Source organism: Molossus molossus, unplaced genomic scaffold (assembly GCF_014108415.1).
Source record: "Molossus molossus isolate mMolMol1 unplaced genomic scaffold, mMolMol1.p scaffold_m16_p_12, whole genome shotgun sequence".
Taxonomy (NCBI): Eukaryota; Metazoa; Chordata; class Mammalia; order Chiroptera; family Molossidae; genus Molossus; species Molossus molossus.
This window is the reverse complement of record NW_023425347.1, coordinates 94,232,626-94,449,110: the sequence shown is the minus strand read 5'-3', so window position 1 is coordinate 94,449,110 and position 216,485 is coordinate 94,232,626. Positions and strand designations below refer to the sequence as shown.

Genomic DNA, 216,485 nt, shown 5'->3' with positions numbered 1-216,485 from the left:
TGCCACATAAATGGTGGGTGGTGGGTACATGCAGTGATGGAGATGTGGACTCTAGGGACCAGGGCTGAGACAAGGGACCTTGAGTGGGAGAGCTCCTGCCGGCAGAGCTCTGTGTGGGGCTTTGCGGCTGGGAGGGCCTGAGAGGAACAGCGGAGGTGTGTCCTGGCCTGGGCTCAGCCTGGGCAAAGGCAGGACACGCCCGAGGGAGGTTATGGCTTTGTCGGGGCTCCTGCTCCCAGTAATGGTGGGATAGGTCCTTTGGATCAACTTTATCTCCGAGAATAACCCGAGTCCCTAGATCCAATTCAAAAAGATCATCTTCTTAAGACCATCAAACAGCCCTGGCCGGTTTGGCTCAGCATTTAGAGTGTCGGCCTGTGGTCCAGAGAGGCCCGGGTTCGGTTCCCGCTAAGGGCACGTACCTCGATGGCAGTTTGTCCCCAGCCCCGGTTGGGGTCGAGTGGGTGGCGACCACTTGATGTGCCTCTCTCACATTGATGTTTCTCTCTCTCTCTCTCCCTCCCGCTCTATCTGAAGATAAATGCAAAAATGCCCTCCAGTGAGGATAAAAAAATAAAAATAAAATAATATTTTTAAAAAATGGGTAAGGGATTCGAAGAGATATTTCTGCCAAGAAGACATCTGAATGGTCAATAAGCTTATGAAAGATGTTCAACTCCATTAAATCATTAGGAAAATGTAAATCAAAACCACTATAAGGCCCTAGCCGGTTTGGCTCAGCGGTTAAATTGTGGGCCCGAGAACCAAAGTGTTGCAGGTTCGATTTCAGTCAAGGGCACGTACCTCAGTTGCAGTTCCGTCCCCTGCTCTGGTCGGGGTCGTGCAGGAGGCAACCAATTGATGTCTCTCTCTCACATCGATGTTTCTTTCTCTCTCTCCCTCCCTCCCACTCGATCTGAAAATTAATGGAAAATATCCTTGGGTGAGGATTAAAAAAAATTTTAAAAACCACAAAGAGATACCACGTCACACCCACTAGGATAGTCCCAATAAAAAAGACACATTAACGAGTGTTGGCAAGGGTGTGGAGAAACTGGAACCCTCCTCCATTGCTGGTGGGAGTAGAAAATGGTGCAGCCACTTGGAAAAACATCTTGGCAGTTTCTCCAGATGAACATGGTTGCAGCCCCAGCCCGTGCCCTGTCGCTGCACCCCCGTGAGCGCCATGCGGAGTGTGGGTGCCTCCTGCTCGGGCTGCCCCCTCCTGCCTGCCGCGTGCCACCAGCATAAGGGGTGCCAGGCTGCTCCCCTTGGGATCCCTGCCCGACCACCGGGCCTTTCGGTCTGCTCCCCCTCGGCCTGACCCTTTTTGGCAGGACCTCTCAGGGCCAAGCTCCTTCATGTGCCCCCGATGGGCACAGAACTCCTGACAGGTTCAGGAAGAAGCCTGGCTCTCTAGGGTTTGACACTGGCCTGGCTGGACCCTGAGAGAGGTCCCCGCATTCACATGACACCTGTCTGCCCCACCTGGAGGGTGAGGGGGACGAAGCAGCTATTAGATTCTGCAGGATGCCCCGGACCTTTTGGGGTGACTCATGGAGGCTCCCCTTTGCAGCCAGTATCCTCTGACCAGTTCTCATGGCCTCAGCCTCCTGTGACTTCTGACCCTTGCAGTGTGCTCCCGGGAGACCGCAGTTTATAACCGGGAGATTTTGTCCATTGGAAAGATAGCCATTAAAAACGCTCCCCAACTGCTCTGGCCGATTTGGCTCAGCAGTTAGAGCATTGGCCTGCGGACCAGAGTCCCAGGTTCGGTTCCTGCTAAGGGCACATACCTCGGTTGAAGTTTGTCCCCACCCCGGCTGGGGTCGTGTGGGTGGCAACCAGTCGATGTGTGTCTCTCATGTCCATGTTCCCCTCTCCCTCTCGCTCTATCTGAAGATAAATGCAAAATTGTCCTCCAGTGAGGATAAAAAAACAACAACAAACAAAACAAAAAACTCTCTCCAACCTTGTTGGAAGGGTCCCTATCAGGTGCCTAACTGAGAATGGATGCCTGCCCCTGTCTCGGACACTCGCCTCCGCCTACGGGGACATCAACGTTTCCTGGAGGATGAGAAGCCACCAACAGCAGAGGTAGCCAGCTATCCCAAGACACTGAGAAGGCCTGAATACCTACAAATGGATATTGAACTTAAAAAACCATTTGTTTGATTGTCTTAACCTGTCTGTTAATAGCATTAGTCATAATAATAGTTATCCTTGTTCTCTGGGCTTTTCTCAAAACTTGTTCTTCTATGACCCCACTATTAATGATTGCTGAAGGTGTCGAAGACAACTTCTGACTTATCGATACTACTTTGTATGGTTTCTCCTGAAATTTAGGAGTGTCATTGCCGAAGGAAGGACAGGGGTGTGCGCGTGTGTCTGAGAGAAGTTGAAAGGGAGTAGTTTATCCTCAGAAGTCGGTTATTTCTGAACGAGTAAGAAGAGACAACTGGGAAAGACAGGGAAGTTGTAGAAGGCTGGTGGAAACGGAATCCTGAGAAAGAACTTTATGTATAAACGCCAGAAGCCCGTTATGGGAAGGTGCTCACCCCCAGCCCAACCAGGACCACTGACGATGTCACTCAGATGAAGCTGCAGTGACAGAGAAGAAACAGCCTCTGTGACCCTGCTGAGGCCCAGGTCATTTACTCACGAACTCTCCGGTCCTGGCCTCCGGAAAATGTTGGTGGTAAATTGTAATGTACACTCTTGTGTTCTTACATCTTCAGGCCTGATTAAACCTTCGTTACAGTTCCCGGTTATACGACTCACAGGAGTCAGAAGAATAACAGTCGACCCTGGGGTGCTTTCGATGGAACGTAGCTGGGCCACAGTAATATAACCGCTCACGGGAACCCGCTCCTGGTCAGCCCGTGAAAACTGAGGAGGCCATGGTTGTGCCCTCAAACATAGATGCGAAATGCAGAAAGGTGAGGCAGGCAGCACCGCGTGGGCCCTGACAGCTTGCAGTTCAGCATGTTCCAGCGTGCTTGCTGTTCTTCACGAAGGCCCATGAGACTTGACTCCCTCCCATTTACCTGCCTTTTTGAGAAAAATTTGGCCTTGTGTCCCATCCAAGGTTATGGTCTCGCCCCACCCGCGATGGTCCACCATTTCAGCAAGACAAATGCTGACACTAAGACTTCCTAGGAAGGGGCCTTCCTAGCACCGTGGGACCCCATTATCCAACCAAGTGGTTGGTTAATGTATCTTTTGGAATGATTTATGACCCAAAGGGGGAATTTTTGGCAAAAAAAGGGGCTACCTACTAAAACTGACAAGCTCGGGGCAGGCCAGCATGGTGGGCCTTATAAACTCAGAGACCAAAAGTAAGCATATAGGATGGTCTGAACATAAAAATTCCTAAGTCCGGCAAGTGTGGCTCAGTGGTTGAGCGTCGACCCATGCACAAAGAGGTCGCGGGTTTGATTCCCGGTCAGGACACATGCCCAGGTTGTGGGCCTGATCCCCAGTGGGGGGGGGCATGCAGGAGAAGGCCAATCGGTGTTCTCTCTCATCGATGTTTCTATTTCTCTCTCTCACTTCCTCTCTCTGTAAAATCAATAAAGGAAAAAAAATTTTAATTCCTAACATAAGAGGGTCATGGTGGTAGTCACATCCAAGTCCTGGAGCTTCCTGAAAACCGTCCACCTTTACCTTCAGTGAGTCTATTGTCTCTTCTTTCTAAGGTAACACACCTTTGAAATGTCAGAGGAAGCCTCTTTTCCAGACCCCTCAGGGCACAACCTCTGAACCAGGGCACGCCACAGACCCCTCATTGTTCTTTGTTCCCCGAAACCATCTCTAGGTGCTATAAATGTTCATCATTACCCAGCAATGTAAAAGAAGTGTTTCTCTATTTTGCCTTTTTATCCAAATCAAGAGATTTCCTTGCTTTGCTTTCTCCCACCCCCTTAATCGATCACTAACGAATTTTACGTAACCCTCCTTACGTCTCCTCCTTTGATTCTAATGCATAACATAAGCTGCCAAACTGCCTTTCTCCAGAGCATGTTCTCAATCCGTTTAGATGATGCTTCTCGGTCCTTGTCATCATTTTGGCTCAAATAAAGTCATAAAAATTCTCAAAAAAAATTTGTCACTGAAGAAAGTTATTCACATTTTACAGAAGAAGAAACTGAGGGTAGAGTTCAGGGAGCAGTCTCCCCTAGAACCTAAACTCTTAACCTCTGTGTTGTAGTGCCGCTCTATATAATATAATCAGTAGGCTTATCTAAAATATGTATATGTAAAGAATCATATCCAATAAGCAGAGAATACTCATGTTTTTCAAACACACTCAAAATATTGAGAAATATATTAACTGACAAACTAGTTCACAAAAAAGCCTAAACATTTATTTATTTTTAAATATGTCTTTATTGATTTTTTTTTAACTTTAAACCAATTTTTATGACGCAAAGGTCACATAATTGGATATTTCTCTACTTTGTACACAATTATTCTTACTCCCCACAGAAAGGCTGCTTCTTAACTTCTCATCGGGTGATGGCAAACACGAAAATCCTGATTTTAACAGAATAGTAGTAAAAATGCCTCGGTGATTTAAGTTGAAAGCAGTACCTTGGTACATGGCTCTTGCACTTAGTTATCAGGAATGTACAAATGTATTTTTATTCAAAGACACAAAATAAATTATCTGTAGGCGTGGACAATGACAGCAGCAAGCTGTTGTATTGTCAACTGAAACCAGTAACTGACGGTTATAGTGATTTTCTTGAACATCAGCCAGCCTTTTCTTCAGTCATTTCCTTCAACTGACTTCTCTGAAGTTATAGGTGAGGACGACTGCCTTGGGCTTCCTCTCAGGTTCTCATTCGTGATGGTACAGCACCGTTCTAGGATTGGAACATACCACCACCATGCCACCTCCCGTTCCACCATCCCACCGATTCCAGGGTCTTTCTCTTCTTTAGGAATTTCTGTGACTATGCTTCTGCTGCTGTTAACAGAGAGGCTACGCCAGCAGCATCCAATAAAGCAGTTCTTACAACCTTAGTTGGATCAGTGATTCCTTTTCCCACCATATTCGCAAAATCTCCAAGCATAGCATCATAACCAACTTCTGAGGAGCTTTGCATGATTTTCTCAACAATCAATGATCCCCCAACACCTGCATTCTTAGCAATGGTCATTGCAGGAATTTTGAGTGCTTTTAAAATAATTTCTATACCAATTTTTTTATCTTCATTAGCTGGAGTTAATGAGTCCAAGGCTGGAATGCAGCAAAGCAAGGCACAACCCCCGCCCAGAACAATGCCTTCCTCAACAGCAGCTCGGGAAGCATTGAGGGCATCTGTTACTCTGTCTTCCTTTTCATTCACTTCAACATCACGTGTTCCACCAACCTTCAGCTCAGCTACTCCATCTGAGGGCTTTGCCAGCCGTTCGTTTAGTTTTTTTTTCATACCCACTAGTTGTGATATCTAGCTGCTCAATGATTTCTTGAATACGTTTTTCAACTTGAGCCTTGTCGCCGTTTCCTTTCAAGAGCATGGCATCATCTTTGGTCACAATGACTTCTCCAACTTTTCCTAAATCATGAGGCTGAACATCTTCAAGATTTAGAGTCAAGCCCTGGCCGGTTTGGCTCAGCGGTTGGAGTGTTGGCCTGCGGTACAGAGAGACCCGGGTTCGGTTCCCGCTAAGGGCACGTACCTCGGTTGCAGTTAGTCCCCGGCCCTGGTTGGTCGTGCGGGCGGCAGCCACTCGATGTGTCCCTTCACATCGATGTTTCTCTCTCTCTCCCTCCTGCTCTATCTGAACAAAAAATGGAAAAATGTCCTCGGGTAAGGATAAAAAAAAAAAAAAGATTTAGAGTCAATCCTTCTTCTCCAAACACTGCACCACCAGTAGCAATCGCCATGTCTTTAAGTTGGTTCTTTCTATTGTCACCAAAACCAGGAGCTTTGACTGCTACAACCTGAAGACCAACCTTTAGCCTATTCAAAACAAGTGTACCTAGAGCTTCTCCTTCAACATCTTCAGCAATCATGACCAAGGGCTTACGGTGAGCACTGGCAATTTCAAGAGCAGGTACAATGGCCTGAACACTGGAAATTTTCTTTTCACTCAATAGAACATAAGCATCTTGGAATTCACATTTCTGACCTTTTGCTGTATTAATAAAGTATGGAGAAATATAACCTCGCTCAAACTTAATCCTTCAATAATTTCTAATTCATCATTCAGTGTTTTTCCATCCTTGACTGTGATGACGCCCTTTCTTCCAACTTTTTTCATGGCGTGGGAAATTATGTTGCTGATTTTTTTGCTTCCATTTGCAGAAATTGTAACAACCTGAGCTATTTCTTCAGGGGTTGTCACAGGTTTAGACTGTTTCTTACGTTCAGAAATTACAGCATCAACAGCTAACATCACACCTCTCCTGATTTCCACGGGATTAGCACCTTTGCTGGTCTTCTCAAAGCCGTCCTTGGCCACAGAGCGTGCCAGTGCAGTAGCAGTGGTGGTGCCCCCCCAGCCTCTTCACTTGTATTATTGGCAACATCTTGAACAAATTTAGCGCCAATAGTTTTATATTTATCTTTTAAGTCAATAGACTTTGCAACGGTCACACCATCTTTTGTTACTTTGGGACTTCCCCAGTTCTGTTCAATAATTACTGTTCTTCCCTTTGGCCCCATAGTAACAGCTACAGCATCGGCTAAAAGGTCCACACCTTGAAGCATTAAGGCTCGGGCATCTGCACCAAATTTTACATCTTTGGCAGAAGCCCGAGTGAGATGAGGAGCCGGGGCCCTGGACCCTGGCCTAATCTGGCGAAGGGCTTTGTGTCATCGAAGCATTTCTGCGGGGCAGAGGCAGGGCGTGTGAGCAGCGAGGAAGGCCGTCCGCGCCCAGTGAGGGTGTCTTTATTGATTTTTGAGAGAGAGAGGAGGAGAGAGAGAGAAACATCAATGTGAGAGAGAAATGTCGATTGGCTGCCTGCTGCACGTCCCCTTCTGGGATTGAGCCCGAAACCCAGGCGTGTGCCCTGGCTGGGAATCAACCGGGACCTCTCCGTGGGACAGAGCTCGGTCCACTGAGCCACACTAGCTGGGCCTAAACATGTTTTTAAATAGAAAAAGCCATATATTTGGAAATTAAAGACAACATGAAAATAAGTGTAGGAATTGAAGTGAAAAACCTTAATATAAGAATCTCACCCACAGAAGAGAGAGAAAAGTCCTCAGACAAAGGGTACCAGTGAGGGCTCTCTCGTGAGCACACCCATGCCTGTTCTGGGGCGTGAACATTTTCCTTTCTGTCTCCTAAACTCTAAGGGTCCCCACGAGACTTGCAACCAGGGGAGCATCGGGCAGCAGCAGCTCGTCCTGGGCTAACCTTCTGAAGCTGTCTCCAAGGCCTCCTTTTTTTCTTTTCTTTTTCCTTTATTGATTTTACAGAGAGGAAGTGAGAAGGAGAGACAAATAGAAACATCAGTGAGAGAGAACATCGTTTGGCTGCCTCCTGCATGCCCCCCACTGGGGATCAGGCCCACAACCCAGGGGTGTGTCCTGACGAGGAATCGAACCAGTGACCTCTTGGTGCGTGGGTCGACGCTCAACCACTGAGCCACACCGGCCGCACCTCAAGGCCCCCTTTTCTCTGACTGCCCAGGGAGTCACAGCAGAGCACTACCTCGGCTCTCCTGCGGCTTCTCCCACCCTAAGCCCCTCCTCAGGCTCACTGCCCCTGCTTTAATACACGCACTCTCAAAATCACCTGGGCGCGTCTTGGGACATCGTTCCTGCTCGAAGTCAAGAGCCCGCACACTGCTGGCTGGCCTGAGGTAGACCTGCTCCAGCCCGGTCCCTGTCCTGTAACGTGGTCACACAAGCTTGTGCGTAAACTAAAAACAACAGAGGTGCATGTTTTACAAGGGTGAATTTTACGATCTGTAAGTTATATTTCAATCAGAAGACAGATACTCAGGTAATGTTAGCTGATAATAATGGCTAACGTCTCACCTGGCCGGTTTGGCTCAGCTGTTAGAGCATTGGCCGGCGGACCAGAGAGTCCCGGATTCGGTTCCTTCTGAGGGCACGTACCTCGGTTGCGGTTTGTCCCTGGCCCCAGTTGGGGTCATGCGGGTGGCAACCACTCGATGTGTCTCTCTCACATCGATGTTTCTCTCTCTCTCTTCCTCCCTCTCTCCCTCCCACTCCATCTGAAGATAAATGCAAAAAAATGTCCTTGGGTGAGGATAGAAAAATAAAATAATGACTAATGTCTCTTGAGCACTATGCATCAGACTTGTTCTAAGAGCTTTGCGTGTATTCATTCACTTATTCTTCTCAGCATTCCTGTGAGTAGGTACGATTATTATGAAAACTAAGACAGAGAGAGGTGACTTGCCTAAACTAAGGTCATCCAAACCAACTGGTCATTGTTCAGAAAGGGAGCCTGAGACCCAGAGAGGGGCATTAACTTGCTCAGATCACACAGCAATGGCAAAGCCAGGACTAGACCCCTGAGCTCCTGCCTGGGGGGCATTAAGAAGCCTTCAGAATCAGGTTTTACTTGGGCTGAGGCTGCTATTAGGGGTCTGTGCATCCCTAAAGGCCTTAGAAAACTTTCTGTGAAGAATTAAAAAAAAAAAAAAAAAGGCTCCTGCCAAGCCGGTGTGGCTCAGTGGATTGAGCATCAGCCCATGGCCTGAGAGGTCCCTGTTCAGTTCCCAGTCAGGGCACATACCTGGGTTTCAGGCTCGATCCCAAGTGGGGGGTGTTCAGGAAGCAGATGGATGTTTCTCTCTCACATCGATGTTTCTCTCTCTCTCTCTAAAAAATCAATTTATTTATTTATTTATTTATTTATTTATTTATTTATTTATTTATTTTTAATCCTCACCCGAGGACATTTTTGCATTTTTTCTTCAGACAGAGCGGGAGGGAGAGAGAGGAAGAGAGAGAGAGAGAAACATCGATGTGAAGGGACACATCGAGTGGTTGCCACCCGCACGACCAACCAGGGCCGGGGACAAACTGCAACCGAGGTACGTGCCCTTAGCGGGAACCGAACCCGGGTCTCTCTGTACCGCAGGCTAACGCTCTAACCGATGAGCCAAACCGGCCAGGGCTCTAAAAAATCAATTTAAAAAAATGTTTTTTTAAAGGCTCCTGTGAATTAACCACTTGCCACAAGCTGGGCGCTATGCTCAACACTCTGTGCTTCCTCCCACTGAAGTCTCTAAAACCCCAGTTTATCTTCTTCTTTACTGTTGCAAAACTGGGGACTCAGACAGATGACAGGACTTGCCCAAGATCACACAGCTAGTAAGTGGTGAAGCAAAATATTAACCCAGCCATATAGACTAGCATCCATGCTCTAACCACCACACTAGGAATGAATGAATGAATGAATGAATGAATGAATGAATGAGAGTAGTAGCAGAGTGGCACAGCGGCATCAAGCTGGGCCCATAATCCAGAGGTCAATGGATCGATTGATTGAATGAATGAATGGGAATTGAGGAGTTCCCCAGCAGATCCCGGGTCCAGACTTGATTGGCTCCACAGATACTGGGAGAGGGGCCGTGGCCAGAAAACAAAGTTTTTGGGAGACTGGGACAGGACCATGCAGCTGCTGGGTTAGTCGGGAGGTACCATTGCCTGGCAGAGAGGACCCAGGGATATGGAAGGGGGGGTGGTCAGTGTGTTCTGGACTGGGGGGGACTCCTAGCCAGGAATCTGGGCAGCAAACAGCTCTGGGAAGCCGTCCAAGTCTCTCTCCCCATCCCCAACAGGCAAGGGCACCCACAACTTCCTTCTGTCCCCACTGTGCCGGCCCCTCTTGGTTGCAGCTCTTCTTTAGGGGCTGCCAACTAGAGAAGGGAGGGGCCTCAGAACAGGGCCCAGCACAGCCCTCAGACTCACCCCTGCTCAGCCCACCCCACCCTGCCAGGGAGGCACAAGGAAGGGGTGGGTCTCTGCCCCCACACCCAGGAGTGTCTGGGAAAGTCAACAGTGACTCAGGGCAGCAGTTGTGGCCCCGGTGCAGTCACTATGATGGGGGATCCCCAGGGTGAGGAGCTCGCATATCTGGGTCCCGAGCCTCCGCATCGTGGGGACCTGCCAAGAGGAGCCTATTCCCTGCTGACTTGGAGCAAATATAAGGAGCACCCTGATCTCTCTTTTTCAGACAACTTTGTTCAATTGAGCAGCACCCCAGATCTGGGGTGGGGGATAAGGGGGCCAGGGTACGGTAGGGAAAGGCTTTCTCGTGGAGAAAGACAGGGGCCTGGGTTATTGGAACATGTGTCCCCGTGATTGGGTCATACATCCACTCAACTCCCATTTGCCCAGAGACTGTGGTGTGGCATTGAACTCTGAAGCCAGCTGCCTGGGTGTGAATTCCAGCTCGGGCACTGACTAGTTGTGTTACTAAGTCTCTTGACATCCTCGGGCCTCGGTTTCCCCATCTGTGAAATGGGCATAACAACGATGCCTACTTCACAGGACTGAAATGGGTTAATACATGGGAAGTGTTCCAAGCAAAGTGCCTGAAACAGACCCTGGCTGCTCCAAGTGAGTTCTCGATCTCAACACCGAGTACTTGGTGTCTGCGTACTGCTGAGAACCAGAGGCCCAGCCTTCGCGGAGCTCCCCGCCAAATGGGGGGCAGAGAAACTATAATAAGGGTTTGAATAAATAAGCAAGATTGTCACGATGTGGAGATAAGTGCTGGGAGGGAAATAGTCAGAGGTTTATGATGGAGAGGGAGGGGTTATGGGCACCGGGGCGGGGGGGAACTGCTCTAAAGAGCAGATATTTGAGCAGATCTGGAAGAATGAGAGGGCAGAAGCTGTGTGATGATCTGAGGAAAGCATATCCTAGGCAGGGCTAACAGCAAGTGCAAAGGCCCCGAGGCAGGAACAAACTGGGCATGCTCTGGGAAAAGAAAGCAGGGGAACATCTGGATTGTGTTGTAGGGGCCGTCCTATACATCATAGGATGGTTAGCAGCACCCCTGGCCTCTACCATCTAGATACCAGTAGCACACCTCTCCAACTGTGACAAAGAACAATGTTTCCCGACGCTGCCAATCTCTACAGTGGAGAACCACTCGGTTAGGGGGAGCAGGATGGCAGGTGAGGTGGCAGGTGGCAGGCCTGTGGGGCCTGGTAAGCCACTTTAGGGAGTTGGATGATGAGGGGTCACAGAGGGGCTGGGCCAGTCTAGTGGAGAAGTGGACCTGGTCACTGCTCTAGCCCTGCCAGGGTGTGGGCCCAGCCAGCTCTGTACCAGCTTCCTAGATGTAGCAGCCTCCTGATGCTCCTCCCCCTGAAGTCACCCTCCTTGCCCCATGCTCTCAGGGCAGACCCTGGCACTACCCCATGGGCTCTCCAGCCTTGGAGCTTTGGCTCCTTCAAGTAGACCTCACCCCTGGGATGAATTTGTAATAGGTCCTCACAAGATTGTCTTAGGGATGGGTGATCTCAGATCCCTTGCCCAGGACAGAAAACAAACACATTGAGGGATCTTTCCGCAGTCCTGTCAGGGGGTGCCCGAGTAGGAAACCCCTGAGACCGAAGTCCCCTCCCATCCAGGGCGGCCCCCTCCCTGCTTTCTCCTTGGCTCTCAGCCTTTCCCGGGCCTCCCTGTCTCCCCACCCCTGACCCAACATCCTCCATCATCCTGTCGTGTGTCTGCCCCCACCCCCTCCTTGTCCCTCTGTCTCAGTGTCTCTGCCTTTCTCCTCTCTGCCTTGGTCTCGTTCCCTCCCTCAGTCCCTGGCACTGCCTACCCCCCACCCAGTCTGTCTCTCTCTCCCCCAGCGGCTCCAGTGGTTTGGACAAGCTCAGCTCCCTTCTGCCCGGATGATCTCACTTCCCTACCACACGCACACACACACTGTCACACTCAAGTACACACGCACACAGCTTTCTGGTAGGTTTCCTCCTGCTCTGGAGGGCCCCACCCCCAGCCCTGGTCTACCTGGCCAGGTCCCAGGCTTGCAGTCGGCACACTGTGCTCTGAGTGTACCTGGCCCGCAACTCCTCCAACCCCTCCCTTCTCCTCCTGGGGCTCCGAGGGCTGGCTCATGGGTCAGGGTCCCCCTCCCCCTCCTCAGGATGGGCTCGCTGTCACCACTGTCCCTCACCCTCCCTTTGGCCTTCTGCCAAGGCTGCCGGCCCTGGCCTGGGAGCCTGAGACCTGGGTCCAGCTGGCTCAGCCACCCACACCCTGAGTGACCTTGGGCTCATGCCTCAGTGTCCTCCTCTATGACAGGGATTTTGACGTCAGTCCAGCTGTTCTGCTGGGAGGGTCAAATGGCTAATTCAGCCTGGTGCCTGGCATGCAGCGGGCACTTGGCAGTAACAGGCATAAGATTCTGTGGATAGTCACCCGCCTGCCCAGTCTCTCCGGCCCCTAGTCTGAGCCCTGGGCACCTCTGTAGTTAGCCCCCCACTGGCGGCCTGTCTCCAAGAGAACTTCCCGGCAGACTTGGGGGGTCAGAGGGAAGGGGGAGCCGGCCTCTTGCCTTCTAATTTAGATTCCTGGGTTTATGGCAGGAAGCGCAGCGAGGCTGACGCTGTAATTAAGGCGATTCCTGAGGCTGCGGGGGGAGGCAGGGAGAGGAGCCCACCGCAGGGCTGGCCCCCCACTTCTCTCTGCCCTCGGCCAGAAGCCTCTGCCTCAGCCCTGCTCCCGCGCCATCCACAGCCCAGGAAACCAGAGCAGGGCAGCTGCACGCCAAGGGTCACACTGCAAGTAGGGACACATGCCTGAGCCATCCTTGGGGGCTCCCCTTTGCCAGCTGTGGTCCAGCCCAGGGGTGCAGGGAGAGTCGGACACGTGGCTTTTTTGTCCTGTCCACCCCAGACCCCAGGTTCCATCTTCCCTGAGCCTCCTCCCCCTGCATTCCTGAGGTGTCTGGGCGGAGTCTGGCCAGGGCCGTGGCAGGAGGAGGGACAGATGCCGCCCAGAGGTCAAGACCAGGGCAGCAAGCAGCACTCTCCTCCAGGTGTCCAGAGGGGACCCTGAGGCTCAGCATCCATGCGGCCCCAGGGCTCCTGAACAAATCCTGGCTCTGCTCCTCACTGGGTGACCTTGGGTCTCTCCTCTCTGCGTCCCAGTGTTCTCATCTGTACACAAGGTACAACCATCGCCGGGGAGGCCACTTCTCCCTGCCCCCGCTAGGATCCGAGCGAGATCCCACCAGAGCCTCGTGTGCTCTGCACCAGCCCCCACTGTCCCTCTGGAACCAGCCCACGAGGCTCTGTGGCCTTGGGCGAACCTCTGCCCACCCAGTCCTGGGCATCTTCCTCGGTAAAGCGAGGGGCTCGAACAGCCAGGGGCCCGACTCCACGCTTGCACATGCCAGCATCAGTTCAAAAAATGGGGCAGGTGTGGGTGGGGCTGTGACTTCGCTGTGCCAAGTCAAGATATTTTTACAAACATCATGCAGCACAAAGTCACGGGAGCAGCCAAGGTGAGGCAGGGCACTGACTCTCGGCAGGCAGCCTGTCTCACGTGCTGGACGGGGCTCGGGGCTGCCACCCGAGGCTGGGCTGTTTGGGAGATGCGTGTGGGTACATGTGCATGTGCACGTGTGAACATGTGCCTGTGCAGGGCAGGGGGCGTTGCTGAGGGGCAGGGATGCCCTGTCAACCCGTAGAGGGGCAGGGCTACCTGGTAGGCTCAGGGCAGAGCCCATGCCCAGCCTAGCCCCTCCCCCTGCAGTGAACACTGAGGGGTATCTGGGTCTGGGTAACAGATATGGATCGGGGTGGGGGTGGAGGGGGTGCCAGGCATTCCTCAAGCTGGGGAGAAAGGGGACTTTGTTGCCTGAAACTGAGCCACCCCCGGCCTCCTTCTATGCCCAGGCACTCTGCCAAGGATGGAGAAACCCACTTGGGTGACAGTGGGGTGTGCCAAGTCCTCTCCTGAAGCTGCTGCCTCCCCCACCTAGCTGTGCCCCTTCATGAGCCCTCCTCCCAGCCTAGGCCTCCACAGACCTTTCAAAGGGGCTGAAGCCCAGGAACAGATGGAGTTTGGAGTGGTGTCAGGATGGGGAGATACCCTGCCCCGACCCCCAGCTGGGATGGGGTGAGGGGTGGGCTGATGACTGGGAGCAGCGCTGGGGCACTCACAGCATCTCGGCCAGCCCTCGTAACAGTCCTGTGAGGGGCTACTGTTCATTCCGTTTTATGGACCAATAAACAGAGGCTCAGCGAGGGGAGGGCATGCTAGTGAGTGGTCAAGGAGGAACTGCAAATCAAGCCACCCGGCCATAGAGCTTGAACTTTGGGGAGTCCTGCTCCCTCCTCCCTTGGGGACACCTGGGAGGAGGGGCCACCTAGCCATCCCCAAGCAGGCCTCCCTCTCTGAGCGCCTGTCCAGCGTGGCCAGGTCTGAGGTTGGCGCAGACCACCTTCCAGGGTTTCAAGGGTCAGATGACCCACAGCCTAGACCAGTGGGGCTCTCAGCAGGTGTTGAATAAGTGCTCACGATGCTGTTGGATGACAAGTCCTGTCTCTCAGCCTCAGGCCCTCGTCTGTGCCCTGGGGCTTCCCCCAGGCCTGTTTCTCAGGGCCTTTGCCTTCTCTGGTTCCAGCTGCTCTGCCTCCATCTCCCAGCTCAGTGTCCCTGATGTCCGTGTCCCCCCCAGTCACAGGCTGACTCCCTTGCGGGGATCCAGCCCCTCATCACAGTCTCTGGCCTTTGACGTGAGGGCGACCTGGGGCTGGAGGCACGGTGCCTGGAGCCCCTTTATCTCTGTTGTCCCACTTGCTGGGAGCCCAGAGAGGAGGCTGGGGACATGGGGACAGCAACTGGTGGTGGCAGCAGCGTTTCTAGCCTGACCTAGAGGCCCAGCTGGGGGAGATGGCAGGCTCTGGAATGCACAACCTCTCCGCGTCCCCGCTCTGCAGCCCGTGATTCACTCAGACAGGGTTAAAACACAAAGCGGCTCCCTTTGTCCCTGGCCCGTGCTTAATGGGATTGGGCGGGGGTGGGGAATGGGCCTCTGGTGGGGCACTCCCCCCAAGAGGCCACAAAGGAGCCCTGTGACATCACGTTGCCCCCTGCTGTGATGTCAGAGGCCACCACAATGGACCTTTCCAGACAGATGGCTAGGGACGGGGTGGGTGAGGGGCAGAGCAGGAACACCTGCCTCCTGGGGGAGGGCCAGGCAGGCAATGGCTGGTGCCTCAGATGGCCAGCAGCACCTAGATAACACAGAGAGTCAGAAACCAACACTTAGATCATTTTTGTTTTTACAAGGGGACAGCACAATTTTGGGGGGAAAAAAATGAAAGTTGAAATTTTCTTGCCCGTCTTCTCCTCCCCCTCGTTAAGAACCATTGAACTGCTCACCTTTAGGCTGAAAAATAAAATCGTTAGCAGGGCAAAGGCCCTCTGGGTTCAGGCCCTGCCAGCCCCGCAGCCGTGGCCTTCCCTGCTGCCTAGGCCCCGCCCTCACATCTGCAGCCCCCTGGCCTTCACCTTCCAAGCTGAACACCCTTCATTCTTCCCCTATCACCTCGTTCTTCAAGTCAGTTCAGACACCACCTCCTCCAGGAAGCCTTCCCTGACCTGTCCTAGCCGGAGTCGCTCTGTCTCTGGGTCCCACAGTCCCCGTGCTGCTCAAACCACGGCATTTATCTTTTGAGTAATCTCGATGCTTCCATGGGTCTCTCTCCCTGGCAGACTGGGAAATCCGTGAGGGCACCACCGGGGTTCGCTCACTGCCCAGCTTCTCTCTGGCACCAAGCACCAGTCATTGGCTCTGTCATCAAATATGTGGGAGCACCCGGGTGTCAGGTCTGGGGATCCGGGAGCCGCAAAACAGATCTGGTCTTGCCCTCGTGGCGTTGGCCACGGGCAGAACAGCAATCACACCCTGTGAGCCCATTAGCTACAAAGAGTCAAAGGTGCACAAAGGGCTCTGTCCGGTTTGGCTCAACGGTAAGAGCGCCGGCCTGCGGACCAAAGGGTCTTGGGTTCGATTCCCGGTCAGGGGCACATACCTGGCTTGCAGGTTTGATCCCCAGCCCTGGTTGGAGTTGTGCAGGAGGCAACCTGTTGATGTGTCTCTTTCACATCAATGTTTCTCTCTCTCTCTCTCTCCTCTCTTCCACTCTATCTAGAAATCGATGGAAAAATATCCTCGGGTAAGGATTAACAACAACAAAAAGTGCACGAAGGAGACATGGGAGGGGAGGGTCAGGGGTGTCTTTAAGATGAGGGGCGGACCCCTCTGAGGCTGTGACACATGAGGTAAAAGTAGGAGGAAGCAGGTGGGTTGAGCCAAAGGTGTGGAGAAAGCTCCAAGCGGTGGTGACATGCAGTAGATCCGAGAGAGTGCCTAGGCTCATTCACTCCGAAACCCCTCAGTGTAGGGTTCTGAGGGCTCTGAGGCTAGGAGCCTGGTTCGAATCCTGCCTCTGCCACTTTCTAGCCTCAGGGCTTTAGAGCAAGCTGCTCACTTCCCTATGCTTCCCGGTAGGGTGGCTAAATAAAACGTCATCCAAATAGGGACAGAGAGTAAAGGGAACACTATTACTAATTAGACAGAACAATGGACCTAAACCAGGTACTGGACAAATGGGGTACGTATACAGTCCCCCCACCCACGGGATGGATAGTAATCATTCCGGTCCACAGAGTTCTTGAAGAAAGCAATAGGGAGACCAGAACTGAGCCTGCTCAGAGGAGCGAGTGGGACAGACAGACGCACCTCTGTGCATCGTCCCAGCTCTTCTGGGTCTGTGTGCTGAAATGGGGAGCGTGGGGAGGTGGGACCGATTTTCCCAAACCAGTTGGCAACAGGGGTGGTTCTGGGGGTTTCTTGGAGGATGGAGAATTTGAGCTGGGCCTGCAAGGGTGAGTATATTTTCTGCAGGCAGAATTGACGGTGGGTGTGGGGGTTGGGAGGGCTCAGCTGAAGAAGTGAGGGCAGGTTTGGGGGTTCTGGATGGAACAAGAGTGAAATGGGAGGGGCACAGAGTTTGGGGCAATGGGCAGGAGAGCTGTGTCCTGCAGATTTGGGGGTATAACTGTCCATGCCCAGATGCTGGGATTGGTCTGCCTGGTCCCCGAGGCCTGGTCCTTGGGGGGAGGACCCCTCCCCCAGCAGGAGACCTGGTCATGAGCTGCCTGGCTCTGCCAGACCAATGTGGAGAGTGCATCCGTCTGTCCAGGCTGCCAAGGCTGCTGGGGAATGTGATGAGGCTGCTGAAATGGGGCCCAGGCCCAGAGGGAGAGGGGCCCCCACCCCGGCAGGGTGGGATCCGCCACAGCTTCCCAGAAACCCGGCCTGGTTCTGCCGGCAGAGACGGGCTGACAAGGTTTGGACTGGAAAGCCAGACCCCGAGGTGCTGGAGTGGGGCCCGCTGCCTGGGAGAGGGTGTCCGGGGCGGGGAGCAGGAGCCCCTCATGCCAGCCAGGATGGACTTCCTCGGGCCCTGTATGTTACAAAGGGATAGACGGAGACCCGGAGCACTGAGGGTCCCACAGCAAAGTCAACAGGAGATACCCAGGAAAGCCCATCTGCCTTTTCTAGCCCAAGGTCTTCCTGCTGCCCTGCTTCCGGACAACCCCCAGCACCCCAATGTCACGGCAGCAGTGGGACAAGGCAGCCCTTGCCTCATATTCTGCTCCGTCACCTCCCAGCTGTGGGATCTTCGTCCGATACCATCACCACACGTAGCCTCAGTGTCCCCACTGCAACATGAGGAGAAATCCATGCCTTGCCCGGTCATTGTGATCCTTCAATAAGACAATGTGGGTGCCAGGCTCGGCACGCTGACTGGCACATTGTAGGTGTTCAGAGACTCCGGATCCCTTCTCCTTCACCGCCTATGTGGTGCCAACCAGCCAGTGGGAGCCAGGGGTCTGTGGAGCAAGTACCCCAACGCCATCAGCGTTTTGGGACACTGAGCAATCTGGCTTCCTGTGGCCCCACTGGGCCCTCAGTCGAGAGCAGCAGGTGGAACACCATTGTATTAGGGGCTCCATGGCACGCACCACGGCACCTGGGCTCGACCGCTGCCCCTGCTGTGCGTGAGAGGGTGCCTCAGTGTTCAAATCTGTAAAATGGTATCATGGTACCCGCCTGGAAGGGGTGTTGGAAGGATTAAGTGAGTAAACACAGTCATGGGCAAAGCACTCAGAGTGGTGCCTGGCACCCAGTAAATCTCTACAAGAGTTTGCTGATCGGGTTTGTTTGTTTGGCTTTTCGTTAACTTGGTCACCCTGGTGTTTGCCAGGTTTCTCCAGGGTGAAAACAACTTTTTAATCCTTTCTACACGTCCTTTCTTTGGAAGGGTGTCACTAGGTCCCATCCACACTCAACGCAGTGGGGAGTTAAACTCCACCTCCTGGAGGGCGTCCTCCGTGGATTATTTGGAATTATTTTCAAAGGGAGATTTGTCCTGTCTCCCCATTTATTTATTTCTTCAATCATTATTTATATCAGTATGGACTCGCAGATATTTATTTTCTACTTTGGGTTGTAGTCTAATTCTATGTTGTTTGCTGTTGTTCCATCGGGTCTAGGTTCGGCCACGTGGGGCCTTGTTCAGGTTGGCTCCTGTGTCTGACATCCCCCATCTGTTTATTTTTCTAGCATTTTCTTCCTCTCTCGAACTACAAGATGTCCCGGACTCCTTTCCTCTTTCCTCTGCCTCAGCCCTGGAACCAGCCCTTTCTCCAAGGAGCCCCGTTCCCTTGGTTAGAGAGCGGTGTTTAGGAAGATCGGGGGGACAAATGTGCTTATTGCTACCGGGGTGTCACTGCGTCCAAGCCCTCCAGGGGACAGAGCTGGGTTTGTTTTAATTTTTTTTAAAACTTACGTTTCCCCTCTTGGTATTTGTGGGGTCTGCTGGAAGCTCCAGACAGCTGCCCACCGGCCTTTGAACACAGACCCCGTCTGCCGCCCACGGGCCTGAGCAATCTCAGGTGCCCTCGGAGGGCCTGTGGCTGGCAGGGCCCTGAGGGAGAGGGCGCATGAAGTCACCTCGCCCCGCCCACGCTGAGCCACTTCCTGCGTCCACTCCTGCTCACCGGTGGGCCACTGGGTGGCTGAGTTGCTTTGGGAAGGGGACCCAGGCCTTGGGTGCCCAGATGGCTGTGGGATTGCAGGTTTCTCCTGCTGAAATGACATCCCTCTCAGGGGTGGTGGCGGCAGCCATAGCCCGGTGACAGAGCCTTGGTCTCACACAGGAGAGGCTGGGCAAGAGTTAGGTCCCAGAAGCGCCTGACTCAGCCACACGCCCCGCACGCCCAGGCGGCCCAGCACTAACGGAAGGAAGGCCCGGTGAGCTGGTCCCTGCACTCCCTCACCTTTCCCAACCAGCCCTGCCGACACTGCACTACTCATTGATGTTCAGTGGGCCAGGACCCAGAGCCGGCTCCCCAGGGAGGCAGCTCTCCTGCAGGGGCAGGGGCAGGGCAGAGTCTCAGGCTGGTCTGAGACCCAAGGCAGGCTGGGGGAGGGCCCTCTCAACTTGCCAGAATGTCTCTTCTGTCTCCCTACAGGTTGGGAGTCAGGGGGCCTGGAACTTGGGCCTGCCTGTACCAGGGACTTCTGTCTGGGGCACAGTGATCATGCCTCACCCTGCTTAAAATCTTCAGTGGCTCCCCATTGCCCTCAGCTTAAAAGCCCTGCTCCTAGGCCCTGGGGATCTTTTCAGTACCCACATCTCTCCCTGATATCAAATTGCTTGGGGTTCCCCTTGTGCAACCTCATGGTTTTCCGATACCACAATCCTCTCTGCCTGATCACCCTCGTCTACTGCCTCACTGGGTAACTCCTAGTTGTCCCTGAGATCTCAGCTCTGGGGTCACCTCCTCCAGGAAGCCCTCCTCCTGTGCCCCGGATCATCTCTGCTCACCTGGTTGTGTTCCCGGTCGCCTGTGTGCCATACCTTCCTAAGGTGCGGACCTCTGGCATCGAGGGCAGCAACCTGGTATAGCAGAGGGCTCAGGGTTTGAAATCAGGGTCCTGGCCTCCCTCGGGGCCTCTGCTCCTTCCTGCTGTGTGACGTAAAGCAAGTCACCGCTCATCTCTGAGCCTGTCTCCTCGGCTGTGAGGAAAGTATCCAACCAGGATTGCTGGCCCTGCTTTCAACGTCGGCCTGTCTCCGACTTGCAGTGTGGCCTTGGGCAAGCCCTGTCGCTGGACCAGCCTCGGTTTTCTTCTTCTGTGAAACGGGGCCACTTACAAAACTCAGAGTGCTTTTCCAACACACCGAAACTCGTGAAAACCTTTTGTAAACCTCAGAGCTCAGCATGACAGTCGAAGAATGTATTTCAACAGCCCCATGGAGAAGTGTAGGAGGGAGGCCCATGGCTACTCTCGCCCCTCTCCCGCCTCCCAGCCCTCCAGAAGCCTTGAGATCAAAGGTGACAGAGACCTGTTGGCATGGAGGCTGGGCTTGGCTGGGCCTGCTCCCTGGCTCGCTGCCCGCCCCCCGCCCGCCCCCTCTCCCAGGGTTACATGACATGTGTGCCTTGCGAAAGAAGCTGTTTAAAATACTTGGGGTGGAGGTGAATCCTTCGCCACCCCCACTTCCAACACCGAAGACCTCTCTGCCCCGCTCCCCCCTCAAAAGGCAAAACCAAGATCAGTCGGATCCCATCTGCAACTTTATTCCAGAGCAGAAGTAAGTCATTTCCTAACAATAAATATAAAAAAAATAATAATAAATTAAGGTTCGAAAAAAATTTCCAACAAAACAAAATCATTAACACTGACGGAGTCATGAACGCTGTCTAGAGAGGCGAGCGATGGATGGACCAGCCCCCCGCCTGGGAATGTCTGACACGGGCCTTCCTCTGCCCCAGGCCCTAGCCGGGCCCCTATCACACACACATTCTTTCCACAAAGTACAAAATATATATCTAAAAAACCTCAGCACAACCAAGCATCCTTTGAGGGCCCTGGGGAAGCAAGAGTTCGGGCCCTGGGGGCTGAGGACAGGGCCGGGTCTGCAGAAGGCACAGGAGCCTGGGAGAACGAACGCCTTTGGGTCTCTCCCAGCTGAGTCGGCGGGTCTAGCCTCTTCTCGTGAGTGGGTGGAGCTTGAGGTACCCTGTTCCCGCGGCCACTGGGTAACCCCCCTACCTCCTGAGACAGGGAAAGGGAGGTCAGTTTGGAAATGTCCCCCATGTATGTCTCAAGGGCGTGGCAGGGCTCCTGCCCCCGATGCTAGGAACACGGTGGTGCCTACTAAGTGCTTGGCTGACTGTCCTTTGTGGGCGAAGCACCCCCAACCCGGGATCCCTGAGCATCTCCTCAGTTCAGGCCAAGGTGTCGTCCGAGAACCGTCCAGCGAAGGCCTCAAGTGGCATCGGTAAAAAACAACTAGAAATAAATAAGGTCCCTAGTGGCCAGGCACGGGGCTGGCAGGGAGGCCGCTGTTTCTTCAAGTATTCTCTGCCTAGGAGTGCAAGGCCGGTCGGAGCTCAGATGGGGATCCCCACTGTGTTCACTTGGTCCTTGAGTCCCAGCAGGCTGTAGGCGATGCGCTTCTGGTGGCCGGGCAGCCGCACCCCGATCTTCTTGATGTCACTGTGGTTGGAGGGAGAGAGGGAGAGTCAGAGGCTGGCGTGGGAGAGATGGGCAGCTGTGGGATGGGGCCGAGGTGGGGAGAAAAGGAGGGGGCCTTGGGGCCCTGGCAGGGGGGCACGAGTGAGTTCCAGTTAGGCAGAGGCCTGACGGAAGGATCTACATCCTGAAAGCTTGCTAACTCTGACAAAATTAAGAAAATGATAGACGCAACAACTCCGTGAACAGTTTTTTTTTTCTTTAAATCACATCTGCAGGATTACCTGCGAAGCAGGTGCTCTTTTCACGCTCATTTTGTAGACTGGAAAACTGAGGCACAGAGAGGTAAAGGAACTTGCCCAGAGTCACACAGCGAGGGGGTGGAAGAGCTGGGAATCAAACCAGCCGTGAGCATTGCATTCCCTCCCCCACCTCAGCTCTGTCCCTAATGTCCTCGGCTAAGGCCTCCTCCCAGGCAGCACTGATGCCATCACCAGGAGCAGGGCCCTTCTCAGGCTGTGCCTCAAAGGTCTCTTCCCAGCCCTCACTTTATTTCACCCCCCTGCTCCCTCCAAGTTCTCACGGCTACTAACTGACCACGGACTCAGAAAATACTTGTGAGGGATCATCAGGGGTTAAAAGTCTGCTGGTCTCTAATGAGAGGGGCTTGCAGGCCACCTGAAGCAGGTGTTTCCCCTTTAGGACCCAATTTCTTCGCCTGGAAAATGAAATAATAGTGCCCAGCTGGAGGTGGGAGACCCCAGAAACCAGTGGCAGAGGAGAAAGGCGGCACGGGTACCAGATAGAAGGGTGCGCCCAGGAGCGCACAGCCCACACCCCTGCGCCCCTTTCCATGCCCCTCCATCCCCTCGTGAAACCACGTCTGCTCCTGGAGCCCTGGAGCAGGACGGTTATTGCTCACTCTGGAAGTTTTCTCCCTGCCGTCCTCACCCACCAGCCCAAACCCATGAAAACACCCAGGTTTTTATGGGCCGTCTCCTGGCTGTAAATGGAGCTAATTATATGGTGCAAGTTCCTATTTGCAATTCCAGAGACATGACTTTCCCACCGGCGCTGGGAGCCTGCGGAGAAGTCCTGAGCAGGGAGGGTAGACCCAGGTGGGTAGGGGGGGGTGGCTCAGGGACCTCCAGGAGGGGCCAGTGGCTCCCCCTGCAGCAGGAGCCCAGGAGCTGGACACCTGGGAGAACTGCTTAGTCTTCACTGCAGCACCATTTCTATCCTGAACAGCTGGGGGTGTTACAGAAGAAGAGCAGCGTTCCCCTTCCCCCCAAAGGCTTCACAGTGTGGCTCCCAGAGAAGCATTTGCACCTCTGGGGGGAAGAGAACAGATCCTGGGCCTTGAAATTCGGAAGTGGGACCCGGAGTCTGCATTTTATCAGCTCCCGAAGACCCTGGTGGGTGGTTTAAGAACCACTGAGCTGCCCTGGCTAGTTTTGCTCGGTGGTTAGAGCGTAAGTCCATAGACCAAACGGTCTTGGGTTTGATTCCCAGTCAAGGGCATGTGTCTCGGTTGCAGGTTCAATCCCTGTCCCTGGTTGGGGTCATGCGGGAGGCAACCAATCGATGCGTCTCTCTTGCATCAATGCTTCTCCCTCCCTTCCTCCCTCGCTCTTACTCTATCTAAAAAAAAAAAAAAAAATCAATGGAAAAATATCCTCAGGTGAGGATTAAGAACAACAGAAAAAGAACCAGTGGGTTGCTTTTAGTTTGCCATCTTATCAGCAGCAGTGGTAGAAGCTGCTCATCAAGTTTTGCTGCCGCCCAAGGACAACAAGAACAAAGATGCCGGAAAGTCAGCCAAGGAAGACAGAGACCCAGGGAACAGCTGGGGGCGAGGCCAGAGAGAAGACGTGGTCCAAAGGCCAAGTGTGGGACCAGCTCAATGACCTAGTCTCGTTTGACACAGCACGTATGACAAACTCGGTAAGGAAGTTCCCACTACAGTTTATAACCTGGCGGAGACCCGCGGTCCCTCCGCCAGGGCGGCCCGTCTGGGGCTCCGTAGCGAAGGACTCACTAGACTAGTCTCCGAACCCAGAGCTCAAGTAATTTACACCAGACACACCACAGGTGGGGCTGCATGACAACATGGCCTACCATCGGAATATTAAAAAAATAAAACTTTATTTTATTAAAAAAAACAATAACAACAGAGGGTTATGTGAGCTATAGGAGGGTAATGGTTGAGACCTGGTCCCCTGGGCCCATCCCCTCCTCCCGAAGCCCTCCAAGGTCTAGGATAGGCCTGGTACACAGTAGGTTCTCAAAGACTGTTTGATGGATGAATGAATGAATGAGTGAATGAATGAATGAATGAATACTTGAATGGATACTGAGCCATTGCCCAGGTTGCTTTTGGGCCTGTCTCCCAGACTGGTGTGTGGTTCATGTGACAGGGGGGGAGCTGAGGTTGCTTACGAGGCAAAAGCCCTAGGCTAGGAGGCAGGAGGCCGAATTCTAGTCTTGGACTCCATCAAAGCCTTGGTCCATCCTGTCCTGTCTTCGGGCCTCCGTTGTTTTTATACGTAAAATGGGAGGCTTTGATTAGATGCTTCTGAGCCTCCTGCCCTAGCCCCATTCTCTTTCAACACAGAGCCCCCCAAAGCCTCCCCTGCCTCATTTCCTAACCACGGAGACACACCAGCCTGTTTCCCTCTTGGGATCCAGGGCAGTCCTCTCATCAAATCCCATTACAGGGTCAAGGAGACACATGGCTGAGCCCTGGCCCCGGGACATTCGAAGGCCACACCTCCCCAGGGAGCACCTAATGTGCCCCCTGGACACGAGGAGCGGGGAGTGAGAGATGGCCGCACCTGTCCGATCATCCACTCAGCAAACATTCCATCCGCACCAAGCCTATGCTGAGGCCATACACAGACCGTAAGACCCACCAGCCTGTGCTCCCCGCCCCCCCCAGCACGTTGCCCTGACACTGGGCAGGGCCTTCTGGGAGGCTGAACATTTTTCAGGGGTGCAAAACCACCACTGCATTTGCTCCTCAAAACCATTTAGAACCACTAGTCCAGAAACTCAGTGACTCCAAAATAACCACCTGGGGGACACTGTAGCTAAGAAAAGGTGGCCTGTGTGGGACCGCAGGGGAACCTGCAGCCAGCCCCGTGGGAAGGCGCTGAATTCTCCTGAGACCGGCTCAGCACCTCCCGCTGGGACCCCGCGTGTGCAGACACAGCCTTCAGACGGACAAAGTGCTCTGAGATCCCCCTTGATTTCACGTAGTTGAAATAAAGAAGGAGGCTGTGGTGATGTGAGTCACGCGGACCCCAGCTCCGAGCACCAGCGGGCTGGTGGGAGGAGGAGGGAGCATGGAATGACTTCCTGCCTTTATCCAGGCCTTTTCAAAACACAACACACACCCGCACACACATACAGCCTCCTTCCATCCAAGATAGCCCTGTTCCTGCTCGTGGGAAAGGAATTGGCCAAGGAGCACCCCGGGCTATTTCAGGAAGCCTTGGAGAACATGTGTTTCCTGTAAGTACTTCTCTGGCCCTCCGCTCGCTCACCCAGAGGAGAAGCTGCACTGTCCTTGGTGGGAGCCCCTGGAGGGGCAAAGGGGGCTGTACCAGGTTCCCAGGGGAAAGGAGGGCAACCCAGGAACCCGGGCATTTGCCCACGGCTGCGGGTGGGAAGCCAGGGAAGAGAGGATTAAGCCCCTACAGGGCACCTGGCATGTCATCTGCATTGTACCCACGCGGTCCCCACAACGGGGAAACAAAAACCAAGGCTCCAAGATGAAATCTAATTTGACTGAAGTCACCTGCCCGGAAGTGGCCAATGTGGGACTTGAACCCAGGTGTGAGTGCAGAGCCCAGGCTTGGGACCCTGCAGCTGGCTGGCAGCAAAAGGCATCCTTGACCCTGGCCGGTTTGGCTCAGCGGTTAGAGCGTCGGCCTGCGGTCCAGAGAGACCCGGGTTCGGTTCCCACTAAGGGCACGTACCTCGGTTGTAGTTTGTTCCCAGCCCTGGTTGGGTCGTGTGGGGGGCAACCACTCAATGTGTCCCTTTCACGTCCATTTTTCTCTCTCTCTCTCTCCTTCCCACTCTATCTGAACAAAATATGGAAACATGTCCTCGGGTGAAGATAAAAAAAGGCATCCTGGGACCTGTCTTCTCTGTCCACATCGCCATGTCTCCCTCTGGCCAGCTCTGTCCTCGCCTGACTCCTATCCCCAGCTGTCCTCTGGGACAGACCATGGCCTGGTCTGAGAGGCCTTGATCAGCAGTTTGGAAAGCCCAGCTAAGTGGTTTTCAGAGGCCCTGGAGAATGTCCATGCTCAGGCCCAAATCCCAGAACTTCTGTGACCCAGAACTGTGAGAGGCGGGGGTCATCCTCTCCATGTGGTTCCCAAAACCATCCAGCCCCAGGGTCCATTCCTACCATGACCTTGGACCCTGTACAAGTGAGGCTGTTGGGGGACATGACACTATTTTTAGAGGCACTAAAGGCTAAGAGGATAATGTCTTCTCCCTCCTCGGGTGGGAAGAAGTGTCCCTGCCAAGGCCATGCTGGGAAAGGTCCTGATGCTGGAGCTGGGAGGGGAGATGAGCCCCCATAGGACAACTATGGGCAGAACCCAGAGCTGGGCAAGGGGTAACTGGCACTGTTTGCTAGGCTGATAGTCACCATGTGGGGAGAGCTGTCTGGGAGGGGTTGGCCGGGGCCCTTTCTCCTGGGCATCAGCCAGGGTGTCCAAGGGCTCTGCCCATTTCTTCCCAGCATCCTGGAAAGGAATATGCTGCCTGGAACAGTGACCTCAGGCAAGTCACGGAACCTCTGAGCCTCAGTTTCCCCACTTGTGAAATGGGGAAGTGTTAACAGCATCTATTCAGAAGGCGAACAGGGAGCTCAGTCAGCAACGGCTATGAAGGGAAGTCATTCCTTTCTCAGATTCCCGCAGATGAGCTGTGTGACCCGAGGTAAGCCCTGGAATGTCTGAGCCTCAGTTCCTCCACTAACGACCTCCACGGTCCCTGAGCTCTGGACCCTGACTGACCAGGGCTGGAATCCTCCTCTTCCCCTAGTGGCTGCAGGACCCTGGACAGGTCACTGCACTTCCTGCACCTGCTTCTCACCTGCCCAGTGAGAACACTGACGGGACCCACCTGCCGAGTCAGCACGACTGACTCCAGGTGCGCATGCCCAGAGCCAGCGCACAGGCTCCCTCAGTAAACGCTACTGCGCGGGGACAATTACTGTTACTTTCCCACTCTGGAACAAAGACGCCGGAAGAAGAGGGAGCCAAGCAGAACTGCTGGCTGCCGGCCTGGTTCTGCCCTTCCTGCGAAGCCTCTCTCCCCAGAAGAGGAGAGAGAAGAGGGGAGGGTGGTGGGACCGGGGGCGGGAGGCAGGCGGGCGCACGGGCAGAGCCCAACTCACTCGCTCGTCATCTGTACCACCTTCTCGATGGCAGTGTAGCCGGCCGCCAGGAAGTGCTCTGTGTACTGCTGCATTTTGATGGACTCGAGCCACTCGGACACCGTGCGGAAGGGCACCCCCTCCGAGCCGCTGGTGCTGGGCAGCCGGATGGACACCCTGCAATACGAACCACCCACCGTCGGTCAGGGGTTGCAGCACCCAACCCTCCCTGGGCCCTGAGCCTGCGGCTCCCTACCCTGGGCGTTCACCCAGCTGCCCGGGCCTCAGTTTCCTCACCCAGGAAATGGGAAGGCCAAGGCAGGTCGGTTCAGGGAGACAGCCTGACATGTTGGGAGCACTCAGTGTTTCTAACTTACTGCTGCCCCCTCGGCCCCTCCCGACAAGACCACCATCAATAAGCACAAAATAGTGAAACGCTGACAGAGAGATTCAGGCTCCTAGAGCCCCGGTCCCAGCCTGGCTACTCTCCCTGTCTCAGTTATTTGTCTATGGAAGGAGGAGTAGAGGACCCACCTGGAGGTTGTTTAAACGAGTTGAAACAGGCAGAGGCTGAAGCAGGGCCCGATGCAGGGCCCCGCGCACCCAGCACATGTGTGGATGGCTTTTATCAGGGCTGCCCGAGCCAGGCCCTGTCGTCTAAGGGAAGCCCGTGCGCAGCTTCTGAACCCCTCGCCTACCCGCCCTGGCTGGCTGCTAAAACTGGGACTCACCGGGGGTCAAAGTCAGCCAGGGTCTTGAGGGAGTCGGGAGCTCGGATGAGCTTGTCCAGGATGCTGACGATGTCGGCGAACTTGGGGCGGCGGGCCCGCTCCTGCTGCCAGCACTGCATCATGAGCTGGTAGATGGCGGAGGGGCACTCCATGGGTGTGGGCAGCCGGAAGCCTTCGTTGATGGCTTTCATCACCTGGTGGGGGAGGGGAGGCAGGATGCCTTCTCAGCCCCCAAACCCACCAGGTCCCCCGGGGAGCGCCAGTACACGGAGGCGGGCAGAGGAGGGACAGGATGGGCCTCCTTTCTTGAGCCAACACACAACGTTCAGAGATGTGCAAACAGCAAGTGCTAAGGGCCGTCTCCAGACTTCCATGGAGGAAGGGACTCCCGATCCCGCCCAGGGCACCCAGGCAGCAGCCACACTGTGCACCCTGCAGGCGGCCTCCCTCCAATCTCTGCACGTCTATCCACGCTGCGGCTAGAGCGCTCTTCGCCTCCTTGTGCTCACCTGGCTACCTTACTGTGCTTGGTCTCAGGGCCTCCTCTGGGAAGTCTCCCAGACCTTCAGGCCAGGTGAGGCACCAGGCCTGTGCACACACACACACACACACGCATGCACCCACAAGTACACACACACACGAATGCACATACATGCACACGCAGATACTCACACGCACACGCATATACACCATTAACTGGTTTCGTTGCCTTCCCCTGACTATAGTTGGAGACTGGGTCTAGAACCCAGCACAAGGCCTGGCACATAGTAGGCCCTTCACAAACATAACCCAACAAACCAGATAAGATCAGTACCCGAAACTCTTCTCCGGCCCAGCCCTTGGTTTCGGAATGAGTAAAGAGTTTAAGTTCAGGTCAGGGGCAGGCCTGGGCAGGACGAGGGGGTTTACCTCATGGTTCGACAGCTCCCAGTAGGGCCGCTCGCCGTACGTCATCACCTCCCACATGACAATGCCGTAACTCCACACGTCGCTGGCCGAGGTGAACTTGCGGTAGGAAATGGCCTCCGGGGCGGTCCAGCGGATGGGGATCTTGCCACCCTGCAGGGTACCCAGGCCCAATCACCACTGTCCTCTCTGGTCGTCTCAGGACTAGTGCAGCTAGACTAGATTCTGCAGTCAGGGCCCCTCCTCTGTGCTCCCCATAGGTATTCTTGCCTCCTGAGGTCCACGCCCCAGGTGTGCGGGTGCAAGGGCCCCACAGCAGGGCAAAGGCTGCTTCAGCCTCAAGCCCCCTACCCCTGGCAGCGATAGCCCGTCTGGGACTCACACTGGTGGTGTAGGTGGCCTCGGGGTCGTCCTCCAGCACACGGGACAAGCCGAAGTCAGACACCTTGCAGACCAGGTTGCTGTTGACGAGGATGTTGCGGGCGGCCAGGTCGCGGTGGACATAGTTCATGTTGGCCAGGTACTTCATGCCTGCCGCAATGCCCCGCAGCATGCCCACCAGCTGCAGCACGCAGAACTCGCCATCCTTCTCCTGCCAGAACACAGGCCTCAGCCACCAGCTGACCCCAAGTCCAGCAGGGCACCCCAAGACTGCCACCATGGGTTCCAGCCCACCTCAGCTCACATCCTTACCCGAAGGAACTTGTCCAGAGCCCCATTCTCCATGTATTCAGTGATGATCATCATGGGCTTGTCTGCAGGGGGCGGGGAGATGTAAGGGGATGGCACAGATGGGGGGCACAGCTGTGGGTGTGGGTGGCAGGCACAGCTATGGAGAGAGCCCCTGTTTGGTGGCCCTAGTGGGCAGGCCCTCTCCATCCCCCTGTGGGTCAGGCCCCCAAGGGCCCCCCACCCCCACCTCTGGTGACAAGCCTCACATTTGGAGACAACGCCCTCCAGGCGGATGATGTTGTGGTGGCTGAACTGGCCCATGATGCTGGCTTCACTGAGGAAGTCCACACGCTGCTTCTCTGTGTAGCCAGCTTTCAGCGTCTTGATGGCCACCGGTACCTCCTTCTTCCCTGATGCCTTCAGCGTCCCCTTGTACACCTCCCCAAACTCTCCTGCAGGCAGGCAAGGTGGGAGGCGCACCCCAGTCAGCCTGGACCGCGTGCTCCCAACCTGTCCCGGGCCCCTCCACAGGTGCGCCAACCTCACCTGCTCCGATCACCTTCTGCCGCGTGACACAGGATGGGTGGATCTCGGTGGTGAACTTGAGCACAGCCTGGTTGGGGTCTTCATATGTGTGTGGGTCCACATATGTCTTCAGGGGCTTCAGTTGTTCTGGAAGGTGGGAGGGGCTGAGTCAGACAGGTCAGGGAGGGTCCCTGGGGAGGGCTGCCCGAAAGCTGGAAGCGGAGGCTACCTGACCAGGGGCCAGGAGACTGGGCGAGGCCATAGGACATGGAGCTTCTGGCTCTGCCCCTCTGAGCTGCCCTGGGACCTCCTGGGCGTGCCCTGGCTGCTGGCTGCCCCATCGCTACTGCAGAGCTAAGGAGGCCTGTGGGGACAGCAGGATGGGCACAGAGGGGCTGCCTCTCACCTGACTTGGAGAAGTAAACATCCTCCGAGGACTGGCGGGTCCGCAGGCTCTTCCTCCTGAGAACCCCACAGGAACCCAACACAGGGAGGTCAGCGGCCTGCTCTGGCCAGGAGGAGTGGGGACTGAGTGTGCTCAGCACCCTGCTGGGCTGGCAGAGGGCGCAGGGAAGGCTCGGGCGGGGCAGACAGGAAGTGGCCAGTGGGCTCACTCCTTGGACCTGTGCCCCGTCATGGCCAAAGTGAGGGCTTTCCTCATTAGCACTCCCCGGTGCTTCCTGCCCGCGTGCCCAGAGGAAGCATGGACACACCATTAACAACAGCAGCAAAGATAACGCCCGCCCTGTCCCGAGCCCCCACGGTGAGCCGGGCACTCTGCTGAGCGCTGTAGCTCGTGTCTTCACACCCCCGAGGCCAGGAGCAGATCACTATCAGTCCATTTTCCAGACAGGAAGCTGAGGTTCCCGCCCCTCTGTGTCCCACTGAAGCCTTACGAACCTTCGGTGGAGGAACAAGCCGATTCCTGCCAGCACCAGAAGCAAGACAATGCCGAAGGCCACTCCGCCGATCACCGCCAGGTTGGCAGATCCTTCTGTGGCTGTCAGAGGAGACCAACTGATGACAAGGGAGCTCCGCCGCTCCACACCCACCTTTGCACCCCAAGGCCCACTGTAGGCCCACTGTAGGGACCCAAGACACGTGCTGGGTGTTTTTACTTGTGATGGTTCATAAGGATCTTTATTCCCATTTCACAGAGGGGCAATATGAGGCCTTCCCCGGGGAATACAGGATTCGAACTGGGTCTGCCAATGCCAGAGCTCATGTCCTTGCTTCTCACAACACTGCCCTGAACAAATGTCCCTGGGTCCCCTCCCCAGGCTGTCAACCCACACAGGCCTGTCCTAGAATCAGGCTGACCAGGAGGGAGGATTTCTAAGGATTTTTTTTTTAATCCTCACCTGCGGGCATTTTTCTATTTTTTTGTTCAGATTGAGTGGGAGGAAGAGAGAGAGAGACATCGACGTGAAAGGGACACATCGAGTGGCTGCCACCCGCACGACCAACCAGTGCCGGGGACAAACTGCAACCGAGGTACGTGCCCTTAGCGGGAACCGAACCCAGGTCTCTCTGGACCGCAGGCCGACGCTCTACCTGCTGAGCCATATCAGCCAGGGCTCTAAAGTTTTGTTTTTTTATTCATTTTCTCCTCTCAGGATGTCCTAGTTGCTCCATTGCAGGGCCCTGGTCTGGCTCACACCCTGGTCCCCAACTCACATAGCGTCTGGAACTCGTGCACCTTGCTGCCGGCGCCCTGGCCCTCCTGTGTCAGCGCCTGCACTTGGACCAGGTAGGTCGTGTCCGGAGCCAGGTCGTCCAGGGTCACGGAGAAGCCCTCAGTGCGGCGTACGTTGTAGCTGTTGGAGTCCCCCTGCGGACGGCCAGCAGGGGCATCAGCTCAGCCACCAGAGACGATCCCAGCTTAACTCATGTTAGCACACTCCACGCTCTCCTTACGGAGGAGGGAACTGGGGCTCAGAGAAGTCAAGCGGCTCGCTCAAGGTCACAGCCGGCAAATGCATGACTCAGGACTCAAACCCAAGCCTGCCTGATCCCCAAGACCTGGCTTTCCCCCCACCCCCAACTATCTCATCTGGGAATTCCAGAACATTGTGTCTTCTCTCCCACAAATCTCTGCACAGCTGGCCTGGAGAGGTGACTCAGGAAGAGCCAGACCTCAGTTTCCCCATCTGCAGAATGGAGCGTCTTCAGATGGCTGTGTCACGCAGCGAGTGTCTGCGAGCAGCTGGGGCCAGCCCGGACCCTCTGAGTTACCTTCTTGCGGTAGGTGACCTCGTACTTCCACACGCGGCTCTGCTGTGGCAGGGGGATGCTCCAGGACACGCTCAGCGAGGTGGTGCCACGGCCCTCCAGCTTCACCTTGGGGGGCTCTGGGCAGAGTAGTGGGTGGGGGAGGGGTGATGAGATACGAGGGGTGAGGGCAAGTGCTCCTGGACCCAGACCCATCCACAGCCCAGGCTCCCTAGACCCCCACTTGGGATTCCCAACTTCCAGCTCCAGGTCCCACCACGGCTGGCACAGCAGAGGTGCCCTGAGAGCATTTATGAGTGCCTGCTGTATAAAAATAAAGCAACAGCCGACTCCTGCTACAGCCTATGGACCAGGCACTGTTCTAGGAGCCTCGCATAGAAAAATTTATTAAACCCTCTCAACAGCCCTGCAACCCCATTGTACAGGTGAGGAAACTGAGGCTCAGGAAGGTTAGGTAACTTGCCCACAGTCACAGAGCTGGGAAGTGACTCCGGAGACTGTGCTTTTAACTACTTGCTGCTGTCTCTCTCTGAACACAGCCGAGCCCTGAGTCTGTCCTCGGGAAGCCCCCCGGGTGACAGCCACCACCACCAGGCCCTCACCTGTCTGGTTGATGCTGACGCTGGCAGTGCGGAAGCTGCGGGTGGCCACCAGCTCCGAGACACCGTTGCGGGCCTCTACGGCAAAGGTGTAGTTCATGTGGGGCTCCAGGTCACTGACTGTCACGCTGGTGCGGGTCAGCATGTGCGGTGACTCGGAGTAGCGCACGCTGGCCTCGCAGGGCCGGCACTCGCCTGACTCGGGCAGACACTGTTCGCAGGTGACCTTATAGGTGATGTCCTGGCGACCCCCGTTGTCCAGGGGTGGCATCCAGCGCAGCTCCACTTTGGCACCCATGCCCACAGCCGTGAGGTAGTTTGGGGGAGAGGGCGGGCCTGCACAGAAGGCAGAGGCCAGAGCTCGAACCCAGGGAGCCCTGGACCACGCCCACCTCCGTCAACCCCCTGACCCGCTGCAAACTCACCTGTGCAGGGCACTGACAGCAGGTCCTGCGGTGCCCGGAAGTAGCCTTCCTCACACTCACAGTACGTGGCCCCCTCCGGGGAGAGCAGGGTGTGTGCAGGGCACTCCAAACAGGAGCTCTCGGAGGCCTCAGACTTGAAGAATCCAGGCGAGCAAGCTGGTGGGCACAGGAACAGACCTCGATCAGTTCACCCAGTTCCCACGCAAGCAACTTTTCCACTCCCTGGCCGTGGGACCCCAGGCCAGTCACTAAACCGCTATGGGCCCGTTTTCTCATCACTGAAATGTGATGAGAAAATGAATGGAGAGCGCCTACATCCCGCTGGACACTCAGGAAACAGCTCATCCGCGTGCTCCGAACCTGTGCCTCGCCCCCACTGGCTCTGCGGGGAGCGCCGTGCCCCTGCGCCGGGCATTCAGGCCCACATCTCACACCTGGCTCGGCCCTGGACCGAGCAGCTCTATCTCCGTTAATCTGTGCAAACCAGCCTGGCGGGTCCCCACCTGGACTTCGGGCTGCCCAGGGCAGTAACGGTGTCTTCTGCGCTGTTGGTTTTGGTGACTATCACCACCAGCTCGAACGACGGGCCGGCTCACCAGCTCAGGACGCCACCCCCGCAGGTGCTCTCCCCACTCCAGGACCGACCATCTTTCCGTTCCGGGGCTGGCCGCCCAGAAAGCAGGAAAGGCCAGGCCCCCGGCACTTGCTCTGGGTCTGTTTCCAGACCGAGTCATTTCCGCCACTCACAAAGGCAGCCAGGAAGCCGCTCTTCCTCCCCCGATTGCTAGGTCCTGTCCTGGCCAGGCGGCTGAGGGCTCAGGCACCTGACTCCAGGGGCTCCTTCCGCCCACTGCCCTATCCTGCCCTGGTCCCAAGCCGCTGCCTGGCCCCACAGGCAGGAAGCTGCCCAGACGCAAGGCCCACTGTGTAGGGCTTGAAGTGGCCAGGGTGGAGTGGGGTCCCCCTGGGGACAATGACCAATACCCTCCTTCAGCTTAATCTGTGGAGAGGGTCCTGAGACACTTCCGACCTCAGCGCCTGGCTCATCAAACGCTCACTGACCTGCTACTGTGCTCGGCCCCGTGCTAGGCACAGACCCTGAGGTGACGCAAAACCCCGGACACAGGAGCATGCGACAGTGTCTAACATAAAGGAGTGTGCAAAGGGCTAAGGGGGTGGAAACAACCTTGGCCTGAGGTCTGAGGAGTCACAGAAGAGATATTTCAGCTGGGGCTTAGAGGCTGAGTAGGAGTTCAGCGGAGCAGAAATACTGGGAGGAGTTGGGGGTGAGAAACAGCAAGACTAACAGAAAGTATGAATGGCTTTGTGGGCACAAGTGGGGGGAGCAGCAGGCAGTCGAGGCTGAGGGTCTCCAGGAGGCAGAATGAGAAAGGCCGTCGGTGCCAGGTTGAGGAGCTGGGACTGTATCCTGGGAGCAACAGGAGCCACTGAAGGTTTGATGTAGAGAACATAGCAGTCGGGTCTACACTGTTAAGAAAAGTCTTGGACAAAGTCTCCCTCCTGTCCAGTCCCCTGTGAGCAGAGGTAGGAGGGGGACTGGGAGTTAGGGACAAGACTCAGAGAACACCCAGTTCCTTACAGTTTGAATAATGACTTCCTTTAATGACTCTTCTTGCAGGGGGACCTGGGGACCATCCCAGCAGCCTCTGTCACCCCCTCCTCGTGTCCTGCCATATCCTGTCATGTCAGAACCTCAACATAGGCCCCAAAAGAGCTTGAGCACACACTGTAGGAAAGGGAGCTTGTCCAGGACAGAGGGGGCCTGGGACCTCACTCCTGCCCTGTGCAGAGTCTGGGGCCCCAAGAACAAACCCTGGCCATTATTTAAACAACTTTTTTTTTTTTTTTTTTTAAGAGAGGAGAGGGGGGGAGAGAGAGAGAGAGAGAAACACTGATGTGTGAGAGAAACAACAATCAGCTGCCTCCTGCAGGCCCCCCACTGGGGATCGAGCCGGCGGGCATGTGCCCTGACTGGGAATCAAGCCGGGACCTCTCATCCACTGAGCCACACCTGCCGGGTGAAACACTGACCGCTATTAAACAACCACCGTGTGCAGCTCCTGGCTCAAGCAGGTGACATTCATCTAGTCCTCACACTAAGCCTGTGACACTGTGACCACCCATCCCTCTTTGGAGGTGGGGAAACGGATGTGCAAAGAGGCAAAAAGACTTGTCCAAGGTCAGCGAGCCCTTAAGACACAAAACCTAAACGGAAACCCAGGACACTTGAGGTTGAGTCCCTCTCCTTTCGCATGAGCTTGTCAATTCAGAGCTAAGAGGAGCGATATACTGGAACAAGCCCAACGGGAGAGGATGGAGCCTGACCTGCTTCTAGAGCCAGAAAATCCCAAGACTGATTCCAAAGCAGGAGAAGGGCGGGGGGAGCTCCTAACAGACGTGTTCCCACACTGGGCACATGTATGTCCTATGGGAAGAGAAGGGTGGAATTAAACACGGCGGGGGGGGGGGTTTGGGGGGGCAAAGTGGCCTCTTTCAATCCCCAAAATCTCCAACTGCGTTTAAGAAATCCATGTGTGTTACGCACGGGTCCTCTTGTCTCGCAATACAATCCTGGCTCCCTCCTCTCCCACATCTTCAAGTGAAAATGAGAGTCCAGAGACTGGGCCTTGTTTACCCTGGGATTTCAGTTCCCAAAGATGCTCTGACTTGTCGGCCAGGGGCCACACCTGGGTGAGCGCTGGCTGCAGGAAGTTTGGTCCCAGCAGAGTTGGGGTGCTCAAGGGCCTATCGAATCACAATCGCACCCTTCCAGTCCAGGCTCTCAGGCTGGGGAGGGGGCCATGAACCCCCACCACTTGGGCTTGGTCCTGCTAAAGGCTTTAGCCACCTGCAAACCTCCACATCGCCCCCACTCCAGAGCCACGTGGCTGCTCCCCAGCCCCCCAGCCCCCCAGCCCCATGGCACCAGGAGGAAGAGGGGGAAGAGTCGGGTTCCATTCTTTGGCCCCAGAGCCTGGGGGTGGCCCGCCTGCTGCTGGCAGGAAAGGGAATTTGGAGAGATTTCCTCTGCGGATGTACCAGATAATACAGTGAAGAGGCAGCATCAGCAGGGCATGTGCTGGCCTGATGAGAATGTGCTGCCCCTCCTCCAACACAGAACTCCAAGGGGCTGTCCCCGGGGCCACACCAGAGTGTGCCAGTGCTCAGGGGCCTCAGAGGTCATGTGTAGGACACCAGCAAGCTCCGGTGGCTTCCTGACTTTCCTGATTGGATTTCCTGGCATTCTGGGCAGGCAAGTGGGGACAGGGGTCACACACACTCAAACACGGTCACATACACAAAATGCTCACTGTCCCTTCGCCAACCAGCAAACTCTTATGCATCCTTCAATACCCAGCTTGGGTATTATAGAGCTCCTCCACACAGCCTCCCAGGCTGCCCAATTTATGGCTCCCTTCTGCCCCATTAGGGCATCTATTACTCAATCTTATATGTACCAGATAGAAATTGAGCACTTCCTACGTGTCTGGCATATGCTGAGGGCTGGGATACGAAGGTGAGATAGAAACACAGCATTACTGCTCCAGGGGAATCCACAGCCTGGCTTTAGTGCTCCATCTGAAATTAGTTCTGCACCTATTAGGAGCCTCTATGAGACTGGCAGCCCCTGGAGAGCAGGAACGGAGTCTGACCTATCTGTGCCCGACGGCCCAGCACAGGGTCTTGCACGCAGCGGGTGCTCAGCCAGTATCTGCAGACTGGGTGGACGGAAGAAAGAAAGAAAGAAAGAAAGAAAGAAAGAAAGAAAGAAAGAAAGAAAGAAAGAAAGAGAGAGAGAGAGAGGAGGGAGGGACGGAGGGAGGGAGGGAGGGAGGGAGGAAGGAAGGAAGGAAGGAGAGGGAGGGAGGGAGGGAGGGAGGGAGGGAGGGAGGGAGGGAGGAAGGAAGGAAAGGAGAGGGGAGGGGAGGGAGGTAGGGAGTGGAGGGGAGGGAGGGAGGGAGTGGAGGAAGAAGGAGAAGAAAGAAAAAAGAAAGAAAAGAAAGAAAGAAAGAAAGAAGAGAAAAGGGAGGGAGAGGGAGGAGAGGAAGTGGAGGAGGGAGGAAGGAGGAAGGGAAGGAAGGAAGGAAGGAGGAAGGAAGGAAGGAAGGAGAAGGAAGGAGGGAGGGAGGGAGGGAGGGAGGAAGGAAGGAAAGAAGGAAAGAAAGAAAGAAAGAAAGAAAGAACGAAGAGAAAGAAAGAAAGAGAGGAGGGAGGGAGGGAGGGAGGGAAGAAGGAAGGAAGGAAGGAAGGAAGGAAGGAAGGAAGGAAGGAAGGGGAGGGAGGAGGGAGGGAGGGAGGAAGGAAGGAGGAAGAAGGAAGGAAGGAAGGAGAAGGAAGGAAGGAGGGAGAGGAGAGGGAAGGGGAGGGAGGAGGAGGGAGGGAGGAAGGAAGGAAGGAAGGAAGGAAGGAAGGAAGGAAGGAAGGAGGAGAGGGAGGGAGGGAGGGAGGGAGGGAGGGAGGAGAGAGGAAGGAAGGAAGGAAGGAAGGAAAGAAGGAAGGAAGGAAGGAAGGAAGGAAGGAAGGAAGGAAGGAAGGAAGGAAGGAAGGAAGGCACATTGAACACGTGCTCTGGGACCAGAGAAGTGAGAAGTGCCCAGGGCGTCCCTGTGGAAGTGGCGCACACCTGGCTTTCGCACACCTGTGGAGATCTCTGGCCCCAGTCACCTGGCAGGCCTGGACCACTCTGAGCAGGGGAACTGGGGCACGGTGGCTGCACCCTGGGCTGTACCCCTGTTTTTCCAGTTCCCAGTGCCCGCCCCTCAGGTGGCAGCGTGGGGTGACTCAAGGACAGACACCCTCTGGTGTGACGCAAGTCCAGCCCCTGGCAGAGCTCCTACCCCCAGGCCCAACCACCTCTCAGGTCAGTGCTGGGGAGGTTAGAGGGTCAGGAGGTCACAGTAGCAATTCACCTGGGGCCAGTCACCTCCCCAAGCAGTGCCCAGCTGGTGTGTACCACCTCAGCCCCAGGATGCAAAGTGCGGACTTTGTCTCATGTCCTGACAGGCAGCAATGGCAACCCATAAGTGACTGACCCAGCAAATGAGGAGAACTGATCATTCCGGGCCCTGGGGTTCTCGCTCCCCAGAAGGCCCCGCTGTCCCACGGATGTCCCCATGTGCCTGCTGCCAGCACTTTGCCCCTTTCGCACACGCCCTAGGGAATCATGCAGGGCACATTCTTCCACCAAGCCCGATAAGCAGGGCCCCCACCCCCAGCCTCCCAGCTTCCTGCTCTCTCCACTACCAGGCTTTTATCTTCTATTTGCTTTCCCTCGCCTCCTTCCTTCCGTTCTGGGGACCCACTCACCTCCGGAGCGGGTGGGAGGGGCCTCCCCAAGGAGCTGTCAGCACCTGAATTCCCCCCAGTGGGAGCTGAAGGTGGGGCAGACAGGGCATGGAAGGGGGGTGCCACCCACCGCCCCACCCCTGCGGGCCCGAGGTAACTCCACAGAATTGAGGCCTGGTGGCACTCCCCAGGGAGAGGACGAGCCCAAGAGTCAAGAGCACACAGAGCCCCCAGCCATGTCCTGACAAAGCAGAGCCCCTGCCATGGCCCAGGGCCTCCCTGCCTCAGACCCATCTCGGCCAGAGCCATCTCCTGCCCAGGGGATGCCTCCCCTTCAGCTGTGGACCCTGGACTAGGCTTGGGCCTCTCCGGGTACCAGCGCTAGGACCGCTCCTTGCCACCTGTGGTGAGGTCGCACGGTCAACTGTCTGGCAGAGCAACCCAGGTTCTCAGACTGCGCCACAGCGGAAAGTCACAGGTAGACCCTGATCACTGAGGCCCAGAGGGGACTCACCAAGGTCACCCAGCTGTAGCTAGAAGGACACAGGCCAGGGGTAAGTGGGGACAGTGGACTGCCCTCCTCATTCCAGGCCTCAGCTCATTTGGTCACTGGTAACTGTTTCCATTCCCCGGGCCTCAGTGTCCTCATCCATAAAGTGGGAAGAAAGTCCTCAGCCCCTCTGTGTGTTTGCGAAGAGGGTAAAAAAAACCTTGCTTGTGAAATGCTTAGCATGGTGCCTGGAATGGGCTGTCTCTATGAGCCAGGAATAGAGAAACTAAAGTAGAGAAGAGACATTCCCTAGGTGCTGGGCCCCTTAAGGGAGCAGGAGTCTCCAAGGAGGGAATTCCCTAACCCCCACCACCCCCACCGCCAGCTCTGGCCTCCCAGCTGCTGGGCTGAGCCTCTGGCCAAAGCCGCTGGCCACCTGCTCACCTGGCCGGCAGTCCCCTGGCCGAGGCGCCAGCCGGGGGGCCCGCCGGCTCGGCTGCCAATGCCAGCACAGGAAGCGGGACAAACGGGGAGACAAAGCCGCCCCTGGGGGAGATGACGGTCAGCCTGAGTGACTCCACTGTCCTCCAGGCAGAGGGTGGGGGTGCTGGAGTGGAGCTGGCTCATTCCTGACATAGCTCACGAGAGCTCCCTGGGCAGCGTGCCCACCTGTCCAACACAACACCTGGGAGGTGCCTCCCTTCCGTTGTCCATTTAACTCTTTCCTGAGCTGTGCTTCCTGGGGAAAAACCCGGAGGGGAAACAAACTCTGGGAATAACCTGGACCAAGTACGAGGTGACCTCGGGGTACCCATACCCCTCTCTGGGCAGTTTGTCATCAGTTGAAGCCCAGCTGGGGAAACCCAGGTCTATAGCCCTGTGGAGGGTCAGGCGGACCCTGCACCTCCCTCACTTTCTCCCTCCACATGCTCAGTAACCGCCCCACCCCCAGCCACCCCCTCCTGTACCAGGACCTGCCATCCTGGGGCTGCCCTGAGAGCTCGTCCCAAGGCCAAGAGCTGAGTCAGGGATTCCAGAGGAACTGGTCATTTCCCGCCCCACTTCCTGACCCATCCTCTAGCCTGGACGCCACTGCGTCGCCTGGAATCAAACCCTGATGCGGCCACATCAGAGCTGTGTGTCTCCAAGCCAGTCTCAGCCTCTCTGAGCCTCGGATCCCTGTCTGTTACATGGGATCACAGAAAGGTGGTTCGGACTCAAGAGCGCCCAGATCAAGTGCTTGCCTGGCTCGTGCCTGCCCTTGGAGGGCGCTGTCTGTGGAACTTACTGTCACTCTCCGTCAGAGGCTGCTGGGGAAAGTCTGCAGGGATACAGAGAAACCGGCTGGAGGTTCCCAGCCACACAGAGGGTCCTTGAGGCACACTGAAGGGAAGTTTGGTAGAGGGATCCCAAGGAGGAGGAAGCAGGGCGACAGGTGGCTGGCAGTTGAGAGGGTCCCACCAGTGAGGTCAAAGATTTCCCTCTTGAAAACCAGTCCTCCCTGCCCAGGGCTTGCTGGCTCCTCACAAACAAACCCTGCTAGAATCCTGACCCCCACCTCCGGGGAGGGGAAGGCTGTCCCCCTTGCTGGCGAGATGCCCCCCCCCAACCCCAACTGGCCACTTATCTCTACAGGGCCTGAATCACCAGCCGGTGGAAAGTTTTCAGCTGCCCCTCACCCCCACCCCCGCATTCTTATGTGAGGATGTCATGTGGGCGGAGTCTGCTCAACCCACTGGGGCTGCCTCAGCCCCCCCACCCCCCATCCCCTAGTCATTGTCTGAAACTGGGAGCGTGCACTTGAGGTCACCTAAATCAGGGGCTGCCTCACTCTAAAGGGGAGCCGGGAGGACAATGGGGTGGTTAGAATGGCCAGAACAGAGACGACACCACAGGCTTAGGGCTGGCAAGATTCTTAGGGAGCTTCTCATCCAAGGGTTTGCAGACTGTGTTAAGCAAGGTTCTGAGGATTTGTTTTAGGAGGCAAATGGGGCCTATCAGCAAGGGCTTTGGACTCCTCCAACACTTCAACCCACTTCATAGGTTGTAGGATCCATGGCTAAAAGCCAAGCATAAAGTCAGCTGTTACCCTTGAACTTCGCATTTTATTGACAGGAAACCTGAGACCAGAGATGAAGAGAGATTTACCTAAAGTCACCCAGTGGGTATGTGCAACTGAACCCCCAATTTCTCAACACCCCGCTCATCTCAGCAAAGAAGCTCCCAGAGGAGGAAGAGGATGAGCTGGCCTTCCAAAGGTCGGCCTGCATTCCACAAATGCCCTGCCCCACAGCCGTTTCCAGAAAAAAATCACCCGTTGAAAAAAGTCCATGTCGCTGTAGAGATTTCCGCTGTCACAGGCCCTGGACAGGCCCTGGACGTGCCAAGCCACAACCTCCCAACGTGAACTCACTAATGCCCGGGCCCTGTTCCCAGAGAGAGTCTGATGTAATTGCCCCCTCTCTGGGTTTGATTTGTCATCAGTAGAAGCCCCTATGAAACAGTCTGGGTTTATGGCCCTGGGGACGGTCAGGTGGGGGCAGGGGCAGACCCTATGTCCCCTTCCACCTTTCCCCCCAACACAGGCATATTTTAATAGCTCTCCAGATAATTCTCCTGTGAAGCCAGGGGATGTGAATACTGGGTCCAATTCACTTACCTCCATGTACAAAAAAGGAGCTCAAGACCCAGAGAGGGTAAGCAACTTGCCCAAGGTCCCACAGTGAGTTAACAGAGATGGAACTAGCCCCTGGGACTCTACCAGGCGTCCCCAGTGCTGGTATATTGTAGGAGATACTCAAGCTATTCTTGTAGGATGGATCAAAAATAACAACCACTTAAAAGCACTTATGTGTCAGACACTGACCTAATCACTTTATGAGCATTAAGTCATTTAATTATCATAACAACTCGACAAGATGAGCACTATGTTCATCTCCATTTTACAGATGAGAAAACCCAGGCACAGAGAGGTTAAGAGTCCTAGCGTCTCACTGGTAACCTCCACACTAGACTCCATTCATTCATTCTCAGTGAATGAGTGAATCCAGTCTGCAATCAAAAGCCCTAAGTCCAGGAAGGCTTTGTGATTTCCACTAAGAGAACCAATGCATGTCAGAGCAGCGAGGACCTTACCAAGATCTCACAGTCCCAGAACTGAGAGTAGGGCCTGGGAACACAGCCTCCACCCCAGCACCCCCTTTCCCTGCCACCCCTGCACCCTCACTCACCCTGGCAGGCGTCTTCCACCTTCTCGTAACCCGCCTGGCACAGGCACTGACCGATGGGCACCAACCACTCGCCGTCGACTGTGCAATGCATGCGGGGCTCTTCGCCCCCAGGGGGGACCATGGCATGGTCCACACAGGTACCAGCCACAGTGGCCAGGGAGGGTGCTTCAGAGCCTGCGATGGTCTCGGGAAAGCGAGCCAGGCCCTGCAGCAGCTCGGGGCACTTCTTGTAGTAGACGCGAACAGAGAGCAGTGCTACGCAGGCCCCAATGTCCTGAAAGGCCAGGTAGAAACCCTTCTGGGAGAGCGGCCCCACGGAGCGCTCCTCCACATTCAGCTTTACGTTGCGCGCCTCGAAGTCGCTGCTGACGGTGATCTCATCGGGGGCAATGGTGTCGATCTTGTGGAACTGGCGTTTTTGGAAGTTGGTGCCATAGTCCACATCCGATTCCGCGTAGTAGAGGTTGAAGGTCTCTTTGCAGGAGCTGGCGCCCCCGGGGAAGCTGTTGCAGTCGCGCACCGTGAACTTGAGCTCGATGAAGATGCGCTTGGCCTCGCCGCGGTACACCCAGTTGGTACGGAGCCAGTTGTCCTGGTCGCCAGCCACCACGTTGCACACGGAGTACATATAGATGGGTGTATTGTCCATGATGTTCTGCATCAGGTCCCACTGTGTGGGGCCAACAGGTTAGTGTGGGCAGGACCCCGCGGGGGGAAACTGAGGCTCAGAGGCAATGCCCAGGTGGCAGAGCTGGGCATTAGGGAGACACCTTTCAGTTATTGCTGTCCCCATTCTACAGGGAGGGAAACTGAGGTCCAGAGGTGCTTTGTGTCACCTCACACACTAGAAGTACTAAGCAGGGAGTTGGCCTCTGCTGTTTCTGATCCCAGTGTCAGGGTGCTGAATCTCTGTATTAGACTGTGAGCTGGGGGTGGAGACTGGGGGCTCCGTGTGACCTCAGGTGAGCACTGAGACTCTCCGAGTATACGGGGGACAAGATCTAGCTCACAGAATTGCTGTGAGGATAAATGACAGACTGTCTACAAAATGCTGGGCACATTGCCTGGCAGGGTGAGGTGAAACGGTTGTCGTACAAGCAGCTGGTGTCATCATCACCATCATCATCGTTATCATTACTCACTGTGTGTGTGCGGAGCCGAGTGTGAGCAGCAGGGGAAGAGGCTAAGTCAGAAACAATGGGTGATTCCCCATCATTTAGATTTTGGCTTTGGGACAGATGAAAACATCTTCTTCCCTCCTCAGAACATGGCTCAGCCTCCTCCAGGAAGACTTCCCAGGTTGGGCCAGGTGCCCCTCTCTAGCTCCCAGTCTCATGTCCCCTTTGTCCAAGTACTTGGCACCTATGTAGTAACACCTACATCTGGCTTCCACACTAGATGCTGAGCTCTTTGGGGTAGGGACTGCATCTAATTCAATTCTGTACGCACAGGGCCTACCTGGAACAGAGTAGGTACTCAGGAAAGTATTTGTTGAATGAATGAGCAAATGAATGAATGCATGCATGCATGCAGAGGGGCCAAGAAAAGAAGCTCGGGCCACACTGTGTCACAAAAGCCAAGGTCTCAAATGCCCTTGGGCCTCAGTTTCCCACTCTGTATAATGACTGGGTTAGAGTAAATGATCTGAGATCCCTCCCAGCTGGACATTCCAGGATCCTGGAAATCCACTAGAGCTACACCCCAGGCCTCCTCAGAGCTAAGGTGCCCAGAAACAAGCACCTCACACACAGATCTGACCAGCAGTGGGAACTGTCCCAGCTAGCCCCCTAGAGACACACTTCTCCGAGGCTCAGGGCCCCAGGACAAACTCAGCAAGGGCCCATTGTACAGAGGGGCAAACTGAGGCCCAGAACAGCAAATATCTTCCTTAAGACTACGTGGTAGTGACGCACAAACAGAAAGGACCCCAGCGTCTTGCCCTCTCGTCCTGGTCATAAGAGGCCAGGGCAGAGAGGAGCCCAGCAAGAAGGAACCTGATCCTTTTCCTGGGCTGGGGGCTGCGGGCACCTGGGAGCCCCTGTTCCCTGTCTCTCCCTCACCCCTCACCTACTGGACTGGGACCTGGAAGACAGGGGGAGCTTTTAGCTCCGTCCCTCCCAAGATGGTCCCCCTGGCCATCAGCCCTCAGTGGCATCCAAGCCCAGGGTGGCGGCCACCACCCCTCCCATTCCTAGGCTACAGGGAACTCCCAAGGATCCCTGCTCTGCCAGGCATTCAGCTGTCTCCCATCTCTTTCCACCTCTCAGGTCCCTTCCCTACCACCTTCTAACCCCTAGCCCGCCCCGGGATGGCTAACTCTAGGCCTGGAGTAAGAAGCAGGACACTAAGTATGAACTCTGGCTGAGCTGTTTAATCTAGACTGGCCCCAACCTCCCTGGGTTTCAGCGTCCCCATTCCCACGCCCCTGCCCGACCTGAAGGCTTACCCCTTTGCCATATGGGTGTGTGAGCCAGCCGAGTTCCCCGTTAGCTGCAGCGAAGTCCAACAGTACAACTGGAAGAGACAGGAGAGGGGGCCGGTAAGCTTGGGGGTATCTCCAGGGCTCAAGCCATGGCAGGAAAGGTGAGTCCTCCATGAGCCCCATGAGTCTTTGTGGGCTTCCTCAGCCCCTGGAGAGACCCCATTATACAGGGTCACCATCTCCAAGAGACCCATCCCCCAACAAGTAGGGAAACAGAAGCCCTGTGAAGGGATGGGACCCAGTCAAAGCCACACAGCAGGTTGGGTGAGGACTAAGCCTCCTGTCTCCCAGGCCACAACTCCAGCCACACCACCCTCTCAGCCAGCCTCCAGCTGGGCAGAGTAGGACAGAGCTCAGCCCAGCGGGGGGACAGCAGCTGGGCAGAGAGCTGGGGCTGGCCCGGCTGGGCTGTTAAGTGACACCATGCTGCCCTGTCTGCTTCCTGAAACCCTGGGCAGCACCTCACACGCACGCACGTGGGCCTTGGGAGCTCTCGTGTCAAGTCCTCTCCACCCCCCCAGCACCAAACATCCTCAACCCCCCCCAGTCACGTAGCACACATATATGCTCACACATATGTACACATGTCTTGTGGCACTCCAGGGAGAAGGGAACAGGTGGGAACGGCTCCAGGGACTAGAGGGGGAACTGGTGGGGGTGTCTGCAAACTGATCTTCCCACCACAAAAGCCACAGAGCAGGCAGGATAAAGCCCTGAACCCAAGGGGCCTCTGGAGGGGCCCAAAGGTACACACAGTTGGTGAGGTCCCCTCCTTGGGAAAGTTGCTCCTGTGGCCGTGTCCCTCATCCCCTGGCTACTGCGCTGCCAGAGGCGCCTGCTGGACCAGGGACGGCAACCCTTAGAGGGGACTTCAGGCTCAGAGGGACCAGGCTCTAGGACCATGCTGTCCCCAGAGAGGCATCTGGAGCCCGAGGGAGGGACTCATTGGCAGGGTCTTCCCTAGATCTAGCCCTGCCCTTGGGGAGCTCCTATCCATCCATCTTGGCTCTCTGCCAGGCTCAGCCACAGAAGCCAAGACCCAAGACCCTGGGCACTGCACCTCCTCCATTTCCAAGTAAAACCCAGGTAGCTACCAACAGGTGCCACCCACCCTGGAGGGCAAGGAGATTGGGGAAACTGAGGCATGGAACCTAAACGAAGTCCACAAATTCAGAGGGTAAGGGGGCAAGGACCCCCCTTCCTTTGGAGCCTGGAGCATGAGGAATATGGCCTCAAGATGCAGCATTCCTCGGGGCCAGGACCTGGGAGAAGGACTCCAAGGGGAACTCCAGACAGGCAGGGGACAGAGAGGGGCCTGATTTAGAGATGGGGGCTGGAGTGGGTCAAGCGAGGGACCCGATAAGAGTCCTAGAAAACCTTCTCTGAGGTTAGACTGCCCGGCTCCCCTGAACATGAATCCTGGGTGTGAGGCACTGCTGTCTGACCGCTGCCCAGGGCCACCGCTCCAGGAAGGGCCCGGGAGCCTGGATGAGAGAGGAAAGATGATGTGGCACCTGCCCCAGGACAGTGAGGGTAAGGGACAGGGGCTGGAGGGTGGACGGGGCAGGGACTTGTTCAGACATGCCCAGGGCCCCAGCGTGGAAAATTCACTAACTCCTCTGGCAGATGGAATGTTCTGGCTACACGGGAAGAAATCAAGGTTCTTAGCTCCAGCGGGGTGGGTCAGGAAACGGTGAGTGTGCCTCGCAGTCCTGCACACCCGCCTCCCCACACAGGTAGGAGGCGGCAGTCCGTGCCCAAGGGAGGAGGCAGGCTTTCCAGGCTCTGAAGGGTTCATCTGACACCGAGGGACCCCGACCGCGCCTGCCAGAGCATGGCTCCCCTTTCAACCCGCAGGCCTGGCTCTGGGAGTATCACAGGGCTCAACCTGAGAAGGAAAAAAAGCCTTCGTACAGGAAGGAGTCCCCTCCCGGGAAATTCCCTAGAACCGATCACCAGAAACAGGAGCCCGGGCCCGGCTGTCCCTCCGCCCTGATTCAGAGCTGCTCCTCCAGGGACTGAGGCACCTGCTTCCCTGAAAGGGGTGGGGACCTGGGAGCCCCTCCGCTGCCCCCAAAGGCTGAGAGGCCTGGGCCAGGCAGGGCTCATCCAAGAGCCCCACTCCACCCCAGGAAAGCCTCCTTCTCTGCCGTAAGTTCCACCATCAATGTCACCCTCGCTCCCACTTCCCTGTCACCTCCCTGCCCCCCCCCCATTCCTCTGTAACCAAGACTGGTTAATGGGGGAGGCAAGAGACTCTGGAGGAAAAAATGAAGAGAAAAGGAAAGGAGACAAAGCTGCAAACTGGGCTTTTAGAGAATCAAGAAGCCAAGGACTTTGCAGGCCTCCTGAACACGCTCCAGGCCTTTTCCCATCAGCCACCTCAAGCCAGCAACCCCCGTACCCCTGCCCAGTTATTCCTGCTTCTCAGGAAAATCCACCATGAAACCACAAGGCAAGGGGCCCTGGGGTCTGGCAGCCCAGGGAGCCAGATGCTCAGCTCTGACCCTTGCTGTGCAGAAGGCCCAGGCTGCTGAGGGCTTGGGCTTTCCTCGGTTTCCCCTTTTGTAAAGATTCCGTGTCTGTTGAGAGTCTAACAAGCTCCATTTGAGTCTCTAAATACAGCCTGGCTCCTCTACCCACGGGGGGGAGGGGAAGAAGAATGGAACAGCAGCAGCCTGGGCTAAGGGTGAAATGGACATGTGTGTCCTCCTCTCCCACCGCTAGGCAGATCCACCACATCCAGCCTGAATCCCAAAGAACTTAGCAAACTAGCAGCTGCCATCTGGGCCATCACCACCACTGCCACAGACACACACACACACAGGCACATCTTCCTAAGGGAGTCGTTCAAAGGGTCTCCTGTAGCCTATGTATAAATATTCCGCCATCCCAGAACTCTGCAATACACACCCTTTTCCTCCCCTACCCCATGGAAGTGGGGGGCTAGTCACCTAGGCTGGGGAGGGCTCAACAAGGGAACACAGGGACAAGGCAGCTCCAGCCTTCCAGGCTGCTGGAGGGGCTGCAGGATAACAATCACCCAGCAGCGTCAGTCCAGCCTAATCCCCAGCCCCCACGGGCAGCCTTTGAAAAAGGCTGCAGTGATTCCAGCTGTCTCTCCCCTTCTCTCCAACCACAGTCCCCAAGGAAGGGGGAGGACCAAAAGCTGAGGGGGTGGGGGTACTGAGGGTCACAGAAATCCCTGCCACCCATTCCTCCTGCAAGTTGGGACCAGGAGCCTTGACTGACTCGGAGACTGGGATGGAAGGCCACCCCACCCCTCCACCCCCAAGAGCTCCAGCTCTGGCTTTTCCCAACATCGAAGAGCAAAGCCTCCAAACTCGGTTTGGGAGGCGGAAAAAGAAGGCCAGGCGCGAGGAAACTTCTCACTGGGCCAGGGTTTCCTCTGCACTTCCCCCTGGCGGAGCCTGCGGAAGCCTCTCTGCCCAGGCGAGCCCGGAAAACTTGTTCTCATGATTGGTAACTGAAGCGGGCCTTTGCTGGGTGGACAGGAAGGCCCTTGGCCATGGGCAGGAGCCCTCATCCTCTCCTCGACCCTAACTGAGGAGCAACGCCCCCCAACCACGTACCCGCCAGCCCAGGGCAAAATCTATGGGCCCCTCAGCCAATGCGGCTCAGGGAGCGGTGGGGCGGGGGGGTGGATGATTTAGTCCCCAGCCTCGGGTCCCCGGACTCCCTGGTGGCCCTGGGGTGATGGCTCCACACCTCGAGAGCCGCGCCCCCACCTGCCGCATTTCCTCGTTCTGAGTCACCCCTTGCTCGAACACTTGACTTTGGAACTTCCTGTCCGCACTCGGGGCTGCGAACCTGCACCCCGAGCCAGGGAGTGCGGGGTGGGAAAGAAGAAAGATGACGTGTGGCAGACGGACCCGAAACTCCCCTCATGCTCTCTTCCCGGGCTGGAGGCAAAAGGGGGTGCGGAGAAAATCTCAGGAAGCAGGGACTTCCGTAGTGTGCTCCCCGCCTGCCCAAGAGCCCCCTCCCCAAAATGAGGGGCCTCTATAGAAATGCTTTCTCCGCAAAATCGGAGCGAATGGGTCAGTGAATTCAGGTCACCAAGATGCTAACTCCGCTCGCGGAAAGCCGTCCAGACATACCATTCTCCAAGGGACCCCCGCGCCCCCGCCAGGACGCGTTCCTGAAGCCGCCACCAGGGCTGCAACCGCGTGGCCGGGTCGCGTTCCCTTCTCGGAGGTCTCCGAGCCCCGCGTTCCCGGGCCGCTACCCTTTAGACCCCGCAGCCGCTAAAACTCCGGGTGGGGGGTGGGGGTCCTAGATTCGCCCCAATCGCAGCCCGCGCGCCCTCCCAGCCCCGGTGCTCCGGGACTGGGCGGCGCCAGGTTGGTCTCCGAAGTTGAGCGCAGCGAGGCGCGCGGGGCTCCGGGAGGCGCCGAGGTCCGGGAATCCGGCTGCTCGGAGCCGGGGCGCCCGCCGCGCACACTCACCTTCCTTGCCCTGCGCCGTGGCGGCGCCCAGCAGGCAGCCCCACAGTAGGGCGAAGAAGACACGGGGCGCCTGACGCTCCATGCCGCGCTCCTCGCTCTCGGCCGATCGGTGCCCGGATCCCGCACGCCCGATCGCCGGCCTCGGTGTTCTGCTCCCGCCCGCTGCCCGCGCGCAACTTCTGCACCTCCTGCCCAGAGTCCTTAATGGAAGTTGGGTGAGAACCGGCTCGTGTTCATTCATGCCCCGCGCTGACGTCACCTAAGCCCGCCCCCAGGAATGTCTTTAAAGGGGCCGGGCTGGCACCGGGAGAGAAGGGAGGGGAAATCCCAAGGGGTTTGGAGAGGACGGTGGGGCCCTCTGGACTCGCTGGTGCCCCCCCCCCCCGGGCCCTCCCAAGTTTGAGTGCTTCAAAGTGCCAGTGCCCACAGGGCTAGTCCTAGGTGATCTCGGAGCTGGGTTTCTTGCCCCAGGCGCGGGGATGATTTTGCTCTGAGCCACCCCCACTCTCACTCTGCCCTCCGGGACCAGGCTGAACGTTGGCCTGGGACCTGGGCTGAAATGAGCCGGGGTTGGGGGAAAGGGAGTGGAGGGCAAGAAGCAGTTGTCTCTTTAACAGCATGCATAGGAGGGGAGCTGCAAAATGGAACCAAATGTCCTTTTTCCTAGACCTCCAAAGTTTGGGAAACTCTGCTCAGGAGCCTCTAAGAATACAGTATGATATTCAGCTGAGCCTGAATCTTGGCCTCTGGCCTTCCAGACCTGGGCAAAGGGGCAGTGTCAAGCCCAGAAGTACATACGAGACTCTGCTGAACTACATGAGTTTCAGCACCTGCTCCAGCTTCTCCACCAACTACCGGACTCTGGGCTCAGTGCTGTAACACAGCCACTGGCCTGGCATGCCAGCATCACTGCTGGTGTCTATGCAGGTGCCAGGGTCTCAGGCCCCCTGGATCTCCACATCCCACTCCACCAGTGTCTGGGGGCCTGGCTGTGGAGATGACTAGGGGTCTGGCGGGCATAGGGAGCGTCCTGAGCAAGAAGAAGACTATGAAATGCCTGAATGACAGCCTGACTTCCTACCTGGAGAGAGTGAGGAGCCTGGAGGCTGATCATTGGAGATGGAGACTGGAGAGCAAATTCTGGGAACATCTGGAGAATAAAGGACCCCAGGTCAGAGGCTGAGGGCATTACTTCAAGACCAGAGACAGAGATCAGGGCTCTCAAGGAGGAGCTGCTCTTCATGGAAAAGAACCACGAGGAGGAAATAAATGGTCTACAGAAGCAGAATGCCAATTCTGGGTTGACCGGGGAGTTGGATGCCCCCACATCTCAGCACCTCAGCAAGATTATAGCAGACATCTGGGCCCAGTATGACAAGCCGGCTCAGAAGAACCAAGAAGAGCTAGACAAGTACTGGTCCCAGCAGACTGAGGAGAACACCACAGTGGTCACCTCGCAGACCACTAAGATAGGGCTGCTGAGATGACACAGAGCTGAGGCGTACAGTCCAGTCCTTGGAGAACGACCGGGGCTCGATGAGAAATCTGAAGGCCAGCTTGGAGAGCAGCCTGAGGGAGGTGGAGATCCGCTACACCATGCAGCTGGGACAGCTCAATGGGATCTTGCTGTGCCTGAAGTCAGAGCTGCCCCAGACCTGGGCAAAGGGGCAGTGTCAAGCCCAGAAGTACATACGAGACCCTGCTGAACATCAAGGTCAAACAGGAGGCTGAGACACCAAAGTTCTGAGGTGTTGAGGCAGCAGAAGCAGGGTACCTCTTTGAGGGACAGGAGGCCAATAAAAAGTTCAGAGATCACTGAATATATAAAGAAAAAAAGAATACAGTAACCTTAGAGCAGCCACTTGTAGAAATGAATCGGACATACATTATCTCACTTAATTCTGATCTGGGAGGTAGGTATTATCATCCCCATTTTACAGAAGAGGAAACGGGTTCCAAGGGCTTAAACAACATGCCCAAAGGTTGCACACCCCAAAGAAAGTAGAGCCAGGATTTGAATCTGGGTCGTCTCTGCTTTAACCGCTGCCCCACACGAGGGAAGGGTGGGCAAGGTGCTGTTGTGCGGAGCACCTCTCTCCCCACCCTGGCAAGGACAGAATCAGTTGGTCTGTTTGACACTTTGGAGGACACCTGCCTCCACCTGCTCCTTCGCAGGATCTCTCCCCAAAGGTTCCTCAGACATGAGCTCACCTTCCCTCCTGACGGAAGCGGCTGACATTAGTGAAACAAACGGGAAATGTCCCCTCACCTGCCTGCCTGGCCACCCACAGCTGTTGTTGCCCAACTGTCTTTGGGCCAGTCTGGGAGGAGAGTTGTAGCAGGCCTGATTTCCTGGGAGGGCCCAGCCCCCTCTGCCTGCCTCCTTCTCTCAGACCCCATCCTCTCCTGGGATCCCCGGGACCTGCTGGCCCAGCAGCTACGCTGGGCTACTCCAGTCCCCAGGTCCCCCTGCCAGATGTGGACTCCTCAGCCTCTTGGCCTTGGCGCCTACCCTTGGGAAGCGGGTCCAGACACCTCCCCTGGAGGGGGGGTTAATTACAGGTGTTGGGGTAGTATAATTAAAGCCTTTGACCATGATGGTGGGAGGAGAGTCTTGGTCTTCTGAGAGCACGTGAGTGTGCAAGAGTCCGTGAGAGTGAGTGCAGGTGTGAGTGTGTGTGGACGTGTTGGTGTGTGTGTGTGAGCACGTGTGGGCAGGAGAGGATTTGGGTATGAGTGTGAGTGTGCCATACTTAGCCGTGGTCGAGGACATAGACTAAGGAGTCGGCCTACAGTTTTTGAACATTTCACTTCTTAGCGTCTCAGCTGGCTCATCTGGAAGATGTCTAAACCTACTTCAGAGATCAAATAAGGTCATGCATGTAAACCACATGGGCCATGACTACAGAGCACACCTGACACCTGCTAAATCTCAGCTACGATTACAGTTACACATGGTACCGCCAAAGGAAGTAGCATCTGTGGCAGGCGGGGCATGTGGAATGCACAGGTGCCCCAGTGCCTCAATGGCACATGGAGTGTGTGTGTGTGTGTGTGTGTGTGTTACATACTATCTGTCACTGGACAAGGACCGGGCCTGGAGTGGGTCTGCCTCAGGCTGGCCGGGAGTGAGTGGGTTCTTGACTTCGTGCAAGAAAGATTTCACAATAAGAGTCTAGGTGATTTTGAGAGTACATTTATTAAATCTGGCGACAGTGTGAAAAAGGAAGGACTTAGAAGAAGCAGCAGTAGAGAGCCCAGGCGGGGCTGCTGTCAGCTCACCAGAAAGTCAGAGAAAAGGGGCCTTGGAGACAGGTTCAGGGCGTAAGCCTGGGATGAGCTGCTGCTGCCCGATGCTCTCCTGGTTGCAAGTCTCGTGGGGACCCTTAGAGTTTAGGAGAAAGAAAGTAAAAAGTTCATGCCCCAGAACAGGCATGGGTGTGCTCACAAGAGAGCCCTTGTAAGGTCTTTGTCTTCAGGGTTTTTATCTTTCTTCTGAGGTTGAGAATCTAAGGAGAGGGTCTTGGAATATTCTCCAGCTTTTCTGGTACATTTTTGTTTTTATAATCCTCATCTGAGATTATTCTTCCATTGCTTTTTAGAGGCAGTGGAAGGAACGGAACGGAGGGAGAGGGGGAGAGAGAGAGAAAGAGAAACATCCATGTGAGAGACACATCAATTGGTTGCCTCCCGCATGACCCTGACTGGGGCTGGAGATCTAACCTGCAACCCAGGTACGTTCCCCTGACCAAGAATCAAACCCTCGACCCAAACTGGCCAGGGCTCAGGTGCATTTTTAATATGCTGATGCAACAAAATGAGCATATATGGGAGTTAGGGGTTATCCTTTGGTCAGCTTTACTGTTTTACTTTTCTCTTGGGTCTATCTGGCTCCAATTGGGTGTTCGTTATTTGTTCCCCTGACTTCATCTGTCCTTGGGTTTGGCTAGCACAAATGGCATTAACTGGGTCTCTGTCCTCTGTCTCCCTGACCAGGGTGCTATAATCTATGTATTCTCTGGTTAGGGAAGAGCGGTATCAAATATTTGCTCTCAGGTGTCCTTGGTTAGGGAAGATAAGGTCTCATGATTCACTAGCTGGCTGTAAGTTGTTCAAATTGTGTGGCCCTGCTTAATTATCGGTCTCAGTTTCCCCATTTCACTTGCCCAGGAACTTTCCCAGCTTCTTGCTGTCCTGACTCAGTATGGACAGTGTTTTGCCTGTTGCGTTGGATCTCTGGGCTGTGGACACTGTGGTGAGCATAAAGCTTCATGTGGCTGCAGGTGAGACTCCGTCTGCATCTGTGTGTCACACGCCATTTGTAGGCTCTGCGTGTTGGATGTGTCACTCGAAGATGTGCCAAGAGGGCAGAATGTTTGTCTGTGCAGACAGTATCTGACACACAGCAGGTATTCAGCAAACCTCTGCCGAATGAATGAACTAGCCAGTGAATGAAGAGTGTTGGCGACCTCTGCGCTGCGTGAAAGTCTCTGTGTGTTGTGTTGGTCGGTCCTTTGTGTGGCACGCGTGGGTTTCCATGCATGTCTCCGGAAGGTTGAACCCTGTGTCCCGGGGTGCAGGCAGGCCCTGCTGGCTGTGTGGGCTGTGTGCCTGGGGATATGTGCCCAGCTAGGTGCTCAGAGCTCCGAGCTGGGTGTTGCTCATCGATGACGTGCAATGTGAGCAGAGGCCTGTGGGAAGGTGCAGTGTGTGAGGTGGCCAGAGGGTGTGGGGCAGTGGCAGTTCTTTGATCTTTAGTCACTCACCTGGTGACACCACTCTTCCCTCTCTTCCTGTTCCAACCCGAAATCCTTCCCGCTCTGGGTGACTGGATGCTGAGAAGGAAAGTTCTTTGGTGAGTCTTATAACGCAGCACTGAACAGTGGTATTTATAGTGACATAATAAGCCCTAATGGAGATGGAATTACCCCATAAAGGCCCCGAAGAGCCCTCAGGGCCCGAGCGCCAGGCAGCGAGCAGGGCTTCTGCCACAGCAGGTGGAGTCCGAGCGTGTTCGTGCGCGGTTGCCTGGCCTCCGCTGCGCATCCCCTCCTGTCGCCCACCAGCCTTTGCAGACTTGGCTGGGGGCTCGGGCAAGCAGAGAACGGAGATAAACTTTCAAACAACAGGCCCTCCTTTGGCCTGTGTCTGCCCCTGGCCAAGGGCTTCAGAAAAATTCGTAGTAGCCAACACTCAGAAGGTGCTTCCTCTGGGCCAGGCCCATTCTTGGCACTTCACCTACGCTGACCCCTTTAGGTCTCATCATACCCCCATGAAGCAGCACTTGCTCTCCCCATTTTGCAGACCAGCAAACTTGCTTATAAACGTGGGAGCTGGCATTCTGGCTTGCAGTCTCGATCCTGTGCACACTGTCACAGGTGCCTGTCTTGCCCACTGCCTCTCGAAGCACTGACTCCTACAGGACCCAGAGAAGCGGCCCCAGCCCGGGGTGCTGGGCCCAGTCTCTGATGCCAGAGTCTTCAAGCCTGTCTAATGACAACCTCCCAGCGGTCAGGTCTTCCCTGGAGCCTCTGGAGCACCCATACTACCTGCCCCCCGGGACCCTGGCCTCTGTGAGCTCTCCAAGGCAGGGAGTGACTCAGACATCCCTTTGCATTCCTGGTACCAGCTAAACAGTGCCATGCACACAAGAGTCATTGAGCAGATGCTCACGTTTGATGGTGACACTCTAAATCAGCTCCCTCTATTTATTTCAATTCACATTTCTTAAAGACCTTTATGTGCCAAGCCACCCTCACCATTGTGAACTCATTTAGTCCTCCCAGCAGCCCTGGAAGAAAAAGCTAATACTGGTCCTATTTTTGCAAGTGAAGAAAGTGAGTCTCTCTGGCCCTGGACGGTTTTGCCCAGTGGTTAGAGCCTTGGCCCGAGGACCGGAGGGTCTTGGGTTCAATTCTCAGTCAAGGGCACATATCTGGGTTGCAGGTTCAACCCCCAGCCCCGGTTAGGGGTCGTGCAGGAGGCAACCAATCGATGTGTCTCTCTCACACTGCTGTTTCTCTCTCTCTCTCTCCCTCTCCCTCTCCCTCCCTCCCTTCCACTTTATCTAAAGATCAATGGGAAAATATCCTCGGGTGAGGATTAACAACAACAACAGATTGAGCCCTATGAATGAAATGAGTCTAGCAGACCTGGATTCTGCCACTTAACCAACTGTACAGCCTTGGATGAGCCTCCTTTTCTGCAAAATGGGCTTGGTAATGGTTCCCACCCTCCAGCAATGCTGCTGGGATTAAATGAGATTATATATGTAAAGCCCTTAGCAAAGCATCTGGCACACAGTGCGTGTGTGTTAAAATCTTAGAGTTGTTGCTACCTTCCCCATCAAAAGTCACTTCTGAAAAGTTGGCTGGGCTCTCCCAGGTCAAATACACCCGTTCACCCTGGAACAAACCTCAGCTCACTGTGCTCCGATGACATCCTCACGGTCCTTCCCCTTTAGGCAGGGGGCGCCTTGAGGGACAGAACCCCGGTTTTATTCCATCTTGCCAAACAGTAGATGCTCAGTAAATGTTTGTGGGTTGCACACACACGGGGGTACTAGGGCCCCCTCTTTATCAAAAGGACACATTCCCCAATGCAGCTGCGGAGTACAACTCAATGTTCAGCTTTTCGGGTGAGGTTTTTGGGGTGAACTTGCCTGAGCAGTTTTACTGAGCTCCCCTCCCCCAAAGAGGCGGGGGAGGAGAAACTTAAATGTGGGCTCCCTCATTTGGAGGAGGGCAGCGTGGAAGGAAGCCCCCCCATAATTGCGGGGCTTCCCCCACCCCCAGAGCTGGGTTAGAGGCTGTGCTGCTTCCTCTGGGGCTTGCTGAAGCTTCCTGAAGCTTCCTGGGACCCTTTGAAGTGGGTTCCGGACAAATCCTGCCCGCTGGGCCTGGATGCGGGGCGGAGCCTCCGGTAGGGGCGGAGCCTCAGCCTGAGCCAGCAGGCTCACCTCCCACTTCCCACCTCCCGCCTCCCGCCGGGATTCAGAGCCCCCTTTCTCCCGCTCCTGGATCCGGCTGTCATCCCTCATTCCTCTTGGCTTTCCCTTCCCCATCTGGCCACATCGTTCTACCCTTCATACTCAACTTAGACCCTCCCACACACACTCCCCAAATCCTTCCCTGACCACCGACCACTGGCCTTTCTCCCTTCTCTGAGTGCCAGCCTTTAACCAGGTTTTAAAAAATCAAAGTACATCCCAGCCGGTATGGTTCAGTGGAGTGAGCTTTGTCCCATGGACGCAGAGGTCAGGGTTTGATTTCCAGGCTGGGTACATGCCCACGTTGTGGGCTCGATCCCCAGTGGGGGGGTCTGCAGGAGGCAGCCAATCACATGGATGCTTCTATCTCTCTCTCCCTTTCTTTCTCTCTAAAAAAATCAATAAAAATATTTTTTAAAAAAATCAAAATACAGGCAGTGCCCCAGTCGCTGAGCCGTGATTGGGAGCCAGGCCCTGCGCTAACAGCTTTGCACCACTACCTCACCTCCTGTGCAGAAGCGCCCGAGAAGGCTCTGGCCTTCAGGTTACAGATGAGAACTTGGAGGTGCAGAGAAATCAGCCACTGCTCAAGGTCAGAAGCCTGAAGGGCAGAAGTAGCTCCAAGACTTTGCTCTGACCCTCAACCCCCCGGGCCTCCCTGGGCCATACAGGGGGAACTAATCACAGCATGCTCTGTGCAAGGGAATCTGGGGCGATAAAGAGCAACCTCTGTACTTCACAAAGGAGGAAACTGGGGCCCGCAGAGGGGCAGGGACCAGCTGGAGGTCACAGAGACAGCTTGAAGACTCAGACCCGAGCTCAGCACTCCGCTGGTGACTTGTCCTGTGCTCAGTGCAGCCCCAAGGCTGTCCGCTGGAAATAAGTGCAATGTTTTTATTATTATTACTTTTTAACTAACAGACTTTATTCACTTTATTTTTCTTGTATAAAATTATGTGGTGGCCACAGCTGGAGCCCGGGTCCTCTGCAGAGAATCTCTAGTGTGGGTCTTTACAAGATGGCCGGTGAATTCCTGACAGGGAGACTCGGTGAACACAGTCTTTGAGAGATCGGGGGTGAGATAACTGTAGGTCTTAGAGATGGCATCAAAGGTGGCCTTGGCAAAGTTACCCAGGGTGGCAGTGCAACCTCTGGCCGAGGTGTAGCAGTCGCCAATACCAGCCATCATCAGCAACTTCTTGGGTACAGGGGCTGAGACTATGCCAGTGCCCCTAGGGCAGGGATGAGGTGCACCAGTACAAAGCCACAGTGGCCAGTCACCTTGCAGGGACAGTATGGGGCTTGCCAATCTTGTTCCCCCAGCAGCCTCGCCTCACAGGGACGATAGAGAGCTTGGCTAGGATGCTGGCCCCACGGATGGCAGTGGCTACTTTCTTTGAGCACCTAACACCCAGACCAATATGCCCATTGTAGTCCCCAGTGGCGACAAATGCCTTGAACCGGGTCCTCTGGCCAGCACGTGTCTGCTTTTGCACGGTCAGAATCTTCAAAACCTCATCTTTGAGGGATGCCCCCAAGAAAAATCAATGATCTCAGATTCTTTGATTGGCAAAGAGAAAAGATAGATCTCCTCCAGGGACTTGATCTTCATGTCCTTGACCAGGCGGCCCAGCTTGGCGACAGGGATCCACTCCTTGTCCTCCACCTTGCCTCCGCCAGCTCCGCGGCCAAGGCCCCGACCCCAGCCGCAACCTCAGCCCCCCAGATGCCGCTGCCAAATCCTCCACGGAGGCCTCCACGGCCTCCCATTCCAGGGCCCTCCCGCAGCACTGGCCTCATCCACCAGTTGTGTCGCCCCCCGAAAGGAGGGAGTGAATGCATTTAGAGTACAGGAACAGGACGGCCCTTCCTCGGCTTCTGCATGTACTCTTCCCTTGGCCCAGATCACGCCTCTCCCTTTACATATGTATGTATGTACGTATGTATGTATGTATTTTAAATCCTCACTTGAGGATATTTTTCCATTGATTTTCAGGTAGAGTGGGAGGGAGAGAGAGAGAGAGAAACATTGATGTGAAAGAGACACATCAATTCATTGCCTTCCACACAACCTGGACCAGGACTGGGGACCAAACCGCCACCGAGGTTCGTGCCCTTGACAGGAACTGAACCCATGATTCTTTGGTCCAAGGGCTTTAACCACTGAGCCAAACCAGCCAGGGCATTCCCTCTCCATTTAATTTACAGGGCTGGCCCCTCACCTCCTTCAGATCCCTGCCTGAAGTTCAGCTCCTCTGCGCTTCTTGACCTGCTCACCCAGCACTGAACTTCCTATCTCCCTCCCTTGCTGTCTTTTTCTCTGTTGTGGGGGTGCTACATCTGCGTGTTATTGCTTATTGTCCATTGTCTGTCTTCCCCTCCCCCATCAGTGTGTAAGCTCCGAGAGGGCCACGGTGCTGCTGGCTTTGTTCCCGGTGTACGTCCCCCAACAGTCTGGCTGAGCTTTTCTGAATGGATGAGCTAACACCGAATGGCTTCCCAGCAGAGTGATCCCCAGAACATCATCTGGGCCAGTTACCTGTCCTCTCTCCCTCCCTTTCCTCATCAGTGCATTGCCGAGTAACAGTGGCTCCCCATCTCAGAGAGGTGTGAAGACGGCACAGGTTACTCCGTGCCAACCACTGAGCTCAGCCGTGCCCAGAAGCCCACTATGAATTCCAGGGCAACTATGGGGCTAATGGGGGGTTCCTGCTGCTGCAGGAGGTGGGCTAAGCAGTGCCCAGGAGTCCCAGTGATCTTACCTGAGTTCCAGGATCCTCTGCTGCAGCCCTGAGGTGCTCTGACCCTCCAGGTGCTTTTCCTACATTACCTTTTTCATCCTCACAACAGTTCCTGTGAGTGGCATGTTCCCCATTTCACAGACAGGGAAACTGAGGCTGAGACAGATGAAGGGACTGCTCAAAGTCACACAAGTAAGTGCAAAGGCAGGATTTGAATGCACGCCCATCAGGGCCTATGGCACCCAGTGCTATTCAGCTAAATGCATGGCCTCCTTGTCTTTCCTCCACCCTGGTCCCCTCCCTGCTGTGTTCTGATGGTCCAGCCTGACCAGCAGAGCCCCCTGGACAGATGTGACGAGGAGGATGGGGCTGGGGGGGGCCGAGGGCACACTTCTGGCTTCCCAGGATCATCACTTACTGAGAGCCCTGGGGGAGGAGCTTCACCTCTCACTCAGAGCTTCTGTTTTCTCCTGGGTCAAGTGGAGATAAAAATAATGCAATACCAGCTTGTAGAGGAGCCGGGAAAGTGTGGAAAACTCTAGGCATAATGCCTGGCACATGGCAAGTCCTCTGTAAATGTGATTATTTTGATCACTAACACTATGTTTGGGGGCCCGGGCTGGCACAGCACCTTCCGGGTGCCACCTCCTTCCTGAGTCCTGACTGTGGCTGCTGGCCTAGCAGAGGCTCAAGAGGGAGGAAGGAGGAAGGGTAGGGAAGCTGCGCTGTTTGTTTTCTGAGACCCTCGAGTCTGGACCCATCCAGCCCTGGGGAAGGGCAGGGACCACACTCTCCAGGCTCCTATTTCCTCACCCATCACCAGCCTGTCTTCACAGGTCTACACACATGGGGGAGTGCCGAGAACACAGCCACAGTGCAACACTGTGCATATCTGCGCGCGCACACACACACACACACACCTTTCCTGCACACAAGTCAGAGGGGCTCTGTAGGGACCACCTTAGGACAGGATGGGGGGCTCCTACCCCACCACATCCCTGCCCTTCCTTCCTGTTCTGTCTCCCTCCATGTAGCTATCCATCTCTATCAACCAATCAACCAGTTCCAAAGAGGTCCTGGCTACTCTTTCCCTGCCCCCACCCCCCCAGCCAACCACCCATCCATCCATGAGTCCATCTGTCTGTCTGTCTGTTTGTAGCCAGCCCAACAGCGAGCAATCCATCCTCGCCCAGTCCTATGCATCATCTCTGCCACAACCGCCCCAGCAAGACACCTTTCCCTCCCTCAGCAGGGTCTCTCATCACTCCTCCACCGCCCCTGTCCATCCATCCCCACCCCTCATCTGTCTCCCTCATCTGTCAGTCTGTCTGTCCAGCTATCCATCCTTACTTCCTTCCTTCCCCCATCTGCCTGACCCCTCTCTGTGTCCCATCCATCACTTTCAAGACAGCCCTGCCCAGCCAGGTAGTCACCTCCTGGCAGCTCCCGGCTGTCTGTCTGTCAGTCTGTCCACCAGCCCATCCATCCATCTGTCTGCCATTCCATCCATCATGCCACAGTCACTTGTCCATACTTGCCACCAATCACATATTTCCTGCTTGGGCCCCCTGTGGTGCCCCTCAGCCAGCCCTGGGTAGGGTTTCGTGTGTGCATGTGTGTATGGACACGTGTGTTCACATCTATAGATATCTCTGTGACCTCTGATACGCACTGTGTCGCGTCCTGTGCTGAGCACAGGGGTCTAGGGACTTGGACACAGCCCTGCCTTGAGGAGCTTGTGTGGAGTGCGTGAGTGTGTGTGTACACTGGGAACCTTGGGGAGGGGGGCTATTTCTCCGTGTAGTCTCCCTGTGTACTGTTTGCACTTTTCACCGTGTGCATCAATGATGTACTAAAAAATGAATACATAATTTGCAAATGAAATCTAGCCTCTATTCTTATCTCCTGAGTCCTTAAGAGAGGCCTGACCAAGTGCCTCCATGCTTGGGGACCCAGGTGCTCCCTGCCTGAGGTCATCCAGTCCCCTCCTCTTGGTCCTGCTGCTGAGAGACACAGGGAGATGGAAACTTCGGGGAAGCCCAGAAAAGCCTGTGGAAGAGCCGGGAGAGGAGCCTGGAGGGGGCCGGAGGGAGGGGAAGGCGGAGGGAGACAATAGAGCGGACCTCGGGGCCCTACAGGGTGGGCAACCTCCTGCCCGCCCAGGGCCAGCGTGGCCGGTGAATTAAGGGGCCCCGGCGGGCAGCACTTGGTGGAGGCCGCACGAGGTGGGGGCGACCCGGCCCCTGCGCCAGGACCCCCCTCGCCCAGGACCCCCCTCGCCCAGGATCCCGCCGCCGTCTCGCACCCTGGCCGCCCTGGCTTCCGGCCCCGCAGGTGCCGCCTTTGAGGGTCTCCGCGTGCGGTTTATGACCCGGCTGAGCCCCTTCCCCGCTGCGAGGAACCGCCTCTGCGCCTCGTAAAAGGGGTGGGAGCCCCGAGAGGGGCAGCCCCTGTCTCCATGGAAACGGGGGCAGCCCTGGGGATCCCGGCAGGGGACTGGGACATCCCGGTGAGGTGGGCGGGAGACACTTTGCAAACAGTTTGCTTGTTCTTCCTCTCAGGTCTCAGCCTCGCCTCCTTCCCAAGTCCCACTAATTCAACCTCCCCACCCCACCCCCACCCCCACTAAAATCCACCGTCTCCAAAAAGCCGCCAGCCACTGGCCTAGAGGCCTCGGTGGTGCTCCTAACAGTATTAATCAGGAATAACCACAGCTCACAGTCTGACCTTTACCTCTGTGCCAGGCACCGGACCGCATGCTCCCCAGCCGGCATCACACCCATCACCATTTGTCCTCATACCAACCCCGAGCACAAGGCCAGGCAAAGCCGGCTGCAGACAGTCTGCTCCAGGCCTCACAGCTAGAACCTTGCTCTGGGCTCAGCTTCTGTAACAAGGGAAGGCTGCGCCCAGGCCTTGCCAGCTGCCCAGCCGAGGGCAGGAGCTGGGCCACAGACTGGTCTGGAGATTGTGGACAGACTGTAAAATCCGGACTTTGGAGGTCATTGGGTGGAACCCGCCAGCTCCAGTGTTTCCTAGTGCCTGTGCTTCACACCGCCCACCCACTGTGAGCCCCCCACTTTGTGATCCCGGGGGTCTCTCAGGGCCAAGCCCCTGCTGACTCAAGAGCCATCTCTAAGAGGCCTCCCAGCTGTCCTGCCTCCCTCCTCTGACTAGATGCTCCTGGAGAAGGTGGGCTGTGCCTGTCCCATTAGACTGGGCCCTCCTGAGGGTGAGTCCATCTCTGCCACTTCCTCAGGCCTGTGGTTGCCAGAAATTCAAAGACCTGGGTGGTTAACCACGTCTGCCCGTGGACAAGCCACATCCTGGGGATCCCCCACCCCGCTCCCCTCCCTGCCCCTGAGATCTGGGGTCCATATGACTGGGTTCTTGATGAAGAAATGCAGGCTCTGCTGTGGAAACAGGCAGCCTCATCCTAGACCCGCAGACCTTTCCCAACACAGGCTCAGAAGGAGAGGAAGGGGCCCAGGGGCCACCTGCTGGGTAGCAACCACACAGAATCATCAGCCTTCTGCGTAGTGAGCTATGTCCAGCGCCTCAGATATGTGGACAACAGCCCAGTGAGCTGGCTATGTTTATGCCCATTTTATAGAGAGGAAACTGAGTCTCAAAGAGGGAAAGTCGCTTGATTAGCATCATTACCTGGTGAGTACCCACTCTCCCCCGGCACCTGCTGCCTGCCTCTCTGTCTGTCTCCCAGCTCAGCCGACTCTGACCTGAAACTGGCTGTTGACTCTTCATCCCCAGTATAGGGTGAGCATCTTGAGGGAAGGGAGGAAACAAGGGCTGGATTTGCTTTGCTTCGTTTTACATCTGAGGCCCCAGTGCCCAGCCCCAGGCCCAGAACACAGCAGGTTTGTGGGATACACCTGATGACATCTGTTCTCTTCCACGCTCCGGGAGGGAAGGCCCTGCCTCCCAAGTCAATCCAACCAGCGTTATTGAGCATCTGCCGTGTCCTGGGCACTTAATACACATCACACTTCATGTAGACCGGCTCGTAGACTCGACCCCCTGTCCTGTGACCTCTCAATGACTGTTTATGTCCCCATTTTACAGATAAGGAAACCAAGGCTCAGGGCCAGAGTTGGCACGTGAAGCCAGATCGACACGTCTTTCACCCCAAACTTGCCAAGTTGGCATTTCCCTAGGAGAGAGGGTAAGGTCCTCAGTGAGTCTTCCTGGGACCTGGCTGATTGGGGGTCCACGCCAGAGACAGAACACTGCTGTTGGAAGGGCGAGAGCTCCCTTTAGGGTCCTGGGAACCACGTGTGTGTGCACTTCCATGAAAGTTCTCGCGCAAGGATGTGTGGGCACGTTGCAGGTGAGGGAGGATCTGAGCAGGGCTGCATGGACATACATGAGTGCCCGGGTGAGTATGTGGGAATACACATGTGCCCATGCCTGCAGGTCCCAGGAAGGAATGGGGCAGGGGAGGGAGGTGCTAGCACGTGCTGATATTGTGTATCCAGGTGTGCATGCTATTACAGTCCTCAGAATATCCCCAGAAACTGGGGCTCAGGGAGGTGAAGAGACTTGCTCAAAATCATACAACCAGCGTGTTTGTCTGCATGTGTGTGCAGGTGTGTGTGTGTGTGTGGTGTCAGAGCAGTGAGAAGGCTAGGGTGGGGAGGGTTGGGGTGAGGAGGGAGCATCTCCAACCCTGTAATAGACCCTCCCTGTCTCGCCAGCCCAGAGGAGCGGACGGTAATCACTGTTTTGCACAGAGGATCCACCTCATGTCACAGCCTGAAATGTGCCTCTCGGACAGTCTGACAGAGACCCCCCGCCCCCGCCAGCCAGGGCCTGACCCCAGGCTGATCCCTGAGGTGTGTGTGCAGGGATGGGGTGGGGGCATCTCCGGGTCCTACCCTGCTTTCCTCATCTCCAAATGGGCTTGACCAGGCTCAGCAGGTGCAAGGCCCGGATGCTAAGTGGTCCTGCCAGTTAGCATCCATGCCTGCCTGCCTCTGCCCTCAGACTGTGAACCCCGCAAGGGAAGGGGCCAGCAATTCCTCCAGCAGATTGGGGGCTTTTCCAGGAATGGAGTGTGTGCCCTCCCTCGGAGCAGACGAATTCCCAGGGCAGAGGCCAGGACTTCCCCCATCAGGCTGGGACCTGCCCCAGCCCATCAGCAGTGAGGTACAAATCTCAGAGGAAGTACCACAGACATTTCCTCTTTCAGCCCTGACCCCCAAATCACTGTTATCTTTTCAAGTCCCCTCCCCCTAAGCCTGACAGGGGAGCCAGGGCAGGGGGACAAAACTGCTAAGCAGGCTGGGAGGCAGCCCTCCTGCCCCTCTCCCACCCTTGCAGCTGGTTCCCATGGACTTTGCCCACTCCTCCTTCCTCTTATCAAAAAGGCACCAAAACTAGCCACCGAAACTCCTGGCCTCCTAACCCCAGACCCCACCCTGCCTGTGCCCTCTTCCTCATCCTGGCACGGAATGCCCACGACTCTAATTCTGTTCTAAGGAAGACTGGGGACAGGGGGCAGGACTGGCACCACCAGACCAACATCCAAGACCCCTCCCAGTGCCCACCCCTCCTGGCACAGTCCCTCCGCCACTCTCCTTTCCCTTGAGGCGCATGCCTCTGTACCCTCCGGATGCCAAAGCAGGTGGGGTGGTATGAGGGTGGTGCCCAGGGACAGTGCTCATAAAGATATAGGAATCTGAACACAGGCAAGATCAAAGTCTGGGCGGAGGGTGAGACCCACTCAGAGGAAGTGACTTGTCCCTTATCTCGAGCAAATAGTGCTGAGCAAATGCGGGCCCTCGTTTTCCTGTCCTTCTCTGGGCTTGGTGACACCCTCAGCTGCGCGAAGCAGAGAGGGGACACCGAGGCCCCGGGGAGGGCTAGTCCGGCTCACGCAGCCAGGCCCGGTGGAGCGGGCCCTGTCCATGCCCTTGGCTCTCTGAGGACCTGCCTGCACCTCAGTTTCCCCACAGGAACAGTGGAGATACGACAGCGAGCCAGGTTTATTACACGAGATAAGAGACCGGGCAAAGCAGCCCGCGCGGCGCCGGGCACTCGGAAGGTGCTTAGGAAGCACAGTGGCCTCGGTCCAGTCTGAAGTCCTCGCCCAGAGGCTGAGCCTCGGAGCCTGAGCTCACTGCCCAACTTCTCGGTAGGGGGTGGCTGTGAGGGCTGAGGGGAGGTGGGGGGTGGGAGCTGGAGGGGTGGAGTGCAGAGGGTGTCTAGCTTCCCCCACGCAGACCTCCTCCCAGCTTCCTCCACTCCCAGTCTGTGTCCCCAGGTGTGAACCCCAAGGCACCCCCTCCCATTCGAGGGAAATCGAGCTTCCCCTTCCTTTCCTGCCACCAGCTTCCTGGTGATAGGGATTTGCTGGGAGTGACAGGGCTGCCCAGCCTGCTGACTCAGCGGAGCTGGGCTTGCTTAGCAACAGCTCAGGCCCTGGGCAAACAGAGCCGGGGGCAGCCACACCCCCACCACAGGAATGTGGCGGATTGGGGAGGGGGGTACAGTGGCACTGGGCCTGCGGCTGGGGGTGGGGCAGGTAGGCACCTTCCTCTGCCACCTTGGCACCATGGGGGAGGTGTTCTCAAACCAGGTCTCAGGACCCCACAGCCACCCAGGCCCTCAAAGCAGCCTGCTGGGGTCCGGCCCACAGCCAGGGCCTGGCATCCTGAGAGAGGGGGTGGGGGCAGAGTGACACCAGGAGCCTCTGAAATCATTACACACTGTCTGACCTTGGACAAGACCTCGCTGAGCCTCAGTTTCCTCATCTGTCAAGTGGGGAGGAAACAGTAGCAGCCTCTGGCGAAACTGGTGAGGATTCGACGGAAGGGCGCAGGGCACAAGCCTGCCTCACGGGAAGGTTCAGTGACGGGGACCCTCAGTTATGGAGCCCAGGTCCCTGTGACAGCATGAGGGAGTCAGCGGCCTCTGGGGCCCTGGAGGGAGACTGAGACTCAGAGAAGGATTTCTACCTCGCTGAGGCCACACAGCAAGACCACACCCCAGGGCCCACTGCCCGTCATTCTGCTTTTCCCATCCTTCCTGCCCTCCCACAGCGGGCATAGGAGACCCACGCTCCCTTCTCCTGCGCCAGTCTGGGTCTCAGGGCTCTGAGGATCCCCACATCCCACTCCAAACACTGCCCAGGGGCAGACCCGGCTGCAGGGAGCTGGGGGGGGGGACCCCTGCTCTTCCTCTGCTCTGAGCCCAGACGCCTGGTCCCCAGCATCCCACTCAGGGAGTCAGGGGAAGCTTCCCACGGAGCCCGCTCCTTTCTGTGCCTGCCTCCGCCAGCTGTGTCTCCTCTCCTCTGTCTACCTCTGTCCTTTCTCTGTCTCTGCAAGAGGCCACAGGACAGGGAGTCTTTTTTTTCACTCTCACCTGAGGACATTTTTGCATTTATCGTCAGATAGAGCAGGAGAAAGAGAGGGAGAGAAACATCGACATGAGAGAGACACATCAACTGGCCGCCACCCACATGACCCCAACCGGGGCCAGGGACAAACTGCAACCGAGGTACATGCCCTTAGCGGGAACCGAACCCGGGCCTCTCTGGTCTGCGGGCTGACGCTCTAACTGCTGAGCCAAACTGGCCAGGGCAGGACAGTGAGTCTTAAACACAGAGGAAAAAAGCCTTAACTGGGAGCTGGGTCACTTGGATTTGCAACTTGGTTCTACCTCTGACTTGCTGTGTGGCCGCGGCCAAGCCCCTCCCTTTCTCTGGCCTTCCATTTCCCAGCATCCCGTTGGTTGCCCCATGAGGACTGCGCAAGATCAGGAAGTTACAACACATAGTAGGGAGTTCCAGGTAAGTGCCCCAACCCCTTCCCCCTCCCCCCAGCCTCTCACTGTCTCCTTTAATCCCCCCAGATCTGCCTGCCTTTGATACTGCTGTCGGTGGCTGAGCCGGGCTCTGAGTGGGCTCCGAATAGGAAGCCGAGGACTCCCGGCCACGGGGACAGGCAGGAGCAGAGCCTGCCAGGCCTGCCCGCGGGAGGAGACGGTGGGCCCCTTACCATTCACCACTAAGCCCGGATCCAGACGCCTTTGTGCCAAGAACAAAACCCAGAGGATCAGCTGTTCTCAGACCTGCCTCTCTCAGCTCCGGAAGGGACGAGAGCCTGGGCCTGAGGGTAGACTGTGCCCTCTCCATGGGCCCTGGGATGCCAGGGTGACCCCACATCCTGGAAGCTCCCCACTACCCCAGGGTGTGGGGCTATGGTGGGTGAGCAAATCTGGGCTCAAATCCCACATCTTCCTCACCATGAGACTTGGGTAAGTGTGTTAACTGCTCTGAGCCTCAGTTTCATAATCTGTAAAGTGGACATTTATAATGGCCCGGCCTCATGGAGTATGAGGACTACATGAGATGATACATTCTGAGTTCGGCAGTGCCTGGGCCAAGCGGGTGTGCCAGGCCTCATGGTGTGCACCAGGCCTCGCGGTGTGCACGCGCACATGTGTGAGACAGGGGCACTCAGCAAGCCTGCCCAGGTGTTCTGGGAGAAGGTCATGATCACCACCTGCCTCCCATAATATCCTGCACAGTCCCCATGGCACGTGGCTCACTCCCAACCAAGGCCCTGGGCCTGGGGCTGCAGGGACCTACACTGTGTCCCTAGAGCTTAGGGGTGGAGGACCTCTGGCCCCTGGGGAAGGCTGGACCCCTGCTGACCAGGCCCCAAGGTGAGCTGACCCTGAGCCTGTCCCTTCTCATGTCCTCCTCCTGGCTGCAGTCCTCTGCTAGCCCAAGGCCCCAGGCCTCATGGTGGCTGGTGGCTCTCAGCCAAATGGCCAGAAGGCGTTGGCAGGGGCAGCCCTCTGGGGGGCAGGCCCTCAGGGGCCTGCTCAGGTGCTCTCTCCTGGGACCCTCAGGCCCAAGCCAGCATCAGGGGACAGGTTGGGTATCAGAGGTGGCTGAGCCCAGGCCCCAGGCAGCTATTACTTAAGTTCCCAGGCAGAGGGCCAGGAGGCCTGCGGTCACTCAGCCTGGGGCCTGGGCTCTGGCCAACCGTCAGCAGCAGAGATTATTGGGTCGGTTTTATTTTAAACAAAAAAGAACTTTGAGTGGAAACATGTGTCCCTTCTTTTCCCCCTCTCCAGCTCTCCCTCCCTTTCTCTCTCCATTTCGTTTTCAAATATTTTTCTTTTTTGGTGCCTCTCTTTCTCTGTTTGTTTTCCTCGGTCTTGCTCCATTTCTCTCTCTCTCTCTCGCTCTCTCTCTGTCTGCCTCTCTCCATCTCTCTCTTCTTTTAAAATATGTTTTTATTGATTTTCTAGAGAGAGAAGAAGAGAGAGAGAAATAGAAACATCAATAAGAGAGAAGGATCGACTGGCCGCCTCCTGCATGCCCCCCACTGGGGATCAAGCCCACAACCCCGGCATGTGTCCTGACCGGGAATCGAACCAGGACCTCTCCGTCCACGGGATGACACTCAGTCCACTAAGCCACACTGGCCTGGCTCTCTCCATCTCTTTGTCTCCAGCTTTCAGGGTTCAGGAGTGGTACCCTACTCCTCCCTTGGGCGTGGCCCAGGCCCCTGGCATCCACCCTCCTTGCAAATGAGATCCCCAGGGGGTGTCATGGCCCAGGCAGGAGTTCTGCCCAGGGAGGGCCAACAGTCCCCTCCAGGTCCCAGGGTGTCAGAACAGCTAAGGCTCCAGCACCCAACTCCTCCACCCTCCTATCCTCCTTCCAGCCCCGGCTTCCCTGGGTCCGCCGTCTTGTGTTTCCTTCTATACCAAGCATCTGCAGCTTAAAACACGTTTCCAACCACTGATCTGGTCCAAACTACTCATTTTGCAGCCAGAGAGACTGGTGTCAAGAGGGACCGCAACTTGCCCAAGAGCACACAGAGGGCTCGGGGAAAGCTGGGCAGGCCCAGGCCCCCACTTGCAGGCAGCACCGCGTACGCCTCAGGAAGGGGAGTGTCCCTGCCCGACTCACAGTCACGCTGCTTCTCAGGCCCTGGGTCTTCCAGAAGGGTGGTCTGCTTCTTGGGGAGTGAGAGACCTTCCCTGAAGTGGTCACCAGCGTGAGAGACGCCCCCAGGAAATCACAGGCCTTGGCTGGTCACCATTCTCCCAGGACAGTCATGCTGTTGGGCCCCTGCCTTCCAGCCCCTTCTGATGCTCACCAGGTAGCAAAGAAGAGACACTGGCCATCCAGGTGTCAGCCCAGCCTCTGAGTCCGTGTGTGACTGCACGTGAGCTTTCCCTTGCTGACCTGTTTCCCCTCCTTTCAAGCAGAAGGCTTATCTTTGCCACCAGGCACCCTTTTCCCTAATATTTTATTGTGTTCTCGTCTCTAGAACCCCTGGCCAGGAATGTAGTCTTCCCTCCCACCATGAGAATGACCCTTCTCACCATAACCAGCTCCCCTTAATTTCCAGGATCACTGTCCCCTCGGTACACGTGCCTTAGATGCCACAGCCAAGAAGAGAGATGCAGAGAAGGGACATCACCATGATCTGGTATCTCATTGTCAAAGGTGTGTCCCTGCCCAGGTCCTGTCAGCACTCAGGCAGGGACAGGAGGGGTAGGGCAGGGACTCCAGGGGGTCCCTGCTTGGGTGGCAGAGGGGAATCTCTCCCCTCCCCTGTGGTGTCAGGAGTCGAACCAGGTAAATGAGAGGGATTTGCCAGGTGGGGCAGGTGAGCCTGTCTTTCCAGGTTTGAGCAACTGTCATCACCACCGAGCTGCGCTGCTCCCCCCCTTCCCCATCCCCCAGCTGGGCTTCTGGAGGTGGCCCAAAGGGAAGGGCAGGGGGCTGCATAGTCACCTCCACTAGGCAACCCAAGAATCACTGGGCCAGGGCTCAGGAAGGAAAGAGGCCGCCCAGGAGCCCTGGGATGGGAGGGGGATGAGTGGCCAGTTCCCACAGCTGCTGTTCTTTGTGCCCTCCAGGACCCCACAACACGCCCCAGCCAGGGGCTCGAGGGCCTGACCTTTCGCCAGTCTTACTGCTCTCCTCACGTCTGGGTAGGAGCCTGGGAAGGGTTCGTTTTATCCTCACCACAGCTCTGCAGGTAGGACCCATTAGCCCCTACTTCACAGATGGGGAAAATGAGGCCCGGACAGGGGAAGGGGCTTGCTTGAGTGACACAGACCCCATGATGGGCTGGCTCCGGGAAAGCAGGTTGTTACATTTTCATGAATTTGGGGAGCCGGGTTTCATTGGCACCTTGAAATCAACTGTGAGCGGAAGTATTTACACCACAGCAATCGGCAAATGATACAAATCTGGGTTGTTGGTTTTTTTTGTTTTTTGTTTTTCAGAGAGCAAGTTGTTAAACATTTACCAGCTTACCACTGGCTGGAGGCCACAGCTTTTATAGTATCTCATAAAGGTCCCCAGTTTAGAAAGTTTAAGAGCTTAGCAAGACTGCTCCCTTGTCTCAAGACCTGTGACAGATCTGAGCCTGTCTGACTCCAAAGCCAAAGAAATTCCTCCCTTCCCTCCTGACGCCAAGGGTTAGCCTCTCGTTCTACTCCACCATGAAAACTTCCTGTCCAGGGCAAAAAACTGTCCTGGCTGTCCCTTTGGGCAGGGATCTTTAAAGGTATACAGGGTGCAGAGTGCAGGGCCAGCATACCCTGCCCGCGGACACTGTGCGCTCAATCCCATCAATATTTACCAAGCACCTCGCTTAACCTCCCTGCGCCTGTTTCTTCAGCCGCAAAATGAGGTTCTTCAACCTGACAGCATTCATCCATCCTGTCTATTCATTCAGTGAGTGACTCCCATGGGCCAGCCGGTCCCTGCTCTGCGTCCTGGCTTGCCACTGGCTTCCTGTGTTACCTTGGCCTTGGCCTTCCCATCTGTCCATTGGCATCATCTGCAAGGGTTGCTTGCAACTTCTCTCCACAGGGGAGACTGTTGGTCGTCAAGGTAACGAGCCTTCCTGGGGCCACAAAGGATCAACAGTGGATCACACTCTGAACACGAAACACACCCGTGTGATTCATGCCAGCAGGGTCCCTGTTTCTGTTTACTTGACTGCAGAGTTCAGAGAGCAAGGAGGTGTGGGACACTCAGGCCAGACTTCCTGATGGGGTAACCAGACACCATCAGCTAATATTTAATGAGCACTGACTATGTGCCGGGGCCTGTGCTAAGCTTTATATCATTTAATCATTTAATCTTTACAACACATTCACAAGGTTAGATACCCATTCCTTTTGGTGGGAAGCTAAAGCCCTAAGCAGGAAGTGACTTGACCAAGGTAACTCATTCATGTAAAAAAAAAAAAAAGTTTATCGCCAGGGAGTTACTGTCTCACGGGGAAAGAATTTTGGTTTGGAATGATGACAAGTTCTGCAGAGAGTGGAGAGAGCAGCATGACAGTGGACTTAATGCCATTGAGCTGAATACTTCAAAGTGGTTAAATGAGCGCGGACCGTGTGGTTCAGCGGATTGAACATCGTCCCATGGACTGAGAGGTCCCGGTTCGATTCCCGGTCAGGGCACATGCCCGGTTGTGGGCTCGATCTCCAGGAGGGGGCGTGCAGGAGGCAGCCGATGGATGTTTCTCTCCCACATTGATGTTTCTATCTCTCCATTCCTCTCTCTCTAAAAAGTCCATAAAAACATATATTTTAAAAATTTAAATGGTTAAATGGTCAATTAAAAAAATTCTTTTTTTATCCTCATCCAAGGACATTTTTTCATTTATCTTCAGACACAGTGGGAAGAGGAGAGAGAGAGACACACACTGATGCGAGAGAGACGCACCAATTGGATGCCTCCCACATGACCCCAACTGAGGCTGGGACCCAACCCCAACCGAGGTATGTGCCCTTGACTGAAATCGAATTCGCGACTCTTTGGACTGCGGGCCAACACTCCAGCCGCTGAGCCAAAGCAGCGAAGGCTAAATGGTCAATTTTACATATAGTTTATCATAACAAAAAATGTAATTTAACTATGTTCCAGGCACCGTGCGGGATGCGGGGGCCGCAGTGGATAAAGCAGACAGTACCCCTCCCTCCGTGGAGCTGACGCTCTAGAACAGTGTTGACCAAGAGAACTTTCTGGGGGGGAGTGACGGATGGATGTTCCCGACCCGCTCTGTGCCTTACGGTGGCCATCAGCCACCGAGAACCTGAAATGTGGCCAGTGTCACGAACGAATGGACTCCACTTTTATTTCACTTTCATTACGTTACATTTATTTATTTATTTATTTATTTTAATCCTCATCCGAGGACATTTTTCCATTTTTTGTACAGACAGAGTGGGAGGGAGAGAGAGGAAGAGGGAGAGAGGGAAACATCGATGTGAAAGGGACACATCGAGTGGCTGCCACCCGCACGACCAACCAGGGCCGGGGACAAACTGCAACCAAGGTACATGCCCTTAGCGGGGACCGAACCCGGGTCTCTCCGGACCGCAGGCGGATGCTCTAACCGCTGAGCCAAACCGGCCAGGGCACGTTACATTTAAAGGAACACAGGTGCTCGTGCCCACTGGACTGGGCAGCGCGGCCCTGGGCCAGCCCCGCGACAGGGCAGTGGTGGGCCGGGCGAGAGCCCAAGGCTGTCCGACCTCGCTTTGCTATACTCCAGCTTCCGCCAGGACTCTGTCTCCGCCAGGGTCCCCGATGATTCTGATAGACAAGAGGTCAAGTTTGAGACTCCTCGCCCTTCTGGTTCAAGACTGCCAGCCGGGAAGAGCTTGCGTTAGGTCTGAGCCATGCCGGGCCTCCTGGGCCTGGGCTAGCCATGCTGAAGGGAGTGTGCCCTCTCCAGGTCCCCACCCCAGCCCCCACGAGGCCCGGCTGCCAGCCTGGGGTTCCTTCCCATGGCCCCCCGAAGAGCAAACAGAGAAGGACTTGCCTTGCTCTTGGCAGAAGGGCTGGGAGGGCTCCTGGGCCCCCTATCTCATCTCCCGCCGTCCTCTGGGGCGCCCCAGTCTGTCACCTCAAGGCTCTGGCCCTAGCTGGTGGGCAGCAGGAGGGAGAGGCTTGGCCTGGCACCCCACCCTGCAGACCAGCTTGGTCAAGCAAGGGGAGGAAGGAAGCAAAGGCTGGCCAGAGGCCCAGTGGGGACGGGGTGGGAGTGACGAAGGCCTCAGGAATTTGAAAACAAACATTTAGCCTGCGAAGGAAGAGGCTGCTGTCCATGGCTGAGCCAGATGGGCCCAGTTCCCCCCTCCCGGGACAGGCAGGAGTGAATCCCAGCCCTCCCTGAGAGCTGGGCCCCAGAGCTGGGGGAGTCTCCTCCCCACCAAGGGGCTGGCAAGGCCTTTGGGGCTGTGGGGCCCCCTGGATGGCATGAGGAGAGGACGGGCAGAGAGCAGGGAGCTTCAGGAGTAGCCAGAGTCCTCGTCAATCATTTACTGAGCACCACAGGATACCAAGAATTCAGAGACAAAAGCACTTCCCAGCTGGTAAGGGAAGCCGGCACCAGGCACTGAAGACCAAGGGCCCTCTGCATAGGAAGTCAGAGAAGGCTTCCTGGAGGAGGTGGCACATGAGCTGAGCCCTAAAGGACAAATTCTGCCAAGGCAGGACAGTATCTTATTAATCTCCCCCCTCCCACTCCCAGAGCCAACACTCAGTGAGCAGATGAGTGAGCAAGTAACGAGCAGACACACGAATGAATGAATGAATGAGCGACTGAAAAATGTGAAGTCTCCTGTCTCAGGTCCAGACTTCAAAGTCCATCTTCTCACGCCACAGCTATGAACACTCCTCACAGCCCTGGGGCTATGCACCCATTTGGTTCCCAGAGACTCTGAAGCCAGTCTGCATGGGTTCAAGTACCGACTCAGTCACCAGCTGTGTGACTTTGGGCTCATTCCTTAACTTCTCTGTGCATTGGGGACGGGGAGTCCATTCTCTGTAAAATGGAAGTAATAATACTGCCCATTCATAATGTCTTTGGGCAGACCAAGTGAGTTCTATAAGTAAAGTGCTTAGGACAGTGGCAGGCATGTAGTGAGAGCTACGTAAGTGTTCTTATTCCTTAGGTACTTGCTTGTCCATTAGTCACTCACTCACTCAATCACTTATTCATTCACTGATTCACTCCCTTGCTCAATCCACCATTCACACACTTCTCCCTCTTCGCCAGTTATGTGTTGAGCAATCCTTGTGCCCAGGCCCTGTCTTCCATGCCTTCTGAGCCCTCTGCCAGTCCTGGGTGGCCCCTCCCTGCTGCTAATTGCCATAACGACTTTATTAATTCCTCCTAAGCCCAAAACAAACAAGAAGAAGCTGAGGCAGGGGTGACGTATAAGGACCAGGGTGCGGGCACAAATCCTCCAGCATGGGCTCCTTGGCCAAGGGCCATTACCCAGAGCTGTCCCAGAGAGAGCCAGGCCCCCTAATCTGGGCAGCCTTGCCCACTGCCCTCTTTGACAGGCTGAATTCTTCCAAGTCCCAACCCCGGCCAGGCAGTGGCCTCTGCTGTGCCCACTCCCTACCCACACCACAGGCTCCGTTAAGCCAGGAGCCCCAGACCCGGTACCCAAGGCAGCTCTGCCTGAGCCGGGAGCCCAGAGCTGGCTGAGGTGAGAACTCTGCAGCTCGATCCCATTTCACAAGCACAGTTAGAGCTGCGTGTTGAGCATAACGATCGCACGCTGATTAATGTTAGATGGGCGAGCAGAAGGTTCCACAACTTCCTTCTTCCCCACAGGTCCCGGGAGAACAGGTCGTGCAGGAGAAGAGTCTGTAAAACCATTTCCTGAACACCTCCTGCATGCCGGGCACCCTGCTGGGCACTTTCTATCCTCTTAACAGCATGGCATAGTGGGGGTGATAACCTGAATCACATCAATGGAAAAACTGAGGCTCAGAGAGGTCAAGAAACTTATCCAAAGCCACACAGCCAGTAAGTGTGGTCCTGGAATTAACACCCAGGTCTTCTAACACCCCAACTTACCCCTAGGGACAATCCAGGTTGGCATCTGGGGAATTGGAGAGAGGCTGGGTTTGGGCACGAGGTGATGTTTGGGCCAGAGGGTGGGGCAAGAGAGAAGAAGAGCTAGAGAGGCAGAGCCAGGTACCTGGCAGGAACGGTGGTGCAGGGTGGGTAACGGGAGCCTGGCCAGGTCTGGGGCTCCTGGGCAGGCCCTGCTGGGCCCGGGAAGCAGCAGGCTAGTCCTGTATAGCTGCCAGGGTGATACCAGCCTCGATCTGCCAACTCAGCGATTGCATCGGTTTTCCTGGAAAACAGCAGACGCGGTGGGGGTGTCCAGGAGGGAGTCACCTGTTTGGGAAAAGGAGGTGTGAGCACTCCATCCTGCCCTGCAGCTCCTCCCCCAGCCAGTCTGTGTGTCTTGCCTCTGGGTGGTGCTGGGTCAGCCCCCTACTGCGTGATCAGACCCCAGAGCTGACTATGGCACTGAGTTCAGGGTGCTGCTGGGACTCTAGTGACCAGTGCTGCCAGCCACCCCCTCAGCCAAGCAGTACAGCCCCCAGGGCATGTCCACACCTGCCTTCTGCGGCGCCTTGTTTCACCGCACCCGAAAGGGGGCATGTGTAGACAGGCACAGAGCTAAGGTGAATATGACACCTTTTGGTGCCACCTTTCTTTGGAGGATACCATGGGTCACAGCTTAAGGGACACCAAAGACCTCCATAGGGTCAGGTCCAAGGCATCCCACTGCCCAGCTGGGGACTTCATCTGGGTCGGAAGAAGGGCTGGGTTAGGAGCACCCAGGGCAGGTAGAAGGGACGGGCAGGTGGCTCCCAGGCCCAGGCCCTTGTCACATCCTGGAGGGGATAATAGGATCATTCTCATACCAGGCGGGGCATGACAAAGAGGGCATCAGGAGGGCCAGGCGGAGGGCCTGAGGGCATCCCAGGTCTCCTCTCTGGGCCTCTGGCATGCTGGTAAATGAGTAACAACCAGCTCTGGTGTAAGGTGAGGACACGGGGCAGAGGCTGATGCCTGTGGTGTAAACACTCCTAACATGGCCTGTTTCCAGCCCCGACTTGACATCACTGAACACAGGCAGGGAAGAGCTACTCTTGAGAGCCGTCGGAGTGGGCTCCATTCAACACGCCCCCCGTCACGGTCTGCCCACCTCCAGAGCCGCTGAGGGACCCGAGGGTGCTGGACATGCGTGGGCTCTGAGCTGGACCCCACGCAGAGCTGGGGGAGGTGGTTGTCACAGCAAAGGGCTTCACCCCCAGTCAAGCGGGCCAGGGTTCAAGGAGGCTCCCCTTTTACTTGCTCTGGGGCCTCAGGCAAGTCTCTTTCCCTCTCTGAGCTTGGGTTTTCCCCATGGACTAAGGGCTCTGGTCCAGTTCGGACACCCCCCACACACACACACCTGTACTCAATACACCTGACGCACCCCTGAGTGCCCAGCCCTTGCTAGACCTCCGAAAAAGTCAGAGAGCGCTGCCCTCGAGGTGCCAACTGTCCAGTGGGAACACAGAGATGGTGGCATGCCCTGTGACGCTGGAGGCCGGGGCCACGAGGGCAAGAAGGGGGCTTCTGACCCAGCCCGAGGGTCATCCGGGAAATTCTTGGAAGAAGGGGCCATGACTAACTACCACCTTTTTTGTCAGACCGTTTCCTTTGAACTGAGCTCAGGACTGTGCATGTGATCCTATTTCCCTGAGACCGTGCCCTCCCTCGCCCCTGCCCCGCCTGCTGCCCTGTGTCCCCACCCACCGCAGCTAAGCATCAGGAGGGCTCAACGCCCTGGAATGTGAGGTGTGGGTAGGGCACCACCCTCCGGACCCCTGGGTCCCAGCCCTGTGTTCTGCTGCCCCCTGGTGGCAGGACTGGGAAGGCTCTTGCTGCCCCTGGGGAAAACCAGTTAATGAAGAGCAATCACCATAGAAAACAAAGTAATGATGATATTCATCACTTTAGTTTGTCAAGGACCTTCCCAGTCAATCAAAAGCTGGGCAGAGTAGACTGAAATCAGATGGGGATTTAAGTCCTGATTCAGTTTCCAACTGGTTATGTGACCTTGGGCAAGTTGTGTCACCTCTCTGAGCCTCAGACTCCTTGTCTGGAGAATGGGTAACGAAAAATAGGGTTGTTGTTAGGATTCAATGACCTAATGCTTGGCACATAGGTCGAACTGAAGACAATAACATCACCACTGTTATCATAACACATGCCAATTGTCCATGTATCACTTCCCCTTTGCATAATGCTTTTTGCCAAGTCCTTTCTCAAGGTGTCCTTTTATCTGCATTATTACTATTCCATTTATGAGGACACCGAGGCTCGGGAAGGGAAGTAACTCACCCCGAGCATCGTGGCCTGTGAGCACCAGAACGGGGCTCAAAGCCAGGTCTGCCTGACTCCAACTTTGGGGCTCACTTCCCCGCACCCCGCTTTGGAAACTAACGCACCGAGAATTCCCCGAGTCCTATTGACTCATTTAAAAAAGCAGGCCCAGCCTCTGCTCTCTTCAGCTGCTTCCTCCACCTTCTCCCACGCCACCATCTAGAATGCCAGGCCCAGCAGCTAACCCTTCCCTCCTTCCTGACCACGTCCCCAGCCCTCGGGGCAGCTCATGAGCCAAGAGCTTGAAAGTGGCTTCCAAAGTCAAGCTGTCCGCCCCAGCGCCCTACCCAAGCAGGTGGCTGTCCTGCTCCTCACGCTGCTCAGGGGAGCAGGTTCCTCACTGCGGCTCCTCCGCCTGCCCAGGTGTTCGTCACAGCTGTCAGGAACGCCGCCTTTTGTCCACCAGAATCCCTCCTGCCAAAGTTTCAGCACATTAGCTTTTGTTCTTTCTCCCAGGAGTGTCAGATACAATCTGGGGAGGACACCTGAGGCCCAGAAAGAGGGGCCCTGGAATGGGGATGGGTCACAGAGGGACAGGAAGTGAGATCTGAGCCCAGGTTCAAATCCAGGTGACGAGTGGCCAAGCCAGTCTCCTGGTGCCCAGGCCGGCCTCACCCACAGCCACCCCTGGTGTAGCCACAGGAGCAGGGGTGAGCTGGATGCCTGAAACCTCACCCACAGTCTGCAGGCACCCAGCACACCCCGCCCCTGTGGCTCACACCAGGGACTGGAGTGGGAAACAGCAGGTCTGAGGGGTGTGAAGAGCTCAGGCTCAGGGTTCTTGTGGAGCTGGGTTCGAACCCTTCAGAACATCTCTGTATTGGGCCCTGCACTGAGCACCGCGGCCACAGCCAAAGTCCCATGGACTGAGCTCCTGTCCAATAGGGAGGTGACAGGAAGCAGATGAATAAATGAATAAACAAGGAACCCACAGTGGTGAGCCGGAGGGTGGTGAGACCCCATAGGCGCGGGTGATCAGGGAATTTCTCCTGATGAGGTGGCATTTGAGTGGGGGCCCGAATGGCAAGAAGGAGCAGACTTCAGACTTCAAGACCTGAAGGGAGACTGATTCAGAGAGATGAGCAGCCAGGGCAGAAACCCAAGATTGGAATGAGCTTGGGATCTAAAGACCAACTAGAAAGACGGCCGGGGCAGCAAGCCTGTGTGGGGCTCTGGGGTAGGGGCTTGCCCATTGCCTTGCTCTCTGGTGTCAGTTTTCTTATCTGTAAAATGGGATCTCCAATACTGCTTACTACGGAGACTAACACAGGCCTCGTCCGAGGGGGGTGGGTCATAGTGGCATGTTATCTTTGCTCTAGTACCAGCTCCGTCAAGGGCATCCTTCAGGGTGTAATTTCAATACCATCCCCCAGACCAGAGCTCCCCCCACCGTGCACACAGGGCTGCCCAACCACTGAGTCAGGTATGGAAGTGTTTTAGGTCTCGTCCAAGAGCACTGTACTTCACAGTTCATAAAGCATTTCCTCCGATCCGCCCAGCGCCCTGCAGTTAGGTTGCTGTGGAAATCTTTGAGGTCAGCCCTGGCAAGGGGTCTGGCAGTCCCTGGCCCACAGCAGATGCCCAAAGAATGAACTTTTAAATCCCAAAGGCCTTTCTTACCAAAGTTCCTCCATCTGAAGAAAAGATCATTTTCTAGCCACACAGATTCCTAAGCCCTGAAGGTTCTGGCTCACAGCTAAGCTCTGTCGGGATCAGAAGGCAACTCTCCATCAAAAGCCAGAAAAAGTAGTGGAGCAAGAAGGGTCTTTGGGCCCTTCCACTTGGAAGCAGAACAGGAGCAGGCCAAGGTCAGGGTCAGGTCAAGGAGTTAGGCCACTGACTCCGTCTCTCTTCCTCACTTCTCAAGCCGCTGGTTCCCAGAAGACAGATCCTAGGTCTTGGCTTGGTCATGACACTGACCTACCACCTCCATTTCAGCTCTCAGGATATACCGCGGGTGGCACTGCCTCCAGGAAGCCGGCCCTGATTCCCTATGAAAGCTGGCTGCTCCCTTATCTGCCCATTCACAGCCCCAGGGTTTCTCCCACCAGGATACTGAGGAAAGTTTCTGTTAAAGTTTAACTCATATGCACAAAAGTATAGACCTTAAGTGTGCCGCTCAGTGGGTTGTCCCAAAATGAAAAGCCTGTGTAAACAGCATCATCGGTTTCCTCCCGTCCCGGTTACCACTCCTGCCTCGGGGTACCCCATCCTAAGCTCTAACCAGCCATTCGCGTTGCCTGTTTTGGTACTTTCTGCAAAGACAATCATCTAAGAAGCCTTGTGATCGGCTGGCTGCTCTCCCATGATGTCTAGATTTGTTCATGTTCCTTAAAAAAAATTTTTTTTTCTTTATTGATTTTAGAGAGAGAGGAAGGGACGGGGAGAGAGAGAGAGAGAAACATCAACAAGAGAGAACATCGATTGGCCGCCTCCTGCATGCCCCCCACTGGGGATTTGGCCCACAACCTGGGCATGTGCCCTGACCAGGAATCGAATCGGTGACCTCTTGGTGACCACTGAGCCACACCAGCCGGGCACAGATTTGTCCATGTTCTCATGTGAACTTCCAGATGGTTCGTTCTCATTACTGTATAGTGTCCCCTGCATGAATAGACCACAGTTTATCCATTTTATCATCAATTTGGTAGCATGTAGTATTTTGCAATGAATGCATACGACTGTCAAGAACATTCTAGTTTGTGTCTTTGGGGGCACATGTGTATACATTTCTGTTGGGCGTAGACCCAGAGAAAGAAATGGAATTGCTGGGTCAGAGTGTAGACATATTCAGCTTTGCCAGGTGCAGCCAAACTGTTTCCCAAAGCAGTTGTACCAATTTCCACCCTGCCAACAGTACGGGAGGGTTCCTGCCACCCCGCTCCTCTCCAGCTCTCAAGACTGCCTGGGAGTCCCTGTTCTGGGAATCATTAGAAACAAGTGGCTGTCTCCCTGCTGCGGGGCTCCATGCTGCTGGCCAGAGGCGAGCGCCTGCTGGGGCTCCTGGTTCACCCTGAAACCTCAGTGTGCCCTGGAAGTGAATAATTGAATGTGATTTTTAAATTAAATTAAAATTTTTTTTAGAGAGAGAGAGGAAGGGATAAGAAACATCAATGTGGCCCTTGCTGGTTTGGCTCAGTGGTTGGAGCGTCGGCTTGCGGTCCAGAGAGACCCGGGTTCGGTTCCCGCTAAGGGCATGTACCTCGGTTGCAGTTTGTTCCCGGCCCTGGTTGGTCGTGTGGGTGGCAGCCACTCGATGTGTCCCTTCACATCGATGTTTCTCTCTCTCTCTTCCTCTCTCTCCCTCCCGCTCTATCTGAACAAAAAATGGAAAAATGTCCTCGGGTGAGGATAAAAAAAAAAAGAAACATCAATGTGCTTACAGCTCTTTTCGAATTTGTCTAGTAGATCTTCCGGTTTTTACCAGAAGGCCCTCCCTAAAAAAAAAAAAAAAGAAAAGAAACATCAATGTGAGAGAGAAGCATCCATTAGCTACCTCCCGCATGCCCCCTACTGGGGATCATGTGCTCTGACCAGGAATCAAACCAGGACCTCTCAGTCTATGGGACGATGCTCAGTCCACTGAGCCATTCTAGCAGGGCTTGAACAAGAGTTTTTTCAAGTTTCATTTAAGAATAAAATCTAAACAATAGGTTCAGAGTTTGGGGGACTTCAGGGAAGGGAGAACAGCAGGGCCCAACTGGCACTGCGTGGGGAGGGCACCGCAGGAAGCCATGCAGATAGGCTCCTACCTCAGGAGGAAAAACCCCTGCCACAGACGTGCCCACCCCATGTTCTGTCCTGCCCAAATACCACCCATCCTCCTCCTCCTGCAACAAGCAAAGGCAGGGCCCTGCTTCCTTGGCCAAGGCCAGGAAGCAGGGCGGGGCCCGGTGGGCAGAGGCAGGTACCACTGAGAGAGGGGCTCTCCTAGCATGTCTTGCTTGGATCTTCCTCCTGGGCAGGGCAGGAGTGAGAGACGAGGGCCTGGTGCTCTTTATACAGCCCTGCTCTCCCTGCATGGCAGCGCGACCTCCAAGTCAGCCGCCCCCCACCCAGTGCCCAGTAATCCAGTCCAGATGCAGGTGTCAGCCAGGACCCAGATGTGCCAGGGCAGGCTGCAGGGAGGAAAGCCATGTCCTCTGCTTGGCCAGACTCGGCTCTTCCCACGCGGATCAGCCCTCGTTCTTCACTCAGCGCAGGAATCTCGTTCTGGGACTTTCTGAGTTCCTTAAATCCTCAAGGGACAGAGGCCTCACCACCTCACAAGGGCCCCCATGCTCTGCTTTGGCAGCTCTGACACAGTAAAGGCATCATTTTTTGCAACTTCTTATGGGCCAGGCACGATGTTAACCTTATAGAGTTTATTTCACAGGGGCTCCATGAAGTAGGTACAGTTATCAGCATCCCCATTTTGCAGAATCGGTAACTGAGGATTAGAGTCATTGTCTCGCTCAAAACCACACACACACAGCCCTGGCCAGTTTGGCTCAGCGTTTGGAGTGTCGGCTTGTGGACCAAAGAGTTGTGAGCTTGATTCCAGTCAAGGGCATGTACCTCGGTTGCAGTTTGGTCTCAGCCCTGGTCGGGATCGTGCAGGAGGCAACCAATTGAAGTATCTCGCTCACATCAATGTTTCTCTCTCTCTCTTTCTCCCTCCCACTCTATCTGAAAATAGACGGAAAAATATCCTCGGGTGAGGGTTTAAAAAAAAAAAAAAATGCACACACACATATATATTTTCTACTTCTGTCCAATAGGAGAGCCAAGAAGCACTGACTCCCCAGTAGCAATGAGCACATCCAGCAACCAGATCTTGGTTCCTCAACACCACTCGCTAATAAAAGGAACCACACACCTTAGAGAAATGGCTGATTCTACCACTGAAGTAGGGAAAATACAAAATGAGCTTGGAGCATCGTATAGTGCCAGAAAGTAAGGAAATGCTAAAAAAACAAAAGAATGTCCAACAGGCACAGGAGCGCATCTGAAAGAGCTCCCAATGGCCAAAAATTGCACAACAAAATAAATACCTTAGTATTGAATTATAACCCAAAGGATAAGATAGATAAATGCATGGGTCTATGCTGATGAAGTAAACGACTGATCTAATAAATGGGATGGGACGGGGGTGCACATTTTTCTTACAAAAGAATTCCAAATAACATATGTAGAGACATCTTCCAGGGGGGTGGAGCCACCTCACACATACTTTAGTGTGGGCTCCACTTGCCTCCAAAGAACAAAGCTTGGCAGACACCCGTTCAACCATGTAATCAAGGTTAACCTCACCACTAGCAGGTCACATGCCCGAGATCATGTGATGAGAAAGGCACTGGGCCTCTGCGGTATTGTCGTCCCAAACCCGTAACTCCTGTCTAGTCATGGGGAAAACATCAGATAAACCCAAATGGAGGGACGGTCTAACAAAATACCGACCAGAACTCCTCAAAATTGTCAAGGTCATGAAAAACAAGGAAAGACTGAGCAAGCGTCACAGACCAGAGGAGACTGAGACAAGACGCCAAAGTGCCGTGTGGGTTCCGGAATTGGGTCCTGGAACAGAAAAAGGACGTTAGTGGAAAAACTGTTGAAATCTGAATAAAGTTTGGAGTTCAGTTAATAGTCATGTACCGATGTTGGTTTCTTAGTTTTGACAACTGTACCATGGTAATGCGAGATGTTGACAACAGGGAAAGCCCAGAGGGCTGCATGGAACTCTGTACAATCTTTGCAACTTTCCTGTAACTAAAAGTTTTATTTTAAAAAACCACGGGGGCCCGGCTGGTGTGACTCAGTGGACTGAGCGTTGTCCCATGAACTGAGAGGTCTCAGTTCGATTCCCGGTCAGGGCACATGCCTGGGTTGCGGCTCGATCCCCAGCAGGAGGCGTGCTGGAGCAGCCGATCGATGTATCTCTCTCACATTGATGTTTCTATCTCCCTCTCCCTTCCTCTCTCTCTAAAAAATCAATAAAAACATATTTTAAAAAATTTAAAAATCACATGAGTATAAACATCTGAACCAGAATTTAAACTCAGCTGTGCCCGCCTCCTTAGCCTATACACTCCTCCCTCCCGCACCATCTCATGTTAGAGATTCATCCCCAAAGGCTTCCTCATGGGCGTGAGCTTCTCCCATTCGCCCATGTTTGCCCTCCGGAACCACCCCAACTCATGCGTTCTTTGCTCCACAACCTCCCTTCGAGGGCTGAAGGATGCTCCCATCCCCTGAAGAGTTCTCTATTCCCTGGCCCTTCCACTATCTTGGGTGACTTGGGTTCCAGTGAATTGGCTCCCAGCATTTACCCTTCCTTTGTGACAGCCACCAATTCCTCTTGGGGACCCATACAGTTCCAGGGCAGACAGTTCCCCAGTCTGGCTCCAGGGATAGAACACATGACATAGGCTTAAGTCTATCAGCACACACCACCCCCTGGCCTCCATGATCAGCCCACAGGTAGCCTTGTGATCCAAGCTGGTCCAATCAGAGAGCATCCCAGGTCTTTGAGAATGTGGGGACAAAGACAATTCTCTTCTACCATGTTGGATGTAAATGAAGAAGCCCTTGGGCGCTGTAGGATGAAGATGACACCAAGAGCAACAGAGTAAAGAAGTGTAAAGAGCTGGATCTAGCCTTGCCTGAAGCCCACCCTGACTACCCTCCTCAATTATGTTGAACTATGGTAGACTGAGAAATGGTGTGCCAAAATATATCCACACTGTAATGCCCGGAACTTTTTAATGTCATCTCACATGAAAAAAAAAAAAAGGGAGAGGGGTCTTTGTAGATGGGATTTAAGTTAAGAATTATAAGACAGATTAAAGTTAAAAGTTGAGATTTAAGAATTAAGAATCTGGTGGGCCCCAAATGCAGTCACATGTACCCTTATAAGAGGGAGGCAGAGGAATCTCTGACACAGACACACAGAGAAGGCAACGTGACCAGAGGCAGAGACGTGAGTGATACCACAGCCGGCCGAGGAATGCTGGCAGCCACCAGAGCTGAACTAGGCGAGACACAATTCTCCCCTAGAGCATATCTCCACTCCAGACACCTGGCTTTGGGCCCAATGATGCCAATTTCAGACTTCCGGCTTCCAGAACTGTGAGAGAATAAATTTCTGTTGTTTTACATCACCTAGTTTGCAGGAATTCGGTACAGAAGCTATAAGAAACAAGTACAGCCGGCTGGTGTGGCTCAGTGGTTGAGCGTCAACCCATGCATCAAGAGGTTGCAAGTTCGATTCCTGGTGAGGACATGTGCCCAGGCTTTGGACCAAATACCCAGTGGGGGTGTGCAGGAGACAGCCAATCGGTGTTCTCTCGCATTGATGTCTCTCTCTCTCTCTCAAATCAATAAAGGAAAAAAAATTTTTTTAAATAATTAAAAAAAAGAAACAAGGACTAATAAATTCTCTTTCCTATGTAAGCCTATTTGAATCTGCTGTTGTTAATAGCAGCCCAAAGCACACCCCCCCTCACCCTCCTCTGGTTAAGAGGGAACTCTACAGAAGGGCAAATCCCCAAGGGGAGGCAGCCCGAGACCCTCCTGATCTTCAGCTGGGGAAATGGGGCATCACATAGCTCACAGACTCCAAACAAAGGCATGATGGGAGTTTATTTACAGACAAGTCACAACCAGGCCCCTGCAGGCTCTGGCCAGCAGACCCCAGATACATATGGGCCGCGGGACCTATTAGTACCAGAGCCTTTCCCAGCCAGGCCCCTGGTAAAGGGACCAAGAGTCAGGCAGGGTGAGAGCCCCAGTCCTTGCCAGATATCAGAGGCCACCTGTGTGGCCCCCATGCCAGAGGAAGAAACCGCCCTTGGCTCTGAAGAGTGGACACAGAGAAGCATGGAGACAGCTGTACTCTCGATGGCCGGCCTCAAAGCAGAAGTCCCAGCAGCAGCAGCTTGGGGCATGGAGACACTGCAGGCCCCCTCCAGACCTGTCCGGGAGCAGGCGAGGAGCTGGTGTCCCAGACCACAGCTGCTCATCACGCAGGGGGCTCCCCCAGTTTGCTGGTGGCACTTGTGATCCGCTTATTCTCCCGGAGGTTTCGTAGGCGGGCACTGAGGCTGCTGATCTCTTCCACGTAGGCCTGGGGCACCCACCCCTTCTCGCCATCTGCCAGGCGGACCCCCTCCAGCCAGCCTGGGGGCACACAGGCCAGGAGCAGGATCAGTGACATCAGAGGGACACCAGGACCAGGTCTGCGAGGGAACACCTAAGCCCTGTTGCAAGCCTTGTCTGCACCCCTGGGGCCAAGGTGACACCATCTCTGCATCTCCCAGCTCCAGGAAGGACCCTGCCTCTAGCAGTCTCGTAGAGGAACTTCTGACCTGTTTTTCCTGACATCCTCAAAGAAGGGTATTTCCCACTCTCCCCCATCCGTCACTCTCAATCCTACATCTTTACAAGTAGGAAGTTCCTCCTCTTGTCTAACTTCATTCCTGTATGCTGTGGGTGATCAACACTTGCATAACCTTTTCCTGTGATGTCTAAGCCATCTAGCTACCTCCTGTTCATGCAAACCCCATCAGGGATGCCTTCCCAGGAGGCCCCTCTCACCATCACTGGTTCGGGTCCTCACTGCCAAGATGTCAGTCTTCTCCAAGGTCAGCTCGTCCGGCTGCAGTGCTTTGTACGTCCTGACACACTGAACCTGGGGGCGGTCTGACAGCCCAAGAGAGACTGAGGGAGTCCCTAGGGCATGATGGTGTGGGCAGGGAGGGGCAGAGGAGGAAGCAGGGGGAGGGGGACACTGCTGCCTGTTTTCCTCTGCCCCTCCCTAACCCACTCTGGCCACTCTCCTTTCTGACCCTAAACACAAGCCCTCAGTGAGTCCAGTCCCTCCCAGCTTTGGTTACTGTTTCTGTGCCCAGGACTCTCTCCTCCCCAGCTCAATCCAACACCTTGCTCCTGACCTCCAGGCCAATGTCCAACTGCCCCCAGAAACCCCCCATAAAACAGTAATGGCCCCTTCATAAGCCCCCTAATGCTACTCTGATACCCCCTCCAGGCCATGCTTCTCAGCTGGGATTCAAGTCACACCACCACCCCCATTTATAACCCTCCAGGGTTCCCTGCTCCTCTTAGACTAAAATCCGAAGTCCTGCATGGTCTGGCACTGCCCCCTTGCTAACCTCCTCTCCTCCCCTCTTCTTTCCCTCTCCCGCTCGCTCATGAAGCTCAGCCACACTGCTCACCCTGCTGCTCCTCAAACACTCTTAAGCCCCCTCCTGCCTCAGGGCCTTTGCACTGGCTGTTCTTCCTACTAGGAGTGCTCTCCCTAGATTTTTTTTTTAAATCATCACCCATGGATATTTCTCCATTGATTTCTTTTTAATATGTTTTTTAAAAAATATTTTTTCTTTATTGATTTTAGAGAAAGAGGAAGGGAGAAGGAGAGAGAGATAGAAACATTAATGAGAGAGAACATTGATTGGCTACCTCCTACATGATCCCCACTGGGGATTGGGCCCGCAATTTGGGCATGTACCCTGACCAGGAATTGAACCTGGACCCCTCAGTCCATGGGACGATGCTCAATCCACTAAGCCACACCAGCCGGGCTCCATTGATTTTTTAGATAGAGTGAAGAAAGGGAGGGAGAGAGAGAGAGAGAAACATCGATGTGAGAGAAACACATCAATTGGTTGCCTCCTATGAGACCCTGACCAGGGCTAGGGATTGAACCTGCAGCCCGGGTACATGCCGTTGGCCGGGAATCAAACCCCTGACCCTTTGGTCCTCGGGCTGATTCTCTAACTACTGAGCCAAATGGGCCAGGGCTCCCCTAGATCTTTTCCTGGCTGCCCCTCCTCATCCTTCAGGGGCCTTCCTTGCCACCTGTTTGGAATAGGAAGCTCACCCCCAGCCTAAGCGGGATTCCTAGCTCAAGCCAGAGAACCTGTTCCAGTCCAGGCCCTCAGCTCTTTCTACCGCACTAGATGGGCTAGTTTGGGAAAACCACAGGCCTTGGTGCCAGACCTGACTTGAATCCCAGCTCTGCCACTTACTAGTTGGGTGAACTTGGACAAGTCATTTTACCTCCCTGAATCTCTGTTTTCTAACTTATAAAATGGGCTTCTGTAGGGGTGAGATGGGAGGATATAAAAGGCTTTGTCACCTCTGGGGTGCTGCCTGTTCACATGGGGGTCGGCCTGCCCCCTGTAAATTCTGCCCGTCCTTCAAAGTTCTACAGAGCCATCCCTGACTACCCCAGGCCAGCTGACTGCTCTCCCTGTAGCCACAGGCACCCAGGATTGGAGGGAAGGGGGAAAGCAATGAGGTACCCAGCCCAGGAGATGTGGGCCTTGGAGGGAGGGGGCTGGCAGGCTACTACCTTCTCCCTCGCTGATGACCTCCTTGTCCTCCTGGGGGCTGGAGGGGCACATGGCAGAGATCCATCGCTGCTTCTCACTTCTAGGGAAGGGAGGCTGAGTTATCACAACATGCAAACGGCATTTTCCCAGGACCAGGGTGGTGAAGTGGCTGGGAGAATCGGGTACGAGTCTAGACCCAGGCCCCAGGTCATGTCTTCCCCACCCCAGGACTCACCACAGCCCTGTGCCCACAGCCCTGTGCCCTATCCACCTCTGAGCATAAGAACAGAGCAGGTCCAGACCCCCTGAGCGCCGGCTCAGCTCATGTCCTGCCTTATGCCACCATCCTGAAGCCAGAGAACAAAGCCGGTGCCTGCCTGAGGCGGGGTCCTCTCTCCCCGCCCCAGGCCCACTCACTCCGTCCGGGCCCTCAGCAGGCACTGGTGCTTTGCGCGCTGTCCATGGAGGAGCTGAAGGAGGAACACGTGGCCAGGGATGCCCTGGGGCTTCAGGCTTAGGTCCTTCACCTGTAGCTCGGCCATCTTGGCATGGACAAAAACGGCAAACTTCCCTAGCCTGCAGGACCGGGGGAGGCGAGGTCAGCCTGTCCCATGCCCAGGCGCTCAGGCCCCACCCTCAGGACCAGCTGAGTTCTGATTAAAGGGAGAAGGGGTCGTCTGCCCCTCCAGCACCCTCCCCAAGGAAACTCCGCTGCACAGGGCACTGCCTCCCTGGCAGCCAGCAAAGTATGCAAAAGGAATTGGAAGGCTGCTACCTTCCAGATCACTGACGAGGAAGGTGAGAAGACCAGCCCCTGACCCCAGGCATGCTGTCAGCTTCTCTCTGAGCCTCTGCCCTGAGCCCCTTCTAGGAGCCCGCTGGGCAGCAACCCTGAGACCTGTGCACTATTCAATGTCTGACCCGCTCACTGGTCTAGAAGCTGAACTTGGTTTCTGGTTTCACACTACTTGGCCCAATAACCCCTTGCAGGAAGGATGGGTGGGTTGAGGGCTGGGATTCAAGAGTGTTCCATCCATAGGTTCCTTCATCTCAACCCATCTCAACAGACTCAGTATCTCCCACTCCAAACCAGATCCCCTCTCTCCTCCCCCCACCAGCAGCTATGTCCTATCTGTCCCCTTAACATCACCAGGATCACCTATCCCCAAGCCCCTACCCCCTCTGAAGTACCTCCTCCCACCTGGGCAATTGAAAGAATGTCTGGTCTTCTCCAGTCCATTCTCCAAATTGGCCAAGAGTAAAATGTCACACCTCTGCTTAACTCTCCATGTTCCCTACTGCCTCCAGAAAGTCCAGCTTCTCTACCATAACTTTCTTTATTTTTGTGTTAATCCTTACCTGAGGATATTTTCCCACTGATATGTAGATAGAGTGAAAGGGAAGATGGGAGAGAAACATCGATGTGAGACACATTGATTGGTTGCCTCCCGCGTGACCCCAACTGGGGCTGGGGATAGAACCTGCAACCCATGTGCCCTTGACCAGGAATCAAACCTGCGACTCTTTGGTCCATGGGCTGACACTCTAATCGCTGAGCCAAACCAGCCAGGGCTTTTCCGTAACTTTCAACATTCCGACTTCCCTCTCCTGCCCTTCCCTTCTACAAATCCAGACATATAAGGCTTCATCATCTGCCAAACACGCTCTATTCTTAGAACTCTCAAACTCCTTCTCTACCTAGAAAACTTCTACTTATCCTTCAGAACCCACCTCAAATGTCCCTTCCTCTGTGATGCTTTACTGATTCTTGCCCCATACCAGGGTATGCTATAATACGAGGACAACCTTCCATCAAAACCCTGACCAGGTAGCTATCAGGCTGTATTTTCACTGGTCTGAGAACTTCTCTGAGCAGAGAACAAGATCTACTCATCTCTGTGTCCTCAGCACCCATCAGAGGGCCCACTACAGAGACAGTGATGCTTAATTGAATAAACAAATAAATCAGAAGTGAACTCTTCCCATAGCAGAAGATGTCCGCTCTTCATCCCATCCAGCCTGAAGGCTTACCCATTCAGGAAATATTCTCCATCATCCCGAACTTCTTCTAATAATCATAGCTAATACTTAGTGAGTGTTCACTAGGTTCCAGGTAAGTGCCAAGTTCTTTTCATGTATTATCACATGAATCTCCCTACATGGGAGTCTCTGTTTTACAGATGGAAGACAGGATAGAACAGGGACTACAAGCTGAGATCTGGCATCAGATAGACCGGGCCTCCTCCTGACTCCTGTGCTTACCAGCTTCAAGATATTGACAATAATAAAGGAGCCTACTTACCAGGGAAATATTTAGAGGACAAAAGGGAATAAACCACATGGCATGCCTGGCACAGAACAGGCACACTGTGAATGTTGGCTGTTACCATTATGACTCAGGGCAGAGCTGGGACTCCAGGGCTATGCTCTTAATCTCTGCTCTGACGGGCTTAAAATCAGAGCAGCTTCAAGTTCTTTGTACACAGTCTGGCCCTTGATTCTAGAAGATGGAACTGCCTTTCCTGCTGGAGCCTCCCAGGCTCAGTGATGGACTGGTTGTGAGCCCATTAGTGGGGGAGAAGGGAGCCCAGCTCCAATCTACCTTCCCCGACACCCTGCCCCAACTCACTCCTTCCGCCGGGAGAGAAGCAAGCAGTCATTGAAAAGGTGCAGGTAGACGGCCTTGCTGGACAGCTTCAGCTTGGCCGGGGGTGCTGCAGGGAGTGGTGCCAGCTCCACCAGCTCCCCGTGCCGCACCAGCCAGCGGGCCTGGGAGATCAGCGGGAAGATCTGGGAGGATGAAAAAGGCAAGGAGGGGGACAGGTCAAGCCCAGGGCAGCAGGGCAGGGAGCACAGGCCAGGGAGGGGTGGAGGTGGGCAGTGATGAACTGGCCTGCAGCCCCCCGGGAAGGAGGGAACGAGAGTTTCCCTTTGTGTGCCCATCCCGCCCGCTATGGGCATGCACCTTGCCCTCAAAGTGGATCTTCTTGCTCAGGTGGATGAGTTCCTCTGTCCTCTTCATAGACTGCACACTGGCGTTGCATTCTTGCACCAGCTGGGGAGGCCATGGGTGGGTCACCTGCAGCCCCACAACCCCGGCTCCCGGAGCCTAGCCTCAGACTCCCACCTGGGGACCAGAAGCTCTGGGGCTCTGGGGAGTCCCCTGGGAGACAGATAGCCCCTGCCCTGCCAAACTCACCTCCTTGAGTGCATTGAAGGCCTTCGTGGCCATGTCTTCATCTTCAGAGCCTTGTGCTGTCCTCTTCAAGATGTTCTGGAGGGGGGGTCGGTTCAATGAGGCAGACCATGACCTCCTCCCATGACCCTGCCCACCCATGGGTGCCCAGAAGGGGCTATGGAGGTTCACGGCAGCATCTCCTTCGCCCAGCCCTTGCTGCAGCCTGGTGCCCTCTAGGTACCTCTACCAGCATCTTGAGGCGGGTGATCCTCTGAAATGGCAGGATGAGGAAGGAGGTGAGGGGCAGACGTTGGCACACGGGAGACTCCTCTAGGCGAGCCAGGATGCCAGGGAACTTGGAGTTCTCCAGGCTGAAAATGGGAGGGGTCTAGGGTCACAGTTGGACCTGAATTCCTGGGACCCATGACCCAGCCAACCCCACTCATTCTTCTGGTGCTTTCTCAGCACATCCTTCCTGCATTCAGGTCACAGAGCACTTTTCAGGGACGCCCTCCCTCTCAGGCCCCCCTTCCTCACCCAGTCCTCCCCACTTACTTCCACCAGAGAATCCCTCTATCCTCCCCCCCCTTCCAGAGTCCCCAGCCCTACAGCAGGCGCTGGTAGGTGCGCTCCTGGTAGGCCTGGTTGGTGACGTAGGGCAGGTAGACGCGGCGGAAGGCCGGGCAGTGGTGCAACACAATGTCACACACGCTGAAGCGTAGGACATCTGCCTCCAGTCGCTGCTCCAGGTCCTGTAGGAACCTGAGGGGTCAGAGAGGGGTCAGGACCAGAGTGAGACCCAAGATCTGGGAGCAGGGCCAATCAAAGGCTCGGTTCCCCGCCCTGGCCAGGCCAAGCTAGTCCCTTACCTCTCACTGGTGCTCTTGACCTCGGGCAGTTTGGAGAACAGCCACTGCTTGTCCTGCGCCCCCAGACATTCACTCAGCTCAGCTGAGCCTAAGAAGTGGCCCACGGCCACCGACAGGCTGTGGATGTATGAGGCCTCGGAGGTGATCAGCTCAAACTTGGCCTGAGCGAGGGCGGACGCAGGGTTGATCTGCCGGAGCAGCCCACCCGAACGCCCTCTCCTCCTCTCCTCGCATACCCCCCACCTCAAGCCCTGGACACCACCTCCTTAGACAGAGCGCACACCGTGTTCTCAACCCCTTCTGTAGCTCCACCCCTGATCTGGTGCCTGGTGGGGTTAGCGACCTATCTCCTGCCGCACGCAATAGTTCAAACCAAACCCGAGCCCTCGGTGAAGACCCTAGCCGCGCGCTTCGGGCCCTGCGCTCTCACTGACCCCGCCCCGCCTCTTGGCCCCGCCTCTTGGCCCCGCCTGATACCCCGCCCACCACGCGGTTTCGCTCCCGAGGGCCCTGCAGCATCCCGGTCTTGGTTTTCAGCGATCCCTCCTCCTCTGGCCCAGCCTGAATCCGCCCCTCCTCTGGCCCTGCCCTATCCTAGGCCTCGCCCCAGTTGGCCCCACCGCTGACCCCGCCCCTCTTCCCAGCCTCTTCACTGGCCTTCGGCTCCAAGGCTCCTCCGTCTTCGCTTGCAGCCAGCCCCTAGCAACCAGGTCCTAGCAACCACGTTCCCCACCTTCTGCGTTCCCCACCTTCTGCAGTTTGCAGTCCCACTGACCCAGTACCCCTGTGGCCAGGAACCGCGCTAAGTCTCGGAACTAGGTACTCCTGGCCCCGCCCCTTCTGTTGCTCCATCCCCTCTGGGCCTCAGGACTACTTCCCACGACTGGCAGCTCTGCAGGCCCCGCCCCGCCCCGCCCCGCCCCGCCCCGCCAGGTCCCGGCGCGCACCTCCTGCAATTTGCAGTCGCGCAGGCTCAGCGTGGCCAGGACGCCGCTGCCGCGCACGTCGGGGATGTCCTGCCAGAGCGAGAAGGTGGAGCCTCGCGCGGAGCGCTGCGCCCGGAAGGAGCTGCTCGGAGAGAGGTTGGCGCGCGGCGGCCCGGGCCCCTCCTCCGCGCCCTCGGCCTCGTCCCCCGGGCCCTCCTCCTCGCGCTGCTGCCGCCGCAGTTCTCGGGCGCTGGCCACGTCGCTGTATTCCTGGTAGAGGACAGCTGGGCGCGGAGAGGGGCGGGGGAGGGCTGTGGGGCTCCCGCCTGCTGCGGCCCGGCTCCTCCCGGCTTCCCCAGGAACCCGCCTCACTCAACAAGTAGCGGGACACAGTGTATTCATTCATTCATTCACTCACTCAGCAAGTAGCGGGACACAGTGTATTCATTCATTCATTCACACACTCACTCACTCACTCATTTCATAAACACTGCTTGAGTACCACCTGCGTGCTAGCCCCTATGCTGGATACTGAGATTCAATTCTGTCCCTCTCACACGATCCCCACCCACGTCTCACCTCTTAGAACCCCAGGTTCCCAGTTTCCCCAAACCCCCAGCCCTTCCTCCATGACCCCCTCCCACATACAGTTAAGGAGGAACCGTGACTGTCGTCGCTCACTGGCACTTCTGGAACTCAGAGCTGGCTCTTCCTGCGATTCCAGCCTAGAGAAGAGAGAATGTCAGGGCTCTTCTTTGCCTGCACCCCAGACCTGATCCCGCAATGGGAGGTTGTACCTGGACTCAGGCCAGCTGCCATGGCCCCCGCTCGGGTCCACAGGGGCTGCCATCGCCACACTGTCCACCCTCATCTCTACACTGCGCGACTCCCTTCCAGATGCTTTCCCTGGAGAAGGTGAGAGCTGAGGGTGAGCGGCCCCAAAAGAGTGGCCCTGGGTAGTGAGGTGCCGCAGGCCAGCTGTCCAGCATCCAATCCCAGGTGTCCAATGAGTGAGCCATGCTCCACCCCGCATCTGGCTCACCAGCTGCTCTTAGGGCCAAGGGGAGGAGCAGGTACCTTCCCGGGCCGCTCCAGTGCCTGACCCTTGGGTCAGTGCTCTGGCTGCCGAATTCCGCCCCAGGCGCAAGGAAGAGTGCAGCCGGGTCATCAGTTCAGAGGCTGAGAAGCGCCTCCGCTCAGGCCCCTCAAGGCCAACTCTGGTGGGCCCAGACAGCTCTAGCGGCCTAGGCTCCTCTGTGCTCAGGTACTGCTCTGCCACCTGGCCAGGCTCCAGGAAGACCGCGTGGGCCTGGGAGCTGCCCTGGGCCTCTTCACTCTGGTACACCCGCATCTTGCGCCCTGCAGGTCGGGTGAGAGCACAGGCTGGCATCCACTGGGGTCTCTCCCACCTCCTCTCTGCTGCTGCCTTGACACCCTGAGCATCTAGGCAACATGCCCAAATGAAAGGGCAATGTGTTTCTCAAGATCTGGTCCCCAGAGAAATGAAATCAACAAGCAGAGTAGAGCCCTGGCAGGTCTGGCTCAGCAGTAGAGCGTCAGCCACCCAGGACCAAAGAGTCATGGGTTCAATTCTGGCCAAGGGCAGGTACCTCGGTGGCGGTTTATCCCCAGTCCTGGTCCAGGTCGTGTGGGAGGCAATCAGTCGATGTGTCCCTCTCACATTGATGTTTCTCTCTCTCTCTCTCTCTCCCCTCTTCCCACTCTATCTGAAGATATTTGAGAAAATATCCAGGTGAGGATTTAAAAAGGGGGTGGGGGGTGTAGAGAGAGTACACTGCCTGACTACAGTGGGCAAAGGGCCAGGGACCCCAGGACAGCCACTCGTACTTGCTGTGTGACCTCAGACAAGTAATTTGTCGTCCCTGAGCTCCAGTTTCCTATCACTAAAATTTACCACTTGTCCTGCCTGTTTGGGAACTCTGGGGCTTAAGAGTCCTAAAATGCCACCCAACCTCTCCTCTATTTGTCCCCCTGGGCTACCACCCCCTCACCCAGAGTGACTCACAAGCTGACTTCTTCTCTGAGCCATGGCTGGCCCGGCGCTGTGGCTGTGGGTGCTGGGGACTCCAGGGTCCCTCCAGAGCTGGGGGCTGGGCACTAGGACAGTGTGGCCAGCTGCCAGCCCTGCTGGGCCGCATCCCTCCACTGGTAGAGATCTCGGTGTCTGGGACTCCTGGGGATGGTGGCCATAGTAGCCCTTGGAGAGGAGCAGGGGTCCCCAGGGACCAGCGACTGCCAGGAGCCTGCAGCTCCTCTGGGGTGACAGGGAAGAGATCCAGACACACAGGGCTTGGGGGCTGCAGAGTGGGCAACTCTGCAAAGGACAGACTCTCCTGCTGGCACACAGCTACTGGGTGGTGGGCGGTACCAGGTGGCCCAGCCAGGTGGGGCTGGAGGGTGGCAGGTGGCCCACAGTCCATTCCTTCTGTTCTCTGCCACTCACCTGGGCCTGCAGGGGAGAAAGTATCAGAGACAGACACAGGACAGCAGGGCTGGCCAGTAAGCCACCATGTCCTGGAGGCCTGGACAAACCCTTATGTAGACATGTGTACACACTTGTACAAGCACACTCACACACAATTATATAGCTAACATATAATAGGAATAGCTAATACTTACATGGCATTTAATGTATGACAGGCCAAGTGCTTTATACATATTATCTCATTTAATCCTCACAACAACCCTGAGTTGATGCTAGTCTTATCCCCATCCTATAGGTGAGGAAAGTGAGGTGGAGAGCTTATTTGCTGAATGGTAAAACCAGGATTCAATCCCAGGCCGTCTAGCTTCCAAGTCTGTGCTTTTAACTACCTTGTACATTTTCTAACTCTCACTGACATATGATCAGATGTACAGAATCATACACTGTCTCACAAATCCATCTATATTTAACATACCTCCACACACATTTTCTCCCAAGTACATTGACATACACACTTTCACAGATACACTCAGACATTTCACATTCACAGGCTCACACATTCACACACCTTTTTACACAACTACATATTTTCACACACACTGACCCGTCAGTTTCTTACATATCCACTCAAGCTTTCTCACACTCCTGTTCCATTCACACTCACACACCAGGATGCAGACACAAACACACAGGCCTAGGAAGTCCTGGCTTTGGTGTTACCCAACCTCCCTTCCCATGCCCAGAGTTGCAGCCTTCAGTGCTGAGTGGTGCCCACACCCATGCCAAGCTGGCTGGGAGGGTCACAGACTGGCAGGCGCGCCTCCATGCAGATCAAGCTGGGCACTCCCAGAAGAAGAACAAGGTGTCCCAGCCCCCCAGCTTGGAGTGAGAAGGGTTTCTTTCCTACCCCAGCTCCCAGCCCCAGGATCAGGCCAGGCTGAATGAGTCCTCTCTGGATAGGAAGTCACCCCAGGGAGGCTGCTGGAGCCTCGGGACAGGCCTAGTGGTCCAGGGATGGAAGCCCCCACAGCCTTACCCTCCACCAGCTGCCCTCCTATAGCCCCTCACCTCTCCAGCGGAGGCCTGCTGCTGATGTTCGGCTGCTCCGGCAGGGGAAGCCCTCTCTCTGCCCAGCTGGCTGGGGGAGATCCCACCCAGACAAAGAGTTTGATTCATCAAACCCTGTGGTGAGGCAAGCGGTAGGGAGGGAGGGAGCAGGCAGCGGCTGGGCGGGGGCCTACCCTAGACTGGCCTCGCTGTGGGGAGGCGGGGCAGTAAAGACCCCCCCATCCCAGGGGCCCCTCAGGCCAAAAGGGCAGTGCCCAGCCTGGCAGGGCCAGGAGGCCAGGGAGACAGAGACCGAGATAGAAACCTGGAGAAATGGAGACCCTTTAGACAGCAACTTAGAAACTGAGACCCAAAATGCTGAAAACCAGAAATCACAGACGCTGAGACATTCAGGGACACAGAGATGGAGACAGAGACAGAGACACTGAAAATTTCAGACAGACCAGATACTCAGAGACAGATGCCCAGAAAAGCCCAGAGAGCCGGATGAACATTTCCGTGCCCTGCGGGTTTGCCAGTCCAGTGGGGAAGCCAAAAATGAAAATTGTTACAATCCAGATTGGCAAGAGCAGAGCCAGAGGATCAGAGCAGGATGCTGGGCTCAACTCGACCTGAACATTCCAGGAAGGCTTCCCGGAGGAAGTAAGAGCTAACAATTCTGGCTGAAATATCTAGGGACCCAGCACACATAGATAGGGACAAAGCCTTGGCCTGAAAGAAACAGCGAGTGTCAGTGACCCTGGGAGAGAGGGAGGGAAGAGAGGACTCAGTGGGGACAGCTGGATCTGTGACTGAGCCCCTCTCTCTGCATAGCTTCCCAACTCTTCCCCTGCTCTCTTCATCCTTTGCCTGTGTGGGGGTGGCTGCTCCTAAGGGACAGTTACTGTCACCCACAGGATAGTCATGCCAACTTCAAAATGCTAATAGAAGAATTAAGGATAGCATGGGAGCTTTGTCAGTTGATAGTTATTCTTTTAAGTATTATTAGTCTTCTCCAGTAAAGGGGATGGCTTGGGCTATCACACAGATGGGAAAACCCATCTGTGAGGGTGAGACATCCCTACTTTGTAAAAACATCTGGCAGGGGACATGAGACCACTGTCCACCAGACAGGTCTCTATCTCTCCAGGAATCAGAAGTCCTCAACACAGAAGTTCCACTTGCTTCTGTGGGTGCACATGGGCAAGAATACACACATGCAAGAATACATGCATGCCCCCGCTTCCTTGTATTCTGAAAGGTTTTCTCCACTTGGATTTTGGAAGCACCTGAAGGGCAGAGAGGAACCCTCCACCGCCACTGTCAGTTGCAGAGATAAATGAGCAAAACATGGAGCCTTGGGGGCAGGAACACCCTCTCCTAAGGCCTCAGGGGAGAAGGCTGGATAAATGTGGTGGAAAGATCTCTAGGGCAGAAGGGGCTGGAGGCAGGTCTTTAGGAGGGAAAGCCAGGGTTCAGGCTGAGGGGCAATAGGAATGACCCATCTAGCTGGGCTGCTGACCCTGTGACCTTCCAGAGATGTGGCCCACTCAACCTCATTGCTGGGGACCAAGGAGGGCCAGAGCTGTGTTTATATTGTGTGTAGCTCATCTCTGCTAGAAAAGAAAAAAACTCAAGAAGAGAGCTGGCCAAGAGAGCAGGGACATTACCTGCCCAAGATATGATCACAGTATATTCTAGTGCCCACTAGGCCAGAGTCATTCTGGAACCCTCCAGGGAAAGCCCCGGCCAAGGTTCAAGGCCCAATGTGGACATGGACAAGTTGTTTGGCCTTAGGCAAGTCATAGTCTCTCCCTGGTCCTCAGTGTCCCCATCTGTAAATTAGCCCCTAAGGCACCTCCTGGCTGCCTCTTCTAGTAAACCTGGGCCATCAAGAGTGTCTCTGCAGGCTGAGAAAGATGGACAGGGGCCAAGGGTCCCGTCCAGTAGGCAATGCTAATCACAAGGACAGTGGATGCACTTGGCAAAGCTGGCAGAGAGGGTCTGTGGACACTACCGTAGTCCAGGGGAAGCACCTTGAGCTTCCTGTGCCTTGCCCTGGTGCCCCTTGCCCTGGTGCCCAGAGGAGTAGGGACCCTGCCAAGGCCCCTCAGCCCCTAGAGAGACAAAGCCAAGCGGAAGGTCATGGCTAGAAATGGGAGTCAGGCCACGCAGGCTGTGGAGCCCCAGAAGGCCACAAGTGAGTGCAGACCAGGATCAGAGGCCAGTCGGGCAGCACAAAGGACTCACTCGGGAAGACTGGCGGGAGAAGGATGGGGCTGCTGGCAGCCAGGTGGGGCCCTACCTCAGCCAGGGAGCTCCGTCCAGCCTCCAGCACGGTCCAGGGCTCCAGGCCACCCTGGGGGATCTGGGGTTGCAGCCAGGTCCTCAGGGGGCGATGTCAGCATGGCCCCTGAGCCCCAGCAATGCAAGCTCCTGGGTATTGTGTGGGGCAGGGAGGGGGAGGTGAAGGCGGAGGGAACCTTGCAGGCGGGCAGGCGGCTGTCTCAACGTGCCTGCTCCCCGCCCCCCTTCCCCAGAACCGGTTTGGCCAGTCTGGGGTACAAGAGGGGGGCTGGAACAATGGGAGTCCTATGCCCAGGAGAGTCTCTGAAGGACCCCAGACCTACGTCCTAAAGATGGGGAGGCACTGCTTTTCCTCCCAGGAGACAGGTCACCCTCTTCTACAGCTTCCCAAATGTGAGACGTGCTCAGGAGTTTCCTTGGGGCTGGGGAGCATCCTGGGACCTTCGCAGGGAACGTCTCAAGCCTTGGACTCTTCGGGGACCTTGAGAATTCCTCAGTGTGCTGACCCTCCCTGAGCCAGCTACAGCATCTATAAAATGGGAACACTCATCTCTCTGGTGGAGATGGAAATCATGAAGGTAGATGATGCGATGCAGCTGGCACCATCCTGGCCAGCCCTTCCAGCATCACCGCTCCTCATGAATGACCCATCTCACCATCTCTAACAGCCTCCTCCACCAGGAAGCCTTCCCAGACTCTAGTCCACACCCAGTGAGCCCTCAATAAACCAATTCAAGTAGCCCAAGCAGAACCGGTGCCAGGTAAGGAGGGCCTACTCTGCCTGGCATGCAATCTTCCCAGGCCTGTGAAAGGGGAACTGCTTTCTCCCTAATACTACCTGACATTTATCTGAACACTTGGTAATGGCCAGGCACTTAGTATTAACATGAATATGTACATAAATACTAATATCCATGTCGTTAATGACTCTTATTGTACACTCACTATGTGCCAGGCACTGTTCTGGATAATGTTACAGTTCCCACGTTTTAGATGAGGACATGAGGCTTGTACAGGTTGTACGCGCTCCATGAAGTTCCTATCTCACAGATGATGAAATTGAGGTTCCAGGAATTAAATAACTTGCTCAAGGTCACACAGCTAATAAGAGTCAGAACTAATATTCAGGTTCTGTCTAACTTCACCACCAACCTGTGTCCTTAATTACTGCGCTGTACTGCCTCACCGGGCTTTGGGGAAGATCTGGTGAAAGTGTTTGAAAGTCTGTTGGGAGGTGTCTCAGCTGATCTAACTTATTCCTTTTATTATTAGTCATACACTACAGGCCTTAATGAACATACAGGTCAGAGGGTCCAGACCCAGGCCCCAGTGAACTTTCCGTCTACCAACTGGTGACCATTCAGTTCAAAGTGATTAGGTCCCTCCACTCCCTTATATTTCCCTTGTCCTCCCCCCCCCCCCGGGATCATCACATAATGAAGAGACACTGTACCAAGGGGATAAGGACCAGGTGTCCCGGGAGAGGCGGCAAGCTGGGGTGCAGAGAGGTTTATTGTCAGCATTGTACATAGGGCAGGAGGCAGGGAACAGGGAGAAGGAGGCAAAGCAGGACTAGGGGTCTTCAGAGAACTCTAACTAACCCTCTCATCCCAGCTCCGGGGCGACCTTGAGGACGCTGGCCAAGGTACTGCCCAGACCCCTAGCCGGAAGCAGAGAACCGGAATCAAAGGAGCATCCTTGGGGACCTATGGTCCTGGAAGGGCAGTCCTGCCTCACTCGCTCCTGCATCCTGGGCTCTGGAGACGAGCCTCTGCTGCAGCGAACAGAAGCACGACTTGGTCAGGCTAAGCAGGCTGGCCCCCCGATAGAACAGAGAAGACCCGAGCCCGGATAAAATTTAAAGGGGGCGTGGCGTGGCGGGGGCGGGGTTTGGCGAGGGGCGGGGCTAGAAGATAATTAGAGGTAATGCGGCGGATCTTTCCTCTGCGCAAGGACAAACCAGGGGCGGGGTAGAAAATTTTGCTAAAGCCTGGGGGCGGGCAGAGGGGCTGGCCGGAGGGGTGGGGCCAGGGTCCGCAGGCCTTCTGACCCAAAGCGGCGCCTCGCGGTTGTCCGCCGGTGCCTGCTTAGGCAGGTAGCGGTTGCGCTTTATCTTGGTAGCCAGGGCGGCTGGCACTTGAGGCACCAGCCAGGCGATGAGGTGCAGGAAGAATACCACGAGCTAGGAAGATGGGGGTGGGGGACAAAGAGAGAATGATTGCCTTAGCAATCCTTTTTTTTTTTTTGCAAGCAAAAGGAAAGTTTTATTTGAAAGACAGACAGACTCCCTGGGCAGGGGACCCGAGTGGGTTGCCCTGCCTTAGCAATCTTTATTATTATTATTATTTTATTTATTTATTTTTTATCCTCACCCAAGGACATTTTTGCATTTATCTTCAGATAGAGCGGGAGGAAGAGAGAGAGAGAGAGAAAGAAAGAAACATCGACGTGAAAGGGACACATCGACGAGTTGCCTCCCACACGACCCCAACCCGGGCCGGGGACAAACTGCAACCGAGGTACGTGCCCTTAGCGGGAACCGAATCCGGAACTCTCTGGTCCGCAGGCCGACGCTCTAACCGCTGAGCCAAACTGGCCAGGACTGCCTTAGCAATCCTAATTTATGAGAGTTTACTAAGTGCAAGACACTACTCTGAGGGTTTTTCTAGGTGTCAATTCATTCAATCCTCACAGTAACTTTAGGAGATAAATACGATCACTACTCCTGTTTTACATGTGAAGAAACCAAAGCATAAACAAGTTGTCATTTGCCCAAAGACACAGAAATATTATTAGAACCCCTTAACACTGGGACCCTGTTAGAGGCAAGGCTAGAAAAAGAGGATCTTGAGCAAAGCTGAGGTCTGTTGCCAAGAGATACATGGTAGCAGTAGTAGTGGTACTAAATCATTGAACACCTATGATGTGCAAGTGCTTGACGCCGAAACGTCATAACGATCCATGAAATAGATCCTATTCTGTAATACATCCCCATTTACAGCCTGTCTGTAGCGGAGTCTGAACTTGAACCCAGGTCTGTCGGACGCTGAGCCTACCTCGAAGGTGATGATGAAGCCCAGACGCACAGCCAGCAGTTTCCAGTAGAAGAGAGAGAGGTTCCCCTGCGTGAAAGAACTTGTATCTGGGTTGCGCAGGGCGCGGGGTCCTTCGAGACTCTCCATACCACTCCGGGCTCTCCCGCCCCTCCCCGCTGAAGCCTGGCCCTGCGCCTCCAGCTCGGCCCACCCATCCGTCCTCCCAGCTAGGCTCCGCCCCACCCCTCTCACAGGCTCAGTGCCCCTTCCTTCTCAGATAGGTCCCGCCCCCTGCGCGCCCCGCCCCCCGCCTGGTGGGTCCCCCAGCAGCTGGGCGCGAAGTTGCCCTGAGCAGCTGGAGGTGTGGTCGCCTGGCTGTGCTGTTCGCACCGGTATAGGAAACGACGCAGTTCAAAGTGAAGGCGCTGAGGAAAGCTTGCGGGGCTGGCGGGTCTTCAGGGCCCAATCTGATTCACCTCCACCTGTGTCCAAACGCACTCCCGCAGGCAGGATGAGCCTAAGCTTCAGGGCCCTAGCCCTCTGCCTCTGTTTCCCAGTCTCTGACCCTGATTTCCAGCCCCAGCCTCCATTTCCCTACTCCTGCGCCTCCCTACCAGTTTCTGATCTCCGTTACCCTGACCCTATGGCTCAGTGGTTGAGTGACCTGCACCAAGGGGTCGCTGGTTCGATTCCCATCAGGGTACATGCCCAGATTGTGGGCCCAATTCCCAGAGGGGGCCATTACAAGAGGCACCTAATCGATGTTCTCTCCATTGATGTTTCTATCTCTCGTTCTCTCTCCTTTCCTCTCTCTCTAAAATCAATAAAGAAAAAAAAGTTTTTTTAATAAATAAAAATTTTTTAAAAGTCAGCCGCTGAATCACAAGACTATTCTCCCTAAGCAAAGATACATAAGAGCAGGTAGTCTAAATCTATCCTCCCTAACCAAGGCTATCTAAGAGCAGGTGGTTTAAATCACCTTAATCAGGGAGATAGATAACAACAAAATAACAACAATAAAACAATTAGAGCCAGACTAATCCTAGATAAAAGGTGAAATTAACCAGAGAATGACCTCTGACCCCACCATAAGCTCATTTTGATATATTGGCACACTAAACAACACACCTGGAAAACTAATAAATATTCTTTTGAGATCCTCCCTGGGACCTCCCCTAAAACTCCTGCCTATAGAAAATAAATAAAACCCTCAGGACAGAGGACACCAGCTTATGTCTCTGAGCACATCTGCGCCCCCCCCCCCCTTCCTCAGGCTACTTTGCTTCTATTTTTTTTAATCCTCACCAGAGAATATTTTTCCATTGATTTTCAGATAGAGTGGGAGGGAGAGAGAGAAAAACATCCATGTGAGAGAGACACATCTATTGGTTGCCTCCCACATGACCCTGACCAGGGCCAGGGATCAAACCGAAACCAGGGCATATGCTCTTGACCAGAATTGAACCCGTGACTCTTTGGTCTACAGGCCAACACTCTAACCACCGGGGCTACTTTGCATCTTCTATCCTAAGTTTTAAGGGTCCCAGCAAGACTTGCACCCAGGGGAGCAATGGGCAGCAGCAGCTCATCCTGGGCTTACCCCCTAATCCTGTCTCCAGGGGCCCTTCACTGCCCCAAGCTTTAATACACTTACTCTCACTTTCACCTGGACTCCTGTCTTGAAATTTTAAACCTGGAGGTCACCTGACACACAAAAGGTCCTGGACCATGCCAGGGCAGAGCCATCCCCCAGTGAGGAAGCCGTCCAGTGACCCTTCCCCAGGTACTCATCAAACAGGCCCTCGCCCTCTGTGAATCCGTAATCCTCCTCCAAGTCCCTCTGCTCCTGCCCGATCTGGCTGTCCCACGGCTCTGCCAGTGGCCCTTCTGCCCAAAGACCTGAAGCTTCCTGGGGCCAGGGACAGGGAACCCAGACAATGCTATTTCCACCCTCCCAACATTCCTTAGAGGTAGGCCCCATGATTATTCCCACTTTGCAGATGAGCAAACAAAGGCTCAGAGACCCTGCTCAAGACTTTGCCCCATTTGTAAGTGGTGGAGTCAGGTCACATCCAATCTGCTGGACTCCAGAGTCTAGTGCTCTGGCAGGGGCAGGATCTTCTCTGTGCTTCCTACATGGTCATTCTTGGTCTCTGGAACCCCCTCCCCTCCCAAAAATAATAATAGAAAGCCCTCCTCTTTCCTGAGCATCTCATTTAATCCTCTCCATTCTCTTGGAGGGGTATTACTGTCCCCGCTGTACAGCTGAGGAAACAAAGCCTTAGAGAGAAGCAAAGCCACAGAGCTTACAGGAGGAAGAACTAGGACTTGCATCCCCATCTCCTGACCCCCCAGTAAGAGGGTTTCTGCTTCATTCTCATAGAATTCCTCCCCATAGCCTGACTAGGCCTGACCCTGTGTCCCTATCCCACCCCTTACATTCACGGCATGATGAACTTCTCCATGTTACCAAACAGCTATTTGCCCACTATGATGATAAAAAGATACTAAGTGAGCTCAAGAAGGCAGCCGCCAGGGCCACACTGCGGTCAGCAGACACAGAGCACCTTACTTGGGGCTTAGGGACTGTATAGGGTGGCCCCACCTCCCTGCCAAAGCATGGAGCTGTCCCCCTGATCCTGGGAGGCCCAACAGGCAGACCCTGCCCCTGTCAGACCTGACAGTGGAATGACCCCCACCCTCCCCCAAGAGCTGGCCACCTAGTAGGTACTCATTCTACATGTTGAGCAGCTTGCCATACGAACCAGGGTGTCCTACAAACCTGTAGGTCACTGCCTCTGTGGGCAATGTGCCCTCCTGTCCTGGAGGCAGCTGAGGCTTAACCCTCTCCCCACTATGCTCCTGATCTGCTGGGTTCCCCACCACTGACAGCTCATGCTGGTGACAGGGCTGCAGGGCAGATTCACTCCCTCCCCAGTAGCCCCAGAAGGCTATGTTCCCAAGGGTCATTCACTTGGGTCATGAGCATGGGTTGCCCACTGGAACATTGCAGGGCTTACAATGCTGCGGTGAATGAAAAAAATCATCACCATGCAGAGCTGGAAGCCGTCAGGGGGCACTGTCGGAGCCAGAAGGCAGGCCACCAGGGTCCCAGCTGCCCCTGGGGAGACTGCCCTTCCAGGCCCCAAAGCCCCCTCTCCATGATGAGGATGACTGCAGAGCCAGCAAGTCGGTGGCAAAGGCGGGTGTGGCGTGGGAAATAGGGTTCTTGCAGGACTGTCACTGGGTTTCTGGCCATCTGTGCAGCTGGAGCAGCAAACTCTGGATGTGAGCACTCCCGTCTCACGTGTTCATCCCAGGGCCAAGATGCTGGGTGTCATGACCCTGGGATGGAGGACGCCCTCTACCTTGTCCTGCCTGCACTGGGAGCCGAGAGTGAGGGGATGAGGTCTAATTCGTTTTTGCTTCTGCAGGGCCTTCCCCCACAGGGCCTGGTTAGGAACCTGTGGATGATGGATGGATGGATGGATGGATGGGTGGATGGATGGATGGATGGATGGACGGACAGAGAAGTTAACAAATGTAGGACATACCTGAATAGACTGATACATGGGTGAGTAGCAGATGGACAGACAGGTGAATAAACTAGACAGGAAAACAATCGGCAAGCCTCTATAAGTGGGTGCACACATGGAGGTAGAGGGGCAGACTGGTGGATGATGGACATGAGGATGGATGGATGGATGGGTGGACGGATGGGTGGGTGGGTGGATGGATGGATGGATGGATGGGTGGGTGGATGGGTGGGTGGATGGATGGATGGATGGATGGGGGAATGGGGGGATGGATGGATGGATGGATGGATGGATGGATGGATGGATGGGTGGGTGGATGGATGAGTAAACAACATGTAAGTGTATTCAGTGACTACTGACTGCATACTGCTCTGCAGTGGGTACTGGATATGCCATGGTGACCACACTGGACTGACGGGTGGCCAGGCTCCAGGTACCAGCCCTATTTTCCTCCATGCTTTGTCCTTTCCCAAGGAGATGTCGAAGGGAATTTTCCACCCTTGATTTGGGGTGAAGGTGATTCTCTGACTGCAGCAGTGCTAACCAGGGTAAGACAGGCCTGCCCTGTTGGAGGGAGGATCTGGCTATTTCTCCAGAGTAACCTTCTGGCTCTTAGCAGAGCTGGCACCCAAGAAGGATTCAGAAACTTCCTTTCTGGGGGAGTTTTAAGACCAGAGATAACTGGCCGGGATGTGGGGTAGTGGTGCTCACAACACAGGCATCTGTACGTGGAGGGTCATATTCAGGCCCAGAGGCCACCTTCACTGGGTCCCACTCCCTGGCAGGGTGAGGTAAACTGGAGCTAAGAACAGAGGGGACCAGGCTGAAGGCCGGCTGCTTGGAAGCAGAGCTGGAGGCTGCAGTGGGAAGGTCTGTGGCATACAGGCCGTGCCACTGTGAGTCTCGGGGTCCTGCCCAGGGACATTCCTTCTCTAGGGTATGGGATAAGATCAGGTCTCAGCTGTGCACCAGAGTTGGCGGGTAGAAGATGCAGGCCAGTCCTTTAGGCCCTGGAAGGGCTGACAAGCCTATGGGCAGTGCCCAAGATAGACAGACACGGCGAATGCTCAGGAGTGTGAGCAGAGGTGTATATAGGGGAGGGCATTTTAGGAGGGCTGGTGTGTGTGCACACATGATCATGTGTGTGAGTGTGGGTGTACAAAGCTGCCAGTGCTGACTTCTCAAGAGGGGGCTCCAAGGGCCAGCTGGCTTTGGGGATCACTCCACCTAGACCCCTGGGGCTCTTGCCAGCTGGGTCAGACAGGCCAGGCCTCAGCCCAGGGGTCAATCTATGGAGACAGAAGGAGTATCATAAGGGAATGTCAGAAAGTATAAAGGTCCCCTTAGCACCCTCTGCCCACCCCCTCACTTTAGCTTGCATTCACCAGTTCTCTGGCTGGTGGGGCAGATGTGAGACAGAAAGATAAGCAAGTTCAGCCTTGGCAGGTCTGGCTCAGTTGGTTGGGAGTCATCCCTTGCATGGAAAGGTCGCTGGTTTGATTCCTGGTCGGGACACATGCCCAGGTTGTGGGCTCGATCCCTGGTAAGGGGTGTACAGGAATCAGCCAATTGATGTTTCGTTCTCACATTGATGTTTTTCTCTATCTCTCCCTCTCCCTTTCTCTGTCTCTTAAAAAAGCAAAACAAAACAAAAAAACTTAAAAAAAAGAGACAAATACTTAAAAAAAAAAAATGAGCAAGTTCACTCATCTTCCTGCTCCTGCCCTTGCTGGCTTTCCACCGGGCAGAGCTGCCAACAGGGCAACTTACTCCCTGACCCCCACCTGGTCCAGTGATGCTTTCTGATCCCCCCAGGCTGGCAGGGCCCCTGTCCTAAGCCTAGCCTGACAGCTTCACAATCAACAAAGGCACTGCGGAGCAAGGGGCTCGCCTCCTGGGCACACAGGTGGACTACATTTCCCAGCCTCCCCCACAGCTCCATGTGACCACGTGACTAGGGGTTGGCCAAAGAAATGTGGACAGAAATGAGGCACACCACCCTAGCCAGGGCCACAGAAACCTCCTGGGTGACCTCTCACTTGCACTCATTGGTCAGCTCACTGCACAGTGATGTCCCAGGGCAAACTGGGAAGCCATGTGTTGAAGGTCTCAGAGCCTGGGTCTCTGAATGAACACATGGAGCGGAGACCCCAAAGCCACCTTCATCTCCACCTGAGGTGAGACATAAGCATGAAAAAACCTCTATAGAGTTAAGCCACTGAGACTTCAGGATTTTCTGGTACAGCAGATGGTATTACAACTACAGGGCGGTGCAAAGGTTTATAGTTGTGAGTATGCAAAACACAGAATTTATTCTTATATGATTATTTATTCATTATTGTCTTATTTTCCATACGAACAAATGTAAGCCTACTTTTGCCCCAACTGGTAATATGGGCTCTTGACTGAAGTCACTTGAGGTCCAGGGCCCAAGTGAGACCCCTGTCTCCCCAGTCACCTTCCCTTTGTACTGCAGAAGGCGGGGAAGGGATAGCAGGGGGTTGGGGTTGGGGAGATGCTTGAGTCCTGGGGCCCTGTCCATGCAGTTCTTCAGTTTCCAGAGCCTAGATGCCCCCAGGGCCAAGGGAGACCAGAGGGCTCAAACCACTGCCCACAGAGCCTTGTGCGCCCACCTCACTGCCATGAGTTCTGCAAGGGAAGTGCTGCAAGGGGCAGAGTCTTCACAGGCCACCATCCTCCCTGACCAATCCTCCGAATGAGAGCAATATTCTTGCCCCAGCCCCAGGCCCTGGGTCCTGTCCCCTGCTCTGGATCACCTGAGGGTCAGGAATAAGGGTCACAGGTGCCCACTCATATCAGCCAGGTGTGTTCTCTGGGGGGCTGGGGAGCAGGCCAGCTGCCACCTGGTCCTGGTGCCACAGCTGCTCTGCCAGGCCATTGAGCACATGGGCAATGTCGGCCAGCCCAGCCCGCCCATCCAGTGTCCGCCCATCTGCCAGCCGCCGCCCTGGCACACTCTTTACCCGCAGGAGGGGCAGTTCCCAGGCCTGCCGGAAGGCTGCGAGGTCTCGCGCAGGCACGTCTGTGTGCATGTACTGGTCAAATCTGGAGGAGGGTGAAGGAGCCTGGTCGGGTGCCTCAGCTAATCCCCCATCGAACCCAGCCTCTCCCTCCTCCCTGGAGCCCCACACCCAGGGTCTGGGGGAGGCCCTGCTGTAGCCTTTAAGATAAAGCCTATGGGGCTAGACCCCATGGCTGGGCAATGGTAGGATCCATGTCTTGCCAAGTGTGGCCTCTGATAGTCCTAGGGGCCACTCAAAGGATACTTGGAGCCAATGACCATCCTGACGACACCAGGGGCCTCGCCTGCTATGCGGGTCAGCTGTCCAGGGAGGTCTTCGAAGGAGGCACGGTCGGTAAAAGAGAAGAGGAGGAGGAAAGCGTCTGTCTTCTCCATGCAAGCCTGGGGACGGAGAGGCTAATTCAAGACCGTAACAACGGGGCCAGAACCCTCCTATCAGCTGCAGGGCCCTAAAAGTCTCAGCACAATCTCTCCTTTCCCTGACTGGGAAACGTGAGGTCCCAGGGCAGAGCTCAGGCTGGGATCTAGTCCCCAGTGCCAGCTCAGAGCTCTCCCAGCCAGGGTGGCACTCCCAGCTCATTCAAGCCCACTTCTGGCTCCTGCAAACCAGACACCTGGACTCAGAGGCCCACCTCAGATAACCAGCACCCCCGGGACCCGCCCAGGGCCACCTGCCTGCTCACCGGCAGCATGTGATCAAATTTCTTGAGCGCAGACTCCCCGCAGTCCCAGAACTCAAAGCGGAACATGACGACACGGTCACTGACCTGCAGCTTGGCCGGCCAAAATACCACGGTGGTCTGGATGCCTGGGGAGGCCGGGGTCAGCCACTTAGCATGGGAAAGGCAGAGGTGGAGAGAGCTCGAAACAGGAAGAATATGTCCCTGCCCTCGAGGGCCCTAGTCTGATGGGGAAGGCATAGTCCCTGACCTGGGAGAATTCTGTCTGATGAGGGAAACCGACCTGCCCTGGAGAAGCCTCCAGTCTACCAGGGAGATACAACTCTAGTCCCAGCCATGACAATAAAGTTTCACTCATATGTGCAAGAGGACCCAAAGGTCCCAGGACACTGGAGGATGTTGCAACATGATGGTCAATCAGCACCCAGTGGAAGGAAACAAGAAAAGATTCGTGTTTCCTGAGCACCTACCTTGTGCCAGCTCAGTGCCAGGCATGTTACCACCACTATCTCTAGCACCAACCTCCCAACAAGCCCATGGGATTGATACTACGATCACTGTTGGACAGAGGAGCCAATGTCGGCTCAGAGAGGTGAAGTGACTTTCCAAGGCTGCAGAGTAAATGGTGGGGCTGGTTCAAATCCCAGATTGTGTGGTCCAGAGACAGCTTTTTCTCCACCCCAAGAAGACCTCCAAGGATGGACTCACCAGTGGTCTCGTGGTGTACCACAGGCACCTCCAGGCCAGCTAGCTTGGCCACCAGCGCTGTCTTACCCACGCCACTCTTCCCAGACACGAAGATCTTGTAGCTGGCCGTGTCAACAGCCACAGCTGGGGGCAGCACTGGTCGCTCGAGCAGCCCTGGGGCAAGAAGGGAGCAATGTGGCGTCAGGATGTCCCACCCACAGTCTTGCCCCACCAGACCCTGGGTGGGACATCCTCATTGCTAAGGGCTTTTTCAGTGCCAACCATCTGTGGCTCTCTATACTCATTACAAGGCCTGGGACACAAGCAGCGCCCCTGGATGAGAAGCTCTGCTGAGAACACTGCTCTGTGAGCTGGGCCCAGGCCCACTGCAAATAACACCAAATTGTTCCTGGAAGTTTGATGCATGAGATTGTTTTTATTGATAGTATTATCAATGTATTCTAGATTTCTCACATATAAAAGCAAAGTGTTATATAATTCTTTCATCAGTAGAGAAATATCAGCAGAAGTATTTTCAATTACTATAAACTCCTTAGAGTTACTATATCAAGATCTTTATAATTTTTTATTTTACTGATTTTACAGAGAGAAAGGGAGAGAGGAAAGAAAACATCGATGTGAGAGAGAAACATCAACTGGTTGCCTCCTGTATGTGCCCTGACTGGGGATCAAACCCACAGCCTTGGTATGTGCCCTGACCAGGAATCGAATCTACCACCTTTTAGTGTATGGGATGATGCTCCAACCAACTGAGCTATGAATGTTTTAAATTAACTAATTAATTTAATTAAATTTTTTTCTACCTTTATTGCTTTTAGAGAGAGAGGAAGAAAGAGGGAGGGAGATAGAAACATCGATGAGAGAGAACACTGATTGGCCACCTCCTGCATGCCCCAGTGGGATTGGGCCCACAACCTGGGCATGTGCCCTGACTGGGAATCGAACTGGCGACCTCTTGGTGCATGGGTTGATGCTCAACCACTGAGCCACACTGGCTGGGCTGAATGTTTTTAATTTAAAACTTGCAAAAAAGTCTAACATTATGATATTTCTATAGGTATAGGGCCTCAAAGTCCTAAGTTGTGAGTTGCTCCCTAATTCTCTGGTTTTAAGTTCTCTGGGGTTTTGTCTCTCCAGGTCCGAGCTGGACTCTCACAGCGATACCAGGCCTTTCTGCAGGCCTGTCGGCCTGGCCCCGCCTGGAAGAGTTGGCTTCATCCTGGAGACAGCAGGATATGAAAGAGGCTTGTTTCTATTCACCAGTCTTAACAAGTCTGTAAGACGCGCTGTGGAGAAGGTGAAATGGGAGTCTGTTGTGTAAGGTGCCCAGCAGAGGGCCTGGCACCGGCTGAGGGCTCAATCAACAGCCTCTCTGGTGACAGTAGTTCCTGGCAGGGTTTCGCCTGTTTCCATGATCCTGGCTCTGATGGTGGAATTAGCTCTCAGGTAGTTTTGGGGATGGGGTCGTCAGGGATACACCAGGGGGCCAAGGCCCCGGAGTGCAGTGCCATAGGCTCTCTCTGCCCTGCTTCTCTGGTCCCCGCAGGGAGCAACAGGTGACACTGTTCTCCCTAAGGCATGGCAGGTGACAGGCTTGGTGAGAGGGGACTTACCAAACACCCGCCGGCGGTTCTTGCGCAGGATGCAGGCCAAGTACTCCTTGCCCTCGGCGCTTTCGTGCCAGTCGGGGACAATCACTGAGCCGGGGGCGGGTGGTCTGGCCATGGCTGGGCACCCCGCCGGCGTGGGAGATGGCAGAATGCTGAGAGCAGGGGAAGGGAGTGGGTAACTGTCCCGCGCTGGACCTGTGAGCCCCCTTAACCTGCCCTCTGGCTCCCCGCGGAGCCCTAGCTCCCTCCTTGGGGGTGCAGCAGTATAGAGCCCCCCCTTCTTATCCCAATCAGCATTTCCGGAGTCCATGCTCCCTTACACATCCCTGCCTACCTCTTAGTACCCAGGTGTAATTCCAGAGTCCCTTCTAGCCCGCATTTCTCCTTGGGGGGCAGCCATCCCAATATTGCCCCGAGGGCATTTACACAGCTCCCCTCTCTCTCCCTGGTCACCTCCAGGAGAGGTCACACAGCCCTGCTTCTCCTCTACCTCCTCGATACGGACTCCTGGGGCTACCCAGCCCTCACCATCAGCAGTCCCCGCGGGCTACCAGGCCCGGGTGAGACGGTCCCTTTAAAATTCCTTCCCACGCTCCTGCCGCCCGCCGGCCGGCTTCCGCCCGGTGATTGGCTTCGGTGCGCGTCACCAGGCCCCGCCCGGAGCAGGAGGCGCATGTGCCGGGTGTTGTCAGGGAGACGCGGGGGCGGGGCTGGGTTGCCCGGTTCGGGGCGGGGTTGGTCTCTCCGACGTCAGCAGCTACCACCGTGCAGTGACACCTTTGGCAGGGCCTTCCTCTCTGATCATGGGTCCTCTTCATTGCTTGGTCGGAGCCCCAGTTTTTCCTCTGAAACCTAATCAAATCCCCCTTCTCCAGGAGGAGAGGGTCCACTGCCTCTCTGTGCCGGTCCCCTCCTCTATAAAGTGGAGGTGAAATACGATTACCTCCTAGGGTTCTTTACAAGTGCCCTGTCCTCAGCAGTGCTCAGTAAGTATTATTATTATTACTACTACTCTATTAATCCTGCTTGGCAGAACCTCGAGATGAGTTAGACACCTCTGGCTTCACAAACGGGGAAAAAGAAGCTCAGAGAGATCAAGGACCTGCCGCAAATTCTTAAAAAAAAAACAAAAACGAGTCAGAGGGCTCGGCCTGTGTGGCTCAGTGGTTGAGAGTCGACCCATGCACCAAGAGGTCGCCGGTTGGGTTTTAGGTCAGGACACATGCACAAGTTGTGGGCCAGATCCCCAGTGGGGGGCATGCAGCAGGCAGCCAGTCCATGTTCTCTCTCATTGATGTATCTATCTCTCTCTCCCTCTCCCTTCCTCTCTCTCAAAAAAAATAAAAATAAAAAAATCAATAAAGAAAAAAAAATTTTTTAATGAGTCAGAGGCCCACTGGATTGTACCTTCCAGTCATTTATTGATTGATTCACCCCATTCATTCAACACATAATTACTGAGCATCTACTATGTGCTCAGCCTGGTCTAGTTTCTGGGAACACACTGGTGAACAGTGTCAGCTCTCTGCCCTCCTGGAGCTGACATTACGGCACTAAAGCCATGAACATGTCTCCCCTGTTCCAGTGCTGGACACTGGGCCTGTTACCTGAAGGTATGTGCTCAGTAAATGCCTGTTAGCTGGACGGGATGCAGGTGGGTCATTACTGAGAGTTTGTCTACTAAACTTAAGTTTTCCCCGTGTCCTTTTGCAATGCCTTCAGGTCGGGCAAATCACTGCTGTGTAAGGAATAACCTATGAGTTGACCTTTACTGAAGGCCAGCTCAGTGCCAGACATTGGGGGCTTTACAGAGGTTACGTCATTTAATTCTATAACGAAACCTGTGTAGGAAATATTATTCTCCCTCTTTTCTTTCACAGCTGAGGAAGCTCAGAGACTACGTGATTGTCTGGGGCCACGCCACACAGGTGGTCGGTGGAAAACTAGACTCAGAACCCAGGGTTTTTGGACTCGGAAGTATGTGTCTGTTCTGCCAGATCGGGTCTTATGTTTTAAAAACTTTGCCCAGCCACTAGGAAGGCTGTTCCTAGTAAAGCTGGAGGCAGCCAAAGGACCATAAACCCACCATCATGGAGGCCCATGATGTCCAAGAAGGTGGAGGGGACGAGGATGTGTAAGACAGGGCACTGCCCTCAGCTTGCTTCCACTGCAGCTAGGCAGAGATACAACAAATTCATAACCACTCCTACAGCCTTCTGTGCTTGCAACTTGCCCACACTCCCAGGTCACTCCGTTCCCCCTCCTGCAGTCCTTACTGGATCTGCCCGGATGCAGGGTTATTCACAGCTGTGGTCTCTCCATGGACCAAGGTGTCTCAGTGGCAGGGCTCAGATCTGACTTACCTCTGATTCTAGGCTCCATATCCAGCCCTGCCCTGGCTTGCCTCATGGAGGGCACGGGGAGTGTGAGGAAATGAAGCACGTTGGCAGAATGAGCTTGCCAGTTAACCTGGAGGCCAGAGAAGATGCGAGTCCTCTTGGGCCCAGAGAGGGAGGCCAGTGGTCAGAGGAGCTGGTGGCCAGTGGATTAGTCTTAGAAATCAGTCTTCACTGTCCTCAGGAGCTCAAAGAGAGGACATTTCAGGGAGCACTAGGAGCCCATTCAAAACATGGATTCTTGGGTTCCGTCCCCCAAATTCTGCTTCAGGGTGTCAGATGGGTCCGAAAGCCTGCACCTGTAAGGAGAGCTCGGGGCAGTCCAGGGGTTAAGCACTGTATCAGTCCGCTTGTGCTGCTGTGACAGATAACCACAGACCACGTGGCTTAAAACAACAGAAGTGTAATTTCTCACACTTCTGGCAACTAGAATTCCAAAATCAAGGTGCCAGCAGGGATGGTCTGGTGAGACCCTTCGTCCCGGCTTGCAGGAGGCGGCCTGCTCACTGTGTCCTCCACATGGCCTTTTCTCTGTGCACACCCTCTTGGTGTCCTTCCTCTTTTCTTTCTTTCTTTTTTTATCCTCACCCGAGGACATTTTTCCTTTTTTTTTTTTTTTTTTGTTCTGGTAGAGTGGGAGGGAGAGACAGGAACAGAGAGAGAGAGAGAGAGAAACATTGATGTGAAAGGGACACATCGAGTGTCTGCCACCCGCATGACCAACCAGGGCCGGGGACAAACTGCAACCGAGGTACGCGCCCTTAGCGGGAACCGAACCCGGGCCTCTCGGGACCGCAGGTCAACGCTCTAACCGCTGAGCCAAACTGGCCAGGGCTCCTTCCTCTTTTCATAAGGACACTGGTGACATTGGATTAGGATCCCACAATTATGACTTCATTTAACCTTAATTATTTCCTTGAAGGCCCTGTCTCCAAATAAGTAATCTTGGGGGTTAGGGCTTTAACATTTAAGTTTGGTGGGGGGCACACAATTCAGTCCATAATAGAGGCCGCAGACCTAATTTAGATAAACTTGGCTGCGGGGGACAGTAAGCCAGACAGCAGTTGGGGCCTGGGAGAGAGGTGGTCAGAATTGCATTTCAGGAAACTTGTGAACCGTCTCGGTCTAGTGAGTTCCCCTCTCCTGTGCCCCTTTGACCACTAAGTTGTATGTCTCCCTAAGCAAGTTGCTTCTCCTCTTAGGGCCTCAGGTAAAGCAGGTGACCATCTACCTAAAGGCCCTTCTAGGGTAGAATCTTCTAATTAATCCACTCTTTTCTTCATGGTTTGGTCACCTTCATGGTTTGATTGAACACCTTCTGGATGAGGCCCCACAAGGTCTTGAGAGGAGGATTTATCAAGGCAGGGACACAGTCACCAGCCTTGAGTAGATGGCCCAGGTGGGCAGACTCGCACACAGGCCTGAGGCTCTGGGTGGCAGGAGCAGGAGCAGGTAGGCTACCCAGGGAGGGCCAGTGGAGGAAGGACACGGTCAGATTTATTTTCATCTCTTGCCTGGACCCTGCAGCGGCTTTTTTTTTTTTTTCTGGTATGTGCCCCTACAGGAACCGAACCTGGGACTCTCTGGTCCACAGGCCGACGCTCCAACCGCTGAGCCAAACTGGCCAAGGCTGCAGCGGCTTCTTTTAGGGTCCCTGCTTGCCCTCTGGGATGCCACACAGGGGCGAGTGATCTTTTTGCAACGTAAATCCAGTACTATCACTCCCATGATTATAACCTTCCAAATAATCACGCTGCCAAATCACACACTCAGATTGAAACCCAAACACCATGCTTTCAAGGCCTTCTGTCACTAGCCCCCGATACTGCTTTCGTTTCAACTGCCACCGTCTTCCCCTGGCCTCTGTCACTTCAGACCTCCGTGTCTGCAACATCTGGAGCTCTCTGCACCACCCCCAGTACCTCACATGGACAGCTGCTTCCCCTACTTGGGTCTCGGGGTGAATGTCGCCTGCACAGAGAGGCCTCCCCCTCCATCTCAAGGCTTTGCCCCAGTGCCCTAGGCTTGCGCTCTCACATCATCCTGTTCTTGATCCTGAAATCTGAAAATGAATTGTCTGTCTCCTTCACCTAGGACATAAGCTCCGTGAGGCTAGAGGCCCCTTTTTGTTGTTCTCTCCCTGAGTTAGGTTCCTACAGCCGCAGTGACGAAGTACCACAGGGTGGGCAGCTTAAAACAACACATGTATTTGGTTCTGGAGGTTAGAAATCGGAGATCCAGGTGTTAGCAGCGCTGATTCCTTCTGGGGGCTGCGAGGGGAGATCTGTCCCAGGCCCGTCTCTCTGGTCTACCTGTGGCCATCTTCTCTGTGCCTTCACATCGCTTTCCCTCTGTATGAGTCTGTGTCCAACTTTCCTCTTGTAAGGACAGCAGTCCTGTTGGTTTAACGCCCACCCTAATGACCTCATTTTACTGTAATCATCTCAGTAAAGGCCCTAATCATGAATATGATCACATTTTGAGGTACTGGAGATTAGGACTTCAACATATGACTTTTTTTGGGGGGGGGCATAATTCAGCCCATGATAATCCCTACTAACTAGAAATATGTCTGACAATAGTAAAAACAGAATAAAAAATATGTGGACTGACAACTGGCTATGGCTACAGCTTGGAGAACGGCCTGAAGAGGGCGAGCCTGGAAGGACCATAAGGAAGCAGGTGAACATTCCAGCCACGAGTGGACAAGGGCACGCATTCGTCCGATGTTCACAAGCACTTCCTGTGCCAGGCCAGGCGCTGGGAGGAAATAGTGAAAGAGATGCTGACCTTGCCCTTGGGTATTCCACACTCTGGTGGGAATAAAATCAAAGAACTAGGCAACTACACTTGGAAGCAGGGCAGTAGGGTAAAGAGGAGGGGCAGATTAAAAATGTCCAGATTCCATTTTTAAATATAGGACTTGGGGTTGGAGCTGCCAAATCATGCCCAGGGAGTTCTTTGGAGGCCACAGTGTGCCAGGCCCGGGCTCAGTGGCAAGGTTTGCGCCCTAGGCCTGGACAGCTTCATGGACCACTCCCCTGCTTAAAACCCCTGATGGCTTCCCACTGCTCCTAGAGTACTGTCTGTGTGTCTCAGTGCCCCAGGGCTCAGTCCATGCTCGGGGCACGCACACCGAGAATGAATACTCCCCAGGTTGGCCCTAGGCTCTCCTGGTCTTCCTATGAGTGGGTGGCAGGCCAGGACGCTAGGCTGCGGGGCAGGAGCTCCCTTCTTCCTCCCAGGCTTCTGTCTGGTTAGGCCTGGCCCTCAGCCCTCCTTCTCTTCCCTGCAGGGGGTTAGCAGACAAGCTCCCTGGTGGGGGCATGGCACACTCTACCAGCCTTAGACATTTACTTAAGACATTAGCTTAGCTTTGTGCATGCTGACAGGGCCTGGGCCCAGAGCCCAGCCCCGTGGGGAAAACACTGGCTTTCCCACAGGTGGGGGCTGGGGCAGAGAGGGCAGGCAGGCGATGGTGCTCAGCAGCACGCAGATGCTAGAGAAGGCGTCCTACCCAGGCTTTACCAGTAGAGGTGGGGGGAAATGGGCATTTTTCTCCTCCAGTACATTCAGTGTCCTCAAGGCTGTCTCTGGCAGAGCACCCAAGACTCCAAGCCTTTCACAGGGTGCCCCCAGGTGGTTTTTTTGGGAATCACACCCATTTGATAGACGAACAATTACTGCTGGTTCCAGCTAACTTGCTAACTTGTGAGGCTGGCAGCGTCACTGCTATTTTAGTGATAAAACTGAGACTCAGAGGGGTGGTCAAAGTAACAGGACCAGCTTTTGAACAGGATGCTCCGCTCTGCCTGGGGGAGGTGAGAAGGCACAGAAGAGCAAAGGTAAACCCTAGTCAAGTGTGGCAGCACTGGGAGCAGGCCAGCCTGTAGGATGTGTCGAGGGGGTGCCCCGTCCTGCCTGCATCTACACGTGCTCAGAGCTGGGTCTTCCCCAGGTTTCCTGGATTAGGGTGACGTGAGGCAGAGTCTCGGGCTACAGAGCTAGCTCAGGGTATTGACGTGTGCAAGGCTTGGTCTCCCGTCTGAGTCCGATTCCTGCACCGCCGACCCACAGAGCCTGCTGGAGAAGAGCTGCAAAGATCCATGGACAGTCTGGAGCTCCTCTTTCCCCAGCTGGTCCTGTAACTTAGACCTAAATGTATGGGAGTGACCAGAGAGTGCTGTGCTAGGCCTGCAAGGCCTTGGGTGAGCCATGGATCTTTTGAGCTGTATTCTTAACATTAAAGCTTCTACCCAAATCAGCAAGTTCCCACTTCTCTGCTCCCACACACCCTCTGACCTGGGGCCGATCACGTTCTGATCTTCAGAACAGGAACATGCTCATCAGTGGTTAGGAGCATGGCCCGCGGCATGGAAAGACTGTTAGGATGCTGTCAGGAGCCTTACAGGACTGACTTGCCCTGAAGGCTTGGCCTGTGGGGTCTTCCCAGGCACCTATCACCACCACCTTTACAACACCCCACAGACTGCCTGCCGATCCAGGCAATGCTTGAATTCCTCCAGGGATGCCAAACTGGTTCCACCTGTTACATAGAGCCGATTGGAACCAAGGTCTTCTCCACGACCCGGAAGCTCTTCCCTAGAGCTTTTGCCCACTTGACACTGTACAGCCCAATCCTTCCTCAAGGACGACTGTGGAAGCATTCAAAACAATCATTTGCCCTCATCACCGCCAACTCGGTAGCTGTCCGCACCTGGTGCTGGACCCTCTGCACCCAAGGCCCTTGCTCACATCACACTAGTTTGCTGTGTGCCTCAGAGTACGGTAAACAGCAGAGACAGCATCAGACCACATTGTTAGAAATCAAAGTTTCATCTGCTGCTTGGGACAAGAGTTGCAGGCCTACAGAACCCGAGCCTGAGAAAAGGTTCATGTTATGTATGTACTGAATTTTTTTTTTTTTTTGGTACGTGCCCCTAGCGGGAACCAAACCTGGGACTCTCTGGTCCGCAGGCCGCCGCTCCAACCGCTGAGCCAAACCGGCCAGGGCTGTACTGAAATTTTTTAATGTGCTTGGCACAAAAACTCAGGGGTATAAGCAACTGGCACATACTCAGCAAATGGCTTCAGGGCTGTAGCCCCAGCTCTTATGGTGCCTGGCTGCTCCCAGGCCCCCACACAGGTGGGCAGACTCATGTCATCAGCCCCTAAATGATCCTTCCAGACTGGGAACCAACTAAATGAGCCTTTGAATCCAGGCAGAAGAATGTGCCAGAGGCCAAATTTGACTGGCAAGCCAAAGAATCAAATCTAAAAGGGAGATTAAACAACAGAGACAATTCTGACCTGATTTATGGCAGCAGCTGCTACTTACTGCTCTAGAGAAGCAAAAGCCTCTGAGGTTCTCATGACATGTAAGCGATGACCAGACAACTGCAGACACATAATCCCTAGCATGGGCATGCTAACAGTGTACACAGAGCCCAGCCCTTTCCTTCAAGATCCTGTCTTCTTCGAGGGCTAATTATAAGTAAGGGCTACCATTTTTTGAGCAGCTACTATGTGCAAGGCCCTGGGCTAGTGCTTTTCACATCCGACTTCAATATTCATGATCCTGTAAAATAGAAACTATATTCATGGATGAGGAAACTTGCATCGAAGGTTGAGTCGTAAGTAGGGGAAGGCAGGGATTAGGGCCCAGGCCTCTAGGGCTTCAGGCCTGTGTTCCCAGATGCCTCTTGCTGTTTCAGAACCCTGGAGCCTTGTACCCTCATCTTCGCTTAGACCAGCGATGGCGTAGATGTCCACCTGGCCCCGGGTCTCTGCTCCAAGTGCATCACCTCTCTCAGGTCTCCACTGCACGGTGGTACTGAGGCTCTGAAACACAGTCCTTCCAGCATGCTGGGGAGAGCTGCTTTAGTAGTAAATGATGTTGTCCTCAGGGAACATTACCTCTCCACCTCTACCCCAAAACATAACCCTCCCAAAGCAGAAATATTTTTCCAAATACTTTGCTTCCAACATTAATTTCTAACCTCAACTGCTTTCCATCACAGCTTTCTTTGTTTCTTTTATACCAATAAAACAATTAAGACAATTCTGTCCATTTTGTTTTATTTGTTAAATTGCTAAAAAGTCATCAGGGGAAAACAACAAAAAATGAAATTGACAGAGATTTAAATATCAGTGAAATCAAATCCACTTTTCACTCCTACTCCATTATGTGCCTAAAATGATCACCTCAGGGTAAGCCACTGGGGACCCCTGAGTTGTATGGGAAACATCACTCAGCACCAGCTTCGCCAGGGCACACCGGGTGTGCACTGACATAAACCCTGGTTGGTGGGAGGAGAGCTGAGCAGGGAGAGAGCGTACAGATGGAGGCAAAGCCTCAGGATTGTTCTCATTTGACAATGACCATGGTGAGGGAGCCACTTACTGGTGACCATGCAGAACATGCCTTCTGCAGTTCGTGGGGAGGCTGCACAAGACCCAGGTCTCAAAATTCAGCTTCCTTGCCCCTGGATGTGTTCAGATTCTCCCCCACTGACTTGTGCGCTGGCAGAGACCACAGATAATGCAAAGCAGAGCACATCACCATGCCAGGATCACCACAAGGACAAGGACAGACAGACAACCCAACCAGGAATATTACTTTCAAGGGGGAGGAATGTAGCAAAGCAGAAAGAAACCCAGAAAGAGAAAGCGAAGGGAAGGGAAGCAACCCTTTGTTCGCATCAGCTGGTGGCTTTCTGTCCTCCAAAGTCAAGATTTCTTAAGTTGGTTTTCTTCTTCCTCCTCTTCGTTTCTTTATTTTAAAGAGTTCCAACACAGTTCCCAGGATAGTTCATGGTTTCAGTTCTTGATACAAAACTCAAACATTAAAATCAAATCAATCGTAGAGGGCTGAGAGGAGAGTAAGCCCAGTATGGCCGTACAACTAAAGTTAAGCTTGTTTCGACACCTAATTTGTGCTCCCAAAATGTGGGGTGGGTGGGGGTTGTGGAGCCCACCACCCACGTCTAGAATAACAGTGAAAATGTGAACAAAAACACAGAACCCTCTCTGCCGCCCAGACTGCCCAAGGAGAGAACAGGAAGCTCTGTCCAAGAGGGTAAGAAGAGACTGAAACTTCCACTTGAGGTCAACAGGTGGCGGGGAGTCAATATGACACAGGGCTCTCAAAGGCACACTTGCAGGAATGGAAAGGGTTAAAGCTTCAAGTAGAAACAAAATGTACTTTAAATACTTAAATACTGATAAATATTTGCTTTAGGTGCTCCTGAGGGTTTAAAAAAAATATTTTGTCTCATTTTCTCTCAGTGAATTTTAAGACAAAATTGGCATCATATCAAAACCGGAGTTGTGGTTAAATCTCATGACTGAAGTACGCACAGCGCTGCAGAAATGGTCACCTCAGCCTGAGGTTCCACTGCACGGCGGCTTCCCAGGGCCTGAGGAGACAATCACCTTGACCGTGCCGCGTTGCTCTCCCAAGGTACGTGCCCACAGTGCCCAGGAGTCACCAAGACCAACACCACTGGGTGAAGACGAGGCAGATGTTTCTTAAAGAGCTGTAAACGGACAGTCTGGTTCCAAGCGGTGTGGGTAATACTGGGATGCCAGGGAGTTCCGAGGAGCAGGGTCACTTTCTAAAGGAATCACCTCTGTTACCTGCCTACTTGGGGAAAGCAGAAGGAATCAACAAGTTAAAAGCTGGCTTAAGGAAGACCACAGGACAAAGGGAAAGATTACGAAGTTGGGATTCTGCACTTTCAGGCTTCCAAAGACTTTATATTTAAATAGGAACTGAGTCTGGAGGCACTGTCCATGCACAAATGCAGTGTCATAAACATGGTTTAGCAACAGCAATAATCCCGAAATTGCTAATCTTCTAGGCTAGCTTTCTCCTGTGAGCAAGGGCCCCACATGATCTAACAGTCTTTGCCAAAGAAGGATGGGCAGCAGCCCCCGAGCAGGGCGTGTGGAAAGCTAAGTGCTGGGCTATGAGCAGCTGGACACCACAGCAAGTAGGCACATGGTAGCTCCCTCATCTGAGGGAGCACAGAGAGCAGTTTCTGGAACACGTGTCCCTCCTGTGAGCTGCCCCTCTCCTGGGCTTGGCACCAGGGAGGCTTTCCCACCAAGACCACATTGTAAAAGCTGATGGCTGGGGAAAGGACTCAACACGATGTAATGGGAGAAAACATATGTATCAGACAGACTGCTGAGTGCTGGCTGGAAGCCAGGACCCAGGGCCAGCTGCAGCAGGCTTGTTCTTGGGAAATGCTAACAAGAAAAAGGGGAGTGGGGGGATGGGAAATGCAATGTTTTGAAATTTAAATCCTAAAGGCAAAATAAAATCCTCTTTCCACTGATGAGAAATCACCAAAAATCCATATTTAAGTGGTTCCAATGTGTCCAGGCCATTGTTTTAGAGACCATGTAACTTCCTGCATCAACCAAAGAAATGCTCTAGTTGGTTGCACCTTATCTCACAAACAACATGAAAGTAAAAAGCCAAGCCTTGTCTGGGTGACAAACGAACAAGACAATTACAAAGAAGGAGCTGCTTCCAAGGTCAGACATACATCAAAGGTCAAGCACATGGTACTCAGCCCAATCTCTGGGTAATAGCCAGGCAGAAAAACGCATGTCACAACAAGGGCAAAACAATTTCTAGAAGGAACCGTCAATGAGATTCCCTCTCAGGATCAATTTCCACATTTTAAAAATATGGATGGGTGTGCCCAATGTGCTTTGGAAGTAAAAAGAAGCTTGTAAGGAAAGAACAATATACTCTGATGATTCGAGGATCTCTCATGACACTGGCATCTTGGAATTCCCTACCGGCCTGTTAGTGACACCAGAGAAAGTGTTCCAGGAATACTTCTAAGAGATTTCTCTGGGCACTTGAGCTTTATAGAAGAAACAAAAAATGAGAAAGGTTTTAGGGCTTTAAAAAAATCTGCATATGCCAAAAAAAAAAAAAAAGAAAAGAAAGGCAGCTTCTGAAGATCAAGTTTTAAAGGAAGGAAAAGGAGAACAAATGTGGTTTTTGGCAACTTGCAACCAAGTACAACTGTCAGGAAATTCCACAATCAGATACCAAAATGTTTTCTGAGACACGGAGGGAGCATTCAAAAGACCAATGGACATTAGGTGGACAGGTGTCGCTGCATACACATTGTTTCCCAGTAGTCCTGACACACAAACGTGAAACAAAATCCCTTGTTGGTAACTGCCCTCAGTCACAAAGGGCAGAATGGGGCCAGGCATAGGGCACTACTGCGCAGAGAGGTTTTCACAGGTCCCCTGTGGTCTTAAGAGAAGGGAGAACAATTTTCTACAGGCTATTCTTACCCTGCCAGCACCTGAAGCACTCGAATCTAAGCCTCCACCTGTACATCTGACATGTGCCCTTTCTTTGTCTAACTCTGAGAAGGCCACGGAAGATTGACAGGGGGCTCTTCAGTTTCTTTAGGAAAAGTTCTGATATTAGCCTATTCCCTAAATTCTTGGTCTAGTTACCAGCAAAGTAGAAAAGGCAGCACAGCCTCTGCTAAAACACAGCAACAATTTTATCTGAACCAGGACAGAGATCTCTCCTTCTTTGTAAACAGAGTTGGCTATATCTTATACATTTTATATATATATATATATTTTTTTTTTTTTTCCTTCCTTTTTTTTTCTCTCTCTCTTAATGGAGATTTGATCCCAGCCTGGAGTGAGTGAGGTTGGGAATTGGGGTTTTGGTTTATGGGAGTAATTTTGTCCTTTGTTTTCCTAATTCCCAGTCCAAATGCTTGCACGCTGGAAAATTCCAAATGAAAAGCCACAGAAAGGGAAAGGGGTTTAGAACATTATCTCTTTGCTCGCACAAAGTACAAGGCGTTTGTTTTTGGATAGTATTTCACATTCTGTTTCTTGTCCATGAGTCCTCCAAATATGATGAGTTCACCCCTGCCTTGTACCACTGTATGCAGGCTGGTTTCAGGAGGTCCGACCACAGAACTGCTATTAAATACTTTCCATTTGACCCGCCCCTTCTCCTTGGTGTCTTTAATGTCCAGCACGTACATCTGCATGGGCTTGCAGTTCATACTCTGGTACAAGGGTTTGCCAACATTTAGGGACTGTGGAGGGTGGTGGCCCAGGCGGCGGGCAATGGGAGGTAAGGAATGTCCATCTCCTTGTGCTGGGCCTGGCCGGGGAACAGCTACCGTTTCTCCACTGCCCAGGTTCTGACTCCCGGGGGAGCCTGGAGAAGATCCCAGAGGAGGACTTAGTGCTGAGGAGGCTGAGGGGCCCTTGGATGACATTGCTTTGATGGCTTCTAGACTCCGGCGCAGGGCCCCTGGGGAGACGGCTCCTGCAAGGGCACTGGCCACATGTGGTGGGGTATGCACACCATTCGTCTGTTCAGGAAGGTGTCTCATACTTCCCCCGACTGTCCTGTTGTCCACACCATCCATGTGATTGCTACTAGAAGCGGGTTTCAGATCCCAATTCAGATCTATTGATCCTAATCTCAGATCTTTCTGATCTGGTAGTGACCCTCGTCGAGGGGCCAAAGAAAGTCCCATTTTTAGGTCATATCCTTCAGTGGTAGATGGAGTGCTAGGAGATATGGCCTGTACGGGGCTGTCCAAGGAAGAACCACCTACAGCTGCTATTCCTGGAGATAAACTCCCACCATTAAGGACGGGAGACCCATCTCCTCTGGCTGGGGAAAGGCTTCCTTCCCGGGAACTTGAGGGCGTTTGCCTTTGAGCTCTGGGTCTCAGTGTTCCCCAGCGGCCGTTAACACACGGAGCTTCATCCATACTCCTTACTGGAGACTGAGAACGGTACTCTCGGGTTTCGGGAACCAGGGCTGGAGGAGTGGCACTGATAGGTGATGGGCGAGAGTTCAAACTGGGGCTGAGTGGGGCTCTCCCACTGGGAGCCTGGCTGAAGACCACCACACACTGCCCCACCTGGAAGGCAAAAGACTTGTGTTCAGTTCTCATCATTCATTCAACTATCGAACATGTTATCATGAGCATCTGGGATATACCAGGCATGTTATAGGTACCTGAGATTCAGAGATAAAAATAATGCAGTCTGCTTTCTAGGCTAGAAGGGGAGATGGACATGGGAGCCATTTGTTGCTATAGTATGACATGTGCTATCATTAGAATTATGTCTACAGAATAAAGATAGAGTAGAGGAAGGAATCAATTTTTGTTTGGGGGATCCTGGAGAAAATTTTATAGAGGTGCTTAAAGCTGGGACTTAAGGGATGACTGCAGCCACAACCTGCATGCCCCCCACTGGGAATCTGGCCTACAACCTGGGCATGTGCCCTGACCGGGAATCAAACTGGCAAACTCTTGGTGCACGGGTCTACGCTCAACCACTGAGCCACACACTGGCTGGGCTCGTCTAGTGATTTATATATATGAGAAATTACCAAGGAGCTATGGGTAATGCCCACTTATTTTGTGACATCAAGGTGTTTTCATTTTCCATACAAATTTGCTTAGAAATCTGACAAGTTCATTTGGTTTTACAGTTCCCCACTTACCCGGCAAGCTGGATGGCACCACAGTTCTGGGGCTCCATGATCTTCATTTTCTACCTTGAGAGGCTGCCAGGCCCAGGGACCTGGGTGCATGTGCAACAACCAAGCATCCTTGAACAGCTGTAAGAGAAGGACCAACAATAGGACTCAGGTGTGGTTCATGTTACAAAACACACACACAGAGCTGTGATGTCAAAGATGCACTGTCTAGTCTAGAGAGTGTATGGGCTCTTCAGAAAGAAAAGCAGAATTTTTGGTTATTCATTCATCCATGCCTTCATTCATTCATATATTACCACTGGCTGGGCACAAGAAATCGTGCTTCTGACCCATGAATCAATTTTTTCTTTTGCATTTATCTTGAGACAGAGCGGGAGGGAGAGAGGGAAGGAGAGAGAGACACATCAAGTGGTTGTCACCCACACAACCCCAACTGGGGCCAGAAGAAAAACCTTTTTTTTTAAAAAATTCTCACCCAAGGATATTTTTGCATTTATCTTTAGATAGAGCAAGAGGGAGGGAGGAAGAGAGAAATATTGACGTGAGAGAGACACATCGATTGGTTGCCACTTGCACAACCCCTACTGGGGCCAGGGATAAACTGCAACCGAGGTACGTGGCCTTAATGGGAACCGAACCCGGGTCTCTCTGGTCCGCAGGCTGACACTCCAACCGCTGAGCCAAACCGGCCAGGGCCATGAATCAATTTTAACTGGTTTTGAATTTTGCCTGTGGTTTTAGGTGTGTGTATGTATGTGTGTGTGTGGGGAGCGGGGGTAGATAATACATATCCATAACTTTTTGAACCTGCATTCTTATTTTTTGTTATTTTTTAAATCTCAACTGAGGACATTTTTTCCATTGATATTTAGAGAGAGTGGAAGGGAGGGAGGGAGAGGGACAGACAGAAAGAAGCATCAATGTGAGAGAGACACATCAATTGGCTGCCTCCCACACTCTCGACAACTGGGGTGGGGATTGACCATGCCCTTGACCAGGAATCAAACCAGAGACCCTTTGGTGTGCAGGCTGACCCTCTAACAACTGAACCACACTGGCCAGGACTGAACCTGCATTCTTAAAATAAATTCCATGTAAACTCCGACAGCTATCAATTTGCTTTTCCGTTCCTTCTCTCCTTGAAAAAAATGATAGCAGCAACCCTTCCAGCCTAAAGAGGAAGCGGGGGTAGGAAGAATAGAGATGTGAATATTCAAGAGATGAATGTTTCTGATTAAAAGCATCTCCCCCGCCAAAAAAGCCCTGGCCGGTTTGGCTCAGCGGTTAGAGCGTCGGCCTGTGGTCCACAGAGACCTGGGTTCGGTTCCCGCTAAGGGCACATACCTCGGTTGCAGTTTGTCCCCGGCCCTGGTTGGTCGTGCGGGTGGCAGCCACTCGATGTGTCTCTTTCATGTTGATATTTCTCTCTCTCTCTCTCTCCCTTTCCCTCCCTCCCACTCTATCTGAACAAAAAATGGAAAAATGTCCTCGGGTGAGGATAAAAAACAAATAAATAAATAAAAGCATCTCCCTGCCAATAAAAGTGGAGAACAAGGCCAGAAAATACAAAGGTTATATAACCAAATGGAGAAGGTGCTCTCTAAATGAAAATGCCACAGAAACAGTCTTTTTTTTTTTTTAATAGTTATATATTTTTTATTTGTTAATCCTCACCTGAGAACATTTTTCCATTGATTTTTTTTTTTTTTTTGATAGAGTGGAAGGGAGGGAGGAAGGGAGGGAGAAACATCAATGTAAGAGAGACACATTGATTGGTTGTCTCCCACACAACCCTGACCAGGGCCAGGGATTGAACCTGCAATCCAGGTACCTGCCCTTGACTGAGAATCGAACCTGAGACCCTTTGGTGCACAGGCCAACACTCCAACTGCTGAGCCAAACCAGCCAGGGCACAGAAACAGCTTTATAAGACAAGATGGGAAAGCAAGTTCTGAACTTAGCAGCACGTGCACTGGGAATGCCACAGCAACGATACTCACAGCATTGGGACCGCCACACCCTCCAAGGATTAAGATAGTTGCATCATCTATGACAATCTGGGGACAGGAAGAAATTTAAAATAAAACTATAGAGACACAGGTATCTGACCTCCTATGCTTCAGTTGTATAGGAAAAGTCTACCCACTCCTAAGTGGAATATTACTTTTAATTACCATAAGCTCTCCATTTGCCCATGTCAATTTTGATCCCTGTGAACAAACTGATGATTCACCTGAGTGGCTATAGTTTTTGTTGATCAAATATTAACATGAGAGTGCCAACCACATTAAATGCAGGGTTCTCTTAAGAAATGAAATAGCAAAGTAAATGCTTTGGGGAGAGGCATAATATAAAGCCACTTAAAATAAATATAACCCATTAGAAGCTGGAAAGCAAAGACCAGCAAAAATAATGACAAATTCTCTTTTGGCTTATGGATGTTGGCATCTTACCTGACTCCCTCCTCCCTCTCCCATCCTAACAGAAAGATGCTACAGTGTTTGCTACATAGTTATTTTAATTCCTGAGCACCTGAGATTGGCCACCTCGAGGATGAGGACTGGGGCCAGAGATGTTTGGCTTGGACCACGCCCACTGCTCAAGGTCAAGGACCCAGACATCATTGCTCCTGTAAGATAAGGACATAAAGATGAAGGATTTGGGAGCTACTGGGGACCACAAGAGCTGATATAAAATTACATTTATAAAGATGCGCCACAAAGTGCCATGCTCATAGTTAGCACTTAAACTATACTTTTCTTTTGCTCCCTTCCCTGGAACCCATCTCAAGACCTTTAAACCTCTGCTCTTTCCACTGACCCATAAGGACTTGCTTGTCTGAATCATGTCTGTAGCCACACACTAATACCTAAAGAGTTAACTGGTGATAGCAGGAAATAGCTACTGATAAAGATAGTCTTTCTTCATTTAAATATATTTATTGATTTTAGAGAGAAGGGGGAGGGGGGAGAGAGAGAGAGAGAGAAATATCAATTTTTGTTCCATTAAACTATGCATTCATTGGTTGATTCTTGTATGTGCCCTGATTGGGGATTAAACTCACAACCTTTTCATATTGGGAAGACAGTCTAACCAACTGAGCTACCCAGTCAAGGCCAAGATATAGACTTTCAAAAACAAAAACCAGAAGGAAGAAAAAAGTTATTCAAAATTCAGCTCTATCATTGTCTAGGAGATAAATGATTTATTGATTCTGGCTTCAAAAAGTAATTTCACCATGGCTAATGAGAGCTACGGTTTTATCAAAGACAAACTGGCATCTCCAACTCTGAAGGGTCCAGTATGGCAAGGAGAGACTCCTAGATGGTAGTCTCTATTTTATGGTCCCCTCTGTAAGGCCACTTATTCATACATAGGAAACACAGGAATGAGAGCTCCAATCCTGTAAGCCTTAACCTTCCTCACCTAGAGTATAGTTCACACTGCCCAATCAGAGTGATTCAGATGGAATGCTCTGGCTCTTGGCTCTGGTCTGAGCTGGCCAGTTGTGGCCAGAGGTGAAGAGGATAGTGGGTAGGGTATGGAGAACAGCCTAACAGAAGTTGTATCAAACCTGTCACAGTTTTCTTGCCTCTACCCATTCCCCCAACCCATCCCATTTGGAGAGTTAACCATTTCCACCTGTCCTGTTAATCTACCTCTCTCCTTCTCTAAAGTCCCAAAGGGAATGACCTGGGTCATAAAAGAGAGCAAGAAAAAGTACTCTGTTTCTTGGAAGGTGGCCTTCTGTAGGCACAGGTAGAAGCAGACACGGTGGAGGTTCCATGAGAATTTGATCCCATCGAATAGAATCACATACCAAACAAAAAGAGACCACACAGACCTGATTCTATGGAGCAAATCTTTCAACTTACTGCTATATGACTAGGGGATCAGAAAATGGAATGCTTGGGCAAAAATACTAATTGGATTAATCAGGCCCATGTTCAGGAATGCTGGCCCTGACTAATTCACTTTTCTGACTGTTATTCCCAGAAGTATTTACTTTCAGGTTGACAGGGAGAAAACCAAATACACTTACATTTGCCGGGATCCTAAGGAGCCACCAAAGACAATCATTTTATCATCTATCACACAGGAGGAATGGCCAGCCATGGGAGGTGGCCCATGGGTCGTCACAATGCAGTTCCACCTAATATAAAGACAGGAGGAAGCCAAGAAGTCAGGAATCATCTGGATCCACAGCACTCCTGGAGAATTAGTAGCCAACACTGAAGAGCTCCCTGTTCTTCAACTGGTTCATTTATTTTTATTAAAAGAGGAATTAATCTCTTCTACTTTTTCTCTTTGGAGTAAGGGTTCTTAACTTTAGGTTCTAAGGGGTCCTGGAAACCCTCTGAAACTGCAGGCAAAATCTATGCATGCGTAAAATATTTTTTCTGGGAAAAGATTCCAGAGCTTTCATCAAATTCTCAAAGAGATTTCCGAACACAAAAATAGGACAAGGAATCCATTCGTTTAAAATATTTTATTCCAGCCCTGGCCGGTTTGGCTCAGCGGTTAGAGAGTCGGCCTACGGTCCAGAGAGACCTGGGTTCAGTTCCCGCTAAGGGCATATACCTCGGTTACAGTTTGTCCCCGGCCCTGGTTGGTCGTGCGGGTGGCAGCCACTCCACGTGTCCCTTTCATGTCGATGTTTCTCTCTCTCTCTCTCTTCCTCTCTCCCCCTCCCACTCTATCTGAACAAAAGAATGGAAAAATGTCCTCGGGTGAGGATAAAAAAAAAGAAAAAAATAAAATAAATAAAATATTTTATTCCAGATTGAAAAGATCTTATTTTTGTGTCTTACCAGTTTTTAGAGGGTGAGTAAGTGTGTATTTCATCAAAGAATCTCTCTGGTTGGTGTAGGGGATAAGGGCTTGGCCGTGTCCAGCCACCAAACAGCACCAGCAGGTCCTTGTACACGACCAGAGTTGCTCCGGCTTTGGGGGAAGGATAGGACCCTGGGAGAAGTCAATAACAGCATAGTTAGGGTTCAGGGTCTTACGACAAGCCATAGATAGGGTGTCTGTAGATAACCTTTCCCTGGAAGAGTGACAAAACAGGAACCAAGTCTACAAAGCATAAGAGAAAGGGGGAGACAAAACTGGGTATGCAGGTCTGAGAGAAAACCATTACCAATTTATACACCTTTTATAATTTAGACAGAGAAACCTGAGTACTTAGCCTCTCTGAGCCTTAGTTTTGCTTACCTGAAATTAGGGGTGAGAGTACCTAGGTTATTAGGCTGTTTTGTGTATTAAATAATACATTCAAAGCACCTAGCACAGTGCCTGGCACATAGCAGGTGCTCAATAAATGTTGACTCTCCTACTCATCCCTTTACTGAACTTAACAGAGAGTACACAGAAAAGAACGTAAGGGATCTAGGGAGGAGTATGTATATAGAGAGGCTAGATACCTGGATGCCACTTAAAAATAACTGCTGCTACCAAACATAGGTAAAAAAGGAGATAGAATGCAGTTTTCATTTGTCCTATGAGTGAAATGTTAACAAGTGACATCTAGGCCCTTAGCTATGGGCCCTATTAGCACCAATGGGAGCAGACTTCCAAGGCTCTACTTGAAGGCGAATGCAACTGCAGGTCTCACACCAAGAAGGGCTACGAAGGCCCTCTAGGCTGGATGTCTAAGCTAGCTCTGTTGACTACATTTGGAAAAACCAGAAATTTGGCTTATGCTAGAAAACTTTAGGGATAACAAATGTCCCACAGGAGCATACTTTTCAGAGCTTTTGGTCTTTGAAATAATAATTCCTGTTTCTTTCGATCCCTTACTCTATATGCCGCTTTTAGTTTGCTGAAGACCAAAATACTTTGTCTCAGAATCCAGGTGTCAATAAATAGTGGAATAGTAAAAAGAATTTGTCGTTGCTGTTGTTAAAGGTGCAGGATCTATTTTTCAAAGGAAATCTTAAGCAGAAGGAATCACAATAGTATATTAACCTGATAGCAGTTGAGCTGTTCCAATTTAGGTGGATAGCTTGGCCTCCCCCTTCAGCAAGGAATTACGGGAACATGGTTTGAAAAACCCTATTCAGGCTGCTTTAATGGTGTCAATCACAAAATCTGAGGTTGAAAAGGTAGAGCAGAGGACTGTCTTCCCTGGGATCTAACTTAAGAGTAACTTCACATGATTTACTGAGAAGGTGCCAGTTCTCAGAATATGGAGTAAGCATCTAAGAACACTTTGTGGTATCAGCATTTTTTACTACTTTCCTAATAAAACAGACATCAAAGCAACAGGATCTCACCACAGAAATCAGTTTTCTCTAGGAACCATTCTCACATCAATCAGTAGCTCTCCCTCCTATTCCTATCCCACAGGAATCATGACTAGGGGCCACTTATGATCTGTTGTTCTTCATAGACTCTCATGATTTCTAGTTAAAAACATTTGCCTACCTAGGGGGAAGCTCCCTAGCCCAACTAGAAAACCTATCTAAATATCATGGTCTAGTTAAAATGCTAGTGTTCTCTTCCCAAAAGTATCTAGAAGTGACCTCTGAAAATGGTTTGCTACTCACTTGACTCAGAAAACCCCACAAAACCATGCAAATCAAGAGGTTCAAATCTTCATGTTCACTTTTTTTTTTGGTACATGCCCTGAGCAGGAACCGAACCCAGGACTCCCTGGTCCGCAGGCCGACGTTCCAACTGCTGAGCCAAACCGGCCAGGGCTTCATGTTCACTTTAAGAACACTTGTGAAATTGCCCAGGCCCTCAAGAGTACGCATATTTAAAAAACCACCAAGTATCTGAAGGATGTCACTTTACAGAAGCAATATGTGCCATTCCATCGTTATACAATGGTGAAGTTGGTAGTGTGCCCAAGCGAGACAGTAAGGCTGGACACAGGGTTGGTGGCCCAAAAAGAATGCTGAGTTTTTGCTGCACATGCTTAAAAATGCAGAGAATAATGTTGAACTTAAAGGATTAGATGTAGATTTTCTGGCCACTGAACACATCCAGGTGAACAAAGCTCCCAGATGCGGCGCAGAACTTACAGAGCTCATGGGCAGATTAACCCACACAGGAGCTCTCCCTGCCAAAAGGAGATGATCCTACTGAAGAAGAGCACACTGTTCCTAAACCAGGATAGGAGGTTGCACAGAAGAAAAAACATCCCAGAAGAAACTGAAGAAACATATTTATGGCCTGAGAGTAAATTCAACATAAAATAAATACTAATAAAAGTAAAAGCAGGGCCTGCAGCCCAGGGACCTGGGTTCGGTTTTCCCTAAGGCACGTACCTCAGTTGCAGTTTGTCCCCAGCCCTGTTGGGGATTGTGCAGGAGGCAGCCACTAGATGCGTCCCTTTCACGTCCATGTTTCCCTCTCTTGCTTTCTTCCTCTCTCCCTCCCACTCTATCTGAACAAAAATTTAAAAATGCCCTCAGGTGAGGATAAAAAAAAAAAAAGTAAAAGTAGTAGCTCTGGCCAGTTTGGCTCAGCGGTTAGAATGTCAGCCCATGGACCAGAGTTTCGGGTTCAATTCCCAGTCAAAGGCACATACCTGGGTTGTGGGTTTGATCCCTGGCCCCAGTAGGGGTTGTGAAGGAGGCGATGAATCAATGTGTCTCTCTCACATCAATGTTTCTCTCTCTCTCTCTCTCTCTTCCTCCCTTCCACTTAATCTGAAAAAAAAAAAAAAAAAAAAGGAAAAATATTCTGGGGTGAGGATTAAAAAAAAAAAAGTGAAAGCAGGGGGGGAAAATGCTAGTGTTACCCAAAGATGGTTTAATTTGTGAAATAGCAAATAAAGCTTCAAGTTCTTGTCCCTTCCTTGGAACATAAGTACCGTGAAAAAGTTGGGAAAAGCAAATAAAAAATATATATAACAGACTTCAGTAGAGTAGTAACTTAAAAACCTTCCAGGATGAGATTTGAATTTGGATTTGGACTTGATATACAGAAAATCTTGGCTTTTAAAATCAAATGTATAAAGTAAAGCAACAGACCAAGGGCCCATAAAATAGCCAACACATAGAAACAAACAAACAAAAAGTTTTAATGTAAACTGGGCAATCTGTATAAAAAATTTAAGTGCCCATAATTTAAATCAGCAATTTCATTTCTAGGTGTTAATCTAATAAGACAGCTGGGCAAATAAAAAAAGAACTAGGCCCTGGCCGGTTTGGCTCAGTGGTCAGAACGTTGGCCCACCAACCAGAGAGTACCAGGTTCAGTTCCTGCTAAGGGCACGTACCTTGGTTACAGATTGTCCTTGGCCCCAGTTGGGGTCGTGTGGGTGGCAACCATAATGTGTCTCTCTCACATCGATGTTTCTCTCTCTCTCTCTTCCTCCCTCTCTCCCTCCGCTCTATCTGAAGATAAATGCAAACAATGTCCTTGGATGAGGATAAAAAGGAAAGAATTAGATATAAACATGCTCATTTGCAGTGTTTAAATAGATCAAGGACTATCCATATAAAACAATATTATGTGGTCATTAAAAACTATGTAGATCTCTATTTGTCCTAGAATAATGTCCATACTCTCTTAAGAAAAAACTGAAAGTAGCAAGAGAAAAAACATGGGATAATAATAGCTAACAGTTGATGGGCACTATGCTCCTGCACTGTTCCTAGTGCTTTACACATAATTAATTCACTTAATCCCTATAAAAACCCTAGGAGGTAGGCACCACTGTATTCCCATTGTTTGAATAAATAAACTGAGGCAGAGTGGTTATTTTCCTCAGGCCACACATCCAATTAGTGTCAGAGAAGGAATTTGAATCTAAGGAAATTGAGCTCACTTAAAATAATCTATTTTCCTATAGGTGTTCATTACACATAAAGAAAGTCTAGAAGGTCAATAAACAGTTGATCTCTCTGAATGGTAAGATTACAGATGATTTTTCACTTTCTTCATTATAAAAGTCTTTCTGTATTGGCTGAACTTTGCAAAAAGTGATGCTTGTTCACTGTGATAGGGGAAAAACAAAGCTATTTCAGTTGTTAAAAATGAAAAATATGCCTCAGCCAGTGTTGCACAGTGGACTGAGCATCGTCCCATGGACTGAGAGGTCCAGGTTTGATTCCTGGTCAGGGCACATGCCTGGATTGTGGGTTCAATCCCCAGTAATGGCGTACAGGAGGCAGCCAATTGATGTTTCTCACATAGATGATGTTTCTCTCTCTCTCTCTCCCTAAAAAAATCAATAAAACATATTTTTTAAAAAAAGTGTTGGTAAATATATATATATATATATAATCAAACCAGTGAAAACACTACATGTTAGACCTACACTATCCAACACAATTACCATTAGCCACATGTTTATTAGGGGCTATCGAATAGGAAAGCATAGATACAGAGCATTTCCATCATTACAGAATGTTCTACTGGACAGTGCTTCTTTAGACAAAGGATTTTAACTTTATAACTTTATAAACTATGTCTATGTTCACAGGGAATAGGGAAAATGGTAGAGAGGGATAGATGATTTAATTAATTTTTAAGAGCTATTACAATCTGGCCAGTGTGCTCAGTGGTTGAGTGTCGACCCATGTACCAAGAGGCCGCCAGTTCGATTCCTGGTCAGGACACATACCCAGGTTGTGGGCCTGATCCCCAGTAGGGGGCATGAAGGAGGCAGCCAATCGATGTTCTCTCACATCGATGTTTCTCTCTCTCTCCCTCTCACTCTAAAATCAATAAAGGAAAAAAAATTTAAAAAAAGAGACATTACAATTACTGGTACTTGTAACTATTACTACAGCTATTACACTAATGATGACAATATTCATTGAGCATTTACTATTTGCTAGGCACCTTTCTAAGTGCTCTGAATGTATTAACTAATTTAATCCTTCCCAGACTCCTAGTTTTATTCTCATTTTACGATGAGAATATTGAAGCAGAGCTCATTGAAATAACTTGCCCATGGTCACAAAACTAGTTAAGTGTCAGGGCCAGATTCCAATCCACTTACTCTGGATTTAAAACTCATTCTTTTCCCTGGCTGGTGTGGCTCAGTAGATTGAGCATTGTCCCATGGACTGAGAGGTCGCAGTTCAATTCCTGGTCAGGGCACGTGCCAAGGCTCGATCCCCAGTAAGGGGTGTGCAGGAGGCAGCCAACTGATGTTTCTCACATCAATGTTTCTCTCTCTCTCTCTCTCCCTTCTTCTCTCTCTATACAATCAATAAAACATATTTTAAAAAAAACACTTATTCTCTTAACTTTTGTACCAGACTGCTCTTCATGCATACAGACACATTCATTTGAATAACTGCCACGAACAAGTCAGGTACCTTAAAAGTCTGGGTGTTTCAAAGCTGAAAAAGCTGCTCTTTCCTAAATCTTAATTAGGTAAGCTACAGACCTAGAGCAGACAGAGAGATACGTACATTGAACAGAAGGCTATTCTAAGGACCTCATTTTCTCCACAAGGCACTGGGTCACATTCTATCTCTACTACAGGACACTTGACTTGTTCTCTGGACTCTCCCAAGGAAAGATATGCTGGGGCCAGTGACCATGATAAACCAATCCTGACGGACTATCTTGGGTAAGCGCTTTCCAAAAGAATTTCTCAAATATCTTGACATTTTAGAAAGCCAAAATCTCCCCCTATACTTATCCCAAGGAGTGGGAGAACTCCATCAGCATTTCCCAGGTCTGTTTTGTCACAAATAGAAGCTTTAATTTCAATATCTTAAATATCTCCACAACTAAGCAGGGTCATACTAAAATTTAATTTACTCATACAAAAACAAATGAAACAGGAGGGCGAGAGGGCACAGAATTAAACATAAAACCGCAACATACAACATACAGTTAGTTCAGAATTAAGAGGTCAAAGACATGGGTGTATCAAATTTACTATGACCCAATTATGCATATAATATTTGCATTATGTGTTGCCAATTAGATACTTTCAAATTCTTATTACTTTCAGAATCAATAGTGTGAATCTTCATAAAGATTTCCTACTTTGCCCTGACCGATTTGGCTCAGCGGTTAGAGCGTTGGCCCGCAGACCAACGAGACGCGGGTTTAATTCCGGTCAAGGGCATGTACCTTGGTTTCGGTTTGTCCCCGGCCCTGGTCAGAGTCGCGCGGGAGGCAACCAGTCGATGTGTCTTTCTCACATCGGTTTCTCTCTCTCCCCCCCCCTCCCCCTCCTTCTCTCCTTCCCTCCCTTCTGATCTGTCTAAAGATGAATGAATGTCAAGGATAAAAAAAAAAGATTTCCGGCCCTGGCCAGTTTGGCTCAGCGGTTGAGCCTCAACCTGCGGAACAGAGAGTCCCAGGTTCAGTTCCTGCTAGGGGCACATGCCACAAAAAGGAAAAAACAAAAAGATTTCCTACTTTTATTATTTCCAACAATCTACATATTTTATATTCTGAATTTGTTTAAAGCAGAGGAAGCAGAAGGTCTTTAATGCGCCTACCAACTATCTTTTCTAAAAAATATGTTTTTATTGATTTTTAGAGGAAGAGAGGGAGAGAAACATCGATCGGCTGCCTCCTGCACAACCCCCACTGGGGATCGAGCCCACAACCCGGGCATGTGCCCTGACTGGGGCTCAAACCAGTAAACTCTTGGTACATGGGATGACACTCAACCAACTGAGCCGCACCGGCAAGGGCATCTTCTAATTTATCTTAATGCAAGGTCCACAGATCAGATAAATTAAATTTATATTGAGTTCTATAGCTATTTCTGTATCTTAAACAGTTTCTTCAGCCAAGTGGAGTTCTGGAAAGCAACAATAAATCTTTAGTAGAATTCTGAGGGGGAAAAAAACCCGCAAGAAAATTCATGTTCAAATTACATACCTTTATTCATTGTTTTAAAGTTCTAAGAAAAGCAAGCTATTTAAATGTCTATTATTAATAAACTTAAAAAGAACCCACATGACCACACATCATTAGACAAGGGAAACAACTACCTGAGACATGGAATGGCCCTAGATAAAATGCCGGGCCCTGAAGTCTGAAGAATTGCACCTATGTGCATGCAGTTCATTCCATACAGTAGCTAAAATGACATCACGTAGTTGTTTAACACAGTATTATTAAAATACACTTCACTGCCCTGGCAGGTTTGGCTCAGCGGATGGAGCGTTGGCCTGTAGATCAGAGAGTCCCAGGTTCAGTTCCCGCTAGGGGCACATACACAAAACAAAACAAAACAAAACCATATAAAACACACCCCGCTACTACATTAGAGACTGAGTCACTGAAAATATTGTACAACATAGGGTAATCTGACAACAGCAGACCCTCCATAGTTAAGAGGCCCATCATCATAATGGTGACATATGAAATAAATAACCTTCCCTCAAGAAAACTTACAAATGAAGGTTTTAAACTCATTAGGGCATTTCTTGGCCTGTCTTCAAAATAATGAGGATACTGGACCTCTAAACAGTCTATCGTTGTATCACAAAAGTAGAGGAAGAAAGGGTGTTGCTCCCATGTCACTTCTCACCATGCACCACAGGACAAAATGTGCCCAGATCAAACTTGGATGGACATGTTATTCAAGCCTGTTCCTCCAGAGCCAATGTTCTCCTCACAGGCTTCATTCCCCAAACATACCAAAGGCCTCCTAATTGCACAGCAGATATGATCAATGGAGCAAATTCAAAACAAGGCACAAGCCAAAAAGGCAGCTGTGGGAAACTGGATGATCAGATAGGCACTCTATACACAGAACTAGCATTCCCTAAAACTGCTAATTGGTTCAGATGTTTCCCAAGGTTCCTATGAATCAGAAGAAAGTTTCACATGTGAAAGACTGATAGAATTACAAGGCATTTTTGTTTACTTTTGCAAAGAAGATAGAAAAACAGTGAAGCAATTCCTAATTCTGGTTTGGTTTCTATGCCATTTTCCCACAACTGTAGTTTCTATTCACTCAGAACCTATGGCTAGGAGAGTAGCTCAGCTGCTTGATACAAGATAGAACAAGAACGTGTTTTCAATGGGGATGCCGTATTTTATGCATGACTAAAAAATTATTTTTACATCTCCAGACTATGATCATTTATTAACATTATTAATTATTAAGGTGTTACAAGGAATAGTTACCATTCCCCTTCAGCTCTACTTCTTAAATTTGAGCTACATCAGAAGTAGTTGGAGGTCTTGTTACAGAAAACTGCTGGGCCCCCCTATTTAGTAGGAAGGCGTGGGGTTGAAGACTGTATTTCTAATAAGCTCCCAGTTGACTGCTGTTTGGGGACCAGACTTTAAGAACCATGTTGTTTGTACGCAGGGGCGGTGAATGTCCTGCCACAGAAATCAATACCAGCTAACATCACACGCCTCACCAAATTAGCCTGAACAAATACAGGAGGCTACTTTATAAGTTGATAATTGTGTATGGCCTGAGAACGATGTTATAATATCCAAATGGCCCTTGGCAGAAGAAAGTTTCCCTACTCCTGCATCTGGAGAGTTAAATAATCCTTGAGTGAACCTACTAGACAATGCTCCAACAGGACAAACGGCAAGCAGTCATCCTTTTGCCCTGTATCCAAGTTTAGATGATTCTTCATAACCTTGAATCTACCCTGACTTTTTTCTGTTCATACACGCTGCATACTATATGGAACCCATACTATATGGAACCCTTTATTTTGATAGCAGAGTAAGGATGAGGGTCCAAGGTCGGTTTTCCTTGACAAATGCTTTGATCAAAGGGGCTCTCAAAGGAACTACTTAAACATTTTCAATATACAAATATTTCCCTGGTTGTCCTTACCTACATGACACTGAACTCCCACTCTGCAAAATAAATTTTAAAATGTGTGTCCTGGTCAGTTTGTCTCAGTGGTTAGAGCATCAGCCCGTAGACCAAAGGCCTGGTCAAGGGCACGTACCTGGAATGCAGGTTCGATCCCCAGACCCAGTAGGGAAGTATGTGGGAGGCAACCAATCATGTCTATCTCACATCAATGTTTCTCCCTCCCCCCCCCCCCTTCTACTCTCTCTAAAAATCAATGGAAAAAATATCCTCGAGTGAGGATTAAGAGCAAAAACAAAAATTTGTTCTACCTACGGGCTTTCTGGCAAATCACTTTAAGACTTATATACAGCACCATAAGTGACTTGCTAATAGTTCTCCATGATTCTGAAAATAGAAAGATCTAAAACTAGAAATTAGGGACTTATAAGAGGTAAAGTCTGAAAACAAGAAAACTATGAACGTGAAAAATTTAATTTTCGGACTGACTAGCATGCCAATGAATCCAAAAGAAAAGCTCTGGACAAAAACATCTCCACTTTGCTCATAAAATTCCAGAATGTTTTTGTGTGTGATTTGACTTTTAAAGGGGGCATGGTCTACATTGTTCCTTAACTGGAAGTCAAAAAATTTTCTCTGAATGCTTTCAAATTATTTTATAGCCCAGTTGACGTGGCTTAGTGGCTGAGCATCGACCCATGCACCAAGAGGTTGCTGGTTCGATTGCCGGTCAGGGCACATGCCCAGGTTGTGGGCCAAATCCCCAGTGGGGGGCATGCAGGAGTCAGCAAATCGATGTTCTCTTTCATTGATGTTTCTATCTCTCTCCTTTCTTCTCTCTCTAAATATCAATGAAGAAAAAAAATTATTTAAATTTCATAGTAATGATGCCAAAGGGAGACATTAAAGAATGAATAATGGTACTGATACTTCAGATCATACTCTCCATTTCACATTAAAAACTCTTCACACACACTCACTTTCTCAGGGTAGGTCCAATGAAAGGCATTCACTCCATATGTAGTACACTAGTCCTTCCCACACAAAACTGGCCTTGAGGGCAAAATGACAGACCAGACAGAACCAACAGCTCTGCCTCACAGTTTCTTTTCTGTGGGTACTTTCTGTGGTAGTGAGGAGCCTTGAGTTGGTGTGTGTATGGGAGGAGAGATGAACTTGGCTGATAGGACTCAAACTGGGTCTTGGGAAGCTGATCAAGGCTTTGGCTAGATAGAGCTGTCATTATGGTGGTGTGTGAAGAGACTGACCTTGATAGCAAGAGTTCAGAGGTCAGGAGAAGAATAATTTGGAGAGGCATTTCCCAGAACACACATTAGCATCTGAGTCAGAAAACCTAGAAGGCACAAGAGGACAGGCTAGCAGTCACAAATGGGTGGCAAGAGAACTTTTAGTTTTTCTTCAAACTACTGGAGTTATAATTTAACTGCTTACATCTCTAAACTGTTTTAATTTTATAGGTAACACTTTGTAATAGAAACAAGAAAAGCATATCTCACAGTTTTATGGTTTAAGGAATAAGAAAATAAAGAAAATTGAGAACACTTGACAATTCATGGCTATAAAAGAACCATCTTGGGCTATAAATGCCTTGAAGACAAATGACTATTCAGAATGATCTCCAAAGCAGGCAGCCAGGGCCACTGGGGTTCTATCTGGAACAGGTATCAATTTTTCTTGTTGAAAATATTGAACAATGTTGAAAATATTTCCATTTTAATATCAATGTGGCCAATAAAAATTACAATAAGTCTTTGCATTTAGATAGATGCCCACGCCACTATGGCTCAGTGCACTGAGCATCGTCCCATGGACTGAGTCACACTGAGAGGTCCCAGTTCAATTCCCGGTCAGGGCACATGCCTGGGTTGCGGGCTCCATCCACATAGGGGGCATGCAGGAGGCAGCCGATCATGTTTCTCACATCAATATTTGTATCTCTCTCTAAAAAAAATCAATAAAAACATATTAATAATGTGTTGCCTCCTTGCATGACCCCGACCGGGACGAGGGATTGAATCTGTAACCCAGGTACGTGCCCTTGACTGGGAATCAAACCCTTGACCCTTTCTTTGGTCCTCGGGCAGACACTCTAACTGCAGAGCCAAACTCAGTCTAAAATAGGGATTTAAGTTAGTCACTAAGGACACAGTACTAGAATTAAAAAAACTAAATCATTCTGCATAGACATGGCTTTTTTCCAGTGTCTCTGCCAGCACCATCTCTTCCCATGCTGGGCTAAAGGCCTTCCTAGGGGAAGAAGCGTTAAATGGGGAGGGGACATCCTGCATATACTTCAATCAGCATTCAAGCACGCTGTGTTGAAATTATCTAGCGTCTCCCAATAAGATTGTATGTACTATGTTAGAGAACAGGAACTATTTTTTGCCCTGGCCGGTTTGGTTCAGCGGTTAGAGCGTCGGCCTGCGGTCCTGAGAGAACAGGAACTATTTTTTATGAAAAGTTTTACTGAACTGAACCAATCCATGGAAGCCAAATGGTTATAGAGCCCTCATGAGTTGGGATGAAAATCGGCTTCAGTTAATCAAAACCTACACTGGAGCATCAGGGGGCCTTTCAGCAGGGGAAAGGCCAAACACTTCTGAAATATAGGTATTCCCACATATTTATTTATTTATTTATTTCTGCTTTTCTTATTTTATTCCTTTGTTGCAACATGGCCAGAAATTCACTGACTGATATCAAAACAACTCACTGATATAAAACAAAGCTTGTCTCACCCTGGCCGGTTTGGTTCAGCAGTTAGAGCGTCGGCCTGTGGTCCAGAGAGACCAGGCTCGGTTCTCACTAAGGGCATGTACCTTGGTTGCAGTTTGTCCCTGGCCCTGAATGTGTTGTGTGGGTGGGCAACCTCTCGATGTGTCCCTTTCATGTCGATGTTTGTCTCTCTCTCTCTCTCTCTCTCTCTCTTTCTCTCTCTCTCTCTCCCCCCCCACCCCTCCCTCCCTCCCTTCCACTCTATCTGAACAAAAAAATGGGAAAATGTCCTTGGGTGAGGATAAAAAAACAACAACAAAGCTTGTCTGGATCTCAAGCTTCAGGGCACACATTTTTATTATTAAAATTATACTCGCATCTTGACAAACATCACTCCTTGGGTCATTAACAATATCTAAACAAGAGGAACTTTTGTAATGGGCATGAGAAGCTTTTAGATCCTGTATAATTATATATGCTGCAGGCAGGAACAAAAGAAATTCCCTATTGGCATTGTTTTCACTTCTAAACAAACCCACACTAAAGACCACTTGATGAATAGGGTAGCACTTATCAGCTAAAAATTAACATGAAAACCAGTAATAGTTCCTTGTTACCATTTCAAGCAGTCTTTTGATTAAATTTCTGGGGAAGGAGAGGAGGTCCAGAGTCTCAGTTTAATCTGATAAATTGTTAATTGCTATTCTAATGGGGGTAGGGGGGATATTCTTTTTAAGTGGTTCTGTTCAGAAGTGAAAACAATGTTGCTAGTCATAAAGTTTCTGGCCTGGTGTCAAAATAGGAAAATCCTAGTCAGGTGGGAGAAAGCCAAACTGAAATACGGTGTAATCTTATTTATTCTCTCCCATAGAGTATCAAAGTTTACCCAGATTTGTGCTATGCAAATTTTCCCACTCTTCTCTCCAACAGGAGAGAATGTGTACCCACCTTAGAAAAGCATGTATTCTGGAAAAATCCCAGGATCTGAACTTTATAAATAAACAGGAAGAATTCCTTCCTTTCCTAGGGGAACCCACTGGCTCTGCTCTCATTCACATCTCCCGAGACCACCACAGATCCAGGTTGTTCCAGGACTGCATAGGGCTAGAGGAGACAAGGAGAAATCACCAACTCATAAAGAAGATTCCCCAGGACCGGGTCCATGGATCTGGAAGAAGCTAATACAACAAAGAATTTAGCCACCTAAGTAGCATTCTATGCCTTCTTAATAGAGATTAGCACATGTAAGTGTCATCTAGGCTCTGGGTGCCTTCCTTCTAGGAAAATTTAAAAATGTAGATGGAGATTCAAATACTTCACAGTTATTTTCATAAAATACATCATCTTAATAAAAACAATCAGCCTTAAAAATAAATTGTAACGAATTGTGAACAGAATCCTAATGGTTAGTTTGCTACTTTTCTCCTCATAAATCAGATTTTCTTTTAAATATAAGTCCTGGCTCTGTACATATTTTATAACTTATTTTAAACATTCCCATCTACCCTCTTGTATAATCAGATTTTTTTCTTCTTATTTCCTTGGTATGTGTGTGTGTGTGTGTGTGTGGTATTATTTGTTTATTCTGTCTTCTACTAGTGCATAGTAGTTCTTTTTCATACCTGTACATATAGTACCTAGACCTGTATCTGTAGTACAACACTGGGCACAAACACTCAGTAAACAAAGGCATGAAAATGAATAAACAAAGCAATGAATGCAGTCACTTTTCAAGCTTCAGAAATTAGAGGATAACTTATGACTACTCTCCACTCCTTAGCTGGTATTTCATTTTCCACATCGCCTCTTCTCCATCTGAATATTGCATTATATGTAATCTGAATAAAAACTATGAAAGGCAGGTATTATTATCTCTACCCCAAAGGTGACACAAATGAGATGTTAAGTAATCTAAGGTAACCTAGTTACTAAGTTACAGGGTATCTGGATACAAACCTGTGTTTGCCTGGCACAAAAACCATGCTCTTAATTGTACTACCAACTAGCCTCCCTCCTTCTCAAAACATATTCCTCCCATCACATTAGGTCATGAGGTCCTTAAATAATGAGTAGTACCTTAAATTACTAGCCAAGTGGTCTTTTCTTCCAAACCTCTATAATACTTAGTTATGTCATCAGATCTTTCCATTAGAGCAGGACTAAGAAAATAGAGAAATCTTTGGGATACTTACTATGTCTATAATATTTCTTCAAGTTGATAAGTAAGTCTTAAGTAAGAAATGAGTGCTTATGTCCATAAACAAACTTATATAACCTAAGTATCCATCAGCAGGAGAATGGTATAAAAATAAGTGGTATATTCACATTATGGAGCACTCACAACAATAAAAAGCAACACACTCCTGATAGATGCAACCACATGGATGAATCTCAAAAAACAGAGGACATAAATAGACACCCCTCCAAACAGGACATACAAATGGCCAAGGGACATATAAAAAAAAAAAAAATGCTCAGTGTCACTAATAATCAGAGATGCAAATTAAAATGACTATGAGGTTTCACCTCACACCTGTCAGAATGGCTGCCATCAACAAATCATCAAACAAGTGCTGGCGAGGGTATAGAGAAAAGGGGACTCTAGTACACTACTAGTGGGAATGCAGACTGGTGTGACCACTATGGAAAACAATATAGAATTTCCTCAAAAAATTAAAAATTGAACTGCCATCTGACCCAGTGATCCCACTTCTAAAAATATACCCTAAGAAGCCTGAAACACCAATCAGAAAGAATATATGCACCCCTAGGGTCATAGCAGCACTATTTACAATAGCTAAGATCTGGAAACAGCCCAAGTGTCCGTCAATAGTCAAGTGGATAAAAAAGCTGTGGTATATTCACACAATGGAATACTATGCAGCAGTAAGAAAGAAAGATCTCTTACCCTTTGAGATGACATTGAGGGACCTAGAGAGTATTATGCTAAGCAAAATAAGCCAATCAGAGAAAGACAAATATCCCATGATCTCACTTATTTCTGGACTATAATGAACAAAATAAGCTGATGAACAAAACAGACCCAGAGCCCAGCCAGTATGGCTCAGTGGTGGAACATCAACCCATGAACTAAGAGGTTGTTGGTTTAATTCCTGGTCAGGACACATGCCCAGGTTGTGGGCCCAATCCCCAGTGTGGGGCATGCAGGAGGTTACTGATCGATGTTCTCTCTCACTGATGTTTCTCTCTCTCTCTTTCTCCCTTGCTCTCTCTCTAAAATCAATAAAGAAAAAATAAACAAATAAAGACCCAGAGACATGGAAGTAGGAATCAGACTGACAAACGTCAGAGGAAGGATAGTTGGGGAGGGCGGGAAGAGATAAACCAAAGAACTTATATGCATAACCAATGGACACAGACAACAATACTGTGAAGGGGAGGATGGGAGCAGGGAAGAGGGCATCATTGGGAGAAAACGAAAAAACATCTGTAACAAAAATAAATTAATTAAAAAACAAACAAAAAAGCCCAGCTGGTGTGGCTCGGTGGTTGGGTGTCGACCCATGCACCAAGAGGTCGCCGGTTCGATTCCTGGTCAGGGCACAAGCCCAGGTTGTGGGCCTGATCTCCAGCGGGGGGCATGCAGGAGGCGACCGATCATCGATGTTTCTCTCTCTCTCCCTCTCCCTTCCTCTCTCTCTAGAGTCAATAAAGGAAAAAAAAATTTTTTAAAAACCCCAAGGTGAATCTCAAAAAGATCTGTTAGAAGTCAGAATAGTGGTTACCTCTGTGGGGAGTGGTATTAGCAGGAAAAGGGCATGAAGGAACTTTCTGAGGTGATGAAAGTATTTTGTATCTTGATCCAGGTGATGATCACATGGCTGCATACATATGAAAGAGTCTTTTGAGTTGCACACCTAAGATTTGTTCATTTTACTATATGTAAATTGTCTTAATAAAGTATTGTTAAAAAGAAAAGAATGACTAGTGTCAAAGCTGGCAGAGTGAATTATAAAACCTGTTTACACCTTTGTCACATGTCATCACCTACTACTTTCACCAGCAACCCACTGTCAGAATTAAAATTCATCATGAGGCCTTCAAGAGCACATTATTCACTTAAAATGCAACCACCCTGTGACTCACATATGTAAACATTTTAAGACTGGGCTATGGGATTTCAGAAAGCTTACTAAAATGGGAGAGAAGGCAAAAAAGAACGCAGTGTAAAAGCCAACGTAACAGATATGAAATCCATAACCCATAATCACTTCCAGAGAGAACTATGAAAAAGAGGAAATTATCAGGGCACTACTTGTTTGAAAAGTATAATCAATTAATCATCTCCCAACGAAGAAATGAGAGGTAGCTTCTGAGATTTGAAAAACTAAAGCTGCGCCCTGGCCAGTTTGGCTCAGCGGTCAGAGCGTCGGCCTGCGGTCCGGAGAGACCCGGGTTCGGTTCCCGCTAAGGGCACGTACTTCGGTTGCAGTTTGTCCCCGGCCCTGGTTGGTCGAGCGGGTGGCAGCCACTCGATGTGTCCCTTCACGTCGATGTTTCTCTCTCTCTCTCTCTCCCTTCCTCTCTCTCTCTCCCACTCTATCTCTACAAAAAATGGAAAAATATCCTCGGGTGAGGATAAAAAAAAAAAAGAAAGAAAGAAAAAGTAAAGCTGCCTCCCAGAACTCAAGTTGATATATATATATATATATATATATATATATATATATATATATTTTTTTTTTTTTTTTTATCCTCACCTGAGGACATTTTTCGATATTTTGTTCGGATAGAGTGAGAAAGAGAGAGAGAAACATCGATGTGAAAGGGACACATTGAGTGGTCGTCACCCACACAACCCAATCCGGGCCAGGGACAAACTGCAACCGAGGTACGTGCCCTTAGCAGGAACCGAACCTGGGTCTCTAAAGACCACAGGCCGACACTCTAAACGCTGAGCCAAACCGGCCAGGGCTCAAGTTGATATTTTTAAGTTAATCACAACTTTCACCCACCTAGGAAAAGCACCCTATAGATTCTTTACAAAATCTCCTCAAAGTCACAAGAGCTGGAAATCTTGAGCAATGGGCCTGATCTGATTACATAGAGAATAAAAATCAATGCACAGTGGGCATGTGTGTGTACACAGCACTGCAGAGTGTCCTGGAAACCAACAGTCATTCATAGGGAAGCAGAAGTTAGAAATGACTCAAGGATAATATCTTTTGCATTCTCCCATATGTACAGGAATAGACTTCTACAATTTCATTCAGAACATAAAATAAAGTTACTATATCTAGAATGCATTGGAGATACACAGGGATAGGGCATCAGGCAAAAAGAAGTTTACTGTAGTCATAAAACGCAAAGTGCTGTTGGGGAGATTATGTGGATACCTGAATAAACAGAAATACTACACATGGTCTAAGAGCAACCAAAAATTGCTTGTCAGGCCCTGGCCGGTTTGGCTCAGCAGTTAGAGCATCAGCCTGTAGACCAATGGGTCGCGGGATCGATTCCGGTCAAGGGCACGTAACTTGGTTGCAGTTTGTCCCCAGCCCTGGTTGGGGCATGCGAGAGGCAGCCACTTGATGTTTCTCTCTCTCTCTTCCTCTTCCTCTCTCTCCCTTCCACTCTATCTGAACAAAAATGGAAAAACGTCCTCGGGTAAGGATAAAAAAAAATTGCTTGTCAGGAGAGTAGGTAGACAGGATCACAATGTATTCATATGAAAGCTCAGAATTCTAAGGAAAGTCACTGCTGATTTTCAGCGACACTCTGGTTTTCTATCTAAAATGAGAAAAGGTTTAGGGTGTTTTAAGAAAGGATAGAAAAGGCTCATGAGGTGGACCAAATGAATAAAAGTTAAAGGATGCTGGATTTTCAACAACGGAGAGAAAAAGCTAAGGTCAGATCTTAATACATTTTGGTAATCAAGAAAAGATCCATATTGGCCTTCTCATTCACACAAAAAAATATTAAAACAGTAAGCTCAAGGATCTGCTTTTAGAGCAGAACAGAGAAGCTTGCAGTGTTTCTGAAAGGCAAGTAGGTCCTCTTGTTACATGGTTTAATATTTACCGGTTGATAAGCATCTGCTTCTCCTGCATCTCCACAGACCTGGCATTCTCATAACATTTGCATAGAATGGTAATTTTAAAAAATGTACAAAATGCTTAAATGCAAAATAGAATCTAGTGATTATGAGTATACTAATATATTATTCTAAAAAGTCCACATCCAGCTATGTCAATGTCAGCATTGACACCTGGGACCTAAGCCAAGGGAAGAACTGGGTGATCTTTTCCAGAACAGGCTCTCCTGTCTGCTTGTTTTGGTTATATACCCAGTGCCAGGTATCAATTCCAGACTCCCTTATTTGTTTTGATGTTTCCTGATGACATTACCCCAGGCTCAAGAAAGGACAGTAGAGAGAGAACCTAAAACTAAGCTTTTTCACTAGACACAGAACAGAAAGCTTTATCCATGGGTCCAAAGCCCTATATGCATCACTTTTAAGGCATCATTTACATAGTAAGAGAAACAATAATACTGTGGGCAGTTATTTCGGGACAGTTTTTGTACTTTCCAGCTGCTAAGAATGTCCTGGCTTTCCTACAGACATTCAATATAACCAATACTGTTTCTTTTTCCTGCCCCTGACTCCAAAAGTAAACTAGCTTTTCTGAAGGATTACTCAGTGATTTTGGAAGATGTGGTTATTCTTTTAGGAAATAGTCTGAGGAACAAAATTATCTCCAATAGAGCTTCTGATTCTGGATAGCTAGAAAGATCGTGATTGTGTTAGGTTATAATAAAAAAGACATAATATCTGCCCTGGCTGGTGTGGCTTAATTGGTTGAACATCATCCTGTGTACTGAAAGGTTGCCAGCTGGATTCCCAGTCAGGGCACATGTCCAGGTTGCGGGCTGGAACCCCAGTCGGGGTGTGTGCAGGAGGCAGCCAATTGATGTTTCCATCTCACATTGATATCCCTCTCTCCCTCTCTCTTGGAAATCAATTTTTTAAAAAAGAGATGTTGTCTTCAATATCGTGTTCCCCATCAAAAAATTTTTAAAGGCAAGTCATGTTGATATTTAAACATTTTCTAAGCTGTGAAAAGATTTCTTCAAATGACATACCTTCTGCTCATTACCCTTTCCTGACTCTGATGGTAGACATAATAGCCAGAGAGCTTAGTTATTCCCCTCAAATTCAATGGAATGTTAAGAATCAAAGGTAACTACAAATAAAGAAAAGGAAATTACAGGAAAAGAAAGAAAAATAAACCACAGAAAAGAATATTTAAAGGAGGGAGAAAACAATTTTATAGTGGAGAAGTCTAACAAACACTATTTCAGCCAGGTGATCAAGGTTAACATCAATAGTGATAAATCTTGTTGACAGTATGTACCCTTGATATGATGTGATGAAAAGGGCACTTTACCTCCATGGTCTTCCTCCCCAAAACTTATAACTCCTCTAGTCTAACCACAAGAAAAACATCAGACAAATAAAAAATGAATGACAGTCCACAAGATACATGACAGTACTCCTTAAAACTGTAAAGATCATCAAACAAGGAAGTCCGAGCAATTATCACGGCCATGAGGAAAACTAAGGAGACATGAAGACTAAATGTAATGTATCCTGGATTGGATCTTGGAACAGAAAAAGGACATTCAATTGAAAAATATATGGAAACCTAAAGAGTATGAACTTTAATGAATAATAATGCATCAATATTGGTTCACTAACTGTCAAAAATGCACTACTATGACTAGATGTTAACAACAGGGAAAACTGGAGGTGGGGTAGATGGGAACTCTCTGTTCTATTAAAATTAAAAAGTCTAGTACGGCCGGTGTGGCTCAGTGGTTGAGCATTGACCCATGCACTAAGAGGTCACCGGTTTGATTTCCCGTCAGGACACATGCCCAGGTTGTGGGCTTGATTTCCAGTGGGGGCATGCAGGAGGCGACCAATCGATGTTCTCTCTCACCGATGTTTCTATCTCTCTCTTCTTCTCCTCACTTCCTCTCTCTCTAAAATCAATAAAGAAAATTTAAAAATATTTAAAAGTCTACTCAAAAATAGATAGATATGAAATAAATTATAAAAAAAATAAAAACTACTCACAACATGGCATAGTAGAAAAAATCTTGGATTTCAATCACTGTTCCATTATTTATTGGTTGTGTGATCTTAGGTAAATTACTAGGTGACTCTCTGAGCTTTAGTTTCCTCATCTGTAAAATGGATATAATAGTGCCAACCTAACTGGGTTGGTTTGAAGGTTACATAGTTTCTATGCAGAATATGGGGCAACAAACACCGTACCCTCTAAATCCTCTCCATAAGCATTTCCTCTGACATCAGGCCACTCCTGCCTGACTGACTAGGGTAAAAGCAACAGCTAAGATTGTACAGAGCAGCCATCTTTCTTCTTCTTCTTTTTAATCCTCACTTGAGGATATTTTTTCCATTTATCTTTAGAGAGAGTGGAAGGGAGGGAGAGGCAGGAGAAGCGAGAGAGCGAGAGCGAGAGCGAGAGCGAGAGCGAGAGCGAGAGAGAGACATCAATGTAAGAGAGACACATCAACTGGTTGCCTCCTGCACGACCCCAACCAGGGCCAGGGACAAACTGCAACCGAAGTACGTGCTCTTGGCTGAAATCGAACCCGCGACTCTTTGGTCCAAGGGCCGACACTCTAACCGCCGAGGTAAACTGGCCAGGTGCCATCTTTCTTCTTTAACAACAGTTAAGGAGTCCAATTTGCCACATTACATACCAACCTAACAGACTGTGATAACAGAGTGAAGTCACAGATTACACAGTAAGAAAGCAAGATTTCCTAGGGATCCAGGATTTCCAAATTTAGCTAGGTTTAGAATCAACTGAGACATTTTCTCTTTTTTTAAAAAAATGCAGATCCACTACTCTATCCCACATCCCTTGAGATTAAGTTGAGTGAGTCTCCTGTGAGACCAAGGTATCTACAGGGTGGGGCAAAAGTAGGTTTACAGCCCTGGCCAGTTTTTCAGTGGTTAGAGCATCGGCCCTCAGACTGAGGTCAAGGGCACGTACCTGAGCTTCAGGTTCGATCCTCAGCCCCGGTTAGGGTCCTGCAAGAGGCAACCAATCAGTGTATCTCTCTCACATCAATGTCTCTCTCTCTCCCCCTCTCTAAATTCAATGGAGCCCTGGCTGGTTTGGCTCAGCGGTTAGAGCGTTGGCCCTCAGACTGAAGGGTAGTAGGTTCAATCCCCAGCTCTGGTCGGGGTCATGAGGGAGGCAACCAGTCGATGTGTCTCTCTCACATCTATGTTTCTCTTTCTTCCCCCAGCTCTCTCTCTGTCTCCCTCCCTCCCTCCCACTCTATCTGAAGATAAATGGGAAAATATCCTCCGGTGAGGATTCAAATAAATAAATAAATAAATAAATAAATAAATAAATAAATAAAATTCAATGGAAAAATATCCTCGGGTTAGGAGTAACAATAACAAAAGAGTAGGTTTACAGTTTTGAGTACACAAAACAGTTTATTCTTGCATTATTATTTATTAATTATTGTATTATTTTCCATACAAACTGTAAACCTACTTTTGCCCCACCCTGTATTTTTTAAGTAAGCTTCCCAGTGATTTGGATAAAGGGAATCTGCTATGTGGTTTTTAGAACAGGGGTCTTGTCACTTCCTCTTTTTATAGAGAAGAAAATTAAGACCCAGAGAATACAAAAGTGACTAGGTTCAGAGGCAAGTAGCTCAGGAGTGGCAAGGCCAAGATAGGAATAAGCATCTATTTTGTATATCTGTCCCTGAGTGTTGATTCTAAAATGAAGGGCCTGAACCACAAGCCATCATCTGGAACTGCATGTGTGAACAAAAGAGAACAAACTAGAAAGAAAGAAAAAACCCTTGGGAAAGAAGATTCTATGGAGAGAATGTGCTGGGAAAATCAACTGTGCTCCAGGACTAGTTAACCAAGATGATAGGCTGAGCTTTAAATTTTTACCTAACATTTATAGATTTTCCCAATATTTATAGACTCTCCTAACTGAAATGGGTGTGGGCTAATATATAAAAAGTTTTGAAAATCAGACCACCACTCCAGTACTAAGTGTAAAAACTTCTACTTGAAAACTTCTATCTTGATTTAAAGTCACCAAAAAAGGCTGTGACTTACGATATTACATGTTAAACATGCCAAAATTAGCCTCAGATTGAATAAATGGCATTTTAGAAATAGTGGTTTAAACATCAGTCTTTTGAAGTACCTATCCCAAGAACTGCTTATTTGATTTGGGAATTGACCACAGGCTGAGTCAAACTAACTGATTAAGAACTAAGGTGTGCCTGGCTAGTTTGGCTCAACATTAGAGCATCGGCCTAAGGACCAAAGGGTTGCGGGTTCCATTCCCAGTCAAGGTATCTCTCACATCGTTTCTCTCTCTCTCTCTATCTCTTTCTCCTTCCCTCCCTCCTATCCTATCTAAATTCAATGGAAAAATATCCTCAGGTGAGGATTAACAACAAAAAAAGAGAAAGAACTAAGGTTTAACCTTAGTATAATACCAGAAGGGGAAGCATTCAACTTCCTAGAACCACCTGGCAAAGACTACAATGTACACAATGGTACATTCATAATCACTGGCCAGCGTTTCCAACACTTTTGTTCTGTCCCACCCTCAATTTTCTCTTTTTTTTTTAGTGATAAAGCAATCAGTAGAGAACTGCTACCAGTTCCCACATTTAGCCATTCATCAGCACACAGTAATCATATATTCCTTCCCTGTTCCAAGTTTAGATAAAGGGTCAATGTTCCCACCCGTAGGCAACCCCTCTACTTGTATAGTAGATTCTGCCCTGCTCAAGGACACTGCTCTAATAATTCTTTCTCTCAATCCAAATCATTCCCAACAGCATATAAATATTCTATAAAATCTGCCATCTTAAAAAAAAACCCAAAACCTGTCAATCCTACATCCATTTCCACTTAGCACCTCATTTCTCAGCTCTTTAACAGCAAAACTCTTTTTAAAAAGTAATGTATTATTTATACTTAAAGTCTTCAACTCCTCTCTTCCCATTCTTTTAAAACCATTTCAAATAGGCATTCGTCCTTATCACTCACTGAAAACACTATTAAATTCAAGGTCAATTCTCAGTCCTCGTATGACTTGACCTCTTGACATGGTTGATTATTTCCTCCTCTCCAGGAAACACTTTCAAGTATGGTGGCTTCCAAGATGTCACATTCTCCTGGTTTTCTCCTACCTCTCTGATGCTCTTTTTCTAGTCTTTTGCTATTTCCCACTGTCCTCCCTGACCTCCAAATGCTGAAGTCTCCTAGACTTAGTCTCCTCTTCTTCACTCACCCTCCTGATAATCTCATCTATTCTCGTGGATTTAAATCCATCTAGACACCAATGACTCCCACTTGGCTATCTAGACAAATGTCTCTAACCTGCATGTCTTCCGTGAATTCCACACAATGTGCATTCCAAAGTTAACATGTTTCAAATGGAACTTCTTGGCTCTCCTGTACTTTGACAACCTTGACCCCCATACACAGTCTTACGCATCTCAGTTAATGGCACCTCCATTCAAATGCCCAGGCTAAAAATCCTTAAAGCCATTCTTTCTTTCTTTTTTTAATTTTTTTCTTTTCTTTTAAGAGAGAGACAGGAAGGGAGAGGGAGTTAGAGAAACTTTGATGTGAGAGTGGAACATGGATTGGCTACCTCCTCAATTCCCTTACTGGGGATCAAGCCCCTATCAGTGCATGTGACTGACCAGGAATTGAACCAGCAACCTTTCAGTGCACAGGAGAACGCTCAACCAACTGAGCCACACCAGCTGGAACCTTAGAGCCATCCTTGACTCCTCTCTTTCTCTTTCACACTCCAGATCCAAACTATGGGCAAATCCCATTGGCTCTATCCAATCCATCAGTTTTTACCTTTCTGTTAACACCCTAGTCCAAGTCACCATCATTTATTATTTCTCACCTAGATTATTGCTGCCATTTTCTAACTCGTCTCATTTCCACATTTGCCCTCTTACACAGTCTTCTCAGAAACCTAAATGACCAGCCATGTCACTAAAAAAAAATGACAATATAAAAACCTTTCTGGTCTAGCCCGGCCAGTGTGTTTCAGTGGTTGAGCATTGACCCATGCACCAAGAGGTCACCAGTTCGATTCCCTGTCACGGCACATGCCCTGGTTGTGGGCCAGATCCCCAGAGGGGGTCATGCAGTAGGCGGCCAATCGATGTTCTCTCTCGTTGATGTTTCTCTCTCTCTCTCTCCCTTTGCCTTCCTCTCTCTCTCTAAAATCAATAAAGAAAGAAAAAATTAAGAAATTAAAAAAAACCTTTCTGGTCTTTACAATGGCCAGAAAGGCTTACAATGTATGTATGCAACCCTCTCCTCCAGTATTTGTCAAATCTCCTCTCCTAGTATATTCTCCTTCATTTACTCTGTTCCAGTCACTCTGGATTCCTCGTTATCCCATGAGTGTCCCAATCACGCTCCCACGTCTGGACCTTTGCACTGGTTATTCTCTCTGTTTGAAATGTTCTTTCCTTAGATATCCACATGGTTCACTTCTTGAACCCATCAAGTCTTTGTTCTAATGTCACCTTCTCTACAAGGTCTACCCTGATCACTCTAGAGATACCCCCCATTCTAGACCCCTCCTGACCATGATATAGTTTTGATTCAAAAGCATTAATCATCTTCTAATATACCACAGTATGTACTTGTCATTTTTAATATGTCTTCCTTAGTTTGAATTTAATCTCCATTAGAAGTGGGATTTTTGTCTGTTTTATTAAGTCGTGTATCCCTGGCATCTAAAACCATACCAGACACCGAGTAGGTAATCCATAAATATTTGCTACATGAACTAACAAAGGATGAGAGAAGAAGTAACTGAACAAAAGAAAAGACTATGCTGTCATTTAAGGGAAGTCAAGCCCTCTGTTTTAAACGTCAAACTCTCATAACAACTAATGACTTGATGACACTACTTAACTGAAATATTTAAAAATGAAATTTCTTCCAAATATTTATTCTCCATTTCAGCAAACAGCACCACTACCTACGCAGCTGCGTAAACCTGAAATGTAAGTCAGCCTGCTTGATCATCTCACCCCCCACCCACATCCAATCCATCCAGAAGTCCCATCAGTTTTAACATAAAAATTCAGCTCAAGCCCGGATTGAGTGTCATGCCATGGACTGAGAGGTCCCAGTTCAATTCCTGGTCAGGGCACGTACCCGGGTTGTGAACTCAATCCCCAGTAGGAGGAACGCAGAAGGCAGCTGATCAATGTTTCTTTCTCAAATCAATGGTTCTATCTCTCTCTCCCTTCTTCTCTCTCTAAAATAAAATTTAAAAAATTACAAAAAAAATTCAGCTCGAATTCATCCACTTCTCTCTGTCTCCTCTGATAGGACTCTAGTTCAAGCCATCAGTCTCTCATCTGTACTATTTTGATAACCTCCAATCTGTTCTCTTTGATTTTCTTGCCTTCTTCAAACTACTTCCTACATAGCAGCAAAAGTGTTCTTTAAAATGTAAATTGGTAATGTGACCCCTCCAAATTTGTTCTTCTCAAAAAATTAAAAATTGAACTTCCTTTTGACCCAGTGATCCCACTTCTAGGAATATACCCTAAGAAGCCTGAAACACCAATCAGAAAGAATATATGTACCCCCATGTTTGTAGCAGCACTATTTACAATAGCTAAGATCTGGAAACAGACCAAGTGTCCATCAGTAGACAAATGGATAAAAAAGCTGTGGTACATATACACAATGGAGTACTATGCAGCTGTAAGAAAAAAAGATCTCTTATCCTTTGAGACGACATGGAGGGACCTGGAAAGTATTATCCTAAGTGAAACAAGCCAAACAGAGAAAGACAAGCATCATATGATCTCACTTATTTGTGAACTATAATGACCATAACAGTCTGAGGAATAGGGTAGTCTAGAGATGTGGAAGTGGGGTACAGACTGACAATCGCCAGAAGAGGGGGTGGTGGGGGAAGAGATAAACCACAGAACTTATATGCATGTGTGCATGAACAATAGACATGGACAACAAAGCTGGGGACAGGGCGGGGGGAATCAGTGGGGGAAAAGGGAGAAACATCTGTAACAAAAATAAATTAATTAATTTAAAAAAAAAAAAAAGTAAATTGGGCCCGGCCGGTGTGGCTCAATGGTTGAGTATCGACCCATGAACCAAGAGGCTGCCAGTTCAGTTCCCAGTCAGGGCACATGCCTAGGTTGTGGGCCAGATCCCCAGTGAGGGGCATGTAGGAGGCGGCCAATCGATGTTCTCTCTCATCAATGTTTCTATATCTCTCTTCCTTTCTCTCTAAAATCGATTAAGGGGAAAAAAAATTTTTTTAAGTGAATTGGGTCATAATGCTCCTCGGCTTAAAATTTCAAGTTTTCACAGAACTCGGTTGGTGAGTGAGTTGGCTCCTGTCTACATCGCAACTCCTATGCCACGCTACTCCTTGCTCATTATACTATGCCACATCCACAAAAGCCTGCTTTCAGGTCCTCCAACATATCCTATTCTTAGTTGTCCCAGGGTCTCTACACATGCTGTTCTCACTTCCCTCCATTCTTCATCCTTCAGATCTCAGTAAAAAAATGTTGCCTCCTGTTTATAGAGTATTTTTTTTTACCTTCACCCGAGGACATTTTTCCATTTTTTGTTCAGGTAGAGTGGGAGGGAGAGAGGAACAGAGAGAGAGAGAAACATCAACGTGAAAGGGACACACTGAGTGGCTGCCACCCGCACGACCAACAAGGGCTGGGGACAAACTGCAACCGAGGTATGCGCCCTTAGCGGAAACTGAACCTGGGTCTCTCTGGACCGCAGGCCGACACACTAAACGCTGAGCCAAACTGGCCAGGGCTATAGAGTATTTTTTTTACTAATTTAAAGAAAAATTTTTTTCCCTTTACTGATTTTTGAGAGAGAGGAAGTGAGAGGAAGAGAGAGACAGAAACATCGATGAGAGAGAACATTGACTGGCCGCTTCCTGCATGTCGGGTCCACAACCCTGGCATGTGTCCTGACCGGGAATCAAACCAGTGACCTGCTGGTGCATGGGGTCGATGGTCAACCGCTGAGCCACACTGGCCGTACTGTTTTTACTAATTTTTTAGAGAGAGAGAAAAAGAGAAGCATTGATGTGAGAGAAACACATAGATTGGCCGCCTCCTGCATGACCCCCACTAGGGATAGAGCCTGCAACCTGGGCACGTGCCCTGATCAGGAAATCAAACTGGGACCTCTCAGTCCATGGGACGATGCTCAATCACTGAGCTACATTAGTCGGGCTGTTGCCTCCTGTTTAAAGTAGCTCTCCCTGTCTTACTCTGTATCTCATTCCTTGTTTGTTTCCTTCATAATTTCTAAATTTGCTTACTTGCTTTTTGTTTCTTCCCCACTACAATAAAAGCTCCATGAGGGTAGGGACCACAGTAGCAAATGTAAAATGGAAGAGGAGACGCCTTTCTGGAGATGTCTGAGAAGTACTAGCTGTATGTAGGTCTCTCTCAGCTCTCAGAGTTCTCATTCCAACTCATCACGCTCCATATGGAGCACCTTTTTGATTTCAAAAGTAACCAAAGACAAGGTTTCATTGGAAAATTGCATTAATTCCAACTGCTATAAACCAAACTGTACCTCCCCAAAATCCTTATGTGGAAGCCCTAACTCCAGTCTGATGGCATCTGGAGATGGGACCTTTGGGAGATAATTAGGGTTAGATGAACTCACGAGGGCAGGGACCTTATGATGGGATTAGTGATCTTACTAAAAAAAAGAATACCAGAACTCTCTCTCTCTCTGCCATGTGAGGAAAAGCTAAGAAGAGAGCCCTCACCAGCACCCAGATCTCAAGATGTCTATTTTCCAGAATTGAGAAATACATTTCTGTTGTTCCAACCAATCAGTCTATGGTATTTTGTTATGGCAGCCTGAGTAAGTAAGACACCAACCAAAATGAGAATATTCCACTTGCAATATAACCAAATAAACATGTAAAAAGATACCTGGTGCAGTAGCAATGTCTATCAAGACTCCCAATCCAAACCGTTTCACTGTTTGTTTGATGCATTTCCCCAAACAGCCACACTTTTGAAGACTAAACACTGTTAAAGCTATTGGTTTAAATACTGATCACTTGCAAAAACTCAAATGTTAGAAGACCTGACAGCTGGCACCAAAGGGTGGTGGTAGCACCCTCCCTCAGCCATCCTCCCACCTAACTGCTCCATGCACTAAAATGGGTGACTCAGGCACACCAAGACATATCAACAACTGTGTTTTGTTCACTGATGTTTCAGTTAGGAAGTAATTTGGGTTGGGACTCATGACAGCATATAGAGACATTTCCTTGGGCAATCTTCCCATGGGATTTCTGCCTAAATGAGAATCTCAGGAGCTCTTTATTAAACTATTGTTTGCATTTTTTTTTAAAGTACACATTTAAAAAAGCTGAGTTTTTCCCTCTTTAAAACTAGGCTCTAATTGTAGATTAGAATGATACAGCAACTAGATTCTTTGAGATTCTTTGATAGAAAATTAATTTAAACATGCAGAAGTTTACATGCTTTATAAAAAGAAACAGTTTGGCTCGGTGGTTGGAGCGTCGGCCTGCAGACCAGAGAGTCCTGGGTTTGGTTCCTGCTAGGGGCACATACCACCCCCACAAAAGAAACAGCTTAACACTATTTTTTTTTTTTTTTTAATTCACATTATTTCTCTGATACTTTCTACCTTGGAAATTTCAAAACAAAGTCTTAAAAACAGTGGTTTTAAAAAAACACCCATTTCCATCTTACAGGGAGAAGTAAGGAAAAATAAGCAAAGCAAAGTAGTTGGCAATAAGTCATGAAGGTCCCAAAGTCAGAGCTCCACTTCACAAGAAAGGGCAACATCCATGCCAAATTTCAGAAGTATAAAGTTTGGTTATAAAATGGAGAAAGGCAGCCCTCAGTAGTTAGAGCATCAGCCATGGACCAGGGAGTCCCAGGTTCGATTCCGCTAAGGGCAAGTACCCCAGTTGCAGTTCGTCCCCAGCCCTGCTTGGGGTCGTGTGGGTGGCAACCAATCGATGTGTCTCTCTCACATCGATGTTTCTCTCTCTCTCCTCCTTCCTCTCTCCCTCCTGCTCTATCTGAAGATAAATAGATAAATGCACAAATATCCTAGGATGAAAATAAAAAAATAAAATAAAATGGAGAAAGGTAGTATGAGTATTTTGCAATTAAAACAATCAATGCTGCTCTGGGGCCTGGACACAAAGTACAGTGGCAATAAATAGGATGCATAAGCTGAACAGACTCTACATTTTAGAATCTGTGATTCCAAATATTAATCAATATTGCTAAGTGCAATACAGGACAAAGGACTAGAAAGGAAACTTTCCAAAGTACAAAATTCTGAGGGCCCTAAAATAGTACTAACCCTTAAATTTATTTACTTATTTGTTTGTTTATTTATTTTTTAATCCTCACCTGAGGACATTTGTTTTTTGTTCAGATAGAGTGGGAGGGAGAGAGAGAGGAAGAGAGAGAGAGAGAGACACATCTACATGAAAGGGATACATCGAGTGGCTGCCATCCGCACAACCCAACCAGAGCTGGGGACAAACCGCAACCGAGGTACATGCCCTTAGCGGGAACCAAACACGGGTCTCTCTGGACCGCAGGTCAATGCTCTAATCGCAACCCTTAAATTTTTTAAAAGATTAACACTTGTTTATCTTTCTAATGCTTTTGTTTTTTGTTTTTCTTTTCTTTTATTGATATTAGAGAGAGAGGAAGGGAGAAGGAGAGATAGAAATATCAATGAGTGAGAACATTGAATGGCTGCCTCCTGCATGCCCCTCCCTGGGGATCAGGCCCACAACCTGAGCATGTGCCCTGACTGGGAATCAAATTGGCAACCTCTTGGTGCATGGGTTGACGGTCAACCACTGAGCCACACTGGCTGGGCTCTACTTTTAAGACCTTCGTCTGTACAAAACCAAGTCCCACCTATGAGAATTCAATGTCACTGTGCTCCTCCTTCCCCTATTTGCCTACTGCAGGGGGAAGGAACAGGAGCGCACAGCTTGGGGAAGCAAAACGTAGCTTCTTTTCATAAAAAGGTTTTAAGCCCCTGGCCCAGACATTCATAACAGTCATTATACAACTAGAGGAAAAGATAAACTAGCCTTCCCAACCCATTTAAAAACAGAATCTTCTAGTTCTCCACTGTATGTCTCCCAGAGATCCAGTAACTTGTTCGTAGTGACCTGGAGAATTGGTAATTACGCTAGGAAATAAAACTCACGTCTCCTTCTCTTAGTCCAGTGCCCTTTCTAATACACCAGGTTGCCTCCCATTTAGTAATCAAAGTAGTAAATCAAGACCAGAATAAGTAGGGAATCTGCATAAGAAGAACCCGAGTCACCTTAGTCCTGGAGTGTATTCCAACCTTGAAAAGTCAAATGAAGATTTGGGAAAAGTCTGCCAACAAATCTAGCAGAATATTTCATACTCAGTGGACTCTAGTTCTCCATCATATCAGCCCCTCAAATCTTATAACTGTCCCACCTCATGAGTGCAAAAACAATTAACTTTTTCCCCAAGAAAGTTTAGATTTAAAAAAGGAGAAAATCGTCTTGTTTCTTTCTGCCAGAATTTTGGCACAGTGGGACTGTGCAGGAATGCATCTACTGTGGAATCTTCCCACACTCCTGAGCTGTTAAGAGTAACCAGCAGAGGCATGTTCCATACACTCCCCAAATATCTGAGCTGGCAACAAGAAGATATTCAGAGATCTTAGCCCTGGGACAATAGCTTCTGTCAGTCAACTACAGTTCTCATGACTCTGTGTTTCTGCTCTTACTTCAACTTCATACCAAAGAGCATATTACACCTATACCAGCACTTGAGAAAACCACGCAAAGGAATTCACACAGTAGTATAAAGAAATTTTGGTAAGGCACCAATACTAATGATAAAATATAATTTTTTTAAAAATTCAAAGACCTTAACACAAGCACATTACTCTTAGTATTTACACAGCATATTTGACAAAGAACCTGGGGCCTCAATAGCCTGTCCTTGAGACCAACACACCAAAAAGGATTATGTAGTTTCCATGCAAAGAGAGCCGGTAAGAAGGCAAAGATTAGCATTTTATCTCTTACCTGAAGCCAAAGGTCGGATCCATTCTTTGCTATTCAGGTCAAGTCTCCAGAGGTCATTGAAGGCAGCATTGCAGCTGCTTTGGGTACAGCCTCCAAACACATACATAGACTGATTAGCATCATAATAACATGCACCTAGAAAGAAAACAATAAGTAAATAACTGATGTTTAATTCCGAGATCCCTCTAACACCTTAACTATAGCACATATCTTTCAAAGATCAATTATTTCACACATTTTGCAACTCTTTTAACCAGGTACCAATTTTCTACAACCAGCCTACTGTCTTCAGGTTGGTCAGTATCATGCTAATCTTTAAAATAAGGCCCAGAGGAAAAAAAGGAAAATGTTATTTCTGGGCACACTAAGCAAAGTGGTAATGATGTCATTAAAAAAAAAATAGTATAATTCCAGCAAGAGCACACAAGAAATCAGATGAAGGGTGAAATTTCAGCACAGCTACATAATTAATCTAAATCTGCATCATCCACTAGGGTTAGGGAAAGATAGTCAGTGCTAATAGATATACTATTCTCCCATTTCTCTCCTCCAGTCTTCCTCTTGTTTTCAAATGAAACCTAAAGCACAAACCAATAAACAAGGCTTTATATGAAGGAGAATGATGGAAAATTTTTATCAGTGCCATGACATAATCACACATGAAAACCAATGTAGCACAGGGATCTCAGAAGTAGTATAGTCCCAAAACAACTAAGAACACAAAGCATGAAAGTCATTAAGCTTCTACGTGTAACCAGAAGCCACCAAGGCAAGCTAGTTGGTGCCAAACAGAAAATCAATGCAGTAACATTGAAAAAGCAACAAGGTCTCTGTGAAGAACCTTTTTAATGAGTTGATCTATATACAGCTCATCAATGGGCATCATTCTAAAAAAGAGAGGCAATGATTATGAGGGGTGCTATTCCTTTAAAACTAGGAAGATCAGAGCCAGAGTCTAGATGAGAGGCTTGAGAACTAAGCTCTGCCACCTTGATTCTCATTGAAAGCTCATTTAGTCTCTCCTTTGGAAAAGATGACCACACTCCTTACACTCCTGCATTTAGCATCCTGGACCTTAGGAAGAAGGCCGAGCAAAACTCCCCTTTCTATTCATTTCGTGCATACCAGTGGGAAAAAGACCTCTCAAAGTTTGTGTGAAACGAGGCTCGAACAGTTGAGAGTCATATAAAAGGAAGGAGAAAGGAAAAATAAATTCAGAAATTCAACCCATTAGTGCAGGGTTTTAGTGATCATTTAGCATATTATTTGTAGGTCTAGTTCAACTTAGCATACCACTGTTTTTAAGATCTCTTCTGAACTCTGGCACCACTTATTCAAGTTCAGAAAAAGGGAAATGCTACTGCTATAATTACCTCTGTGATATGTACTAGCTCTGGGAATAACCCTCCTGGTTTTTTTTTCTTAACTGAGACTACCCAATAGGCACTTTAAAGAATCTCTACACTAGGAAGGTCAAGTCAAAAAACTGGATGAGTTAAGAGCCAATAAAAGCAGTATGTTTGGTTACTTATGCCCAGTTATCTCAATCAGTGGAAGAAGTACACCCAAATCATCAGACCTCTGACACTGCAATAATGGAGCTGCACACTATTCAAATTAACGAAGAAATTAAAGAGACTAGAGATGTGAAGAAATGAAATACCATCCAATCATCAAAAAGCTCACACCTGCAAAATAGTTAATATATTCCCAGAACTCAGACACACTACAGTGGTATATGAAGATTTAAATGATCTTACATCTTCCACTGACTGCCTCTGTCTTTGAAAATAACTTCTAATCTATATCTAAATCAGTTTTTAAATCTACATCCCAACAACCAAGTGTATTAAGAAGTAAAATCCTATGAAATTATACTGTTCATATTTGTTAAAAACATGATTTGTTAAAAGCTACAAATAATGAAGGATCAAATTAGATGACATTAGACAAAAAGAACAATTACTGAAGCCACATTTTCTATTTTATTTTATTTTCGTTTAATTATGAAGTCATATTTTCATTGCCACTAAAGGAGCTAAGCTTCAGATATTTTGGTCTTCTCATACCTTTCTTGAACTAACTATCCCAAACAATGGGAAAATTTTGAACTGAACCAACTTGTGGCAGGAGAACATTCTTTTCCTCTTGCTAATCCATACCTCCAGAACAGAAATTAGCAATGTCATGTGGTTTCTGAAATCTTAATTTGTGTCCATTATAACAATGTTTAATAAAACAAATTCGTGCCCAGCCAGTGTGGCTCAGTGGTTGAGCGCTGACCCATGCACCAAGAGGTTGCAGGTTCGATTCGTGGTCAGGGCACATGCCCAGGTTGTGGGCCCAATTCCCAGTGGGGGGCATGCAGTAGGCGGCCAATCAATGTTCTCTCTCATCAATGTTTCTATCTCTCTCTCCCTCTCCCTTCCTCTCTCGCTAAGATCAGTAAAGAAAAAAATTTTTTTAAATAAATTAATAAAACAAATCGTGATTTCATAACTAAGAGTCAGGGCTCAATCATGTCTCACCAATCTTCAAAATCAACTCTTAGCAGCTGCTTCCTTCATGTAGCAAAAGAGCACAGTGCCTTTATTTATCAAAGAGGTAGCAAACATTCTTCTTCTCTATTTGGACTGAAAACCCAGCCAGCAGTTGGGCCCCATGAGGTTCTTAACCACATGTATTTTAATCCTATACTAAAATAAGGCAATCGGCATTTTCCTGCTTCTCTTTGAGCAAACAAAGGTTTCTGGAAGAGGAAGGCACAGCCCAAACTACACAAAGATAATAGGACTGAAACGACAAGTTTCACACACTGTATTTTCAATGTCCAGCAGTCAATTATCAACGACGCTTGGAGAGGAAGGGAGTCAATTTAAGCAGCTAAGTTTAGAAGTCAGATATAATGGAATGAGAAAATGGCCATCAATAATACACTCAAATATTTTAGGCATCCAGTGAACTTTGTTTATTGTCTATTTTTATTTAAGACACCTACATGTTGGTCTGGGGGGGGGGGGGCTGACAAGTTCAATGGGCCTTTTAGAAAAAATTTAGAATTTAAGCAAATACCAGTGCTCAAGTAGTCATTTCCTTTTTACGAAAGTTCTCCACCCAAAGAGAATTATTTTCCTTTCAGCACATCTAGACCATTGGAATGTGCCATACAAAAGTTACAGTTCATAGTACAGTATGAATACTCTACTAAGAAATAACATTAAAAATGTTTATTCCAGTTGCTAAGCCTCTTCAATCTTCAAAAATGAGTTTGGTTGCTCCATGAACAATTACTGCAAGACACATCCCTCAAGTTAATACCTAGTAATCCCTATTTGAAGGCAAGTTGAACATTCACAGTTACATACACAGCAAGCAAATGATTCTTCAGCATTTCAAATACTTCCCTCCTATACTACAATCCTCTGAAGTATAAGGTCTTCCAGTTGTTTTATATTTTCCATGGTGCCTGGTAGTCACTCAATAAATACCTAACTTTTGCCTTTTCAGATGTGAAGTTCTCTTTTTGTTTCCCCACCTGTCTCCAGGGAAAGGTCCTGAGGCATTTATCCCATACTTAAAGAGACTATGCTGTCATGGGTCTCACATCTACAAGCTGGGACATATTTGCTAAGGCCTGTAATTACATAACTATGGAACAAGCAAGGCTGGTTACCCAGTCTGGGCCTGCTGGCCACTGCAGGAACACGATTAGCATGTGTCTGAAATGACCTAACCATATTTAGAACCTAAATACTAAAACTTTTTTCAAGACATGATGCTGGGGACTCAATAGACCACTATATCAATCTGAAAAGGACATCCTACAATCTGAAAAGGACGTCCTACGTTAATCAAGGCTCGCATGATTAGTCATTCACACACCAAAAAAACAAAGCAGGCTTTATTTTACTTCCCTTGCCTTTTTTTATCCAGACTTTTTTTTTTTAAACTTAGTAAAAAAGCTGTACTCCTTATATCTTTGTTACCTTTAATTCCACAGAATTTAATAAATTATCAACTATGAACATGAATCAGGTGTTGTGAAAAGTGCACAGCCGTCTCAAGACACTGTCTGTCCTCAAGTAGATACCGATCTTGTGGAGGAGCATCATCATTATCCTATCATTTTGCAGTTTAAAACATTTTTAAACAAGTGTTTCTTCAATTAAATTTCCTAGCAAGCCTGTGGCATAAGAATTTGTCATACACATTTTACAGATGAAGAAATTGTGAGTCAGAGGAGCCAAGAAACTTGCTTCCCAAGTCTAAAGTTCTTTTGCATACAGCCTCTCATATATATGCAATTATGGTAAGAGACAGACAGTTATAAACAATAAGAGAAAGGTATGAAGAGTGTATTAGAGAAGTACAAGCAGAAGGAAAAAGAGTTTAATCTCCATGGTGGGAAATTCGAGAGCAGTTTTTGAAGAAGGTGGCTTTTGGCTTTATTTTTGAGATGGTTTTGAGAGGATAGGACATTTTTTGGTCTGTCAATGAGGGGCAAACAAATCTAGGAACAGAAAAAGAACAGGAGGGAAAGGGAGAATGAAATCAGGACACCCAAGAAAAGCCATGAAGTAGGGGGGTTTAAGACATAACAATGAGTCTTGCATGGATGGTCTACCTGTGTAAGGATAGAGCAGCAGTGAGTTAGGCTGAAAAGGTAAGCTGGGCCTTGAAAGCCAGGTGGAATGGAAACTTCTATGTATAGTATAGAGAGAGGTTGAGGCTTTTTGGAAGAAGAATGACAAGGCTGGTTTTAAGTTTCAGATTTGCAGTGTTTCCCAACAGGAGCGCCTGTCATTTCGGACAGGCCAATTCTTTGTGTGTAGGATCATCCCAGTCTTTGCAGGACATTTAGCATCCCTGGTCCTTGTCTACTAAACGCCTGTAAGTGCTTTCCAGTCAAGACAATAAACAATGACTTTACACATTTTCAAATGCTCTAGGAGGTGGCAATGTCCCCAGTTTTAGAGACGATTGCCAACAGTACCTAGTCCAGGTTCAAATGAAGAGAGAGGAAGGGCAAGAAGACTATTTAGATAAGACTTAGGAAAGATGGAGTGATTAGATCATACATGTGAGTAATGGGGAAACAGAAAATATATGAGAGATTGCTCAGACAGTACAAAATCAACAGGGTTTGACTTTTGTTGTTGGGGGAAAGAGAGGAATTGAGGATGAATCCAAGATTTCAAACTTGTATAACTGAAAGTATGATAATGCCATTAACTAAATTAGGGAGAAAAGAAAATTTGGGAGGTACTACTGAATTCTGCTTTTAGCCGACTAAATATGAAGCACCTGTGCATCTCTGTGGCACTGGAAGCCAAGACTTGGAAATGCAGATCTCAAACTCAACATGAGCTGAGCATGAGATGTCGAGTTGGGCTCAGGGGATAAATATAGGGTTGAAAGAAGTAGAAATTAAGAAAAAAAATGAAAGAAATTTCTTGTTTTCAACCTCTTTTGAAAACTACTATTTCTCTGTAATAGTCGCCTTCAGTTTCCAGTTAAACAACACGTAAAAACAGATAGAAACATGAGAGACAATAAGACACAGAGGCATCTCTTTAAAAAAAATCTATGGCACCTTTTCTCAGATTTCAAGTAAAGGTATGAAAAAAATTTTTGAAGTAAAAACAAGTATGAAAACCCACCAATCTCTGAACTTCTGGGAGCTTACTCATTATACTATTCCTTTCCATCTCCCCTTTAAACAACTGCCTGTATTTTGTGACACTTTTTCAAAAACTAGTTAACTGGAAAAAGTTTTTTCTCTTTCTCATCAGAAAGCTAAAAACTGTTGCTATGATAATTATTCATCTCCAAATTATTTCCTACTCTGGTTTTTATTTTACCCAGATTCATTCTATTTCTCCCACAGTTCTAAAACTTTAAAAATAAAATCTAAAAAGTCATCTTCAGACTTTAGAAACCTTGTCTCTACTTCTTATGCCAATGATCTGTAGATAACTGAAGTTATCCCTCCCTCAACAATAAATACTGGACCTAACATGGATCCTCCTGTAATTTCATTCAATATTCTCAGCAAGGATTCATTTTACAGTCTATTGCAGTGATTGTCAAAGTATGGCCTGTGGATTCCTGAAAACATTTAAGACCCTTTCAAAACTATTTTAATAATATTAATACTAATAAGTCCGAGGAGGAGGAAGAGGAGGAGGAGGAGGAGGAGGAGGGGAGGAAGTAGAAGTAGTTCATTGCCTTTCTCAGTGTGCTGACAGAAGCAATGGTGGATAAAAGTGCTGCAGTCTGTGCATGACCAAGGCAAGACACTCAACGATTCCAGGGATCACTGTGTTCTTCACTGCCACACACTGACAGTCTAAAACAAACACAGCCAGTTCTGACTTCACAGATCCCCAAAAGTGTCTCTCACACTCCTTCCCAGAGTTCCAGGAATCACACTTTGAGATCCATTGCTCTGGGGAGTTTATAACAGCACAAGGGAAAATAACTCCTTGAGAGAACTAAAAACACAGCAATATTTTGGCCTGTTCCTTTTATCCATTTAGATCCAATTCAAACATAATAATGAGTTATAGTAATTATGTACTGAACTATCTTCTGCATACAGAGTTATAACACATGATCTGGGGTAGCCTCCAATGATCCTCACTTCCTGGTATTTACACTTGTTCAATCTCTATGTGACCAATAGAATACAGCAGAAAAGATAGTATTCATCTCAGAGATTGGGTTGTAAAAAACACCATGGCTTCTGTCTCAGTGTCTGTCTCTGTCTCTCAGATCATTTATTCTGTGGAAAGCCAGCTGCCAAGTCATGATCAGCTCTATGAAGCCCATGTTAGTAAGGAACTCCTCCAGTTAAGTTACTTAAGTGAGCGTGGAAACAGATCCTCTAGGCCCCTGTCAAGCCTTCAGGTGACTATTGCTCCTGGCTGTCAGACTGACTGCAACCTCATAAGAGACCCTGAGCCAGAACCTCCTACCTAAGCCACATCCAATTTTCTGACCCTCAGGAACTCTGTGAGTTAATAAATGTTGTTTTAAACTGCTAAGTTTTGGGGTATTTTTTACACAACATGTATAATCAATACACTCTCCTTCCCCTTAAGAGTTTAAAATATAGTTTAAAAAAAAAAAAAGACAAACATATAAGCTAACAATGAAAGACATTGTGAGTTAAGTGCCAAATTAGAATTCCAGGCAACATAAGCTCAGAACAGAAAATATTTTCTATGGGTTAGGGAGTTGAGAAAAGGTCTTATGAAGGAGCTGAAACTTCAACCGAGTCTTCAAGGAGAGAAGATTCTGTTACGTGGATGGGAATATTCCAGGGAGGAAGAAACAAGTATGGCAAAGTGATAGTTTGAAAGACGAGAGCTCTTGGGAAACACTGGGAAATAAAGTAGTAAAATTAGACACAGGTCAAATTAAAAAGGACTTTGAATATAAGACTAAGTTTAACCTTTATCTTATAGGCAACAGATGGGCGATAAAGGTTTTTGAACAGGGAAATAATATAATTAAAGTATTAATTATAACAACTTTCTAAAAGGCACATCTCTCCCCTCAGTGAGCTCTCTTTTTGCAGAACCATTAATAAACACACCTTTACTGGCCTAAGGTATACCACATCTCAACTCCACTGATGGAGGAATATGAATTGCAATAGAATAAAATGTGTCTAAAAAAAAATCAATTAAAATGGGGACTGAGTTAATTCTAGAATCATTTTATAAGTCTAAATTACATCTATTTTCCAGGACATTTTATTTAGAATTTTACTATTTAAATTTGTATTGTATAATCAATAACTTTCACATTAAAAAAATTTTGTGTGATTCCAGTCAAATTCAGTGTTTGCTAAACATATACTATGTTAAAATAAAGAGTTATTGTAAAACTTAGTGCTAAACTCTGGCTACCCCCTGAGCAAAATCTCAGAAATATTCTCATGTATATCATTCCTTTGTTTTCCTCTTACACGATGTCAGATGTTTAAAGTTTAAGTATAACACCTTGACCTCTTTGGAGTAAACATACAAAAATTCAATGAAAAGCAGAATATAAAATTATACCAAAATATCTATAATGTACTTAGGGTCATGCTCTTCCCTAACTGTGATTATAAAATTAATATAAATCCTCACTTGACATTTCTTTCATTAAAAAGTCAGACAAAATATATGCCTCCAAAGTAGTTTTTAGAAACACAGGCAGGGTGGGATCTGCTTTCACAGTAAATACTTACTGTGTGAGAACCGCTGAGTGATCGGGGTTCCAGGATAAGGGTAAGTCCGACTCTCCCACTGAATGTTTCCTTCCTGAACAGCCTTTATGAAACCGTGATAACACTGGTGAGCTACACCTAAAGACAAAAATAACAAAGGCCTCAGCCTAGACACATCACTGGTAAGTCAAATGATTAAAACTGCATCTATTTTTTTCAAATGTGTTTTTATTGATTTTTTAGAGAGAAAGGAAGAGAGAGAAAGATAGAAACATCAATCGACTGCCTCCTGCATGCTCTCCACTGGGGACTGAGCCTGCAACCCAGGCATGTGCCCTGACTGGGAATCAAAACAGGACTTCTCAGTCCACAGAAAGAAACTCAATCCACTGAGCCACACCAGCCAAGCAAAACTGCATCTATTTAAATGTCTTATTACTTTATAAGACATAACTTTCCTTAAGGAATTCCAATTTCTTTGATTTTTCATTCAAAGAAGAAAACAGAACCCTGGCCAGATAGCTCAGTTGGTTAGAGCATCATCCCAATTCAACAAGGTGGCGGATTTGATCCCCGATCAGGGCACATACAAGAATCAACCAATGAGTGCATACATAAATGGAACACCAAATCAATGTTTCTTTCTCTCTTTCTCCAAAAATCAATAAATAAAAGCTTAAAAAAAAAACAGAAAAGAAAAAAATCAGACTTTCAAAACTGGAAGATCCAATCCTTTCATCTGCCAAGTTCAGGAAGGTTAAATGACTTGCTCAAGGTTACAAAATTAGCTCACACTATAACTCTGCTACTCTTTATATTATATCATGATGCAACACATCAAAATAATTGGTATTATTTACTCCAAAGCAAAAGGGCTGGTGGACAATTTAGCTTAATGATAAATAGGTGTTCAGTAAATATCAATCATTAGGCTATGGCAACTAAGCATTCTCCATCTTAAACAAGGAGATAGATAATAATTAGTTTATAATAGATTATTATTACTATTTATAACTAAGTTATTTATAATTAAGAAAATCTGTTTTAAAAAGTAAAAACTTGGGCCCCGGTCAGTGTGGATCAGTTACGTGGGCATCATCCCATGCACCACAAGGTCGCCAGTTTGATTCCTGATCAGGGTACATGCCCGGGTTTTAGACTCGATTTCCCCATAGGGGCATGCAAGAGGCAGCTAGTCAATGTTTCACTCTCACATCAGATGTTTCTCTCTCTAAAAATCTTTTTTTTTTTTTAAAGTGAAAACTTGGAGTATTGGAAATCTTGCTCCCTGGCATGTCAATTTGACTGAAATAAACTCACAAAATTTTTTTTTAAAGTGAGAACTTTCGCCTGGCCAGTATGGCTCAGTGGATTGAGCATCATCCCATGGACTGAGAGGTCCTAGTTCAATTCCCGGTCAGGGCACTTGCTCAGGGTGTGGGCTTGATCCCCAGTAGGTGGCATGCAGGAAGCAGCTGATTAATACTTCTCTCTCTCCCTTCCTCTATCTCTTAAAAAAAAAAAAATCAATAAAAAAAATTTTTTTTTTTAAAAAGTGAGCATTTGCTCTGGCCGGTTTTTCCCAGTGGTTAGAGCATTGGCCTGCGGACCAGAGAGTCCCAGGTTCAGTTCCCGCTGGGGGTATGTACTTCGGTTGCAGTTTGTCCCCAGCCTGGTTGGGGTTATGTGGGTGGCGACCACTCGCTGTGTCTCTCTCACATAGATGTTTCTCTCTCTTCCTCCCTCTCTCCCTCCAGCTCTGTCTGAGGATAAATACAAAAATGTCCTAGGGTGAAGATAAAACAAACAAACAAAAAAAGTGAGAATTTTTACTATAACGGTTCATACGTCCAAACCAACAGAATGTGCACCAAGTATGAACCCTAATTTAACCTATGGACTTTTGGTGATGATGATGATGCACTAAGAGGTCTCTAGTTCGATTCCCGGTCAGGGTACATGACCAGGTTGTGAGCCAAATCCCTAGTGGGGGGCATGCAGGAGGAAGCCAGTCGATGTTCTCTCTCATCAATGTTTCTGTCTCTTTCCCTCTTCCTTCCTCTCTCTCTAAAAGCAATAAAGAAAAAAGATTTTTTTAAACAAACAAAAAAAGAATGTATCATACTTAAATTTATTCCACCTCAGTGGATCCATAAGCAGGATGACTGTACTTATTATACATGTTTTCCAATGATGATCACTATCCCTTGTTTGAACTCATAGTTATGACTTGGAATATCAAACATCACTGCCAGCTATAACATTGGTGAAGAAAGCAACACAGATCTACAAATGTTGAATTGAGGTAAGGCAGTACTGAATAAATGACAAATGCATAAGAAAAAAAAGTGGTCTTGACAGTGACTTCCCCCAGAACACTTAAAACTGTGAGTACTAGGTTAAAGTTTCTCTCTTTAAAAAAAGACAAGCCCTGGCCCTGGCTGGTGTGGCTCAGTTTGTTGAAGTAGTCCCATGCACCAAGAGGTCACTGGTTCAATCCCCAGGGCGGGGCATACAGGAGGCAACCAAATGATCTCTCCCTCTCTCTCTTCTCTCTCTCTTCTCTCTCTCTCTCTCTCTCTCTCTCTCGTATGTTTCTCCCCCTCCCCCCTCCCTTCCTTTCTCTTGAAAAAAGTCAGTAAAAACATATTTATTTTTTCTATTTTTTTAAATTAATTTATTTTTGTTACAGATGTTTTTCCTTTTTCCTCCACTGATTCCCCCCTCCCCCTCCCTCCCCTCCCTGTCCCCAGCTTTGTTGTCCATGTCCATTGTTCATGTATACATTAAAAAAAAAAAAGACCAGTCCTAACAGGTGTGGCTTAGTTGGTTAAAGCATCATCCCATGCACCAAAGGGTCTTGGGTTCGATTCCAGGTTGCGGGTCCAATCCCCAACAAGGGTGTGTACAGGAGGTAATCAATTGAGAGGTAACTGATCGATGCTTCCCTCTCACAGATGTTTCTCTCTATCTCGAATCAATAGGAAAAAATATATTTTTTTTCATATATTTATATATTTAATTTGTATGTTCAATGCCCTCAGGTGAGGATTAAAATAAACAAACAGCAAAGTGACATGAATGCCAAATAAAGCCCAAGAATAAATTCATATATGTGAATATATATGATCAGATCACAGCCCCTGGTCCACGATCCTTCCATCTCTATTTAAGAGGTGAAGCCATCTATTTCCACAGTGCAGGGAGCCAATCTCTCCCGAAGAGTCCACTAACTCTGCCAACAGAAGCAGGCTGTACATACCAGTATTACCAGTTATAAGCAAATGAGTACAGGACCCGGCAAGCGGTTTCAACACAACTGGTCCTTAGACCTCCAGGATAGACTTGGATAACTGACAAGAATCACATTCCCCATGAGAACCACTCTGATGCAAGGAAATGATTTTTTCTTTTAATTCTCACCCAAGGATATTTTTCCATTGGTTTTTAGAGAAAGTGGAAGGGAAAGAGGGAGGGAGGGACAGAGAGAGAGGGAGAGAGAGAAATACTGATATGAGAGAGACACACTGATTGGTTGCCTCCCGCAAGTGCCCTGAATGAGGCTGGGGATCTTACAACCTAGGTACGTGCTCTTGACCAGGAATTGAACCCAAAACCCTTCGGTCCTCAGGCCGACGCTCTAACCACTGAGAAACATTAGCCAGGACAAGGAAAAGATTTTAAGACTGATTCTTATCGAAAGATTTTTTTCTCTTTCATATTTCCGGTTGCCTTGCTTCCACCAGGAAAGAATAAATTGTTACAACCCTTGCTTTAATCAAAGATTATTCAACTGGCCTGGTCATCTTCATTAAAATAACAATGGGCCCTTTCCACCTAAAATGGAATGAAGCCAAATAACTGATTTATATTAATTAAAAATAAAGCACAGGAGGCGGCGGAGCAGGTCGGTGGTGGCGTCTGCCCTCCCCAGCAGACGCAGAGATGCAGATCTTTGTGAAGACCCTGACTGGTAAGACCATCACCCTTGAGGTTGAGCCCAGCGACACCGTTGAGAATGTCAAGGCTAAAATCCAAGACAAGGAGGGCATCCCGCCTGACCAACAGCATCTGATTTTTGCGGGTAAACAGCTAGAGGATGGCCGTACTCTCTCACACTACAATATTCAGAAAGAGTCCACCCTGCACTTGGTGCTTCGTCTGAGGGGTGGCATCATTGAGCCCTCCCTCCGCCAGCTCGCCCAGAAGTACAACTGCGACAAGATGATCTGCCACAAGTGTTGTGCCCGCCTGTACCCCCCTGCTGTCAACTGCCGCGAGAAGTGCGACCACACTGACAACCTTCGCCCCCAAGAAGAAGGTTAAACAAGACTCCTCCACCTCCTCAGGCCCACAGGGCCATCTTCTGCCTAAACCCCGTGACTCTGGGACCTCAATAAAGTTTCTGTTTTATTTTATTTTTTTTTATTTATTTATTTATCCTCACCCGAGGACATTTTTCCATTTTTTGTTCAGATAGAGCAGGAGGGAGAGAGAGGAAGAGAGAGAGAGAGAGACATCGACGTGAAGGGACACATCGAGTGGCTGCCACACGCACGACCAACCAGGGCCGGGGACAACCTGCAACCGAGGTACATGCCCTTAGTGGGAACCGAACCCGGGTCTCTCTGGACCGCAGGTCGACGCTCCAACCGCTGAGCCAAACCAGCCAGGGCAAGTTTCTGTTTTATTGACTGGAAAAATTAATAAAGCACAGCTAGTAATCTCAACATTTAGCTAAAGTTAAAATCTTGATTAGAAAATGGAGAGAGCACAGCCAGTGTAGTTCAGTGGTTGAGCATCGACCCAAGAGGTTGCCGGTTCGATTCCCGGTCAGGACACATGTCCAGGTTGTGAGCCAAAACCCCAGTGGGGGCATGCGGAAGGTGGCCAATCGATGTTCTCTCTCATCAATGTTTCCATCTCTCTTTCTTCCTCTCTTTTCCTCTCTCTCTCTCAAATCAATAAAGAAAAAAAAACTTTAAGTATAAGATATCCATGCTTTCACAAATCCATATTTGCCACAACTAGCCACTTTATGGTATCTTCATCAAGTACATGGACTTTAGCCCTGTCCGGTTTTGCTCAGCAGTAAAGAGCGTCGGCCCGCAGGCAGAAGAGTCCCGGGTTCGGTTCCCGCTGAGAGCATGTACCTTGGTTGCAGTTTGTCCCTGGCCCCGATTGGGGTTGTGTGGGTGGCAACCAATCGATGTGTCTCTCTCACATCGATGTTTCTTCCCTGCCCCCTCCTGCTCTATCTGAAGATAAATGCAAAAAAATATCTTGGAGTGAGGATTAAAAAAAAAGAACATGGACTTTAAAGACTGCCTGACTGTGAATCTTTGATTCTCCATTTATTTCCTGTGTGACTGTGGATAAGTTACTTACCTGTGCCTCACTCAGTTTCTTCATCTATTATTACAGCTCGCTGAGAGGACTGTAAAGCAGTTATAATAGTGCCTGACAATGTTAAGAGCTATATTAATGTTAACTATTACTGTTATCCCATATCCATCCCTAGCTTGCCTATTTAAGAACAACACACTTTACCAGATCAACTCTAAGAATATGCAGAAAAGAATCCTTGTTTTAAAACTGCAAATTGATTAAATTTTATAGTATTCAAGCTATTCATAAAACTATCCGGGAAAAAGTGAAAAGGAAAATTACAATGTTAACTAGCACTACATTTTAGAATCACAGTAAATTTAAGGAAGAAAAGAGAAAATAGCCCTGGCTGGGTGGCACGGTTGGATCATTGTCCCATACACCAAAAAGCTGTGGGTTCTATTCCCAGTCAGGGAACATACCTAGGTTGCAGGTTTGATCCCCAGATAAGGTGCATGTTGGGGTGGAAGAACCAATAAATGTTTCTCACATCAATGCTTCTCTCTCTCAAATCATTTTTTTTTTTTTTAAAGAAAGAAGAAAATAAAATTGGGAGTTTAAAAATACATCATTCAAAAAAATTTTAAACAAATAAAACCTCTCCACTGTCCCCATTACCTTTGATAAGTCGATACCACTGTTTGCAGACAAGGGCTGCAGTTTTGTGTTCTTGGTATGGTGAAAGAAAGGACAGGATGTATTCCAAAACTTCTTCTGGCAGCTCAGACATCGACCTATTATGTCTAGTTTCCTCAACCTCTAATACTGGTTGGGGCTCCTCATCTTGCTCCATTGTCCCATCCAGCACAGTTTCTTCTTGGTCCACCACCATGAAACTGTCATCTTCACTGTCCGAGGAGCTGGCCATGACATTCCACTCGATAGCTATTGTGGGAAAGAAACAAACATCAGTATATACTGCTAGAAGCTCTGAAACAGCACAGGCTCATGCATCCAAGTTGTTCAGGATTTGTTTGAGACCCTCATGAAATCTGTTCTCTAGCACCTTCTTACACCAGTCATGAGCCACCTTAATTTGACAGGTACAGCTCAAGTACCAAGCCCATCCCAAATATCTAACAATCCCTACAGGCTTCTGATTGTATTTTTTTCTCTCCACTGAAAACTATAATAAGTATAACCATAAAACCAGAAAAGGGTTCTCCAACAATTCCCCGACTCAAGGATCTGACTGGAGGATAGCAAAGGAATAACAATTAGCCTCCCTTAGCCAGTAACATAATTTAAGACCTCCAACTTAGAAGGAAAAACTAACTGTGGGTGCTACAAAGAGTAATAAGAATATTCTGAGAATGTGATTTTAATTTTTTTTAAAAATCGTCACCCAAGGATATTTTTCCATTTATTTTCATATGGGGGTGGGGGAACACCAATGTGAGAGAGAGACATCGACTGGTTGCTCCCCACACGATCATGACCAGAGCCATGGACCAAACCGCAACCGAGGTATGTGCCTTTGATTGGAATCGAATCTGCGACTATTTAGTCTGTGGGCTGATGCTCCAACCACTGAGCCAAACTGGCCAGGGCAAGAGGATGTGATTTTAGATATTAGTTTTTCTAGCTTTTACACAAGATAATTCACTTAAGAGGATAATAAATGTTCCAAGAATAGGTCTAACTAGCTAAAATACCAAATACAAGGCATTTATACTACAAAACATCATAAAAGATCCAGGAAGTAAAAAAAACTGAAAATACAAATGCCCCTCAACAATAGAACAGATAAAGTGTGGTACATTCACACAATGGAATACTATATAACAAGGAGACACAGATAAACACGAATAAGTTTCTCAAGATAATACTGAGCAAAAGAAATCAGAAGAGTACAGACTACATGACCACACTTACATGAAATTTAAAACCAGGCATTATTGCCCTGGCCGGTTTGGTTCAGCGGTTAGAGCGTCGGCCTGCGGTCCTGAGAGACCCGAGTTCGGTTCCCGCTAAGGGCACGTGCCTCGGTTGCAGTTTGTCCCCAGCCCTGGTCGGTTGTGCGGGTGGCAGCCACTCGATGTGTTCCTTTCACATCGATGTTTCTCTCTCTCTCTGTTCCTCTCTCTCCCTCCCACTCTACCTGAACAAAAAATGGAAAAATGTCCTTGGGTGAGGATAAAAAATAAATAAATAAATAAAACCAGGCATTATTAATTTATGCTGTTGCAAGTGATGATAGTGATTACCTGTGGTAACCACTGAGAGGCTCCTGGGGTGCTGGTAAACTTGTTTCCTGACTGGGCAATGGTTCCACAGATGGGTTCAGTTTATGAAAAATTCACCAAGTTGAATACTTAATGCTTAATGCACTTCTCAAAAGTTTACCAAAATAAGTCATAATCAAGTTACCTATAGTGGAGGTAATTACTTTTCAAAAATCACTGTATTAAAATTTCTTCTTTGTGCTATCTATATTCCCTAAATTTTCTGAAAAGACCACATGTTAAAAACATACACACAGTGCCCTGGCCTGTTTGGCTCAGCGGTTGTAGTGCCGGCCGGCAGACCAAAGGGTCAGGGGTTCGAATCTCAGTCAAGGGCAAGTACTTGGGTTGCAGGTTTGATCCCCAGCCCTGGTTGGGGTTGGGGCTGTGTGGGAGGCAACCAACTGATGTATCTCTTCTCACAACATCAATGTTTCTGTTTCTCTCTCCCTCCCTCCCTCCTTCCACTCTATCTAAAAATGGATGGAAAAATATCCTCGCATGAGGATTAACAACAACAACAAAAAAGATCTGAAATGATCCAAAATGTAAGGGGGGTTGGGGAGAGCAAAGAACAGAAACCTCCCACCTCACCTCTACTGCTCCTGTAATTCATATACTAATTATGTACAACACCTTAAAAACTGGAAGAATAAGCACATTCAAAAATAGGAAAATATAAATTAAATGAAATTGCTTCCAAGATAATCTATTTACCAAGTCACCTCATGATACTGCAATGTGTCTAACAAAGTGGCTGCCAGAATCTTGATGATGAACGACTGCTAACTGGAAGCAGGGGAGCAGCCTAACCCCCTAGTTGGTGAAGAAAGGACAGCAGCAATTCCCTCCATGCCCCCAGAGTTAAGAAGTATTGTCCCACGTTTACTGTAAACTGTGCATTAGATAAAGGATCCTAGTTAGCCTCCTCTGACCCACTTTGGGTGTGCTTTTTTTCCCTGTGCTTAACTTGCTAGAGGGAAGTCCTCTCCCTTTCCTGCCCCAACTCCTATCCAACAAATACAGTCACGTAAAATATAAAATTATTAAAAAATTAAATTTATTTTCTAACAACAACAACAACAAAAAGCTGCCTTTTTCTACTGGAAAAAAAAAATCACTTCCCAGATTCTCTTATTCTTTCCCCTTCAAGTTACCATTTCTCATCTCCCATTGGCTATCTTCCCTGATTTATTAATTTTCTCATATTTTTAACCTCTACTCAGCCCTGAAATTCACCAAAGAGTCCAGAAAAACTGATTCCTTGAGTGTGGCTGCATTTTTTACATCTGAATTAAAAACAGCATCTCAAATACAGACGTTCCCTATCCATCTCAATAGATTGTAAGCATAAGGTCTGTTTCAGAACAAACTAAATCATTACTATTTTCCCCCAAACAAAATAAATTTATTTGGTTCCATAAAACAATTTACTTCCTTTCTAAATCTTCTCAAAGTATAATTAGCAAGCCCAAAGAACAGGGCTCACACTTTTGTAATATAGTTTTAAGCAATTCTCACCCTTCAACCATTTCATGTCCACAAAAGCATCAAACCCCATGCCCCTGAGGGAATGTCTGCTAACTTGGTCCTGAGCATGCCAATGAGAACACACAGGGATGGGCTCAGATGTAATTCCTCTGTAATTACTAAGCCCAGCATCAATTTGCACAGACCTTCATTTTCACTTCCTTGATTAGGTAATGAAATCATCACTCATATTCCCAGAGGACATAGAGGCATTTTGAAACAGTTTTTCATTTTTTCATGCAAAAGGAGCCCTATAAAACATTTCACATGTAAGTGCATTAACTTAATGAATGTGGTTTTCATGAAAAGTATTTAAAAGAAATCTTCCTCACCCTTCACATTTGTGTTTCCCCAAAGTGAGAAACAATTTGAAGTCAACTTATTGGACTACTTGATGGCAGAGACCATTTGCCTAGGCACCTTAACTTTCTAGCATTAGACATTCGGATGAGCCAAGGTTTATTGACATCTCTACTCAAAACCCTTGTGCTGACTTCATGCTATTTTATAATAGAAATCACATTATTAGTACATCCAGTAAATAGCAGATCCTACCCTTATATGTCACTGGATGTTGTCAAGATATTTTATTGGTCAGAATGAATATACTTCTCTGGTTCCTTGAATTTTGACCTTTTAAGGTGTATACCAGCTGGTCTGAGAGTCTGCTGCCAGACTCCTGACCCATACTCAATGACCCTTAGCTAATTCAAGAGGAATGGTACTGAAGAAACCATTTATTAGGCCCAATAGTATTTCTTCCTTTGAAAAACTACTATACTACATCCAACTAAATTCAAACCAGTTTTGAAAACGCTTCTGAAGTACAAATTAAAAGGTTAAGATTTTGAGACCAGGAGATTCGGCTACTGTTTTTAGCTGTAATCTTGTGTGACCCAGGTAAGTAACACAGAGTAAGATAGGAAAACCTATCTACCCCTAAGTAATAGAAAGTCCCCACCTACTTCACAAAGATTTTGTAAAAATAGTAAATATCAACAAACTATTCTGAACTCAGAAGAAATCAAGTAAGTTGTAAAGAGTTAAAATCGATTCAAAGAAATTCAAGATGAGGATTAAACTATTTTGTTTCTCACTTAAAAGTAACCGCTAGTCCTAGGATAATATGTTATTATTAATCATGCCCGAGATTTCTATATAACTAGACATCTGACAATCCTCTTGGAGTAAACACGTTTCTGAAAATCAGAATCTACTTCATTTACCAAAAAGGAAGCTGAAGATTTAAAATGTAGTCAAACTTATTCACAATTTCAGTAGGTTAAAAAACTTCTTACTGACAGTAAAATAAAGCACTCAGACTTAACTAAAGAATGCATGGCTAGATTGAATGGAAAGGGCCCAGTCATCCCTCAGCATGAGGTCTTCTGAAGTTTCAGGGGCAAAGTAGCAACCATGCACAGATATCATTAAAAACTCATTAAATTACTCACCTCAGCAGCAGTGATGTGAATTAAATGTTACTCTTGAAAATATAATAGTGTTGAATACAAATTTAAAGAAGACTGCAATAATGATTCATTCTAAGATGATAATAATAAACCTTCTTATTAGTATATGATTATTACCAGCTGCCTATAATATAGGCAGCATTATACTACGTCAAATGAAAAGGCTATAAAAAGTGGGAAAATGGTAAAATAAAATGTCTACCTTACTTTAGGCATTCAACAAACATCAATGGAACATCTGCTATATGTGAAAATACTGTGCTTAAATTCCCATGAGAATTACAAAAAAGAAGACATGCAACTATTTCCTCTCAGAGATTAGCCCAGTAAAAGCTAAAGACTCATAAATAGAGAATACCAACACAGGACAGATCTGTGATACAAAACGAGAGGCTTTAACAGTTCAGGAAAGAAAGAGATGGTATCCAACTGATATAGTTGTAATTATAAAAGTTTCACTTTCCTCAGGGGGGGAATGATACCATTATAATAACCTGGTTATTAATTAACAGGAAAGGAACAAGGGGAGACCAGATAATATAGGCATGCCATTGTACAGCTTTGCCAGAAAGCTGCAGTTTTTACATTCTCCAGGTCTGTTCCAAGAAGAATGACAGGGGAAGGGACTGGACAGAGGCAGTTTAGACACATGCCCATTAAGGTCTGAGTGAAGTGGGAAAGTGTCAGTCACACCTGGGAACAGTCAATGGCCAGAATAGGCATGGCCACTGCAAACACTCGAAATCTGAGATACATAACCCTAGACAAAGGAAGTTCTCTCTGTTGGCACTCAGCCATCCTGCCCGCTTAGGATTCCTGTTGCAGGAGAGCATTCCCCTACATTTCCCCCATGGCCCACGGCCATGTGGACTCCACACAATGGACTGATAGACTGAATCTATCCTAATGCCTGACCTGGACCTGGCTGCAACATAGAGAAGAAACTCTGGACACTGGCCCTGCTTCTGGCTTTGTTAAAGCCCAGCTATCCTCCTTTTAGGACTGGCTTGAGGGAAATAGGACACTGGAAATTGAGGAATATAATTTCATGCAAATAAAGTCTTCTACCACATCTCCTCCTCCCATGGGGGCCTCTGAATATGCTTATTCCAGCTGCATCCCAAGACCCCACAACCACTCGTAACAGAGGAATTTGATTCTCGGGTAACACAACTCATATAAGAAGAAAGTTACACAGAGGCAAATTGAGCTTTGAAGAATAGGTAGGAGTTCAGAGAATGAAATGGGGGAAGGTAAAGAGACAGAATTTTTTTCTTTTTGATTTTACAGAGAGAAAGGGAGAGAGAGAGAGAGAACATCGATTGGCCGCCTCCTGCATGGTCCCCACTGGGGATTTGGCCCACAACCTGGGCATGTGCCCTGACTGGGAATCGAACCAGCAACCTCTTGGTGCATGGGTCGACCCTCAACCACTAAGTCACACCAGCCAGGCAAAATATTTTTAAATTACTGTCTCTGTAACACTATTCTTTGCCACTTACAGAATTACCTTTAGGACAAAAGGTAACAACTATTTTTTACTCAATGGGTGTTTTACCACATGCACATACTACTTAATATTTTATCTACATTAACAGGAGTACATAATCTGGAGACTCTTTAGTTCATGACAGTGTTTTGACAAAAAAAAGTCTAAAAATAGAATAATTTGGCATAACTACTGCTGCTATTAGCAAACTGTGAGCTATTTTGACAAGCAAATTCAGAGAGCATTCCAAATTTAATAACAGATATCAGTTTCAGTGAGTTTTTTAATGATTAATTCATCATTGTGTTATGCAATTAAAATTCCCTTTAATGAAACAGAAAAATAAAGTAGTTCCTCAAACTACCAATCAGTATATTTTATCAGTTTTTATAATGTTTGACATTAAATGAAACCACTTTATGACTATTACAGAAAAGTGGCAGAAATGGATCCAGTTCTCAGAGCCATTCTCTATATTCATATGTAGCAGCCAAAGGATTTGTTATTACTCAGCATAAATGGTGAAGAAAAATATACTGGTTTCAATCATCAACGGAGATACTCTAGGTTCTGCAAATTCTTTATGGAGAACCATACATTCTAGGTTCGACGAAATGTTTCATTTGGTAGAAAAAGTACAATGGAACTGTAATATCCAAATTTATATTTTATAGGAGCTTGAATTTTTATTTTTATTTATTTATTTTTTTTATTTATTTATTTATATTTATTTATTTTTTTTATCCTCACCCGAGGACACTTCTCCATTTTTTGTACAGATAGAGTGGGAGGGAGAGAGAGGAAGAGAGAGAGAGAAACATCGATGTGAAAGGGACACATCGAGTGGCTGCCACCCGCTCGACCAACCAGGGCCGGGGACAAACTGCAACCGAGGTACGTGCCCTTAGCGGGAACCGAACCCGGGTCTCTCCAGACCGCAGGCCGATGCTCTAACCGCTGAGCCAAACCAGCCAGGGCAGGAGCTTGAATTTTTAGATTTTAAGAAAAGATGGTAATAATATACAACATATAGAATAATTCTGATTCTAATAATTTAACATACAGCATCAAAATGAAAAGGAAACCCATTGTATGGGAGAACATATCTGCCAAATGATACGTCGGATAAGGTGTTAATTTCCAAAATATATAAAGTACTCATACAACTCAACAAAAAAAAGACAAACAACCCAATTAAAAAATGGGCATAGGACCTGAACAGACACTTCTCAAAAGAGGACATACAGCCCTGGCCGGTTTGGCTCAGCGGTTCGAGCATTGGCCTGCGGTCCAGAGAGATCTGGGTTCGGTTCCCGCTAAGGGCACGTACCTCGGTTGCAGTTTGTCCCCGGCCCTGGTTGGTCATGTGGGTGGCAGCCACTCAATGTGTCCCTTTCCGTCAATGTTTTTCTCTCTCTCTCTCTTCCTCCCACTTTATCTGAACAAAAAATGGAAAAACGTCCTCGGGTGAGGATTAAAAACAAACAAACATATAAATGGCCAAGAGACATATGAAAAAATGTTCAACAACACTAATCATCAGAGAGATGTTCAACAACACTAATCATCAGAGAGATGCAAATTAAAATGACCTCACAACTGCCAGAATGACTGCCATCAACAAATCATCAAACAACAAGTGTTGGCGAGGGTGTGGAGAAAAGGGGACTCTAGTACACTGCTGGTGGGAATGCAGACTGGTGCAGCCACCATGGAAAACAATTTGTTCTTTCCTCAAAAATTAAAAATGGAACTGCCCTTTGACCCAGTGATCCCACTTCTAGGAATATATCCTAAGAAGCCTGAAACATCAATCAGAAAGATTATATGTACCCCTATGATCATAGCAGCACTATTTTCTTTTTAATCCTCACCCAAGGATATTTTTTCAAATATCTTCAGATAGAGTGGGGAAGGGAGAAACATCAACATGAGAGAGACACATTGATGGATTGCCTCCCACACGACCCTGACCAGGGCCAGGGAAAAACCACAACCAAGGCACATGCCCTTGAGCGGAATCGTACACGAGACTCTTTGGTCCATGGGGCCGACGCTCCAAGCACTGAGCCAAACCGGCCAGGGCCATAGCAGCACTATTTACAATTGCTAAGATGTGGAAACAGCCCAAGTGTCCATCAGTGGATGAGTGGATAAAAAAGGCATGGTACATTTATATAATGGAATACTATGCAGCTGTAAGAAAGATCTCTTAACCTTTGAGATGACATGGAGGGGCTGGAGAGTATTATGTTAACCGAAATGAGCCAATCAGAGAAAGACAAGTATCACATGATCTCACTTATTTGTAGAATATAATTAATAAAATAAGCCGATCCAGAGACATGGTAGGGAAAAGACTGACAAACCTCAGAGGGAAGAGGAATGGGGTGGGGGTGGGGGGAGGCGTGTGAAGAGATAAACCAAAGAACTTATATGCATATATGCACAACCAATGGACACAGACAACAGGGCAGTGAAGTGGGGTCTGGTGGGGGAATGAGGAACAGGGAGGAGGGTGTCAATGGGGGGAAAAAGGAAGGACATCTATAATACTTTCAACAATAAAAATAATTTTTTAAAAAATAATTTAACATAGCAGTGATTTGAAACAAAAGGTTTTCATGTGAAGTATAGTACCAATCGGAAGGGAGCTAAATGAGAAAAGTGCAATAAAAAGTACATTTTTCTGGGCTTGGAAATTTTTTTCCTCTCAAAAATAATTATTTCAGAAAGTAAAAAAATATGCAAAAAGTGCAAATAACCATACCATAAGTAACAGTAAAAATCTTTATTAACTCAAAATTTGGAGCATCAGGCAGCAGACATGCTCAAAGTACACCCACCTCTCCCTCTATGCTCCCACAATACTAAGTACCTGCCTGCATACGAGCAATTACTATACAGTAGTGCCCCCTTATCTGCTGGGGATATATTCCAACACCCCCAGCGGCTGCCTGAAACCTCAGATAGTATCAAACCATATATATATATATAATAGTTTTTTCTTACATACATACCTATGATAAATTTTAATTTATAAATTAGGCACAGTAAGAGATTAACAACAATAACTAATAAAAACAGATTATGACAATTTCCTGTAATAAAAGTTATGTGAATGTGGCCTGTATCAAAATATCTTACTGCACTGTACTCACCTTTTCACTTAAAAGGAAGCACTTTAAAGCCTCTCTCTGTCATATCTGAATTGCCAGCATCATTACTTCTTGTACTTTGGGGTCATTATTGCCAGCATCATTACTTCTCATACATTGGGGTCATTATTAAGTAAAACAGGGGTTATTTGAACACAAGCACTGTGATACCAAGAGAGTTGATCTGACAATGAAGGCAGCTACTAAGTGACTAATGGGCAGGAAGCATGGCTAAAGACAAAACTAGAAGAGGGTAAAAATAGGGCATAAATACAAATTTTTATTTATTTATTTATTTATTTATTTATTTATTTATTTATTTATTTATTTTTTACTGATTTGAGAGAGAGGATGGGGGAGGAAAGGGGGAGAGGGAGAGGGAGAGAGAAAGAGAAACATCGATTTGTTGTTCTACTTATTTATGCACTCATTGGTTGATTCTTTTATGTGCCTTGACCAGGGATCAAACCCGCAACCTTGGCCTATCAAGATGATGCTCTAACCAATTGAGATACTTGGTCAGGGAAGGAATGTTTATTCTTAAATTTAAAATGCATAGTATCTAAGCAAATAACTACTATTTTTAAGATACTCGGATTTTTCTGCTATTATACACCCTTACTCTGACAATAAGGAAGGAATGAACAGAAACCACTGCATGACAGGATTCTCTTAACCTTTGGGAAAAGGTTCTATTATAATGGTTCCCAGACTTCTGAATTCCACATATCAACAATTATTTTAGACTGACATAGGAGGGGGCTGACAAAGAGTCACAAACGTTTTGTTTTCCCAGATAAAGACACACACACACACAAAACCCACCTCAACACACACACACACACACACACACACACACACACCCTTCAAAATAATCTAAACCTAAAACAGCAGTTTGGGCACCCACTACCAAGTTATATTTCATTTTACCACACCAGCCCAGTTAAAGCACTAGTTTTAAAAAATGTGAGTATATCAGCATATGTTGACATGAAGAAAACTCCCAAGACAAACTATTATGTAATAAATATAACATAAGCCCGGCTGACATGGCTCAGTGGTTGAGCATCGACCCATGCACAGAGAGGTCGCCGGTTCGATTCCCAGTCAGGGCATGATGCCCAGGTTGTGGGCCAGATCCCCAGTGGGGAGCATGCAGGAGGTGGCCAATCAATGATCTCTCTCATTAATGTTTCTATCTCTCTCTCCCTCTCCCTCTCTCTTTCTAAAACATCAATAAAGAAAAAAAGTTTTTAATGTAAGATAATATGGTTAATATAATAGCGTTTGCATTAAAGCAAAAATCAAGGCTGCCCATCAGAATCATCTGAGAATTATTAAAAATCAGATTCCTAAATCCATTCAAACCAAATAAATCTAAATCTCTGGGGACGAAAGAAAGTTGGATCTCACTCATTCCCTTTTTTTAATTCAATTTAAATTTTGTTTTTATCCTCACCCAAGGACATTTTTGCATTTATCTTCAGACAGAGCAGGAGAGAGAGAAGAAGGAAGAGAGACAGAGAGAGAGAAACACTGACATGAGAGAGAGACATTGACTGGTTGCCACCTGCACAATCCCAACCCGGGCCGGGGACGAACTACAACCAAGGTATGCGCCATTAGCAGGAACTAAACCCAGGACTCTCTGGTCCACGGGCCAACACTTTAACCGCTGAGCCAAACTGGCCAGGGTTCACTCATTCCTATTTTTAATGAAGCACCCAGAAGATTCTTTCACAGCCAATTCAACAACTGTGACAAAAGAATGAATCACCCTGGCCAGTTTGGTTGAGTGGTTAGAGCATCAGCTGGCAGATGGGTTCAGTTCCAGCTAAGGGCGCGTACCTCAGTTGCGGTTCATCCCAGGTCCCAATTGGGGTTGTGCAGGTGGCAACCAATTGATGTGTCTCTCTCACATCGATGTTTCTCTCTCTCTCTTCCTCCTTCTCTCCCTCCCAATCTGTCTCAAGGTAAATGCAAAATGTCCTTGGGTGAGGATAAAAAAAAAAAAAAGAATAAATCAAAATTATATAGCCCAGCTGGTGTGGCTCAGTGGATTGAGCATCGTCCCATAGACTGAGAAGTTCAGGTTCAATTCCCAGTCAGGGCACATGCCTGAGTTGTGGGCTCGATCCCCAGTAGGGGGCATGTAGGAAGGAGCTGATTCATGTTTCTCTCCCTTCCTCTCTCTCTAAAAAAAAAATCAATAAAAATATATATTTAAAAAGTTACATATTCACATTAGTACAAATGCATAGAAAAGTGATGTAAAAGACACATCAAACTTAAGCGCATCACCTCTGAGAAGGGAAAGAAGCCTTTGCCTTTTTAAAATTAATTTTAACAGTCAAATATATCACAGATAGAAAACTGTATAGAGATACAGCCAATGTGAAAAACAGTATGGCAGTTCCTCAAAAAATTAATCAGAATTACCACATGATCCAGCAAGTCTACTTGTAGACACAAACCCAAAAGAATTGAAAGCAGGGACTCAAACAGATATTTGTACACCCATGTTAATAGCAGCATTGTTCACAATAGCAAAAAGTGGAAACAATCCAAATGTCCATCAGCAGATAAATGGATAAACAAAATGCAGTTTACACTCACAAGAAATATTATTCAGCCTTAAACAGGAATGAAATTCTGACACATTACAACATGGAAGAAGCCTTAAGAAATTATTCTAAGTGAAACAAGCCAGAAATAAAAGGCTAAGTACTATATGATTCCATTTATATGAGGTACCTAGAGTAGTCAATTCATAGAGGGAGAAAGAAGAATGTTCCTAGGGGCTGGAGGGAGGAGAGAACAGAAAGTTATTGTTTTGGACTTCCGGTCAAGATGGTGGAGTAGGTAAATGTGGTATTGCCTCCTCCCACAACCACATCAAAGTTACAACTAAACTACAAAACAACCATCATTCAAAACTGCCTGAAATTAAGCTGAATGCAAGTATACAAATATGAAATAAAAGCAGCAGCCACATCTAGACTGGTAGGAGGGGCGGAGGTGCAACAGGCTAGTCCCAAACCCACATGTGGCGGATAAAAATCAGGAGGATTCCTAGGCTGGGAAGGTCCTCCCTGAGGATTGAGGGGTCCCCATCCCACACCAGGCACCCAACTCAGGGTTCCAGTGCCAGAAGGGAAGCCCCCATAACTTCTGGCTGGAAAAACCAGCAGGAACTGAGGCTGAGGGAGGCTGAGGCTGCTGGAGCCCCAGGCAGTTCCTCTTAAAGAGCCCTCACACAGACTTATACACAGACTTACTCAGACTCGCACCCTCCAGGCTCCAGCGTGGGGAAGGCAGCTTGAAAGGGACCAGAGACATATGGGGAAGAAATGAGTTGTTTGGCATTGGAGCAAGGGCTGGAGAGGCGGCTTTCTCCTGGACAGACGTGCTATCAGAGGTCTTTGTTCCTTTGGTGAGCCCTTCCCTGCAGCAGTAGACAGTCACCATATCTGGGACTCCAGCAACCTGGCCCTGGTGATTCCCTGAGGCCCTGCCCCATCCAAATTTCAGGCCCACCCAAGCTGTTGCCACTTGCTTTACCATAGGATTGGCCTGTCTTGGATCCTGCTTCAGGTTTTCCTAAATTCTTTTAAACAAGCAGCATCTGGTTTCAGCTAGCCCCATACCTCTTGTTAAGTAATACATAGAAACAAACACAGGGAGGCAGCCAAAATGAGGAGACAAAGAAACAGGCCCCAAATGAAAGAACAGAATAAAACTCCAGGAAAAGAACTAAGTGAAATGGAGATAAGCAACCTAACAGACGCAGAGTTCAAAACACTGCTTATAAGGATGCTCAATGGACTTAGTGAGAACCTCAGTGAACTTAGTAAGGGCCTCAAGAACATAAAAAAGGACCAGTCAGAAATGATGGATGCACAGTCAGAAATGAAGGAGGCATTAACTAAAATAAAGAATAATTTACACAGATTCAATAGTAGAGTACGTAAATCCAAGAAGCAAACCATTGATTTGGAATATAAGGAAGCAAAAAATGCCCAATCAGAACAGCAAAAAGAAAAAAGAATCCAAAAAAATGAGGAAAGTGTAAGGAGCCTCTGGGACAACTTCAAGCGTGCCAACATTCGCATCTTGGGGGTGCCAGAAGGAGAAGAGCGAGAACAAGAAATCGAAAACCTGTTTGAAACAATAATGGCAGAAAACTTTCCTAACTTGGTGAAGGAAACAGACATACAAGTCCAGGAAGCACACAGAGTCCCAAACAAGATGAACCCCAAGAGGCCCACACTAAGACACATCATCATCAAAATGCAAAAGGTTCAAGACAAAGAGAGAACCTTAAAAGCAGCAAGAGAAAAGCAATTAGTTACCTACAAGGGAGTTCCCATAAGACTGTCAGCTGACTTCTCAGAAGAAACTTTGCAGGCCAGAAGGGAGTGGCAAGAAATATTCAGAGTGATGAAAAGCAAGAACCTACAACCAAGATTACTCTATCCTGCAAAGAGGTCATTTAGAATCGATGGCCATATAAAGTTTCCCAGAGAAGAAAAAGTTAAAGGAGTTCATCACCACCAAACCATTATTGTATGAAATGATGAAGGGTCTTTTTGAAGAAAAAGATAAAATATATGAACAAACAAAATGGCAATGAATACACATCTATCAACAGTGGAATCTACAGACAAAATGAACAGGCAGAACAGAAGCATTCTCATAGATACAGAGAACATTTTGTTGGTTGCAGATGGAAGGGGGTTTGGGGGAATGGGTGAAAAAGGTGAAGGGATTAAGAAGTACAAATTGGTTGTTAGACTGACAAACCTCAAAGGGAAAGGGGCGTGGGGGATGAGAAGAGATAAACCAAAGAACTTATATGTATATATGCATAATCAATGGACACAGAACAACACTGTGGGGAAAGGCAGGATGGGGGCGGGAGTGAGGAGGAGGGTGCCAATAAAGGAAAAATGAGGAACATCTGTAATACATTCAACAATAAAGATAAATTTTAGGGTTTTTTTTTTTATCCTCACCCGAGGACATTTTTCCATTTTTGGTCCAGATAGAGTGGGAGGGAGAAAGAGAGAGAGAGAAACATCGACGCAAAAAGGACAAATCGAGTGGCTGCCTCCCGCACGACCCAACCAGGGCCGTGGACAAACTGCAACCACGGTACATGCCCTTAGCAGGAACCGAACCTGGGTCTCTCTGGACCACAGGCTGACGCTCTAACTGCTGAGCCAAACTAGCCAGGGCTTAAATATTTTTTTTAATTAAAAAAAAAAGTTATTGTTTCATAGGTACAGAGTTTCAGTAGGGAAGATGAAAACATTCTGGGATGGACAATGGTAAGGGTTGGACAACAATGTAAATGTACTCAATGCCACTTAACTGTACACTTACAAATGATTAAAATAGTAAATTTAATATTAAATTTATTTTACCACAATAAAAAACTATATAGAACACATATGTATAATTTTATTTTTTTTTTAATTTTTTATTTTTTTATCCTCACCCAAGGATATTTCTGCATTTATCTTCAGATAGAGGGGGGAGAGGGGAAACATTGATGTGAGAGCAACACACCGACTGGCAGCCACCCAAACAACACCAACCGGGGCTGGGGATAAACTGCAACTGAGGTACATGCCCTTAGTGGGAACTGAACCTGGGTCTCTCTGGTCCACAGGCCAATGCTCTAACTGCTGAGCTAAACTGACCAGGGCCACATATGTACAATTTTAAAAATCATAAAATGAACCACTCTGTACCCACATCCAAGTTAGGAAACAACATCATGAGAACCTTTAGAAGGTCTCTGAATGCCCCCTCATTACCATCCATCTCAGACTCAACCAGAACTCATCACTATTTATCACTCCCTTACTTTGCTTTATAGTTTCACCATATAAGGATATCACATAAAAATATATTTCTAAGCAATATATTCTTTAGTTGTTGGATGTAGCTGTAGCTCATTTTCACAGCAGTGCAAAACTTCAATATATTAATGTGTCACAATTTATCCATCTACTGGTAAAAGAAATCAACCGTCTCCAATGTTTTGCTCTTATGAAACAATGAGCAGTTTTTAATTTTTCTAGAGTAGTAGCTTTCAAACTTTCTTGGCAGCAATCACAATAAAAAAATACATGTTACTTCACAAATCAGTCCACCTTCACATACACAAATAAATACATTACTGGAAATAAGTTTCTCAAAATTACACCCTTACAATAAGGTAGACTGATATTGTCTACTGTATTTAACACTTAAGAAAACTGTTTGGTCAAATGCCATTAAATTGTCTTCAACTTTACTAATTGGCTGCAAGCCACAAGTGAAAAACAATATTCTTCAGTACATATTTAGGAAAGAAATTGCAGGGTATATGCAGGGTGTATATATTTTTATAAAGTAAAATCAAATTGTCTTCCAAAGTGATTATTCCAATTTACACTCCCTCCTGGAGTATATGCAGCAAGTGATTTTAATTTGATTTGATTTTAAACTCATGACTTTATCAAATGTTTTTACTGCAATTATTAAAATACCATATGGGCCCTGGCCGGTTTGGCTCAGCAGTTGGAGCGTTGGCCTGTGGTCCAGAGGGACCCGGGTTTGGTTCCCGCTGGGGGCACGTGCCTCGGTTGCGGTTTGTCCCCGGCCCTGGTTGGGTCGTGTGGGAGGCGGCCACTCAAAGTGTCCCTTCACATCGATGTTTCTCTCTCTGTCTCTTCCTCTCTCTCCCTCCCACTCTATCTGAACAAAATACATACATACATACATACATACATACATACATACATAAATAAATAAATAAATAAAATATCATATGGTTTTGTTAGTGTGTTAAAATTCTATTAACAGATTTTCCTATGTTAAAACAACGTTGTATTCCTTAAAGTGAACTAGGCTTTGATTTGTTGTATTTTTTACAATGCTAGATTCAGTTTGCAAATATTTGGCTTAGAATTTTTGCATATATGTTCATGAGAGACATGGCCTACAATTTTTCTTTCTTGTCCATCTCTGATTTTGGAATAAAAATCATGCTAGTTTCATAAAATAATTTGGGGACTGCCCTTTTACCCCATATTCTCTGGAAAAGGTTATATAAAATCAGAATTATCTGTTCCTTGAATATTGACAGAAATCGCTTGTAAGTCTATTTAGGTCTGAAGTTTTCTTTGTGAAATTTTTCTGCCAACTGATTCGTTTTGTAAAAGGACTACTTGAGTTTCTGGTTTCTTCTTCAGTTAATTTTGATTACATTCTATTTTTTATACAAATGTGTATGTCAATGCCCTAGCCGGTGGCTCAGTTGGTTGGAGCATCGTCCTATACACCAAAAGGTTGCGGGTTTGAGCCTGGTCACAGCACGTACTAGAGGCAACCAATTGATGTTTCTCTCATGTATGTCAATATTTCTCTATTTCTCCTTTCCTCTCTCTCTAAAATCAATAAAAGCATATCTTCCAGTGAGGATTAAAGAAAGAAATGTACATGTTATCTAAGAGAATCTATACTAGCCAGAATCAACTATAGCTTTCATTTCCCATATAATTTAAACTTAGACTATTGATAAAATGCAAAGATAAACTACACAGATGTCATCTAAGCAACTGGTAAATGTTCTGAAAACTTTCAATTTATGATGCCCCATTTAACCTTTTCTAATCTCCCAAAGATGTCACCAAAAAGGCTATTCACTTATACTGCCCCCATCACTATTACCTGCTTCTAAATTTCATTTTAACTTCCTTTCTTCCCCACTTGAGGGCAAAATTAAGTCATATTCTTCTTTGTACACCTGACACATTAATAGGTACCACATCATTATCAATACTTCTCTTTTTTAGTAACTTTTTAAAACAGTGTTTTAATTGATTTTTTTTGAAAGAAAGAAAGGGAGGAAGGGGGGCAGAGAGAGAAAGAAGAAAGAGAAACAGATGTGAGAGAGAAACATCGATTGGTTGCCTCCTGTACCCACCCCACCAAGGATCAAATCTGTAACCTGGGTATATGACCTGACTGGGAATCAAACCAGTAACTCTTTGGTGCATGGTACAATGCTCAACCAACTGAGCCACACTGGCCAGGGCAATATTTTTCTTAATGATGATCACAAGGTCCCTTACTAAAGAGGTTGATGTTACTGACTCACTTCTGGTTGCCAAGTGTACTCTTGAGATGTTTGGTGTTAAAGGACTCCTATCTGACCATACTTTCACATAGCCATCCTTGTGACCAAAAGCACAAAGCCATCTGTAAGACAGTTTGCCTTAGCTGGGAGTAGGATATAAAATAAGTTTTTCTGCCCTGGTCGCTTTGGCTCAGCAGTTAGAGTCAGCCTGCGGTCCAGAGAGACCTGGGTTTGGTTCCCGCTAAGGGCGCGTACCTCAGCTGCAGTTTGTTCCTGGCCCTGGTTGGTCGTGTGGGTGGCAGCCACTCGATGTGTCCCTTCACGTCGATGTTTCTCTCTCTCTCTCTTCCTCCTGCTCTATCTGAACAAAAAATGGAAAAATGTCCTCGAGTGAGGATAAAAAAATAAAATAGGTTTTCCTTCACTGCTGAAGTTACTGAAATAAAACTAAACTTTGAACTATATGCTGCACCTGAACTCCTTGCTTACCAAATGAGTCAACCACCTAAGTATAAAACTATAAAATGAACAACAGAAATAACACACAAAAATGATCAGAGAGAAAAATGCCTGGTTACTATTCTATACCAGATTATGAATAATTGGGTAAACATAAAAGACTTTTTTTTTCTCATTTTCCTTAAAAGGTAACTGTTTAACGCAAAAATTATGTACTGTGAGGTTTACATGTGTAGAAAAAGTATATGGCAACAACAGGACAAAGAATGAGGAACAAGAGAAGTGTAAGTTCTTATATGTGAAGAAGTATATTATTCCTCTGTATAACAGACTGCAGATAAACTTTAAGTGCATATTGTATACTGTGATAAATTAAAAGTGTATACTGTAAACCCTAGAACCAACCCTGGCTAGTTTGGCTCAGCGGTTCGAGCGTCGGCCCGTGGACCAAAGAGTCACAGCTGACAGGTCAATAGTGTAGATAAAATGGAATACTAAAAAATACTTACTTAATCCAAGAGAAGGTACGAAAAGATAAAGAGGAACAAATCACAGATGGTAAAAAGAGAAAATAAACATCAAGATGATAAACTGTCAGACTGGCTAAAAAAATTAAAAAAGCAAAGCCTAATTTATATGCTATCTACAAAAAATGCATTTTTGTTGTTAATCCTCACCCAAGGATATTTTTTTCATTGATTTTTAGAGAGAGTGGGCAGGAGGGAGGAAGTGGGGGAGAGATAGACAGAGACGGACATAGACTGGTTGCCTCCCACACGTGCCCTGACCAGGGCTGGGAATTAAACCTGCAACCCAGGTACATGCCCTTAAGTGGGTACTGAATCCTTGATCCTTCAGTGCATGGGTGACACTCTAATCACTGAGCTACAGGGGCCAGAGCAGAAATGCACTTTAAGAACTGCAGAATAGCCCTGGCAGGTTTGGCTCAGTGTTTAGAGCGTCGGCCTACAGACAAGAGAGAGACCAAAGTTTGGTACCTGCTAAGGGCAAGTACCTCGGTTGCAGTTTGTCCCCGGCCCTGGGTGGCAGTCACTCGATGTATCCCTTTCACGTCGATGTTTCTCTCTCTCTCTCTTCCTCCCTCTCCCTCCCACTCTACCTGAACAAAACATGGAAAAATGTCCTCGGGTGAGGATAAAAAATAAAAAAATTGACACATATGTTTGGGGGGGAGGTGAGAGGGCTCAAGATTTAGATGTTACAAAAGAATTGTATTATTAACATTCACTTGCAGTGGTACAGATATCAAATTTATAAAAATCGAGATGTAGTCAATTATATGCAAAAATATAATCACCAAATCTGTTCTACATATCCTATTTCTATTCTGAACTAAATTTTCATAAGTTTTCCAATCAGAATAGACATCGACAGTTTTTCACATTCCTGAGCCCCCTCTGCTGGTTTAGCATAAGTAGTTATCCAAAAATTAGTTGTAACACAAATGAATGCACTTTCATTAAATACAATAAATTAATGTGTATTAATAAAATGCATACTTTCAGCTTAAAGCTAGCTACATTAACTTCAGACTTTAAAAATAAGGCATGTCATTACCCTAAAAAGTTATGTAAAAGCCCAGATGGTGTGTCTCAGTGGTTGAGTATCAACCCATGCACCAAGAAGTCGCCAGTTCGAATCCCCGTCTGGGCACATGCCCAGATTGTAGGACAAATCCCCAGTGGAGGGCATGCAGGGTGTGGCCAGTCGATGTTCTCTCTCATCAATGTTTCTATCTCTCTCTCCCTCTCCCTTCCTCTCTCTCTAAAAATCAATAAAGAAAAAAAATGTTTTTAAGTTATGTAAAGAAAGACATTTCACCAACTCTTTTCACATCCACAAAAATGACTTCATAAAACAAAATCTAATTTGTACAATATTGCTAATTTAAAGAAACTGACTGTAATTGATATTAAGTAAACACCTGCATAACAATACTATCACTACATAGTATTATGACTACATGAATATAAAGTAAAATATACAAACATGTCTAGGAATGATAACCACTAAATCCATTCTGGCTATTTTAGAGAGAGATAAAGGCAATTGAGATTGGAAGGGGAGCTGTCTTATAGTCCCCTTTTTAAAAAATCTGAAACAGCCAGCCAGTGATTGATTTAAACAAACAAACAAACAAACAAATAAATAAAAACATTTTAAAATCTGCACCCAGTGGACAGCTTCAGACCACATTGAAGCACCACCACTCAACCACCTCCAGAAGCAACACACTTAAGGAGTGGGTACCAGGGCCCTGATGAAGTAAGTCTTGCTCTTTGTGGTAAGTCCTACACAGCTGATCCTTCAAGGTAGTCAGAGGTCAGTGGTCAGTGGGCACAACTAGTCCTTGAAGCTGATCAGCCTGAATAAATCCCTCCCATTCACATGCCAACAGTAATCAAGACTCAATTACAACAGAAGGGTCTACAGTCCAAATGAGGGTGCACCTCAAGGGCACAGCTGAGGTGATCAGGAAGGCTGTGCCATTGGACCCTACAGGACACCTACTACAATAGGCCACCCTAGGAAGCCTAGGAGACATAGCAACTCTACCTAATACATAGAAACAAACACAGGGAGGCAGCCAGAATGAGGAGACAAAGAAACATGATCCAAATGAAAGAACAAAACAAAACTTCAGGCAAAGAACTAAACAAAATGGAGATAAGCAATCAATCAGATGCAGAGTTTAAACACTGGTTATAAGGATGCTCAAGGAACTTAATAAAGACCTCAAGAGCATAAAAAGGGACCAGTCAGAAATGAAGGAGGAACAGTCAGAAATGAAGGATTCACTAACTGAAATAAATAATAACTTATAGGGAATCAATAGTAGAGTAGGTGAAGCCAAGGAGCAAACCATCAATTTGAAATATAAGGAAGCAAAAAACACCCAATCAGAACAGCAAAAAGAAAAAAAAAAGAGAATAATGTAAGGAGCCTCTGGGAGAACTTCAAGTGTGCCAACATTACCATCATGGAAGTGCCAGAAGAAGAAAGCGAGCAAGAAATTGAAAATGTATTTGAAAAAATGACAGAAAAATTTCCCAACTTGGTGAAGAAAACAGACGTACAAGTCCAGGAAGCAGAGAGTCCCAAACAAGATGAACCCAAAGAAGCCCACACCAACCACATCATCATCAATATGCAAAAGATTAAAGACAAAGAGAGAATCTTAAAAACAGTTAGTTACCTACAAGGGAGCACCCATAAAACTGTCAGCTGATTTCTCAAAAGATACTTTGCAGGCCAGAAAAGAGTGGCAAGAAATATTCAAAGTGATGAAAAGCAAGGACCTACAACCAAGATTACTCTGTCCTACAAAGCTATCTTTTAGAATCGATGGACATACAAAAAGTTTCTCAGACAAGAAAAAGCTAAAAGAGTTCATCACCACCAAACCAGTATTACATGAAATGATGAAGGGTCTTCTTGAAGAAAAAGGTAAAAAAGCTTTTCCTTTTCCCGAAAGCGGCCAGAGGTGACCTCTGAAAATGGTTCGCTATTCACTTGACCCAGAAAACCCCACAAAATCATGCAAGTCGAGAGGTTCAAATCTTCGTGTTCACTTTAAGAACACTCGGGAAACTGCCCAGGCCATCAAAGGTATGCATATTCGAAAAGCCACCAAGTAGCTGAAGGATGTCACTTTACAGAAGCAAAGTGTGCCTTTCTGTCGTTACAATGGCGGAGGTGGTAGGTGTGCCCAGGCAAAACAGTGGGGCTGGACACAGGGTCGGTGGCCCAAAAAGAGTGCTGAGTTTTTGCTGCACATGCTTAAAAATGCAGAGAGCAATGCTGAACTTAAAGGATTAGATGTAGATTCTCTGGTTATTGAGCACATCCAGGTAAACAAAGCTCCCAAGATGCGCCGTAGAACTTACAGAGCTCATGGGCGGATTAACCCATACGTGAGCTCTCCCTGCCACATTGAGATGATCCTCACTGAGAAAGAGCAGATTGTTCCTAAACCAGAAGAGGAGGTTGCACAGAAGAAAAAGATATCCCAGAAGAAACTGAAAAAACAAAAACTTATGGCCCGGGAATAAATTCAGCATAAAATAAAGTCTAATAAAAGTAAAAAGAAGAAAATAAAAGAAAAAGATAAAAAATATGAACAATAAAATGGCAATAAATACATATCTATCAACAATTGAATCTACAAACAAAATGAACGAGCAGAATAGTTCTCTTTATCTCTTCACAGATAAAGAGAACTCTTTGATGGTTTCCAGATGGGAGGGGTTTGGGAGCATCCATGTAAAAGGTGAAGGGATTAAAAAGTACAAATTGGTTGTCAGACTGACAAACATCAAAGGGAATGGGGAGGGGAGGCAAGAAAAGATAAACCAATGAACTTACATGCATATATACATAATCAATGGACACAGACAATAGTGTGAGAAGGCAAGAGGGGGGCAAGAGTGGGGAAGAGGGGGTCAATAGGGAGAAAAGGAAGGACATTTGTAATACATTCAACAATAAAGACAAGTTTAAAAAATAAAATAAATAAATAAAAATTCTGAAACAGCCCTGGCCTGTTTGGCTCAGCGTTTAGAGCATTGGTCTGCAGACCAAAGGTTCACTTCCCAGTTGACGGCATGTACCTAGTTTGCAGGTTTGATTCACAGCCCCAGTTGTGTTTGCACAGGAGGCAACCAATCATGTCTCTCTCACATCGATGTTTCTCTCCCCCCATTCCACTCTCTCCAAAAATCAATAGAAAAATATCCTCGGGTAAGGATTAACAAAATTAATTAAAATGTAAAAATACACATTTAAGCACAGAATATTCTATAGTCTAATTTTAAAATAAAAAATAGACTCGGCCATGGTCACTCAGCAGATCAGACTCTTCTCACTTGTGCCCCTCACTCCACTTTCTCTGCAACCATGTCTGACAAAACTGATACAGCTGAGATTGAGAAATTTGATAAGTAGAAACTGAAGAAGACAGAAATGTAAGAGAAAATCCACTGTCTTCCAAAGAAACGACTAAACAGGAGAAGCAAGCAGAATCGTAATGAGGCATGCAACACCAACATGCACTGTACATTCCATAAGTACTGTCTTCTTATTGTACTTCTTTTAGCTGTTTAACTTTTTATAAGATGCAAAGAGGTTGGATCAGTTTAAATAACTGTGCTGTCCCTTTTCACATCCGAGAACTACAGTCATCCCCTGCCACTTTGCGCTTTGACTTTCGCGGCTTCACTCTATCGCGGTTTTTTAAAATATATTCATTAAAAAGTTGACTGAGAAGTGAAAATGATACAGCGTGCACTCAGTTGTCTGAGTCAATTATATACCCCTTTATTACAATTAAAATTAAAATTACTGTATGTATGGACTGTAGGCCTATATATTCGAGCACCCCCACAAATCCTTCAACACCAGGTACAACCACTCAACCACTCCTTGTGTGTGGGCAATAACTTTTTTCCCAAAAATTCGGGTGTGGTGAAACCAAGCCAATCAGAGCGTGCTGTTCACTGATTAGCTATCCTCACTTCTTCCTATCCTGGCCATTGATTGGCTCAGCCTCATGAAAGTTCGTTTCTCTCATACACACTTCTACATCGCTACGCATCAGAAGCATCTTTGCTTTCTGGTGTTTGCAATTTCTGAAAATTTTTATCTAAGCCCCACGATGACTCCTAAACGTGCTGCTTCTTCTAAGCCTTCTGATGATGAAACTAAGCGCTGGAGGAAGATGCTTACCGTCCAGGAGAAGGTGAAACTCTTGGATGTGATCAAAGATGGCAAGAAAATCGTGGAGGTTGCCCACCATTACAACTTGAATGAGTCTACTGTTCGCTCCATCCGTAAAGATGAAAAGAATAACCATGCAACGGCTACTGTCTCAGCAAGGAAGCAAAGAGCATCGTGACAAGTTGTAATAAGTTCATAGTGCAAATGGAGTCGCCCTAGCCATTTGGATCAGCAACAGCTGCAAGAAAAACATTCCATTGGATTCGCTGGTCCTCTGGGAGAAGGCGAGGCAGCTCTATCAGCGCTTTACGGCGGATGAACCTCAACCAGGACCCTCTTCTGCAATGTTCATGGGTTTCACGGCGAGTAGGGTTGGTTCAAGAAGTTCCAGAAGAGGTATCATCTGAAGAGTGTCATTCTCCATGGATAAGCTGCCTCTGCTGACCAGCCTGCAGCAGAGGACTACATGAACAACACGTTCCAGAAGACCCTTGAGGAGGGCGAGTATCATCCAGAACAGGTGTTCAATATGGACGAAACAGGACTGTTCTGGAAAAGAATGCCTTCCCGGACATTCATTTTCAAGGATGAGGCCAAGGTCCGTGGCTTCAAGGTATATAAGGTTGGCATGACTATCGTTATGCGTGGAAATGCTGTGGGATTTTTGCTCAAGGCTGCCCTTTTCTACAAGGCCAAGAAACTTAGGGCCCTGAAGAATAAAAACAAGAACCTGCTGCCAGTGCATTGGATGCACGACAAGGGCTGGATCACGAAGCAGCTGTCATCAGACTGGGTCCACGAGTGCTTCATCCCCCAAGTCAAGCTGTATCTCGCAGAGAAGGGACTTGAGTTTAATGTCCTTCTCCTCATGGACAATGCTGGAGGTCATGTGCAAGATCTATCCTAAGACGATGTGCAGATGAAGTTCCTTCCTCCCAACACCACTTCGCTGATCCAGCCCATGGATCAAGGCATTATTCGTGCATTCAAGGCCCTCTACATGTGAAACAGCCTGCAGCACCTTGTCAAAGACATGGACCTTGAGGAGAACTTCTTGATGAAAGAGTACTGGCGGCAGTATACCATCGCAACCTGGCTGAAGAATATCCAGGCCGTGTTGAAGGACATAAAGAAGGAGACCATGAAGGCCAGCTGGAAGATGTTGTGGCCTGAAATTGTCCACGACTACAGAGGATTCATCCCAGATGATATAAGCAACTCGGCAGTGGATAGGCAGTTAGGCTAGCCTGGATGCTGGGAGGAGAAGGTTTCACAGATATGACCTGCGATGACGTGGATGAGCTGCTGGAGACACATTCGGATCCCCTAACTGACGAGGATCTAACGGAGATGACTAAGTCTGTAAGTGAGGAGGAGGAAGAACAGCCAGAGGTTCCTGGGGATCAGGAGGAGGAAGATGGCCTTACACTTGAACGTCTCTCGCAAGTCGTGAGAACTATTAAGGTAGTACAGGACATGACTGGCGAATGGGACCCACAAATGATGCGTGCATTTTGGTTCCGGAATGCACTTGATGGAGTGATAGAACCCTACAAGCCTCCTCACACATATGAAAAGACAGCACCAGCAACTGCTTATCACAATGTTCTTCAGCTGCGCAACCAGACACCCACTGCCTACTCCTAGTACTCCGTCATCGACGCACCTGCTGAAGATACTGCACCACCTGAAGACTCCTACTGAGGTCGTGCCTTCAGAGGAGCAGTAACCTTACTCTTCTTTGCTGCGCAGTACATCTCTTCACCTTTATCACTTCATCATCGAACAAGTTGCACTATTTTCATAGGTTAGTGGTTGTGTGTAAGAACTGTGTGTGTGTAAATGTACAATAATGTAATATTTGTAACGTCTAATATGTCTTATTTTCTCTTGTCTAACATATTGGGTAATAAGAGTGTAATGGTGACTAAAGGGTGTTATTTCATGTCTAGAGGGCTCTAATAATGTTAAAAAACGTATTTAGATGGTCGTATACAGGTTTTCTATGCTCTAACTGCAAAAATATTCGATTTATAAATAAAGAATCCTACTTCATGGAAATTCATTTATCGCGGGAGAGTCTGGAACGATTAACCATGATAAATGAAGGACAACTGTATGACAACAAAAAGCCGCACCTGCCTCTCCCATCTCCCTGCCTGACTGGCAGGGAAGGAGAAGAACATGCCTGTTGGTGAAGGAAGGAGCTGGATGGGACAACAGTGAAGTCTAGAGTAAAACCCAAGCCCTGGCCGATTTGGCTCAGCGGTTAGAGCATCGGCCTGCGGTCCAGAGAGACCTGGGTTCGGTTCCCGCTAAGGGCACGTACCTCAGTCGCAGTTTGTCCCTGGCCCAGCTTGGGGTTATGCAGGAAGCAGCCACTAGATGTGTCCCTTTCACATCGATGTTTCTCTGTCTCACTTCCTCTCTCTCTCCCTCCCACTCTACCTATCTGAACAAAAATGGAAAGGTGTCCTTGAGTGAGGATAAAACAAACAAACAAACCAAGCTGGTCCAGCCTGGCCAGTGTGGCTCAGTTGGTTGAGCGTCATCCTGTGCACCAAAAGGTCCCGGGTTCGATTCCCAGTTAATGGCACATACCTGGGTTGCAGGTAGATCCTGGCCTGATCAGGGCGAATGCAGGAGGCAACCAACCCATGTGACACATCAATTTTTCTCTCTCTTCCTCTCCCTCCCTTCCACTCTCTCTCTGAAAATCAATGGAAATTATTGGGGAAAAAAATTTTTTTTGACTCACTGAACACATCTAACAATTCACACAACAAAGCTATGAAATCCTATTAAGGTTACCTCTGTTCCAATAGGGCATGATCTCTGAGATATGTTAAGTGAAAAGAGAGATGCTAACATGGCAACAGTGTAACTAATATGGCAACATTTTGTGTTAGAAAGGAGAAAAAAGTATATGCAGGTATTTGCTTAGTTTTGCAAAAAGAAACAATGAAAGGATAAACCAAAAACTAATAAAAATCAGGAGAAGGAGGACGGTCCAAGCAACAGCCATGTGGCTCTTGGCAAGTCCTCCTCATGGTCCTAGTTCTAGAAGTGGAAGCAGTGTTTAGATGGCGACCCCTCCTCCATATCCTTTAAACGTTCTAGGAATAACATCTGTCCCTTCTGTGCCCCCAACTCTTGAGGTAATTACCCTAAAATTATTAATCTCTAAGTTACCCTACCCTACTCTTTTCTGCTCTGTCTTGCAACACATGTATAACCAATTCCCTATATTAAATCTACTCTATTTGAAATAACTACTATGTTTTCCTTTTTTTTTTCTTTTAACTAGATCCTGGCATAAAAAGAATCACAAAGAAATCTTAAATTTGCCTCAGTAATTGTTATAGATACTATATTTAAAAACTTCTTACATAGCCCTGACCAGGTGGCTCAGTTAGTTGGAGCATTGTCTCCATGTGCCAAAGTTACAGGGTCAATTCCCATCAGGGCACATGCAAGAAGCAACAATGACTGCATAAATAAGTGGAACAATTGATGTTTCACTGTCTCTCCATCCCCTTCTTCTCTCTAAATTCAGTCAATACATTTTTTTAAAAAAATATTCTGTAAGATAAAGGAAATAAGTGTGAATAGTACTAAAAACCAAGATTTTCAGCTTAAGAAAGAAAATATAAAATCTAAAATAAACACAACCCTGGCCCTGGCCGGTTTGGCTCAGTGGTTAGAGCGTTGGCCTGCGGTCCACCAGAGAGACCCGGGTTTCGGGTCCTGCTAAGGGCGTGTACCTTGGTTGCAGTTTGTCCCCAGCCCTGTTTGGTCGTGCGGGTGGTGGCCACTCAATGTGTCCCTTTCACGTTGATGTTTCTCTCTCTCTCTCTCTCCCCAGTACTCTATCTGAACAAAAAAACGGGAAAAAATGTCCTCAGGTGAGGATAAAAACAACAACAAAAAAACCTGTAATATGTTCAAATTAAATTGGAAATATCAATATAAAGTTTGATTTCTAAAAACGTATTTTCACCCTGGCCAGTTTGCTCCGTGGTTAGAGTGTTGGCTCTCACACCGATGAGTCACAGGTTTGATTTCGGTCAAAGGCATGTACCTCAGTTGTGGTTCGTCCCCAGCCCTGGTCAGGGTCATGTGGAAGGCAACCAGTCAATGTGTCTCTCTCACATCAATGTTTCTCTCTCTTTCTCCCTCTCTCTCCTCCCTCTTTCTATTTATCTATCTGAAGATAAATAGAAAAATATCCTCAGGTGAGGATTAAAAAAATAATTTAAAAAAACGTATTTTCTAGCTCTGCCCACTGAAAGAACCTAGGAACAATAAAGATCTAGCAGCAATGAGCTTGGTTTCTAATGGCATTCCCTATAAAAAAAAAAAACAACTGGGTCATCCTAAGAAAATGACTGATTTCAGGTCAAGGATTGGGAGAGTACAGGGTGAACCTGAGATATCTTGTTGTGACAGAAAACAACCCAAAGACCAATGAAGGCCTGTCAAAAAGACAGAACACCAGCTTGAAGAAGAGACTTATACTGGCCAAAGGTCAGCATCAAAAAGACTAATGGCTGCCCTGGCCGGTTTGGCTCAGCAGTTAGAGCGTCGGCCCGCGGTCCAGAGAGACCTAGGTTCAGTTACCGCTAAGGGCATGTACCTCAGCTGCAGTCTGTCCCCGGCCCTGGTTGGGGTTGTACAAGTGGTAGCCACTCGATGTGTTCCTTTCATTTTGATGTTTCTCTCTCTGTCTCTCCCCCTCCCACTCTATCTGAACAAAAATGGAAAAATGTCCTCAGTGAGGATAAAAAAAAAAAGACTAATGGCTGTAACTAAGTGTAAAATAATAAAAAATTCACATGCCTACAGCGATACAGAAAATAGCAAAGAAACTCACTTGCCACCACTAAAGTGACCAATTCTTCACTAAGAAAATTTACAATGAAAAGCAGAATTAAATACCCTGCCATATTAGTAAAGACGGTTAATTGCTCATTCTCCATTGATAATGTCTTGCCAGCTACTAAATGTGGAAGGAATCATCATCATCATCATCATCATTCTTTTGCAACCTCCAATGAAACAACTGATTCAGGCAAGAATCATTAATGGATGTTAAAGCCAACAGGAGAAATATGGTTGAAAAATAGAGTAACTGCATTGTGTTAAACTGCCACCCCACAGATTACTGGATCGTTGTAAAGGGTACATTGGAAAGATCTAGGACTTTCACATTAACTAAGTCATCAAATTATAATGGAAAAATTCAGGTGTGATATAACCGAGCCTTTACTTTTGTCTTAAAAGGAGATAAAGAAAGAGGTTAAATGACACGAGAAAACATTGAGACAAATCATGAATGTCAAAAAAGTCTACCAGAGAAGCAGACTGGTTTCTTTAAAAAGTCAGTGTGCTGAATGAATGTTTGAGTGCCCAATATGTAAGCAGTAAATGTGCCTATAAGGCACTAAAATTATTACATATGAATTATACTGCATGATATATCCCTTTAAAGCTATTTGACAAAAATTAATTAGCACAAAAAATTTCCTTTAGGATATAAACTTGAACCTGATTGTGCAAGAGCAGCAGTGGTTAAATAACAGAGCATACAAGAGATACCCTACAGAGCTGGATAGAGTAGTTAAATGGAAAAGGAAAAAAAAACAATGCCTCCTACCTAGGAAAATAAATGTTCCAGCTGTACAAATGAACATGCTATATACAAAAGGCAGTCAGACTATCCTGGTTCCAACAGACTGCATGACAGGTGTCATGGAAAATAAGGCTGGAAATGTACAGTGATAGCAATATGTAAAGCTTCAAAGTTAAGCAATAATGGGGAGATAGGCAATAATGAGTTACCGTAAGAGAAACCATTCAGATAGCAGTCCTTTAAGACTGTCATAAACTGTCACCTCAATCTTAACCATTTCCAAAGATTACCATGGAGAAAAACTCAAATTCAGCTGCTAAAGTTTATTAAGTGTTTCCATGTTTGGCCTTTAATTAAATCATTTACACGTATGTCATGAGGTAGAAATTGTAATTTTCATTTTTGAAGATGAAGGAGACTGGGATCACACAATAAGCAAATGACAGATCACTGGCAACAAGACCAGCTAAGAACTGTTAACACTAATTCAGTCTGCCTTCAGCTCACAAAAGCTTAGTCTAGAGTAACGGCAGCAAATATAGTAAGAAACAGGGAAATCTGAGGGACAATGAGGAAGGTAATACAGAACTACATGGCAGGATACAAGAGATGAAAAAGTATAAAAAAATGATTCCCAATTTTACAGCCTATCAGACCAGAATAAAATTATTCTATCTACAGAAATGAGAAGATTAAGAGAACTTGGTTGATGAAGGGCTTCCCTCGCCCTTTTAAAAATTCATCTTTATTGTTGAATGTATTACAGATGTTCATTTTTCCCTTATTGACCCCCTCCCTCCCCGCTCCTTCCCCACCCTGCCTTTCCCCACACTGCTGTCCGTGTGCAATGGTTATACATATATACATATAAGTTCTTTGGTTTATCCCTTCTCATACCCCATAACCCCCTTCCCTTTGAGGTTTGTCAGTCTAACAACCAATTTGTACTTTTTTAAAATTTTTTTATTTTATTTTTTATCCTCACCCAAGGACATTTTTCCATTTTTTGTTCACACAGAGTGGGAGGGAGAGAGACAAAGAGAGAGAGAGAGAAACATTGACGTGAAAGGGACACATCGAGTGGCTACCACCAGCACAACCCAACCAGGGCCGGGGACAACTGCAACCTAGGTACAGGCCCTTAGCGGGAACTGAACCTGGGTTTCTCTGGACTGCAGGCCAACGCTCTAACAACTGAGCCAAAACGACCAGGGCCAGTTTGTACTTCTTAATCCCTTCACATTTTTCACCCATTCCCCCGACCCCCGTTTCATCTGGCACCCAACAAAATGTTCTCTGTATCTATGAGAATGCTTCTGTTCTGCCTGTTCATTCTGTTTGTAGATTCAATTGTTGATAGATATGTATTCATTGTCATTTTGTTTGTTCATATTTTTTATCTTTTTCTTCAAGAAGACCCTTCAACTTTTCATATAATAATGGTTTGGTGGTGATGAACTCCTTCAGCTTTCTCTTGTCTGGGAAATTCTTTATATGGCCATCAATTCTAAATGACAGCTTTGCAAAATAGAGTAATCTTGGTTGTAGGTTCTTGCTTTTCATCACTCTGAATATTTCTTGCCACTCCCTTCTGGCCTGCAAAGTTTCTTTTGAGAAGTCAGCTGACAGTCTTATAACTCCCTTGTAGGTAACTGCTTTTCTCTTGCTGCTTTTAAGATTTTCTCTTTGTCTTGAACCTTTTGCATTTTGATGATGATGTGTCTTGGTGTGGGCCTCATAGGGTTCATCTTGTTTGGGACTCTCTGTGCTTTCTGTATTTGTATGTCTGTTTCCTTCACCAAGTTAGGGAAGTTTTCTGCCATTATTGTGTCAAATAGGTTTTCGATTTCTTATTCTCTCTCTTCTCCTTCAGGTTCCCCCAACCTGCGACTGTTGGTACACTTGAAGTTGTCCCAGAGGCTCTTCACTTTTTTGGATTCTTTTTTTTTTTTTTTTTTTTTGCTGTTCTGATTGGGTATTTTTGCTTCCTTATATTCCAAATTGATGGCTTGCTTCTTGGCTTTACCTACTCTACTATTTTTTTTTTTTTTTTATCCTCACCCGAGGACATTTTTTGTTCAGGTAGAGTGGGAGAGAGAGAGAGGAAGAGAGAGAGAGAGAGAGAGAGAGAGAGAGAGAGAGAGAAACATCGATGTGAAAGGGACACATCGAGTGGCTGCCACCCGCACGACCGACCAGGGCCGGGGACAAACTGCAACCAAGGTACATGCCCTTAGCGGGAACCGAACCCGGGTCTCTCGGGACCGCAGGCTGATGCTCTAACCGCTGAGCCAAACCAGCCAGGGCTACCTACTCTACTATTGAATCTGTGTAAATTATTCTTTATTTCAGTTAGTGCCTCCTTCATTTCTGACTGCTCCTTTTTTATGCTCATGAGGCCCTAAGTTCACTGAAGTTCCCACTAAATTCATTGAGCATCCTTATAAGCAGTGTTATGAACTCTGCATCTGTTAGGTTGCTTATCTCCATTTTGTTTAGTTCTTTTCCTGGAGTTTTGTTCTGTTCTTTCATTTGGGACCTGTTTCTTTGTCTCCTCATTTTGGCTACCTCCCTGTGTTTGTTTCTATGTATTACTTAACAAGAGGTATGGGGCTAGCTGAAACCAGATGCTGCTTGTTTAAAAGAATTTAGGAAAGCCTGAAGCAGGATCCAAGACAGGCCAATCCTATGGTAAAGCAAGTGGCAACAGCTTGGGTGGGCCTGATATTTGGATGGGGCAGGGCCTCAGGGAATCACCAGGGCCAGGCAAACAGTGTGAGCCAGGTTGCTGGAGTCCCAGATATGGCACCCGTCTGCCGCCCCAAGGAAGGGCTCACCAAAGGAAAAGAGGCCTCTGATTGCACTCTGTCCCGGAGAAAGCCGCCTCTCCAGCCCTCGCTCCAATGCCAAATAACTCAGTTTTTCCCCATATGTCTCTGGTGCCTTTCTAGATGCCTTCCCCATGCTGGAGCCTGGAGGCTGCGAGTCCGAGTAAGTCCATGTGTGGGCCCTTTAAGAGGAGCTGCCTGGGACTCCAGAAGCCTCAGCCTCCCTTAGCCTCAGTTCCCACTGGTTTTTCCAGCCAGAAGTTATGGGGACTTCTCTTCCTGGCAGTGGAACCCTAAGCTGGGTGCCTGGTGTGGGACGGGGACCCCTCAGTCCTCAGGGAGGACCTTTCCAGCTGAGGTGTTCTTCTAACTTTTTTCCGCTACATGTGGGTGTGAGACCAGCTTGTTGCGCCTCCGCCCCTCCTACCAGTCTGGATGTGGCTGCTTCTTTAATTTCATAGTTGTAAGACTTGCATTCTGCTTGATTTCAGGCAGTTTTGAATGATGGTTGTTCTGTAGTTTAGTTGTAACGCTGATGTGGTTGTGGGAGGACGCGAGACCGCGTTTACCTACGCCGCCATCTTGACCGGAAGTTCCCTTTTTATCTTTATTGTAGAGTATTATAGATGTCCCCCCTTTTCCCCATTGCCCCCCTCCACCACACCCCAGGCCTTTACCACCCTACTGTCTATGTCCATGGGCAATGCATATATGCATATAAATTCTTTGGTTAATCTCTTCCCACCTCCTCTCCCCCCCATTCCCTCTGAGATTCATCAATCTGTTCCAATGAAGGTTTTTATCTTAAAGGAGAGACGTAATAATGGACTCAGTTGTGAATACCTGGACAGCTGAGTTAGAGGATATGCTCTATTAGCATCCCTGAAAAAGCAAGAAGCATAAAAGAAAGATCACATTAGATGGATTTAAGGACATTAGAACAGTAATGTCAAGTGAAGCCACAAATAAGCCCAATTCTCCAATCAAGGACAGAAGGAGAAGCACAGGAAGAAAAAGAAAACATGTACTCCTAATGCAAGACAGGTGTGCCACTGGGCCCACACAATAATGAACCAGGAGATAAGTTTCCCTTCCCCCAGTTTTCATGTCCATAAAATAATATCATAATGATGTTTAAGATTTGAGTGTTTAATATGTGCTAGGCAATGTGCTAAGAATTTCATGTGTTTCCACATTTAATTTTCCCATAACATAGACATCATTATCATTTTATAGATGGAAAACACTGAGACTTAGAGAAGCTAAGATCCTCAACCTTCCTAATGCCGCGACCCTTTAATTCAGTTCCTCATGTTGTGGTGACCCCCAACCATAAAATTATTTTCGTTGCTACTTCGTAACTGTAATTTTGCCACTGTTATGTCTTAGGCGACCCCTGTGAAAGGGTTGTTCGGCCCCCAAAGGGGTCACAACCCACAGGTTGAGAACCGCTGGTCCATAACAAAAGAGAGTTGCAGAACTAGGGTATAAGCCTGGGTCTACCAGGGGCCAAAGCCTATCTTAATTACTATATTAAAATAAATGGTATGGCCCTGGTCAATTTGGCTCAGCGGTTAGAGCATCACCCTGTGGACCAAAGAATTGCAGGTTCTATCCCTGGCCCTGGTCAGGGTCCTCTGGGAGGCAATCAACCAATGTGTCTCTCACATCAATGTCTCTGTCTCTCTCTGTCTCTGTCTCTCTCTCTCTTCCCCCAATACCCCATTCACTCCCTTCCACTCTGTCTAAAAATCAATGGAGCCCGGCCAGTGTGGCTCACTGGCTGAATGTCAACCGATGCACCAGGAGGTCGCCAGTTCAATTCCCAATCAGGGCACATGCCCAGGTTGTGGGCCAAATCCCCGGTGGGGGGCACGCAGGAGGCAGCCAATCTATGTTCTCTCTCATCGATGTTTCTATCTCTCTCTCCTTCTCCCTTCCTCTCTTTCTAAAAAAAATTTTTTTAAATCAATGGAAAAATATCCTCAGGTGGGGATTAACAATAACTTTAAAATAAAATTAAAATTCTCAAAGAATATGTAAACCATTCAGTTATCTTTTTTATTTTTATTTATTTTTAATCCTCATCCGAGGATTTTTTTTTTATTTCTCTTCAGATAGAGTGGGAGGGAGAAAGAGAGAGGGAGGGAGGGAGAGAAGGAGGGAGGGGAGAGGGAAGGGGGGAGGGAGAGAGAGAGAGAGAGAGAGAGAGAGAGAGAGAGAGAGAGAGGAACATCGATGTGAGAAAGAAGACACATCGACTGGTTGCCTCCCGCACCACCTTGACCAGGGCTGGAGACAAACTTCAACCGAGGTACGTGCCCTTGACCAGAATCAAACACACAACTCATTAGTCCTTGGGCTGATGTTCCAATCACTGAACCAAACCAGCCAGTGCAAGTAACCTTTTTTAAAAAATTGTGGCAATATATACAAAACATAAAATTTGCCATTTTAACCATTTTTAGGTATATAGTTCAGTGGCATCAAGTACATTCACATTGTTGTACAACCATCACTACCAATCATCTTCAGAACTTTGTCATCATCCCAAACTGAAACTCCATACCCACTAAATGCTAACTCTGGAGTTCCCTCCTCTCCCCTGACAACTACCATGCTACTTTCTGTCTCTATGAATTGGACTACTCTGGGTACCTCATGTATGTGTAGTTGTATTTGTTCTTTTGTATCTGGCTTATTTCACCTAGCATAACATCTTCAAGATTTCATTACCATTAAGTTACTTTTAAGTTAAATAAAATGTAAAATTCTAACCCATCGTTATGCATCTCTATGGGGAATTATATTCCAAAATTCCATTGATTTATGAAACACACTTTTGGAAGAGAAAATTGCATTTACTGAGAAAAAGGGGAGAGGTGAGGAAGACAGATCAAAAAAAAATATGATGGACCCACAGGAATGTAAAACTTTAGATTCACTAATAAAGAAGAGAACAGTTTGCTCAATCTTCACTAGACCAAAGGATCTACTTGGAAAGATGTTATTAAATATCTCAGAGCAAAAGCTAAGAAAGCAGCCCTGGCAAACCAATACTGCTTGAACCCAAGACAACACTGTTGCTTTTTGGCAAGAGACAGCAAGGCTACTAGTTTAAAAAAAAAAAAAAAAAAAGCTTAAAAAAGAAATACTGAAATAAAAGGACAAATTCCATTTTCCTTTGACCTCTATCTGAAAAGCCAGCAGATGGGAGAGGCAACATTTAGTAAAATTATATTGATGAATTCATAATTAACACCAACCTTTCTTCCAACACTGTGACAAAAGGTTCATTCTGAAAAAATTTTTGTTCTCCAAATCACAACACAAATTAAACATTCAAAATAAAAATAATAAAGGAAAGATATACTAATGAATTCTGTAAAGTAGTTGATATAAATAGTACCCTAAATATTAAATATTCTAAGGGAATATTATTAGTTAAAACTAAAACTCGTTTGCCTTTATAGAAATTAAATGAACTACCTCAAATCTATATATTACAAAAAAACAAAAAATAAGTTACTAAGTTACTGTCCAGAGTAATAAAATTTTTCAAGTAACTATTGTTTCATATAATATCTACACACTTATCAGACTTACACATATAAACAAGCATCAAAGCACCACAAGATACTTCCATCTTTGAAGCAAAATACAGAATAGCAACACTGGAAAAGAATTAAATAAAACTTTACACATTAAAAAGTAGAAATTTGCCCTGGCCAGTTTGGCTCAGCGGTTAGAGCGTCGGCCTGCGGTCCAGAGAGACCCGGGTTCAGTTCCCGTTAAGGGCGCATACCTCGGATGCAGTTTGTCCCTGGCCCCGGATGGTTGTGTGGGTGGCAGCCACTCGATGTGTCCCTTTCATGTCAATGTTTCTCTCTCTCTCTCTCTCTCCCTCCCTACCTCTCTCCCTCTCCCTCCCTCCCTCCCACTCTATGTGAACAAAAAATGGAAAAATGTCCTCGGGTGAGGATAAAAAAAATAATAAAAATTTTAAAAAGTAGAAAAATAGCCCTGGCTGGGTGTCAGTTGGTTAGTGCATCGTCCTGATAAACCAAGGTTGTGGGTTCCATCCCCAGTCAGGGCACATACAAGAATCAACCAATGAATGCATAAATAAGTGAAACAACAAGTCGATGTCTCTCTCTCTCTCTCTCAAATCAATAAATAAATCAAAAAAGAAAATGTAGAAATGTAATACAGGAAAATCAAATTAAAAGCAGATGGGCTGCCCTGGCTGGGTGGCTAAGTTGTTTGGAGCTCGTTCCATACACCAAAAGATTGCAGGTTGATTCCCGGTCAGGGAGTGTATGAGAGGCAACCAATAGATGTTTCTCCCTCTCTCCCTTCTCTCTCTAAAATCAATAAAAATATACCCTCAGGTAAGAATAAAAAAAAGCAAATGTGCTTTCCAACAGATGCATGAGTAAGGAAAGGCAAAATTAAATTGTAGTCATAATTTTACAAGACATTTAGAAAACTATCATGAAAAACAATTTAAAAAACAGGCTCTATTATGAGCATATTATTGGGTAATTTTTAAATTACTTGTATGTAGGTCATACCTTTATACATGTTAACAATTTATCATACTACAGAAAATGAACGAACACATCACCTTCACTTTTCTGTCAACCACAACCTTTAAGCATTCATTTTCAGTTAAGATACAGATTGTACATGTTCAACTGCACCACTTCAAGATTCCATTCAATCCAAAAATTCATAAAATGTTTGCATTGCAGGGAACAACATGAAAATTGGTTATAAAACTACCACAGCACTAAGATGAGGAACTTGTAACGGGATACAGAAGTTCATTATCAGGGATACTAAGCAACCTCAATTCACAAAAATAGGTTCTATAAAATAATTTAATATAGTTCTGGCTTAAGCAGTCAATTTCATCCAAGAAGGAAAGGGACTTTCTCATTTTACTCACTATTGGGAGAAAGGAGAAAGTACTAATAACCACTTCCAGTCAACATTCTAAGTGAGTGACAACTAAACATTTATTAACTAAATGTGATCAAATTAAAATCATACAGTGCTTCTTGTGTCAGTTTACAAAACAAAAACAAAAGCAACATCACTCTAAGTTAACATGACTCAGTAATCTGAGATATTTTAATTGCAGCTGCAATGTTTGTGTTAGTTGCCTGTGTATATGACTCACTCTCAGAAAGGTTCTCCCAAGGCTCTTGGATTTTTGAGAATGCAGAAACCATAACTGGGGCATACTGTGTGGGAAGTGTCATGACAGTGAATGAATAAAAGAGAAACTCATGATAGGATTTCTTTTTTTTATTCCTCACCCGAGGACACTTTTCTATTTATCATCAGATAGTGTGGGAGGGAGGGAGAGAGACAGAGAGAAATATCGATGTGATAGAGCCACATCAACTGGTTGCCTCCCACACAACCCCAAGCAGAACTGGGGATGAACCACAACCAAGGTACATGCCCTTGACAAGAATCGAACCCGCAACTCACGGTTGGAGGGCCGAAGCTCTAACCACTGACCCAAACTGGCCCAAAACTTTTTAACAGTTTTTATAGCCCAGCTGTTGTGGCTCAGAGGTTGAGCGTCAACCCATGCACCAGGAGGTCACCAGTTTGATTCCTGGTCAGGGCACATGCCCAGGTTGTGGGCCTGATCCCCAGTGGGGGGCATGCAAGAGGCGGCCAATTGATGTTCTCTCTCATCGATGTTTCTATCTCTCTCTCCCTTCCTCTCTAAAATCAATAAAGAAAAAAAACTTTTTTTTTTAGTTTTTATAGCCCTGGCCCATTTGCAAAGTGGTTAGAGCATTGACCCATGGACCAAAGGGTCATGGGTTCAATTCTGATCAAGGGCACGTACCTGGGTTGCAGGTTCGATCTCTGACCCAGTCCAGGTTGTTTGGGAGGCAACCAACTGATGTGTCTTTTCTCACATCGATGTTTCTCTCTCTCTCTCTCCCCCCCTCCCTCCCTCCCTTCCACTCTCTAAAAAATCAATGGAACAAATATCCTCTGGTGAGGATAAACAAAACAACAAAAAAGTTTTTATAAAAAGCAAGTCACTCACAGAAGGCAGATTTTTCTGCAGAATAATAGGAAAGGTTGGGGAAGCTATCCTGACACTGAGAACGCTTGGTTGGTTGAATTCATGGTACTTCTTATACTACAATATACAATATTTAACTGGTTTCCTTGTCTGGCTCCCCAACTAGACTATAGGCAACCTAGGACCAAAAGCTGTCTTGTTTTAGAATCATTAGTACCTACTTTCCAAAATGCCCAGCACATAAAGAGAGCCCTACATAGGTGTTTTCATAAAACTGATTACTGAATAATCAATCTTACATTTACCTTTTATTTTACAAAGCAGTTGCACAAACATTACCTTTTTTGATCCACAAAACAATCTTGTGAAGTGGGAAGGGCGTTATTTAACCAAATGGCTTTTGGTTTTACAAAGAGTTGTTAACTTACTGACCTAAACAACCCTGAAATCACAATGATAATCACATATCTGTTCATCATTGTGATAACATCTCCTTGGGACTTCAATATTCTTGTAAAACCCAAAGGTTTTACTAGCATGTTCTATGCTTGCTCTTCATAGTAGGTAGTAATCACACAGCTCTGAATTTCACAGAAGGGTTTTAAGTGCATAAGGCAGTGTTAAATGAATGATCTTCTACAAATCTGACATTAAGAAGCATCCTCAGCTATTTTTCCTGATCCTGTTCTTTTTGTGACCCTGAGAAGGTAAAGAATTACAAAAGGCAAAATGCTGGAGAGTGGATGATGTCATGGATGTCATGAAGTTGCATCAATACCTGATGATGATTTAGCACAACAATGCAACACATTATGCCAAGAAGCGTAATATCAAACCACCAAGATGTTTTACTGCATTAATTTCATGACTCTTTATTATTAGCAAATTGAAACATAGAGTGGCTTTCCAATTTTCTGCAACAGAGAAGTTGTTGGTTCAGGTTGATGTCCTTAGCAAAGGCACTAAGAAAATCTACAAATCTCTATGGAGATGGCTTTAAGAAAAGGGAAAATGGTTAAAGAATTAGCTGATAACTGAACAGTTGTCATTTTAACAATGAAAAGCTTCTTGAAATAGACAAAACACCCATGGGTCAATGTAGATTGAGTAATATATTTATACCAGGCTTGTCAAAAGCAAACAATTACAGGGTATAAAATGACAACATACAAATGAAATAACACCAATCAGGTTATACACGCGACTGTGCTCCAAGTTAGGACTTTGACACAGAGCAACATTATTCACTGTAAAAGCTACAAAGTCCATTTTTAAACATTCAAATCTAAATAATGGCATTTCCTCTCAAATTTTCCTTGTCCCTTTTAAACCCACATTACATCATCATTCTTAGGCATGACAAAACACTCCGTTACAAAAGGTGTTTGGTGTCTCTTACCCAAAGCCATCACCTCAACAATTCCCCACAGCACAATTCCAACTAAAGCCATCATTCCTCCAGGAAAACAAAAAAAACCCACAAGACTTCAAACCGACTGTCCTGGTGAGAAAACCTAAATTGGCCTCTCAATTAGCATTTGAACAACAACAACAAAAAAGTTGTTCTCAAAAAAGAGCAACAAGCATAGCACAACGTCCCTGCCAGCAAGTGAGAACTGGTAATGTGTCTGAATCTTCATCCAGAGCAATCAGAATCCTACCATAGAAAAGTCCAAAAGCTTGGCAATGAAGAAATTAAGCTTTTCTTTTCCTAATAAAATTCGGTAGATTTTACAGACAAAAGCAATTGGCTATTCCGAATCTTAACAATCCAAAGGTTTCAAACGAACGAGGGCTTCATTAGCACCGAAGTTACTCTGCAGAGACTATTAGGATCTTTTTTCCTCGTTTACAAATTCATTCCCACCCTCCACTGTTCCCTTTGCACAAATAATTCTCACCACAGGGCTTCCACGGTCACAACGTGGGTTGCTCTCTCAACCCAGGAGATCCGCAGTTCCCACTTTGCTGGGGAGACACTCAAAAAGCTAAGGGGTAGGTAAGGCTGCTTGTGTTTTATTTTTTAGGCCAATTCCAAAATCTTCCCTTTGCAGCTGCAGCTTCGGAGATGCTGGCCCCTCGCCGCAGCCCCAATTTTGGAGGGCACCGGACTCCAGCTTCTCCGGCACGGCGTTAAGGATTCGGGGGCGGGAAAAGATTACCTGACATCCCTACAGTCATCCTTGCCCAGGTCACACACCCTTTCGTGGCCCCGGTGAGGGGACGAGAACCGCCCTGCTTGAGGAAAGGGGCCGGGTTCACTCCCATCCCAATGGCTGGCTGGGAAGGGGCTCTCCTCCTCCTTGCCTAACCCAGGGAGGCCGAGGATGACGACAGCAAGGTCTCCAGTCCAGCGGCACCGACCACCGCGTGGGGCGCAGGACCTGCGCGGGACCCGGGGCACCCACTGCCCGCTGCGGGCCCCGGGCATAAAGGGCAGGAGGCGCCAGCTCCCCGCCGCGGCCCCGGGATGGGGAGAGACCTCACCTGGCCCAGCCCGCGCCACGCTCTCGGGTTAGCTCCGCTGACGACAGCGGCGAGGGAGCCGGGACAGGGCCAGAGCAGAGGGGCTCCGCCTCAGGCCGTGCTTGCCGCACTCGGGGCTCCTCACAGCTGGCCGGACCCCGAGCAGTACGGAGCCGCCATCTTCCTCCACTCTAACGCCGCCGCCGGGGCAGCTCTGGCCGGGAGAAGACAGCGCAGAGCGCGCATGCGCAGGGCTCGGCGCGGAGGACGCGCGCGCACTCACGTCGGGCGGCCTGGGGGTGGTGCCATTCGGGAAGAGGCGTGGTCCCAGGTTGTGGCTCTCCTGGGCATGGAACCACCCCCAGGGAGCGCAGCTGGAGTTAAGAAACGTCGCGCTTCCGCACCTTTCTTCCTTCGGTCTCTAGACCCTACCCCAGGTCAGCACCCACCCTTCTTTCCGTGCGTGGGGCAACTGTCTTGAGACTATGATAGAAGTTTGGCTAGGAATTAACTCATTTATACCCCCTGAGGGTATGAGCATAGGTGAGGACTGTGAAAGTTGGAAGTGCTGTTGGATGTTAAGTGAAGGAGGGGAATTCAGTTCCTTGGTTGTGCAAGCGAAGCCTCCCTTAACTAGAACAACCATTGTGTGACTTTTTACTAGCTTCTTTGTCAGGTGAGGAAACTGGCGCAAAGAAGTATGAGTCATTTTCCCAAGGCCACACACCTTAGAGGAGAGGAGGCAGGGTAGGATTTGAACTCGGGCTTATCTGGTTCTCAAGCTCCTGTACTGTCTACTGTCACTATCACCAGGCCAGACAGCGGGGTCCAGCTAAATCCTCCCTCCAAGGGAGTAATCTGGTGTGTAGGTGAGAACCTTCATGAACCCATCGGGACAGCAAGTGGTCTAAGGAAATGTCAGAGATAACAGAGGCCAAGGGCTTCAGTCTTCATCCCTTGCACCGAAAACCAAAGAAACCTTGAAGTACCAGCCCACCACCCTGGGATAAAAATGGACTTTCTGGGATATCTCTTGGATCAGAACCCAAGTATCCACTCAAATTGGGAGGGCAATGCACTAATGAGCAGACTTGAGTAATCCTCACTCTAGAAATCACTAGATCTGTGTTCCTTAAACTTGAATAATGCATAGACCCCTGGGAATACACTTGTGAAATCCTAGTATGAGAAACATTGATTTAAGAAACTCAAGTCTTTCAGTTAGGAAATGTTACTGCAAAAGAAAAACTTGGCAATTATAACTGATAAAAAAAATATTAAAATTAGCCCTGACTGATTTTGCTCAGCAGTTAGAGTATCAGCCCGCGGACAGAGAGACCTGCTTTGTTCCTGCTAAGGGCCCGTATTTTGGTTTCAGTTTCTCCCCGCCAGCG

At 48.8% G+C, this 216,485-nt stretch overlaps 5 protein-coding genes, 1 long non-coding RNA gene, 1 other non-coding gene and 4 pseudogenes across 11 annotated transcripts; 5 read left to right on the top strand and 6 right to left on the bottom strand.

Annotated features, from left to right (window-relative positions):
• Positions 1-4,770: 4,770 nt before the first annotated feature.
• LOC118626826 lies at positions 4,771-6,839 on the bottom strand (annotated as a pseudogene).
• A 13,869-nt stretch (positions 6,840-20,708) lies between these two features.
• On the bottom strand, positions 20,709-49,197 carry EPHA2 (EPH receptor A2). Of its 2 annotated transcripts, XM_036256906.1 has the most exons (17): positions 48,998-49,197; positions 44,493-44,560; positions 42,047-42,716; positions 33,020-33,175; positions 32,598-32,930; positions 31,999-32,114; positions 31,441-31,594; positions 30,664-30,763; positions 30,170-30,225; positions 29,785-29,910; positions 29,505-29,690; positions 29,260-29,321; positions 28,949-29,158; positions 28,570-28,719; positions 27,661-27,854; positions 26,951-27,106; positions 20,709-21,555 (listed from the first exon to the last, which is right to left on the bottom strand). In XM_036256906.1, the coding sequence occupies exons 1-17, from the start codon at positions 49,077-49,079 to the stop codon at positions 21,450-21,452; spliced, it is 2,925 nt and encodes a 974-aa protein (XP_036112799.1). In that variant the 5' UTR covers positions 49,080-49,197; the 3' UTR covers positions 20,709-21,449. The 2 variants fall into 2 exon arrangements, with proteins under 2 accessions (XP_036112799.1, XP_036112798.1); XM_036256905.1 differs by having other exon boundaries at positions 29,260-29,690; positions 48,998-49,142.
• Positions 49,078-50,744, top strand: LOC118626825 (annotated as a pseudogene).
• A 6,193-nt stretch (positions 50,745-56,937) lies between these two features.
• Positions 56,938-57,785, bottom strand: LOC118626824 (annotated as a pseudogene).
• Positions 57,786-66,687: 8,902 nt separating this feature from the next.
• Positions 66,688-69,742, top strand: LOC118627286. The gene is made up of 3 exons (XR_004959051.1): positions 66,688-67,003; positions 69,121-69,218; positions 69,635-69,742. It is a non-coding gene; the product is annotated as an uncharacterized LOC118627286 (long non-coding RNA).
• Positions 69,743-80,362: 10,620 nt separating this feature from the next.
• Positions 80,363-80,425, top strand: LOC118627371. Its single transcript, XR_004959121.1, has one exon. It is a non-coding gene; the product is annotated as a U7 small nuclear RNA (small nuclear RNA).
• A 4,471-nt stretch (positions 80,426-84,896) lies between these two features.
• ARHGEF19 (Rho guanine nucleotide exchange factor 19) lies at positions 84,897-101,205 on the bottom strand. Its single transcript, XM_036256614.1, has 16 exons — positions 101,150-101,205; positions 94,320-94,763; positions 93,371-93,652; positions 93,091-93,199; positions 92,942-93,018; positions 92,315-92,577; positions 91,368-91,528; positions 91,108-91,260; positions 90,740-90,869; positions 90,520-90,594; positions 90,286-90,375; positions 89,950-90,110; positions 87,738-87,896; positions 87,341-87,420; positions 85,564-85,668; positions 84,897-85,146 (listed from the first exon to the last, which is right to left on the bottom strand). The coding sequence occupies exons 2-16, from the start codon at positions 94,732-94,734 to the stop codon at positions 84,989-84,991; spliced, it is 2,418 nt and encodes an 805-aa protein (XP_036112507.1). The 5' UTR covers positions 94,735-94,763; positions 101,150-101,205; the 3' UTR covers positions 84,897-84,988.
• Positions 101,206-107,038: 5,833 nt separating this feature from the next.
• CPLANE2 (ciliogenesis and planar polarity effector 2) lies at positions 107,039-111,304 on the bottom strand. 2 transcript variants are annotated; one of them, XM_036256687.1, is made up of 6 exons: positions 111,040-111,304; positions 110,709-110,857; positions 109,096-109,248; positions 108,391-108,515; positions 107,952-108,088; positions 107,039-107,730 (listed from the first exon to the last, which is right to left on the bottom strand). In XM_036256687.1, the coding sequence occupies exons 2-6, from the start codon at positions 110,818-110,820 to the stop codon at positions 107,481-107,483; spliced, it is 777 nt and encodes a 258-aa protein (XP_036112580.1). In that variant the 5' UTR covers positions 110,821-110,857; positions 111,040-111,304; the 3' UTR covers positions 107,039-107,480. The 2 variants fall into 2 exon arrangements, with proteins under 2 accessions (XP_036112580.1, XP_036112579.1); XM_036256686.1 differs by having other exon boundaries at positions 111,234-111,304.
• An 11,521-nt stretch (positions 111,305-122,825) lies between these two features.
• On the bottom strand, positions 122,826-215,305 carry FBXO42 (F-box protein 42). Of its 3 annotated transcripts, none has more exons than XM_036255650.1 (10): positions 215,113-215,305; positions 174,526-174,792; positions 168,541-168,657; positions 160,299-160,433; positions 129,443-129,596; positions 128,674-128,784; positions 127,164-127,260; positions 126,632-126,688; positions 124,635-124,751; positions 122,826-124,044 (listed from the first exon to the last, which is right to left on the bottom strand). In XM_036255650.1, the coding sequence occupies exons 2-10, from the start codon at positions 174,773-174,775 to the stop codon at positions 122,929-122,931; spliced, it is 2,154 nt and encodes a 717-aa protein (XP_036111543.1). In that variant the 5' UTR covers positions 174,776-174,792; positions 215,113-215,305; the 3' UTR covers positions 122,826-122,928. The 3 variants fall into 3 exon arrangements, with proteins under 3 accessions (XP_036111543.1, XP_036111544.1, XP_036111542.1); XM_036255651.1 differs by lacking the exon at positions 215,113-215,305 and adding an exon at positions 198,117-198,141; XM_036255649.1 differs by lacking the exon at positions 215,113-215,305 and adding an exon at positions 177,809-177,914.
• LOC118626149 (ubiquitin) lies at positions 172,424-172,845 on the top strand. The gene has a single exon (XM_036255500.1). It carries the CDS (start codon positions 172,465-172,467, stop codon positions 172,843-172,845), a length of 381 nt encoding a protein of 126 aa, XP_036111393.1. The 5' UTR covers positions 172,424-172,464.
• On the top strand, positions 195,890-196,444 carry LOC118626256 (annotated as a pseudogene).
• Positions 215,306-216,485: the final 1,180 nt, after the last annotated feature.

Excerpts from the sequence above, each read along its gene's own strand:
- EPHA2 (XM_036256905.1), bottom strand. The coding sequence starts at position 49,079 with ATGGAGCGTCAGGCGCCCCGTGTCTTCTTCGCCCTACTGTGGGGCTGC. Across the intron at positions 33,176-42,046 it reads GGTGGAAGACGCCTGCCAGG|CTTGCTCGCCTGGATTCTTC; the intron begins GTGAGTGAGGGT and ends TGTGCCCACCAG. Across the intron at positions 27,107-27,660 it reads CTGGCTGACTTTGACCCCCG|GGTGTCCATCCGGCTGCCCA; the intron begins GTGAGTCCCAGT and ends TTCGTATTGCAG.
- ARHGEF19 (XM_036256614.1), bottom strand. The coding sequence starts at position 94,734 with ATGGACTGTGGGCCACCTGCCACCCTCCAGCCCCACCTGGCTGGGCCA. Across the intron at positions 92,578-92,941 it reads GTCACGGTTCCTCCTTAACT|CTGTCCTCTACCAGGAATAC; the intron begins GTATGTGGGAGG and ends CTCCGCGCCCAG. Across the intron at positions 90,376-90,519 it reads CCTTCAATGCACTCAAGGAG|CTGGTGCAAGAATGCAACGC; the intron begins GTGAGTTTGGCA and ends TGGCCTCCCCAG.
- CPLANE2 (XM_036256687.1), bottom strand. The coding sequence starts at position 110,820 with ATGGCCAGACCACCCGCCCCCGGCTCAGTGATTGTCCCCGACTGGCAC. Across the intron at positions 109,249-110,708 it reads GAACCGCCGGCGGGTGTTTG|GGCTGCTCGAGCGACCAGTG; the intron begins GTAAGTCCCCTC and ends TTCTTGCCCCAG. Across the intron at positions 108,089-108,390 it reads AATTTGATCACATGCTGCCG|GCTTGCATGGAGAAGACAGA; the intron begins GTGAGCAGGCAG and ends CTCCGTCCCCAG.
- LOC118626149 (XM_036255500.1), top strand. The coding sequence starts at position 172,465 with ATGCAGATCTTTGTGAAGACCCTGACTGGTAAGACCATCACCCTTGAG.
- FBXO42 (XM_036255649.1), bottom strand. The coding sequence starts at position 177,845 with ATGATTTCATTACCTAATCAAGGAAGTGAAAATGAAG. Across the intron at positions 168,658-174,525 it reads GTGGTATCGACTTATCAAAG|GTGTAGCTCACCAGTGTTAT; the intron begins GTAATGGGGACA and ends TTTTGTCTTTAG. Across the intron at positions 126,689-127,163 it reads CTCGAGGTGGCCAATCTCAG|ATTGTCATAGATGATGCAAC; the intron begins GTGCTCAGGAAT and ends TCCTGTCCCCAG.